The following is a 288,358-nucleotide window of genomic DNA, read 5'->3' as shown; positions in this document are numbered from 1 at the left end:
CCAAAGGTGGGGCAGTTTCAGGGTCAAACAGTGCTTGAAATTGGAGTGACCACTGCAGCATCTGTTGCTCATTCCATATTCACTGACTAACTTGACCCTTCTCGACGCATGAGGGAGAGAGGGGGTGGGAGGCCCACACACAGTTGGCGTATCTCGCCTCACTACAGACAGAAACCGCTTTTCAGTCGCACGTCTTTGTGACAGATGTTTCCAAATACGGACATCAAAATGTATTTTCTGATAGCAAAGAATGCCTGTCCCAAATTAAAACGATAAATAAAGCTTGGCAAATAATCCCAAGCTGATCCCAATATTTCAAATGTTTAGAGGTCTCATGAAACAAACAAACAAAAAAAAAAGATTTAAATGGACTGAACTTATATTGCGCTTTTCCAATCATTTTGACCACTCAAAGCGCTTTACACTAGAGTCAAATTCACACATTTATACACCAACACTGTTTCCTCACCAAATGTGGGCTAGCCCCCCTATTCAGCAGCGTGCGCCCGAATCCTCACTGGGGCCGGTGTCACCTCCCTCGTCACTCCGCAGAAATGATTGCATTTGGCCACAGTAGATTTTAAAGAGGAGCTAGTTATTATGTGTGTGGGATAACTCCATTTGTCCCATTGGTCTTTCACCCTCAGAGTCATAATGTGGGTGCTCTTGAGAGTTTTTAGAGATGATGCCTAAACATTGCACACACTGTCTCACAGCAATATGAGGCGAAGCAAATAGTGAAACGTATGCAGATGGTATCTATAGTAACTGTCGGTAGGTCTTAATGACTTTACATATGAACAACAGAGACAGTTACATTCATCTAGTGACTAGAAAGTTGCGTAACATGGTGCAAAAAATAAGCAGTTTGAACTCGGTGGAGCACAAAGAATAGTTCAGGGCCCTTCAGCTCGGTGTAAGGACGGCAGCAGTGCCGCACAACTTGTTCCAGGGCATTCACTGGACGAAACTCAGAGAATTAACACACATTTGCTGCTCTTACTGTGTGCATGTGTGTGTGAGCGTGTGTGCGTGCATGTGTGTGTCTAAATAAAGTCTTTGCTAATGACTTACCTCTCGCAGCAGCTGTTCATCTCTTATGAATGTTTTCTCCAAGCACCGCCAAACTCATCTCAGCCTCCTTCTCTGATTGGCTGTTGGATTGTGAGAATTGGTTGATAGTTCTTGACACATGACAAAACAGACATGAGGTTATGCATTAAATTAAGAAGAGTAAGGCGTGTAATTGAATACTGTCCGGACATTCAAAATCTTGTACGGGGTTTACGTTGAGTAATTCAAATCCAAATTGTTGAATTCGTTTGCTTTTGTCGCAGTTGTACGTCTTTTCTTGTTCTCTCTTTTTCTCAATTTTGTTTATTCATTCTTTAGTTTTTAAATGATGTAAAAAAAAGAGAGAGAGAAGATTCAAAAGAATGGAATAACAACGCAAAGCTGGTTTTAAATATATAACTCAGGACACTACAAGTAAGATGAATATTAAAAACAAAATTCTTCAAAAGTATAGTAAAAAGAATCCTTTTTCAGAGCTTATAGCCATCTCTGAATGTTTTTCTATTCTAAAGGGCATACTAGCTGTTTCCTCTCCCTGCTATTTCCCTCTGCCGTCCTTGTTTGCAATTATTGCTGCCATTAACTTTATGCTCTCTGTCATTTCCTTCTCTAGCAGCCACACCTGCACCGGTGATTCTGTGTACGGCTGTATCTTTTTTTTTTTTTTCCCCTGCACAAACACACTGACAAATATACTGCAAGTATTAACTTTGTATTCGTTCTCCCCCTCTTCTTCATACTGGAACTTTACTTTTTTAATTTTCAAGAAAAAGGAGCTGTTATTCTCTCAGGCATGTCAACCCAGTCTGCTTCTCAGGGCAAAACGAGGGCGTCGAAGTCTGCGGCTGAAACCTGAAAACAGAACTCCGGTTCCTAGAATGATTTAAACTGAGAACAAAAAAATATTCACAGAGTGTAAAAAGGGAGGACGGATTAAAAGTAAATTCCTATTACGGTAAGAAGCAAAGAAAGACAAAAACTGAGAGCACGTCATCATCATAGTCATCATCAGGCTGCCAAACATAAACAAATATAGTCATTACTTTAGTGATTTGGACTTTCTTTAACTTTCATTTGTATGACATTCAAACAGACCCAGGGAGTGTTTTATGTCACATCGTAAGAGTATAGCATGCTTTTTTTTTTTTTTTTCTACCACCACATGGTTTGAGGATATCTGGGACAATGTGGAACTACGTGTTTTGTACAAGGTCGTCCTGACACTGGAGGTGTGTTGACTGGATTATTGTCGTTTTCTGTTTAAGATCCACAGCAGCCAGAAAATAGTGCAAACTTCTAGCAAACTCTTCATATATGGAGTTATAAAAAGTATATAATTAAAATGTGCTAAATCTTTAATTCTTAAAATCATTTGGAGGAGATTTTCAGTAAGTCAGCATATGTCTGTTACCAGTCTGTCTTCATAATTTTTTATCTGTTAAATGTAAGTTTTAGACAAAAACAAAAAAACACCTCAGTGTTTGTAATAGATCCTATTTCTCTTATGTCACATCCGTTAAAAGTACATGCATAAAAAAATGTTATATAATTATATTTCACACAGACCTCCAAATGATAACACTCAGTCACACCACCTTCACGCACGCACGCACGCACGCACGCACGCACGCACGCACGCACACACACACACACACACGCACGCACGCACGCACACAGCATTTGTGAACCTGTCCAGTGTGTACACTAAAACCCCAGCAACTGTGCACGAAACTCAGACCAGTCCGTTTGTGTTTACGCACCTTAAATCAAGTTTTAAAAAAATTTTTTTTTTAATTTCCATCGCAGGAAAGCAAGCTTTTAAAAACACCCAAGGGAGCCATTTTCTGCAGACCGCAGGGCTACGCAATCAAAAAGTAGTATTCTAATGATCCCTGACAAGATTGTCAGATGATATCCTCCAGGGTGCGATGATGCTTTACATTACAGTGGGGGGATCAATAGGAAAGATGACTGCAGAGGGAGAAGGAGTCAGGAGCCTGCAGTGCACTAAGCATTAGGCTTGTGCTAATTCCTCTGAGTCCACTTGATCCCATGAAAACTTAATTTATTTAAAAAAATGATTCAATACACCTTATCTAAGGAATTACATATAAACTACCCCTAAAATATATTTATACTCCTTTGGTCTTTTTCACATTTTGCCTCATGTAGGGTATATGCAAGGGTTGCCTGTATAGGGTAAAACTAATACTGCACACAAAACTGAAATCACCATCTCCACTGGGAAGTTTGGTGATGGCAGTCTCATGCTGTGGGAATGATTTTATTGTTTTGGTAGCGACAGAGAAGCTGGTCAGAGTTGATGCAGAAACGGATCTGAAAACCCAGCTGGGGCTGTAAAACACTTCAGACTGCGACAGAGGTTCACCTTCCAGGGTAACCACCTTACAGATTCAGGTAAAAGAATGTTTTGGATCAAAGTACATTCATATGTCATACTGGCCCCAAAAGATTTGTAGCTGTATCTGCAGAAAATGATATTTCCGCAAAATATTGAGTCGGGCGGTATGAATACGATTCATTTGTAAAGATTCCGAAAAGCATTTTTCCTCTCAATTTCCAATCATGTGATGGTTTGGGTGGGAAGCCGTCTGGATGAAAAAAAAAACAAAAAACAAAAAAACATGAACACTGTATGCGCTGGGTTTTTACCTTAGAAGGGCCAACTCTCTGTTATTCCTATGTCAATTTGATACAGTAGAGGCTTCCACACTTCCCATATTTGTGTCCTCTGTCACTTTTATCAGCAGTTAAAACTGCTTAATCCGTTGTTAACATATCGTAACCTGTTTTTCCGAGCCGCCTTTAAACGCAACATGAGCGCTACGACGCTCGCGCTGGGTTTACACCTGTGTGGCAGTGAAGGAGACCTGCTGCTGCTGTGCAGAGCTACAGGTGTGTAAGAATCATGGCAGCAAACCAGCAAAACGCAAAGAACTTTTCACAGTTTTTCCCCCAAACTAACAGACTGAGTTGAGTAAAGCTGTTGGATGCAGGTAATGTTAGCTAAAAGATGACTAGCTAATATCAATACAGAGCCTTAAGCTTAACAAGTTACCTGTAGGCTACCGATGTTGTTGTCTATGTCCAGCTATGGAAACCGCTGGGGGCAGGGGGCCCAGGAGAAAACATTTGGGAACCACTGCCCTAAGGAAAGATTTATCCAGGTGCTGGGCGGGTGAGTTGTGCAGAGGCTGCAGTCCTCAACACAGTTTGTTCTGGCTTCGATTCTCTTTACTGCATGTCGGCCCCTTTTCTGTCCTCCCTGTTTCCTGTCCATTTACTGTAAATGTTTCCTGTCCACTATAGCATAAAATCACTAAGATAACCCACAAACCCTAGTAGAGGGCAAAATATGTAAAACTCAAGAATTCAAATGAGCAAAGTATACTATTTGCTATGATTGCATAAGATAAGCCTGGAAAAGAATCAAACAAAGCAATGCATATTTATGCTTGGAATTCTGAAATAAAAAAATTAAATAAAATGTCTAGACATTTCTACATAAAATCCCCATAAAAGGAAGAAATGACATGTCTTTTATTCTATTATTTTCAGCATTTTTTTGCTTCTGGTTTGATACTGAAGGTTGGCTTTCTGAATGGTAAAATTTGGAACGCAGACGTAAGAAAAGAAAAAAAACAAACTAAAAAGAAAGATGCTTTGTCCTAAATTCTCTGGTAACAGTTTTGCGATTCGGTCATTAAAGATGAGCATGAGGAACACATGCTGTACCTTCACAACAATCTCTTGTCTTTCTTTTCCTCCATCTATACCAGCAACCTGAACAGAACACGCCTCCTTCTCCTGAGGCGCTCAGTTTCTTTGTTTCTACTTCTCCCAAACACCTGTGGAAAAAAAAAAGAAGAAAAGAAGTCAGAAGTAAAGAACTAGTGGGAGTTACTCTGACTAAATTTATCGAACGGGCAACGGAGCACGCTCAAAAGATGCTGCCAAGATGTTTAGGAATGCCTGACTGTTAAGATCTCCCAGAAAAGAGAGCTGCATTTTCCTGCCTATCAGACTGGAAAGGTTAGAAACACTCATTAAGGGCTGATTAAAATTGTATTTTGATGGCAACGCAATGACTCTCAGTGGGTGTTTTTATGAAAAAGCGCATTTACTTTGATCAGAATAAGAATATGGTTCTTGAATTAGTCCATGCAAACAAAACAGATTTAAAATGACTCTGAGCCCAGTGGAAGCAAAACAATAGTTTTTGTTTCATTTTCAATTTCTGAGAAACTTCCTGTAATTGCTCAAGTCCATGCAGATAGAATCGAAGCGCATGCATTTAGACACAGTCACACTTTTGTTCATTGCTTATTGAGATCCGACCAGAGGGAAACAGTATCTCATGTTCCTTTCAACTGTGATGGAAAATCATTAACTCCTGAGAGAAAAGTAATTAGACGGCAGAGACACTATGGGGAACACCGACGGTTTCTCTTTCCTATGGGTAGAAGCAACAAAACAAAGACAGTTAAAATGTTATTTTGGTCTAAACGATGATAAAAACTTTGATTTTATTCTTTGCCTGCTTGTAGGTATATGCTATAGAGAGCCTATTGTTGATGGTTTTTTTTTTTTCATAGCTTGTTTTGACACAAATACAATTCAGAACATTCAGACTCTGCCATGTTAGGAAGAATTTCAGTGTATATTTAACAGGATTCCAAATGATGTACCAACACAAATGAAGTGGAAGAAAATTAAAACCTTCATGATGTTCCAAATTTTTCAATAAAAATCCAAATAGTGTGTCGCTTGTTTGCATTCAGCCATCTTATCAGACGGTGAACATGGGCCACCTTTGTCTCACATAGTCTAAATACAATCATATCTGTACTGTAAAACGCTTCAGGAGCTTGCTTCTTAAAACTAGCGAACAAACAGCATCAAGTAGACCAAAGAACGCATCGGGCAAGTCGGGGATAAAATTGTGAAGAAGGTCAAAGCTGGGTTAGGTAACACAATATCTCAGGCTTTGAACTTCTCGTGGAACACTTCAATCCATCATCCGAAAATAGAAAGGGTTGGGCACAACTGCAGACCTACCAATAACCATCCAGTCCAACGTATAGCAAGGAGAACATTAATCAAAGAAGCAGCTGGGCCTGTGCTCTGGGGGAGCTGCAGATGGCTTCGATGGGAAGATGGCCGGAGCTAAATTCAGAGCTAAAATGGCACAAAACACTCTTACTCAAATAAGTGTATTCCTATACATATAAATTGGAAAATTTATATTTATGGGCACCTTCCAGCCAATCTTATTTTTCTGAGTTATTTTGCTGGTATAACCCTAGAAGACTTGCAGCAGGTCCTTTGGGGATGTTTTTCACCTGTAATAGACTTTTGCAGAATCAACTTTTGCTGCTCTAACTGCGTAAAAGGGGGATTCTGCAAAGTCAGGGGCCGAAGAGAAATGAGTGCCAACCCTTTTAACGATTTTCATTGATGAACTGAGGGATACTTTTCATAACTACGAACTACTTTCTATCACATAAAGTCCCAACATGTAAGCGTGCGACTGCATGACATTGTGAAAGACCTTTTACGGTGTATGAATTGTTTTGCAGAGTCCTGCACGTAATGCGTCACCACATGAGTCCATTAGCGCCTGTGACTTTGAAGATTAGACACATACAGGTGCAACAACCTGAGGAAGTAGAAGAATACAGAATAAAGTTCAACTACTTCTGAGACGAACATTGTTGAGGCATGTCTATGACGACTGGATGTCGGCGTGTGAGTCCTCATACAATTTTTTTTTTTGTTCTTTTCTTGTGAGCATTACAGATATGACGGCGCAGAAACCACGTGTTTTACGTAATGGAAAGCCAATCTTTCAATTCAACTCCTCCTCTCCGCCTCTTCCTAACAGAGGTAATTCATGCGAACGTCTCCTTCCCTTGCGCGCCGCACTTTTCGGAGATGTCAGCAGCGTGGTGATGAAAAGACTTGGAGCAAATTAGCCCACAGAGGGGAAGAGACGCGAACACACTCCGGGAAATGCACGGACACACCACCAAGAGCCCGAACCTGGCTTCCGCGGAACCGCTGCGGCGTGGGACCTCATCTGTGAGAAATTAAAACTGGGGCTTGCTTGTGCTCGCTACATGTCCTCTCCAAAGAATACGCCTCGTACGAGACGTGAATTGGGCTCGGTCCCGCCAGCGATGAGGCGTTCCGCCGGGGCTGTCGTTGCAGCAGTGTGTGCATAGGATGCATCCTCCCCTGGCTTTTTGATGCTGTGCAGATCCACCCTCCTCTCTCCTCAGAGTGATGAACTAACAGGCAATGATTTTCTCCTCGGAAATCAGCCGTGGTTTCACGTCTTCACGTTAGTTGTGTTTGTTTACGGACGACCCGTCTCCTCCAGGTTGCGACACATGCAATTTATAGAGTATTTTTTCTATTGTAGACTAGTTGAGGGGGCATCCTCCACACACGGCAGAGGGGAGAAGAAAACACACCATTATTCCGAAGTCTTGACAGACACTGAGTGCTTTTGAATGAAAGCGCACGGGACTTGGATCTATAGCCCACTTGTTTCTTTCCTTCTATGTTCCAACTGGTAGCCTTGTTAGGGGGAACTGATCCAATTGTGTTATTATGCAACCGCAAGGATCTCATCTATATCTGGGTGTTTAAGCCACTGGATTGCTCTTCGCCCAAATCAATGTGGTTTCTTTGGAACATTTTCAGCAAAGGAACGCATATGCTGCAGTGTCTTTGTGGCAAGAGTCTTAAGAAAAACAAGAATCCAAGTGGTAAGCTCATCACCATGTTATGCATATACACTCCTTCGTCTCTATGTCAGCCGGCGCGATGCCTGTGCGTGTGGGTTTAAGTGTGAAAGAGTCTGGGTTAAATTGGTGTTTTTGTTTGCGTGCGTGTGTGTGTGTGTGTGTGTGTGTGTATTGTGGATCTGCAATCATATTTATGCAGCCGGCGGATCATGCAGAGGCAGAAAGAGAGAGGAAAGGGAGGGAGGCTGGGAGTGAGGGAGTGAGGGGTGCGGGGGGGGTATACAACTTATTCTGTGCGGCTACTACGTATCGGAGAGCCCAGGTTTGTGGACGCAGCGCACAGACACGCATACAGCAACAACCCCCCCCCCATCCCCTCACCGCCTCCCTGCATCACCACAACGCCGTGATCTCCTAACTTTTTAAATTACGCTTGCTCACTCTTGCTCTTTCCGTCTCTCTCTCTCACACACACACACACGCACGCACACACACACACACACGCACGCACGCAAGCATACGCCGCAAACGCTCACACACACTGAAGCTATGTTCTCTCAGAGGTTCAGATTTTCTTTTTTTTTCTTTTCCTTTCTCCCCCTCCTGATTCCTGCTAACTAGATTATTCCACCGTCGGGTTGACTGCAGCAGCATCCACCCCCCCCCTCCTTACCCTCCTCTTTTACCCTGCATCCCTTCTTTCTTAAATGAGCTCCACTCGCTGTGTTTCCTGCCAGTAGGAGACAGACCAGTCTTTCATGTCTGTCACTTTGGTGTAAATGCGGGCCAGTACTCATCATGCGGGTGATTTTTTTTTTTTTTTGGGGGGGGGGGCACTTTGTGTCGATCTTATGTGGGAAGAAGAAGGCAGGTGGTTCAAAGGTGCGAACAAGGCTCCATGTTGCAACAGAGACTCCCTCTCCACCAACACTGTTCCCAATCCGTTGCTTGAGCCGTCCATCATTTTTTTGGCCACTCTGTAGTGTTTACCATAAGTGCACTGCACAGCGTTGCTTATTCCTTGGTTTCAGGGGCCACAGGAGCCTCTGGTTTTCTCAACAGGCTGCCAAAAAGCAGCAGGCAAGACAGCAGCAGCGTCAACCTCATGCATCAGATGTAGAGATGTTGTGCCCAGCAGCAGCAGCAGCAGTACAGTTTCTGAACGCTGCAACTGCAGTACAGTAGATCAACGGCATCGTCCCTCTGTAGTAGGGTTATGTCTCGATGACACTGCCGTGTTAAAACCGTGACTCTTTGCCCTTACAACATGCTCAGGTATAGAGTATAGTTGTTAGTCTATCTCACCTAAAAATGCTTAACTTTGCATCAAAGCGCCATAGTTATACATGGGGCTAATATAAAATCAAGACCTGGAATATTATGTGACAGATCGACAAAAGTATAGTACGTATTTGCACTTTGTCAGCCAGTTAAATAACTACCAAATAATCATACATAAATACTCGTGGACAGATGTTTTCATAGTTACATTTTATAGCATATTTAAAGTGAGAAAAATGAATGGCAGCAAGGAAAATATCTGTCTTCCGCTACAAGTTTGTCTTGTTCATGACTTTTAAAGCATCTGATAGATTAAGAACTTCTTTTGCAAGTTTGGATAATTCTGAATCTGTCTTGACATAGGCCCAAAGGGTAGTCTAGAATCAAGTTTATCTCGTTTCTAAACAAGGAATAGTTCAAAGTTTATGAAGTGAGGTTATATCTGGTTTTATTAGTGATAGTTGTGCCACCTGTGGTGGAAAATTGACATATCATTATAAGTTTGTAGTAAAGTCCTCAGAGATGGTCAAATGGGCTCCTTGCCTTTAGTTCATTTTTACAATATAAAAACACTTGTATCTATGCTTCCTCGGTCCATATGACGTGTTTGCAAATATTAAATGTCAGCAGTTTTGCAAGAGATCATTGCTATCTCGCTTTTTTGTCAGCTGAACCACATCGGGGTTTCAACACAAAGTTAGTTTTTATTGCCACTGACTTGATCAGGTGCATTGAAACATGCATCAGCCTCAATTAGTGGCTGATCCTGTCTTTTACATAATAAACAAGGAATGGTCAAATGTGTGTCAGAATCTTTTTTTTTTTATTTGTTATTTTTAAAGGTATTGTCGTTTAATTAAGCACTTACTGGAGCACTGTGGTTTACACTCAACTTTAGGGTTTTTACCCAATCATGGAGCATGACTGACCAGATTGCTGCTTCCCATAGACTAGACATGCACTCAAGCAAATGAAAACCTGTTTATGTGCAACTTACACTGCAAGCTGATGCATTCCCCCAGGGTATGCTGTCCTGGTCAGAGAGCCATATCATCCATATCAAACATTATCACTGGCACTGGGCCATGACTGTCTAGTTGTGACTGACTGACTGACTGCTGTTTCGAAAAGCTGCTCTATGATCCTGCTTCCTGTACTTCAACACAAAGAGGGCAGTCAATTAAAGCTAACACTGAAGTGCCAGTCGACTGAAATCTGAAGCTGCCCCTTTTGAAGTGAGAGTAACCGATATTTACTCCGCAGATAATTTTTACTAAATTGTAAACTGACGGTGTGGACACAAAACCCATTTGTATGGAAGCAACAGATGGAGCTTTTAGTTTATTTCACTATTATGTAGGCTAGAATACAGCCTGTCAGTGGGGTGCTGTGCTGTTTTATACAACTTCAAAGCTACAAACTTTTTAATTCTGCACAGAGAAATTACACTCACAATTAGTTTCAGTTCCAGTAAAGTTAAAACACACACACACACACACACACACACACACACACACACACACACACACACACACACACACACACACACACACACAAAAAAAAACAGTTGGATAGAGTAATAATTTATCTTGCATTTGAGGACAGTGAAACCTTTGTGGCTCTCTGTCAGTACAGACAACTGTTTCTAATACGCTGCTCACCGCACTTGAGCTGCAAAGGCCCAGATAAGAGTATTTTTAGTAACATAAAGTGAGATAACGCAGTACGATCTGGCCTGCCAGACTGTATCAATATGACTCGTCTTTCTTGATGCTAAACAGTAACATTGGGTCTCAGACGTTGTTCTTTCTTTAATCGTTTACATGCTAAAGTTTAATGTTTGCTCAACACTAAGTTTACATTTGCTATAGTGCTTGACTTTTGTCACACTGCAATGCCATGTCCACATGTTTATTAGTCTTTTTGATGTGCTGTTAAAAGCTTCATTTTTCCACTTTGCCTCACTTTTCATTTGCAAAGTGTGTTTGCATCCTTTTGATTTCCTTGTTATTATATTACTTTGATCCTCATGCTACAAACCATAGCAAACGGTAATATGTATTTGTCTTGGCTGACTTGCGTAGCTATTGTGCATATGCTTGCAGCAGCAGGTCTTTCAGCAAACAGCAGATCTCAAAAGTTTTACACAGCCCGGTTAAAATAACAGGTCACCTTCCTAAACTTTTCTGCCTTTAGTGTGACGGTACAGTTGCACTGGCCAAACTTGTTTGCAGAAATGTGAACATGTTTGAACTATTCTTGAGTCAAAGTACTCTTTGATTCACTTTTAGCACTAATCCTTTATCAGGAGGGTTCATAAATCTTATCGTCCGATATCTTGACTTATTATTAATAATTACACATTATGTTTGCTACTCTGTTCAAAAGTCTGTCTTAACGCAGATATCTGGTGATCCTAAATGTATTTTCTGTCAAAAATATATCTGGACTCTAGCAAGCTTTAATTTTCTTCTTGTGAAATTATTTCGTTGATTTGGATTCGTTCTTAGCAAAGGCTGGCCCATGTGTTCTGATCCAAAAAACAAACAGCTGCAGCTCAAATTACTGAAGAAGGTAGTGGTGTCAGTAGAAGGTTGTGTATTGGAGTTTGTTGAGAGTCTGTAGGTCTTGCAGCAGACTAAGCAGGGGTCAGTACTGATCACTGATCACCTCTGAAAGCACTAACAGTGGGCATGTGAGGATCAGAGCAGGATCATGAGCAACAGGCGGAACCAGTGCTATGCAGCGGGCATTGTTCTGACTTTGGATGCCGTCATCCATGTGGATGTTAGTTTGACGTACTAAACCCAGCTAGGTTTTGTTGCACACCTTGTCATGGAAACAGTATCACCTGTGGCTTCTGTCAGCTGAATAATACACTCTGTCACAAAGCAAGAACGGCCAAGAAAAGCTTCTGGGACGAAACAAAGAGCTTTGGGCGTTTATCCAATTGAAGATAAGTGGGATGTGCTGCACAAACAAGTTTCATTCATGAAGATCCCACCACACAACTGATAGCACTAAAAGGATTTGCAACATCTTGGTGTCAGACACCACTGTGGGTTTAGCGGAGACCCTGCCTCAATGGGTCAGCGCGGTAATTTGCAGCAACATGTAACGCCCGATGTTTTACCTGATTACTGCATGACAAATAGAGAGATATGTTACATTTGGTCTGCATATTTCATTTTGGGTTCGATCACCATCATTAAATGGATTGGAATATTGGAATATCTTTGAAAATAGTTTATTCCTAACCGTCTCCTTATTATCTACTTTGGCATACTGCTTTGATTTAAAGCTTCTTGGACTTGTTCGTATTTTACAACAATGCCATCGCTTTCCGTCCAGATTGCAGCTTCATTTTTCATATCTTTCACATGTTCTGCATAATCTAACCTACCCCCCTTATGTTAACCGTAGCATAACGGCGTCAGTACATGTCTCGGCATACTTCATTAAGTCGATTAACCAAAGAACCAGCTGAAGAGAAAATATGAAATTACAGTTTCACCCTGCAGCTTTTATAGCAGTGACAACTGTGCCAATGTCAGCACAGATGCCATTGTGAAACTTTGAGAATGTCAGAGAATAGCACACTCCGTGGTTATAAATGACAGGGATTTATTGAGAGGTTTTACTGCAAATGTCAGAAAAGTCTGAAGTTGCGTTGCGTAATGAGGCTGATCTTTGACTGGTACTCATTGACATAGCTCAGGTTGGGGATGCTGTAAAAATGTAGATGTTAAACAGGCAGTTTCTCCAAAGAGCAGCCTTGCACCGAATGTGTGAAATCAGTGGGTGGCTTCCTCAAACTTGCGCAGCAGTGGCTCTGTGACAGAGAAGCGACAGTGCAGGTCACAAAACACCCAGGACTTCTTCTCATAATAGGTCATGGGATTGCAAATTAAACTCAGTTTCGGTATTGTGTGTGTGTGAGATCGAGGCGTCAAACCAACCAAAGCTTCAGCATTCAGGGTTGTTTTGTTGTGACCTGATTATTGTAAACTTGGCAAAGGACAGCAGACACTGTCATACAGTAATCATTTCTCAGCAGAAATAGCTCGCTTTCACACAATTATTGGCAAAACACAACAGTGACCCATTTTAAACTTTGCGGCACCACATTCTTATTTCAATTATCTTAGTACTTTTAAAAAGCCATGGATTTTATCAAACATGCCTGTCCATATATTAATTCCCCAAATAACCAAATGACAAGTAGATGGAGATTCAGTGACTCCAAGTCTTTGTTGCTGTTCTGCTCTGTGACACTAATTTTATGATGTTTACCACCTTCTTTACTGTGTGTGGCTATCACGATATATCTGGTCGCCGTCCAGCCCTATTTGTCGCTGTTTATTTGGAAATTTGCAACTTTTTTTTAAGTTTAAAAGTTTATTGTCCTCACTCTATGGTCAGGTTTTTTGGTGGGCAGGTTTTTTGGGTGAGTAGTTATCTTGTTGTTGTTTTCCTGGCATGTGAAGATCACTCAACGTTTGCCTAGAATGCTATATTCTATTATTTTTCCTATTTTGAAGAGTGAATAAAATTTTCGGCTGTCAAATCAAATCTATACACCAGAAATTGCTAGTTAAAAGTAACTACTCCTTCTGAAAAAAACTTTTAAAAAGTTAAAATGCACTATACAAGAATTGCTAGGTCTACTCTTTCGCAAAAAGTGAAGATTTCTTACCATTATCATGACAACAGAAAATATTGTCTTGCTAATTAATTTGCTCAACAGGTTGGATTTTATTCCCAAAATCTTTGAGAAATGATGCCACTGTTATAAAGGTGAATATTTTTCATGCTGCTTAGAAGTTTAGACTAACATTTTTCATCTTAATACTCCAAAAATGTTTACAAGACAAATTAAAGCAGCTTAAAATGTCAAATCAACTGAATAAGTAAAAAAAAAAAAAAGACAACAAATAATTAAGACCATTAGTTTGGTTGAGTGGAGCAATTTTTGGCACCACCTGTTTATGAACTAAACATCCTTTTAGTGATAAATTATATCTGACAGCTTTATGAATAGGCTGTTAATGCTTTTTAAAGAACAAAACAAAAGCTCCCTTTGGCTCGCCACAGTAAACGCTGCTTTGTTGTGTTGCACGTATCTTCAAGCTTTGCCTGTCATGTCAGCTTTATGAATTTACAAGTTGGAATGTAGTCATTTTTTTTTACTGTGCTTTTTTTTTTTTTTCTCTGCTAAGAAGCATTTTCCCGTAAGAAACTCTGGTGCTGGTCTCTCTCTTTACAGCTCTCATTTCAAAACATGACCTCCCAAATGCAGTTTTTCCTATTCCAGAATATTGCCTGTATCTGAAACCAGGTTTTTGTGGAAACAAAGAGACGGCAGTGTAATTAAGAGACGGGCATGATTAAAACAAGAACTCTCACAATTACAGAAAACAGCAGGGCTGCCTATAAACTTCCTCCTCTAACCGTCACTGCATTTTGCTAGGTTTCCTACAGAAACATTGCAGGAGGTTTGCAAATGGCTGATGTGTTGAAGAAAATCAGTAAATCCTAAAATCATCAGCCAAAGAATGCATGTTAACATATTTTTTGAGCCACACTCTCACATGCCCTTACAGTCGGGTTGAATAAAAAAGGTACAAGATAATTGTGAGCCATTGTTACAAACGCGAAATATATTTTTAGTCTCAGGATAACTAGGTCACGATTGACTTTTCATAGAGAAACAAAAACTCAGGGATTCCAGTCATTCTTCAGAGTAATTCACAGGGAGAGAAGTCATGTGTTGGTGCAGTGGGTATGCTACAGGTCAACAAGAGAGCCTGTTTCATTTTCATCTCTCTTGGTGTAGTAATGGCAGTGGTATGATCAGTTTCTGCAGTGAATTAGTTGTGACTATGTATATCCTGCTCCTGTGGAATATGCCCTGCTGGAATTTTAAGAATCAAGTTCTTGGCTGCCATTCTACTCCCATCTGAGAGGCCATCAAGTTTACATACAAATCAGAAAAGAGAAGGGGAAAAGCATGTACTACTTCCATGTACCAAAAAAAATAAAAAATCCCAAAAAACAGAGAAAACAAAAAAGGGCTTCTCAAAGTAGAATAATTATGTGTGAGACATAATTTTTATTTTTAAAAACGGGTATTTTGAAGATGTTCAGTCTTCCATAGTCTATAGACTCTTTGTTCAGGAGAATAATAACATATGGACTTCATTGGAAGAGCCTGTTGTCCACAATGCACTTTGGAAAGAAGTAAAAAAAAAAATAAAAAGAAGCAAAAGGGAATCTTAGTAAATTTGAAAATTTATTTTTGTCAAAAAAAAAAAGATAAACAAGACTATCCAATTATTAACTGAATGATATATTTGGTTTATTTTCATTTTCATGCCTGACAGTAAAAGAAACCCTAAAAATACATTTTGTGGAAACCACAGACATCCCATAAACCCAATACTAACAAAAGGATTCCAACATAGAAACTGTCACCATATTGAAAAGCATGTCCAATATGCATGAATTACTGCATCAATGCAGTACAGCTGATTTACAACAAACTCTGTCTGTCTACAGCAAGTAAGGTAAACCTGTTTTAATTGCAACTTTCAGCTGATCTGCATCGTTGGTCTGGTGTCTCTCGTCTCCTTCTTGACAACAGACTCTCTGTGGGGTTGAGGCCAGGCCAGAGTCCTCGACTATTAACCACAGTGATGCTTTGGTCATTAAACCAGGTGTTGTTAGTTTTGCCAGTGTGTGCAGACGTCAAGTCCTGCTGGGAAACAAAGTCAGTATCTTTATATAGCTTGTCAGTAGAAAAAAATCATTAGGTGCTTCAAACATTTCTGACTTTGATAAAACAAGTGGACCAACAGCAGCAGATCGCACAGTTTCCCCAAATTGCCACTATGAAAACTTCACACCTGGCCTTCATTCTTCCCAATAAGCCACAGCATTGCAGCACAAGAATAGTTCCTTAGCAATTAGCAAGATGTTGGTTGAATCTTAGGCTATGAATCTTCACACTGCACCCTGAAGTGACCCAATTTCGATATTTTGTCAAATCGTATTTTTTTCGTTCACACTTCCAAATATATGCGACCCGTATGTGTTCTCCACTGTGAACTGCAAACGACCTGAAAGTGTCCTGCATGCACAGTAGAGGGCGCAATAACGTGTGCTCAGTGTTTTGCCAACTGCTATGAAGAAGTGATCAGTGTTTGCGGAAGTAAACATAGATGCACAGCTTACACATTTGAAGTTGTGGTCCAACTGGAGCCGTTGTTGTTTTTCTTCCTGCTTCTGGGTATCGGGATGCAGAATAGTGACGTTTGACGAGTATCAGTGACATTCAGATCAGATGAATGCGACCTGGACATTAGGTCACATTTGAATTAGATTCTTATTGGATGTCATCATGACAGAAGAAACGAGGTCATGGATACAAGTGGCAGAAATTAATTTCCTCCATAAGGTGCCTAGGCTCTCCCTTAGAGATAGGGTGAGAAACTCGGTCATCTGGCGGGGACTCAGAGTAGAGCCGCTGCTTCTTCACGTTGAGAGGGAGACCCAGGACACGCTGGAGGGACCATGTTTCTTGGCTGGCCTGGGAACGCCTTGGGATTCCCCTGGACGAGCATTAAGTGAAAAAAATCAGAATCGGGTCACTTCAGGCTGCAGTGTGAACGCAGCCTTTGTGTCCCTCTGCGATATAATGAAGTGTTCCAAGTCAAGACATTGATCCACAACACTTTGCACGACGTGAAAAGTCCTCAGTCCACTTTCCACTTAGCTTGGACAACGGAGGCCTTAGATTTATTTTTAGTATAAAATGAATGTCTCATTTCAGAGTAAACCTCTCGAGGGAAAAGTAACATTTCTAATTTGGCTTAAATGTAAAACAGCATACTGTTCTTTGTGAGAGAAAATTCTATAAAGCATGTTGAATTGTTAAAGAAGAAACTGTTGTCAGAATGAACTGCTGGGAGAAGAGGAGCTGATTGCTTTGTGGTACCTGTGGTGTTATGACTTGCTCAGCGGAACATGTAGTAGAAAGATAACAAAGTGATTACTGTGAATGATGCTGATTTAGCAAAATAGATCGTCGAAGAAATGTTAGGTTGCTTATATATACTGTGTGTGTACACACACACAGAGAAAGCACTTCTTGATCTGCCAAAGAAACCTTAAACCTCGTGCACCAAAAGCAGAAACACATCCTCACCTTTCTCCGTCTTTAATGGCAGCTTTAGTTCTGCGGCGCATGTGAGTTATGTTTGACACGGAGTGCTGAAATTGGCTGTTCGTGGATGGGCGCTGACAAGGACTTGTCAGATGTGAGGTGAAAACCTCGGCGAGCGCAACAAATTTTTCTCATTTGTCAGTTTTATGAACATCACCGTCCTGAATCATTTTGAATCATTTGAGCCCAGAATCGTTTCGGCTCAGGCCTCTCAGTCATAGTGTTGACGCCACTTCCTTTGGTCTCTGTTGAACAACTGCAAATGAGGCCTGAACAGCTCATTCCCAATGGACTTGTGACGGTACTGCAAACATTACATTGCATTTGCATCACATCTTCATCGGCCAGGGGAAGCAACCCTCGGCTTACGGGTTCTTCAACATTCGTTTAGCAATTATGTATGGATGGATGGATGGATGGATGGATGGACATGTACAAAAAAAAGTCAAGTGATATGTGCCTAGCAGAAGAAATGTTTTCTGAATTAAGTTCTGAACTGAATGATCACTTTATATTGTTTCCACCAAGCCACCACAAAATCATATGCATTCAGTCCACACACGGGACACGATATTCCAAGTGGTGAATAACGTTGCTTGTTAGTGTCATCTTCCTGTTTTGACTTAACTATTTTGAAGATAGTTTTCTCGCTGCACAGAAGGATGTTTTCGGAAAATTTGACTTTGCTGTTTGGGTTTTAGTTGTGGCTTCCTCCCACAGCCCCAAATTGCATTTGTTAGGTTAATTTGTGTTTTTGAATTGGCTTTAGAAGTGACTGCGTACGGTTGCTTGTTTCTGTGTTGGCTCTAAGGACTGCTGGAATGATCTCCATCCCACCTGTGACCCTGAGGGCAGAAATGAGAGAGCAGAAAATGGACAAACAGCTGCCTTCCACTCTTACGCTGTTATTATTAAATAGGAATGTATTCTTTTATTATTTTATGTATTAATATGTTAATATGAAGAACTACATACTGGAGCTCAAACAACTTGGTTATACCATATTATGGTAGATTACAATAAGTCAAATTTGTTCCAACTCACTTGTTGCTCTTCAGTTTCTTTCGCCTTACCGGTTTCCTTCATTTCATGTTTCTTCTTATTTTAACAAAAAAAAAATCACTATGCTGACCCAGATTTCATTGTTCCTTAAATCGACAATAAGAAACTGCAATTATATTGTTAAATATCAGAGATTTAACATGAAACCACCGGATTAAAGCTTCGATTTTCTGCTTGTAATTTGGCAAAAGGATTTTGTGTGCAACCATGAATAGCAACATTTTCAGTGTCATTAACATTACCTATAAAATACACATGTGGCTCAATGATAGCTTCTCTTCATAAAAGAGTGATGTGTATATTTCAATATAGTTTTGTTGCATTTACATGAATTTCTCTGCATATTAGATACATGAAAATAATGCAAATTCATCTGGTTTTTCTCTGACAAAATGACAAATGGGCTGAAATGTTAAAGCACTTTTATTAGACTATTTAAGCACTGTATAGTATAGTCATTGGGATTTATCAGCAAGCTGATTTATCTGTGCCAATTTCCTTAATTTTGGGAGATCGGTGATCGGTCGATACATAGATGTGAAGCCAAACTTCTCCCCCAATCTTGTGTACTTCAGCAAAGGTCTAAAAATCAAGCACTGTCCTCTTCTGCTCTGCTGTGACAGAGGTTTGACTGACAGACCGGCCCACCAAGTCATGTCTGCACATTTGCAGTTAACAGTAATTCCTGCCCTGCTGCAAGTTCAGTGACTTTCTTGCTACATTTAACAACAAATCAGAAAACAAATAAATAGAAAATCAGCATAGGTCAAAATCGGAATTGGTAGGTCAGGTTTTTGGAAGATAGTAATCGTTGATCGGCCAGGAAACTGCAATCGGTGCACCTCTACTAGGCATATTCAATCTCTAATGCACACACATTCATACACAGACTAGCAGACAACTTGCTCAGGGGGACATTGACATTTGGCAGGAGGAAGCTGGAATCAAATCCCCAACTTTCAGATTGCACGATGACGCCTTTCTGATGAACCACAGTCGTCCTAAATGCAGATCGTAGTGATGTTCCATTGATTAAATTGACTATTTATCTCTATGAATGAGATGTATATTCATCTAAATAAAAAACAAAACAACATAAAGCAGTTTTTTTATTTTTTTCTGACAGTCATTTCTTTTCACATTACTCTTGCTTTGAATGTAGGGTTTGTCGTAGCAGCTGCAAAATTGCTCAGGCGAGGGAAGCAGCTTGATTTGAGGCGAAAAAAAAAAAAAAAAGCTCTTTTGACGCTGACTTATTGTGGCTGACAACCGTTGAGTGTTCACACTAAATTTTGATAAGCAAAACTAGTCTCTGCTGACTGGATAGTGAATACACTGTTTTCTTTTTTTTTTTTTTTAAACGTAGCTTGACACCTGCAGACACAAATGTTCTTAATCAGGGATGTGCCTATGATTTTATTTGTTGTCAACGCAAAGACGAGCGTGACTCATCGCAGCATTTGTTTTGGTGCCTGTTGCTCTTTTATGTTCTCGTATAAATGTGAAATACAGAGCTTATTTAAGACTGCGAACATAATATCAGCAACCTACCAGTACTGAGATTGGGTAAAAATTGCTATCTACAAATAAGGAAGCTGTATTTTTTTAAAGACAACATTTCTTTCCATGAACCCTGTTATATTAAGATGCGTTTGGAAGCAGTTTGATCGTACGACATACGCTCTATCCACTTTTGGTAGGCTGTCCTGTGTCTTCGGGAAGCCTCATAAATCATCTTGTAATTTGGTTCATTCCCTTCACTTAACAGCAGGAGCTCTGTTACACACTGTATCATCCGACTCTCCTATGCTGTTATAAGTGTTTGGGGTGAAAAGCCTCCTGTCTAAACGGTGTCAGAACTGCCTTTCTTTCACACCTTCCGACATCGAATAGGAAGTAACTGTGTCAACGATTTAGTGAAGCTTTTCGTGGAAAGAGTTTGCAATGAGATGCGAGGAGTCTCTGGAGAGATGCATTCTTTTAAGAGTTCATAGGTGGAAGTTGTCACGGTCGGCGTGTTTTTTTTTTGTTGTTTCAAGGTACAGTCAAAGTAAAAATGAAGCACATCTTTATATTCTGTGGTTTTATGTTGTTCATAGAGGTTTTTTGTGGTTTACTTAAAAGACTTATTTTTGCAACTTTTCCTTCACTTTTGTTCAGGCGACATGTTACTCACTGTAGGGCTTTGACCTATTTTAATAAAACAGAAGACACTCCAACAATTTAAAAACTACTGGAAACCAAAGATTTTTTTTTTCATGAAAACATTATTAATAACCACAAGCTGCAGTCGCCTCAGCGATCTGGTTTCCAATCACTTGAGGTTGTTGTATAGCTGTTGTCTCTCAGTCTTAGTGTGTTTTAAAGTTACTTCTACTTATATTTATATATACAAAGAAAAGCAATGGAAAGGTTGATTGTGATTTGTTTTTTTTATACCTTAAAGACTTAATAAAGTCTTGTCTCAGCAACAGTTGCTTTCATAGTTTTGAAAGTGAAGCGTTGGGCAAATAGGTGACCCAGTGTTAACACGCCACTGGGTGGCTGCCACTAGAGAATCAAGGATTTCCCAAACATACAAAACACTACTGTGGATATGTGTTTGGTGAGGAGAAGACATTATAACATGCTCTAATGGTCAAAAAGTAACAAAAAATATATTTGTCTTCCATAATAGCATTGTGAAACCTGTGTGGCTTTGTGGTCTTAAAGTTAGGTCTGAATAATTGTTGAATCTGGTATAGAGCAAATTATTTACAGAGCTGACAGAGAGCATGGTTTCATTTAAAAAGTAATGCTTTTGAAACTACAAAGACTATTTGACATAATATCCCTAAAGCTAAAACTCCTTTTTGTTTTCTCTGATTATATACAGATGGTGTGGTAATCACTGTTTTGTTTGTTGACCACAAAAGGAAATTCCCATTTTATCTCCTTCAGCACGGTAGAGTTTGCTGTTTTAAATATTTTGACACATGTCTGGCACCTCTGGCGGAAGCTGCTAGTAATGTGTTAATCATGACCAAACTAGGTCCATGTAGCGACTTCCACCTGGAAAAGTCTATATTTTTATATTTGTTTTCATGTATTTTTGTGTGTTTTTTAGTCAGTCTGTCTCTTGTATATTAAGAAGATATGATATCGGCCTTTACAATAAGCCATAATCATACCATTATTTAATAAGGAAATGGAGTTTCCTTAATCTTGGATTGCACCATTTCACTTTATGGCTCTGGACAGCTTATTGGGGACATGAGCAGAGGAGAAGAGAATGGGAAGACCTACAAACTGTCTAATCATTTATTTGGTAATTTTATATATATATAAAAATATTGATTTTTTTAATTATTATTAAATTCTGCTTTCTGTTATACTACAGTCCTTACAAGATACTCTCATTTGGACTTTTTTTCTTCTGCTTAATAAAATATTTGTTTACAGATTTCTATTTTACACACTGTCCAAAATTTTAATTACATTTTATTAGTACTTGTGCCCTTGCTATTTTATTGATTTATGTTTTACCTAAAGACTTACCTAAAGTCTGACTTCAGTTAAGTATGGAGAGCTGACTTGAGTTTTACACCACATCATATATCAAACTTTTACATAATGTGGTGTCTCTTTGTTGCAGCCCAAACCCTTTGCAGTTATAACATTATGGAGACATTAATGACAAACTTTAAGGTACATGTGACCTTATTTGTCATGGTTTCTCGCCATGCCGGTTATTTTACTACATCGTCCACTTGATATTAACGCTCAGCTGTCATCTGTTCACTATGATTGCCTGCTTGTATGAACTTGTTTGATCTGGCGAAACGACCAACATAAGAGGGGAGAGTGAACCAAACAGGACCGAGGAGCAGTACCTTTCAAGAAATGACATGATTTTTCCTAAAATCACGTGACCAGGAGCTGCTCTCAGTCTTAGGATTCTTTGGGAATATTGGTCCTGGCACCTGGGAGGAAGTGCCATCCGTACAGGAGATGAGAGTTATTGAGTCTAATAGTATAACAAATCTCAGGCTCGCTATGATACTGTAGAGCTATCATTAAATTTAGCCAATCTAACTTTTTTAGCCAATATATAAGTTCCCCCACTATTGTAGAATTAGCTGGCTTTGTGTTTTTTTTTTTCGCTGACTGTTTATTTTAGGAATTGAACGACTGTCAGCAAACCTTTTTTTCTGCTTATATCAGTCTTTGCAATATAAAGTAAAGCTAGGTTTAATAAGATGAAAAAAAGACTATATGATAATAATAATAACAATAATAATAAGAATAAGAATAATAAAGTAATATGTGACGTTATTGACTAAATGAAGGGACATATTTGTGAACTAAAAGTCTTCCCTGACACATTGGCTGTTTTAACTCTGAATCCCATCATCCGGTCTAATACATAGGAGAGACTACAGTAAGAAAAGTCATTTTTCGTAATTAGGATAAATATATAAAGGCAACCTTAGTTTGGTTGCTAATTTATATATCTGCACATGTTTTAGGACGCTGTCCATCCTTTCAAACAATCACAACGAGTGTAACCAGAACTGTCTTGATAATATAGCATGTACAAAAAATCACACATGCTACCCCCTTCACATACGCACATAAACACGCACACACACACTTCACCCCAAACATCACTGACGTCCTCCTTCTTTAAATAAAAGTAACTTTTTCCCCATCCAGCGCATTCTAGTTCCAGTTCATCAAATATAAAAACTTTTTTTCTGTTATTGCAAATTACATTTGGAAAGAAAGTGCTAAAACTGAATCCTTGGAAAGTTGAGACTTGAAAACTGTTTATCTTTGGCTTATGACCTCATGTTGTAGCTCATACATGGCACAGTTGACAAAGCAAATTTGAAAATATTATGATCTAAACACAACTGTTACGAAACTTATGACATACTAAATTCACTTTTAAGAGTTTAAGAGTTTTTCTTTCTTTTTTTTTTTTTTTTAAAGAAATAAGTCTAACAACTTTACCAATGTGGTTCTTACCTGTACAGGCTTTACAAAACTATACCTTCCTCCTAGCTTTTTCGTCACAAAAATTTATTTATTTTTTTTGTTTTTTCTTATTTTCTAACAGCAATGCTCAGCTTACCCTTTGGGTCAATTCACCCCAGTTTCATATATACAGTATAATCAAACAATCGCATAAAAAAAATATGATCATTTGATTATATTTAATTTGACCTGTAAGGATTTTACAAAACATCTGATGGCGTGTTGCAAGGATGACTTGTTAGGCAGAAACACAGAGCAGGGTCTGTAGGTCTACTGATTCTCTGTGCTGAAAGTACCATTCAATTATTTGATTATGATAGATTGCTGATGTGATTTCATGACTCACTGCTGGTCTGCAGCTCATTTATTACCATTGTCCGTCATCTCTGCCCCCTTACCGATGGCATAAGCTGTGCTGGATGTTCTCTCTCTCTCTCTTTATTGGCATGAATAAAAACATAATGAGACAATGCTGTCACGGTTTGTTGTACAAAGATTAAATTGAAAACTTAATCAAGTAAGACAAAAAAAGAACAAAAGTTTCGTAAGTGATTGAATTGAAGCAACTGGAAATCCATCTGAAATTAATATAATTCAAAATAATTCATAAGATCTTTTCACTTCTTGGACAAAATGTAGTTTTGAGACATAATTATCTTATTAATTTGCCAGGCTTTTGTCAGCCATTTGCAGCGTTTTTAGGTAACGGCTATCATGTTGCTCCATGTAGAGGTGAGCAATCTGGTCAAATGATTTTAAGTCTTCTATTGATAGAATACCCCAATCAATTATATAAATCGGAGTGAAACTCCATCTTGAAAAGTTAAAAAAAGGGGCAAGAAGGAAACATCTTCAAAAAGCCTGACCTTGTTTATAGCAACACCCTTTTTTGTGCTTTAAGCTTTATAGCATTACCAAAAACTATGTAGAACATTCTCACAAAATATTACTGCATAATATTGGGAGTGCATGGCTTTTAAAAGTGAAATTTATTTATCGTTTTTTTTTGGGACTATAAGCCGCTACTTTTTTCCAACACTTCGAACCGTGCGGCTTTTTCTGTGGAATTTTCTTCAACCACCAGGGGGCACTTTAGCAGGAAGTGAATAATTGGAAGTCAAAATTGGAAATCAAAGAAGAAAGCACTAATTTGCACTTTAGCTGCACATAAGCTCGGTGTGAACGAAACCATAGTTCGGCTTTGAAGACGGAGGGCTGGGTCGTTAACATATCCAGCAGATTTATTAGGATGCAGCCCTCTACTGCCCTCCGCTGCATACTTATGGAAAACCAAGAGCAGCAGAGATACCAGCGGCTTAATGTACGTTTCCAGTTTTTTTTAAATTGTAGGTGCGGCTTAAAGTATGGTACGCTCTGTAGTCCAGAGAATGTACATTTCCTGCTATCCAGAAACACTTCCCTTGTTTTACAGATGTCACTGTGGGCTTGTCAAAGTGCTAAATTAGCAGTTGTCTTTTTCTAAAGCTACGTGGACAGACAAACCTGAAGAAAAATAGACGATTGTAGAACTTCTGGGTGTGCAGAGAAGTATCTGGTAAGGTTTTGCATAGATAAAATGCCCTAAACATGCTATCCTCTTGGCTTGAAATAAGCGAACTCTGTTTAACAAAAACCATTGGGTTTTCTCTAACGCCCCAGTCTGTTGCAGCTCATGGCCGCTCACATAAATCTGGATCCTGCCTCCAGAATCTGCCTGTTAAAAATGAGTCATTACTTTTCAGTGTGGCTCAACATAGACACTTGCAAATTTTGTGACTTGATGTGCCGCAATGAACTGAATTTGTCTACATTGTATTATGTCTAACGTATGGAGGGGAATTTGAATTATTGAATTTATGTGATAATAGAATTGGCTACATACAATAGATTAGTTTGTCCTGTTAAATGTCTTTAGTTTAAATTTGTTATTAATTGGCACTACATCAATACATTGAATTAATTTCAGTGTAACGGGCTTAGAGACTGCCTTATAACCATTCTCACAATCAAACATGGCGTAAAAATGTCCATCTATGTCAGAAACTTACTGGTAAAATTATGCCGTAACTGTTGTTGTGACCAACACCTCTAATTATTTGTCTCTTTTCCTGAGCCGTTTCTGCTCCCATGTCTGTTTCCTTCCTTTCGTGCTCACGTCCTTCAGTTCACAATCTTACTAATCATCGGAGAACAAACACCAGCAACATGTTTTACCCTAATTTTCACACTGCTATCTCTGGATACGTTTGACATGATGATTGTGCTGGGGAAATAAATCATAAAATCGATGTAAATCAAAGTTGAAAAAGTTACAGTTTTAAAATTTCACATCGTACTTTCCCAACAACTTTTGAAATTGGAAAATGTTGAAAATGTGGAGCCTCTTCTGGCAGTATGGAGTTATGCAGCGCTGCCTCTTCCCCACACGTTGGTGCGCATTGCCAGCCAGCTGGCTGAAAGAAAATTTGCACACTTTTCCCTCCGTTGCAATTTCAGTTGTTTGGAAATATTTCCAGTCTTTGAAAAAACTGGGAAGGCATTGTGGTGAGAACTTAAAGCAGTGCCACCGATGACTCTTATTAAGGTTACACAGTTCTTAAACTACATCTAGAGGCGACATTTTTAACAAACCTTCTCATTGCCATCAATAGTTTACAGCGTTGAGCTGACACAGTGTCATGTTCCTGCCCTGTATGCTTTTCAAAACTGAAACTGCACTGTTTGTTGCGTTGCAGGAGTGTTGAGGTATTTGTACTTTCATGATAAAATCTTACATAAACCTGTCAGCAAAAAAGTACCAGCTAAGGCTTGAAAGGTTTGCAGGCTGTTCTTATGACCCGAAGGAGTTTCACGTAACTTACACCACTCCACAAAGCTGCCATAAACGGAGAAATACTATGCAAATAATACAAGAGTTCCCGGTGTAATTCAATATTTCCATCCTTTGTTTTGTTTTGTAGTGTTTTGCCACCTGAGTCTCATAGTTGTGAATCTGCCGGTGTCCCTCTGGGGTCACATTATCGTTATGACAGCGAAGCAACTCTCAGCGCTTTTAATGCAGGGCTGTTTGTTTCTCCTCGCTTTAAAGAAGCGACCCTTGTGACCTGCCTGTTGGGGCTTTTTGCCATCTTCCTCCTTAGAGAGATTAATTACCAGAAGGAAACCGCCATCGACGTGCTCATGAGATCTGATGACTCCGTTCTGAAGTTGATTTCAGGGCAGAAAACTACATTGTTGCATTTCTTGTACTCAGACAATGCTTTATAAATTGCGGTGTGCATCGCGGAGCGGCCTTTTATTCGCACTGTCACAAACAGACGGAGGACTTGTTGGGCTTTGAATGATTCGACTGATTCCTATTGTCTATTCAGACTTTTGGACATGAGACAAAGAAAACAAAACAAAACATTTTGCTTCCTTTTTTTTTATTTCGTGCAGTCTGATGTGGAGTTTTCTTTCATGTGCAGATCACTCCCCTCTCTTTGTACCGGGGTCTGTTCTGTGCAGTGCTGGAGGTTGTGTTGTGACTGTGGTTAGCTGTGTAGATTTTTGCTGCAGTGCAGCAGGGAGCATTGTGCTGCTGCCTCTGTCTCCCTCTCTCTCTCTCTCTTTCTTGCTCTCCTTTCTCCCCGCTTCTTGTCTCTCTGTATATGTGCATTCATTTTTGTGTACATCATTTAAGTGCAGTGGAATACTTCCAGTGAGTTTTGCTGCTTTAAAGCGATTTCCCTCAGCTTTCTTCTTATTCTTGACAACAGCGAAACGGGAGAAGCTCAACACGTTTTCCCATGCTACTTCTCTCCTTCTTTCCTTCCTTCCTTCTCTCCTTCCCCGGACTGTCAATTAGATTTGTCAATAATTTCATGATGACCTTTTGCAAGTTCTTGTTTTTCGGTCTCATTTTCTCCTCTACTTCTCACAGTTTCGGGTTGGTTCCCCCTGGGGCTGTTGTCCTTTATTCAGACGTAGAAACGGAGCGATGATGGCAGTGACTGAGTGGCCTGTGTTGTTGTTGTGGTGGTGTGTGTTTGGCTCTTTACGCAGAAGGGCCAGTTGTTGTTTTTCTTTTTTTTCTTTTTTTTGTATACCTACAAGCCTAGATTTAGCAGCAACATTTTCCAGGACAAAACACCTGGCTAAACGGGACATAAGGGGACAATTCAGGACTTTTCACTGTGTAAGGGTAACAAGCAGTTGTTATCTCCAGGAGATAAGTCTTAAAGTGTGCAAAAGTTTAACTTTTTCATACTTTGCCACGTCATAGCCACAAACTCCTGAGTTTGTGTGTGATAAAGAAGATTGTACGTGGGTTTTAGAAAATGCCTCCCAAACAGCATGATGCTGCTTTCACCATTCTTCACTGCAGGGTGACATGCAATGCTAGTTTTTCACCCAAATAAGATTTTTCATGTTAGCCAAAAAGTTTAATAAAGGTCTAATCATCTAATCTGAGCAACTGTTCTCCTGCATGTTTTAATGGCTCACTGTGAACCAAAAACAGGACTTCTTACTTATACTGTCAACTGACTTTTAACTGTTAATTGCCTGATCTAAAAATAAAATGATGTGTAGAGGAAAAAAATGTTATAGGAGGTTAAGTGAATGCCCTGTTATTAGTAGTTCACTGCCCGGCTGCCTCCGAGAAAATTGCTCTTGATGAAGTACTTTATATATTCCATTCTTTATGCGCCTCGTACTTCCACCATCTACACTATATAATCAAAAGCTTTTCTCCAAAGCCAACGTGACAACCGTTTGAAGGCTCAAATGATGAATTTCGATGACATGATAAGACGGCAGAGGTCCTCTCCAGTCTTGCCTCCTCTTGGTCTTTTAGTTTTAATCTCTCCAACCGACTCGTTTGGATTTATTTTAAAAGAGAGACAGGATATGAACTGGGTGCAGTGCTTAAACAGAACCTCACTTGGACAATTCTGAGATACCTCTTGAGTAGCTTGTTCGACATTTTTGTTTGCAGATCTAGTCAAACGATGCACGTGCAGGTTATGATTCGCCGTGTCAACCAACGCCTTGCAGCCGCGACATTACAAGGGCTCAACGTTTCTGGCTGGTTACCTCCAGCCAGCTGAGGAAGTGGCAGTGATATCAGTGGGATATGGTTATCTGGTGGCAAGGTGTTGGCAGGTTCTTTACAAGTGGGTGACAGACATGGTATGTGTGTGTGTGTGTAGCTGCACGAAGAAGGCGTCTGTGGTTGTGTGACTGGGTTAAAGGGTTGCATCGAGCTCAGTGCCACACCAGCAGGAGCGTGAAACACTCAGCGGTAGTTAAAGCAACATGTTTATTACATGTCTCACGGCTCTTGCTGTAAAAACTGCATTTTGAAAGTTCGAGTTAGTTTGATTTTGACAACATGGAAACGGCCTCGTTTGCTAAGATTGTGGAGCAGCATGTGAGAAAGGCGCTGAAAGCTGAACGCGGAAACGGTGAGTGGTAACAGGATGTTTGTGGACAGCTAACGAGTCTTGATGGGGCGTATCGTCAGTTTTATAAAATTCTGCAACAGGGGACAAATTACAGATGCAATAATCAGAGATTCTTTGGCCAACTTTAAGTTTTAGCCATTTCCACTTTCTAAATGAAAGTGAAAGAACTGCCGAGTTGTCTCAGAGGAAAATACTGTTTCTGTTATTGAAGCCTCCCACACCATTTGTGCTTCCTGTGATGTAATTTTTAAACACCAAAAAAGAAAAGGGGGAGTACTGCAATCTCCTCAGGTTTTGCTAGTGTTTTTTTTCTCTCTCTCTGCTTTTGGTGTATTTCTGCACAAGATTTACAGTTTACACCAAATAAATGTAGAAGCCACTTCACCCATCAAGTTCAGCACTTTTTGTATCACTTTGCAGTTTTTCTCTTCTCAGAAACTCACACAATGGGTGCAGAGGTTTTCGAAGCAAACCTTTACGTCACTGTTATTATATCAACTAGCTCTTCCAAGTTCCTTGACATTTTTATTTTAATTTTATATTTGCTTTATGGCTGCACAGTGCCATAGTTAGCACTGTTGCCTTGCAGCATGAAGGTTCTTTTTGTGTATATTGTCTATGTTCTAACATAGAGTTGGGCAGGTCCTGAGCTGATGAGTTTTTCCTCAAACCTTTTTTGAACAAGGAATCACTTCAGAATGGTGCTTCCAAATCAACGTGTTATGTTGCAGACTGATGCAGCCCTTAATAATAATAATAATAATAATAATAATAATAATAATTAATAATACATTTTATGCATTTTACACAAATTAAAAAACAGAACACATTAACAACTGCAAAGGGAACTGATTGATTTAAAGGTTGAAAGCATTAACAGAAGATAAGAGCATCTGATTTTAAGTGCTGCAATCTTTACAGACGTACCACAAATGTAATAACTTTAATATTACGTCAAAAAAAGAGAAAGTCTTGAATAATTACATCTTTTTAATTTTCTCTTAATGAATAAAAAAAAGGTCTTTCGACATTGGGTGTTTCTTCCTTCTTGATTTGTGTATGGACAAGTTAAAAATAACCGAAAAATAAAATAACATAAGACAAAATCAGACACATTTTTTTTTAATGGCAAATTACTAAAGGAAATAGGGTACCATATGGCTGCGGATGTGCAAGAAACATTTTTTGTTCTGTTGTCAAAGCAAAATATGTATCTGCATGCTAGTGTTATCCAGAATTGTGAAAAAAAGTACACATGAGAGAAACTGAAAAGACTGAAATCCATGGCTTCTTTCTAGCGCTGCAGCAGCACCGTTAGCGAACATGCGATCAAACGTATGCTTTCTGAAACGATTACTAAAGAGGCTGCTGAGATAGACCTGCTTTTATGGAAACAGAGTCACGATCAGAAAGTTTCAAGGCTAAACAACATGACGGACTTTTCTGCTGCTGCCAATAGATTCACTTCTCCACAGCCGTCTCATGGTGTTTACTTCTTTTTGTCTGTCTTTTTTTTTTTTTTTTTTTGTCAAGTGAACTTCTTAAAAGGATCTGCGTTTTAAAAGGTGACTGTATAAGCTGAATGCAGACACAGTTTTACCCACAAAGTTTGGCTGTCCCTTATAAAGATTTATATATATGTAAAAAAAAGCTGTAAATAAAGTTATATTTTTTAAAGTTGTTGCAGTTGCATAGTCTAAAACACAAACTTAAAAATCCAACTTTCATTTCAGGCCACTTGTTTGATTGTAGGGTGAAAATCACCAGTGCCACTCTTACTTGCGCCCATATATTTTTCAATAAGTTGTACTTTATAAGTCACTTCCAGTCACCAACCTAGATGCTGATTGGCTGTTCTGGCAAGAGTGGAGATAGAGGAGACGGTGGATGTTGGGCACTGTGGAAGTCACTTTCCACTGTACATAAGAATGCATACAAACAGATTTTTGGTGTTTGAACTATTAAAATAAGCAGGTACTGCAGTCGTTTAATCAATTATCCACCTTTAGACAATGATTGAGAAAAACAAATGGTGACTGAGAAGAAATTAAAAAACACAACACAACCCTCATAAAAGTGTTTTCTCAGTATTGATACAATTATGAGTATAAAAAAATATTTGACTTATTTTGTAACCACCAGGAGGAATTACATTCTTACTGTTGGTGTTTAGTTTTGCAATTTTAAAATATCTGGAGAGCTTCTATGTAAATGAAGCTTTACTAACTTACTTAATTTTTACCGCTTTGTGTTTGCTTTTGTTAAAGTTTATCACAGCTGACAAGCAAAACTTAAAATCTTACTGTTGAATAAAAGTCTTCGAGATGGCATGAAAACAAAGTTTTAAAAAAAAATCCCAATCATGCTATGCGATTATAGTGTATTAATCTAAAACAACAACAAAAAACATCTAAATTTAGAAACAAATTTTAATAACAGTGTACAGTACTGTAAGGTTTTGTTTTGCTTGCACATGACTGCAGAGAATCCATAAAAGAGGGATTTTTTTTCTCAATGGCTGTCCTTTTAGGAGTGTGTGCAATTTGTGTGAAATAAATAAATTAAATAAATAAAATAAAAATAAGCTTCCCCTAACCTGTGTGCTGCTGAGAAGCTGCTCGTAATGAAGTGGTGAGTCCTCTGAATCACTGACATAAAACAGTGACGGATACACTTTGGATGGCAGCAATGGCTTGTAAAATGTCACTGAAAATGAACTGCTCTGCAGCTAAATTAAAGTTGTCACGGCGTAGTTGGTCGAAGTTCTCTGTGATGACAAACGCCCTTTGCTTCACGTAGTAACTCCTGTGCCAAACACCGAGGCCGGCCTGGTCACAGATCGCTCCTCCTGCGACGCCGCTGTCGCGCCGTATTTTAATCTTACATCGGTGTTTGCGGACTCACGTCCAAACAAGATGTTTATGATGCTTATGTGCGTGGCCTCCGGAGGTTCTGCTTGCTCCATTGTTTTGTGTTGGGGAAATTATAGGTGAAATTAACGCCACCGTTTACATTTAATGACCAACACCACGGAATCATTTTGTCACAGCTCTTGTTGACGTTAGAAGGTCGCCGTTTTTTCAGAGCAAATCGGCATGTTGACATTTGTCTTCTGGTTGTAATCATGTGGAGATTATAATTACAATTAAAAGTTTTAAAGAATTTTAAAACGGAAGCAGAAAAATCTCCTCAATTTCAGACTAGTATGTATACTAAGCTGCTGTGTAATTTCAGATGTAGTTGCCCTTATTTTGATTTTTTTTTCTATTTGCAGCATAAAAACAAAGTAGGATTGTGATTTAAAAAGACATATTAAAATCTGATGCTTACCTAAAGGCGCCCCAAGGGTCTTTCCAAACTACTCCATGCAGATAAAATCTAGTGATTATACTCAAAATGTCTTACAAAATTATTCTCCTGGCCATAGGTAAATTTACCACATGGCCAGTCATGCCCAAGCATTACTATTTCATCGCAGCCTACTTCTGCTTTCTACCCATAAGGAAGGCATTTTTGGAGCCGTTAGTTATGTGATTTTTGTACTTGATCAAATCTAGACTCTTTGGTTGTCCTCAGTGGCTCATGAAGCCTGATTTTCACGGCCCTTTTCAAACACAATGCTGTGAAGAAAAATTCACCCCACCAGTCCCTTCCTGTAAAAGTTTTATGAAATGGAATGATTTAGGAAAAGCGTTGTGTTTGGCTACAAACTGGAGCGGTACAGGTGATGGCAGCAACACGTTCCTGGTTTCAAATCCAAAATCATGGCTGTTTTATTAATGAATTGCTCTAAAGTCACCCTTCAGTACGAGTGTCTGCAAGCATGGCTGTTTGTCCTGGTATATTTGACTTTCGGTCAAATATACCAGACACAGGCAGCAACCCGCCTTTCCCTCCACCTCCATGACCCTCAAAGATAATCTTATGTAGAGCTCTGGTTTTATAGTTGATGTAAAAGCAGCGACTTGTGGGAACAGATGGAACAAACATTTTTTGTATGTGCGTTCATGTTTCACCAGTTGTTTCTAAAAATGCTCAAAAGAAAAAAAAAACTGCATGTTTTTTTTCTTTTTATTCCATTACTCCACATCTTATAAAGTATTTCTGCATCAATGATGTAATTGATGTTTGTAGCTTTTTTATACTTGTGCAAAGAAACTTAAGAGGTTTACTTTTGGATGTATCATCAAAGTCGTGAAATGACCCTTTAATTTTGGGTCATTTCACACAAAAGGAGACAAACAACTTTCCTGACACAATTAAAGTTAGATTTTTTCCCCCCCAAGACTTATGTTGAGACATTTTCTTGTATTTTAGATCAGTCATCAATCAGATCCTCCTCACCCTTGGTGATAGACTTCTTATCTCTCTTTTATCTGTCTGTGTTGCACATTACTTTTCTCTCAGCCCTTCTGCTGTATCACTTTTCCCTACAAGGGCAACAACGGCTCCCCTAGAGCAGCATCAGAATGGCCCGTCAGTAAAATCTGATCCTTTCAGACCGAGCAGGCCTGATCTTTTGCATTCCAAAGTCTTGTTGATCAGGGCCAAATGTCCTTCCAACGCCCTCAAACTTTAACCACCAACAGCAAGAAAGGGTCTCTCAATATCTACTCTGTAACTCTAGATTCTGTCGACATGTACAAAGACGATAGGAAGAGAGGAGCGGGTACACTTTCCTCCCAAACCAACTCTGCAATCTGTTTATCGGCTGAGCTGGAGTTGGGATGTGGGACAATCAGAGATGGACAGGAAGAGATGGATATACTGTTAGTTTAAGAAAACCATGCAAAATAATTGATGAAAGACTTTTTTTCTAGACCAAGAAAAGGAAGCATGTCATGAATAACATTTTCAATAAATCGTGTAGTCGGTTTTCTTTTCTTTTTCTTATTGTCTTGTCCAAGCTAAACTTCAAAGTTGCATCTTTCATTCCCCGAGATTGTGAATTTCTTAAGGTTTTTCTGTGTTTCTAAGATTTCAATCGGTGTATTTGTTTAGCAAAATCACCCAGAGTAAACCATCTTGCGTAGGAATAGATTGGATTACTCTGTACCTTTCCAACATTGGTCAGCAGTCTGTAAAACTGAACCGAATATTTCTCATCTCTTTATTGGCAATGAAGTGTGGATTGCCATGTGTCTAGCTGAGCTATTGCTATAGATTCTGCTCACAGGAGAAGATTTTACATTTATTTTTGTTCTTAGTTATTTGATAGGAACAAGTAAATAGGTTGTATACTGTAGCACTCACTGCTAACGATCAGTGCTCGTCGCTAGAAGAGCCTTAACCAGTCATTAAATACAAAACTAAACACAACAAGGGACAAGTACATGATCATAAATCTGACTTTTTTTAATAACACGTTTAAGTTCATATCTGAAATGTCCCCAAATGATACAGTGAACTGTATTTTTTTGGGGGGGAAATAAGGATCGCCAATTCATATGTCACAAATATAGGTTAAAGCTACACAAATCATAAACTCTGTTTTCAGATGACCTGCAATCGGTGCTGACATTTTCAAGTCCAGTTCTTTTTATTGTGGTTTTCATGTTTGTCTCAGTTTGCAGTGACTTAATGCAATAAAAACAGTTTCATAAATTAAATTATTTCTTAACAAAATGCTTCAGGTTTAAAACTAGAGATTAACTGCAGTCCAGGCTTCTTTGAAAATGTGAAGTAGTCCATCTCTGAAGCATATGCCAACTTTAACATTGTTTTCCAATTACATTTCTTACAGCATTTACAAACTATTTGTGGCTTTGTCTTTTGTTCGGTCACTTCGACTTTTGATAACCCAAAATATTGCCACGCAGTTTTAAAAATGTGTGAGTGCTTCTTTTGGTTATCAAGTGTTGCTAAGCAGCCCGAAGAGCAGACTTTGTGGTTCAACTATGCCAACAAAACGGTAACTCGAGTAGCACCTCCTTTCTGAGCTCAAATTCGGAACTTGAAGCAGAGATTCAAGCTTAAATTATTCAATCATTAACAGCTGGCTCTATTCAGTCTAGACTTTTGTCCGATAAATTTATGCTGTTCTCGCCAATATATGTCTTGGCGAGTCATATTTCACTTTGGTGAAGAATTGTGGTGGTTTAATCTTACAAGAACTCAAACCACGAGATATTGCTAAGGCCTTCTTGTTAAAGCCTTAAGCTTCACACAAAGGTTATTCCAGGAACTGTTCACTGACGGTAAGATAGAGAAACGGCTCGTAATTTCTCCAGAGTACCGTAGTTTATTACTTCCCAACGATGCCTTCAGGTTTCAAGACATGAAGCCGTTACAGGGTTAATCACACACGTTTTCAGAAAGTTGATCTGGGAGATGTTGATGGTGTTTCACTTTGCTGTGGTTAAAAATGTCAAAAACATAGTAGAAATAGGCACCGGGAGAGATTGTAAAATGTACATGGAAAACGTCTGGATGACTACAAATTGCAGTATCGCAAAAGTTTGCGGACCAGAATATCGGGGTGCATTGCGAAGCCAGTTTCACAGCTTGCATGTGGGTCTGGGCCACATGCATGCACACAGATCTGAAGTGCCATTATTAGATCTACTGACTTGCACTGGTTCTAACTTGATTACCACACTGATGTGAGATGTTGGCAGCAAAACTGATGGTGAGGGAAGGTAAGAGTAAGTGACAAGGACACCAAGCGATGCACCAAGGTCTTTGTTTCGTATACACCCTGCACAATGCAGCCCACTACCAGGTGCTGAGCTCTTCAGAAAGCTGCATCCTCAAACTCTTCATAACAACACGTGTTTCAAGTTTATCTTATTAGCTTAAAGCACGCTTTTCCCAGGGGAGCTGCGATAAAAGTAGTTTGTAGGAAAGACCGCCCAACATCTTTATGCATATGCCGTTTATTCATCAGAGTGACAACAGGAGACAAATCGAAAACTCAGGGCGAGGACAGCACTCAGTCCAAAATGTTGCTGTCTTATGTCACTTAGAATTATCTAAGATCTTATTTATATTTGCTTCAAGCCATAAAAAAAAATGAGCAAGAAAACATACGAGGTGTACATACAGTTCTGTAGTGCTTGGTCAAGTTGAATTTTACGCTATATGACTTTGGTCAATGTTTTCGGTATATTTTCACAGTATTTTGCTGGAATACTGGCACATCGAATCACACCGTAGAACATGAATTCAGCTCCTAAAAATTAGGAGCTGAATTCATTGAGAGACTACAAATCAGCTTTTTTTTGTTGCTTGTGGAGAAGTAGTTTTTTACTTCTTCATTAAGTGATGTTTCAACCCGTGTTGGCGCAAGACTCCATTCACAGTGCATATTGACTCTGCGTAAGCCAGCTACAGCTAGCTTTTTGCCAGGTCTTTTAATAACTATTTGAACAGATGAATATGGCGCCCTCAGCTCCTTAATTTACTTCCTGATCACTGGCCTGATTTCTTTTGATCTTTCTGCATAGTAACATGGAAAGGAACGCGTTTGAGGCCATTTAACTCAAATGTTGTGAAATAACCAGAAGCTTACAAAGCCGTCATCATTTAGACGTTCGCAGATTGCTGAAATGTGTAGAAATCTTAAAGTAACAGAACAAACAATTAGAACTTGTCAGAATAGTGACATTTGGTAAGTATAGTGGAACATTAGTTAGAAAACAAGTTAGTGCAAAAAGTTTCACACAAACTGCAGGTAAAAAAAAGAAGAAAAAAAGTAACGAGAGACGGGCTTGAAGCACGTGACACATGATTTTACATGTCCTCATGGAGTACTGAGATAGTTGGACGATGAAACAGTTCTTCAGATTTGGTCTTCGTAGCCATGCTTCTGTACTGCCTGCCAGATGGTAAAAATGACAACAGCTTGCATTCTGGGGTGGCATGTGCCTCTCTATCTAAAGATAGATAAGTAGTTTGTCAGTGTTTGACAACAGCAAAATGGTAGATATCCAAACAGATTTGCACTAATTACAGTGACAGAGGTCCTCCTCAGTCGACAGGCGATGGTACAATATTATTAAAATCTAACAACAGAGACCTGTGCTAGTTAAACATACTGCTGAATATTGACTGAGTTGACAGACTGAAATGTGATTTTGATCGTCATCTGAAAAGAGTATTTCTGCGCTGCAGCCAACATTTTCCTCTTTAGAGTAGGTACTCTGGGGTTTTCCTAGCTGGCTGCTTTGCCAACTCCTGGTTTTTGTAGAAAGGCCTGTGTTGGACATGAACATCACTCTGAATTCACTATGTAGTCGAGATATTTTGGGATCATTGTGCTTGTTTACTTTAGGAAACGGTCTTGGAAAAAGTGCAACAAAAAAAAAAAAAAAAAAAAGAAGTTCTTCCTAATAAAATATGTCATTCTCCACCCATCGTTAAACACTAGTAACCACATAAATGTGACTCTCTATTAAAATTAACTAATGTTATTGACAGACAAAACCCAACCATGGAGGAAAAACTGTGTATTTTATGGATGAAGGACAGAGATGTATTGTAAGTGATTACCTCCGGGAAAACTGTGGCCTCCTTCTGTTCAGTTCAGCACTTTAACTTCACTTCTGTTTTACTTTGCTGTCGTATATTTCACAGAGCGACTTGCAACATCTGCAACTCTGAAAGTTGTGGCACATGACTGCACACCTAATTGCCCTTTGCTCAGATGTCATCATAGCTTTTTCCTCTCTTTTTAATACCATAAAGGCTGTTCTCGGGTCACTATTCGGGTTACCCAAAACTCTCCAGGTGGAACAAATGTGATTTTTAAAAAATGATTTTTACTGACTTCCTTTTGATAATATGAAACGTATGTATAGCAGAATCAAATTAAATACGCTAAATAGCACAAGAGGAGATGAAGAGAGCCCAACCTTAACAGTTAAAAAAAGCATCTCCAGACAGAAAAACAGAAACACAAACATTTAAAAGACATAACTCAGATTAAAGCAAGATGTGTGCAACAATGCAAAGGAGAATAAAACAAGTCAGCATTTTTAACAGCTTGAGACAAAGTAGTGTCGCTGTCTCTGTTTTTGACCTTGTGGTATCCTTTCGCCTGATGGAAGCGGTTGTAAAACCGATCGGCGAGAGTGTAGTGAGTTTGAAGCCCTTTTTTCTGCAGCGGCTCTTAAACAAGTCCTGCACTGGAAGTAGAGAAAGTGTATTAACTTTTTCTACTCCCCTACCCTATCTTCCACAGGGCTTTGTTTGTGTCATGATTTGTGGTTAGAAATGGTGAGCATGGAAGCCCAGGACCCAGGTAACGGAGAAAATGAATAATTTAATCAAAGTTCTCGCAGAAAAATAGAAGTCCAGGCAGCACTGGTGAACTCAGGGCCAAGAAACTCAACACATGTAGCACCAGGTAAGACAGTGACAAGGAAGGTAATCAGGGGAAATGAGGGGCAATCAAGGGGTAAACAGGACAACACCGACACTCAACTGAACACAGAAACCTAAATTAATACACAGAAAAACCAAAACCTTACAGTTTATCTTAATGTTGCTTTACAGAATCCACCGAACAGAGGTAGTGTTCAAGCCAAGTCGGAGAACTTTCTCTTTTTACCACTTGTTGCATATTCTTCGTGTTATTAAAGCTTATTGTTGTCATTAGGAAAATTAAAAAAAAGTTGTAAATTCTTTTGTGCTGAGCATAAAGTGTTGATTTGTCACTTTATTTTTTAATTTTTTATTTTTTGCATAAGTTTGTTTAGAGTTAAGTGGCTTGCTGTAAGAAAGCCTGAGGAAAAAAAAACATTAAGTATTTACCAGTAAATAATGTCGAAAAGAAACTATAAAATGAAAAATTCATAACAGAATTGTCATCACTCAGGAAACTGTGATTTATTGATGGGATGCATGTGATGAAAATCTCTGAGGACAAACCTACTTTAAAAAAAACAAAAAAACCAAACTCATGTTCAGCCAATCAGAGATGTTGTAGGTTCAACATCCTTGCTTCATGAAGGATGAAGTACTTCTTTCTTTAAAGAAATGATGCTGCACGTGGTAAAAGAAGTCCCGAGAGACACAACTTCTGCAGTCAATAAATAAACATGAGGTTGCGTTTGATAATACAGATTCTTATAATCGCCTTCCCTTGCCATTTCTCCTTTGAACTACTCTGTTCTCCCAGAAACCTTCAATTAATAAATTCACACCTGCTTTAATAGCAGGAGCCGTACTACAGGTAAAGCTGCTGTTGTGTGGGAAAGTGCAGAAGAACTGCTGACACGCAGGAAGTCAAACTGTTAGGCCTATTATGCAGCTAAAATCTCTATTCTTAAGCACAGTGTCTGTCCAAACAAATTTTACGCCTGCGCCCTTTTCTCATTCCGTCGGCGCGCTCTCACTGTGAGCCACTTTCGGTCACCTGGGATGCATTCAACACCTTAATGTCTTTTGTTCGGTTGCAATGAGGGCCGTCTTACTGACACACAGAGTCGCTGCTTTGCTTTTCAGGTCTAATTGAGGAACTTTTTTTTCCTACCTGGAGTCAAGTCTAGACTTGTTTGGAAGTGATTGATGATGTAATTTTGATACTGATGTGGTACTATTTTGCAACTGACTAAAGTTTTGGGTATGACGCGAAATGTAATATTTTGTGGTTTCAACATTTTAGGGTTTTTTTTTGTCTGGTTTCTGCAATATCCTGTGCAACATGTTAAATAGTTTAAGTTTAAAAAGCTTTTGAAAGCTTCTGTGTACAGCTATCCTCTTATCTTTAATACATCACCTTGGCGTGCTGGATTATCAACAGATTATCACCTAAATGTGTAGAAAGTTGGAAGACATTCTTGCAGGCTGCCATAAAATGATTCCCACAAAGGAACATGTAATGCCTTTGGAATGGATTCATATAGATTTGATTATTTAACTGTGAAATTAAAATAAATGGTAATTGTTTCCAGGAAAGTATATTAGTGTCACTACCAAAACCTCTGACTCTGCCTGTGGAGTCTGTGGGTGTTTCTGTTCTGTGCGACACGACAATAAATTTTACATGCATCACTGCAGCTTGAACCGCACCTCACTTCCCACCAGATCTATAGCCCTAAGTCTGCGTGGAGGTGTGTGTGTGTGTGTGTGTGTGTGTGTGTGTGTGTGTGTGTGGCTGGTTTTCTCCACACTTAACCATAATTCCATCAGTAATTGCTGTCTTTTGCAAATGATTAAAAAAATGCATTTTTTAAACACACCAGAGATAATAAGTGCAAGTAAGTTTGTTCGTAGCGATGAGCATGTGTTTGAAAATTCCTCTGTGTGTTAGTGACATGGACTGGCCCAGGCCGATAAAGTACTGCAGCTCTTACTTGCACTCTGTTCTGTTAAATTTATAATGATTTACCCAATCCTGCTTTAAAACACAAAGCACGACACACATTCTGTGCAACCAACGCTAAACACACGTGATTAGAGCAGGACTGTCAGGCTCCATGTTGTTCCATGGCGTTGACTATTAGGATAGTTTTATAAATGCATTTTCTAGCAACAAGCATCAATCGGTGGGAATAATTTTATTCCTAGTGTGAAATAATCTGAGTGTTTCATTTGATGGTCAGTCTTTTTATTAGGTCAATACAAGTACTTGGACCTTATTTTAAATTATTACTTTTATTATTATGATCTTAAAACTTTTTATAACATGATTTCCGTTATTATTGTTCCATAATTCACCTTTACTTTGTTCTGCTGTTAATGTTTGTTAGATAACAAGGTTTTGGAAACATTTCAGGCTGACCTGCCCTTACTATCAATTTTCAATTTGTCTTCAGCAGATGAAGGTTGTGCTTTTTGTAAGAAAAATATATTTTAAAAGATCAGTTAACCACTGAGAAGATGCCTGAAAATGAGGTTCTACTGTAGCCAGGTTTTCAGATAATAGCTCTTTAGAAATCATAATTGTGGTAGCAGAGTACGTTCTGTAGAATAGAGCTATTACTTTTATTTCTTATACATTCATCAAAATAAATTGTGTCCATGTGACAGGGCTCTACAGTAACTGGTTCTTTACTGAGTTATGTGTTCGTTGTGGAAACAGCATCTCAATCATCCGTTGGTCAGGGTTTGGTATCCTAACAGGCAAAGTCATTTCTCATAAAGTGGTTAACTCATTGCCCTGACAATGAGTAAAAATGCAAATAAAATGTTTGAAAATATTCTTAGACTCTATTGATCAGAGCCGCTTCAAAACATCATCAGACTATCTAGCTTCATAGAAGCAAAAGATTAAGAAATTATGGTTGAAACAAACGTTTTTGTACAGTGCTATATGATTCTGAGTAATGATAAACTGTTCCTTGTTCCACAGTCATAGAGAAGACGTCGCGTCTCGCACATTTTCGTCATCAATCGCATTTCGGTGTGGTCGTTACGTCACTTTGTCTTTGATCTAGCGGGGCAGGTTGTGGTTTAAAAGCCGTTAGCTGCTAATACCTCATGTGTTGTTCGTGTTTGCATTTGTGGCTTTTGTGAATTTGTAAGGCCTCACCATGCCTCTGTACCTGGTTAACGTTTAACTCTGTCACACCACTAATTAATAAATGCTTAACTAGCACAGTATCATAAAGGACAAAATGCAAAACGATAAATGAAATGAAAAGCTGTAAGCTCAGGATACGTCTCATACTGTACGAGTCGTTTGCCATTCTCAGCTTGTCTTAAATCGCCGGAGTCTTGAGGATGTGTTTCGCTCTTGGTGTGAAGTTGCTTTGCTTTTGAAAGAAAAAGATCTAGGAAATGTCTTTGCCTGGTGTGGGTGTCCTCTTTGTTCTCTTTGATAGGCATTCGGTAGTCTGTTGCACTCTTTGACAAAAAAAAAAAATCGTCTGTCTACCAGGAAAAGGTATTTAAGGTTTCTGCTGCTGATGATAATAATAATAATAATAATAATAATAAAAAATAAAAAAACATGAAATGGAGGGATGGTTGTGTAGCTGCAAGCAAAGCTTTGTCAATGAAATTTTCTTTAGAGATTTTAAGGACTTCCTGGAAGGCAAGAGCTGTTCTAACCACAAGACACTTATTGCCGATCTCTCTCCCAGGAATGGGAGCGTTGGGAAGATGCTGTCAGGTCCCCATTGCTGGAGAGCAGCAGAGGCAATGCATGGTGTCCTTCCCCCAGTGAAGCAGGGCTGTATGTGTTTTTATCCATCTATCAATGGAGCAGATGATGCAGGAAGTGTGAAACGACAGGGTGTACAGCTTTCCCGACAGGATGCATGACCCCTTGACTAAGAAGCAGATCGCAACAAAGTTCCAAATTTCAAGAAAAAAAAGTTATGTTTTCCTCACACAAATGATTTCCGCGCCAGGAACACTACAACACTCTTCTGCTGCCTCCCAGCTGAACTATTTTCAATCTCAGCTCTTTCTACCCCCCTCTCTTCCTTTTTCTATCTTTTGTGTCTCTCTGCAGTCAAGCCTCACCGTCCCACAGCTTTCCATTCCTCTTTCTTCTGTCTGAGTCACTCGTCGATATCTTTGTGTACACTTAACCTTTTCTACATTTTTTTCTTGTTTGTGTCGGCCTTTTCGTTGATGTACACGGTGGATCTTCTTTGATGACACGTGGTTTATTCAGCAGAAAACATTGTGTACTCATAGTCGGAGCGCTGTTCTGTCACAGAGAAAGACGGCCGACGGGGGAAGCGGAGAGAGAAGGGAGCAAGTCGAGTCTTTGTGCTCGTAAATCCAGACCGACGTTTTTAAAGACGGTATTTGAGTCATAGTTAATCTTGAGCTTTTAGAGAAGGAAGAGACTCATGCCTGGGTTAATGTAGTAATTCGTGTGCCTGCTCTTTCTCATAAAAACAACACACAATCTGATTACAGCACGCCATTTGCTGAATAAGCCGCGTTTCTACCAATGGAGACTTCCACAGTTAGCTCGGAAGCAATCAACGTACAAAAATCTTGTCAATTTAACGTGACGCAGGAAGTGTGGACGATAAGTTAGTGTTCGAATTAATCAAAAATTAATTACGTTTAAAACTCCTTGTTACATCGTTAGTTCTCACTTTGAATACTGTGAGTGATTGTGATTAGTTAGCGAGCAGCCACGGAAAAATATTCCTCAATGTGAGATAGATGCACAACAGTGACGATGCAAATTTAAAATATTACATTAAAAAAAAGGCACTTAAATGCATCTTTTGCTGAAATTAAGGAGCAAAGCCATTATGAACTGATAAAACGTAGTTTGTTTCTGAATGGGTTGGTGCAGTTACTCAACAAATAAGAGAAAATGACCGTATATTTTTCAGCATAAGCAACGTTTCCTGTAAATCCACTCTGTCACTCACTCTCACTGACACCATGATTGCAGCGGGTCACTGAATGGATGATAATAGCACTCTGCTCTGTTGGATTTGTCGGTTTTGAGAAGCAGAAAATAACCTGTTGAGTCAACTCGATTCGAGGGAGACTGATCTGGGCTTCGAGCAACGGAGCACTAAAAAGTGATGTTTGTGTATAAAAAAAATAAAAAAAACTTTTCTTCTTGAGATATTGAACTAGAAATTTAAATAGCTATATTTTTAAAGAATAAGAATCACATTTTCAAGACGTTTATTCTTTAATAAGGAGCTGAAATTGGGTATTTGGATTACAAATGTTAGATTAAATGCTATAAAAACTAATTGTAGTTTCGAAGCGGGTTAAATTAAGACGCTACACTAATTGTTGGGATTTAACAGCCGCAACTGGAGTCAATGCAGGGGGAGCCATTTTATTGTTTTGACAATACGTAATTACATAATTATATAATTTTGAAAGTATATCTGACTCAACACATGTAGCTACTGCTCCTACTGGCCATGTTTGTTGCTAAAGTTTGTTGGGTAAGTGCTACTAGCATGTTTACTCTTGGTTTTGATATGTCATCTTAGTAACTCAGCAACAAATTTCAATGAAGTTCCAGTTGACTTTGTGTGAATAAAACTTAAAGAAAAAGATGTTCTCTTGCTTTTATATGTCAGCGCAAACACACAGGGAGCTGCTTCACCGAGTAACAGCATTGATGCCTCACATCAATGCAAAGCAAAAACCCGCAGGGTCTATTTGAAGTTAGTCAATTCAATCTTTTAAAAATCTTACAACTGGAGTTGGAAAAAGAGATCCTAATTGGTTTAGAAATGAGTGGAAGTCCAGTTTTTCCAATCAGGATTCAGTTCTAAAGACAACATCAGGTTAAAACTTTATTTCCACTTGCTAACTAACAAAGTAGCTAACAAAATATATTGACAGACATGGAGGCAGGACTGTGATGTCAAGTTCAGCAAAAGGTCATCAGTTATTGAAGAGATCACTGGAAATATGTCAAATATTCAAATTCAGAATTCAAAAATACTTTATTAATCCCAAAGGGAAAGTAAATTAAAATTTTTACATATTTGTATGTACAAATATATTACATCATTGTACTTTTCTTCAGGAAAGTTGAAACATTGTCCAAAAACGATTTCAACATTTTCTATTGCAATCTTACGAAATAATAACCCTGATTTCATGACACAAAGAAATAATATCATAACAGAACAGTACTTTCTGTGGTATAAAATTTCCAGAATTGTGCCTTTGTTTGTCTCCTCACCCCACAGCTCAGTGGAAACAGTACGCTTCCTACAAGATGGCGTTACAAGGACGAGACTCCAAACACATTTAAAACTGCACTTGTTTTAAAAGAAGAGCATCACCGCTGTAGTCTTTTCATTCGTGACGCGAGGGGGGAAACGGCCACTGCTTGTGTTTTTGCCCGGGGTGGAAACTTGCCATGTGCATTATTTTTGCGCACGTCAAGTGAAGCGAGTGTTGTCTAATTGTGACATAGTGCAGTTAGTGTTTGTCACTCTCCATAATGATAAGAGACTGGACACAGAGGGAAATGCCTTGTCATACACCCTGCATGCTTTATTCATGTACAAGGAAACTGCATCGGAGCAGACGTGTTCTGGCTTGATCTGGGGAGAGAGACATTTATTTTGGTACAAGGAAGTGAATCCCACTTCCTGAACCATTAAAAATTAATCAATGACCAATCTTTCACACACATTTGCTGTTTTGCTTGCATAATTTATTGAAGTAACGTTAGCAGATGCAAATTTTTGTTGCTTTGCAGTACACTCAGATAAGGCGATCACCCCCAGCAGGTTTAGTAGGTCACATTTCAGCCACAAAAATAAATAAATAAATAAATAAATAAATAAATAAATAAATAAATAAATAAAGGCTCAACCATGCAGTCAATGGACAAGGAGTATCTTTGGGGGTCCTGAGTATCCAGGCCTGGTGGATTGTGGGAACAGATATCTTTGGATCCTGTAGGACTGGATAAACAACTCAAATACTGTTGGGTTTTTTTTGTGTGTGTGTGTTTATTTATTTATTTTTTTGGGGGGGTTACTAGAGTTTCTTGAGCAGCACTGAGTGCATTAGCATGTGAAGATGTGACTTGTCAGAGAGATTGTCAGGTTAACCATAGGCCCAAGTTGTTCCAAGGGCAGGGAACAGTTGCAGAGTTCTGTGAGTTTAATGGATACTGGTGGGGAGAACGGTTTGTGGTTTAAGGATTTCTTTGCTTTTTTTGTTGTTGCAGATGATGCAATCTTACTAGTGTCTTTAATACATGACCTTCAGTGGCCACTGGAACATTTTGAGCAAGGGATGAGAGTCAGCTCCTCTAAGTCTGAGGCCATGGTTCTCAGCCTGAACAAGTGGGACTGCTCCTTCTACTCTACCCACTGAGCCACTGTCGCCCCACGTCTACCAGTGTCTTCTCCTCAAGCAGTGATAGGCTGACACAGAAAACCTATGAACGTATTTGGACCTCGTCTCACTAAGGCCTGGGTTTAGGAGTCCATCTACATTCAAACTTTCAGCTGCAGACATGAGGTACAGCTCGTGACCAATAAAAAGAGGCGCTGCTCCTTCACGTTGAAAGTAATTGCCTGACGTGATTCCAGCATCGTGATCAAGCTGCCTTCGGAGTATTTTAACTTGTTGAACTGGTATGTCTCTGGGTCTAAACTGCATACAGAAACAACTGCCCCTACAAAGGTAAGTCGGTGGGATTCAATATCCCTCCTAGGAAGTTCTCACATTTGGATCAGAGAATCATCAAACCACAGAACCCCTTCCAGCCCTCCAGAATGCGTCACCGTCTCAGCAATGTGTCAGATATGTTATTGTCTCTGCACCTTTTAAGATGGTAAATGTCAGGTATCCTCGATTATTGCCACGTTTGCAGGATCCTCAGTTAAATCCCTTGATTCTCACACATACACACACACACACACGTTTGTGTTGCTATCTTTGTGGGGACTTTCCATTGACTTCCATTCATTTCTACAGCCTAAACCTTACCTTTACCCTTTTCCTAACCCCAACCATCACATACCTAACCCTAACCAAAACTCAATTCATACCTTAGCCCTAAATCTGACCCCTGGTCCCCACAAGGAGCAATTGGTCCCCACAACGTAGTATATGTCAGGAAAATCGTCCCCACAAGGTATTACAAACAAACAAACAAACAAACAAACAAACAAACAAACAAACACACACACGCACACACACATTGCGTAGATTGTGGGAACTTTCAAAAGAAGCGTGAATATTTTTCCAAAGCCACTTGCGTACAAAGTAATTGAAAAACGGTGTTATGCAAGGTGTAAGAAAAGAAGCCGCAGTTAGCACAACATTAAGTTAGTGTGCTTGATGTCTTTTGTGTTCCTTTTTTTATATGACTTAACAGGAGTTGTTGTGTGAAGCCGCTGGTAAATTAGCCCTTTTGTATGTAATGCAGAGCAGAGGCCTTTCTTTGACGTCGTATTGCTTCACTTTTCCATGTTTTGTGCGTGATAAATTTACGGACCGTTTTCCCCACCCTGTGAGACGGCTTATATGAGGGTCCAGCAGGAGAACCTTTGCAGCAGTTCCGCTCACTTCCTCTAAATACCTCATTCGCTGACGGGAAGCGGCGCCCCTGGGCGTCTCTGACAGGCTCAAAAGCAGATGATTCACCGACGCTGCATCACCGCCAGCCTAGGTTCGTTGGCTGCGTCTGTCTGTCCGGCTAAAACAGAAAATTAACCTTTGACTCGTTTTGCCGTCATCACGGTCCACAGGGAACAGATGGCGTTTCTCAGGAGAGCTTGTTATGTGCGTTTTTTCTTTTCTTTTTTTTGGATGTGATGTAGAAATTATGCTGCGGGGCGATGCTTGTGGTGTCACTTGTTTGGCAGGGAGGCTTTGAATCCTCCAGGTTAAGCCATCTGTTTTGGTGATATGTTTTTCACCTGTCAGTTTTACAAACATCTTCAAGTATTTAACAGATGCACCGCCAGAGCCCAGAGCTGCAGGGACACGTCTTAAACTTTACTGTGGGGACAAGTCCAAAAAAAAAAAAAAAAATCTTATTTTTAACTGTTTATGAAGCAATTAAAACAATAAAAAGATGTAGATGGTTTCTGTTAACATATAAAAATAGCAATACTTTTCTCAACTGAATAAAGTAAGAAGAATTAAACTGTAATCTGCAAATTATCATCAGGTGAATGAAAGAGACTCTTATTTTGACAGGCTTCACATTATTAAAGGAGAACTGAAATCAGATCTGTAAATATTGAGATTGCCTGAATATAATTTAGTGAAACATTTACACAAAGCATTCCTGGGACCAATTTCTTTGTCCTAAAACTTTACTTGTTTTTAGCGTTGTTGTCTATTGATCAGGACCATCATGGCCAACGTAGGAACCAAGTTGGGAACGTTGAATGGTGAGAACTTATAATGTAGTTCATAAAAGGGAAGTCCTGTTCTGATAACCTTTATGATACCAGTGCGTTCCCCCTCATTGTTTCTCTCATTGTTTCGTCTCATTGCCTGTGGTGATGTCCTCCTCTCCATTTGTCGTTCTTTTTTAAGTTCAGATCATATTTTTTTCTGTCAGAACTTAGATGTCCAAATCTGATGAAGTTCTTTTTTTTTTTTGTCTAACCCAATTGTATTTTTTTTTTTTTTTGGCCGGTTCTAACAACTAATTGTGATGCGCTATATAATTTTCTTTCACCTGATGTTTAGCTTTTTAACTTCACTACACTCCTCTGAGTGTGGCGAATGCTCACAAAAATGTAACCAGTGACAGGAGCCTACAGTTAAAATATTACTAATGTCATTTATATGTTTATAGAAACTTTACATTCAAAAATAATTATTTCTATTAACTTCTTTTGCCAATTTCCTCCAGCATGTTAAAAGTTGTTCCTTTAAGTACCCCCAAATCTGCTCTGTACTGTGAGCTGATTTCCATAAAGTTTTAGGATAAAAGCACTGTTCTGCATGCATGCATTTAAATGAAGATGTTAATGAGTGTAGTTACTCTTTCCTGAGAACCTTGAAATAAATGTGGCACTTTTTCATCTAAGTAACTTTAGCTAAATGAGCCATTATTGTATTCAGGCATCAACAATTGTCTTATCCTTGTCGTGGAGGTGGAAGTTGCAGCAATATTTTTTCTGACTACTCTGTGTGCAACTTTTGCTGAAGTAACAGCACAGTTTTATTTTCTTTACATGAACAAATGTTTAGCTTGCTAACCTGAAGCTTACGCAAAGAAACAGTTTCTTTGTGTGAAACTGGGGAAGCTGTGAAAGATATGTAAAATGCAGGATTTTCCTTTTGAATTTCTGATTTGTTTTATGCTGTTTAAGAACATTTGTATATATATATATATATATATATATATATATATATATATATCTATATATCTATATATATATATATAGATATATATATATATAGATATATATATATATCTATATATATATATATACATATATCTCAACCTCTGAGAAAATTTTAAGAACAGTGTTCTTTCACAGCTGATGTCTTGATACCTTGTAAAACATTGGCTATTTGTAGGAATATGTGGTAATTTGGTTATTTTTACTTTTACAGTTGATTTCTGTTTAAATTCATACCTATTGTATAAATAGTCTGTAGTTTTCAGAGCATTTCTGATCAACCTATTTTACATCTTCTCACTTTGTATCGACACATAGTAATAAAAGACTTATTCCTAAGGAACAAGCAATATGTAATTTGAAAGCGAGAGAGGATGCCGTTTTGTTTAGTTTGTTTTTTTAGTTTTGTGTGTTTTGGTGAATATGCATATGCTTAAAGAAAGCCAGGACAGTAGCGCTGCGATTAGCGTTAAAGAACCACTTGACATATTCATGCCCATCTGTTGTTTAGAATCAACACAAGGCGGTGCTCCAGAGAGACAGGAGGTGTCAAACCACATCCAGTTAGTAATACGCCAAAGGTTCAGCAAAGTCATTTCTATTTATTGGGGATTCAGGCTCGTCATCGTACTTTTCTGTTTCCGTTCTGATGTTGCATGCGATCAGGGTGAAACCTTCACAGAGGTCTAGACGTAGGTCTGGATTTGTGTGTGTGTAATTCACCGGGCCCGTTTGTATAAATTAACCTCCAGGTTTAGATTTACATTGAAGGTTCAGTAACACTCAAGCTTACATAACGGGGTCGTTACAAATGGAAGGGCTATAGAAGCGACATGCAAGTTGATGTTAGAAATGTGCTTGGAGAAGAGGATTCTGAAGAGTTTGCTGATCTTGCATTGATAGTATTTAGAAGCATGTTCTGTGTTTCTGTAATCATAAATGAAAACTAGTTATGACTGACAGTAGTTTTATGAGAGCGAAGGAAAGCAGCATTGGCTATTTAAATCCAGGTTTTGCATTTTGTTTGCATTTTGTCTCATTTGCTGTTTAATTGTAAAAGAATAGTTTTCGTTTTGTGAGCCATTATTGTTGCGACTCACACTCCCTCGGTGTATATAGTCAGTTGTTTCTTGCCAGATCATTATTGTTTCTGCAGCTTTGATGTTGTAGCTCTTTTTTTTTCTGGTTTCCGGGTTTTTCTGCTGCAGATTAGTAGAGTTCTGTTTGTCTGCCTTTGTGGGATTTTGCTTTTGTTACCTTCCTCAGTCTGCCTTCCTGCCTATGGCTTTCAGTATTTGGATCCTATCTCACCTACCATCAATTTGCAATCACATCTGCAAGAGTCAGGGTAGATACCAAATTTCACAGAGTTAGATTTTACTTTTGATATTGTTAGTGGATACTCATATATAACCATACAAAAAAAAGAAAGAAAAAAACCTAATTGTTAAAGCTAATATTGGAGTTTTTCTTTTGTTGATCTTATTTCAAACAGAACTTAGTTCAAACAGAACAGAGGAAATTACTTTGATCAGTAAGACTTGTTCTTGATACTAACTCTGATAGTCATGTGACGCAGTGAAAGGTTTCCCTATATTTTTTTTTCTTGACCGAGGTTCAGAAGAACAAACCCTGAGATTTTCCTTTCTTGCTTTTGACCCCATTTTTTTTTTCATGCATCCCGTCATCTTATTATGGAACAGAACAAAAAGTATGAACAGTTCGTGAACTACTGTTTCTTAAATTAGCATAACTTTATTTGTTCTAACTTCCCCAGCTTTTACATTTTTCAGTGAAAGCCTTTTATTTAATTCCCCTTTGGCTGTTTTTCTTTTCGTTTTTTCCTTTTACACATATTATGATAAATCAAGCGTTAATCTGTATGAACAGAGGCTTTTGGGGTTCATGGCATGAATAAAAAATGCAATTTGTAATGTTTTTTTTTTTTCCTGAGCAAGCATGTGGTTGTTTTACATCAAGTGGCATTTGATTACAATAGGAATTGTAAACAAATTTACGGCATAATGCAAAGTACAAAACATATTGTTCTGGATACGATAATCAAAATTTAGATTAGGAAGTATAAAATGTTTTTCAGGCTTTCTACCTGGCTTTAACTCCACTGACTATCGTAATTGTCTTGCCACAGTAAAGTGTGTGTTTGTTGAATGTAGCCATATTCAAGTCCAAAATGTAACTGCATACAGTTTTTGATGCTGTGCACTCGAGTGGTTTTGGTAGTTAGATTTTCAGTCGGGGGTGTCAAAGTCAGTTCTCAAGTTCTTTCTCTGGTTCAACACATCTAAATCAAATTATGGTTCATTAACAGAAATATTAGATCCCGTGGATGTAGTTGGACCATTTGAATCAGCTGTGTTAGAGCAGAAACTCGTCTGAAACTGACAGGACACAAGCCTGGGGCTGGACACCCATAATAAGTAAATGCAAAATCCCAAAAAGACCCTACTGGTGCATTACTTTTCTTGTTCTCAGAAAAGGATTCACTGTTCACATAATATAGTTTGAACGTCAGTTTCTTGCCTCGGACTGGTCACCGGCCTCAAACCCGTGAATGTCGAGTCCTGTCGATGTCCAAGCTTCATGAGTGTCTGTGGCCTGCTGAACTGTCTTACTCATCTTTTCATACTTACCGGCACTCAGCATGCTTCAACCAAACACAAAGCAAAACTTGAAGTGAGTTACAGGTCTGTTTTACACTGCTACATTTCAACAGGGATTTATGCGTGTTAGTTGGTCTTTTCTTGTGTGTCAGACATAAAGCACAACAGAGAAGTTTCTGCCAAAACAATGAAGGTTTCTTTGTCTGTAGTTTTAATAATAATCTCTTTTTCATGTGGCAGATTTTCATTCTCGTGCTGTTTATCATTGGGATAAAGATTAGCACTTGGCTAAGGACTTGGCTTTTGTGTTTACTTCTATATTAAACAGAAACCTAACTTTCTGTCCTCACAGTTTGCAGAAGCAGGAGAAATAGGTAAACTTAAGGATTCTAGGAAGTTTCTTTGAGGGCCAAATCGTGACTGCTAGATGACGGGGTCAGGGCATCTCTAAAACAGCAGCACATGTAGACTGCTTCTGCTCTGCAGTGGAGAATATCCTTAAAAAGCAGCTAGATTTTTATCTAAAATTAGTGGCCCCGTACTTCGTTACTCCACTATATGGCCATGTGAAGTGATTGTTCAATGACGATCATTTGTCACATCCGCGTCCAATGCTACTTTTGTCGTATTTGTGGAACGGTAGGGAAAAAGCTGTCTGCAGGGTCAACATAACTTTTAGTGTGGCTGACACAGCATGAAAGATTTACCATATTTATATCTTATAATGTTACATGAAATACCTTGGAACTATGATGGTGTGGTATGTCTTTCTTTAAACATAATACATTCAGCACATAAATACACATTTTCAGCTGTGTGTATATGTGGATGCAGGTTGGGGGGGAGTATACATAAATATAATTGGTTTTCTATTTTTAATAAACTGGTAAAAAAAAATGCGAAGAAAGAGATTAAAACAATGTGGAAGAAGGCTGTAACACCAAATGTGGAAAAAGTGAAGCATTGTGAATACTTTCCAGATGCACCGTAGATGTATAAGCAGACAGCTTGATAGATAGATGTCCCTTGCAGAGTGGATTGTGAGTAGGAGGTACATTCATGCCTCATGGAAGCTTGGCTGAGGCTCATAAAGAAGATGGAGAGCCTCTTTATTCATTTAATTAAAGTCTGGAGCAAAATCTTTGATTGGAGACCTTTCTACAGAATTTAAGATGGTTTAAACATATCCTTTATAATTTAAAAAACTGCCCAATATGACCATCACTGATATTCTTTCTAGTTATAAAAGGATACTTTTTAGTATCAGAGATTAAAATGCATGTTTTACTCATGAGTTTCCTTTTTAAGAGACCGTTCTTTTAAGGTTTCTCTTTTAATTCCAAGAGGACATTTTGTCTAAGATGGCGGATTAATGAGTGGCGTATGTGTTTCAGAAGCGTGGCGAAGCACAGCAGGAAACGTGTACACATGGATGATTTGCATGCGAGACTCCGAAAGTCACCACACAGAAACGGGGATCGGTTTCAAACTTGCTCCACTTAAGAAACTTTCCCAACAAACTGAAGGATGCAACCTTGTTTAGAAGCTCATCCCTGCACAACGAGGTGCAATATACATCGAACTGTGTTGAGTTGTTTAACTGGGCTGTTTTTGTAATTGAAGGAGGGATTAATATAGAAGGCCTGAGGATGTTTTTTTTTTTTTTTTTTAAAGATGGGTGCGTTGGAAAAGCCAAGGCTAGCTGAAGCAGGCCTGATTCTGTCTGAGTGATTTACACCACTGCGTAGCGTAGGTCTTCTTTAGGCTTTTAACACACCGGACCAGACCTCTGTTGGGGCTGTACGCTTGATGAATTACCCGGTGGTTATAAGATAACACATGTCAAACTGTAGTTGTCACACTCACAAAGCCCGCACAGCAGTGGCACACGGAAAACAATGGCCTCTTTATTTCTGGCTCTAAACAGAGAAATATGGGCTGACTGGGTGGGGGTGGAGGGGTCAGGGAGGATGTTGTTTGGTGAATTAAAAAAAAAAAAAAAAAAAACGATAAGAGGTGCACATAGAGAATATGCAAGCCAGTTTCTAGACAAGCAGGAGAGAGATTGTATAATTATCCTGGGTGGCTTATCGCTACTCGAACTGAGGGCATTAATACAGCGACGAAACCCCCCAAAACAATCCAGTTAGGAGATTTTTATATGTTGGATTAAAGCGTTTGGCCCTCACCGATCCCCTCCAGCTTCATTTCTGTGTAATACACGCAGAGCTGGGTCAGGATTGTTTGGGGCCAAAGATTTTTTTATTTTTTTTTTTGCTACGCTAAAATGTTTCAGAGAATTGAACACAGTCTCAATATCAAAGAAAAACTGATTTGATGCAATGAAAATACATTTTTAAAAATTATGATTTTATTTATTAAGAAATAAAAGCTACACTAACTAATTTGGCCCTGTGTGTCAAGATAATTACCCTCCTACTCATCATAAAATGACACTTATATTCAGATTTGTGTTGCTCAACTTTCCTCAGCTCATCCAAACTTGATTGCTACCAAATCTGCAGTATCATTAGATTACTTTAATACAAGCTGCCTGACAGCATGAAATAGGATAAAATATTTCAAATAGTAAGACACTGTACCTCAATCTTTTTTTTATGTGTCCTTGTCAGGCAGTGTGGTTCTCAGAATTATTGTCTGACTGCCAAGAAGAGAAAAAGTGAGAAAGATGGCGGGAAAGCTCAAAGGGCAAGAATGAGATAATGGAGGAGGAGGGAGAGAATACACCCTAGAAATCTGCTGCTTCTACGCCTGCAGAAAGAGAGACAGGAAATAAAAACGGAGAGCCAAGGAACCATTGCGACAAAACAAAAATCCTGCCTCAATCTAAAGAAATTCAAGAACAGATTAGAAACAGAGTCACTGACATCCATCAGTCTTGAAGGGTCACAGTGATTTGGGATTCCAACAAACCGCAGTGAGAACCATCATGCCTTGCAAGGGGTGTCAAACTCCAGTCCTCAAGGGCCTCTGTCCTGCAACTTTTAGATATGTTTCTGCTGCAGCACACCTGCTTAGAATAATTAGATTATCAGGGCTCTGGAGAACTGATCTACACAAGAAGGAGGTGATTAAGCCATTTCATTCCAGTGTTTTTTACCTGTGGCACATCTAAAAACTGCAGGACACCGGCCCTTGAGGACTGGAGTTTGACGACTCTAGTTGAATTCAAAAGAAGTTATGAACGCTTGGGGGCCCCTTGCTGGCCTTGGCTCCCCAACTTTTCTCATGCCTTGGGCCATAAGCAGATGTTTAAAACCCACCCCTCACAAACCCCACTTATATTTTCTCGAAATGTACTTCCGACTGTCAAGTTGTGCCTTTTGAACGAAACACAAAAGTCAGAGCAGTAAGTGAGCAGAGAGAGCCAATCACAGGATGCACAGTCTATCCTCACTGACAAGTTTTCCCCCCCCCCTCATCCCGCCCCCGCACGCGTCCATTTGGAGCGCGCAAACCCATGAATATTCAGGAAAGCGTCCAATGTTTATTGCTCCGCAGCAAAGATCAATGTGTGCCTCCTGCAAGCAAACACAATCTAATCTCTTTGTAGCTGTGACTGTAATTACACAAGGCAAAGAGATCAAGGCAGAGAGGCCAGATGAGCTCATGAGTGAAGGAAACATGTAGAGTTAGGCCTTTCTGAGGGAGATATAAAAAACAAGTTTTCGTCATCTTGCCGGACGTCCCAGACTCGCCGCTCTTGGCTCGGTTTCTTAGAGGAAATGTTCCCCGTTGAACACGGTGCTTGAGCCTAAGCGCTCACAGCGAATGAGTGCAAAATCAAACATTTATACAGCTCCAGAGTGGTGCAACTGTCGCTCTGCAGCAAGCCGGACGAATATTGACTTTATGAGTTTGTACTCGTTCCCTAATTAGCAGCAGACTTTGAGTGTGACACTGAAGAGCAAATAATTTCATTCCAATTTGGTTCCCCTCCAATCATTTTACTCCCGTTCCCATAAATAACAAAACATAACGTATTGTTTAGTTCTTTAATTACCGAGGAAGTTGAACACTTATTAAAAGCTAAATGGAAAATACTAATTTGCTGAGAAGAGCTTGCTAACGCGAAAGGTTTTTGGCTGCCGCCGGAAGATCCGGGTTTTCTCTACCGAGTTCAGTTTGCATGACGAGGAAGTGGATTCAATCAGCTAATGCTGCTCCGTAGTTGACTTTTCCAGATGAAGTCACGCTAAACGGTTGCATTGAACGCGCGCCGCGCTGAACAGCTGAACTCAGCCACTTGCTCGCTCCGGAGGGAGAGGGCTTGTAATAAAAGAGTTTTATTGGAGCGCTCTCACTGGCAGATCAAGTGCAGTTGGAGGAAGGTGAAGGAGGCCGGGTTTTGGGAATGTGGGTTGAGTTGAAACAGGGACAGTGGCGAATGGCGAGAAAAGTAGAGAAGACTTGTTTTTTTGTTTTGTTTTTTTTTCTACATTTTCTTGTTATCTGAACTGAAAAGGTCTAATGGGCTACGCATTGAACTGGGTCAGCCATAGAGATTCACTAGTCAGCCAGCTGACTTCCACTTGATCTGCTCTGACTGGTGATTGGCAGGTAAAATACACAAGTTTACAATAACAGCAAACAGTATTGACTTTTATGCACTTTTTTTTAGTTTAACTTAATTTGGTTTGATGTATTAGCTTTAGCAGTCTGGTTTTCATTCCAGATGCATAATTTGTAGCTGCAATAAAAAAACCGGAGCATGCTTCTTCTTCTCGATGTCGTGGATAGGAACAAAACAGTCCAGATTGATCAAAACTGGAATTGTCAGATCAGACCTTACAGAAAACTGGAACGTTTCTAAATATGTGTTATTTTGCAGTCAGTGTAAACGAAACTAAAGATCCGCCAATCAGTCGTCCAGAGATAAAAATTAAAAAAATGGCCAATTTTCCACTGATCAGCAGTATTAAAAAAAATCTATTATGTGGATAAATAAAATAATAACAAGGAAAAAGACTTCATAATGAGAAGTGAGCGTGTGTTTAAGTTCAATACAAGTGAAATAAAGATTTGAGACACTGATGAATAAATGTAACCTTTTAATTTACTAATTTTCTATTAGATCCACTACAATATCACAAACGTGCGGGACTTACTTTCTATTGTACCTTAATAGAGTGAAAAAAAAGAAAACAGGAAATAGTCAAAATCAGAATTAGTTGGTCTGATCTCAAGAAAAAAAAACTGAAAGTCAATATTTACAAGCAAAAGATTTATTGGTTCATATCTAGCTTTAATAACGATTTTTAATCAGACAATGGAGCTTGGCTAATGACTAAGCTAGCATACTTTTTTTTCCTTTTTTTACAGCCATAATGGATTAAAATGTTTGGGCAATCATTAAAATATGTTTAAGAGCTCAGAGCAGGATCAGATTGAAAGTGAAGCGGTGTCATGCTGAAGTGTGTGAATGAAGTGTGTGTGGACTTGGTGTGGGTGGTGTGTGTGCGTGCGCACGCGCATGTGTGTGCGTGTGTGTAGTTACTGTGCACGTTTGCCTGTTCACGCACACGTGCACATATATACGTGGGAGCGTGAGGTGGATCAGTGGGTGCGCACACGCCAAATGATTCAGCACTTCGTGGACAAGATTCATGTTTTGTGAGTATAGGCACCGATAAATTGCGCAGGGCCGAGCTTTTCTGCTGCTCCAGCACGGCCCGGTTCTTCTGTCTTCCTCCTTCTTTACTCACAGCTTAATTTCTTGTTTTTAATTTCTTCCTCTTAACTCTTTTCTCTCATACTGACTGTCACAAAACATGCCTTTGTTAGGATTGTTCTAACAAGCAGCAGGTTTTTTTTTTCCCCAGTGCAGGTGCCTGTGGCCGTTTGCAGCTCAGCCTACTTGCGTACTCCCTGGTAAACAGACGTGACTCAGTATGTTTACCTGTGCATCGCGTGTAGGCATGTGACAAAGCGCTGGCTGTACTTTCTGGAGTTCGCTTTTGGGGAGCTTCTTGTGCGTTACTTAGCAACGCTTTTCTTCCACGACAGACGTAGCTTCAATCGTGGTTTTGTGTTGGATTTTTCTCCGCATTCGTTCGTCATTTTTAAAACGGTCGTCGCGTTGAACACAGCTGTCACGTTTAAGTCCTCAAAGCAACAGACTAAGAAGTAACACGGAGAAAAGTTTTTAATTCAAGCTTAATTAGAGGTTTTGAGCCACATATTAAGAACTGGGTCCTTTGGAGCGAATCAAATAGTGGATAAATTAGACTTAAACATTTACAGATAACATTCTAGATCGCGCCGTTACTTGAACATCGCCACTGACATCAGTATTCCAGCGGTGCAAATCAAATGGATGCAAACACAAACATAGATGGAGAAGATCTTTCTAGATATTCCACAGGTCTCCTGGTTGTCTCTTATGCTTCATTGTCTTCATCTCATTCATCTCAACTTTCCTTTTTTTTCCCTGTCAAATTTAAGATTACAAATAAAAAAGACTGCTCTGCATTTGTTGCTCCGCAGGATGCTTAAAAGAAAAAGATATCTAAGAAATCTTTGGAGTTGACGAACATCGACACATTCATATGACATAAGACCTGTAAATCATGCTGGTTTCACTGCAAAAAACTTTATAGAATGTAAAGCATTCAGGCTGTCAAGCCCACTGCCTTACTTTCTAATTTTGTCTTGCAGACTTCTGTCACTTATTATCCCTGCTGACTCAGCACATTCTGTGGGCGGTGATTCACTCTCCTGCCCTCTTTTCTGTCTTTTGGCGTCTTTTGTTTGGGGAAGACATGATTGCTTTCGATTCTCGTTAGCTGCCATATTGTTTGAGTTCCACATTTATTCTACAGTTTGAGCCCAGAGCGCGTAAAACGCGGCGAGAAGCTTGCTGAAGAACGCATTAGGCTTGGCTTTGGTCGAACGCGCATGTTACAAAAGCCACATTTAATCAAGAAGACCGAGAAAACAAGCAAACAAAAAAAACAAAATGGTTTTGAATCTTGAAGGCCAGCTGTCCTCCTCCTATATCTGTGTTTGCAGTAAGCGTGTGCGCATCATAAACCTCTCATTTGTCTCTTCGTGAAAAACTGGCTGTTGTTAGCTCGGAGCCAACACTTTGGTCTTTCTACAAGACAAATGAGGTAAAGCAGTCTTATTCGAGCTTGTTGAAAGCGAAAGGACAAATTTCCCCAAGCAGGAAATGACCTATGTTTGGTGTTGGGGGAACGGGAGGGTGGTGGTGAGGGGGTATGGGTGCATGTTTAATGACCCCGGAACACATTTCTGTGTTTGAGACTGCAGACGTTTTTCGTATTTTTTGTTTTTGTTCTTTCTTTTTTTTTCTGACGCCGCCCCTTACAAAGCATTTTACTTATCCCGGCAGCTCCCCCCCTTTATTTCAGAGTGCTGCTATTTTTAGAGCTGTGTCGAAAGGTCAGCTCCTCTGTCGGTCGCAGAAACACTGAAAGAACATTTATCAGGAAACAAACATCACCGGCGGGGAAGCACACACCGTTTTGTCAGAGTCACCTGCTGCATGGTTTAGATCTCTGAACCCGTGGAAAGCTGCTCCCGCTGAACGTGTGCTTTGCTCTATGAACATTTACGCTAATCGTTCTTATCGCTGCCTCTATCACGAAGTTAGTTGCTGTGCGATTACAACTCACTTCCGGGTTTGCTCTTTATCTCTTTCTAACAGAAGAGAGGAATTATCTTCTACAAATTAAAATTTTACCCTGCAAAATTTAAAACAACTCGATGTAGCAAGCGATAAAGAAGTAACTTATTTTAGCAAGGCCTGTGTTTTGTATTGTTGCTGATTATTTTTGCGTCATGCTACTACTAACGGGATGCTGCATCGCATCACGCAGAACAAAAGCATTTCTAAGGGAAAACGTTGTTTTGAAATCGTTTAAACACAAATCATGTAGAATAATCAACCTGTTGCACCATAAAAGTCATTTTGTCTGCAATTAATTTCAAGAGTGTGCACGGTGAAGTAAGATTATGTGCTTTGCATATTTCAGACGAGGAGCTTTCTGCTAGAGTTAGTTCTGCCTCTTCTATGTGCAACGGTTTGTGTTTCTATCATATTTTTAAACAAAAGGTTGAATATTTGGCCAAATTTAAGAAATTTTTATTTATTTGTAAAGTAGCAACAGTCCTCACAAATATTTAAAATTTACTCATAAAAGCGGTTATGTCAATAGAGGACACAATTTAAGCTTAAGCATGAATTATTATTATTTTTTTATGTTATTTTATTTGGGTTCTTTTAATGTAATTATTAGGAGCTAAAATATCAATTTCTAAATATTTTGAAGATTCCTTTTCAAACCAGATACCTGAACAGATGGGCACGGCATAAGAAACCTGTAATGAATCCACAACTTTCTGGTTCACAATATGATCAGTCTTATTGAGTTGAGTTTCTTGTCCTTGTTCTAACTCCAGGTATTCAGTGTGAAAAACTAAATCTTAACTGCCTCTGGTTTTACTCTGATTTACCATTTCCCTAAACCGTCTCGTGAACTCCTCGCCCTACATTTGGGATTAATGCTACAATGCCGAATAAAAGCATTAGATGTATAAAAATGGCCCGCCGTAATAAAAAAGTCAGGACTCTGAAGTTTCGTAGTGAGTGCTGTTGGAGGAACCTTTTTGCACCGCGTTACCTTCAGGTGTCAACAAAAAGAAGGCAGCGTCCAATCTTTTAGTAAAATAAAAGCAGTTTTCAGATTTTTGTCGTGTTGTTGTTCTTTTCGAGGCAATATATCCTACTTATTCTATTAGCATTTTCGCAGGCTCACATAACGTGTGGCGGCAGCAGCAGCAACAGGAGGTCAGAGAATTGTCAATCTGCAAAAGACACAGTCAGCATCATCTGCAGCTCTGCTCCCTGCCAAAATCTCAATCATCAATGCCCTGAAGCTCCAGATAGAAAACATGTCCCTCCTCTGTGTCCTCCTCCACCTCCTCTGCAAGTAGGCGTGATGGAGGAGGCGCGTGAGCTTAAGCTTGCACACGACGACCGGAGCCAACATTCGGTGGCCGCGGTACAGGCCTCGCGTCAAGCGACGTCACCGACAGATCGTGTCTACCAGAAGGAAAATAAGAATACTTTTAACGTTTTTTTTCCTTCCTTTGAGAAGTAACGTCTGTTTACATTGTTAGGTGATTTAAAATGCTCCTCCCTGACTCCGTGCCCGGTCATTAAAGTCGACCTCATGCTTACACACCGGTTAATTATAGTCCGCTGTAATTACGAACGTGTCATTTCTCATTAGGCCAGAACCACCGACATTTAGACAAACACTTTGTATTAAGTTTGTTTTTTTTTCTTCCTGTATCTTTTCTTGCATTTTACTTTTGCACTGAGCACAAACAGCCTAAATCCAGTTATCCCTCCATTTCTGCACAGTAAAGATTGCTATCCTAATAATCTTGATTTGCATATGAAGTACGATACCCCGGCTCTTTTTGGAATGTAGCTAATATTATGTTGATGATGATTCTGCTGTTGCGTTATGTCTCTTGCTCTTTCTAATTCTCCTGAGGACTTTTCTTTTTGTACTGGGTCACCAATTTCAGACATGTTCATTTTACCGTTATTGCCTCTTGGAAAATCCTTTGTTTTTGTTGAGACAGTGATATAGCAGAAAATGGTAAAATCTTTTTTCTTTCTAAAAGTCAGTTTGTCTATGTCTATACGTCTTACAGCCAACTTTGAATGTTTTGCCTGAGATATACAGATGAAAACTAACGAATCTTTAATATGTTTCTTCATTTTTTTATACTTGTATTTGTTCTGCTCTTATCTATCTTGTCTCCTGCCTGTATTTGGCATAAATTATTATTATTATTATTGTTATTTATTTATTTTTTAAGAGGTGACACGTTTTCAACAGGTGATGAAGGACCTGACAACACACAAAATAATTAGTATAACTTTATGTGCTTTGCTAAAGTATTCAGACACAATACACAAACCTAACCCAGAACATTTATTGGAATTTTGAATCATACGCCACCACAAAGGAGCTCAGATAAAAATAATAAATAAATAAAATCAGTTGCAACAAATGGTCTTCAGAGGTTATAGAATTAGTAAAGCAAGTGAGATTATGTTTATATGAATTTCATCATAAATGCAACTGTTCTGTAAAGTTGTCAAAAAGTTTGATGGAAAACATATGTTACACATCATTTCAAGTTTTTAAAGGTTTTTTTTTTAGGAATCAACGGCAGCAGACCTTAAAGATTAAAGAGGGTTATCAGTGTCACACCTCCATGTTCAGAGGGAGCGTTTGCAGTGTAGCTCACTTTGGCCACTTGAGGGCATCTTTTAATTCAGGTACTTTATTCTAAAAGATCAGCTTCAGTTCAGTTCAGCTCAGCGTAGTGAAAAATGCTTGTGTACACCTAGTAAAAGTTTAAAATCTGGACTTTATGGTTCAGTTTTAAAGAAAGCAGAGAAAGTACCTCCAGATTCTTTTCACATTAAATGCTGCAGTTGAAGTTAATGTGACAAGGTTCCCAGGTAATGTGCAGGTGTTTTCTATTTTGTTTGAAAGAAACACTCACTGTGCTTCTTCTTCTATTTTTTTTTGTTTGTTGTAAGAGAAAAAGAAAACAACATAGTTTTTAGAGCTGAGTCATATATTCTTTCAGTTCTCCTTGATCTACAATCTGATCATGCAGCAATCTCCTGCTGAGCTCTCTACTGCTCTCTAGTGGCTAAAAACTAGTAAAACACTTTAGGAATTCAACTTATGACATTTAAGTCAGCATCAACTGGGCAGAATATGTTTTTTTTTTTCCTGCACATTGTATGCAAATCAGTCAGGATAAAGCACTGGATGTTTTCAAGCCTGTAGCAAAGCAGGCTTGAAATTCACTGAATAATACATCTTTAGTGCTCTTCGAGTTTGAGAACTGCAAACTCAGTCAGAAATGAAAATAATGGGTTTTAGTTATGTAAGAGTTCATAAAATTCTTTTGGATGTTTTGGTTTGTTGGGAAATGATTTTTTTTCTTTTTCTTTTAGAAATTTAGGGTTGTTTTTTATTATAGATCTATAGATGTGATATACAGTTTTGAAACAAATAGAATGTGTAGTAAAATATGAAGTCTTCTTTGATCAAACAGTAAACATAGGTGATTAAAAAATAAGTAAACATGTTATACTTGTCAATATATCAATCTATATGGACATTTGTGCATTTTTATATGTTATTATGATGCCACCCCAGCCTTCAGAGATAAAACAAGCAAAAAAAAAAAAAAAAAGACTGAAAAGTGTGGCATGCATATTTATTTAGCCTCTTTAACTCAATACTGGATTCAAATGTGCAGACAAAGACATTCTCCAAAAGCCTCAATATACAATTTGATACACAAATGTATAATCAGTACGTCGTAACAATATTGATACCTTTTAAACCTTACCATATATTTTTCTTTTACATTAATACCACACATTTATTTGAGATCCCATCATAAAAGGAGTCTGTAGTTGTGGTGAAAACAAAAGGAAACACAGTGTTCAGATACTAAGTAACATCTGAAATGTCTGGTTTGCATTTTTATTTAGATTTCCCAAATCAATATTTGTTTAGAACCACTTTTCACTACAATTAGAAGTCTTTTGTTATATCTCTCTTTCAGCTTTAGACATGCACACATCTTTTTTTCTGATTTTCAAGCTCAAGCTTTTGGAAGAATTTCTTGCCACATACAAAGAATTGTATGTGGCAATTTCTGTCATGTGGGTCATTCTATCATGTGAATAAGTTTGATCTAAACAGGAAATATCAATAAAAATAAAGTAGATTTTTAACAACAACAACAAAACAACCAAAGAAACTAATTATTTTTTAAGAGATTAGTGTATTTTTTTTTCTGGTAATGAACTGTCATGAAGTATAAATCAGATTTTTACTTTTCTGTTGAATGTCTGTCTGTTTTATAAGATATTTACCACCAATGACAACAACAACAACAAAACATTTTCACTCTTCTGCCAAATCCACTAACTGCACAATTCTGGTTAAGTAGTAAGACAAATATTTCAAAAGAGCAGAAGAAATCTTACGTTTTTTGAAAAATAATATTTATTGTTAATCTGTTGCTAAGAGATGAGTGTGTTTTCTGGTGGCAAAGTACCACGAAGTAAGCGTCTGATTTTTACTTTTGCGGTAGTAAAAATCAGAAGGCAGTGCCTTAATATTAGCGCAAACTGCTCACATTAGCAGTAGCCTTTTCCTTATAATAAACTTTTTATCTATTTTTTAGGCTAACATTAGCATTTTGGCTAATTTTGGCTTATACACTAATTTTAACATAGTGAATGGAGTAAGTCCATGTTACTCAGCATGCTTGTGACTCTCCACATGCTATTGAGTACATTGTAGTGTATTTTAGCATTGGTGCTAATTTTTAGCATCAGAACACTGGGTTCCAGGCACACTTTGGCAGGCCCCGGTTAAATTTCCTCAGACATTTTTGAGAACTATTATACATAAGGGTTGCACAGTAGTGCTGTGTTCAGCGTTGTGGCCTTTCGGCAAGAACATCTGGGTTTAAATCCTGATTTGCAAGTTCTCCATGTTTGTGCATGGCTTTTCTCCAGGTACTCTGGGTTCCTCCCACTGTCCAAAAACATGACAGTTAGGTTAAATGGTCTCTCTCAATTTATTTCATAAGTGTGTGTGTGTGTGTGTGTGTGTGTGGTTGTGTGTCTCTATGTTACTTTTTGACATCTTTCCGGATGATCACTGGAGTTGGGTACTAGGCCCAAAACTGTGACACGATATGAATTGGCGGTTATAGGAAGAGGATAAAATATACATATTGTAAAATGTAAGAAGAGGTGGAAAAATAGAGAACAAACTCAGTCTTGTGTGTAAATTTGTGAACATTCGCGCAATTGTGTATGTGGGCTGTCATGGAAATCATGGCTAACCTATATGCAAGACTTCCTCTGATATCAGTCAGTAAGGCTCTTCATGTCTGAAGCATTTGACGCATTCGGTGCCGTGGCGACATTTGATCCATGACGGCGTTAATGGGTGTTGTAATGTCTGCTGGTTAATCACTGCTATCATACCGGAGTGCTAACCTCATCCCTCCAGAATAATCACTGCTCTCTGCGTCTCCTTGTCACTCCCATTATCTCACCATCACTGGTGCACATGCACATTTCTTCTGCGGTGACAGGGTATCATCTGTGTTTGTCATACTTTCCTTTAATACTGTGGGGGAAAAAAAAAAAAAAAGGGTCACAGTGCGGTCCCAGATAATGATGATTACTACTTACTATAATTTTAAATCATTACAGATGCCATTAGTCTTTCACTGTCTCTTTGGGAGAACTTCATTGGTGTTCTTAATCAGGTCCACTTAGCACTGTTTCTTACTGCTGATATATGGTGCGTATCGTATAAAGACACCTTAATAGACCTCTGGGAAGGAAACATTTAAATGAGAGCTATAAAATAAAAATAAAAAAAAAGCTTTAACTGCTTGTCAGGACAGCCTTTCATGCAGGAGTTGTTTTGAGTCATTAATAAGAGGTACTTTGTCTTGCTTTAAAGTGTGCTCTTATCATTCGCAGACATGCATTCTTTTTGGCACTGTAGCTTCTTTTACCGGGTAATTAAAGTAGTAACTCTCATTTATCTAATCCAAGTAGAAAAGTTGTGCAAAATCAACAAATGTGCAACTTACTGAAGGTTCTTGTGCTCATAAAATCCATCTTATACCAAACAGGCAGATTATTCATGGGAAGATCAGTGCAGCATAAAGTAGTCCAGACATGCACCATTTCATTTCAAACTCCAGCAGGTAGATCTATTTTCTAATTTGCCAAACCAGAAAAATAAATCAATTTATTAAAATGTAAACTTTGTATTACGAGAAAGGGACCTAAAATGGAAACATTCAATCTGATTTGATATCTCGTACAGTGAGAGAGAAAAAAGAGGCTATATGTATGCATGCAGTGTATGGAGATTTCTTGTTTCATGTGGTTAAACTAAATGGTCAAGCTGTCCACAATGATCAGCAATTACAGTTTCCTGCGCTGACAATGTTTTAGTTCGACTAGATATATAACATGAGTAGTCAGCTGTTCTCTCACATCTATCCTCTGGCCTCTTGTTAGCCTTTGGTTATTCTTAAACCTGTGCTCCCTTCAGGCGGCGTCGGTGCAACGCTGCATGACCTGAAGCTGACTTACACGGAACAAACTCTGACCACTCTGGAGAATCCGTCACACGGCTTTGGCCTTTACAGTAATAAAACCAACTTCACTGTCCTGAGTTCATAATTCTTCAAGTAACGCATTTACTGAATTGATTTTCTATGGGTTTTGTGTTTCGTAGCTTTAACCAAGCCACACACACACACACACAAGCCAAGTTCCCTCTCATTAGGATTCTGTTATAATTCCTCCAGAACTTAAATGCATCTCCATCACCTGCGTCTGTGAATTATTTATCTTAACACCTATAGACTTTATGCTGAAGTCAGGATGTACCTTGTTTTTGCATACCTGCACTTCCATTGAGACTTTAACATGCTGAGAGTCAAACGAAATACACACACACAGACACACACACACACACACACACACACACACACACACTTTGTGTCAGCTTTCAGCTTCAGAGGGAGGCCTTGCCAAAGGGGCTTGGACTAATTGATATTCTCCCACAGTATTCAGGGCTTCTCCAAGGAACCTCACTCTGCAGTGCTGCTGACAAGGCACATTCCATCACTGCTGCAAACTTAAAATAGGATCAAAAGCCGGAGAAGGGTGTGTGAAAGGGGGAGAGTGGGGATCACACAGGATGTGTGTGACCAGGATGTTGAGACAGTCTTTTCCCTTATGCTTTTATTTATTTATTACCCGTTCAAGGCCTTGTTTTAGTTGCCACCTCTAGGTCCCATTTCTGTTTGCTTGGAGCAGTTTTTCTCAAGTCGTAGGCACTTAAGAGTACAGATAATCTGCTCTTTTTTTTTTTTTAAACTACCTTTTGACATCACACCTAAAGTTGCCAAAAGACCTAAACGACTGGTTTAATTTACAGCTTTTTAGACTGTTTTCATTTACACTTGCTTAAGCAGGAGCAGAGTTGAGTGCACTTTTGTTTTGCAGTTTGGGGTGTGGGCTATAAGTGGAGCTAACAGTTTGACACCACTGTGTTTCATTAAGGTCTCTGTGGGACAGCTCCACACCTCGGCACCGCTCTAATCTTTCAGCCTAAGGAAGGGCAGTGCTCCGTTGCATTGACAACAGAGACGTCTTTTAAACTAGCCGCTCTCTTGCGGTGCACTCAGGACGACTTGTTGTTGGTCTGCCACACACTTCGGCATGCATTTATGACTCTACATTACGTGATAAAATGCTCTTTTTAAATGAAAAATGAGTTGTTGCTGACATAATTTGGGAGTGTTTTCTGAGCTGCTAAGATATTCATACGGCGTACCGCTCTTGTTTATCACCCCTGAAGCTCGTGGAGTCATACGTCTCTGTTATTGGACTCTTGCAAGGAAAGGAGTTGTAGTTGTTTGGGTTGTAGTTTGAAAACTTACAAGCAAAAAAAAAAAAAAACTAAACAAAAAACAATAAAAGTCAAATCTTGCTGTCATCTAAAAAATAGAGGTGGTATGTTACAAAGTCTGGCCATGCAGAGAGAAAAAAAACAACAATATCACAGTATATATATATAAAAACAATAAAAGTCAGTCTGGAAAGCAGTAGCAGTGGGGGGCGGACACCCAAAATTTGAGTCATATCAGGTCAATTGAATATCACATTTATTACGGTTGAAAAAGAAAAAGTTGCCAAGTTTAGATTTAACTGAACTGATTACGGTAGTTTTCGAACGGTAACTGTAACAGTAAATGTGTTGATGCTTCGTGTCTGCTACTAGCATGGGCTAAATGAAAATGGGCGCTTTCTTCTTCTTCTTCTTCTTCAGATTTCAACAGCAGCTTGCATCCATTATTGTTGCACTACTGCCATCTATTGGATCCTAATATCTATACCTCAAATTCTCATAATGATCCCAGTATTATTTAAAAAAAATAAAAATCTTCTTTTTTCCTCTCAATGCTATTTAACTGATCAACAACATTCTCAAATTTCAATTCCCTATTAAGACCTAATTCCGTTTTAATGGGCGCTTTCTTCTTTTATTTCCAATGTTGACTTCCAATGATTCACTTCCTGCTAAAGAGCCCCCTGGTGGTCGAAGAAAAATCCACATATAAGGGGCTTATAGTCTGGGGAAAAAAACGCTCTCTGGTATTGTTCAGGGAGCCGGACCAAATGTGGAGGCGGGCCGGATGCGGCCCGCGGGCCGTAGTTTGGGGACCTCTGGTAAGAAACATTGTGGTAAATTTTAAATATGTTCGTTCTTAATCAGTGTGATTACAATTTAAAGTTTTTAAATCAGCATTCTGTATGACAAGTCCTTAAGGAGCAGTTAAGTTCATTAATACATTGGGTCGTGTATGGTGTGATTGCTGAAAGCAACACAGGCTTTACATAAGTACATCTTCACATAAGAACTGACTAGTTGTTCTTTTTATGGCTAATATATAGTGGAATGATACACTTAAAGTGAAATATCTACCTTTAAAAATAAAAGTCATGCTTAATGTTTCACTAGCAGCTTTCTGCTATGGTTGGCACTGAAATTATAAACCTGTGAACTTTTTCAACTTTTTCTGGATTGCAGTCTCCCTGCTCCTTCATATTCATTTCCTTATAGGCTGCAGCCATTTTATATGTGCTGTCTGGTTAGCTTGGACTATTACGCACATTAAAACAAATGAGACAGATACACAAGCACTGCAGGGCACTTAGAGTCCATAAGAGGCTCTATAGGCTTTTATGTCTTCTGAAAATGGATTCATGACAATCTATTTATTAAAAAAACAACAACAAACGTGCATAAAGAGGACAAGAAAGGAAAACTGTGCATCGTAAAGATAACAAATGCGTTGTGCGTCTGTAATTAAATTAATTTTGAGTCTTTGATAATGCAAAGGTCTATTAATCTCCTCTCATTTTACTGGGCCAAGAAAGTGCCCCAGCCTGTTTTTCCTCATCAAGATAGGCGATAAAAATGAAAAGGAAAAAAAAAAGTAACAGTAAAATACAAAACATGGCCCTGAAGGAAGGTAGCGGCAGTAATCAAATGGGTTGTTTACCCCTAGTTTCTGCGGTGTGACATTTGCTCTGCCCCAGCGGCAGGACATCTAACAGAGATAATTTAATTTCCCTTAGAGGAGATTGGATTTAAATGTCCTGACCCGACAAGGCTGCAGCTACGTTCATCGTGGCTTCTGTTTTCTGCTAAATGAGTGCAAATGAGATTGCAGTGTTTTCCATTCAGGTGAGGTATGATTCATGCAGTGTTTGCTGATTATCTCTGCAAAACCCTTTCGCGGATGATAAAAAGTAAAGAAAAAGAAAACGTAAATACCTTGCTCTTTCCTTGCAGTGCCGTTCACGTCTTGCAAATTCGAGCCTGTGGCAACGTTTCGTCAGATCTCATTTGAGGAAACGCAAGATTGTGGGCTTAGACAAAGTGTCGAAATCTGTTCGTCTTAATGTCTTTCTTCTTGCGATAATTTAGGGAATGAATGAAGTGTTTAAGGCATTTGTGAACAAATGGATGCGAACAGCTCGGGGCAGGCTGTCTGGTCAAACTAACCATATTAGATCTTTTAAAAGGGGGGAGTATAAATGGGGCGTTTAAGGTTCCTATGGCTGGAGCTTGACTTGGAGATGGACTGGGATTGCCATGGAATCACATACATTCACGTACAAGAGGAGAAAAAATGTAGGTATGTGCACCTCTTTTAGCTTTTGTCACCGGTTTCGTGAAGGTGTTTTAAACACCTGCGATCAATGAGCTGCGATTGGCTTCAGGAGGACATCTTTGGATGTGCACGTTTTTTTTTTTTTTTTTTTTCTGAATTTAATAGGAAAGTTTATCCAAACGAATAAATGCTATCGTTTTTCGATGTTGTTTGTATTTATTAGCAGGCGCATAAATATTTATGAGGACTAGTGTAGTATTTTGAAGGTTATTAATATTTGTTTGGGCATATCTAGAAATAACTTTGCTTGAACAATTAATGTTCTAATGCAAAAATACCAGCATGATTTATTTAACATATTTTCAAGGTAATTATAAATTAGAAAGTTTTTGCAAAGTCTAACAGTTCGTAGAAGAGGCTTCCTCAGGCAACTTTTAAAAGGTGGATATATGATTCGCTAAACTTAACTCTAATATATCGTAATTTGTATATGAACTGTGTTTCATTTGACCCAAATCTCACTAACCAACAAACTGGTGTAAACTGAATACGAACTAAATTTGATTTGCCTCTGAATAAGACCTGTGTGTCTCGCATAGCATCTTGAAATGCAATTCCTGTTGAACTGACTCTGTGCACTATCTTGCAAAAGTATTCATAGAATCATTGTCCTGTTGAAAGGTAAAACTTCACTCACGTGTTTTGCAGCCGCTGACAAATGTATTTCCAGATCTTGTTCTGTACCCCAGGAGCCATTTTCCTGCTAATAGGATCTAGACAGATTCTTTACAGCAAGACGCTGCCACCACCATCTTACTCTGTGAGGCGATGATATGTTCAGTTTTGATCTAATCTGATGAAGCAGCGCATTCCTTTTAACAACCTCCTTTATCTTTGTGAATGTCCGACCAATAGCTGTTCCGCAAACATGTTCTCTGTGAGCAGTAGATCTCTGCAGCTCCTCCAAAGGCAGCATTGGAAGTTTTTAAGACTCGTAGCTCATTTTCTGATCAATGCTCTTGCTGTCAGCTTAAGCTGACATCTGCATCTTAGTCGGTTTGCATCGGTTACAGATGATTGCTTAAACGATGCTTGAGACGTTCAAAACTGCGTATGTTGTCGGATTATCCCTAATTTACAGTGAATGTTATTTAAAGGAATCAGAATGAAAGAGGCTAAAAGCAAATGCATAAAAAACTTTGCAAATCGTTCATTTGTTAGAACAACAAATTTGTCCACTTTGTATTTATGGGTTGCATTGTGTAGGTCTATCACATAACCCATAAGGACACCCAAAGCGAAGTGCTTCATGAAAAAATAGAACTGAATTTAATCCTTGTTTATGTATGTATATATATATATATATATATATATATATATATATATATATATATATATATATATATATATATATATATATATATATATATATATATATATATATATATATATAAGAAAAAAACACATTTAGAAAACCTAATAATTTACTATTTTTCTCCTTTTAGGAACTTTTCATGTCTAGTTTCTCTATGCATTTATTGCGAAGTCTCACGTCGCAAAGTACAGAATTATTGTATTACATGAACGGGAGGAACCAGCTGGCTCATCCATCCATCCGTGCCTGATGTATCATAGTCTCAGTGCTGATTTAAATGCTGCTGTGAGACCATTGTTGAGCTGACAGTGTCCGCTGCTGGCTGGACCGTTTACTGCATCCCTCCCAGAGCGGAGCAGGAAGCAACGGGTCATAAACTTCTGTAGCATCCACTGTCTGTCCAAAAAAAAATAAAAAAAATAAAAATAGTAGAGCCGAAATGCAACCTCTAGCTGATAAGATTTAAACAACGAGTGACTGTACTGTAATGTCTATAACACCATATGTGTATAAATGAAAGAATAAACGTAATTTATTCTTAAAACATCCCGGTGGAGCGGCATTGCGGTTCTCAGCTGAAAACCGCAGATAAAGCTGTTCTCAGTCACTTGTTTATGTGTGTGATTGGACCTTTGGTGCATTTTTTTCTTCTTCTTCTTCTTCTTCTTCTACTTCTCATTTATTCGATCCTCAGTACAGCTGGCTATCAACAGGTGAGCATGACGTGCTGAGAATAAACGCACACATTTGCGGGATGCAGCGCAACACAACAGCCCCCCTTGAGCCCGCATGTTTAATTACAGCCACAAACAGCAGATGGCTCTCTTGAGTTTTAATTTATTTTTGCCTGAGAGTGAAGCTTAAATGTTATTCCCTTTAAACGTTTTTTAACTATTTTTTCCCCCTTCTCATGTATTTTCTTTTATTATTATAATAATAATTATTATTTCGAATCAGAATGCACACTGAGGTACGGGAAGGTTGCGTAATGCTTTGCAGCTTTTCGTACGGGCTGCAGCCGACCCTGTTTTAAAGTGAGGGTTGTCTGGAGGAAACGTCTCCCTCCGTCTCAGCGTGGACCTGAAACGACTGGCGCTGTCCGTGGTGCTGAAGCCCAATACACTCTGGTGGACAGCATCCTGTAGTTCTGCTTTTGTAAAAACAAAGTTATGTCACTCAACATTTGTTCATAGTAAATCATAAAAAAATATTTTTAAAAAGTAAATAAAAAATAAAGCGAATGCATTGGTGAAACAATGTGAGCTCTGATGTTGCAGCAAAGAGGAGAGACTGTGCATGTTCCCTCCTCTCGGTGTGTAAAATCGGCTCCCTCAAGCAGGGCAGGTGGTCGAGAAGAGGAGGGGATGTCGGGGCGGGGGGCGTCCGTCACCCTCAGCCGTGTGGTTAGGACTTGTTGATGGGGGGGGATTTGTTGATCTGGGGGCGTACAGGCTAATACCACTGATTACCACTGATTTTTTCTTCTTCTTCTCCCATTGAGCGTGGGAAAATAAATCGCGTTGTTTTGTCAGTGGCATTTCTCTCTCCCCCGATTCCCATTACGCGCCGATCGACGCACACTCAACTCTCTCTCTCTCTCTCATTATATGTCACGGGTCATATAATGCGCCGATCGTCAGGGAGTTTATATTTCTATATTTACATACTACGCAGACGTCATCTTGCACGGTACTCGGATCAACTCTCTCCCCTCCTGTTCGGTCTAACTGACTGTTGTTGTGTTACCGGATTGAGATGTGCGGCGCATTTTACGCAACATTAACCGGAAGGATTGTCAAATAATTGCGAGGCTCCTTTACTGTTGCGCATTCCTCTCTGCGTGTGTATGTGTGTGTGATTTTAACGTGCACGTCTCTTCGGGGAGAGGTCGGGGGGGTGGAGTGGAAGCTGTCGCGGATACCTTCTTGCAAACTTCGCGTCTCGCCTCGGCTCCTCAGTTCTCAGCCGGGTGGTGATCTTCGTAGGAGGCGCCTGTGGTTTGTTGAGTTGCCCGGGGGCGCACATGCACGGGCGTCCCCGCTGCTGCTGGCCGAGCAATGCCGCTTTTCCCATGGCAGAAGAACAAGGAGGATAAAGCAGAAGCTTAAAAAAAAGGGAGAAAAGAGTGGGAGATTTTTTTTTTCTCCCCCAAGCGAGGACGCAGCGCACATTAAACATTTCTAAGGACAATTGACTGATTGAGACCAGACGCAGGCTACAGGTATGAATATCCTGCCGAGGTCTCCGTGCGCATGAGTTGGGCTTCTTATCAAGAGCATTGTCACTGACAAGTGGGATTACTTATGAAGATGTGCATTTCCCCCTCCACCCCCCACCCCATCGTGCTCCAGAATATTTCGAATGATAATGGGAATCTGGTTTAGTATCACCAGTATCATGTAGGGCTTGGACAAAGGAGAGGAAAAGCAGCAGTCAGAAATACCTAACCCCGCCGGTATGGGACTGTGACCCGGGTTGCGAGCTCCGAGAGGCGGCTGTTCTCTGCGTGCAGACCGGACCCGAGCGGTTGTGACATTTCCGAGCCATGGCCGCTGCTATCGCGAGTGGGCTGATCAGACAGAAGAGGCAAGCGCGGGAGCAGCACTTGGACCGACCCTCCACTAACCGACGGAGGAAGAGCCCCAACAAGAACAAGGGGCTCTGCAATGGGAACCTGGTCGACATCTTCTCCAAAGTGCGCATCTTCGGGCTCAGGAAGCGAAGGCTACGGAGACAAGGTCTGGGAACTTCAGTGTGCCGGAGAATGTTTTGTTGCTGACACATAAGTAAAGATGCACTGATCAGAGATCAGAGTTGTCCCTTAATTATTATCTCAGAACGGCGATTGGAACGTGAAACATTGACAAGTCAGATGTTGTAAAACTTATTTATTAAATTAATCTAAACTAAGAACTCAGGGGATTTTTTTATGTTGAATTCAAAACCACTACCTCTATTAGGAAAAAAAAATGTCTAGAAGTCTTAGAAAAAAAAAAGAGTTGGCTGGTCAAATTCCTGAAATTATGACTATTCCTTTGACTCTTAAGACTGGAATAAAAGTAAGAGCTCCCACTTTTATGGAGCTGCACCAATGGATCAATCACAATCAGCCAATTTTCCCTCTTTGCACTCTGATCAGTGATTAGAGAAATGAATAAGGATTTATTTCTCTTCTTATTCAAAACTATCAAGTTTCACCATTTTCTAACCATGAGCCCATGTATTTTGTTGCACTTCTTGAGTCTAATAAATATTAATTATAAAATCCTGATTAGTTAAAGTTATCTGGATTGTCTCCTTGTTACACAGGTGGAGAGAGTCTTGTGATTCTGTAATTTCCTGTTGCATTAAAAACTATTTTCCTTATGTTTTTGAAGTGTTATATGGTCTTAAAAATACTGAATCAGCCAGCCAGGCCTCTATTAACCAAGCTAATATGTAGGAGCTGGCAAAAGCCTGATTGGTGCATCTCTACATATCAGCTTTTTACAGTGTGTGTAAATGTGATCATGCACATTTAGCCTTGGAAAAATTGGCCGGATATCTAAATGTCAATTTTGGTTTGTGATCTGCAGGTTAGTGGAAACTTTGTTGCTGCTGCTGTTCTGTTTCCTGTTAGTTAAACACATTGTGGGTGACTGTGGCTCTGTGGGTAGAGTAGTCATCTTGCAATCAGAAGGTTGTAGGTTCAATTCCAGCTTCCTCCTGCCACATGTCAATGTACCCGTGGGCAAGGCACTCAACCCCAAATTGCCTACCAAGCTGCGTATTGGTGTATAAATGTGTGAGTGTTTGTGAGTGCAAATGGGTGAATGTGACTCTAGTGTAAAGCACTTTGAGCAGTCAAAAATGATTGGATAAAGCTCTATATAAGTTCTGCCCATTTTACCATTGAAATGCTAATTTGATGTGTTTTCCACCAACTTTCTTCATCACAGAGCAATCACAGCATCCCTTTTTCTTTTATTTGTCTCCTGTTTGGATTAAATCATAACATGGACCAAAATTAAAAGTGATCAATTTTCTTTCTAGTCTATAAACAAAACAACCGTTAGTATTGACTTTATTGAAATTTCGTTTGTTTAATGAACATAAAATGAAGTTTAAGCAGCTAGGCTAATATTTGCTATGAGCCTATCTGCTAACAGTAGAGAGGCTAACATTCAACATTCTCTGTTGGATTTGAGACTATCTTAACTGGAAGCACATTTTCTTCCATTTTTTTGTTCTATGAAACTTGTAGAAAAATGATTTAAAAACTGGAATAGGCAGACCAAACTTCAGAAGAAATTGTATGGGCCAGTAAAGGCCTAGTCGGTGCATCACTACGTAAACATGTTCATGCATTCGACTTGTGAATCCTTACTGCTTCTAAAGAAACAACAAAATGTTCAAATTTGACTTTTTGTGTCTCAAAAGTTAGAACAGACGTTTGTTTTTTTTGTTTTTTTTAAATTGTCAGCATAAATAAATAAATAAATAAATAAATAAATAAATAAAACATACATCTGATTTATGTGCATTCTTCTAAATGACTTAGTTTTTCCAAGCTCTCACAGCTGCAAATCTATAAAATGTCTTATCATTTTATGGAACATACACACAGAAACTTTGTAAATTGTAGCTCCGCACACCAACAGACTCTTGTACAAAACCAATTTCCAAGCCGGTAAAGAAAGGTCGGTGTCTTGAGCAGAAATCAGGGTCATGCCTTTCAGACAGACACGTTTTCTCCAATTCAGGGACCAATGGCCTCTCTCTCTCTCAGGCTGAAAGTTGTTCCATTTCTCCAATTAGGAAAATGTCAGGAATGTTTCAGCTGTAATGTTGGCAGACTGGGATTATTAAAGTGCAATGTCAAGACAGAAAATGGAGCCAAGAGTGAGCATAACTCAGAGATGACACTTGGTTGTGAGGTTTTGTAGGTTTCTTAAAAAAAAAAAAAAAAAAGAAAATCATCAGGCATCAAACCTGTTGCTTCAAATCCACCTCAACTCCAGCTAATTTACAAGCTACTTGAAGCAGAACCATCCAGGCCGCAGAATAGTTTAAGAAAGCTTAGAAGCAAGCACCGTTTTAGTCTTTCATCTTCTCCCGCAGAAGAAGAGACATTTTGATCGGTGAGTCCCTCTCATGCCGCCTGCTTTCACATCTGAACATCAGGATGAAATGTCTCCTTCACTAGACCCCACTGATTAAATGGATTAAATGCGCTCTGATGGAACAGGATCCATATAATAACCGCAGAGGACACATCTGGACGCAGGTCAGAGTTCATTATAACTGGAGGTTTATAATCAGTTATCCTTCAAGCTGCTGTGTCATGGGGTCTGTCTGTGCGTTTCTGCCTGTGCTAAGCGGCTGTTGCTCTTGACTTGGCCTGTGGAGCATCACTTGATATTTGGAGCACCGTACAGAAGAGGGCAGAGGTCACAGATATGGACAGAGGGCGGCGTTATGTTTGGCCGATAAATTAATACGAGTCTCTCTGTGTGTGCGATGGACCAACTAATCTGTAGGGCAGATGTTCCTGTTTCAGGGTCCGAAAGTGGCACAATTCAGCTAGTAAACAATCAAAAGATTTAATTAAACGTTATCATCAATAAAATAAAAAAAATTGAAATTGGGCAATTGAAAGCAACACAGCAAACCGTCAATGTCAGTGGATGAGTTCAAGTAAATGTCACTTGACTGTGCCAACAGTGCCACAATGCAACGGAATATGAAACCAATAAGTCCTCATTTGTACATGCCATTAGGCAAATACATACCTATTATAAGTATCTGTCTCCAGAATTAATAAAAGCACTGTTAGATGATTAAATGTAAGACTTTTATTAAAGTCTGAAGTAATTTAGTGGTAGCAATGCAAGGTTGTTCTGAAGAGGGCCATGCAATATTTTTTGATATGACCAATAAATAATTAGATCAAAAATTAAATAAGCAGGAATTATTTTTGTCTGCAAAACAAACATATTTAATGTTGGCATAGTTATTTATCAAACTGTAGCACTTTCAGGCCTCTATAAGGGAAATCAGCCCTACCTAAAAATGATTTGAAATCATTAACCACACTTAGGTAAAAATATAACTTTTACTTTTAATTATTTGTGCATTAACCTTCAATCTTAACCCTTTCATGATCACTACATGTCTAAAAGCCATTTTTTTGTGGTTCTTGTGGATTTTTATGTTATAAATGCACACAGACCCTGAAGTGGACACTAATGCATCATAAAATACACCATCAACTACTGGCCATCATCAGCTGCAAATGCAAGAAATAATTTTTGTTTAATCCAATATGGCCGACAGACAAAACAGCATGCCAACTGACCCGGTCCCTCCTTCACTGTAGATGACTCTTGCAAGTAAAAAAAAAAAAAATATTGTGACATCAGATAAACCCTAAAGAACAATACTACTGATGTATTTTTCAAATAATAACTTTGTATTTGATGAAAATTACAATTGATTACATAAAGAAATAAAATAAAAAAATGTATAATTTTTTACGAAATCTTTCTTCCTACATTTTTTATGCCTTAAGAAAATAAAAAGAAAATTGGGAAAAAAAATCCTGACATAAAGGATCATAATTCATGCATGAAAGGGTTAATTGTTTATACATTTAAGCCTTTAATTATTTTCTAACTGAATTGTGACACTTTGAGCTTCTGTAGTGTTCCACCCTGGTTTATTATTATTAGTAATAATAATAATAATAATATTATAATTTATTTATTTTATTTTTTTAAACATAAGAGTTAAAAAGCAATGAAACATAGTGGCCTCTGAACACTAAAGCTTCTGCGATAAACTGAGCCATTAAGTGAAAAAACAAAAAACACTGCTCTCTAAAATTCACAGAATTAAGGGGAAAAAGCTGTAAAGGATGTATTTTTGTCCCCTTTTTCTGTAGTTCCACTCAGAGCTAACTCTCACTTTCTGTTGTTTAATTTTTTTCTTGTTTATGATTAAAAGCCAAATGGGAAAATACATCATTAATTTCATCCCCACATGAGAATTCACACTCATGGGAGGTTTTTCCTTTTAAAGCCCACTCCACACTTTCACTCCCTGTCCCATCTTTCCTCTTTTTCTTTCTTTTTTTCCCCTGCATTATCACCAAAGCACACAGATTAGGAAGACTAATGACTTGCTTCGTGTGTCTAATTTAATATCAGACCCCCGAGAGACCTTACAGACCTTTTAATTTTGTTTTGCTGGAGACCACGATGGCCGCATGCACTGCCGATCCCATGTGTTTTGAGGCCGAGTCTCAGAGTTCCCCAGGTGGAAACAAAGAAAACACCGAGCCTCACTGTGACAGCTGAGCCGAGAACAGAGCACCTCTCTGGCTTTCGGCGGGATGAATATAGACTGAAGTGAGGTTCAGAATCCCACTGAGACGTGTCAAGATGATGGAGCAAGGGTGACTTAAAAGAAGCCCCGTGTCCTGTATTTCTTTTGGCACTGAGTATTGATCTTGAGAATGCAGCAGCACTGTAGATTTTCTTTTCTTGTGGTGCTGCGTCGACTGCAATCTGACATAATTTTGGGGGCTTCAGGTCATTCAGTTCGCTTTTAAACGTATTCCACCAAATCTCCTCGATGAGTTGCTTTTGCTTTTGAATTACTATCACTACGAAAATGCCCAGGTGGAAAGACGACGGTCTGTTATTCTCATGTAAATACGTTTTGCTTTGTTTGTTCGCTCTAGCACACAGATGTGATCTCTGTCCTCTTCTGGCAACTCTGGGAATACGCTGGAACATTTTGCGCCACATCTGCTTTCATTTCAAATCGTCCTCGTGTTTTTGTTAGCTGAAACAGAGTCGCTGTTTTTTTCTTTGTTTTCATTGTTTTTTTGTTTTTTTTTGTAAAGGATTAAATGCGAGCTGTAAATCCTGTTATATCCAAAGCCAGTAAGTGAGCTCTTGCCCCATCCAGCATTGGGTCATAATCTCACATCTCTGGCTCTAGTTATCCCACCAGATTAGATCCACGACCCCTAAGATCATGCTGCGCAGATCTGAAGATCAGATCAGTTTGCGTGATCAGGAGGTCCTTCGTAGATGAATGGCTTCCTGCACCTTGGATGTTTGTTCGTCAGGCTTCTTCTAAGGACACAAGGGTGTCGTCTGTTTAAATAGGATATTCAGGACATCTCACGTATATTGCTAGGAAGCACAAAACAGGTGGCAGTGCTGTAGCTGTTCCCAGCTGATTTACAGTTGAACATAAAATATTCATACTTGTTGAGCTTTGTCCCAACTTGTCACATTACCTCAAACTTCAAAGTATTTTGAAGTTTGAGGTAATGTGAAGTCTGACTCAAATTAACGATTGCATAATTGAGAACTGAAGTCTTGCCTCATGGACTTAATCGCTTTACTAACATAGGATAAAAATGCTACTGGAACGGTGGTAGCATCACGCTGTGGGGACGCTGTGCTTCAGATGCAGGGAAGCTGGTCAGAGTTCACTATAGGATCTTCTTCTTTTCCTTTCGGCTTTTCCCCTTTAGGGATCATCCGTCTCCATGTAACCCTATCTTCCTCATCTTCCTCTCTCACACCAACTACCTTCATGTCCTCTTTCACTCCATCCATAAATCTCATTGGTCTTCCTCGGGTCTCTTGCCTGGCTGGTCCATCCTCAGCATCCTCCTACCGATGTGTTCGCTGTCTCTCCTCTGTACATGTCCAAACCATCTCAGAGTAGACTGTAGGATGGATGGGAATAAATACAGACCATTCATGGAAGAATACCTCTTTGAAACGGCAAAAGACTTGGAGCTGTCAGCACAACAGCCGTGCTACCCACACAGCCAGAGCTACAATGTAATGGAGTATAAAAGCATATGCGTGTTTGCATATCCCTTCTCAAAGTACAGACTTAAATTTGAAAGAGAATTTGTGGCAAATCAAAATTGCACAGATACAAATCAGACTGAGTGACGATTATTTTACAAAGAACAAGCAAGAAATGCGTTCTTTAGGTCCGCAAAAATAATCGTAGCAAAAGCTTGTACAAGGTTTTGACTCAAGAAACATGAAAGCAAACGGACGCTTGTATTTTTACTTCCAATATTGGAAGTAAAAAAATCTTTCCCCTTTACAACTCTGCACTAAAAGTGTCGGTTCGTCATACACAAAAATTAGAAAATGTGCAAAGGCTCAAGGGTAATGAATATGTTCACGAGGCACTAGGGGTATCTCCTTGCCAGTGTGAGTGTGGAAAAGCCCTTCTTCTTTTCCAGAAACATCCAAAGTGGGTCAGACAGGACAGAGCTGACAGCAGTCTACAAGTGCTGCTGCAGCTGTGCCCGTGTGTGTGTGTGTGTGTGTGTGTGTGTGGGCCAGTCCTTCCTTCATGCTCTGCTTGCTTTGAGCCGAGCTTGACGTGTGTGGCTGCACAAACACCAGAATGACACGACAGAAAATAAGACAAGAAAATGCGCCGAGGGAGTTGTGGAGAGGCCACTTATGGAGGGGAAAAAAAAAATCACACCCTCTCTGTGACAGGCCAATTTATATGTAAAAAGGACCATGGCTGTACAACAGAGCACTTTGAAATCTTGTGCTTCTGATGCACGTTGTTTTCCAAGGAAACCCCCCTGCTGATGCCAAACTGGCACTCTGTTTCCCTAGAAACAGAGAAGTAGAAACATACAGTGCTTCTGTTGTAAAAAAAAAAAAAAAAAAATCAACGTTGATATAACTGGGAAATGTCTTACTCCCATCTGTGATTAACAGCCCTTTTTGTTTTGCAGTTTTGGTTAAAATTTTAAGGCACAATAGTGAAGAAAGTTTAAGAAAAACTACAAAAAGATAACAAAATGGCCAATTAAATCAAATTCTGTCTTGGCTTAAGGAATACAACTTAGATGTTACATCAAATATCTGAAAGTTCACTAGTGAGAACAACATCTCATATATGCAAGGATGAGTGATTTATTGAGGAGAAATCTGGATGTCTGAAGAGGACTGAATTTTGCTAACTCATCTCAAGAAATTGCAGGATGAGGCTTCACAGATGCATGAGGAATCTAGTAGGTAGGGATGAGTGCTGGACGAAGTAGATATGAGGGACAGAGGAGGTTAGGACGAGAAACGAAGGAGGTAAAGATAAAGGCTTAAGTGAGGGAGGTTATAGCGAGGAATACGGGATGAAGGAAGAGTTGAAGACCGAAGGAGGAGGATGACAATGAGAGAGGCAGGTTAGGATGAAGGATGTAGGCATGACAGATGATGAAGGTGGAGATGATGAGGGATGAGGAATAATTGATGTAGGGATGAGGGATAAAAGATCTTGGGATAATGACTGGAGGAGGTGTAGGGGTGAGGAACGAGGGATGGAGAGAGTAGGGATACAAAATGAGTTATAAATTAGGGAGGATGTTGAGATGAGGGATAAAGGAGATGAGGGTTAGGATGAGGAATGACAGGTGAACGAGGTAGAGAAGATGGATGAGGGCAATAAGGATGATGGATGACAAAGGCATGGATGATCAATAAAGGAGGTAGGATCGAGGGATGTAGAAAGATGTACGTGGATATGAAGGATACAGATGAGGGAAGCTACGTTGATGGACGATGAATGACAGAAGATTGGGGAAGGGACGAATGAGGTTAGGATGTGGGATTAAGGAGGTAGACATGAGGAAAATAGATTGAGAGATGACCAGTGAAATAAGGACGAGAATTTGAAATGGAGATAGACAAGTGATGAGAATGATAAAGATACAGAATAACAAAGGAAAAGAGGAAGAATGGGGGGCAATGGTGGTAGGAATAAGAAAGGCCAAACTTGTAGGAAAAGATTAGAGATGAAAAAGGAAGGAATGAGTAATAAAGGAGGAATGAATGATGAAGTAAGCATAGAACAGCAGTAAAGGAGGAAGGAGTGAAAGGGTGAGGGTAGTGTGGAGTTTAAAAGAACACAATGGAAACAGCTAAACAAGGGAGCTAATATAGGTTTCAGGTAACAAGAGGTTTGCTCGTAGACTAACATTCATTTTGATTTGCAACAGATATAACCCATCAATCCAAGTTTGCCCTTTTTTTAAATATAGTTTTTATGTTTTGATGTGTTCCACAAATTTCTGCTGATGTTCATCTTAACCTGCTTGTTGCTTTTGAAGCTCCAAAGATCAAACCAAAGGGGGAATCTGTGCGCGGGAGATATACACCGGCTATCCCGCCCCCAGGGACCGCAGCCAGCGTCGCATGATTTATAGCCCTATAGCCTCTCTCACCGCACATACATGCTCACACACACAAACTCCTACTTCACCTATCCAGACACCATGAACACAGTTCTAATTATTACATATTGCTCTCAAGAATCAATCTTACTCCCCCTCACACACAAACGCATTGCTTAAAAGCCAAAGTCCCTGATCGATCGCACGTTTGCTAACTTTGTGTATCAACACAAAGGGATCTGCTTGAGGGAATTGTACTCATTAAAAATCCATGTGAAAACGTCCGTGTAGCCCCAGACCTTTCTGGGGTCTTGCAGAAACAGGGCTGCCATGTGAAGAATTGCAGACCGAACCTAAGCCTGGCGTTCAGATGGTGCTTCGAAGAAATTTCACTGTGGATTTGTTTTACGAGTGCGCGTCTCTGTTTCCCTCTCCATATGGAGCTTAGCATCCTGATTACCTGAAGATACTTTGTTCTGCTATTAAGATGTTTTCCATCTCCCCACCTGGGATGGACACATTTTAAGATGCCAGCAAGCAACAGATTGGCCAATTTAAAACCCTGTGATGCCGCTGAATAGGTTTTCAGTTGCCCTGAAGTACTTTGGTTGTGTTTCCTCTTCATCAGAACGAAATTGTAAACAATTAAAAATATAAAAATGTCCAATTTTGAACGACACTTGGTTGCGTTAACGGCATAAGCATATTTGATTGGGATGTACAAAGTAGCTTGTCATTATGATCCAAATTTTCAAAATTTCTAACAGAAAAAAATCAAAAATCAAAATATGGTATGCATGTGTATTGAGCTTCTCTCTGTAATTGCTGCTTCAAGTCTTCTGGGGTAAATCTCTATCCTAGTTTTCCCATCAACTCTCACCAGCTTCCCTGTCCTTGTCGGAGAAAAGCATCAGCAGCATTGAAGCCGTCACCACCCGTTTTTCACAGTGGTGACGACGTGTTCAGGGTCAATTACAATACTGAGTTCTCCACCACACTTATCTTTTTGCACGGTTGACAGCAAAGGTTGTTGTAAGATTAAAGCACCTTCCACAAGTTTGCTCTGTGACCCCCAAGCTTTGCTTCGAACTCTAAATGTGAGCGTCTGTCTTGTATTCCTTTGTTTTTATGATGCTGTTTTTTATTTTATGTTTTTTAAAGGATCCCTCTACTCCACAGCACAGGCTGAACTTGAAGGTTTTGGATTACTTGCCTGCTTCCTATCATTCTTTTGAATTAAGTATTTATTTTGGTACACTACTTATTTTCATCTCTGTTACAGAGGCTAAACTGAGTAACTAGTTGACTTCTAAAGGCAGTGGACTGCTCTGGATTTTATTAAGGGGTATCAAAGTAAATGAGGTGGATACAACTGCAGGCCAGATTTTCATCTCATAAAAAAAAAACAAAGAAAACTGTGTTTCATTTTCTCAGACATGTTCTCCTTTGAACGCATTTTCATTATTCAGCTGAAGCGGCACGGTTGTATATCCTGTACCATCTCAACTCAGGCGGCGCAGCGGGGAATGTGTGAGATATGCACCCAGCATAAGCATTTCAGACCTGCACAGTAACAAAAAAGCCATAACTTTGCCCTCAGATAGACCCCTTGAGATTTCTTCAGCTCTATATCTTACACACACACACACACATGCACACATATACGGAGCTGCTTGCTGAGGGAGACGGTTTAGCGGTTTGGATGACGGTGAAGTAGATTTTTTATTTATTTATTTTTTTTTACCTCCCCAGGGCTTTCTTAGAATGAAATCTAGTGTGATGGCTGTCTCTACAGTAAGTGTACTGTTGAACATATATAACGCCAGACACATGCAGGTATGCACTTCCGCACCGGATTTGTCTCCTCCCGGCTTTCAGCACAGAAACCCCCGAAAACCTCACTGCGCTCCCCTGCCACTTATTCATATCTTAACATAAATTGTGAAACCGCCAAAAAAAATTACGTGACACATCCGAAGCGGCAGCGGCTCTGAGCAATCTAACCACGGAAGATGCTTGTTTACTGCTAATACGTGGGTAATCCCCCGGTTGGGTTAGGGATGGAAAACAGACACTCTTGTGTCCCAGAGAGGGTGCTGTTGGGTTCATTATGGGAGTCAGACAGCCACATATTAATTCTGATGCCTATAATTGGATGGTCTATCTCTGAGCAGGATGGGGCTTATGAGTTCGTAAAGGTACCTCTGGGATTTGCCAGCAGTCAGGAAGACAGAGAAAGAGAGAGAGAGGAAGAAGAACCTCATGCTGCTTTTCTGGCAGTTCGAAGCAAAAACAAAAAAAAAAAAGAGTTATCACAGTACGTTATCTTGTGAAATACCAAAGTATATCTCTCATTTACTTATGCACAGCCTCATACTGTACAGTACATGTACTTGTACTCGTACAGTACATTTACTGTGAAGTAATTGTACAATAAACCTTACCGAAACTGAAACATAAATGTACTGTACAAGTAAATGTCATGTTATATGCAGAAACCTCCATACATCTTGTCATTATTTGATGCGTCGAGGTTCTTACGGAGTTGCAAAGTAGAAGGGAAATCATTTTCACGTTTTGTTTCTTTATACAGATACAAGTTTACAATAAAACATTTTGCTTTCAGTTTCGTCCTGATTCAACACCAGGAACATTTTGCCCAAACTGCCACCCGCTGCGTTGGTTTTTGCACAGTCTCTCAGACTTAATCAAATAAGTTGGAGAGAATAAATGAACAAGTTAGATTTTTCTCGTTTTTTTTTTTTTTTGCTGATTTTCAACTGGATTTACATCTGGACTTTGATTCAAACATTGCTGTGCATGAATATGCTTCGATGTGAACCATTCCATTGTAGTTTTTGCTGCATCTTAAGCGTTTGCATCTTACCCTGAAACTAAAACTATGACTTAGCCGAAGATTTTCATCAGATTTCTCATCAACTTTCACCTACTTCCCATGATGCACATACATTTGTGATTTATTTTTGCATAAATCGTGACTATTCTGTCTCTTTCCTCCCCCCCTTTTTTTTCTCTTCCAGATCCCCAGCTCAAGGGTATAGTGACCAGGTTATATTGCAGGCAGGGATACTACTTGCAAATGAACCCAGATGGCTCTCTTGATGGGACCAAGGATGACAGCAGTAATTCCAGTGAGTACTGTGGCGCCATCTTTTTGCCTCTGGGAATAAAAATTTCAAAAGGTGACGGAAAAAATATTGAAAAAACACCGAACAGGGAACGTTGTTCATCATAACTCAACTGTTTAACGCTTTTAGTGTTTTAAACTCCCTCCGGCACAATCGAGCGTATTACAACGTTGACGTTCGGCATGGCAGCGTTGCACGTTTATCGTTCTGGTGTGGAGATGATACATTCCCTGTCTTCCCCCGTCAGTCTCCTCCAACCCCTTGGGTCAATATATTTCCTCAATTTTTTAGCCTTTGGAGTAAAAATGTCTCCTCAAAGCGCAGCCGAGGGATCACACCAATTCATCCTTATCTCTGAGGTTACAAAGTCGACCAGGAAACAGCAGATCTTACAGAGAGGAAAATGGTGTTATTACGTTGTTCTGGCTCTGCTCCTCTGCTGCTTCAGGCCGGGTGGTTAATTTGATTCCTGGACCTGGTGCTAACGCTGGCTTGACACTCAGCATTGTGTCACTTACCACTGTCAGCAAGACGGGGTTTGGCACATGTCACATCTGATTAGATAAAGAAAGCTATAGATAGGATTCACAGGGGAGAAATTGAGTTATTATTAGAACTTTGATGTTGAGTTAGAACTTGGAAGAATCGCAAAACTTCTCCCCTCCTGTTAATCCTTCGTTTAGCGGTCTTTGAGTTTACCATAACAGGAGATTCACAAACTTAGCCGACTGTGGTTTGGTGATGAAGGAGGTGATGCAGCCAGTTTTGGTCTCATACCCACACAAGGCACCAATAAACAGTTAGGTAAACATTAATTTGAGTCTTGTCCACATAAAAAACAAACAAACATTTTTTTTTGTAGATGCACTTTGTAATTTCTAAAAAAAAAACAAAAAAACAAATTAAATACTGGATCATTTTTAGAGATGTGCTTATCCATGCATAAAAATGACTCAAAGCATTACATTGACTCCAATCTGGCAAGGCTGTACAGTCCTCATAATGCTAACTGTAGTGCTAATATTTAGCCAGATTAACAGAACATCTAATAAAAAACACAAGTGACACTTTTATCTAAATGTCTGTGTTTATGCATCTGTTTTCCAGCATTGTTTAACCTCATTCCTGTGGGCCTCCGAGTTGTCGCCATTCAGTCAGTGAAGACAGGGTTATACATCGCCATGAACGGGGAGGGCCATCTCTACACATCAGTAAGAACACTGTTTTAGTCTAGTCTGTTGTTTATTTTACAGTTTTATTCACAGCAAAAAAAATTAAAAAGAAATGAAACTAAAAATCAATGTATTTATTTATTTTTTCTGGGATTTAACACATTAAATTTGTTAATGTCTCCTAATTTTGTTTTGTGTTTTCCTGTACTATGTTGCATGTGTTGCATTACCCAAAAATAGAAAACAGCTTCAAAAACACCATGGAAGTGGAGGGAATATTTTGTTCGCATTTTGGCGCAGCCTCTTTTTTTTTTTTTTTTTTTTTTTTTTGGCTTTATAGTCGGGATTATTGACTATTTCTCTTCAACTAGGATTCAGTAAGCTTCACAGCCGGGGGAGTAATAAGACCTCACCCAGCAGAGATGGAGCTTCTCTGCTTGGCACTTTACTCTGTCCTACAGCAGTCGTACAAATCAATCAGCGGGAGGAACACTGGGAGTAGTGCTCCTCTTTTTAGACAGGAGAATCCATCAGAACAACTGTCTCCTCTTCCCTCCGCAGACGTTATGTTCCTAATTCTCAGAGCGCAGACCGGGCATGGCCGTCTTATTTCTCCCTCATTACTGTGGGGGCTTAAGAGGAACTTCTTCTTCCAACGTGCCATGCACCACCAAAGAAATTCTCTAAAATGCAATCACCGCTCGATTTAAAGCATGAAATGAAATTCGTTTGAAAAGGATTGACCCAGAATTCGGTGGATTATTCAAGAATTGTGCAACAGGGGGTGTTAAATTAATGGATTATGCAATATTTAAAGGTACTATGTTGCTGCACACAAGTAGTAGTTTGATACTAGTGAACAGTTATTACCCTTGTAAATACTTATTCCACATATTGGCAAACATGGGCATCAAATCTTTCAATCTTTACTTATACTTGTCAGCGCTATGATGACTTTGCATGAACCGTTTTATTTAGTTTTATTCCAATACTTTTATTGTGCGTGAGGCCAAATTCCCATGACTTTAACAGTTGTGTTTCTTATTAGCCTAGAGGCGAGCTTGCAGTGAGATGCTAGCTCTTATAGCTTGCCCCAAATTTTGTTTCAAGACAGCATTAGCTTTCAGAACGTAACAGATGGAGCTTCTGCCGTATCAAGATCACAACTGACTGGATTTTTCAAAATTGAAAATTATTTCCCAACAACCAACTTCATTTTGTACTTTAAGGAACAGAAAGCTTAGTAGGATATGACTCCTTTAAAAAAAAATAATAATAATGTTCACGGACACAGGTTGATAGATTAAAAGAATATATCTCTGCTTAATTGCTTAGTGGTGTAAACTTTGCTCTTTAAACAAAAGTTGTTGTTTTTTTTACTGGCTCGGCCTTTGATCATACTGTTTTTCTCCCGTCATCTTTCACGATTAGCCCATCATCAGCCATAAAGAGGATCTTTCTACTTTTCCTAGTTGGAGTATCACATTTTCTTGGCCTGTCTCTTCTCCACAAGTAGTCCTTGTACAGCTTGCACAATTTTTTTTTCTCCCCCTGCTAATGGAGGTAGTGATCAGACATCAACTCTCCTAACCACCCACTCAAAGGTCTCTCTTTTGCTCCCTGGTGTGCAAATTACTCCAGTAATGGCAGCCTTGCAAGATGCTGCTCATCCTCCTCCATTTCCACCTCCTCCGTCTTCCTGCATCCTCCATTCTGCCGTGTAAGCAGGGTTCAACTGCTCTGCCCATTATCACTCTATCCCTTCACAGGAATAAAACCGACAGTCGACCTTTTTCCAGCCATTTGACAGGTATTGGATTTTTGTTCGCTCCCGTGTTAAAAACTGACTCGGATGTCTTTGACGGCATAACAATGTAGAGTCATCCAGGGACGTTGCCAAAAAACAAACAAACAAACAACATATTTTACAGCAATAAAAATAATCTGTCTCCCTGTTTCTTAAAAGGCCGATTCGTTTTCACTGATTGAAATTCAATTGGCCGGCTTATTCCGTTTCGACATTACATACATTACCAAGTCTTTCCCTTCAGTGATGTACTTTGATAATGAGTGACACTTGAAGTGAGTCAAAAGGAGAAATTCTACTCAAGACCCATTCAAGGCCTCTGCTGGTGCATCATAATCCTTTGTGCGAGGCGCCCAAGGCGCCGAATGAGGCTCAAATGACAGAGATAGCATCAAAGTGACAGTGCAGTCTGGCACAAAGGACACACCACAGAATAAAGGGGAGTTCAATCATCTCACTTCTTTTCAATCTGCTCCCTTTTGTGTCGGAGCCAATAAAGTCCGGGCTAATTTCTTTTCTAGGCTGCTCCCAGGATCAGGCATTTCTTCTGAAATCTAATAAAAGGAGTTATTCCCGCCCTGTTGAATGAGGTAGCTGAGACAGGACGTACAAAAGTCCCTTGATAACTGTAATATAGCTGGTAATGCAAAAAAGCAGACAACTGTAAATGAGATAAAGTAAAAAAAAAAAAAAAAACTAATTTATTCAGTCGGGACGCCTGTATGAAAACCCTACGAGCTAACAAGGAAGTGGTGGATATTCTATTTTGCTACACATGATGAAATTGTGGTATTAGAGAATGCAACTCCCTGGTGATAATCTTTCTTTTTCAGGGCTGCTAATACGGACTCCTGCCATCTCTCTTGTGTAAATGTTCGGCATTTTATGGTTGACTGAGTCCTTTAGAAGCACTTCCCCATTCCTTCACTCCGCCCCGGTGTCTCACTGCAGGCTTTCTTTATCAGGAGCTCGCACTTGTTAGCGCTACCTTTCATGTTTGTCAAATTGACTCGCCACATCATTTGAGTGGAATCCTTCAGAGGACCGATTGGGAGAAGTGCAGCGGGTGTTAGTTTCACTTGTTAAGGGGCCGTTTCATAGTTAGTGCATGGACGCAGAGGACTGAAGGCGTCCACATCCCGCTGTGCTCGATTCGGAATCTACGAAAGGCTCCAAGGAGCCGTGGCGAAAAAAAAAAACAAATAATAAAACAAAAAAAAAACAAAGAAACTTTCTGAAGCACTGACTGCTTCCCAAAAAATAATAAATAAATAACTCGAAGCATAGCGCAAGGTTCAGGGCCACCGAGATGCATGAAACAGGAGATGGGTATCATTTGGATAAAGTAAAAATAAATAGAATAATTGTATAAATTCATTACATAGAAGATAGTTTGTGACTAGCAGCAGTCAGGCTGAGGCTTAGTGGGCTGCCTCATTATTTTTAAAGTGTTGCTCTCTTCAGTGCAGTGTCAGGAAGTGAAGTTGGTCATAAGGGCACGAAGAATCGCTTCATGTTTTAATGAATAAATAGGTTGAAGGAAGGCATCAAAGCTTAACCCTGGAAATGCAGGTCAGGACTGAGATGAGACAAGCATATGAATAACTGGTCGTTCTGTCATTTAACATCATTTTTATTTAATGTTTGCATCTATATTTTTTTTTTTCCCATAAAAATGGCTTCGTGGGATTCTTCTACTATCGTCCAGTAAAATCTTTCGCGTCTTTGTAAAATCCTATCAACTCAGAAGAGTGTCGCGTTCAGGCAATTAAACAGTTGCCCTGATGTTTTACTTGACTGCAGATACCCTTCCTCAAACAGGGAGTCGCCTCCTCGGCGTGTTTGACTTGACCAGAGGGGATCGGACCACCCTGAACTATAAATCATGATACACAACGCTGCTAATTCGTCCTCCATCTTCTTTCCAGGTCAATGGCTTAACGTCTATTAACGTCAGTTCTCTAAACCTCTCTGCTATTCCCCAGGTTATTCTGGGCAAATTAAGAGTTGGAGAGTGCAGCTGCTTTCTGAGTCACTGGTTTACATGACACATATTTATTATCGACTGCACGAATGAGTCATTTTACGGATATTTCTTAGATAAATCCTTTGATAACTGGATGGATTTTTGCATGGTGTGACTTGTAAGTAGTTGTGCTCATGTTAGCAGATTTAAAAACAAAATCAGCATCAGAGTCTGTCACTGCTTGGAAATACATTCAAACCATGAGATATCATACTTCGAGAATGAGATTTTTTTAAAATATATTTAAAAAAGATGAAATCAATTATTGTGACATGTGCATCAGCACACTTGCACTTTTAAATTGAACTGCTATGATGAAGTCACCCTTTTGATAAGTTTGATTTTTAGAACAGCGATTGTTTTTGACAGGCTTTAATGCTGTGTTGCATTTTTACCAAAAACAACTGTTGGATTTTAATTACTTTTCCTGACCAAATTCAATGTCGTCACAGACCTATGTGGAGGAAAGCTGTGTTTGGAGCTGTGGAGGCTGAGACGGAGTCTTTGTCGACAATTTTAAGCCTATATTGCTGATCCCTAATAGATTACCATAAATCCATAGATGTTTTTGTACGAGCTCAACACTGAAACAGAGGTCAACGCAACATTGAGTGGGTCACAGAGATTTGGAGACCATATACCAATTGCAACATCTGGCTTATAATTCAGTAACATGACTGTATGGCCCCGTGATCTCATCTGACATTTATTGCAGACTTGTTACTGTTGATGTAATTCAGCAGTTTGGGTAAAAAAAAACAAACAAATGTTTGTGAAGTTCTGTTCTTGAGTTGCTTTGCAGAAATTCCCTGACAATGCATCGAGTTCGTAACATGAATTGAAATAACGCTGAAGCATACGGGACACGCAACACCGAAACAGAGCAAAGGAGGTTGCTTTTTTTTTTGTTTTTAATAATGGTTTGTTCAGAAGTTATTGATTTCAAGAGTGAAGATCTGTCAAAATTCAGAACGACATGGTTGTAACAATACTCACAGCTTTGAAGTTAATTTCAAACGTTAGTCTGACAACCAAAGAACCAACAAAATAAACTGTTAGCAGCACCTTCACTTGTTTGATTTGGTTATTTTTTTCCTACTTATTATATAGCTATTGAGAATTGAGAACTGCATATGTAGCGGTGAGTTCTACTTTTAACAGAAGTGTTCCTTCCTTAATCCAAATCCACCTTTATTATGTTCTAAATAAATAAAAAAGAAAATAAACAGAAATAGATCCAGATTCTTTGACAAAGTGACCCTTTCAGTAAGTGTATTGTAAATCTGCTTCAACCATCTGTTATCGATGTATCAGGTAAAGTGTAGTTATATACAATATCTCAGAGTAGTTTACAAATATTTCATTTCTTGACCAGCATTCTCTGCTCAAGGACCATCGTTGCATAAATTTAGAAACTTGTCTCCCAGCAGCTCTGAGAGATTGTCCAAGGTTACATGAACCTCCCAGAACGTCCTCCTCTGCTGCCTTTGCAGAAGCATGTTCCAGCTGCCTTTTCCAACCCACTGAATGCCGGGTTTCTAACCAGGCTGGAAATTAGCCAGATATTGATCCATCGGCAACAGTTCAAACCGAATCCCCCTCGTCCAACTGAAATAATCCTTTAAAATGGGGAGCCCAAAAACCACACAGGTAGTTGCAAGAATGCTATGGGAAATCCATGAAATTTATGCTGCAGACAGTTAATGAAAAAGCAGGAGCCTGAACAAAACATAAATAGTGCACTGACTATTAGAGGGGAAGAAGAAAACAGAGAGAGAGAGAGATCTCTAAGGTGTGTTTGGCAGGGAAAGCCCTGCTGTGGTTATTATAATCAGTGAAGCATGCAGGCGATCTCTTCTTGTTGCCCCCGTTTGTCTCTCATTATTTATTCTAAAAGCAGTCTCCATCATGTAATTAATTTTTGTATCATGGCGCGGTAATTCGAGTCTGGCATCAAAGGCCCCGAGCTGCTACTGTCGAGCTGGGGAACAGACCCTAACACTTTTATTGATCATATCTACTTTCTACATCAGTCACCTCTGGATACGCTGATGTCATGAGGAGAATCCGGCTTCATTAAATGGGCTGTGTTGTGGTTTTCCAGTCGACACAGTCGCCTGGATCGTTGTCACAACACCAAATAACTTTTTTCATTATTTCAGCAATCTGTTACTGATTACTAGCTGCGGCTTATCGAATGCGTCAACCGTTTAACACGCTGGCAGGGTTTAAATAGGGTTTGCACCAAATTTTCAAGAGAAATGCGCAAACCCTTGCATGGCTACATGGCATAAACCACAGACAGATTGAAGATGTGACTAACTTGTATTTAGCAGCCGACCAAATATTGACTCCTGAAAATGTCATGTGTATCGACCACAGTTTATGCTGCCTTCTCTTGCTCCTCCGTGGTGTGTGCGTGTGACTGCATTTTAAAACTGATATAAAACACCAGAATAGACATTATGCTGAAGTCAGAGTGAACTGAATATGTAGCTTCTCAGCTGAAGAACCAACGGCAGTCAGAAGAGTTATAAATCAGCGGAATAACACTTAACTTAAATTGATGAAATATCTGGATTTTTGAATGTTTTAAAAATAAACAGAATAAAAGGAACTAATCTTAAATAGCACCAACAGTGTAGCTCCATCGCAGACCTTCTTGACATTGTCTTCTTTGGATAAAACAGCTTATCCTTAATTGCATCATCCGTCTCATGAAAGTACTTTTAAATTCAAACTTTACACTTCCCAAAAGATTGTTAAATGTCAGTGATAAAGTTCTTGATAGTTAAGAATGCATGATGATTGCACACATGATGATTTTTTTTTCTTATGCTCTTCCAGATTATTGTTTCTGTTTATTTTTGAAATACCTCTAGCTTAGTCTAAAAGTATTCAGACCCGTGGCAAAATTAGGAAGAGTTTATCTTCGTTAACAGATTCTAGCTGGAACTCGATTTGGGTGACTCCAAGACGTTTTTTTATTTTTTTTTATTTTTTACATCTAGTCAGAAGTAACTTGGTCAGTTTAAAATATTACCTTCTGCTAATCCGCCAGGGTTTTGAATATCTTTGGACATAAATATACAATACAAGTTTTGCCTCCATGAAAACTCGCAGTTCTTTGTTTTGCCCTTGCTTTTTGTTCACGATGTCGTGAAAACAGAATTCCAATAAATGCAGATGAGGGATTATCCTTGATGTTTTCAATGCATTTAGTTTTCATAACTACATTTCCAAATATGATGAAAGATCATTTCATTGTTTTGGAACAGCTTCAGCTCAAAAGTCCAATAATCCACCTTGAGTGACCATCAGCCATTGTTTGGAATCCGTCCAACAGAACAGAATCCTGGATATTTTAGAATTGGGCCAGCTCTCCCCATTATCTACGGAAACATTTACTCATACATTATGTTGCGTTTCTAATCTGTACTGATGCTTTATGATTGACGGTATCCAAAAGGACAGTTAAAAATAAAAGTCTAGAGAAGCCAGGTGGAAAATAAATGTAATGTTTCAAAGGAAAACCTATATTGAATTGCAAGCCCTCGTAGAGCCCTCAAAATTGCAAATTCTGCTTTTCATGTTTGCTTTAGTGGACGACACCCTAGAGGACATATCAGTATATAAATACAGATGGCGTTGTTACTACTTCTCTGTGAAAGCTCATTGCAGTAGTTATCAGAGCAAACATGGCTATCCTGTTCGTCGAATTAATGACCCCAGTTCTGGCCTAATTGGTTTCCCAGTGTGTAAATGTCAAGCACCATGCAAATACAAATGGCGCACTCGTGCTTGTTGCCTCAAGAGCTGTGTTGCGTGCAAATGAGAGCGGAGGAGGAGCTCGGTATGAAACAATATTTATCATTTGCAAGAGTGCGCGCTATTGGATCAGTTGTATAAGAAACCTTCATCTTAAGCAGGTATGCTCTTTTAAATTTAAAATTTGACTAAACTCAACAAATCTTTTACACTCAAAATAAAATTAAACTAAGAAACATTTCCATTGAATGGTTTTGTGTGACTTTTTCATAAAACATGGGATTAGGAGCCAGACTAGAGTAAATAGAGAAAAAAATTCTGTATTTTATGTTTTTGTCTTTGATATAACTAGTTCAATACAGTTCTAGTCCTCTATATAAATATATATAAACTAGAGCAGTATTGAAACTAACAGGTGTTAAATATTCAGCAGTCTGGATGAGGGAGTCACCCACAGGTGTGCTGTTAGCAATTAGCAAGCCACGCCCTTCAGCAAAAAAAATAAAAAATAAAAAGGCGTGGCCTGCCCTCTCTAAAAGAAGGATTTACACAAAACCCACTCACACACCAGGATCAAAAGAAATAAAGAACAATGGAAAACTGAAAGAAGGATATTGAAATAGTAGGGTCACAAATTTATTCATAAAAATAATGAAGGTTTTCTTAAAAGTCCTGACTTTATTGTGACTCAGTTTGCAAATATAACTCATGTCCAATTTCTTCCCAGTGGACGGATACCGCACAGGGTGTGAGAAATAGACGAAGGCTTTTACTCTGACAGAAAAGCCCCTCGGTGATCAACTTGCTTGAACGTGTAACAGCCGCGGCTCTCGCTTTACCCCCCCCTCACTCCTCTTTTCCTTTTGCAGTTTCCATCTATGAAATGAAAGAAAAAAAAATCAATACAGTGAGAATTGTTAGAGGACGGCTTCAAATTATGAAAATTCATTCCCTTAAAACACAGCTAAACCTGCCTTTAACTGTGTGTGTCAATGAAACAACAAGAATCATGATCGAGTTTGTTTGCACAAAAGGTCAAACAATTCTCACGAGTCGAGCTTCGCAAGTCCAACGGTCTGTTCTTTTCACTGCTTACTGCACCATATTGTGCTTGCATGCCAAAGTCAATGCAGCAAGCTTGCTAAGAGCAAAATGTGGTGCAACAAACTCAAAGTAATTAATAAGCTATTTGAAGGGGGAAAAAGGGAAAATTACTCCCAGTATGTATTTTGTTTCTCATTGTAAATTAAACACCAGCTATAAGTCTATTTATGCTCGTTTATGCTGGAGTACAACGTGTTTCTCATGCTACAACAAGCTACAACTAGCAACTGTATAGAAAGCTAAACCAAAACATTAGATACTTTTTGGTGTCTACTCTTAGTTTGGAAAGGAGAATATGACTGATATCAAAATGTAATGATTTTTAAGCATTAACACATCTAAACATTTTTTTTTATATTGACACATATAAATCATCAGTAAAAAAAAAAAAAAAAAAAAATGCATCAGAGCAGGAGCTCAATAGATAACCGGTGTGTCAATTAGAGCAATACCCCGGCACCTCCATCACTCCACTGTCTCTCTGCATCTTTTATTCAGAACTGCTTCAAGTCAGTGCTGTGGCATTTCAGAATGAAGCTCTCGAAGGTATTGATTGACAGGATTTGGCTTCTTGCTGAACTCCTGATGGGCAGGCCAGTTGGTTTCGTGGTTTCTTTCTGGCTGACTGCTTGACTCACTTAGCCTTTCAACAAGAGACACAGTGTGTTGGGGAATCCTCGGCTGTCATCCGCAGATGCACAGGATGAGGGCCCTGGCAGCTTGTCAGAGAGGCTTCAGGAGAGATTTATGTTGGGGAATGGTCCCTCTGCAGTGAAACTTTTAAAAATATCAAAGCCAAAAGAGGGCTCTCCGCTGCCAAAAAGCTCAGTTTTACTACGCATGAAAGCAGAAGGCTTAAAAAAGAAAGCTCAAAAAATCCAGTTTTTTTTCTGATCAAGCTATTGCAGGTTATTACGTAACAGTGCTGTTTTTACATCTAATTTTATGGACATCCTTTATTATGCACAAATTACAGTGTCTAGTGATTAAGCATTTAGTTTGTTTGTTGTAGTTAGGTCTGATTAAATCTTGGTCCTAACATGTAGAATATCAGTTTTTTAATTTTGTGTGTTTTTGAAAGGAAAGCATATATTTTTTTATATAAAGGTTTCAAAGTGTAAAGGTTTTCAGTACTGTAGCCTCACTGCAGAACGGCTCTGCTCATAACATTCTGCATGTGAATGTGTGACTTATACTTAGGCGCTATATTTAGTTTCCTTCCACATTCTAAATTAATGCCGTCTTATTTTTTCTCTCAAAATTGCCCCTTGGTATTAGCATTAGTAATATGCATTCATTAGTATGTGATGGATTTCTGTGTCGTCTTGTGACACAGACTCTTCTAAAAATATTGCCTTTTTTGTATTTCCAATGAGCATGTAAGGGCACAGATATTTTCTTTACATAACTATGTTTAATTATTGATATTATTATTTAAATAACTATTACTGCCCACAATGTTCTTCACAAAAATGAAAATGTTGCTGCGAGTTCAACATATTTCAAATGTATACTTTAATATTAATCCCAGTAATTATGGTTCACTAAAAATCAACTCCTGTGTTTGATATCAAAATGGAGAAACTCAAGAAACAAAATACAAAAAAAAAGGAAACCAAGCAGTTCAACACAGAACCAACTCTAAGTGCGGCTTGAAAAACTTCTGCTTTCTTATAACTTATCCTTTCAGTATAACAGACGGAGCACTTGGGTTGACTGTCCTGTTGTGTTCAACACAACATGTGTTCAACACAGAAAATTATTTCTCTTCTCCTTTCCCTTACATGAACTTAACACCACATGGGAGAAACACAACACAAGAGCTATAGGTTGTGTCCATTACTTCTGTGTTTTTTGTTTTAGGCTTCCTTTTTAGGTTTTTTTGACACTGAACCACCAACTGTTCAAACAGACGAGCCTTTTTGACATTTTCTATAGACAGACCTTTCTTCTTCTTCTGAACAACAAGCCCAGAAAGTTCAAATAACCTTTTCGCCTGGTACAGTTATGACAGGGATTGTCAAGTACTTCCAGGCCTTGCTGGGTGTCTCACTGTGTGTTCCTTTGTGTTCGGACCACCGTGGTGAAGGACCGTCCCGCATGTAGTCAGAGGAAGACTCTGGGGTAAGCGCGAGGGCTGTCCTTTCTTGGACGGAACAGATGTCGCAGGAAATTCATGCTGTGCAAGCCAATAATCTAGTGCCACACCTCAGTCCTCTGCAGTCAGCTCAGACTCTTGAGGCCTGAGACACAACCGACGGCAACTTCGAGCCAAATGATTTTCTCAGAGTCTGTTGCGACGACCTCCTTAAGTTTATTTGCCAGGTCATCTTTAGAGACTTCAGCAGGTGGCACAAAGCTGGTAGCAGTGCTGAGCAGGAAACAAACCTCTCTCCTCATTGGACTTCAGTTTGTATACCTGCCATTAGAGAAAAATACATCAGTGAGTTATGACATGTATTCACAATTGCAGACACAAATGAACCTCTTCCCCTTGGCACACTAGGATGTAACTTTATTCGCCCAAACGTTTCCAAGAACAAACATGCTGTAGATGGCAGTAAATTATTCTTTCCATGTGTTCAACGGGCCGGGATGGTGCGATTGGTCCTTGCACCCTCGCACCCAGTTCAGTGCGTCAGTCGTAAACCTGGCTTAAGCTGTCTTTGCTTTCACTGTTAGTGGTGTATAAAAAAAAACGATATTTAAAAGAAACAAGCTACGTTGGTGGAGTAAAGCCCAGTGACCTGCCAGGCTTGTGATACACTGGGGGAAACCCTGCATGTATGTTTCACACAAACGGTAATACGACCGTCATGCCACTTCACCAACATGCCAAATGTAAAGGGACAGCTAAGTGGAACAAAAAAAAAGAAAAACTAGTTAAAGATTTGTCCTTCCTGGTGAATCTGACCTTTGAACAAAACAACCTGTGCAAGAAAAAAATGACAAAGTAACAGATAAAAAAAAAAGGTGAAAAAACAAAAACAATTATATGCTCCAGCATAAGATGCCATGATATTTATAAATACAGTGTTACATTTCTTTTGTTGACGCCGTAGATGAATCCCCGCCATGTTCCAAGACCCCCGTGAATCCTTTTGGCCCCTCCTGAATCGCGCAGGCTCCACACTTAGCATCGGTTAAACCATGTAAAATCTAAACGCTCCCTGCACTCGTGATAAGAGGCGGCGCTTCCGCCCAATTTTGCACCAAACCCAGAACCGTATTTGCTCTGTTGCATTTCAGCTGTGTGCACATAACCTCCGCTGTGCCTTTCCACCCACTCGGTGCAAAGGTGTCACGAAAGATGAAAGAGCAAACAATGCAGGTGTGCCAGACAAAATTGCACCTGTTTTTTCCTCTGCCTCTGCTCCTATGAAAATAGAAGCTTTTATCCCTGAGCAAAATAAGGGATTTATTTTTGAGGTTGTAATGACAGTTTTTGGGTTTTTCTTTTTTTTTTCTTTTTTTTTTTTTTTGCTTTTAGTATATTTCAGCTCCTGGACAGAACGATTGGTTGGCTATGATAAAGCTCTGACGACATCAAGATAAATTATTTCATAGCTCAATAGAGCAGCATGATCCTGTCACAAGATGCTGAATTATCTTTGAATTCATGGCCCATTTGTAATCCAGTGACATTGCTATATATGTCACATTGTACAGTTACTACAGAGACCTTAGAGCTACATATCGGTTAACGCTTCAGATGTATGGAGTTTCAAACTCACAGGAAATAATCATGAAATAATAAAGACACGCATTCTTCTATACGTGGATGTATAGTTTGCCATCGGTTACAGTTAGAGTATTGCACTAACTTGCATTGGGGATTGTCTATGTCAAAATTAGATGTTATTTTGAAGGTGATCTGGTGGCATACGATTTCATTGTTATTATTACCATAAAGACTGATGTTTTAATAGATCTCAAATTGAGATGCCTTAATGTCGCCTTAATAAGTCTGTACATAGTTATGAGTATTCTAACGTGGCTGAATTAGAATAATTCTGCAAAGAGGAGTGGACCTGAATACCGCTACGGTGACGTATGAAGCACCAGGTTTTACCAAACCTTGCGGCAATTATCAACGCTAAAGACGAAGCGACCCATCCTTGGGAGGTAATCATTTTTTTCGCATGTTTTGGGATACCTGTTTTCTCCTATTAAATGAAATAATCAGTTGAGTGTTGCCTTTTGTACTTAGTTAGGTTATCTCTGTCTAATAATAACATCTGTTTGGTGAGAAAAACTCCATGAGGGAGCGAGTACTTTTTCACAGCTCTGTAAGTTTTCTGTGGACAGTCATTCTCTCTCTCTCTCTCTCTCTCTCTCTCTCTCTCTCTCTCTCTCTCTCTCTCTCTCTCTCTCTCTCTCTCTTTCTGCCTTTTTTTTTGTGTGTGTGCTTAGATTGGCAAGAGTGTTGCCCAGACTGTGTGGGCGTTCGTGCTGCCTGTCTAAAACATCCGTAGGAGCTTGTTGCACTATCGACTTAGTGGCTTATTTGACAAAAGATGACCAGCCAATCTAACCAAAAACATCTATCAGTCTTGACACCAATCTGCCACCAGTTTATAGATCAACACTCGCAAAGTGGACAAAACACACACACTTGACACTTTGCTCACGCAGGAGTGGGTAGTGACACTGTTTTTGCTTGCCGGAATGTTTTCCTTCAGTGCTGCCTTACTTTTTCTGGCATGTGCAACGTTGTGCAGTGATTTATGCCAAAGCTTTTCAGAGAGCAGATGTGTATTTGCACTGCGCTGTATATCATATGTCATTTGTATCTTCCCTTTGATATCAGCTTATTGTTTCCCTGTAATGACCATTTGGAAAAAGAATAATTCTTTGCCATCTATTTTCTTTAATGACATCGAATTGTTTCGATTCAACCTGCAGGGCGCTTCACGCCAACATAAACCTCAACATTTATTGGTCGTCAGACGTTACAGGATCATCTTTTTTTTTCTTTTTTTTTTTGTAAAGCTCTTCTTGAGAAAAGGGTCAGGAATTCGAGGGTGAGTGATGGGTTTGTTATGAGCCAGGGGAGCTGTACTGGTTCAGTGTTAATGGCTCTTTGCCTTTGGGCAAACTTGACTGAAAGAGTAAGTGCTTCTAGCGCTTGTATACTTCAAAACTGCTACAGTTTTTTGTTCATGTGTAAAAAAAAAGAAAAAAAAAAGCATAAAGTATTCTAAATAAGGTTTTTGGTCTTTTTTGTTGTTCAGTGACACTAATAAAGTTAGCTAATCAGCACTAATAGCACATGTGCCTTTCTATTGAGTTAACAATTGCACTCATAATGAAGAACACTCGTCTCTTAGATTAATATTTATCATCATAGAAAATCTGGCCCTTTGCTGAATACTATAAAACATTTAATATCTACTTGCTGCAAAAAAAATATATATATATACCTGTAGACTACCAGATGCATTGAGGGAAAGTTCATCAAAAGACTAAAGCTCCTTTTCATAGGAATCAAACTTGATGAATAATCAGAAAGTTTTCCTGGGTTTGAACTAGTCAAAGCTGGTTTGAGTTTTATTTTGTCTGCAAAAACAAAACAGGACCAATGAGGACCAAAGAAATTGCTAAAATCTTGTCAGGTTCTGTTGACCTTTTTATTGCGAATCATCGTACCATTAGTACGTTACTTACTCATATTTATTTCTTAAGAACAGTCAATACTTTATATTACTCAGTTTTAAGAAATAATTGGAGTACTTTTTGCTTCCCTTTTTAAAAAAAAAATCACTTATGTTTTATTCAATTCTGCTTAAAATACACAAAGGTATCATTATTTAAGGTGACCATGTTGTGTGAATCCCCTACAATTCCTTGCCTTACAACCAAACATACAGGAGCATATGTGTTATTTTTTTTCCTATTTTTAAATTAACGTCTGTTTCTAACCATTCCGCGTGGATTTAGGTCAGTCATTATCCAAAACAGAAAGCCTTGCTTTAGGCCAGTGTTTCTCAACCCTGGTCCTCACCGCCCCCCTGTCCTGCATGTTTTAGGTGTTTCCCTTCTGCCACACACCTGAATTGTATCTCTGGGTGATTAACAGGCTTCTGCAGCACTTGATGGTCATGCAATCATTTGAATCAGCTGTTCTGGAATAGAGGCACATCTAAAACATGCAGAGCAGGGGGGCGGTGAGGACCAGGGTTGAGAAACACTGCTTTAGGCCTTGTTCAAAAATTCCCTTATCCGACGACCCTTCCTCCTTCTCGGAGTTGGAGAATCAGAGAGGTCTGCTGAGCCTCCCATTGTCTGCACACTCTGTCTACGTGACTTTCATACATATGAGAGCTGGGTAGCATCGTCGATGTCGCCCAGCTCTCTCTGCAGGTTGACCTTTTTTTTTTTATTTTCTATGGATTAATAGGTTTCATGCTTGCAGCATTAATAAACAATTTCTTGGTTCCCTCAGTGGGAATATGAGCAGTCTCTTTGCATATTGTTACACCTCCTCTCCTCATGTGAGCCTCCACTCATCTCCATTTTAATCTTTTCTAATTTTCATTCACAGTTTTGTATGCCTTAACATTTCTTGTAGTTTGAACCTCTTAATGAGTGTTTGCAAAAGCACACTTTCTTTTTTTTAATCATAGATCATTTTCAATTGTTTCTGGCTCTGTTTTTTTTCAGATTTTTATTTGTGTTATTTTTTTTCCAAAGAGCTCTTTCCCCTAGTCGATCTGCCCCAATTTGTGTTTAAAAAAAATAAAAAAGATGAAATAATATATATATAAAAAAGCAAGTCCTTGTGGTTTGCTGTGGCTGCTCTTTATTGTCATCTCTGTCTTTTTGCTGTGCTGATTATGAAGGGCTGAGCAGTTTTGGCCTCTCACGCTGACTGTGGCCAAGGTCAATTATGGCCCTTCCATTCAGAGCATGGCCAATCACATGCTAAGGAGCCACTGATGTGGAGCGCCAGGCGGGGGAGATTGAGCGGGTAGAAAATCAGCCATTTGGTGCCTCAGAAATGATTCGATTTTCCACTGGTGTGAAAGTGTGTGCTGTGTCTGAGTCTCCTTCACTTTGTTTTCCTTCAATGTCACCCATATTTTCCCAAAGCACTAGATGTCGGCCAGAATCAGACGGGAGACAGTTGTGAACGTAAGGCGAGTGAAGCTTTGTTTCGTTTTTTTAGGTCCTTCAAAGTCCAAGAGCTTGTGACATTTTTTTTATCGAACAGTCGAATTAAAGCTAAAAAGACATTAAATAGGCACAAAATGTCATTTCAAAAACTGCTGTGTGTTTTCCAGGAATTATCATTTTTTGTGTGAAAACGTAGTGAAGATTTGAAAATAGCAGTACTTTGTAGCCCTTCTTTGTTATCACAGGGAAAGACAGAAACAGTGTAATGCTGTTGAAAATTGTAAGTGAATCTCTTTGCATTAGAAAAGCATATGGGTTTTCTAGGTGTAGTTCATGACACTGCTCAAAATGTTTCAAGTAGCATCAATTAAAATTAGACATTTTGGGTAAAGTATTCGTCCAAATATATATTCTAACGCCAACCATCACGTCAAAACATGCAATCAGCAAGAGATTCACATTTCATGTTCTACCTGTTACACATAAAAGAGAAAGAATATGTCATATTTCATAAATGTGCTACTTCCAACTCCTACACAAGATAAATTAAATACAACACGACGAGCCCTTGTTTTGCATCAAACATGCACCTTTTCTAGTTTTGCATGAAAATACATGTTTTTACGTATTATCGTGTCCCAGGTGTTGAAGAGGTTCGTGTTTGGGTTCACTTTTCCACGCCACTGTTGTTGACAAAACCTTTCCTACCTTTTTGACAAACAGCAGCAAAATGTAACAAATGTGTTTACTTTGTCTTCAGATGGGTTGGCCGCCTTTATGGCTGCAGCTCAAACAAGTTCTTCATGATAATTTGTCAGTCTCTTGGCTGCAGTGCCTAGGTATCCTTGAGTTCTGGGTGCTAATGTGATGAAATGAGGGGAAAAATGTCGGAAGGAAAAGGAAATGTGTTTGTGGCAACACGATGAGCGCGATAAAAGCCTTCAACGCGCCACTGACACACTTAAAACATCAGCAGTAAACAATGCATCTGACATCGGCTGCCTTTGCCGCTCTGAGCTACAAATGAAGCTGATTACAGTGGCCTTCTCGTTCCACAAGCAAACCGCCTCCGCATGTTCAGCCTCCATAAACAAAGGAGAAGAAGAAGAAGAAGAAAAAAAAGCAACTTGTGCTTATGTGAAGGCATTTGATTAGCAACAATTACGGCCTTGGCACCAGCTTGTATGATTACTTCTACTCAGGGCTGTTTTGTATGTGTTACATAAGTAATCACCGCCGTGCCAAACCTGGCTGCCGTCTGAACGATGTGGCCTATTACAGGAACCTAGATGGGGTTTCGGCTCACCTTATCAGGGAAAAATGTCAGTGATTAACAATTTAAAGTAACTCTCGAAACCACAAGTGTGGGGGAGGGGGGGTCGTTTTATTTGCTTTGTTTTGTGGTTTGTGGTTTGTTAATGCATGAACAGGGCATGTTTAGCCATCATTTTAGACCAGATTTTATTTGGTTCGGGGAAATGTCCTTTTGCTTATGATAGCTGGCTAAAGCTCAAGCAGCGCGTTGTTTTAAAAATAAACACATCCTCCGTAATAAATGATTTCTAATGTCTTGCGGATGTGGCTTTGTTGAATGTTGAACAAATAAAAGCTAGAAAGTGTGCCACACAGTTTGCATTCAGCGCCCCCCCCGCCCCCGACTCCAATTTTCGTAGAACCACATTTATCTGCAAGTCTTCTGGGATGCGTCTCTACCGGGTTTGTTAGTCTAGAGACGCAAATCTTGGCCTGTTCTTGTTTGTGAAATAGATTGTGCACAGGGAGACAGGTTTGTCCTTTGGCTTTAGGTCTAACCTTTTACTGGGCCACTCAAAGTCATAAATATTATTTATGAAAACCATTCCACTGGAGCTGTGGCTGTATGATTAGGGTTGCTGTCCTGCAGTAAGGTAAAGGTCTGCGCCTGTCTTCAACTTTCCCTCTCTGGATGGCCCTCCATCTTCCGGTTGTCATCTTTACTCCCATCAAAGTGGCTAAATACAAATTCATGCTACACTTGTCAGATTTTTTTAACGATTATAGAGCATTTTTGAAAGTCATGCTTCAATTTCCTAACACTTTAAAATTTTGTGACAGCCTATTGCACAGAATCCTAATAGAATACATTTAAGGTTTTAGACATAATGTGATACAATTTGAAAATACTCTTGGGATGTGTGTAATTTTACAAGTCAAGGTCAATTCTGTAAATAAATATCAGTCCCTCACCTGCTTACTTGAACACTTCTCATATTTTCAAAGCATGCACAGAAAAAAAGCTGTTTTAAGCTATTATTTAATATTTGCAGCTGAGACACCCTCACCTTGAAGTCATATAAGGCTCAGTTTGTAATACTTCAGCCATCAAAGCGACCATAAATCTATTGTTTTGTCTGCTTTTAGTCCTGTTTCTGATCCCACCGTTTAGAACTAGAACAGTGGGATCGTACATCTCTTGTGCAATAGAATCTCTCAGCAGACGGAGCAAAGTCTGGACGTTTATCACCCCACATGCAACAAATCACCGCTCTGACCCTTCAGTCCCTGCTGTAGCTGCTTTGACTGTTTTCAGCTGGAACTGAACACGCTCCTCCTCTGGAGCTTTCCGACATGTCAGCTGTTGCTGTCGCGCCGCATTATGCATTCGAGCCCTCCACTCAGAGATGCCCACAAGTCCTCGACCAAGGATACGGAGGACACTCAAAATACAGCTGGGTGCTCCCTGGGTTCATTAATGTCACCCGAGACGTCTCTTTGCTTCTTCTTGCTCAGCTCCTCTTGTCAGCCAAATGCTGTCTGGAGAAGAAGCTCTGACAGGAGTAATTAGATGATAATCATGAGAGAGTGTGTGTGTCCTGAGTTCAAAACTGGTCGTAAACAGCAAAATGTGCCGCAGTTTGACATTTTTAAAGACAAAGTGTATCTTATTTATTTATTTATTTTTATTTTCTACCATACCAGTACAAGGGCTATGTCTTCTATAGATACAGTCTCGTATCGTGTATGTTTGTTTCTGTGGTCTTGCTGCAAAACTTATCGTTTCCTGGTTACAAGTTAAGTTATTCAACTTAACTTGTAACCAGGAAACGGACATACTGTCAGTTTTGGAGAAACTTTGCACTTCGAATAGATACTCACTACGACACTTCTGTCATTGTCAAATCCTTCTCTATTGATAGTTTAGTCAATTTTTTTCAATTTTGCCTTTCAGTGGACTAAAAATTTGAAGTTAGAAGTAAACTTGAGTTAAACATCCTAAGGATTTGGCCACAAATATTGCTTAACTCTCTGAAAATGCCAACAACAAAGTTGACGGGTGACTTGTGGCAGTGCAGCTAACCAATCAGAACAGCCTAGAACAGCAAACATAGACAAGACAATCTAGTACACATTCATTTTTACATTTTTATTTGAAACTGTCTTCACATTTAATAGGGATGTTCCAAATAAATATATATTTGCCTTGAATACTGATCTGACATTTAGGCTTTTTGTCCAATAATGTCCTATCACACTAATATTTCATTAAAGTTGGTGAAATGGACTTGCACCTATTGCGCAAGAGTCAGTTTTAGGTGATCATAAAAAACAACATTGACTCACATTGCAGCATCGACCCAGTAAAAGCACGACTATCTCGCACTCTGAAGTGAAATTGAAGCCATCATTTTGTATTCGAACAATTTAGCTAAACGCATGTTATCAGTCGGGTTCAGGTATGGAGAATTGAAATTTAATTCACAGAATGTCCCAGATGAAAAAGAAAAAAACTTAAATGAGATGGTGACATAATGGAATCGTAAAAGTAACACACCTGGTTATGCTCTACGTACGAAGCCTTTCCAAGACGAGGTATGTTACTTTTTTGTTACGCCACAGTTATTGAAAACTAAGGAGCCTGGTCGTAGCGGAGCAGGACGCTGTGAATTTCATCTCAATGACCTCATTTTACACACAGTTTTCACAACAGAAGCACATCCAGACCCAAAGAACTTTGCTTTGAATGTCATAAAATGCAATCGCTAGAGTTTCGGCTGCATTTCTCCCACACTGACAGCTGCCGTATTAAAGCAAGCTGGTCAGCTGTCGCAGACAGACGGGCAAACTGTTGCAATCCATGCAGTTTTTCTATGGTATTAGTGTTATAGAAACACTAATACCATTTTCAAAGCAGAGCACATAAAAAAATAAGTTGAGATTGTTCTAAGAATAGTCAGTCAAATGGTTTGCTGGGCTTTTTCCTGACGTAAAATCACAAAGAGGCCACCGACAACTTGAGGCCACCTTTGTGAGGTTGTTGTTGAATTTGGGACTCGAGGACTCTCGACACCGACAATTTCAAAATTACATTTTTAGAGCCCTCAGCCAATACTTGGGATTATATTGAGACGCCTCCAATATGTTGGAGACACCTCCTGCTATCTGTTTGGAATCAAAACAGACTCAAAATAAATCTGTACAAATATTCACTGATTACCATCTATGCATTAGCTCCACAGAAACCACACGACGGTGCTCGTGAATATTCTCCAATTTGCTAATTGCCTGTTACTTTAGAAAACCTATTAACCAAGAAAGCAAAAAAGAACTTTTAACTTTGACTATTAGAACTACAGAAGTGCACAGCGGATAGGAGTTTTATGATGTATATGCCAGTGGTTCTGTGGTTGAGCACAGTATGAAATACTCCCCACAGATGTGCTGGACCTCTCCATTGTGATGAGTGCTCTTTGATTAATTTACCCCCAAATGAAAGGCTTTATTTTTAGCCTGGCAGTGTGGACAGCGCAGAAATGCTTTTTTTTTCTTCTTTTTGCCATACTGTCGAAGATGGATCGGTAACAGCAGAGAGAGAGGCGGTGCCTCGGTGATCGTTTGTCACTGCCTGGCCGAGGTGTGAAAGATGGAGTAATCACTGGGTTATTTCTGTCATGATTCGAAGAAAGTTTAGTATTCATAATTAAGTAGCTGTCAGTTGAAATATATTCGATAGGAAAGATCAGCTTTAGACGTTTCTGGGTTTTTCGTTTTTCCTTTAAATAAAGAGATGAGGAAAGATGAAACGGCAAAGCGGGATCAGCTTGACATCTGGGTGGACTGGGTTTCTCGTTACTCGCTCCGTCGATGTCGGCGCCGAACAATACACTCATTCTGCCTGGAGCATGCGCTAATTGGCGAGACGATGGCTCTTACATGTGATGTCAGGGTTAAGGCCAAGGAGAACATGAGGGGAGCGTTTCATTGAAGATGATTATAACGAGGGACACTGTGCGGTGCTCGTCCTTTTCAAGTCAGGCAACGAACATGAGCTTCATCCCACATGCCAAGGCCATTTTCTGTTCACCGTGAGCACGATACACGAGTGAAACGGTGCCCAGGTGACCCCCACCCCACCCACGCTGTGTAAATTACAATTCCTCTGCTTGTTGTTTAAAAATCGTGAGGATAAATCTTTCGGATTAACTTTGATCTTAAAATCCGTGACACCTGCAATGTGCTTCTTTCGCCCGTCTCTGCAGGAACTATTTACAGCGGAATGCAAGTTCAAAGAGTCAGTGTTCGAGAACTACTACGTGATCTACTCGTCCATGCTGTACAGACAGCAGGAGTCAGGGAGAGCATGGTTCCTGGGGCTCAACAAGGAGGGCCAAGCCATGAAGGGGAACCGAGTGAAAAAAACCAAACCAGCTGCTCACTTCCTGCCCAAGCCATTAGAAGGTACGTGAGCTCAGCAAACGTCTCCGTGGCATTTTAGTTCACACTGTAGCGTCCTCAGATGCAGATTTTTTAGAATATTCCTTTAGGGTTTTATGTGATGGACCGACGCAAAGTAGAGGGAACTGAGATGGAGAGGAAAATGATACATGGTTTCGGAACTGTTTACAATTAAAAATCTGTAAAAAAAAAAAAAAAAAAGTAAAAAAAAAAGTGTTTCTTTGTAATCGAGTTTTAGAATGAATGTCCAAAAACATCTGCTCTGCTCAGTCTGCAAAGGAGAGTGGGGGGAAGTGATAGCCTTCAGGTGTTCGATACTAGGAGGGATATATTGAAAAAAATAAAGACTTGCAGCTGTATTTGTAGTAAAAAGTAGTTCCTCAAAGTATTCCTCAAGGGATTTAATGCAAATGCACATTTTAGGTTTCAATGTGTAAAAATGCAGTGAATCGGGTTTTTTATTTATTTTATTTTTTTTCATTTCACAATACAGTAATGCACAACTTTGTTTTGGTCTAGTATGTGAAATCATTATAATATACATTGATGTTTGTATCGATAATGCAACAAACGTGAAAGGTTTGCAGTGTGACTGCATGTGCAAGGCCCTGCATCCAAGACATTTTACTTGGGTTTCAAATTTTTCCATTAAAATATAACTCGAACGCGACCCTTGAATATATTTATCATCGCAACGCTTTTTCTTTTTTTTTTTTTTTCGCTGTACAACCTTCTTGTAAATTGATTTTTTTTTTCCCAGAGGTCACTAGTACAGCAAGCTTTGCTAGCCGTCCAACTGACTGTGCAGCAGAGCACGTTTCAAATATGTTGCTTGCTAAACATAGAAACCTGAAAACGCTGAGCGCGACAACATCCGTGATCCTTGTGATATACCAAGACAGCTGTCTCACACAATAAGACCTGATAGAAGACTTACCGATGGTATGCCCGCTGTAAACGAAACGACTGCATTCGACATGTATTCGTATTTGTGTGCTGATTCACTGCACCGCTGCTGGAGGGATGCGCTATAGGAGGCAGAGACAGCTCTGTGAGTGCAGCATGAAATGTTGATAGTCCTGCACATGCCACCGTCGCTCTCATCAGCCGCCGGCCCTGATTGCCGCCCGTCATTCGAAACACGGAAACAAAGTGAAGTGTCTTGTCAATGCGGTAATACAGCTGGGGTGTGCAAGCTGCAAAATGGGAGAGGGGAGCCTGTTTTTTTTTTTTTTTTTTTCTTTTTGGGTCGAAAAGCTGGTACTTAGATTTAAAGTCAGCCGTGATCAAGGAATAAATGAATCAGAATGAAAGTATAGAATCTTAACCTTTATTGAGTGTACCATTTCTTACATCAGGAAATTGCACTTTTAAGAGTAGTTTTTATGTTTCTTTAAAAAAAGTATTTAATTTGTACGTAATATATTATTCAGGAACAGATCTCAACTCAATAAAGAGGAAGAGGACAGATCACTGCTAACGGCTTTCGTCTTATCTCCCCGTTTGTCTCCCTCCAGTCGCCATGTACAGAGAGCCATCGCTGCACGACGTCGGAGAGACGGTGCCCAAGGCGGCCGTGCCTCCCAGTAAAAGCACAAGCGAGCCGGTGGTGATGAACGGAGGCAAACCTGTCAGCAAGCCCGACAAACCAGCCACATAGCCACACCTGACCAGTGCCTGGTGGGAGTGCATGTGCGGGAGGGGAGGAATGTAAACGGAGGCGAGGTTCTTTTTTTTTTTTTCTCTCTCTCTCTCCAGCTAGTCTCCAAACCTTCTTTTTTTTTTTTTGTCCTGCGGATAACATCCAGCCGAGACTCCCTTCTCTTATTCTCTTGCTCCTCCTCCTCCTCCTCCTACTTCCTTTCTCTGGCTATGTCAGCACAGACTGATTCTGCGATGGCTCGGCCTGTCCAGCACAGGAGGGAAGAAGACCTCTGATCCTGTAATGCCTTTAGATCCCTTTGAAATTGCGATAATTGAACTGAATGACACGCGGCTCACACTGACGCTTGACGCTGGCTGGCTTCGTCGGAAGGACCTCCTTTCTCTATAATGCCCTGTCAGAGCGGAGGCCGGGTACCTTCAGATCTATTTTCTATATCACAGTTCACCAGCCTTGTTCTGGGATAGAGACTGTATAGACAGAGTAAATATTTGGACCGTTGTCCTATATTTTTTACAAGTACGTTCCCCTTTCCTTCTCTTTCTAATGCTGGTCAACATACAGTTAGTTTTTGTCAAAAGGGAAACTAGAAAACTTTTTGCAAGAGGAGTTGTATGATTTTTTTCTAAGAAACACAACAAACTTTGAAGCATACCAGTACGCACTTGAAAGAGCCCAAATAAACTTTTTTTTTTTTTTTTTGGTTTTGTTTTGTTTTGTCTACGACATGCGTACACCTAAAAAAAAAAAAAAAGAAAAGCAGTCGAAGAAAGTTTGTGCAGCTTCTCCGCGGCTCATAGAAACACATCGGAGGCTGGCAGACGGCTCCCGTAATCATAGTTGATGAAGTGCTAATTACCGCCGCTGCAATCAATGCGAGGAGCTCCCTGTACATGCACAAACACACAGACACACACGCTCACTCACACAAAAACACAAATATTTCTAAACAGATGTGCGTGTGGGTGGGTAGGAGAGCGCTGTAAGGAATGGTGTATACATATCACTATCTGTGTCCCACCGGCGGTTCGGTCCGCCTACTCCGGTGAACGAAGGAAAAAGGGAAAAGAAGAAAAAAAAAAATAAAACCTGAAGTCTATTTTTCTTTAACCTTATTTCAGAGCGTGGGCTCTAGGAAATATCTCTAGGCCTTGTAGGCCTCAGTTCCTCATTCACCGACTTCTTTGGACACTGAAGCAAGGCTTTGTGGCTTCGACCCAGATGGTCTATAACTGCAGCAAACGGCGGCCGTGTTATGGCGGCATCTACTTAAAAGCAGAGAAAACAAACATGGCTGACAACCAATAGGTCTTATTTATACGTGCTGCGTCCCTATTTGGTTCAGCGATCTAAAGCATGGACAAGGTCACTGCTGTTCCCACTTTGCAGCAGTTGTACCCCAGATGTCTTTTAGTGCATCTGTGTGTCTGTATAAAACTTGGGGAGAAATTACTTTTAAAAATCATAACTTTTTAAATGACTAGATGATATATTATTATTATTATTATTATAAAAAAGGATTTGTCTCCTAGTTCAGCATGCAGAGTCCAGTACTGATCATCTTGGCCTATCACGTGCCTGTTTGGACCTTGATTCCCGGCATGCAAAAACAAGATCCCAGTCCCCACTGGGCCAAAGGTGCCTCACTCACCCGATAGATCCACATGTAGGGCGCGTAGCATTATCCATCAAGAAACCGACACTCAGATGTGTTCATTCTGAAACAACCAAAGTCCTTTTTTTTTTTTTTCATCCCAAGAAGAACTTCATCTTAATAAATACAAAAAAAAAGAGGGAAAAAAACAAAATTCAAATCTGACTCGCTCTCAGATTTAATCCATCAAAGCTTTCACTGTGACAGCATTTGTTATTCGTTGGAAAGAATCAACTCCTCTTGACCCGCAGCGGTCTTGACTGATGTCACTTCTTTTGCGAGGGAAGTACGTATAACCTAAATTACTCATGTGCATGTGTTTTCTACCTGGAAGCACGGGACGGGGGGCGTTGTTCTTCACTTCGTATGAACGTCGGGGCGGGCCGAGAGGGGCTTGGACGGGCATGTTGCACTTTGTTTTGCATTTTCATCACGACTGTTAGTGAGTTTGTTCGACAGATTTCTTAATCGTTTTTGTTTTGCTAGGTACGATTTATAATAGGAAGTAGATTGTTGTTGCTGCTGTGTGCTGCTAAAAGTGCAACCATATTACAAAAACTGTCATGGTAAACATATTTTTCTGTTTTTATTTTAGCTATACATGTTCAGTTTGTGATTATTATTATTATTATTACTATAGCTCATCAAATGTCATTTAGACACACTTATGTATTTGTAAAAAAAAAAAAAAAAGAAACAAATGACAAAAAAAAGCAGTTCAAAATCGGTGTGCTGACACACACACACACAAACACACCCAGAGGCTGCGAATGGCTGAAGTTGTATGCAGGGCAGATGTTTTTGCCCTTGTTGCAGCCAGTCATCCTCTACTTCTACAAACTCTACATGCTGGGCTGGTTACATGCTCTGGCCACGCAGTCCGGATAAGTGGTTCTTTCAAGGCTGAAATTATTTTTGTAAAGGACTGGTGTGTAAATGTACATCTGTTAAAATCTCTGTTGTTGTTTTTATGTTTGTTTCTCATTTCTCTCGTGTATGGATTGTGTGTGCTGCTACTTCCGGATCCCAACTGGTTTTGCTTTGTTTTTCTTGTAATCAAGTTGTTCTTTTTTTGTTTTGTTTTTTGGATTGAGGAAATATTCTTCAGAAGTCAATTTACAATTGCACTCAGAAATATTCAACCCCTAAAAGAAGCTGCACTGATGTGTGGTTGGGAGATAATACAATAACGAATAAATATTTATTGGAACATTTTTGAGTTGTGCTGGAAGTCACACAGTTGCTTTTAGGGTCCCTGTTGGGCTGTTCCATATGTTTTAAACCTCTTTCTAATGCCCCCGATGGTGTCTCTCAAAGTGTTTCTTAAAAAAAAAAAACAGTTTTGTATCTAAGACCCCTCAGGTGTGATGAAACAATCCCCCTTCTCTGCTTTTATGAAAACAGAATTGCAACTTGCCTTCGTGGGCGGCGTGGACGTACGCATTGTTGCTGAAGCTAACGGGGAATCACAAGGAAGCTCTTAATTACGGTAAACAGGCCTTGATGATGTTTCCACTTTATTGCGCAGTCTGAGCTTCTACGACCCAAACAGCACTTCTGCAAGGAGTTGGTAATTGTGAGACTTGCCTTCAAAGCATTAAAAAAAAGTTGAATCCTCCTCTCTGACAAAACTCAATTCGAATTTCTAAAATCTTCATGGGGTTTGAATAAATCTCACTGCAACTGTAACTTTTCTTTTTTATTGCTTGATTTCGTAACCTTTTTGTTTTGCATAGCGCTCCATCTGTTGCATGGGGAGAGAGGACGGCATTGATGAACTGCATGTAGTAGGCTATGTCTATCAAGAACTGTTGGTATGTGCCGCAGATTTTACATAATATATGCAATGAGTTTGTCTACACTATACAGTTTGTGTTTGTTGTATACACATATACAACATGCTGAATAAAATATTTATATAAATGCCTACTGTAATGTCAGTAACTTAATACCTAATGCAATATAGTGTGCAGTATATTATTGCACTTGTCATTTTTGAGAGGACAAAGAAAACAGAAAGGGTTGGCTCATTTAAGCATGACAAAAAAAAAAAAAGGCCAAAGTAGAAATAAAACCTTTTCTTTGTGACCTCTGATTGGTCGTTTTTTTCAAGTGCTGACTGAGCTCTTTTTTGGTGATGCAGCTCCCATCCCCTTCAACCACGTTTTGAAGTGACATGAGCCATCCAGCATGCCACGACTGAAATATTTATGCCCTCCACTTTGTTTCCTCCACCTTAACCTTCTCACTGCGAGGATGGTGTAGATCGACATGACGGGCAGCTTGTTTTGGGTTGATTTCCTGCGACGGAGAGGAGCATACACTATTAAAATGATTTGTTTTCAAAATATTTATATATATATATAATATACTATACCATTGCAAGTATGCTCATTGGAGTTATGTCATGTTATATCAAAATTTGTAACCATGTATGATTAAGGTCTTCGCATTGTTTTCCATGCAAAATGTTGTGTCATGCGGCACATTTAATGTTTTATTATGAAAAAGAAATAAAAAACTTCAAAGAGTAAATCAATAAGCTTTCAAGAAATCTTTCAGTTGAATTTAGAAATTGCAATTATCTCCACTGCATGTCTCACCAGTAGTTGTATTTTTAATGTAAAGAGCAAAAATTAATTTGAGATAGATTTTATATATATCCATCCATTTTCCTTCACCCTTGTCCCTCGGTGGGGTCGGGAGGGGTGCTGGTGCCTATCTCCAGCTCACGTTCCGGGTGAGAGGCGGGGTACACCCTGGACAGGTCGCCAGTCTGTCGCAGGGCAACACAGAGACACACAGGACAAACAACCATGCACACACACACTCACACCTAGGGGCAATTTGGAAATTTGGACAGTCATGTTTTCGGACTGTGGGAGGAAACCGGAGAACCCGGAGAAAACCCACACATGCACAGGGAGAACATGCAAACTCCATGCAGAAAGACCGGGGCCGGGAATTGAACCCAGAACCTTCTTGCTGCAAGGTGACAGCTCTACCAACTGCGCCACTGTGCAGCCCGTATATATATATATATATATATATATATATATATATATATATATATATATATATATATATATATATATATATATATATATATATATATATATATATATATGTATATATATATATATATATATATATATATGTATGTATATATATATATATATATATATATATATATATATATATATATGTATATATATATATATATATATATATATGTATATATATATTTTTTTTTACAACAAACCTGAATTCATTTTATCAGGGTTTTGTGGGATAGTCACAGACTTGTGAAAATAGAGGATAAATAGTTTCAGAAATATTTTGCAATAAACATTTTTAAAATGTTGGGTGTGTTAAATACAGAGGGTACAGTTGTCCCAGGTTTGATACCTGGCCTTGGGTCATTTGCTGCATGTCTTCCCCTTCTCTCTCTTTTCCCTTCGTTCCAAGTACCATTAAATAAAAGCCACTTGAGCCTCCAAAAGTCTTTAAAAGTGTTGCATGCATTAACCCCATTTTATTCTAAAATAAAATCAAGTCACACCAAATGCGATGCCAACGGAGACCATCTGTGTGTTTCGATCTCAATATAAATTCAGCTGATCATTCGAGGTCTTAGATGTTTGATAGAGAACATTAGAGGTTAAAGCAGCAACCTAAAAAACCATGGAACACAGGTTAGAGGTAAAAAAATAAAAAAAATAAAATTAAATAAGTTAAAAATCACAATTTTTCCTAAACAGTTTCTGGAGTTTGAACATCTGACAGAGGAAATTTTCAACCCAGGATTCAAAAATGGAAATGGCATGGCACGACTTCAAACCTACCAAGACGTGGCCATCTGCTCGAAGCGGCAGGTCGGGCAAGCGGAGCATCGATCAGAAGCAGGTAAAAGGCTCGCGGAAACTCTGGAGAAGCTTCAGAGATCCATAGTTTAGCTGAGGGTCTCTGTTGACGGCGTAACTATTACACATGCGCTCAAATTTGACTATAAATCTCAGAGTGGCAAGAAGAACGCTAATGTTAAGAGAAGGTCATAGGAAAAAACCCTGTTTACAAGCAAACATGTGGAAAAAGGAGCTGTAGAGCGTTATTAAAAAAAAAACAAACAAAAAAAACATCCTGCACTGACTTGCAGCTGTAGCTGCAGTAAAACAAAGGTCAACAAATGCATGCTCGACTTGCTTGCAGACTTTTATTGGGGAAAAAAAACAAACAAAAAAAAACACTTCAGCACCACGTGTCATTTTCCTTCCTCTTTACAAATATATTCACTACGTTGCGGTTGATCAGTCGCTTTATATTCCAACTGAAATGCATCGAAATGTCATGTGGCCAACTGTGGAAAACGTTCAAGGGGTGGCAGCTGAGTGCTGCCATCTCAAACAAGGAACCTCTCTCAAAGTATAATACATGAAAAGCAGCTCTGAAAACATAAACGTTTACATTAGAATAATGTTGGCTGTGTTTTTAAAACAACAATATACAGTTTTAATAAGCAAACTTTGTAACCAGTACAATTGAAGATAGAGCAATATTAGTGCATTATATTAGTGTTATGCAGATTTACATCTATATTAAGTCTTCTCTCGGTGTGCTGTCTGGTCCCGGAGGCTGACGGTCCTCCTGGCGTGTCGGGACGTTTTGGAAGCTCGAGTTGTTGACCCCGGCTTAATGTTCTCCTCAGTACTCGGCTCCTACCCAGATTTCGCAGGCATTTCCTGTCCACCCTTCCCAGCAATCGCAGTTGCCGCAACTGCAAACGCCGTTCCCTGTGAGAAGATTTGAGGGGGAGAAAAAGCTACGAATTAAAAGAGACAAGCCACGATGCCTGAATTTAAACATAAGATTCATCTTTACAGACATGGATGAAGGAAGACTTTTATCACCTAATACTAATTTAGATGCAAGATATTCACATTCACATGATATTTAATTGTACTGGTATATTGGTTGTTTTAGAGTCCTCAGCCTATTAAGAACTTCTGAATGTAGAACGCAGGTCTTTGGTTGTGAAATGTAAAATGAACGAAAACAAAACAAAAAAATTAATCTGACTGGATTCTCAAACCGGTAGTCCTGATTTCCTCACAGGCACCAGTAGCTGTCAGACAAGCCACAGCGACATGCAGTCCCATTCAAAACTGTTGGGCCCGAATGTCATAATCTGGAGCCTTTGATTAGTTTCAGTCGTTCTCTGAGTAAATGGCGCACGTTTTCAGTGTCTGATGTCATTCTAATTGTAAGGCTCATTCAGATTGAGTGAGGGTTTTATGTACATACTCAGACTTAAAGCATAGCCAATACATTTCTAACAGAGTTACATTTGGGATCATTTATCAATCTTCTGTTTTGGCTGCTTTATTCATTTATTCATTCTAAAATCTGATTTGTTGATTTGCCATCCTTTTTTTTTCCCAATAGAACATTGAATACTTTAACTTGGTAAGAAACATCTAATGTGGTATAATTGAGGTTATTTGCAGATTTTACACCCTGTATGTATAGAAATGTGTCAAAAGACGTAACCACTGGAGATTTCTGGCTGATTCCCAATCAACCAGTTTGTGTAGCGCTCCGACCTTTAGATACAGCTTGTATCTGCTTTCTGTTTAATAACTATACTAAGACGGTCTCCAAATTGTTTCTTCTTAGACTTCTTGTCTTGACAGGATATCAGTTATTTACATTAGGAGCAAAGGTGATGCCCCTCTATCAAAATTAGAACAATGATTAGTGCTATACTAACTACTACTACATGCCAGATATTCACATATATAAAATAAAGCTACAAAAAACAAATAAAACAAAACATATAAAAAATTTTCTCGCTGAGTTTTCTGGCATTTAGCAAATGGAAATTATTTCGGTAATTCTAACAACTTTGACTTATTTGGTCTGATTTAACTTTAGGCAGTGAGAGAAAATGAAAGAGAAGCAAACTTCTGATTTCAGCTGTATATACATAAGCATCACTCTCTTTGTGTACCGCTAAGAAAGTATAAAGTATGTTCCCTCTGAAATTTCCGGAAAAAAAAAAAAAAAAAAAAGTTACCAGCATTTCTGAATCCATTATTCTTTGACAGACAACTTGAATACTCAAAAGGAAATTGAGCAACTTTGCTATATTCCTCTCACCTTTTCTGGCTTCTACTGAAATCTAAATAACCAGGTTCAACCCAAGAAACAGCGAAGAACGTTGTTTCCTTTTAAATAACTCCTTACATCTGGTGCGTTTCCTCTGACTTCATTTTAAAACATTTCACCAAAACAGGAAGTAGCTGACTTGAAGTTTTTTTTGTTTTTTTCCCCCTAAACTAACTACTCTGGTCCTGAAGAGTGTTGTGGCTAGCACAAGCTGGACTACAGTATTCTGATCTGATCTGATCTGATTCAGTCACAGCTTCATCTTTAATTTTGACCCTGTGTGGGTTAGAAAAAAAAAATCAGTTAATCCCAAATTGGTGCCTTAAAGTCTTGATTTAAGAAAATTCCTTATGTGTTTTATAGTGGTTTAATAGCACATAAACAACGGTTTATGTGCATCGTTAAAACGATCACCACTGACGTAACAACGCTTTATGTACTGTGAAAAGAACATGAAGTGTTCTTTATGTATTCACATAAACTAATCCCCATAAACAGTTTTAAGTGAATCTCATAAACTGGTTAAGCCAAAATTGTTTCCCAAAATATTTTAGACAACGTATCAGTTGGAAAACATTGACCCTTTTTTTGCACTTACAGACACATTGAATAAATCTGAATATTATTGTTTTTTTTTATGATTTTAAGTTATTAAATCCATATAATGTGTTTCATTAAAGGAAGTATATTCTGTGGATTAATTACACACATAATCTTTTTTTTTAAAGATTTCTTTCTGTTAAATGTAACGATGTCCTGCTTCTAGCTAACAAATTACAATTCTGGGATTTAAAACTGTAAAATCCCACCAAACCAAAACAAGACACATTTTGTTTTGTTTTGAGAAAACGATGTTTAATACATTCTTAAACGGTTGTTATTTTCAGAAGGTACTATTGTTCAGACAAACCAGCCTCATCGGAAAGCATATTCCAATTCATTCGACATGACTGCGTACTAGTTTGGCTAGTTTTCAAAGTAAGGTTGTATAAACCCACAGATGTTTATCTTGTTGCCAAAAATATTTGGGATTTTCCCTGTTTTTGATGATTTTTGTTTGGTTTCCATACTGAAAACCTGCGAAGAATTGACTAAATATCAAAAGCTTCCTAAGAATATTTAAGTCTTACTTGAGCTTTTCGTCTTTTTAAACTAGCAGAATAAGTCTGCTGAGTTTTCAATTCTCAGTCAAAATTGAAAGCGGCACTTATAGGTGTCAATAATTTCTAAGTTTATGTAATAGTCCTTACAGTGTTGTAAACTGATGAACCTGCAACATATCAGGCAAAAGTAACCAACATTCACGTGGCTTTCAATTGCAAAACCCAAAGATTAACAAAACTCGTTTATTTTCCGAATTACCGTCTTCAGTGCATAAAATCAACACGCGAGCATTCCTAATATGTTGCATTTTCCACATCACTCACCGGTTACATGTGTAATGAGAATCCACAGCTTTAGAGAATCCATGACATTTCTGGATGCAGTGTAATTTCTCATTAAACATGCCAAGGAAACCTCTTAGTAATTACAATAACAAAATGACTCAATCTGATGGAAAGAGGCTGTAACGTTTCTATTTATTTATTTATTAGAAGATATTTAAGTCCTCGTGTTTAATTAACTTTTCATGTAAAACGCCATTCCTTTCAAATGATTGTGCTCAGGGTAATTTTAACGTTCATATTTAAGTTGGTAATGAAAGGGAGAAACATTTAACAGATGCTGAAATCCATTTTCTTTATTTGCTTGCTGTTATTGAAGTATTGTCTTTCATGTCGCTCCGCTGATGTGCTGAAGTTTTACATCAGGGGTCCCCAAACTACGGCCCGCGGGGCCTCCACATTTGGTCCGGCCCCCTGAACAATACCAGAGAGCATTCAGATTTTTTTTTTCATTTATTATATTTTTCGGTTTATATGTGGATTTTTCTTCAACCACCAGGGGGCTCTTTAGCAGGAAGTGTATCCTATAAATTGTGGGGCGCATTGCTGCCATCTGTTGGACTTTTAGGGAGCTGCTTGACTTTTATGTTATTTAATCAGTGGTTGTTTGCTAGCGGTAGAGCAGATGAACACGTGTCTGTTATGAACGCAAGCAATGCATGTAAGTAGCAGCTTATACTTCAAAACGAGCCTTTATGTTATCATATGAGAAATTAATATGTTAAAGTTACATTCCCTCAATGGAATATATACTAGTCAGTCCCAGTAACCGTTTCACTCATGGGTTTTGCCCATGTGCTTTCTGGGTAAAAATCAATCGAGAAACGCCTAACCCCCCCTCCCACGTCAACAATCTCCGGCCCCCCACCAGAAAAGGGAAAAGTTATTTGGCGCTTTTTCCTGTTTCCCCAAACAGGAAAAAGTTTGGGGACCACTGCTTTCCATGATCGGCCTCCATGATGATGAGCTGAACTTGTCAAACAGTCATTTTGATGCGCACCAAGAACGAATACTTACAACATTGGCAGTGCTAACAGAGAGGGATATGTCCTTAACAATTCATGTTTCCACAACAGCTGTTGCAATGTTGAGGAAATTAAAGAAGAAAAAAACTACAAAAGTAAAACTTCTAATGTAAGAAACTACTTCTGATGTGACAAAATTATTAGAGCGTGACTTTTTTTTTTCAGTGAAATCTCTTTTTCATGGTTTCGTCTCAACTTTCGCTCCTTTTATCAGAGTGAAGGCCTGTTTAAAGGACTTCACCAAACACAGTTTAATCAGTTTTCACCATCTAAGAAACTCGTGTCAAGCAAATTGGGCATTTTGTATCGATCGTCGGGTGTTTATTGCTTTTCTGTTCCCGATAGGTTATTGCCCTGTTTGTTCAGCAAGCTACTTCCCTGAAAATAAATATGCCATCACTAACAAGAGGCTGCTGATGTCTCGCCTGCAATCAGGCCAGCTTTATGAAACGGCATGCTGCTACGGCCTTTAACCCCTTTAGCTAAAACCCTCAAAATGCCTACATGTTATCCACGCACCACAATCTCTGGTGGTTCCACAGTAGTCATCAGAACAGAACCAGCCTTCTTCATCAGGCCGTTTACGTTTTCTAAATCAGATGCTGTTACCCCAACAGACGACAGGTTGCTCTTCACAGCAGTCTTCTAGAAGATTTGAAGCATCTTGAAAGACCTAAGGTTCCTCAAGAAGGACAGTCTGCTCTGTTCCTTCAAGTAGGCGACTGCACCGTTGTGTCTCCAGGTCCAGTCTGTTGTCAAGGTGAACGCTGACGCATTTATATTCCTCCACCACCTCCACTTCTTCTCCCATGATGAGAGAATAGCATTTGACTCAACTCCGTTTCTCTTCAAATCTATAACCGTCTGCTTCGTTTGGCTCACATTGGAGATAAGATGATTGTTCCCACACCAAGACACAAAGCAGTGACACACTTGACCACTGCAGAGTCCTCAGGATTTCTGTAATTTCGGTTTGTTGGTTGGTATTTATTGTCACTGTTTCTGTTGTTGGCATGTATTTCTTGGTCAAGTCGGTTATGTGGAACCGGAAAGACTTTGAGATGCTGAGCAGAGTAGCTAAAGCTGGTAAAAATGTACAATTGGCATATTCTAATCCTTCAAAACCCGAACCGTAGCAGTGAACGAACACAAGTTTAGTATATTCTTTTTTTAATGAACATTGTTCTGTTACTTTAAGGCTTGCTGTTCTGTGGTTTTGCTCCGTTAACTCAAAAATGACATGCAGGAATTCAAAATGACTGGCAACCCGAGGACATGCTGCAGGAGTTTTGTTGATCGTCGCTTCAAAGCTGCATAAAATGGTGATGCTAAAGAAAAGGATAAATTTACCACAACTAATTTTTTTTTAACTCAAGCTTTCCAGTCAGTTTCTGGATGTTTTGCATTTGTTTTTTAGTTTTTCTTTTTCTTAGATGATCCTAATATGATAACTGAATTTTCCGTAATACCGTGAAATATAGACTTCATGACTATTTACTGACAGTTATCGCTTCTCCTTTGTATTTGGCTCTCTGTGAAGGAAAGCGAGCCCTGCTGTGAGGCGTTTGTTGATGCCATCCCTCTTTAGCGCGCTCTGTTACAGCTGCGGCACACCGTGTGTCATTACCTGTGCAGATGAGGCCATCATGTTTGTCACACTCTCGGTCGTCGCACTCGCAGTGCTCTCCTGACACCCACCACTCTTGGCGAGAGCAAATGCACTGGCCACAGTGACAGGAACCTGCAACACGCACAAAGCACACACACACACACACACATGTAGTTTGATTACCGTCACTGTTCAGGGTTTTGAGTGTTTGGTATTTTCCTTTCTTCTTCTTTTTTTTTTTTTTTTTTTTTTTGCCACCCACTTGCCACATTATTATTTTTTTTCCCCCAATAAAAGCTGTTTTGTTTAATCCTCTGTGATTTTTTTTTTTCACCTTTTCTTTTTCAGAGAAGATTAATGGAGTCGGTTAGAGTGGACAGAGATATTCCCCGAGGAAACAGCTTCTAATACAGTTTTACCACCAGGATACCAATCCACCCACACGCTACACTTCCTCTCTCCTCCATCAGTTTACATTTCTTTTCTCTCTCTAGGGTAGCAACAGAATAATAACATTTTAAGAATTGGGAGAGAGAAACAAATCTGGCTATCAGCCTTCTCTTTTTTTTTATACCCAGGGGTTCAGCTTTTTCTTCTTCATTCACCACAGCTGTTTTACTTGCATGTGAAGGGGCCACAGCAGAAAAGGTAAGGCAGCTGTAGAGAGGAGAGGAAGATAAAGTAAAATAGCTAAGGCAGAGGCTGGTCAAGAAAAGAAGATAAATCTGGCTTTTAAAAGAAGTGGAGCATGGAGAATAAAGACGCTCATCTTCATTTCCCAGCCCTGCTCAGCGCTGGCCTCTCTGCGGTCGACGTTTTCCTCCAGATTCGCCGCCGCACAACGGAGAAGCTAGTCTGTCGTGTGGCGCCATTAGTTGCTTAATGACACAAAGTAGAATGCAGCGACAGTTTGACGCACTTAATTCAAGTACATCTGGCAAAAATGGGGAAAAGCCGGATTAGCTGCTCTGAAGTTATATTTTTAAACTGAATAACTGCGTTCGAGGTGTCAAAAGTGGAAAAGGGACCTTCTACACCTTGCGAGTGCACGAGCAGCCCTTTCACATGTTGCCACCACAGATTCCAGTACGCGTTAATGAGATGAAGAAACAGAAAGCAGCGCATGAAAGCAACACAAACTTCACATAACTGTTTGAAAGTTTGACACGCATGTGAGAAATGCAGTTTAAACCAGATTCAGGTCAGAAATAAAATGCATCTCTTTGAACATTTGCTGCAGCGCCGACTGTCCAATCATTTGTTCATAGAAACAGTAATGCAAAACTGCAAACCTACCAAAATATGATAGTCAAGCTACACAAGGAAACCATTAATTAGCAGAGCAGTTCAAAGACCCGTTGTAACTCTGCGTGTCTAGTTTTTAGATTATCACGAGATGTTAACGAGGAAGAGCACACACAGAGGGGAGCGTGCTCTTTTGATATGGGAAACTGAACTTTTTTGACCAAAATGTGCAACACTATGCCTGACAGAAAACTAACGCTGCACATCGACCTTAACGCAGCCTCACCAGTGTCAAAATATGGTGGTGGCAGCATCATGCTGAGGAGGTGCTGCAGAAAACGTAAGAATGGAACGGAGGTTCCTCAGCAAATGAGCAAAACTTTGACACAACTTTGGTCTGTTGTGCAAAATTAGCAGAAAATAATTACATTTTTGTAACTATAATGTGACAAAATGTGGAAAAGTTTACAAGTCATGAAAACTTTTGCTGTAAATGTAGTTTTTCAAGCTATCTATAGAAGAACTTTAACATAAAAGTGACCTGGCTTTTCCAAATTGATTTATATCAAATCTTATATCATTCAACAAATTTATATAATATAAAGTTTGTGAGAATTCATTTCACTCCAGAAGTCACCGACATGGACGAAAAAGAAATAAACTCAAGAATGTATAGTTTCACTTTCTTTCACCCATAACCGTAACAGCTGATTTTTTATTTAGTCACAACAATAACTGCCTAAAATTAAACACCAACATTTATACATTCATGTTTAAATGTTTACAGTCCACATTTAATTCAGTTTATATGAGTGTTTTCTACAAACAGTAACAAGATTGTCAACTGCGTCAAAAGAAAAAAACGACTTTCCTTTAGAGCACACATCTGATCTTAATCTCAGAGCGATTAAGATCAGCAGTGTTTCTCGTAAAACAACGCCATTGGATTAATTATTTGGCATTAATAACCTGGAATCTGTCGTTAATTTTCTGTTGCGGAGTATGAGATCAGCAGTCACAGCGAACAGGAGACGGATCCTGGCCGGCTCCTGGATTTAGACAATTCAACTAAGCTGTAATTTTGAAATACATGCTGAAGCTCACAAAAACCCAGACGGTTTTTAATTAACTGTGTCTCCTAAATCTTGCTTAGAGTAAGAAAAAAACAACAACAAAAACGCAGGCATTAACACATTGTAGGCAAATTGTATATGTTGTTTCATTATTAAAGTTCTCTACACTATCCTGCAAATTACCCTTCGGGGAGAAATAAAGCGTTTCTCCCCAAAGGAGAATGAGAGACTATGGCCATACATAATGGAGCCCATTAAGGGGGAAAAATCAATATCACCACCCAGACTCAAAAACAGTCTAGTAAATACTGTGCAATCTGCACAAAAGTTACACAGCAAATTCTTATAAAAAAAAAAGAGAAAAAAAACTTCTATTATAACTAATGAAGACTTTCAATCCCTCACATAGTCATTTTGTACATTACTTTTAGACTTCATGTAGCTCAATGCGCAGTTGGCAGCACCGTTGCTTTGCAGCAGGAATGACGTGGGTTAGCCTGTGTGTGCATGTTCTCTGTGCATATATGGGTGGATCTTCAGAATATTCATAATAAGCCCTAGTCATCAGTACCAGTCAGTGTTCAGAGGAAAAAATAATAATAAATCGGATTCGACTTTGTGCAACTTTTCGGTCATTGTCTACCGAAAGACCGCCGCTCCGCTCTCCTGCTGCTAAATAAGTTTGGGATAATGTTCGGGTTCTTTGTGCTTTTAATTCTGCAAAACAGACTCCAGTCTTGGTGGCCTTTTGTCCAATATTTCCTGCTAATGTAGCTAACTAACCCTGCAAGTTAATGCAAAGCATTTTCTCTTATACTCTTCAGCTCATCGAAAATCGCAGTGATCACTGACACATTCACCCTTGTTCACGAGTGACATTCTTCAACAACATATGGCTGATTCCCTTCTTTTGACATTTAATAATACAATGTTGCTTGCAGACAAATGCTAGCTTAAAGGGCTGAAAGAGAGGGGTGGGGGGGGCAGCGGGGGGTGCAATTCCTATTCACCTTTTCCACTGCAAACGACTCCATCGTCTGTCTCGCAGAGTTCCTTGCTCTGGGCGTCACTCATGTCGCAAGACCTGGGAAACTGGCACAGGTTCCCAAACCAGCCTTCTTCGCAGATGCACCGTCCACATGAACAGTAACCATGACCTGGCAGTGAAAAGCAGAAGTGCCTTCGTTAAAAGGAGACAGGATGTGGTGAGGGACCATGAGATAAAAACAACCAGAAATGTAAAAAAAAAAAAGAAGAAGAAGAAGAAGAAATGTCTGCTCAGGTAGTCGAAGACAAATGAAATACCTCTGGAAAGGGCAAAAAAAAAAGTTTTAAAGCTGATAAATACAAAGAGCTGACAGCACTAACATTGAACCCTGACACTAATAGGCAGTGCAGGGAGGAAGAGCTGCAGGGAGATGAGAGAGACGGAGAGAGCTTATTGTATTTCCCCAAGGGGCATGAAAGGAACTGTCATCGCTGGTCTTGTGCTGTCCTTAATAAATCTAATGCTTCAGACAGATGAAAAACAAAGAATAGAAATAGCGGGCAAAAAAAACAACAAAAAAAAACCATCCAGCATATGACACTTTGGAAGCCAAGAAGGTTCATTAGGTTGAGAGAGGCTGTTGTTTGCTGCTTTGCTGTAATTGCTTTTAGCATCGTTTGACAAGAACCATAAAAATATACGTCAAAGCTGTCAAAGATGCAGTCACTGCTGGAATATTTGGATTACAAAACAGTAATTCTGACATTTATCGTTTTGTCACTGTGTCGTTTTATCATTAGTACTGCGTCAACATGTTGATGCTTGAATAGCTCTGGTTGGTAACGGGCTGGTCAGAAACCAAAATTCTTTTTTTTTTTTTTTGAATCAGTGAAAGCATCATATCTATTACCTATACACTAACAGGTTTCACTAATGACAAAGCAGTTTGGGGTGAAAAGTTGTTTCTTTAGGAGGAAGACTCAGTTTTCTTTTGTCAATATGATTGATGTGTCTAAAAATAAAATAATGGGAAGCACAAAAGGTGTTGGGAGCTTTTTTAAGAAGTGAAATTCTGTCTCCAACCGAGGCATGCTGCCTGTCCCTCCAGGCTGCTGCTTTTAAAAGGGGACTGAGTCTTCAGCAAATAGCAGGGAGTTTAATGTTTTACAGCGAAGTTTATCCCTTTTATCCTTTTGAAAAGTTAAAGTTGACTCATCGTAGACATCATGGACATTTTAGAAAACTCCCAGTTAAGGTAAATGTTTGTTATGTGGCATAATTTTACCCAAATGTAAAATGGGTGAGATTATAACTTCTTTACTGCGGAGCTGTGTAACACTGACTGCTCTTTCTCACAAAGTGATGTGATGTCTTATCTGGCATAACATAAATAATTAACAGCAGGTCATAACAGACAGGCTGTTTGATAGTCTGTTATTGCAAAACATGCATAAATCACTTAATGATATACCTTTGCAGTTGTTTGTCTTTTATAGATTTGTAATTTAAAAAGTCATTGTTTCATCTTGCTGTACATATTTTATTAAGCGTCATATTTACCTGCAAGGCAAAAAAACTCCCCTATTTTATTATTCATGTGAGAAATCAGAAAACTGGAGTCAGCGGGTCAGAGATTTATCAAACTGTTGGTCAGAAAACTGCTGAAAATAAATGCTCATTCATACCTGAACAAGTTTAATATTTTATGGGAATTTTTGAATACTCTGTACGCTCTGCCTTCTCAAACCCACAGTCAGCCTCGGGAGACGGGGCTCTCACTGAGCCAGGTCCTGCTGGAGCTTTCATCCCGTTAAAGGTCAGGGGATTTTTTCCCCCCCTGCCGTCTCAACATGCACACTCAGTATGAGAGGCTGCTGCAAAGTTATCAACACAATGCGAGTGCCGGTCAACTACACGCTCCTTCTCCTGCTGTCTTCATACCCTATCCACAACTTTCCATAAGAACTTTTGTTCCTTAAGAACAAAAGTTTCCTTTCTTTCCTTTCTTAAGGAATGTTCGCTCTCATCCGGTGTTTTCTCCCAGTCAACCCACTGATAAAAAAGGACAATCTGGACATGTCTCTATGGGAGAATTACAATTCAATCGCTAACCTTCCACAGCAAAATTATCCAAAAAAAAGGTGTGCTTCACCAGGAAAATAGCCTCTTAATGACAGCCAACCACTTTGACGTGTTTCATTCCGGTTTCTGTCACCACAGTGACTGCCCTCGTCAAAATGTTCACTGAAATCCACATAAATACAGACTGTGGAAGAACCACAACGTTGGTACTGTTGGATCTCAGCGCAGAATTTGACAGGAACATCAGGAACTTCATTGTGTCAACAGGCAACTTCTGATCTGAAGTCACATGCGTGCTACCTTTAAATCAATGCCAACAACTCACCTGTCTAGAGTTGCCTTGATTAATAATAGCTGGAATCAATATGCCTGATGAGTATTTGAAGATGACTATTCTTGGTGACGGCATCTGACTAAATTGTGTTGCTTGTTTTGTGTTTTTATCGTGTCGAGCGCTTCACCTTGTTTCTGAATTTTGCAATACGAATAAACTTCGTTTGGCTCCGTTCACCTTCTGAGTCATCAGAAAAAGTTTGCCTGATGTTCCAGAAGGATAACAGAAAGTCCTTCTCCCTGTTTCTCCCAAACCTGAGCTGCTAAGTAGAAATTATTTCTCCACCTGGTACCTGTGTGCTGTTTCCCAAGCACCATTGTGATAATCATTTTTGTGTGGCGCAAATTATAACAATATGAAAAAGAAAATCAACAAATAAACAGATTTGTGTCGTGAAATGTAACCGAAGTGTAATGAAGACATATGATGTGTTGTCAGCCCAAAAACGGATAAATGATGCCACCCATCACCTCAGGTTTAGGCTGGCGATGTTTGTTTATGCAACACATAACTGGGAACACTCAGTGCATGATTATGAAGTGCCGCAGCGCTCGGATGGTGTTCGAAATGCAAAAAACACCTGTTTACAGCTTCCCCCTACTTGCTCTTATACGCTGTGAGCACAACACACAGTTGGAAAACAAATAAATATTTCAAACGCAGCAATAATGTGATTACTAATTATAAGTGAGTCTGGCAAAATTATAGTGTTTTCCTCTGTGTGCCAGCTGCATTCACTCAGTTATACTTTTTCTGTGCTTTTTGCATATAAGTTGTCTTGAGAGTTTTTACATGACAATAAATAATATTTAACAATATATCCAGGGACGTTGCTAGGCATTTTGGGTGCCCTAAATGCAAATGTTTTTGCAGAACTTAATAACTTAATACTTCGGGTTGTTGCCAAGTGTTGGAATGATGATGGCAATAAAGAATGACTGAATCAGTCTGAAAACTCAGTTTTTCCAGAAACTCATTAGAGTTTGGTTGAATGGAAACAGACTGGAAACTCTCACTGTACCAAATTATGTTCTCTGTTCTATTTTCCACTATGCTTGCCTTTTGAGTTTTGGTCTTGCAAATGATCTGAAATGTTATGAGATTTTTTCGTTTTGTTTTTCTTTCGTCATAATATCCTTTCTATTGTCATTCAATAGAAAAAAACATAAAACAAAAAAACAATAACGTTGTATTACAAAATGCTTGTTAAATTACCTAACAATTTTTTTTTTTTTTTTTGCAGTGCAGTGACGCTGATCTTTTGGGAACTTCTGGAAGCATATTTTAAGTAGTAGAAAATACATCGTTACTTTAGTTTTAACTGGTGTGTACTGACATTACAGACTCCGAAAACAAATACTTGAAAATATTCCTAATAATCTTTGCTGGTGTTATTGGAACGAAGTACGACACATAGATGTTCATAATCCTCGCAATCGCTGGGCAGAAGCTTTTGGTGGCTGATTCTGTGTTTAACTTAAAAGAAGGTTGGTCAGGTCTTGATAAGACTTTAATTTATTTTCAATCATTTTGCAAGCAGAACCCAAAACAAAGTTAATAAGGTAACTGAGAATCTCTGTGATTTGTAACTGCGTGTAAAAGTGCGAGGTTATAAACGAAACCAAGCCTCTGCCTTAGACGAACCGGGGGTGTCGGCCGTGGCAGACCATGCATGACCGCCTCAATCAGTCGGTTTGGGACGGCAGGTAATTGCTTTGAAGGTTCGACAAGCGAGCTCCGTTCAATTAGCGTGCACCTGTCTGTCTCAGAATGAGTGCTCTGGCACTTAATGGACAGACAGTGAAAGGGAGGTAAATGTGAAATTGGTGCAGCAAAGGTATGACCGGTAAGACAAAGAGTAAACGCAAGGGGGAAAACCAAGGTTTATGTCTTTGCAAATAATACTGCAACATTTCAGAAGTGTGGTATTTGTTCAATACAAGCTTATTTGAATAATTTTGCATTTTTGAAAGTTAAAAGGCAAGTTTGATAGCTCTGAATGTAAGGTGCATATAATTTCGGCTTCTGTGCACTGCAAAGGGCTCAGCCTGGGCTGGTCTGGCTCACTGTTGGTCCAAGCCCTGTTACACTCCGGCGCTGGTTGTGTTTGCATTGAGCAGAGTGCAGCTTCAAAAGCGTGCAGAGATCATCTTATTAAAAACAAATTCCTGCTGAAGCTGCTGAGCCAAACTCCTCAGAGACAAGGAGGTTGCACTTTTTCATTCCTCAGTGTGTCCCATACATCTCCTTCTGTACCCACTTGTTAGTGAGGAAGCTGAGGGGGAAAAAAAAGCCTCACCTTTAACTAAATCAATTGAAAAATGTTCTCATCTGAGTATCACCTCTGAGTTGAACTACCGCTCAGTGCAGCTGAGCCACTGTGGCTTGCAGGAACTCCTTGCACTCCTCCTACCGATGAAGAAACCCCTCGTTCTTAGAGTATCGTGCAAAAGGTTGATACTCTTCTTACATTCCGGCAACAAACTTCAATGTATTTTAAAGGAATTAGATGTGATCGACACAAACTGGAGCACCGTTTTTCGTGGTAGAAATAGAATACATTTTTGTCATGTTTTTTTTTTTTTTTAACTTTTCACAATCAGAAGAGTAGTTATTGAGTCAGTACTTTGTACAACCACCTTTTACCTACAATTGCAGACAGCCTTTAGGAGTAATGTCTCTACAATATTTGCACATTTAGACACAAATCGTTGCCCATTTATCTTTGCAAAATAGCTCAGCCTCATTCCAATTAGATAAAGAGCACCGGAGAGAATCATATTTCAAGTCTTCCCACAAATTCTCAGTTGGATTTAAATCTGGACGATAGCTGGGCCATTCCAACAAATTAATTTGCTTTGATATGAACTATTGCTCTGTTGCTTTGGCTGTAATGTTCAGGTTTGTTGTCTTGTTCAAAAAGGTGAACCACTGCTGTAAAATGGGACTTTAATATAAGAAAACAAAATGCTAAAAAGTTTAACAGGTCTGAATATTTTTACAAGACACAACATTGATGCACATGGACAGACGTAGGTTTCCATTGGCCTAAATCTCGTAGGTAATACATTTTATATTCTATTTTTACTGAAATTTTTGTTTTGTTCTTGTGTCATATCACAAATTAGTCAACAAAACAAAACAAAACAAAAAGAACAGCGATGTGCTGATTTCTGTCAGCTACATCAATTTGTTTTTGTTTTTTTTTTTATTTGAATTTGAAATCAGTGTTCTTCAGCTCGGTGAACAGGCCTTTCATAGTTGCAGGCTTGGGCCACTGATAATTAAACTATAGTTCCACTGTAAGCAAGAGAATAGTCATAAATGTCACATTAGTCACTTTTGCCGCTTCAGACTGAATTTGTTGGCACAAGTACTACTTGAATGAGACACACAGAACGTTAACGTTGTTTTTTTTTTTACTATGATCTTTACTCTCACTGCCAAACAACTCTGAGCTAAAACATAATTTTGTATCCTGCATAATGCAATGTTTGGTGCATTTCCTGTGTGGAATCGAGTCACAGAGTTGCGTTTGTGCTCTCACCTCCGCAGACCTCTCCCTCCATGTCCTCACACTGACGATCGTCACACTCACAGTTTTTCCCATGAATGCGACTCTCCTCAGGTGGATGGCAAATACACTGTCCACAGATACACTGCCCTGGAAAAAAAACACACAAGTTTGTTTTTAATAGATCTGATTTTTTTTTTTTCTTGTTCACATACAACAAAGTCGTTGGTTTTAATTTTTTGGTGCTGGCCAAATGTGAGGAAATGTGGTCGTAACTTTGCTCTTGGTACAGTTACAGTACATGGGGGATTAATAACTCTGGACTTTTGACTAGTGAGGGTTAAAGCCAAGACTTAATAAACGGGACTCTTCACATTCAAATCCGTTGGTGTCACAGTGGAAACACTGACTGTTGGAATGAAAACTACGAAACCTACAGTACAATTTGAGACCCGGTTTTGCTTTCCCTGGCCTCAGCTTCTCTTTTACTAACTGTGAGTAACAAGACAAAGAAAACAAAACAAACAAACAAAAAAAAAACATATTGTCTTTATCAATTGTAGGGTTTTAACATAAAAGGTTCTGGTCAACAGGGGTGAATTTTGAAGCAGCATACAGGTGTACCAGACGGCCAGAAGGGGTGAAGCTTCTGTGGTTGCAGAGGCAAAAACCAGGCTGAGAGAAGAAATCCAAGATTTTGGAAAAGGAGTTTTCGTTGACCTCAAGGAAGTCTGTTAAATTGCTTGATATGTCAGAGAGAGAGGTGACAGAGATGGGCCCGGATGTGTTGAAAGCTCTGGACATTGTGGGGCTGTCCCGGTTAGCACGCCTTCTCGGTGTCACATGGAGAACCGGGACAACATTAGTAGAGTGACAGACTTGAGCGACGGTCTTAATTTTGAAGTAAAGGTGCCAGAGGGTTTATTCTGGCTATTGAGGAATTCTACTTCTCAGCCTCCCTGGGAAAGTTCACCCCAGATTGGGAGGCAAAGACAAATGATTGAATCAGCGATTAAGGAGGATTCAGTGTGATTTTCTTCCTGGCTGTGAAGCAGAGGACTAGATTGCTACCCTCACATGAATGCTGAATGGGTTATGCGAGTTTGGTTGCCCACCCTACCTGCGTTTTGTGGATCTACAGAAAGTTAACGATTGCTTTTCCTGAGGAACTATTGCTGGGGTTTGTTGTGGGAGTACAAGATGCTGGGGATGCTTTCCAGGGCTATTCTTTCCCTTGTATGAGCAAAGCAAGAATTGGCGCCCACATTCTTGGCACCACGTTCAGCTTGTTTCACGTGCATATTAGGATCCACCAGGGCCGCCCCTATTTCCTAATTGTGATTTTGGAACCTCAGAGTCTCATCTTTGCGTTTTGCAGATGACGTGGTTCTATTAGCGTCTTCAGGAAATGAACTCCAGCGGGGAGCAGAGTGGTACACAGGCGAGAGTGTGAAGTGGCCAGATCTTGTAAAAGCCCAATTATCCTAAAAAAAAAAGTTAATATGCAGACACATACTCATGCAGCCTGTCATTCGTCCGTGTTCATGTCACATGTACTTTGGTCTGTCATCATGGACCTTCGGAATATGAAAGGCAGTCTCGAAGTCCATTCAACAATAAACAAAGTTTCCCCATTTTCTTGTTAATCCCACCTTTATTACTTAAACACAGCACACATTAGCAAAATAAACGCGCTGAAAACATGGGGACAGCAGCGCTTGATGTTTTAAAAATAGGAATAAAAATCCACTTTCGACAGTGTTGGTACTGAACTCATATTTGACAAGTAATCTTATAGAAGAGTTAACATCTAAATACGGACACTTGTAGTTATTAGTACATTTTAAAGTGATTTAACTCCAAATAGAGTCTGTATCCAGGCAGACATATTCATGGTGTTAAAACCAAACTGACAAATTTACCATGCTGATTTTTCTGTGTATCAGAGTTTAATTTATTATTATTTGTATACCGGTTATCCTATTCCTCCTTTTTATCTTGTATCATTTATGTCTTCCAAATGTTAAAATTAACCTGTTGATTGGCAGCTGAATTTACATAGACAGAGTAAATGGAGGCAATCATTGATTTTACATGAGGCTGTCAAAAGGCTACAAAACCTTTTATGGAAATGCCACACTAATAAAGACACTTAAGGGCCGTATGCCCACTCATACCCGGTCCTCAAGAAGTTGCTATTCCACTTCAATCAGTGGGCTGTCGGTGAAGAAGGCCACTGGGAAGGTGACTGATTGAACTTGCTGCTGCCTAATGATGACGATTGTTTGAAAAGCATTGTCTCTTCTGAACTACTACTGGAGTTCTGTGCAATGTATATCAGCAGGAATGTCTGACTAATATCTAAAAACTTAAATGGTACGGCACACATGGTGTCGGAAGAGTTAAAAGAAAAACAGTTTGAAAATTTCCAATTAAATATGATCTGAATTTCCTCTAAGTCCTGCTTAAGCACAGTAATAACTGGTGGAAAACCATTGCACCAATCTACAATGGGACCTGTCCATCTACCAACACACCAAGGAAAATAAGAATACCTTAATCTAGACCTTCCGGTTCACAAAGGTCATTCAAGAGGCTGTTACTTGTCTTCATTTAACCCTTGTGTTGGCTTGCGGGTCAAAAGAGACCCACTAACATGTTTAGCTGTAGGAAAAATACCCTAAATGATTTTTTTCCCACTTGAAATTATATTACTTTTCCTAAGTGGACCCCATCATTAGAAAAAAGTGATACGTTGTTTTTGTTTATGTTTCCATGTGGACTGTACACCACGAGGGTACAAGGACTGTCTTATGGGTCATTTTTGACCCGTGAATTACAAAACCATTTAAACACCAGATTGTAACACTGTTGATTGTCTTCTTTTGTAGTGACAAGAAAAAGATAAAAAAATGAATTAAACTGAGTTGAATTGTTAAATAACAGATCGTTTCATTATGCAAAATAGATTTTGGATTTAAAATTCAATTAATTTGCTTTATTTTAAGGTTTTGGTAGTATGGGTCATTTTTGACCCATATGACAAGGGGAGTACAGAATGTTAAGATCGCACAATTTGTTAACAGAGTTAGTCATTTATTTTTCTACGTGTAGAAACTTGTTTCTGTTTGTTGCTTGTAGGGTACACTCTTGGCTCTAAAGAACAGAAACACACCCAGGATGTGTATTTGCCTGGGTTTGTCTTCTGATGACTCACTGAGTTAAATTAGTGGCAATAAATAGTGCAGGAGAGAAGTCTAAAAGACATCTACTTGACTGACAACAGCATCTAATGTGTTGCCCCTGTCACATTACTGACACTTTTTATGACCATGCATTTTTAAACACGCACACGCACACACACACGCACACGCACACACACACACACGCACGCACACACACACACGCACGCACACACACACACACACACACACACACACACACACACACACACACACACACACACAGACAAATGCACAAATTATGCTTATGGCAGTCCCTCTTCCTGCTACAAATACCACATGCCGCCATCTGGTCTGAGGACTCAGTTACCCTAGTAACCATTGATGTCATAGCACCTTCGTCTTATCAATTATCTCAGCAGTCACCAAACCGCTAACATCAGGACGTGTGCTTGTGTTTGTTTACTTTGTCATGCTGCCTTCAAAGACTGTGCCACATTGGCGGACTTAGATTTAAGACAGTTTGTGTAACACTGGGCTGAAATATGTGTATATATAAAATAAAAAAAGTAGTGTTGAAAGCTAATCTCTGGAGTGTTAATGATTGTTTAAAATGGTAACTCAAGTTAGAGAACTGAAAAGTGGAGTTGGATTTGAAGATGACGTCAAGCTCCTGCTAAAACAATAATGATCTTCTTTTTTTTTTGTCATGTCTAGAAGACAGGTAAAACCTCTTCAAGAAACAAGAGATGAATTTAGTTGCTTTCTGTTTGAGACCAAATTCATGTTGTCATAGCCACTCCAGTAGGTTAACTAAAGGGGACCGGGCCTTTCAGTCAGTGGTAGTTAATTTTCAGAGGCTTTTATCTCTTGATTTTTATTGTGTTTCTTATGTTGGTTTTATGTTTTGCATGGTTTTATGGTTTATTTCAATTGTAAAGTGCTTTGTGATGTCTGTGAAAAGGGCTTTATAAATAAATTTGACTAAGATACCATGTGATGAAGCTCAGATTAACCCAATCTGATTTCTTATGCCATTCTCTATCCTCCAGTTGCTTCCACAGTCACCATATCTCAATCCAATAGAACAAGTTTAGGAAAAAATTTGTTAGGATGGAACAAGAAATTTGTATCATTGATGTACAGCTGATTAACATTCAGCAACTGTACGATCCTATCATGTCAGAATGCACCAAAATGGAGCTCAGTGTCAATGTCAGAAACACCAATTCTGGATCAGAATGTTCCAAGCATCCAGTTTTATATTAGCTGTAATAAAGCTAGCCAAGTGGCTTTCCATTTATATCCAAAATCCCACATTGCTGGGGTTACTCTGCTATTGTCTAACACAGACAACTTCATGCACACCAGAGAGAGGAATCCCAAGAATCGGAGAAAAAAAAAGAAAGTTGGAAGCAGGTGCTTCCTTAAGGAAATACCACAGTATAAAGAATGTGCTATCCACAAGCATCTTGTCTCCACCACTCAGGAAGAAAGGCTCTGAAGCTGCTGCTTCAGATTTCAAGGCTTTTCCGCTCAAGCTGCCATCTGTACCAGCCGCATTCATCCATGCCTAAATGATTTTCAACGTCTGTCCCCTTCGCTTTCCCTCTTTTTCACTCTCTGACTCCCCTAAAGTGATTCCTGCCTCTGTATGTGTGTGTGTGTCCGTTTTCTGAGTTTTCACACCCTTCCACACTATTACTGAAGTGCTCTAATTTGTCATATGATATTTGGATTATTCAAACAATAATCCAGAGGCAAAACAAGCTGTACCAACGCTTCCACAACAGTGACCTCATCGGGCAATCGGGATAATAATTGCTACCCGAACAGGTTCTCTCCATAGTGTGTCACATTTGGACATTTTTAACTAACAGGAATAGAGACACGTGTTGCATTTTGTTTTCAGTGTGGGAGGAGTTTGAGTTTTGACGATGCATTTGCAGACTTTATCGCTTTTCTTGGTCATAAATGAATTACAAAAAGAAAGAATGTGCTTGGTTCAGGGAATGCTCACTGCCAAGTAAATGGACAGAGAAGGAAGCATTGTGAATCGCATTAATTTTACTTGTGCACACAGCAATTTGAAGTTTCACTGAGCTCCAGCATTTGGAGATAATCTAGAGGTACCACTGGAGGAATTAAAGTTAATTAACTCTCCCGGAAAAAGTTAATCTTTTTTTTTTTTTTTTTCTTTTCTGCTTCATCATGTGAGTGCAGGCACCGCGAGTCTTCAGCCTCGTTGTGGTATTAGTTTAAAGCCGTCACAATCGCTTTATTTTACACAAAACGTCCTAAGTAGTTTGTATATTAACATAACACAAAATTGGTCCTATTTTAAGCCTGCACTTATTGCCGCAGATCTGATGTTTTGTCCCATGGCGGTGTTTACTTTGTAATGGAGTTATCGCCATGGCAGCAGCCGGGGCCCTGCGTGGTTTCAGGTTCCTGATTTAATCAGCAGCTATGAGTGTGAGGGATATCTATGCCTGCTATAATAACACGCAACACACAAAAGTGCACATGTCATCTCTTTTGATTTGGAACAAAGCGGCCGCTGAAAAGCAGGAGAGTCCCCGCTGACCTCCCCCGCAGTCAAATGAAACATGAAATCAATGCTTTGCGTTAACCCCTGGATAAATCCAGAAGCGGCGAGACCAAGCGGGTTAAGTCTTTGTGGTGTCGCCCACCTCCGTCAAAATTATTAAGTCGAATCGGTAATTCGGCGGCTTTCACCACGTTCTCTTTGCAGCTGCTGAATCTGTCAGGTGTTCTGGGGAAAACCACAAAGAGGTTCACAAACAACATGGGCAGAACACAAGTACAGAGAAAAGCTGAAAACTTTTGAGTGATTCTATTTCTTTCCAACATTTTCTAAGAGCAAAGCAGTTTAAAGATCAGGAATACTTTAAATATAATGATAAACTTGGGTTTTAGAAGCTCTGCAAGGTCTATTAGTTTAATGCAGCATCCCAGCATGATGCATGAGGGTAAGAGGATAATGAAGAGCTAAGAGAAAACAAACAGCCACCATACATTTTCTTCAAGCTGCTGAAGCTGGCAAGTTAAACACATTGCCATTGTCTAAACCTATTTGCAAATGACAAAAAAAAAAGAAAAAGACTCTTAAAGAAGAAATGTGAACGAACCTCAGAAGGACCACTGCACATCGTTTCACTTGGCTTTAAGATGCACAGCATGTGTTGCAAACAGTGAAGATCTCTCGACTTCAACAGTTAAAAGAGCAATGCTACAGATGAATTAGTGCTGAAAACAGATTGGTGGCATGACTTCACTGTTTTCCTATTAAGAGTCAAATATATCTCTGATCATTTACCCGTCACGCCATAAAAACGTTCAAAACATGGCGGTGGCGTCATAATTTCAAGCAAAGGTTATTGTGACAGGGGCAAGAAGACCAGTCTGAAACCTTTTGAAAGTTCTTGACACTTCGAGGAAAAATATGAATACATACAAGTCAGAACAAACTACCCTACCCAAATCTGGCTTTTTAAAGCTCTGAATGCCTTTTTAGGTTAGATTTTACAATTTTTCACAGTTTGTGTTTAAGAATTCTAAACAATCATTGTGAAGTTCTGATTGTAGATTGAAAAAAATAATTTAAAAAAAGTCCAGAATCCATTTTAACAGTGTTAAAAACAGCAAAATGTGAAAAACAACAACAAGTTACCTTGAGTAGCAATCTGGCTTTTTAACATTGCCAGTGGTAAAAGGCTGAGACAAGTTCAACTTGGACATTTGATTCGACAAGTGGCTCCTGAACAGCTGACTTCAATATTAATACAAAATATGTATTATGTACAGTTTCACAACTCAGGGCACACAGACTTTTCAAAAAAGTATTTTAAGTGCAATCTATGCCTGTAAAATGTTGGTTACATTTGATGTATGGCATCATAAACTTGAATCCATTTCTTAGATTTTGCAATTATTTCATATATGAAAACAAACAAACAAACAAACAACAAAAAAACCCACTGAAGTCTATGCACGAGTAAAGGATATATATATATATATATATATATATATATATATATATATATATATATATATATATATATATATATATATATATATACATACACACACACTTGCTCAAGACCTTAGTTGCCCAATTGAAGATCAAAACTAGAGCTGATAGAAATAGGATATCTATGATGTAAGACTACTGGAAATTGCTTGTGTAACAAACATAAGCACAATAAAAGTTTGCACCAGAGACCTTGGCAAACAAGAGATACCTCGTCCATTGCAGGGTAGTTTTGAAGTTCCTCTGCATTTCTTCAGGCTGCTATCCAAAGACAGTGAGCAACTTAGAGGGTGCTCACACTTCTTTCCTGTCCATCCATCCTTGCAGTCACATCTGCCACAGTTACACTGACCATGACCTGCCCAGAGAAAAGGGGAACAGCTAAAAGAAACCAAGAAGAAAATACATCTAACCGAGAGAGAAACAGAAACAGAAATCATCCCACCTAACATTTTTAAATCATATAGAAGATTCACCTGAATGGCTGCGATGTTACACGGAAGTATTATCAGTTATAAGCTTTGTGTTGATTGTTAAGAAAGGGAAGCTAAAGGTATGCTAAAGTGTCTTTGCAAGCATGCATTTAGCCTCATAAGAAAACACTCCACAAATTTTCAAGTAATATTCTGACCTGAACAGAAGTCGTCAGTGTATCGGTCGTACGTCGCATGACAGTTCCTCTCATCGCACTCACAGGTGTCTCCGTGGATGTCCCCCCAGTCGCCAGAGGGATCTACATCATGGCAGGTGCATTCCCCACACACACAGGTACCTAATGCAAAAGACAAAAAGGACATGATGTCAATTATGTGGTGCTACAGCACATCAGTGGAATGAGGGGTCTTTACGGTTATTTGGAAGTACCGACTGCGTTATCCATCGGGAGGATACAGGTTATTGATAATAGCTTACAATGAGATAATGTTATGATTCACAAATACGACCCAATGAGGTCCAATTTGTAAAATAAGGCCTCTAAAAACAGATTAAGCGTTTTTATACCTAATTTGCTTTCTTTGATTTTTCTACATTTTGTCCAGGTACAAATATAAAATTTCATTGTAAGTTTTTAGATGTTACAGAAATGAATGTAAAAAAAGAGCGTTATTAGTATCCAAACCTTGGCACCTCTCTTTTCCTGTACTCACTTACACCAGCTGCTCTTCTCGCTCAAAAGATGAACGTCATTCCGGCTCCTGTAAGTAAGTTTCTGACCTCAGTAACAACAAGCGCAGCACCTGTTCAATGCTGTCTGGCACAGATGGAGAAAAAAAAAAACTATATCAACACTACTGTCATGAAAGATATTACAGTTTGTGCAACACCAACATCAAACAAAGGAGTGGTGCTCTTTTGAAGCGGCAAGAAATGAATGGAGAATCTTTTCCTGGTGAGGATGGAGGAGTGCAGCAGATTGAAGTGAAGCCTGTGTGACTGCGAGGGAGCGGATTTCATCTTAGACCCAATGGGTGTCTCTGCTCCGCTGTACCATGGAATCGACTCCGCGGCACATATGATGCACCCGTTATGGTCAATGACAGCGTTTACGACGCCTCCGCACAGCGGCGGAAGGCGTTGCCGTGCGCAGTTAGAACCAATCCTATTTTTGCCAGACGCCAGAGCAAGCGCAGGGTCAGTCTTCAAAGGCCCGAAACTTCAAAATAATTCACAGAGACAGACTATGTTTACTGGAAAAACGACCTATATTAATGTATGCATTTATGTAAGCATCGTTTATGTCTATGCATGAAAGAAAATGTATGGATTTTACTCTGAAACTTATGGCGCCACGTTCTGTTGCTCGAGTCGCAGCAGGAGTGTCTGTTGGGGCAGATGAAGTGGGAGAGAAACCGATGGAAAGATAATTTTAGAAGTTGAGAACTACAGTACTTTATATGATACCTCTTATCTGTTTTATGACTAGATTTAGTGCAGAGTCTTTCATTTCCCATGTGTGCTTCTTGGGGCACCTCTGGGGTTCACAGCGGAGCGAAATCAGGGTGGCCAGGAACATCTCCAGTCCAAGTGTGCAGCAGAGCGGAGCAGAGACGCATGCAGTGTAAATCCGGGGTTACACAAACAGCAGTCCTCCTGTTAAGTGAAGATTATTTAGACAACTTGCCAGAAGTTATTTAGTGATGTGTAATAACACCAAGAGGGGAACGTATTGTTCCAGTTTAACACTTAGACCCAGAAGAGAATTTGGTAAATAAAGAGCAAATTAACATAGAGTAAATCCAGCTACTAGAACACATCTTATGTATTTTGGTAGAATCATATTGACTGGTTTACTTCTGATGTTATTTAATTTTCTTTATGGAAATATTATTTTGTGGCAATATATTTTACTCCTGTTGAGTTAGCACTCCGAATCTATTTCATCCTGCTGCGTTTTAAACTAGTTCTTATGAATAAGTCAACAGAGAAACAGATGATTTATTTAATGTAAAACAGACATAAAAAATAAATGCCGCTGTTGTCAGCGTTAAAACAAAGCGATTCGTTAAAACAAAGCGATTAATTTAATTTCTAATTAACGTTTAACTATTTATCTACACATTTTAGTTTTGCCTTCTTTGAAACATGAATAAACCTGCTGACAAGGAATCATCTCTCTTCAGTATCTTAACTTTAAGGAGGCATTTTACTGATTGTCAACCATGTGGTGCACACACGTCGAGGGCAGCACATCCTGTAAAAGTAAGCAGGTTCAATTCAAATGTAATTACACGCATTCCAGTACAGACCAATTAAATTTAGCTCATAATCCAATTCAGTGCAGTCAGACTGAATAAAATGCCCAGGAATAAAATGTTGCCTTTCAAAGGAAGCCAGCAGATTGCATTTGTTAAAAGGTGCTAAGGTTATTTGATGGGTGTTCTTTTCATTGACTTTCAGCAGTTCTTTTTTTCCCCCAGAATCATTCCAGCATACCAGAAAATTTAATATTCATGACTAAATTTATTCCAAAAATTGCCTTCCGCCTTCTCTAAAGATCTGTTTTTTTTTTTTTGTTTTTTTTTAATGTTTTATCTTGTTGGGTGGGAGGGGGACTGCCTCCAAAATGAATTTCCCTTTCCTTCAGCCTTTTAAATCTTTATTCCTTCATTTATCTTTTTCCTCTTTTCCTTTCATTTGTTTAGCATCTTAGCCCAGGCGTTAGCAAAGCAGCAGCCGGTGGAAACCCATTTCCTCTTATCGGCGGAGACAGAGCACCGGGAGCCCCGGGGGAGAAGGCCAGCTGGCAGGCCGGAGGGGCTGAGGCTGCCGCATGTCTGCCCTGTGGCTGAACGTTCAGTCTTCCTCACCCCCTCATAACCCCGCAGTCCTGGATTAATAGATCCATGAATTCATTGTCTGTCACAAATCTCATGGATGAACTGAAGAGAGGTAATAGAAACACCTTTATTATTTTCTAAATGTTGCAGTTATGCTATATGCTTTATCCAGACATAAACCGACACTCTGCCTCTTCTCTGTCTCTCTGTCTCTCTCCATATATTGCAGCCATCAGTGTTAAATAGTTCTGATTAAAATGAGTCATGTTACTGGCAGCCTTTGGCAGTTTGCTTCTGTTATATTTCATCCTGCCTTGTGGGAGGGCTAGGTGAGCCAAGCAGGAGGTTTGATACTTCGGTGAGTTAATTATTGTATCTGCAGGTCAGATCATTAAACTATTTATCCCACAGTGTCAGAAGAAAAATGATCAGCCAAGGAAAGGATGGAAGGAAAACGTTCCATCCTTTTGACTGCTATTGAATGTCTGTTTTTAAGGGTTCTTTAACAGATTAACAGTATTCAGTTTTTTTGCAGTGAGGAAGGTTTTTTTGGTTGATTTTATTCCTTCTGGTCTCTTATTGCTAAGGTTATTCGTTTTTTTTCTTTTTCTTTTTCTTTTTTTTTTTTTTTTACAAAAAATACATTATTATTAATATTATTACTCATATATATTTGCTGCTTGTTGTCCCATGCGTTCCATTTTCATGTATTTTCTTTAACTTCGTTTAACTTTGCAGAGTCTGACGTACTTCAATTTCACTTACCCCGCTGTCGATCCAAATGTTCTTCCTCTCTGTTTTGGTATTGTCATTTCTTTTTGTTGCTTCATCTCTTCACCACTCTTTCCCTTCGCCCCAGAAGACGTAAAGTAAGGGCCCTAACCCACCAAACGACTGCATTTGTTTTGCGCACGCAAAGACAGAACAAAACCAGACTTTGGCATAGCAAAGAGACAGTTCAGTTCAGAATTGTGTGCAAAGCAAATAAAATGTGTCTGCGGTTTAGAATAGCTTTGACTCTGGGGCAAAGACCTGACGCAAATAAATGTGGAAATTGCTCCTCTCAGTGCCTTTAATGTTTGCACCAGATTGTTATTTTTATTAATTGCCTTGTTTATCATAGTCAGATGCAGCACATAAAAGACAAAAAAATAAAAAAAATGGACCCAGGTGCAATGAAAAATAAATCTAATTTATTTTAGAGTAGTTCTTCCTCATTTGCATAAAAAACTTTTCTTCCTAAATAATTACCAGTGATTACAGAAGCTGAACCTCTCAAAACTCTCTCTCTGGGAAAATCGACATCTGCAACACAAAACTGGCCATCCTGGTATACTTTCTTCTTCTTCTTCTTTTTTTTTTTTTTTTTTTTTTGTTTTGACAGTTGTGCTCTTGACCAGAACTTGCGGCTCTGTGATGGGACTCCCATGCAGCCTCATTTCATCCAACCGGTTACCAGGCCCTCAGCCAGGCCGCTGTAATTAATTTTCGAGAAATTCACTGAAATCCTGGAGGAGCACTTCAGTTAACTTAAATGAGATATTCCGCTGATTGCTTGCTCGTCATGCTCTGATGAGTCACAGAACATGATTCTTTTTAAGGCAGTCTAGAGTCTGCGCTGCATTTAGTTCTGTATTTTTCCTGACTGTTTCACAACTTGGGCTATTCAAACAAGATGAAAAGCACTGACCCGGTGTTTCCATGTTACATGTTAATTTAAAGCGACATTTTGCACAAGCCCTACATCCTGCTGTTTTAAACAATCCCTTTCTTGAAGCTGCTTTTTTCACGAGAAAACTGATTAATGTCAGAAACTTGATGATTTATCATTTAATGGCTGAAATGAAGATGGTCTTATTTTGATGATGATGATGATGATGATGATGATGATGATGATGATGCACAAATTAGAGTTATTTTATAAAAGGTAAAATCTGGAGGGAAAGACGAATGTAAGGATATGTTTTATTTTTCGAGGTGAATTTCATTCTTCTGATGACTTCAACAGACAAGAAATTGAACTGCGCCTCTTTAGCTTGTTTCTTGTTTCTAGGCAACACAAATACAATGAAATCATTACAGTGACGCTGTTTATGTTAATAGGTCTGAAGCTCATTATTCCTCCCTCTCCATTCTGCAGTTTTATGGTTTTGCAAACCACCGTCAATATCCTAATGTTCCGGATGCTCGAAAGAAAATTTGCCCAAGTTTATTTATGTGAAATAAAGTTATGATTCTTCACAATCAGATATTTAACTTAGATCAGTTATGATTTTCTGGAATAGTTCTGTATTTTCTTTATACTCAATAATGCTTTTTTTTTAGTTTATGTAATGTCTCATGTTAACAGTGAAGAGGACAAACAAACCTCTGTTGCTGCAGATTTTGCCATCTGGAGATGTGCATTTCCGCTTGCTTTCCCATGGGCTGATGTCACACTGGAACTCACATTTGTCTCCATGCCAACCAGCAGCACAGTAACAGTTTCCACAGTAACACTGGCCATGGCCTGGAAGGACATGGAAGAACTCATGAGTTCTCATGCAAGAGACTGATAGACATACTTATAGATTTTTAACAATCTTACTTTTGCAGAAATCAGATTTGATATCATTCTTGATTTTGTCATTTCTACTTTTGCACATTTGTCAAACATAAACATAGATCGTTTGCAAAGCTCTATCAGCCGGCAGCTTTAATGTCTGGCTTTGCAATGCTATTGCAAAGATTTTTATTTATTTATTTTTGATAAGATAAAGAATGCATTTCGCATATCACCACAAGATTAAAATCTGAAGTCAGCAGCAACATTTCTTTCTCAAGAAATGAGTTTGAAACTTTGAAATTGTTGCCTTGCGTGTGTAAACTAAAGCGATGCTACTCATGACTGACTCCACTGAACAGATGCTGAATATCGCTTAATGTCTAATATTGAATATGCAGTGTAATGTAGCACATTTGATGTGCTGCTGCAGGCCGGGACATGAGTAAGTAGCATGCAGGCTGCACTGTACAGTATGTTGAAAAAAGGTTCCTCTCCTTTAACATTTTCCTTTTTTGTCAGGTATCAAATACGTCAATGTATTTCATTAGGATTTTATGAAAGAACACAACTCAAAGCAGTGCATTAATATGAAAGGGAATAAAAAAAGACTCACAGTTTTCAAAATATTTTAGACATCTGAAATACATTTGTGTTCTGGCGCCTTTAACCTGATGGCTCTGAATGAAATACAATGCTACCAACTGCCTTCTAAAGTAACAAAAAGTAAATCCAGTGCACCAAAGAGCAGTATATAGTAAGGACAACTATTATAGGCTATATGGAAGAGTGGGATCGAGCAACCCCTCATGGAAAGAGAGCCATACAAAGTATCATCAAATATTCATCACACTCAACTTTTGGACACATCAAATATTTGGGAAAAGTGCTCTAGTCAGGTGAAACAAAAGTTGAACTTTTCGGCCTACATGTATGTGTTGCAGAAAATAATCTGTACACACAATCTCCAGAAGGAAGGATGGCTCCAGCACAATGACGTACAGAGGTATAGAGGGGGGAATAAAATGGCCAAAAATCTATCAGCAGATTAGAGAAGCTGGTAACGTTTCAATCAAGAAATTTACAGCTGCTCAGTATTGAACTGGGAGATTTGGAGGGATGCAAATTGATGGCACAGGTATTGAGATTTCTATTTGAAAAATTCAATTGCTTCGTTACGTGCTAATTTGTGATAACCTATCATGTCGTAACTTCAAATGCAACAAAATGCAAGGCGCCGTATATGATCTTTCTTGTCCTTTCTCTTTGACCAGACGTAGATAAATGCAGAGTCTAGGTGCCTTTATGATTCCACACCTGAGACGTTGATCCTAGACACGCAAAACCTAACTGCAATCTTTAAAATATATCTACTTTTTACCAGTAGATCAGCAGACGTTCAGTTGCAAATTTAATGCACAAAACAGATAAAGAGGGTCATAAAAGTACGAGTGCTGCCAATCTCCAGATGTCTTATCTTCATTAAATTGTCAGTAAAACTCATTTGTTTCTCATTGCAGTGTCTCTAATAGTTGAGCAACTGTGAGTGTAATCTTCTACCTCCACAAACCTCTCCCGTGTCTTCATCCAGACATTCGCCGTCGTCACATTCACAGAAGCGTCCCGTCACTAAGCCCTTGTCATCATTTTGGTCACACATGCAACTCCCGCAGTGACAGGTCCCTGCAAAAAAAAAAAAAAAGAAAAAGAAAAAAAAAAAAAGATTCTTACACACAGCCACCTAGCGGCTCTGAGTTTGTGTTAAAACTTTGCAGTAGATACTTGCATTTAAATGGTAAAAGTGTGAGTACAATATTTTGATGCAGTGAACTGGGAGATTAAAGAATCTGGTTTACAGCTGTTCATTGGAGGGAAGTATTTTTGCATCAAGTGCCAACAAGTTTAAGCTGGTGTTTGACAACTAGAGGTGGTGGTGTATGTGTGTGTGTGTGTGCGTGCGTGTGTTTGTGTGTGTGTGTGTGTGTGTGTGTGTGTGTGTGTGTGCGTGTGTGTGTGTGTGTGTGTGTGTGTGTGTGTGTGTCTGCATGTGTGCTGGAGCTTTTTGGATTAGGTGTTGAAGAAGCAGAAGGCTAAACAGACACATGCGGTGAATACATTAGCATTTCTACATATTCCAATAGGCCACATCCTATGCTTTCACACACACACTCTTATACACATCCCACACGGATACGCACACACCCACTGAGACTTGTTTGTTCCTCATTTAGCTGAAAGCATTTGAGATGAGTGGAGAGGGCGAGCCCAGATGGGCAACTGGCTGTACGTGTTTGAAAAACAGCCTTGACCGACGACTGACCTAACATCATCCATGCAACATTGAGACACACACACACGGGATCGAATTATACGTAGACGAGATATTAGGGGATAAAATATTAGATTGTCGTAGTAGCATTCTTAGACGTCTTTCAAAGTTTTTCTTTGGACATTAGCTGCGTAGTTAAATTTGAATGCTAGGTAGCGATTCACCAATTCACAAATGCCTTTGTCCGGCCTAAAACGCGCTTGTGTGCACCAAGTGTAGTAGGTGGAGAGTATTTGACATGCTGTAGGCTTTCACAATGCATTCAAAACACAGGAAGATAGCTGTTAATACATCTTTATGTAGTTTTTATTTATTTATTTTTTCAAGAAGGACAATATCTTCTTGAAATATGTAGAGACTCCTGACCAAAGCAGAGGAACATAAAAGCTGTCTTTGAAGATATCAGCTGGCTCTTGAAATTGTCTTTTTTTATTTATTTATTTATTTTTTTAAGTAGTGCATAGCAGTGAAGTGGAAGAAAAAAGATGCAGGTGGTTTCACATTTTCTTTGCAAAAGAAAAATCTGAAAATTATGGCATTTTTTTTCTAATCGATTTTAACCATTCTTCTGTGCCAAAACAGAACAACCTCAGTCAGATTGGCTAGAGAGAATGGAAACATGTATGTTCAAGTCTTGATAAAGATTCTCCCCTAGATTTAGGTTTAACTTCCCTGACAATGAAAAGCATCCAAACAGCTAGCTGCTGCCAGCACCATGTTTCCCAGTGGGAGGTACTGTGTTCAAGCTCATCTTCACTCTTATTTCTCTGTATGACAGCACGTGTTGAATTTGGGCCAAAATGTTCTGGTCTCATCTGACTAGAACACTTAGTTTTGTTTTTTTATTCAAAAATAAATCTCTTCTTGCCATTTTCATGAATAAATTCCCTACAGTTGTCTTGTCAACAGATTTTTCCATCTCAGCGGTGAAACTCAAAAGCTCCTTCAAAGTAACCAGGGTCCTCGAAGATTATTATTCTCCTTTCCTGCCTTGTTCGGTTTAGGTGTAACTGCAATTTATCGAGGCGGGTGTCCGTGTGTGCCGTTGGGGACTATTTTTTTCCCCCCATTTTTGTGCTTCTTGTGATGTTCAAATCTTGGACTATTATTTTAGAACCTAATCCTGCGTTATATCATCTCCACATGAGCATCCTTGACCCGGTGGGTTCCTTGGTCTTGATGACGTTGTTTGAAAAAAAAACGCTTTTCCGCTAAACTCGGCGGCCTTCACAAGAACGACAGTATTTGTGCTGAAAATAACACATCATTGGACTTCACCTAAAGGTCAAACAATTGCACGTTGCAATTTTCACTTTTGTTTTGTAAAGGTTTTGGAAAACACATCAATTTATTTTTGCTTCACTAATGATGCACTACTTTGAGTTTGTCTGTTACATAAAATCTCAAATCCTTACAATGAAAGTTTGTGGTTGTAGCATGACAAAGTGTAAAAAAAATAAAAGAAGAAAAAAAAAGAAACAGTCAAGAAGAAGTAGGATTAACTTAGGATCTTTGCAGTAGATTTGCAGCCTTCTGAACCTTGTTGTTTTTCGGACGCTGTGTTTTGGTGTATTGTTGCAGTTACCTCTGTTGGAGCAGACCACCCCCTGTTGATTTTTGCACAGCTCTCTGCTCTTCTTGCTTGATAGGCTACACTCCTCCTGAAACTGGCAAGCCTCTCCAAACCAGCCTTCGTCACACTCACACATCCCACAGTCACAGTAGCCACGGTCTGAGGGGGAAACATAACACACCACATGCTGTTTATAAACGCCGGGAAGCGTGCAGGTTACTGGCGCTTCACATCAAAACGAGGACATGAACGTTATTTCGTAGTCTGACATTGCACTTTCAGGCGAAAGGGGTTGTGTCATAAAATTACGATAGGTAAATGTTTTTTTTTTTTTTTTTTTTTGAGCAACCTCTACCAAGTTTTCCGATGCCTTTGACATGCCACCATCCCGTATGAATTCATCCATGAAAACACAGCTGTGTGCTCAGACACCCAGATAGACTGGCATCGTTGTATCTCATTATTCTGATGGTCACACTGAGCAACATGAAGACGAGGAAAAAGGGGGAAGCATTTGATGCAAATGGAAGCTGTCAACAAAGTTATTATGAATGTTGCTCTCGTTGCCTGTTAGCAGTGAGGGACCTTGTATGTCATGCTCGATACTTCTCCAGACTCGTTCATCATGTAAATGTGGCATTGTTTTGAAGGGCTATGCATCAGTCATTAAGAACATGGGGGCCCCCTCATCTCTTCTCGTTATGGAAACGTCTCTGGGGGCTCGTCCAAGGAAAACTCACTCTTGAAAACAAAGTAGAACCGGAAATATCGCAAATTGCAGAGTAAGAGTGCACCTTGACTCCAGTTTAGCTGGCCGGAAAAAAAAAAAATCTAATTAAAAGAATTATTAAAATGCATTCTCTAATCTGAGATATGAATTGAGTATTTGAGTCAAGCTTTGTTTTTCTAACTTGCCATATAATGATGTTATATTGAAAAACACAATATGTAGAAAAATGACACTTTGTTCAGAGTGCTTTACATCATAAAACCATCATCAAATGCAACCCTAAACAGGTAGGTTTTTAGCCTTGATTTAAAGAAACACTGTGTTTCAGCTGTTATGCAGTTTTCTGGACTTTTGTTCCAGATTTATATTACATATAAGCTGAATCCTGCTTGTCCGTGGTTAATTCTGGTTCTGAGGATGCAGATTAGACCAGAACCACTCAGATCTTGTGGTTCTGGTCTAATCTGCATCCCCACAACCAGCTGTTACCATAACAACAAGTTGGTATAAACTAACAAAAGTATTTTAAACTCCATTCTCTTAGTATCAAGCATGCTGCATGCAGGCCTGAATGAACGTGCATCAGTGAAGACTGTCAGTCTGCACGGTGCAATGCATGCTGTTGATTTGTCTCAAATGTCAGCGCTCACGTCTGTGACACACATTTGCTATTTGTTCTGGTGTTGCTATTATTAGTGATACAAACAACAGGTTTCTCACTATTTAATGTACAAAAGAAACAGATATACAAATTGATATTTTACAGAATTAACGTCTGCTATCGATTTTATAAAATACAAAAAAAAGAGTGATAACAAATAGGATATGCCAAATGAGCTGCAGTCATATTTTGCTTTACAATCATAGAAATTGCCTTGTTGGTGAAATGTGCTATACATATGTAGCATAGTAATAATTATTGGACACAAAAATTGGATACATACATCTACTATCAATCACAAAGATACAAACTCCTTTTGGATTATTTGATAAAATATTGAACCCAGCGTTGCTGCAGTCTAATTTACTGACGTGTTCTTTTTGTATTTACCCCTTAAGGCTTTTGCAAATAGTAGACGGCAAAACTCTGAGACAGAATCGGATATTATAAAGTCACTGCCGCCCACCAGCCATCATTAATCTCCACTTGACAATCACTTAGACACATAAAACAGCCCACTTTGTCTTCTAGGTCAAAATTTATGTGGGTTGGAAGCTTCCTGTCTTTGGACAGTTTATCTTTTTTGGTGCTTCCCTGAGCAGTAATTCTATGTGATATAATGTGTCAGGGTCATTGCAGCATATTCCACTGACAAACAGACGTGTACAGCAAAAAATCCTGAGCGGTGATCGCACGCATTCTCCGGGGACTGGTAGAAGAGGACGTGTGTGTGTGCGTGGGTGTGTGTGTGCGTGTGTGTGTGTGTGTGTGTGTGTGTCAGCACTACCAGCAAAAATAATTGGCGTGCAAAAAAAAAAAAAGCATGTGCTAAACAATTTTCTAAAAGCTAGATGACTAGATATAATCATCTGTCAAACATTTAAAATATCCTAACTGTAATGAAGCATATGTTGTGCAGGGATCATTAGATACCCCTCATTTACTAAAATGTTCATAGAGTCAAACAGCCTGAATTGGTTTAGCAAGCTAAAGAAGATTTGTCCTGGGCCAATGAGGGATGAGTCGGTGATGTGCTGTGGTTCCCCTTAAGCAGCAGAGCTACCTGAATGTCTTGTGTGTAAAAAGAGAAAAAAGGGAAAAAAAACAAAAAAAGAGGCTTAAACATTTGAAATGATGATTCCAGTAAAACACTGTGATAAATTAGCAGATTTTTTTTTTTTTATATATAATTCTGGGAATTTTCTAATCACTAGATTGGAGGACGTGTTCCCATAATGGAGGTTTCATTGACATATGAATGTAGTGTGCATTCACAGGTTTTGGTGCTGAATGTGATTATTGTGGTTTCCAGATCATGAAATAACTATTGTAAAACACATTATAATCGATCTCTATGTGGAACCACCAGTCATTATTACACAGGCAGAAAGAAGAAAACTTGCTCTCTTGCAGCTGTGAAGTGTTTTATTCTTGTGATCATTTGTGTATTTAAATCTTTGGTTTTTATTGAATGTGCACCCACATGAGCTTCTTGGACAGTTTAGTAAAGAAAATTACTGAAATGTTCATTTATTTCAGATTAATTGCACACAAGCTGCTGTTTTCAAGTCTTTGCTTCTGATATTCTTGGCGGTTTCCAGTCATAGCTAAGGAAAACATGTAATTTAGCTTTTCAGAAGATCAGAATATTAAATTAAATCAATAAAAAAAAACAGAGAATAAAGAAATGTCAGCTCAATAAGAAGCATGTTTAATACCTAGCCTGTTTTGAAAAAAAGTACTTTTAATCTGACAAACTAATCTTGTCTGAATGTGTTTTAAAAATTTTTATTTATATGCTGTTGTATATGGTGTTGGTTAAGTTCCAAAATTAAGTTAACTGAGAGTTTAAACATCAAATAACTCCAAAAAAATTACACTATCTTCATAATAAACTAGTTCAAGCTTCAGAGAGCATCTGTTCTCATCTGTTTTCTACAAGTGGTTTTTCATCTCCTCACATTTTTTTGGTTTAAGTTGCATTGTCCAAAACATGATAATCATATCAGAGTATTTTTAATCATTTGTGCCGTCCATAGCCTGGCGTTTGGGAGCAATGAAACAACAACATATAGATTGTGTGTTCTGTGAAACAAAAACCGCCTGTCTCATCGGCTACCAACTCGTTTTCTGTGTCTTTGGAACAATAAGTCTTAGCCCTTACCATCCCAGTTTTTACAGTGTTCCAGCTAACCAGTTATTTTTAACACAGCTGACATCAAAGAACTTTGAAAGGCGTCGTAGGTGGGTTTAAAACACTTGCTCTTACACCCTGAAGTCTTGAGAGCGGTAATGGGTTTCAATCAGAAATGTCTTTTGCTAGTCAACTTGGACAAACTTGAGTGGCTTTTTCTCCTCGCAGCCCACACTGGAATCATTAGGTGAGTCACGGGGAAGGCAAACTGCCCAGAAAAACTCAGTATAGCAGATTGAAAGCACATAAAAATATGTACAGGAGAAAAAAAATTAGAGCGATGAAAATTTCTAAAGGTTTTAATAGGAAAAGAACAGCATTTTATAGCTGCTACCTTTTTGCTTTATTCTCTCTCAGCCGATATTTGGCTTAACCTTTTTGTTGACTTTGTAGACATTACTGATAATATTCTCCATAATTGGCCAATTTTAGCTTGGATAAAGTGTCTTGAAGCGCGACTGATGCAGGTTGATATGGAACAAGAGACCAAGCTGACTATCCTTGTGACCCTGACACAAAGACATAAAACCTCTATGGGTTTTTTTTTGGTTTAACACATTTTGCAAGCTCTTGAAGAGGCCAGAAAAGCAAGAAAAAAAATCAGAGCAAACCAAAACGAGAAGACTGGGCAAGCCTGCAGACTGAGAGAAAAGGAGCGGGAAGTGCTAAAATATGTTCCTACAAAGCATTATTGATCATAGAGCAAATCTTTATTCAGGGAATGAACAGAAGTATGCATCACTTTCGAAGCGCCTCCTACGATGTTTTCTGCTCAAGAAAGGAGAACATTTGCCTCATTTTCTCGTTTTAGTTTTTTTTTTTTTTTTTTATGAATTAATTCTGTCTCTAGAATATCCTCATTTATGATTGTGTCTCTTGAACTCATATTTTGCATGACTGTATTTTAATTTTTTTCTCAACGGGGTGTGTAGATACTGATAAACAACATGGCAGGTGGGGTTGAAAGCAATATGACTCAACTTGGACATGTCCCATTCAAGAATGGCATGCACGCTTCATGTGCATACCAAATGGTACTAAAATTCCCAAAGTCAGACCAGGTGTTAAAGAATTTCATAAATCTTCAAGCAGTATCTTCCACAATCGTGCTTTTACAGCATAACTGGATTTGATTTTACAAAAAGGAGTTCAAAAGTAGTTTGCAGGAAAAGGTCAAATGACTCAAAGAAAGAAAAACAGAGTCAGAAACTTGGAAAGAATAATGTTCCTCATTTCTGAGTAGTAAATGAGGAATGTAGAAAAGTGGCAACACTTTGCTACATTGATGACAAATGACAAAATAGTTTAATCAACAATTATAGAAATTCATGAAAGCCTCAACAGATTGCATGTAACATAGCTTAGAATATTCTCTCACCGCTACCCGGTATGTTGGCACAATCAACAATAAAGCTTGTTTAGAGCTTATTTTTTAATATTACACTTTCTACTAAAGAGCAGAGGTTGCAAGGATATTTACTGCCATTAAAACACCAACAGTGGATGAAAATATTTTATTTTCCACAATTGGTCTACAGATGTTATTAAAGGTCATATCCCGGTTGCTCAATTCTTTGATATTGCGAGATTAGAAGGATTGCTTTAGATCTGCAAAAAATGACTTAATTATTATTTACTTTACATTTATTATCAGCTTTTAAAGTTCCTATCATGTGACCGGTGATTAAGGCAGGCCAAAATGTGATTGCTGGCCAGTTCATAATAAAATAAGGGCTCTACAGGCATTCCAGACAGAGAACAAGTAGTACTAGAGAGCAGCTGGTTTTAATGGTTCAAATCACCAGAGGTAAATAACCATCAAGTATTGATAAAAATTTACCTCGTGTTTATCTGCACTTCGATTACATAAACTGGAATGGTTTATTTTCATGGAACATTAAAAAAAAAAGAAGTAGAGGAAACCAACTGTGTTTATTCAGTTGTGAGGGAGGTTCTCATGCCGCCCCCCCACAACATGCCACCCTGGACAGTTGCCCATATCGCCCATATCAGAAACCGCCACTGGCTATAAACATGAAGGTATGCTGTTCAAAAACGTAATCAAGTTTCCATATGGATAACTACATACATCTTAATGCTAAAAGTCATAATAAATTCAAACCGCCCTTGCATTTTGGTGCTAAGGCATAAAAGGTTTATTTTAATTTGACTATTGATCATTTGAGCTGAAATGCCAGGTGACCTCAACTCTGTGTAATGTTCTGCAAGTTTTTATAGTCCCAAATTTTATCACCCTTTGCTAATTTCCTAAGAACAGTCACTCCACCCTTTTTTGTTTCAGAGTTGAAATACAACATGGGCCCAGTTCTGTCACTGCTACAAAAAGCAGTGTTTACAGCACTTGAGTTGAACTGGACTTGGAGTTCAGTTTGTCACTTTGATGGTCTGTTTTCTTGTTACTTTTTGTTATTTTGTGTTTCATTAAGTCCAGCTGTTCAGCATTATGAGCTACTATGTGGCTAAGCTACATTCTGTCAGCTGTTCACAGGGCTACACTGAGACACACACACACACACGCACGCACACGCACACACGCACACACACACACACACACACACACACACACACGCACACACACACACAGAGACATACAAACTTAAGGACAACTTACAGAGACCAATCATTTTCTTGAACTGTGCGCGGAAGCTTGGCTACCCAGAGAAACCCCATGCATGCTGAGGGAAAATATGCAGAAAGACCCCGGATGGGATTTAAAACCCAGAACCTTCTTATTGCAAGGCAACAGTGCTGCCAGCTGAGCCACTGTTCAGCCCATAGATTAGTTTTCCTTATCTATTGCAATTCTTTTTTGGTTTTACTGTATTAAATTCACCACAATCATAATCCAGCCTGCATTTTGTTTGTTTTTAAACAGAACACTCCATAAACCACTAATGGCTTCCGGGCAATTGCAGAAATGTTTGTTGTAGGTAATTTGTTGATTAACTATTTAAGGTTCAGGCTGATTTTGGCCAACATTCCCTCCCAGACAGCCAATCTCTTTTTCTATTATTTTTGTGTATCGCAGCAACAGCAACCACAATTTCCAGTTGGACACAAGTCAACTCTTGAGAGAACACCTAACATCCAGATACAACAATAAACAAGCAATTTTGTTTAATTTTTCAATATTTGTGATTTAGCAGAGGACCAAGATAAAGCGACTTGCTGTAACTAAGACAAGCTCTAAGATAGAAAGGACATTATTGTATAAGTCAAAAATATCTAATGGTTTAATAAAAAGAGAAATCTTGAATTATTGAACAACTACAATGTCAAATCATGATTCACGATGCAGCCTCGCATTAAAGATAAGTTGAAAACCATATTGGCCTATATGTCTTTAACGTTTTAAGTCACAATGTAATAAATTTTGCCCTTACTCAGTGCTGTAAAAAAATGATAAGAAAAAAAAAAACACAATATAATTTTTAGCCACCTGGACCTGTTGGTTTAATTGAGGTGATGCTAATTAACCTCCACTGAATCAAATATGGGGTGTGAAACATCTTGTTGCCAGGAAAGCTAATTTTTTGGTAATGAAAAACACACACTTAATCCCTAAGGAAGAAAATCTATTGGATCTTATCAGTAGACTTTTTGAGGCAGAGATAACAGAGCCGCAGGGAGAGAAATTGGCTGCCGATCTCTGAAAGCATGCCGTGCATGCTGTGTATGCATGCTCCGCTGAGAGCGGTGATGTACGTGCGCGAGTGTGCGTGTGTGTGTGTGTGTGAAAGGGGATGCGGTGGGTTACGTGGGGGTTTTCTTTTCAACTGGCTTTGATTGCAACTGCTGGATGCGAGCATGTGGCTGGTGTTATGCGTGTGTATGCTGATGAGCTAAGTATAAGCTTTAACCTCATCCTGTACGATATGCGTGTGTATGTGAGAGTGTGTGTGGTGGGAGACAGAGGAGAGGGTGGGTTTGGTGGGTGTGAAAATCCATCCCTCTACTAATGCATAGGTTCCATTGGCAGGCTCTGTAGCAGTGAGTGAAACCCCATTATCAGGATGAAACAGGGCCTCGCTCCAGACTGCTGAACCATAATGAGCTCCTCACAGCAGCCAACTTGTCTTCCCAAATAAATCACACACACTCGCAGACACCCATATGCACACCTATCTCCATTATACGTGTTCTGGATGCTCACATATCTCCATTAAACCTCACTCACAGCCCAGGGACAACGGGGAGGGACGAAAAAAAAAGGTGGAGATTTTTATTTTTATTTCTTACTGGGATTCCTCCCACAACTTTCAAAGCATCTCATCAAACATATATGCAGTAAGTTTTAGGAAGCGGGTGCAACCTGTCTTATTTGAAATACGTTTTTTTTAAAATATGTAAACAATCATGCTAAATGTAGGTATTTTACACATTCGGTAGTGGCATTTATAGAAAGTTATTTAGTAAAAGTAACACATAAAGGCCAACGGTTAAAAATAAAATAAAATAAAATAAAATTAGAAACAACTTCAATGATATCTATCTGTGTGGAAAAGTTGAACCTTCCCAGTTGTGGCCTGCCTACCAAAACTACTCAAAGAGCACAACGACTCATACAGGAGATCATGAATGAACCGATATCATCATTCAAACTACTGCAGCCGTCATTTAGTTAAGCTCAATGTTTAACAATGAACAATAAAAAGAAAGTGGGCAATGAATGCACAAAGCCATCTGCAGTGATTTAGATGTGGTTTGACTAAACCTTTGGTCCTGTGAGAGTATTGAAGTGACCTGACACTCCAAATACAGACAGTTTTTTACGTTTAGAGACCACATCTCTGGTGATTGTGCTTCTTTATGTTTTTTTTTTTTTTTTCCTTTTATCTACTTAATATTTGATACACCAGTCTGTTAAAGGTCCCAAAGAACTGCTGTAATTGTTGCCTGTTACCAGCTAGGTTGATTTAATAAAATTACTGGCCAAGCACCTTCACATCTTAGCTTTTGTAACTGAGGTCATTGATGCAAAGCTTTTAAAATGCGTAATGCATTACACTTGTCCTATAACCTAGGACTGCTTTTCATTACTCTTTATTAGGTGAGTATTAGCAGTGTTCCTGTCAGCCACATTTATTTTTAATTCTACAAAATGAAGTAAAGTCTATAAAGACGCCAGCGCAAAGAAGACTTCTTTTCAGCTTTGCCAGAGCCATCTACTGATCCAGCCAAAAAGGTGGTGCTGTGAATTTGTTGGCTGCATAAAATTAAAAGTGATTACAAAATATGTCAACACAAAGTACATACGGTATTAAATATGAGGCTTCAAGGTGAGAGTAACAGGTTTTTAAAGTGTCTTTTAAAGTAGATGCAACAATCATACTTGACTGATGAATATTTTGGGCTTTATCTTCTAACAAACTTATCTTGAGAACTACTCTGTATACAAAACTTAACATGTTTCAGTTCTACCATTAAACGTAGCAAACACTGATCATAAAACAATAAAGGCATAAGCTGCAGCTTTCATGATAGAGGCAGTAATTTTAAATCCAATAGAAAATGAGGGCATGACAAGAACGTGTGGATCAGAACTTAACTCGTTAACCGAGTTTCACCGAGCTCAAAATAAAGTTCCTAATAGGACAAGCCAAGCATGTGAGAGTTTTCACTTTCAATGTGTTTAATGGGGAGAAAACCTGATTCTAAAAGGAAAACAGACTGACTCCCATCAATGCCCACTGTTTGGTGCATCACTAACTCAAGTTTAATTAAAATAACTTGATTCGTTGATTGAGGGCTGAAAAGTGAGCAGGAAACAGATATAAACTGAGTCTGTTTTTGGGAGGTTGAATGCATTTCTTTTTAACCAACAGTATTGTGAGCAAATACGTCCCCAGTTTCCCTCTGTTTTACTTTTTGTTTGTGCTTTTAAAGTCATGAAACCCTCTGAATTTTAGGTGAAGATAACCCAAGTAAATGCAAACGGCAATTTCTAAGTGAAGATTCATAAAAAAAAGCTATCCACTTAACCCTGTTTGAAAATATCATCCCCTTGCTTGTAAATCATGAAGCAACTTATTATATACCATATTTAACTGGACACAACTTGCATGTATAATCACAGCATTTGCTAAAAAGAACTCGTATGACAACTTATTAACTCAAAGGGCAGAGCAGCTAGTTCATAAGTTTAAGGAAGCAGTAATCATTTAATTTGACATTAGGTTAGTTTGGATAGCTTTTTTCTTTTTATAAAGAAAATAACATATTTAATTTTGACTAGAAAAGAAAAAAAAAGAACTGGGAGAAAAATGCACACTGTTTTGATTGACAAATTTAATCGTAACATGAAATCCAGCAAAGTAGATGCACAGTAAACAATTTTCCAAATAGAAAGCATTCAGCTTCCCTCGAATTAGCTTGACTCGTAAACAACGCCAACAAAAGTTCATAACATCACAATGTCTGATATCAAGCCAGCAGCGTATTACTGTCTACCTGAAAACTGCTTCAAGCCAATGAGAGAAGTGAGGTACTACTTCTGAAAGCAACCAAGATAAAAAAATTAAAAAAAAGTATTTCTGTGCATTAAACATTTTGGGAGGACATTACCTTTCAAAATCAAGTTTGTGGATGACATGGAAAAACATTTTTCATTTTTCTAGCAGCTGTTTGATACAGATCCTAAACATCAGCTGGGGACTCCATCTGCCAAACTGCACTGATCTAACCCACATTGAGGATATCTGCTGCATCACTTACTGACCCTCTCTAAAAAACCTCATCCAAGTAGTAACATCTGCTGAGCCACGTGGATCTGCGCAGTATTCATTTTAAACAGCACACCACTCGAAAATAAGTATTCTAAAGTTATTGCCCAGTTACAGTGTTGAGCAAAAGTGTTCGCAAGACATTTTGAGAGATTACATTGAAATATGTAACTGGGATTTTACATGATGAGCCAACACAGAGTAGTAAATAACTGGAGAATGGAGGCAAAAGGAAAAATGGTTGAAATGCTTTTAAAACTGAACTTCTAGAGCTGATTATATCTACTCCAGAATTGTAGTGCATGTGTTACAATGTTTGGGACATTGTGTAATAACATAAGTTTGGATTGAAGTTTTTTATGACTTTACCCTTTACCCCACTGGTGAGTTCTTTGGTCATCAGGATGCTGTTTATTAGGTTATAGTGGTTAGCAAACCTGTGAGGTCTTGCCAGAGCAGCTGTGTTCAGACTAAACTGTTTGCTAACTAAGTGACTTATGAAGACATATTGTTGCTCTGGATCTCATTTAGGGTTATCCGAATAAAGGCGTAAATAATATGCACTTTACACTTCAGATTTATATTTAAAAAAAAAAAACATGAAAGCCTTGTGCTCTTTTTCTTACACTTTAGAGTTCTGCACTACTTAGTGTTAGTCTATCCTAGCGTTTTGTAACCTCTGCAATCAGTTGCCAATGTTACCTGATTAATTAGTTTATGAAACTATCTAAATGTTGTTGTCTTTTTTAAAGTAAGGCATTTGAACAAAAACAAAAATGGAAAACTTTTGCAAAACAAAGCAGATGGATACATTTTCTTAAGATAATATTTGTGTGAAATAATGTAAAAAAAAAAACTATATCTGACCTAATGAGAAAAAAAATATCTAAACTAACATTACTTCTACTTTTACTGTCATTCTGTTGTGAAAATCCAATGCAAATATTCAGTGAAGAACTGCAAAAATGCTACAAGCAGAACTTTTAATACCTAAATTTTATTATTTTTAGCCAAAGTTACTCAGAGTCCTTGTGGAGGTCTAAAGAGTCACATGCGGCATCTGCAGGTTGCAGACCCCCGGTCTATCCTATATTATCCAAGACATCGACATTTGTGGCTGCAACATGATAGAATATGAAAAAAAAAAAAGCTTGAAAACTATAAACAGTTTTGCTACACACTGTGCTAAAAATAGCAGAGGAAGCTCAGTGTACGCACCATTGCAAATTTGCCCGTCATGTGTGGCGCAGACCCAGTCGTGGCACTCGCAGCGAGGGCCATAGAACTTCCCTGGGTCCGTGGCTTCACACATGCAGATTCCACAGTCACATTTGCCCCTGCCGCTGCAGATTTTTCCATCTGGTGTCCTGCAGCGGCGCAATGATGACTCTTGGGACAGCCTACACACCTCACCCACCTGGCTGAGAAGAAGAGAAAAGATCAGTAGTTTTGTTGTTTAAGAAAAATAAAAGATAAAATAAATAAAAGGGTTACTCCAAGGGCATGTGTACCTGTATCTGTTTACAAAAACTGACGCTAGTGTAAAAAATCACTTTTGAAGAATGTGCAGACAAAGTTACTATAAAATTATCTATTCTTTTAAGTTAGTTTTTTGCAAAAATATTGGAAAAAGTCACACTTAAACACTCTAGGGATTTATTAAAAAGACATTCACAAGTTTAATAAATCTCCCAAAATAAAACCATAACAAAACTTCACCTTTCAATGATAAAATATAGGTGCTGTTGTTGCACATCTCTCTAGGTCTTCTTGGTGAGCAATTTAGATTTTATTTGGATGCAGTTCCAGCTCTTTCTTTATATTGGCAGAGCGTTTGGCAAATGTGCACGCATTTCGTTCAGTCAACAGCTCAGACATTCCGAACCTTTCTCCCAAAAATGAACATAAAATGTGTGTTTTCCATGTGTCATCGGGAGGTGAAACAAGTTCCATTTCACACTTGCTTCAAGTATTAAGGGAATTTTTAGACTTGGCTGCACTCCTCCACACACTATTGCAGTAAATTTTGAATCTTGCACTGTTTGTCATAACGACCTGACCAAATTCAGAGTTTCAGTTTTTTTGTTTTTAGTTTGCACAGTGGTGCTTTGTCCTTAGCTGATCTTCATCTTTGTTCTACGTTGTTGCATTCAGATGACATCTGTAAAATTTAAGCAACTCCAGCTGCTCTGCTGCTCTACATGATCTGACTCACATGTCATGCACAATTACAAACACATTTTAAATGTATCTTACTTAATGTGCAAAATGAAACGTCCTCGTGGGATACATGCGACCGCAGCTGCTACCTGCCATATTCTGTGTGCTTCTTTTTGGCCTCCATTGGGCCCCTGCTTATGCTGCAAGATAGACATTCACTATTGAGAAAACATCCTAACTTTCTCTGCAAAAAAAACAACTATGTTTTTCTTTTTTTGGCTCACAAGTGCAGTGTAATAATGTGTCAAAGAGAATTTACAGATGTTTTTTAAAATAAAATTTGCTTCATGATGATTGCTATGGATATTGCATTTTTGCAAAGAGTTCACGTTAATGGAACAAGGATTCTTTACACTGCTACAAGGATATTGGGATGCTAATTAAGTAACAGTAAACTTCCAAACTAAATGTAATTCCAATATGGTGGCAAAATGACCTTCAAGTATTCCATTCGGATGAAGAAACCTTGTGGCACTGTTTTATGTCGTTTGTTTCGAGGGAATTTGCGTTTTGCTTTGCAGGCAAGTTGGTTTCTCTGCTCTGATGCAGGGGATGTGGCTTTGGAAAAGATAGACGGAGCCGAGGTCGGTTCAAACAGAACACATAATTGGGTAAACCAAGCAGAGCTCATTTTAACACAAGCAAGCTGCATTGCTATTAAACAAACCACACACCATGCATATGGTAGCTCTTTTGATCAGCCTCCAGCAGTGAAGCTGCGAACAATTGTTGAACTGTGCAACATCTAGTTTGATGGGGGACATACCCTGACAAGAGGCAACAGGAAAATGTGAGGAGTCCGTAATTGTTACCTATTTTATTAACACTTAAGGCCATTTTATAAAGTGCTCCCTCTTGATTTGGACTGTTTGAAACCCTGAAACATTTGTAATAAGGTTAATTCAACGTCTGCAAGGCTATTTTGTCATATTTTTCCTAAAAAAAAAAAGAGAGAGAGAGGCTTTTCTTTGTCATGTCATTTGAATTATGCAGGATTCATAAAGCCTAGAATTTAAACAAGGTTGTGTACATTGCTTATTATTCATATTATATTGTGCAGATGACTGGAGAGGAGGGCAGAGTTCACCCTCAACAGCATATTTACGTGTTATGACCCAGTCAAATTTAGACGTAATGCCAATGGAGAGTATTTATAAAGATAAAAAAAAGATACTCCCCACCCCCAATTAAAGAATATGCACAACTTTATGTTGATCTGTTAACAACAATAACAATACAATACAATACTCTGAAACATATCATCATGTGACAAAAATGTAAAGAAGTTCAAGGGGTGTAAATACTTTTGCAAGGTACTGCATATTGTAATTCAGGACAAGGTATATTTTTTGGCATATATTTTTTCCATTACAACAAATTCTGCAAGCACACATCTATTTTTATGCCAAAAAAAAGTCCCATAAGCACAAGGTAGCTGAACTATGTACATTGCTATTCGGAAAGAAATCCTTTAAGATAAGCCTAGTGCATGTAAAGTGAGAGCTCTTGGAAAAAAAATTCCCAACCTGGCATGGAGAGAAAATAGAAATTCCACTCTGAGAGGCCCTAGCTGGCCAGCTTTTACCCAGCACACAGCCCTGCCACTCCATTCCACCCCAGAAATTAACTTCATGCCCTGTGTGACAATCAGAGCTGTAAAAGTGACATTCAGTCTCATGGTTTGTTGTCAAAGCTAACTAGAGGACATGTCAGTTATATTATGTCAATTCAAACACCATCACTGGAGTAAAACAAAGCAAAGCAAAACAAAACAAAACAAACAAACAAACAAAAAAAAAAACAAGCAAGAAAAGCACATCACTTTGAAATCTTGGTGTATGCTGCCTTCATGGACTGTATTGTTAACAACTGGCAAACAAAGACACATTTGGAAACCAGAAAGTAAAAGTGCAGACCATATTTATACCACTGGCTTTGCTAAAACGTCTCATATTGCCTTCCCCAAACTCGTAGGTCAGCACAACTTTGCGCCTCCCTTTTATTTCTAGCACTTCTGGCTGCCCCCAAATAGAAAACCGATAAAAGACACTAACAGACTTATGGAAACTCACCTTACCGACTGTAACAAAGTGTCCTCAACGGTAGAGAGCAGGATCAGAAACGACGGCACCAGCATTGACTGCAAAAAAACCTCAGTGTGCATGTTTAAATCCCTCAGAAACCTGAAATAAAGTAGCTTGAAGGAATTTCCCAAATCTTCCGCTCCTGAGACAGGACAGGAAGGGAGAGTGAGAGGGAAGAGAAAAGGAGAGAAGGAGAGAAAGAGAAGCAGGCTGGCCCGAACTGGCTCAGTCCCTTCAGAGTCCAACACTCCTTACGTACAAGTGTCTTTGATTAGTCCAAACTCTCTGATGGAGTCCTGGGCAGGAGCTAAAGTGGGGGAAAAGCTGCCAAAATAACAAGTTAAGTCACCAGTTTGACATTTAATCAAAAGCAGACTGTTTTTGTTTCATTTTGTCCTCATTGGTTTCTCCCATAACCTCTGTGGTGTAGCTGTTGTTCCTAGCTTTTCCTTTCATCTATGACAAATGAGATCCAGCTTCCAGACCCCGAACAGTAAATGTTGTGAATGAAGAACACAAAAATGGCTTAACTCAATTTAAATGCTTTGGGGTTCCAATACAACCGGTTCCCATGAGCACATGTGTTAGTGGAAGACTTGAGTAGAATACATGAATATGAATAATTCACACTACTGCAACAATAACAAGGCCTGTACAGTGTATCTCAAAGTCAACAAACTCCTATTAAAGTAGCATGAACTTGAAGTGGGGATTATTGTGTGTGATAAATAAACTGTGCTTTATGTTTATTCAATGTTAATTTTAACATGAAATTATTTAAATTTAAGAAAAAAAAAGATCCCAAATATTTTGACATGAAGCTCTCTCCGCGGTTAATATTTTAGTATTGTTTCTTTGTTTACTGTATGTTTACTATATTATACGTGTCTCAAGAGGTTGTCACTATAGTTTTACCTCCCTCAGTATGAAGCAAAAATATTAAATTTAATTTCTGGTCTTCAATTTTGTCACTAAAGTAATTAGTTTAATTACATTATTTTAAAGTAAATGGCATAACAAAGGTGCTGATTTGCCAAAAGGAACCGGGTTCTGGATGTAAACAAACCGTGGTGCAGCCACAAAGGAAGCGCTGAGGCGGTTACCTTGGCAATGCCTGCGCGTCACCGCAGCTGATGTGATTGCATCCTGCGCGCTCCCGCAGTCTCCCACACGAGCAAGCCCAGAGAGAACGACTGATGTCATGCACAGGGCCAGACACGGCAGCTAAGGGAAATCCTCGTCTCGTAAGTGCTTCAGAATGTCTTTCTTGTCTGAAATCGTCGCGAACGTAACGTGGCATCCAGCTGTTTTGTTTGTAGGATGCGGCTCGCGCTCGGTGTTGCTGCGCGCTAGCTTGTTGGTCCTCCAGGAAGTGGAGGGAATCTCATCCTCCGCAGTAGGCCTCGATGCAATATTCTTGTTTATGTGCTGCATATTGTGTCTTAAGCTGGTTGTCACTATAATGTTGGCTTTGTTTAGGCTTTATACTTGCCCTAGAGATGTAAATATTCCCAGTGGTTAGCTTGTTTTATTCTCATATTAGCTGTTTTCCTAATTGTTTCCATAGTAATCTTGTCCTTGTGATGAAATTCTTTCAGTTTTCTTTAAGAGAATGAATATGTTTTATATTCTTTCAATCAAATGCTTCTGAAGCTGCTGGTCTTGTGTTTATAAGATCCAGTGTCGATTTAAGCATAGGAATCACAGTGAGTCAGCAATTGCAGTCCCAAATATATGTTGTATTTGATAGTTTATATTGTAAAGAATAATAAGAAAAAGTGAGATTGAGTGTGGTTAAAAAAAAACAAACAAACTTTAAAGACGTTATTCCATAATCTAAAAGTTACTAAGTCCTTTATTGCGATTTCCGACATTATAATTTGAGTTCTTGATCAAGCTTTTGATTGCTTTTAAAGACAGTATAATTAATCTTATTAGCATCACAGATGACTGTTCTGTATCAAATATGTATTTATTGATTACAATAGTCTTTATTTTAGAGGCCTAGGTGAAATAAAGCTGATCTAAGTTGGTCCAGTGTAGCAATGAAATGGCCTTTTATCATACTACCAAGTTGGCATCATTTATTTTTGTTATTAGTGAAACATGCAATTAGTGAAATCCACAAAGGATTATTTTATTCACATCTCCAGAAATTACAGAAATCACAATGAAGCAAACTTCCATGTGCAGACGTTACCTGGTGGGTAAATCTATCAATCAGCCTCTCTCATGGCAGAGCATGGCTTAGTTTCAGACCCTTTCAGAGGTAAATAAGATCAGTGGATAAGATCAGTTTTACATTTAACTGGCATCATTGCTAATGTCCCAAAAATAAGGAAATCAAGATTAATTTATTGTTGTTACCCTACTGACAATCAAAGGAAAATATTCCAACATCTCATTACAGTTGAAAAAATGACTTAAATCTCTTTTTATGTTAGTAATATAGAAATCTCTGCCTGATGTATTTCCTGCATGTTATAGCAATGTCAAAATATGTGGTGATCACAACTAAACCTTCAGAGTAATTTTGCTAACACACTGAGGTGGCCTATATTAGTGCTGCTCCATATTAGAATGTCATGCAATTTGCGTGATTAATGTTTAATAGTCTTATGACGGTATCAGTGGAAATAAATCCTCATTTTCTTCACTTTCTCATCTGTCACATGCTTCCAACATTCACTGTGCGATTAAGCATCTTCAACACTGCCCTCGATGTCATTTGCGGATGTCTTCTGGATTGAGACTCTATTAGGCAGGATATGATTTCCATGCAGAGAGCATATTAATCACACTTGGAATATATTAACTAAAATTTGTGATATTTCGAAACGTCCCCGTATTATTTATATTTCACATTTTGATGTTGCAAAAATACCAAAGATGTTTCCCTTGCCTGCTGTGTATGTTCACTTTTTGTCATTTATACTGTGTGGAACTTTTTTTTTCTTTGACAAATTTTCCCTCCAGACTGAATTTTAGTTCTTTATCACTTGTTTTTGCAAATTTGAGCATTGAGCTAACTGCTCGGTTTCATATTTTATTAAGACGATTCCTTTGAAGGCCAACGTATCAAGTGCATATGTCACATAAAGCAACAACATTATAATTTACATTAGTATCGTAAACGTTATAATGCAAAACAAAGAAAAGATTCATTTAACATTTTTAAATGGATCGATGAGTTTACTTGATGACCACTAGGGGATGTTTGGATGGATTCAAGATTCCACCACAATTCTGATCAACATATTAATGAATTACTATTATTATTAATGAATGAAATACACTGGAAAACTTTACTACATGTTAAATGTGTACTGTTGACTGGACCTTTTGGATATAAACTTACTAAACCATGAAACAATCATAGTTATTTTATTAACAGGTGACACTAGGTATGGGCTGCTACGAGAGTATCATAATTTGATGAGTGTAGAAAAAAACTATCGAGGTAGTTGCAATATGTTTTAAAACTGAATGTACAGCATGACCTAATTCTTTGTATTTATGTCAAGAAAAGATCAATTATTATTTTATTGGCTTAAAAAAATAAGATTTTTGTAAAAGAGATACAATCTTTTTATTTCTGCAAGTAATATATAACTGGGAAAAATCTAACTATTTCCATGTTGTTTTGATTTTAATATCTATACAAAGTCAGTGTTATTGTCAATTTGCTATATATACAGCACTTCCAGCTAAATTTAAATTTCACTTCCCACTGATCCTCGGCGCAACATGTAATGCAATTTGAAAACTAAATAAAGTGCTAAAAAACAATAGATAATAATGATGATAATAATAATAATAATAATAATAATAATAATAATAATTTATATGTCTGTTATATTATAATTGGTAATATATTTTGTCTAGAACTTAAACATTTTAACTATAAAGTAGATATAGTGAGGCTTATGGTGAGCAGTGAAATCAATAACAACAACAACAGGAGTGGCAAATTGCATGACATTGCCGGAAAAGTTTTTTTTTTTAAGAAACATCAAAGAAACAGAGTACGCTTGCAATTTTTTCTTTGGACTCACGAACAAAACTTCGACAAAGAAAGTTAAATTTTTTATTTTTATTTTTTAAATGCTTACAGTTACAATTATTCTGTCCAGAGATCACATCTTTCTCAGTGAAGAACACGTCCTCTCTCCAAATGGGAAAGTAATTGCAGTCTTTGCCACCTATACTCCCACATAATAGCACTTAGACCCTGCAATTTTGTTTTCACTCTCCCTCACGTCTCTATCTGCATATGTTAAGTGTTGCAATTACACTGGAAAATTGCTTCCAACTACATGGGGTTTATTGGGTGGACAGTTTCTTTTATTGCTAAGAACATGTGAGGGAATAAGAGGGGTACAGTTGCACTGTTCTGCTTGTACTGCTGGTGTAACTTTGTTTTTTGTTTGAAAAATATTGATTTTTTTTTTTTTTCAAAGTTTTTCTTGTTACTTGATTTAAATTCTTTTAGTACAGATTCACAGCAACATCAGCAGTAAAGCAATGTACACTTTAAGACTGGGGTTATTTGTAATGTTCAAAATATCTGATTTAAAAGGCAATCCAAACAAGCTGCCATTGTTGAAAAGGAAAATTAATGCAATTATTATTTTTATGTTAATAGTTCCTTAGTGTTGGTGGAGGTTCAACTGAATGGTTTAGTTCAAGTCCATGTGTTCAAATGGCCAGTCAAGGTCTACATAAATCAAATAGAGAATTTTGTGGCAGGACTTGAAAGTTGATGCCACAAACATGTCTTACTGTCTGATGATTTGTGTTGCAGCAAACAAACACCGGTTCTACAAAGGATTGATTTAGAGGACTGTGAATAAATGGATGCAAAACTTTTCAGTTTTAGATTTGTGTAAGAAAAACCCAAAAAAACAACCACCACAAACACCACATTTAGTTTTTTCTGACATTAACAATATGCATTAGTTTGCATTGGTTTATTACATAACAGAATCAAGGTTCATGAACATTCTTGCAAGGCACCAAGACAGTGGTTTTCAACCTGCGGCTCTTGAGCCTCCAGTGGCTCTTTGGTCTTTCCAAAGTTGCTCTCAACAAGTTTGCCTAAAAATAAGAAAGCATCAATTGATGTTTTAACTATATAGGTATAAAAACAAATGCAGGTTTTAGCAGTTTTTCAGTTTTGTCATTGACTATTCTCATTAGAATGACACCACAGAAAGTACTAGTATTTTTTTAACTCCATTGTTATTCTCATTAGCTAGGACTTTTTTTTTTCATTTTACAGTTACATGTCTTTGTGGAATACATATCAACACATGTGTAAATGTTTTCTTACTTTTTTTTCCCTTTCCTGCTCTTCTGACTGCTACCAATCACCGATGGTTGCCACAGGACCACCAACCCGTTGTTGGGGACGTTCTCCTTTCCGCATCTGTAATCTCTCTGTCTGGTTGGTTCCTCCACCCCTCTGTGACCTGGGGATGAATGCACCAATGAGGAGCCTCACAGTGAGTCCGCTGGTCCTCCTTCACCCCATCCTCCTCCACAACACCTCAGTCACTCACTCACTCACTTACTCACAGAGTGTGTCGCATATATGCCTCGATGTCAGACGTGGTGGGCATTCCTGTCTCTATGAGCGTACTGTAGATGTGGGTAGTGTACTGTACACCATATAAGCCATGATGTTGACTAACTGTTGTGTGTTATTTACAGGGTATGCCTGATCGCATGTTATGTGCAGTGCTGGAGCAATTTCAGCTTTACTTTTCCCTTTGGTATGTGCGCTTTGTCTCCATTCACAGTGTCATTTCTTCTTGTGTTCTTATGTTGAAACGGCCTGTACAATTTTCTTTTTTCTGCATACACACGTTCACACACGCATACACATACATGCAGATGTTGGCAAGCACAGGTAACCACCACCTCACACTCTTTACACCATGCTGGTGCCTCTTCACTCAGTATGATGAAGATCTTGTGAGATCTTTTTAGGGATGGTAAGTTACTGGAGCTGTTCCAGTGTGAATACACTCGTTCTGTGTTCCATGCGTGCTACGTTGTGTATCACGGTGATCATTCAACAATGCAGCACATTTAGTTTTGAAGTATAAACCTATACTCTGGCATTTCAAGTCAGGGACATTTTCTTGATCTGACAGAAACCAAAGCTTGGTAATGCTTAGACATGTATTAAATGTATCCGTACTCAGATGTAGTTCTGATCAAAAGTTTACATCCACTCATCGGGAGCAAAAATGTCATTAAAATTGGACTTTATTTTTCTAACCTGTTTGCTTGGTGTGAATTGGTGATCATTTGTAATTTTGGACTTTATTTATCCAAGCTATTTGTTCATTGTGAATTGATGACAGAAGAAAAACTTAAAAATATTGGACAAACACTTGAGTCTTTGAATTTATTTCAGTTTATTTTAAATGCTAAATATCGGTTTAGCTATCTAAGAACAGTGTAGTAATCTGTAAGCTAATGAAGGGCAATAATGCCAATCGTGATATTTTGTGCATTTTAAATATCACTACAAAAATAAGGTAATAACTTGCTAACAAAAATACAATACCATAACGTTTTGTCTATATTGTATATTGTATATTTATAAATATAACAATGACCTCCAGCATACCTGTTAGTCTATTATTACATTATTGGCTGCAATTATTCAGTTATTACATTTTCAACAATCTCTGGCTTTGGCATCAACTTACTCACTATCCAACAGCATAATAACATATTATAGTATTGGCAAAATGTTATGTTATTGACTCACAAACCTCATTATATTATTGAAAAGCTGCTACATTAATAGCTTTAGTACATTTTAAATGGTTAGAAGTATTAAGTCATTGCCAGGTGGTGCATTATTACATTATTGGTTGCTACACAACCCGACCAGTGTTTAATGCCTAAATGTCCCTTTGGAGGTTGCACCTCTACCACAGGCATTTAGTAGCTAACAACAAGCTTCAGGTATGAGTATTGCTACATATTTGACCAATCCAGTTCATTTAAGGAGATTGCTTTTCTGCCATGAACCTAACTTTTATATGTAGTCTACAAATTTCCCATAGAGTAGAGCACAGGGCTTTCCAAAAATCTTAATGTTATCTTGCTTTTTCTGTACCAAACACAGTTTTAATGTATTTTTATTAGGCGTCACTGACCTGTTGGACTACTGTGCCTACTGTCCAGCATGGTTTTGATAGCATCTATTTTGCTGCCAGTGGTACTGGTGGATTGCCCAATGTCAACAGAATAAAAAAGAAGGAGCACAATCTCTAAATCCCCCAACCTTTCTCTCAACTAGGTGGATGAATCTTGGACTTATCCAGGTGTTCCCTCAACACAGTGATCCCAAATATTGAGAATACAGCTAATGTCAGTTTATTGTTTAATCACTTCACCCTGGATAAAAACAAAACAAAAAACATTTGAGTTAATCATGAAAGACCAAAGGTGAGATGGCATTCATTGTCCTTAAGTGCATGTAACTGTCTGACCAGAACTTTAGCCTCACATAAAAGTCAGTTTACCACCAAACTCCCTTTTTTTTAACCTCCAGGTAAATATGGCCAACAATGACTTTACTGCATTATGTATGCAAGAAGTGTATAAATTCAGGATGGAATCTAGGCTGTTAAGAGTTATAACTATAGTTCTGCCACTGCCCTGACTTGGATGTAGCCAGAGTGCTCTCCACTTCCTCATTTAGCTTTGGTCATTGTCCTGTTCGCCTCCCTCTCCCTGTCAGATCCACTCTCTGTATAGCACAGCTAGTCCCAGCATGCTGAAGAGGAAACAGAGTTCCCGGGTCGAGGCCCAGCCCATGACCGACTTTGGGCCAGATGAGACCCTTGCGGACAGTGCTGACATCTTCTGGATTAACAAACCAGTGAGTCCACCTGTAGAAGAGGCCTAGTTGACCAGTTAGTACTTCACAGTAAGAAAAAAAACAGAAAAATCCAGTCACACTTTGTTTTTTGTTTTTTTTCCCTTTTCTGTTCTGTTCCTACAGTGGGTCCATTCCTTGCTGCGAGCTTGTGCCATCATCAGTGTCATCTCTGTCTGTATGAACACTCCTAAGACCTTTGAGCATTACCCTCCGCTGCAGTATGTGACATTTACCCTGGACACGCTGCTCATGTTCCTCTACACTGCCGAGATGATAGCCAAGATGCATATAAGAGGAATCATCAAGGTAGTTTCACTAAGACTGTTCATAACTGCAATGATAGTCCCAACAGGCACAAAACCTCAAAGTAAATATTAATACAGCAAGAAAATAACACATATTTTCTGTTATGTAAAGCTTAACACCTTGATTCCCCATACCTTAATCCAGTGGCTGGATGTTTGGCACAGCTGGTTACAGACTTTTGTTGTTATTGTTACAATGTGTCGGAGATTTAAACACAGGTAGAAATGGAAGAGAACATATACTGAATGAGCCGATCAGCTTTGCCTTTAGAGATGAAAATTATCTGGGGTATTTTTCTTTGCTATTAATGTGCTATTTGGCATCTTATTCTTATTTTGTTAGGTTAGTCTGTGACCCTAACTTGCTCTTACTGTGTGTTTGTACATGGTTGTCTTTCTCTGAGGAAAATTTTGTTGGGAAGACATTAAAAAAAAAGATGATCCTGAGTTCCATCTAAACCACATGAAAATGTGGGTGAAAAGTGAAAGGTTAGATGTTATTTACACATTGTGCAAGTTCAGAAAAAAATTCTGTGTTCTCCCTATTTTGTAACCTTTTGTAGAAGCCATTTGCTTTTTTCCTGTGCCAGATTTCCAAAACAAATGCAGGAAATACACTCAGACGAAAACACATTGAAAAAAAGTGAACATAATCATTTTACAAACTGTTTAGACAATTTATTTGGGTGTATGAAAATTCATTGCAAGATGAATTGTACTGTACATCGTATGAAATCTCTTACGTTTATTTGCAGCAGGTTGTTTCCTTTTACTTTAACAAAAATAAGCTAACCAGTGATCACTTACTGTCATAAAAATTTAGGAAAATCGAACTTGCACATCAATGATTGCTAACAGTAAAAAAAAAAAAAAACAACAACTCACAACTAGAGGCCTGCATTAGCATGGGAAAAACACCTTTGTTTCTGGTTCTTTTCATGTTAATTTTTCTGTTTAACACTGATGCATCTTCTGAGGGTTGTTATTCATTTAAATAACATTTAACTTGTGCTAATTCTTTATATTTCATAAGTGATGAGTCAAAAATTATGGGAGCTTTTAGTAATATCTGTAAATGTAAAAAAAGGTTCATGTTTAATTATCTTATCTTCTATTGAACTTAATGGCACCTGAAACTTTTGCTGTCTTCTATCGCATTGTTGGAAGTGCTGGAGTATGTATGTATATATATATATATATATATATATATATATATATATATATATATATATATATATATATATATATATATATATAAATTCACATTGCGTAGGAATGTAATAGCATGGTTTTGCCCTTGTCAGTGCATGTAATCAAACATGGTACTTATCTGTAGAGTGTTCAGCACACACCCTTCCATTTGCAGCCTTTCTTCCTGAGAAAGATTGACTCCCTAAGAGCTTCTTACACAGTCTCTCTCTGTAAGTGGTAATTAAGGATGGCCGTTTCAACTGGCCCCTTGGCATTTCAGCTTCTTTGCACTATAGGGCCTTTGAATTTTTTGTCTTATCTCATTGAAAACAGGCTGATGGAACGCTGTGGTCAATCTGTCAAAGTGGGCACTGTCATTTCAAATTTCTTAGTTGCACTTTTTTTTGCTATGTAACCTTTTAAGTAAAATAAATACATAAAAGTATTTGATAAAACATACTCATTAAAGCATCATGCAAAGCTAATCTTGCATAAGTAATGGTCTGAAATATCCCTGCATATGATTTTTATTTGTTAGCTTGCTGTCAAATATATACATTATTAAATCCATTTAATATTTCTTATCTTTCAAGTCTTTTCTGTGACTCTTTTTAGGGTGACAACTCCTATGTGAAAGATCGCTGGTGTATGTTTGATGGCTTCATGGTGTTTTTCATCTGGGTCTCCTTGGTACTTCAGGTGAGTTGCATTATTTATTGTTTTTAAAAGTAACAAATAAAATTGCCTCTTTGACTGCATATTGCATTTCTCACTTTAGGCCTATATTTATGTTACTAATTTTTATTTATTTTTTTCTTATTTGTTAAGGTTTTTGAAATAGCAAAGCTTGTGGATCAGATGTCTCCATGGGGAATGTTGAGAATACCCCGAGCGCTAATAATGATCCGTGCCTTTAGGATCTACTTCCGCTTTGAGCTCCCCCGTTCCCGGATCACCAACATTCTGAAGTAAAATGCTACTTTGAGGATTTTTTGAAAATATGTCGACACTTTGTGGTTAGGTATCTTTGTAGTGATGCAAAATCTGCTTTCTCTGTTCTGTTTCCCAGGCGCTCGGGGGAACAGATCTGGAGTGTCTCGATCTTCCTCCTGTTTTTTCTCCTGCTCTACGGAATTTTGGGTGTTCAGATGTTTGGAACCTTCAATCGTCACTGTGTTACAAATGATACAGAAAAACAGTAAGCATCTTCTAAAAATAAAACACTTCTTTAATTTTAGATTTTATTCTCTGATGGAATAATTCTGAAAACTTAATGTTATTGCTCTTGGATTTGTGGCATTATGTGAATCATTATATATGCGGTATATGCTAAAACAGCTGGTTGTCGTGATATTTTCTTATATAATATTTTTTTTATAATCGCATGTAATAATTCTATTATCTAAACATAATTAATCTGTTATTGCAATAGCATATTCTCACACTGAAATCTGTAGAAAAATCCAACCTTTATTTTGTGCATATTTACTTAGCAAGCTATTTATATAAAGACACATTAGCTGCCATGTTTCAGATTTGTATTTGTAAAAAAACACTATCTATTTTTCCTTCCACATTACAATTACCCAGCAATGTGTTAAGATAAGACATATTTTATTGATCCCAAATTTGGGAAACTTATGCTTTTTGTGCATTTTTGCTATGCTCTTGATATGATTGTGAATACATTTTATAGTTTAGACTTATTATAGAGAAGAACATTGTTGACATGCTCTTCCCTATGTGTTGAAATTTAAGTAATTTTCTTTTTTTAAATGCCTGTGGGCATATGCTGACATAAACAGGTGACCTTGAATAATTTCTAAAGATTTTTTTTTTATTCAAATAAAATAAAAAAATCATTGGCTTTCTGTTTTCACAGGTCATTTTGATCCTAATGCTGGGCTTCGTTTACCTCCTGTTTGTCGTCACGAAAAATGACTAGGTTTCCTAAGACATGTTGATCTATTTCAGGCCTGCATAATTAGCTTTTATCAGGATTCATCATTGTGCCTCTGATTGCCCTTTGTGACAGTGCATTAAATTATCTCTTCTGATCCTGTAACCCCTAATAAACAATTTGGATGAGTGTCTGGGCAGGCAATTTAAGAGAATTAGTTTTCATTAGTCAAAGCAAGCAGATTCTGGAAAATCCTTTACCTCAAAGAAAGTTATACCTATAAAAAAGGATTTGAGTTGCACTAAATTCAGATTTTCTTTTTTTTTTTGGAATTATTAGGTACTTTATATAAGGTGTGATTTTCTTTTGTTTTTTACCCTTTTGAGTAGCAATGTGACGTGGAACAGCTTTGCCATCCCCGATACTCACTGCTCCCCTGATGGAGAGGGCTACCAGTGCCCTCTTGGTTTCAAATGTGTGGATCTAGAAGATTATGGCCTCACCAGACAGGAGCTTGGTTACAGTGGATTCAATGAACTAGGTATATGTTGTTGTTATCAATGTATGACATTAAATTAGATTGAACTCTTGCGGTTTTTTGGCCATTTACAATTATTGAAACCATTTATATTTACTATGTAAGTATTAAGTAATATTTTTTCTAGACTTCCTTTCAGATTCTGAAGTTTATTTACATTTTCTTAGTATTTGGTAGAATTTCTTTTTGAAATGGTGTAAAATTGGTCAAAAGTTTTCTGCCTTCCACAGCTGGGTTGAGTATGCCTTGCTCAAACAAGCCTTTTGGATTTGCTTCTGAATCTTAAATTAAAACTTGAAATATAGTTTCTTTGTCCTTAAGCAATTTTGGATTCCTGTCATTTTGAATGAAATGTTTTTGCTGAAGCCTCAATTACCTGGATGATCTGGAACTGGATTTTGTTTTTGCTTCACAGCTGTATTTCCCCATGTCATTCTTTACTGTTGATTTAATTCATTTTTTTAAATGCACCAGTTTGATATGCAGCGAAACTCTCAAACAATGTGATACTGCCACCAATATGCACACCACAGGACATGTTTTTTTTTTAATGAAGATCTTTGCCCCTGACTCTATTTGCAAGCGATAATCTGGCTTGTTTTTTTTTTTTTTTTTTTTTTTTTTTTTTTTTTTTGGAGTAACTGCTCCTCTCTGATTGGCTCCTCCTGTTAGCTTTGGCAAGTATCCCCACAATGTCTTCTGCTTTTGTTTTGGGTTTGATTAACGTAATTTGCATCAAAACATGCTACTTTGTGGAAAACAGAACTGGCCTCCTTCCTGTGATCACTGCTGGACAGTCCTATGCTGTTGCTTGTCCATAGTTTAATCAGATCTGTGAATTTTAAAAGTAACAATAACCTGCAGATCTGTTCTGAGGACTGTCTCTAAGTATGAAATCAGTGTTAGACCAATAGTGCCCAACTCGTGTTCATCATCATCTTATGTTTTCTCCTGTCTTGTCATACTCATTTCTGTTGATTGGCCCGTAAACTCCGATTCAACAAATTGAATCGAAGTATGGAAATCTTTGAAAATCTTTGACTGAAAGTATATTTGTATTTTTATTCTCCTGGTTCTGCATTTCCTAGGTACAAGTATCTTCACTGTGTATCAGGCTGCATCACAGGAGGGCTGGGTGTTTCTCATGTACAGAGCCATCGACAGTTTCCCGCGCTGGCGCTCCTACTTCTACTTTATAACTCTCATTTTCTTCTTGGCTTGGCTTGTCAAGGTTAGAGCTTCTGTCTTTCTACTGCACAATAATTACAGAAGGCAGTTAAACATGAAAAAAGCTCAGGTTAATTGACATCACCCATTATTTTACCTACTGGAGTAGTGACTTCTCCTTGTTAGTAAAACGTTCTTGGGCTAATTAGTGAAGGACTGTCATCTAATATATAGTGAAGAGAGCTCATACACAATTCTTTTTTTTTTTTTTTTTTTGGTCGTTTAATTGTCTTAGCATATCTTGGGTTCACTCCCCTTGTCCTTTCTACTCCAGAATGTGTTTATTGCTGTCATCATTGAGACGTTTGCAGAGATCAGAGTGCAATTTCAGCAGATGTGGGGGTCGAGGAGCAGCACCACGTCAACTGCTACCACACAGGTACGACTATCACACTCATAGGCACAAAGTGAACGACGTCGCCCTCAAATTGTCATGATGGCAGCTTGGGTATATTGCACACCCTTGCCTTTCAATGTGAACCCCACAAAGCTCCACAGCTAGGATAATCTGTCAACAGATGTTCAGATGAGACCAAAATCAAACTGTTTCACTTACATGCACAACGCTGACGTGTAGCGCAAAACCAGCACTCACTAACAATGGTGTGCTGGGAAGATGCTTTTCTTCTTCATGTAAAGTGAAGCTAGTCAGAGGTGATGGAGCTAAACCTACCAAACGCTGCAAAAGACTAGAGATTGGAGTAGATATTTATTTTGTAGCAGGACAACATACATAGCATGCAGCCAAGATGTAATGCACTGGTTTAGTTCAAATCATATCCATGTGTTAGAATGGCCAAATCAGAGTCAATTGAGAATCTGTGGCAGCATTTGTGGCTCTCAGATAGTCTCCATCCACTCTAAGCTTGACCTAATTTGCAAAAAAGAAAAAAAAAAATAAGAATGGGTAAGAAATGCCAGATGTGAAATGTTTGTAGAGAAGACTTAGATTTATGACTGCAGCAAAAAGAGTTCCTACAAAGTCCGGGAAGCTGAATTTAAACTGACACCACACTTTGTACATTTGTATTTGTAAACATATTTGAAACCATGGGGCATTGTTTTTTTTTTCTCCTTCACAGCAGTGTCCTCCTTTGTGTTTTTTCATCTAACCGAATCGCATTAAAAACACATTGAAGTCTGTAGCTGTATCATAATGAAATCTAAAAAAGTTCACGGGGTAGCTGGCAAAGCAGAGGACTGTAGATATTTAAATGAGTGACAAAACATTCATGATAGCATCCAAAGTTAGTTTTTTACCCCCCGACACATAAGGCTGTTGGTTCTTTAAAAATATGCTTTTGAATAATTAACTAATTATCTATCTACTCGTAATCAAGCGTTGCTTCATTTGATTTCTTGGGAAATTGAGAGTTGATCATGAAGTGTACATATATGGACCTTTTCAGCTGTAAGACTTTCAATATAGCTTATGAGAGTCTAGAAGAATATTCACAAAATATTCCAGGATGTGGATTTATTGAATCAAATACAAGCATGTATTGAATCTGTGGCTGTGCTGTAAGTCGGAGTTTTGATTAGTATTTAGCATATTTCAAGATTTACAATTTTCTTTCTTTTCTTTTTGTTTGTCTTGTATCAAGGAAAGAATCCAGTACTTTATTATAAGCCACCAAAAGCAGAAGCAAATCTGAAGTAAAAATCTAGCTGCCACTTTTTAAATGTTTTTGCTGGCATGAGGGAATCGCAGATTAAAATGACAAATGCCACTGGTACTGAATCATATGAACTACCTCTAGCTGGTGTTAGAATTGAAGTGACTCTGTTTAAATATAAATATGTGATTCTTGGCAGGGTTTTTTTTTTGTAATCTTTGCAGTCATATTTCTGGGCTTTGCCAGTGACTACTTACTAAAATGAAATGAACACAAATATGATTAGTCTGAGTGTCAGTGTAGTTCCAACCACTCTGTAGTCCAAAAATATAATCGGCAGAAAATCATTAATGCTGCGTGTATTTATAAGAAGAATATAATAAGATTTAAGCTTTATAAAAAGCTTGGAGTTGAATTATTTTTGTCAGGAAAAGGAAACATACCAACAAGGATTGAAATTAGATCTTGATAATTAGCAGTTATTAATATAAGACTCACATATGTATGTTGGTGTTTTAAATGCAACTCACTGGTACATTTATGTTTTAGACTCAAAGTAGCAAAGGAATTAGTTCTTGAATTGTCCTGATAATAAGCGCCTGAGCGCTTCAAAATGGTGCCATTGTGGACATGAAATTATGCATCTGCAGTTGTGTTTTCCTGTCCTAGTGGATATGACTCAGAAGAAGACTCTTTCTGTTCCCCAATTGTGCATTTTAAAATTGCATTTCCGCTTTGAAAACTGATCGAAAGGCTGAGTGTGATTTATTTATTTTGCATACTTCAAAGATTTTCAGGCCTTGCGGCTCTAAAATGTGGTGATTGATTCCTAGAGGAAAAAGTTAGTCTCAGAAAGTATTTTTGATCAGTGAGAACATAAAATATTGATGTCATGAGCAGTTTTTAGTGATACGCCTTGGGAAATCGCGAAATCATTTTTTATTAGTTTAGTAATTCATGAACATGCTTGTGCTGCTGGGAAAATGGCAAAGACCTTAAAAGAAATTGCCATTTTTGTCACCATGCAATTTAATTGTAATCTCATTGCCATACCTAATCTCTGTCTTAGAGGGAGGAGAGCTAATTAGCCGTGTCACAACACTTTAGTGTCAGTCACAGAAGGTGAAGTAAAATAAGCCTTTCTTCAGCCTCCCGAGAACTGTTGAAAGGGTGGCAAAAATCTGTGCCACACTTTCTATCACTGGATTTTGCCATATTCCATCCAGATTTATTGTTCTTAATAGAGATTAGGCTTCAAAGATTAAATAAAACCGAGAAACTTTAAGGGGAAAGATTTTCCTTCTTTATCCACATTACATTATCTAGCAAGTTTTAACTTGCAGATTGCACATGAAATAAAAGTGAACTGAAGACAAATCTGGCTTCTATCGTCTCTGTATGTCTGACGCTCTGCAAGACGACAGTGTCTGTGCCGGATTACGTGATAATAAAAGCAAGATGATAATCGCGTTGGATTGCAAAGCACAGCCTTGGCAGGATGAGAGAATGTTGATGTTCAGGTAGGAGACAAAAGCCGAAACAGTGTGGGAGGCAATCAAAGAGTGGAACAGTAAATGGTTGAAGGATTTATGTGGGTCTTACGCAGTGAGAGATTAGACGCACCTTAAATTAGCTGTGCGAAGCAACAGGAAGTTTAAATCCGGAAAAAAAAGATGCACACCCAGTGGAGCTTACGCAGTCCTCAGGGTTGTCATCTGCTATTATCTAACCAGCCTTACTCTATTTGCACATCGTCACCATCATTTGCATAGACTCGCCGAGTTGTTTTGACCCCTTTCAAACAAAAATATATCTTTGCTTCATCTACTTCACTGTAAATGAAAAAGGGAGGTATAGAAATAGTATGTTCTTACGGTGGATGAGATCCTGCAAAAACGACGACATCGAATCTACAATTCTTTATACGGTTTGCTCTGTGGTAGAAAAATCACCACCGTTACCATGGCAGTGACCGATGTGATTTAAAATGTTTTCATAACTGCAAACAAAGCATTCCTGTTTTAAACAAATGACTCATAATTAATGGTCTGACTGAATATGCAGACCTTCTAATATTAGCATTCATATTTAGGTGAAGGTCTGTCATAGTTAACCAGAATATTATTGAAAAGTGAATTTATTTTAGAAAATAAGAAAAAATCATGTACTGATTTCACTAAGATAAATTCCTAGTGAAATTAACTCATCAGCCACTTTGCTATGCACATATGTTTCCAAGGTGTATATAAAAGTGGTCTGACATATCTTTGTCCTCGAAAATGCTTAAATTCTTTCTGGCATAGAAATACATCTGAAATGGTTCAGAGATTTTGGTCAGTAATTACAAAGCAGCATCATAGAGGATGATTACGCTGTAATCATAAAGGGATGGACTAAGGTTGCACTATGGCAGGTTGTGATTTTTTTTTAAACGAGTCCCAGCACCAACATGAGTCAAACTCTACTTGAGAGCCAGCATCCTGCGATTTCTAAATGTCGAGAAGGTAATTCATCCAATTGATTCAGGTTTTCTAGTTCACTGTGAAAGGATGCAGGTCACCAGCTCTCAGAAACTAGAGTTTGGCATCCCTTCGCCAGTACACCACACCCAGCAGCCTAAACAATGACAGAACATGTCCATGACATTACCCAGCCTGTTTGTCTCCAACAACTATGCCACATTAAAAGCCACTCTAATCCCCATTCTCTGCCATTCTAATGCTGCGCTTGATCGACAACAAGTTGTCCTTACCCTGTCTAGACTTCAAAGTGCAGTAAACAGCTGCCATGTGATTAGCTGATTTTCTGGATGAGTTAACAAGCAACTGAACAGATATGCAAAATAAAGTTTCCAGCGAGTGTATTTCAAGCATTTATGTCTGCTTGTTTTGACGATTATGGCTGAGAAAAACCAAATGTTCAGTTTCTCAGAAAATGCTATTATTGTGGTAGGCATTGTGAAGTGCCCATTGAGGTGCGATCTCTCTGGAAAAAATGCGATGCCATTCTGTCTTACATAACCCTTAATCTTTGGGCTGTTGGTTTATTTTCCTTTGTGAAATGACTTGTTTCAAATCTTCCGAAAGCAGTTCTTTTCCCAGGACTTAGCCATTCTTAAAGTTTAACTGTATTCATCTTTGCTCAATCACAGACTTCAATTTTTTCTTTAATTTTGGTTGGAAGCTTCTTTTTTCTGGCTTTTCAAAGCATCCAGTCTGTTTAAGAAAAAGCAAAACAAAACTATATTTTCATGCTGGTGAGTACAGCAACTTATTGACTCCAAAGAAATCCAATCTTTTTATTTCATGATCGCAGAAATACAGCCTGCAATGCCGGGCTCACAATGACGAACCAAAACCACAAACACATTTTCATACATCGTTTAGCTTATTTGGCCTTCAACTACATTGCTTCTCAGACAGGTTCACATTCTTTTGTCTTAGAGGTTTAAATGTCAGCATGACAATTAAACCTAAATTAAGTTTAGGTTAAATTGTCTTAAGCCTAAATGTCATTTTGTCCCTTTTCTGTACTGTTTGGCTTGCTATGAGCCCAATTTTTTCCAGGAGGGAAACGGATGGAGCTGTCTTCCACTTGACACTTCACACTGATCTAGCATCATCAATTCATGTCTATTTCATATCCCCTGTGACAACCAACAGTTGAAAAATAATTTTCTCATATTGTAGTGTAAGGAAGTGTAGTTTTGGTACACCAATCTTAAAGATAAAATACTAAAATAAGATTAGCAGAGGAGTGCACTACAAAAGATAATTTTCTTCAAACTGTTATAAATTGTGTATTTTAATTTATGTTCAACTCACATTTCTCTTATAATTTTATGAAGACTGTTTAACATTAGAAATTAACCACAACACATTTTGATGTCGACAATTTTAACATCACCGCCTGCTGGACCGACTCATTTTATCTTCCCGGATCGTTTATTCCAGAGAGGATTTACAGTTGGGATTTTTTTTTGCACATATAGAGGATTAAATTACTTACAACAAAATGTTACATTGATGATTTAGGTATGTGGACTCAATACGGACACATGTATTGATATGCACATTCATGATCTTCGTTTTTTATTATTTTTTTGTGGACAGTTTTCTTTCTGCCTCTTTTTTGTGAGTGTTTTTACTGCAGATAGTTGCTGTGCTAAACGTGCTTCACAGTATACATGATTAACCTTTATTATCATCATATTTACCCCTTTCCTTCCTCCTTTTTTTGAAAGTAAAGGAAAAGGTTTTAATGTGTGAACTAGCTGTCTTGTGTAATTGAATGTCTCAGGGTTATTTTTAGTTGTTTTATTTGTTTTTTTTTCCACTTTTAGACCCCACGGCGACCTCACCGCATTTAGAAGCTAGCATCCTGTTTTGGGTGGGCTCGAATCTATGTGCACAATGCCTTGAGCTTTATTTTTGTAGCCACAGATGTTTCATGATGATGTAGCCACGGGGTTTCTGTGTGTGTGTCACGTTTACTGCTTCAAATGATGCGTCTGGTTCTGTGTGTTTGTGAGCATTTTCTACCACTTATTTGCTGCCCTTATGCCACAGATGTTCCATGAAGACGCTGCCGGAGGATGGCAGCTTGTTGCTGTCGATGTCAACAAACCACACGGTAGAGCGCCTGCTTGCCTTCAGGTGAGTACACCGCATAATGAATAGGCTGCTGGTGGGAAGTACTGCTCTCAGTGTCCCGTAGGCAATTGCATATTCTGCTTGTGTGGCCAAAGAAACACTCGGCGAGCGTCATCATCCATTTGGAACTTGCGGCAGAGTCATCCGCGCCTTATTGTTTTCACATGCGTCACCGTATTCAGCTGTTGCATTCAAGACTCGGTGACTCGATTACGAATGAGGAGAAGTTAATGTTTGATGTGCAGAGTTGCGCTAATGACTTATATTTTGACGGACGCCGGGTGTTGCCCGGGCTGTGCGAGCCGAATGGTTGAGCTGTAAAGATAAGCTGAAAGTAGCGGGTGTTGTTTAAAGCTGGGATGCTGTTGATAGGGGTTTGGTTTGGGAGTAAAAGGCATGGCCCTCGCTGTGAGGGACTGCCAGCAGAGTCTACGGCAACAGGAGGGAGGACAGCTGTCAACACGCCTTCCTGGAGTAAATACTTCTCCAGACACACACACGCACACAGGAAGCAAAGCAACAAAGAAGTACAGAGAAATTGGATAGAGAATGAGAGAGAAAATAGGAGTATTGAGAAATGGAGCTTTTCTATTAAAGAAGTATTCTCCCCAGAGCCCTATCTTCAGTAGGAGGGAACATTTAGATGGAGGGATAACCAGAGGGGTAAACACAACTGACTTCCCTTTGAGCCATGTGCAACGTTACATGCAGCACTCAACAACTTCTTTGTTTCTCTCCTGCAATCATACTAATAAGCTCTTACTGTTACTTTGTTCCAAAAAGACCTTTCTGCCAGAAGGAGCATCACAAATCCGGAAAAGACTAGAATTAGATCAAGTTCAGAGTCAGACAGTTTTTGGCGCTGTGTTATACGCGCGGTGCATTTGTAAGAAATTATTTACACCTACTGTATCTAGAATCCCTCTGATTAGTATTGAAAATGAAGGGATGTGTGACTTTTTTTATTTTTTCAAATAGCTTTTCAGCGGATGTCAGTCAGACTTTGTAGTCTGGTTTAGATCAAAGCACATTCGTGTGTTAGAATGGCTCAGCCCAGACCTGAATCCAATTGAGAATCTGTTGCAAGACCTGAGAATTGATGTGCACTTTTGCTCTTACTCCAGTCTGACTGAACTTGAGTTAGATGGCAGATCACAAAACATTCAAGTCAATTCATAACAGTTCAAAAATAATATAAAAAGACAGAATGGGGAAATATGAATGCTTTTACAAGCCATTGCATGTGGTAATAATGAATTGCTTATGCATTCATGTTTTCATGATTAAACTAGAGGAATATTAGGAAGTGTTTGTTTGGGAGGAAAATAAGTAAATAACATGCCGCTGTCAGGATGAGCTAAAGATCTGGGTGACAACACTTTTCAAGCCAGGTAAAAAATTGGGATTTACCTTTACGTTTTATGATGGTGAGACATTTTTAAGGCCATAATAACAGACTAGAAATATGGCAGGTTACAGTCGTTGTCAGAATCTTTCTTTTTGCATTCTGTGACGTTCTTCAACTTTATTTGTTTATTTCTGCTTTATTTAACATGTCAAGTGTCAGGCATAAGACGGATGATCAATAATAACTTTAGTGTTTGAATAGTGCTGACAATGAAATGAATCACATGGTGCTTGAATTCAAAAGACATCAATTGTTTTGGTTGTCACAAAGTGACAGCGTTTTGTGGCATGCAGAGCCATCAGATTGCTCAAAAACTTCTTACATTTCCTTCACGCTTTCCAGAAGCTGCAATGTGTGAGACACAGTTTTAAAGCCAACTGTTTTTCTCTCTCTCAAATAAACTTGTATATGTTGCTCATATACTCAAAAGTATATGAAGCCGTCTTGACTGTGGATGGGCAATATTTCTTTAATTTTGAAGATCTACTTTCTTTAAATATGAATTTCATGTATACTACATCAATTGGTTATTTTTTTATTTATTGATTAATCTTTACTGGTAAAGATAAAAATGAGAATGTGAAAACGGCAACAAAGAGGCAGACTTTTAGAAGTTTGAGAGATGGATTCTTACTGTGAACAACATTTCTGTTCACAGTAAATAGACACGTATGATTGCAGTTTTCTTAGTCAAAATTTAAATGTACCATTCACAATAATAATAGCCTTCTGTAATAAGGCTATGAAGTGGCACCTCACTCTTGATGCCTTTGTGGCTTTATGATATGGAGCCGTAACATGAAGAATTACTGTTCTGACTTCTTATTGAAGAAACTTTCAATTACAAGAAATAGCTACCTTTTATTCTACCTCGTGTAGCGAAAAAATGGTAACGAACTTCAACAACTGACCAAAGAAATATTTGAATTCTGCCACAGATTGCTTCAAGTGAAGCCATTTCATTGTAGCCCTGCTTTATGTTTAGGGTCTTTGTCCTGCTTGCATCACTCTAGTCTTTAAATGTTTGTAACCTCTTGAAGAGTTGCCTTGTCGTTAGCGCCATCCATCTTCCCATCAACTCTGACCAGCTTCTCTGGACATCTGGCATGATGCTACCATCACCATATATCACAGCAAGAACAATGAGTTCAGGGTAATGTACAGTGTTAGTTTCTGCCCAAACATGCCATTTTGCATGTTGGACAGAAACATCTTTTACTGGCCTGTGCAAAATTGCAAATAGGACTTAATATGATTTTTCTTCAACAATGGTTTTCTTCTTCCCACTCTTCTAAAATGGCCAGATTTGTGGCGTACACAACTAATTGTCCATTCAATAGATTGTTCCACCTCAGCTGTGGATCTCTGTAGCTCCCTCAGAGTTACTATGAGTCCCTGGACTGCTTCTTAGATAAACGCTAGGGATAATATTTTAGCACTTAATTCAGCTTTAAACTTCTCCACAGCTTTATCCCTGACCTAGCTGATGGTCTTAATGATGCTGTTTGCTCATTTATAATCTCTAATATTCTAAGGCTTGTCTCAGAACAGCTGGATTTATCCTGAGAAATCTGCTATAGTCGGGTGAAACTGCACAACATATTGAATTGGAATCATCAACGCAATGTCAATGTCTGCATTAAATGAATTATGAAGGAATGTCTGGATGAAATATTTGGTAGTCTAAGTATTTCAGATACAATGTATTACTCTTTTTCTTTCAAGTTTATATTTGGCCACTTGGAAGAACTATCACCGTTCTTTATCTCGTATTTTGTTTTAGATGTTTCTCAGCTTCAGCAAACCTGATTCAAATGGGTGCTTTACCTCTTTAGCATTTTGTCATGCTGTTGTTGACATGTTGTTTGAAAACTGTGATAAATGATAATCATACGTGATCTGCGGCGCATTGACTCGTGTAGACGGTAAATACTGTGTGCAGACATGGGGTCTCTGTTGAAGCAATATCACTATGAGATGATGTCACATTTATAGAACACTGAATGAGCTCAGATTAGAAAGCTTCAATATTTACCAAGTACCGAGGCATCACTACTTATGTAAATATATGCGCACTAGCGGATGTTGTCGGTCCACAGTGGCGTTTGTCTGTGAAATGTTACACACAGAACAGTTCTTTATACTTTAAACAATCCCGTTCCAATATTACATTGTGAACATAAACATCGTGTTGTGGCATGTTACGATATTATGGGTTGCAGTTCTTCCTGTGCTCTCTCTTCAAAGTCATGCTGAAAACTTCAAAACAGTCTCTTGCTCGCTTATGTCAGAGGGGAGCTGCGCTTTTGATTGGACAGGTAGAACAAAGAAAAGCGGCGGGCACCCAGCCTGTCTGGCCATCTGTGAGTGCTGGGGAAGTGAAGTGTGAGTTTCTGTTCTGTTCTGCCTGGCTCGAGAGTAATTGGCCATCAAATGATTAAAATGTTTCAGAGCTGGCAGGTGGGTGCTTTTCGCAAAGAGGTCGCCAGCGTGTATCCTTTATATAATCCCTCTATACCTGTTAGTGTCTTTCGAACCACCTGTATGTTTCTGGTCTGGTCCGTGTTTCTCTGACTGTCAGAGCCTGTGGAGCCTGTTGGTGCCTGGCTGTTGGTGCATGAGCCTGTGTCCCTGGTCTGGGTACGTCTGAGTCCAACTGGCTCCATCAGTTGGAGATGGCACAAAATTGATTAAACACCTGCATATTTTGGAGACGGAGAGGGGAAAGTAGCGCCCTCTTAGGACTAAAATGGAGAATGTCTCTTCACTTTCTGGCAGTTGTTCTAGAGCAATGACTATTTTTTTATTTTATTTATTTATTGTTTCATTGATTTATACAAAAAGAGGCTAATAATATTGACCAGTACTTTAGACACTTTTTTTGTGTTAATGTATATTATAACAATTTTTTATGTAGCTGATATGATTCTGTTTATCTCCTATGAGTAAGGAAACATAATTTCTGCTACCGGCAGTACCTTAAGAAGTATTCATACCCCATGTGAGAACAACAGAGTTATCAGATTACAACAGGCCAAATGCAAATACAAAGGCGCTTGATAGATTTTCATTTGTAAAAAATGTTGAAGATAGTGTTTCATTTTCTTTCGCTTGCATGATTCCAACAAAATATTCTCAAGCTTGGCAGTTTGTGGTTGTAACATGAAGATGTAAAAAAAGTTGAAGAGGTACAAATATTTTTGAAAAACCCTGCATATTTTTCATATGTTTGGAATGAGCAAGGTAATGTGATTTTTATTTTTAAGCCAAATATTTATACATTTTGATACTATTATTAAACAAAATGTGTCTAATTATTTAATTAACAATTTAAAAAATACGCACCTGACCATCCGAGACTGCTCCGCAGCACAAGTCAGCAATATAGTCGGGTCATTCTACCTGATTTTTTTTTTTTTTTTTCCTTCCTGTTTGGCTGGTGCATTGTTTTGCATTTTAAATCAAAGTTATTGTAACTTCAAACAAAACTCAAGAAACTATGAAATGTCAGCCTGTGAATAATTAAAACCACTTCTGATTAATTTACCATTCTTGTTCTGTCAATGAGCAGCAGATGTTCCTCTCCCTTAATGTTTCCTTTTGTCTGCAGAGCTACAGTAAATGCAGAGTGATTGATAACCAGTAACTCACTGAGGGGCCCAGAGGTCCAGTGAATGCAACACTTTTTTCTTTTTTTTTTACTCCTTCCTCTTAAGCCTGAGGTTATTGATTCTCTACAACCTTCCCTTTCCATTTAACTCTGATCTTTACCCCCTGGACTGCTATCATTTAAAACTCACACACATTCACACAACCTGTCAAGGTTAAGGTCACTGTGTCTTGCGTGGAGGGAGAAGGCGGCTCCTGAAATGGGTAAGTCAACTGAGGAGAAAAAGATGGGGAGAAAAAAAAAAAAGAATCACTGGTAAGCTATCATTTAAGATGGTTAAAAGGGACAGCAAAAAGGTATGGAGAGGTGCCTTAATGCCCTAAATGTGAAATTAAATTGTCAGCGGGGAGAAGGCTCATATGGCAATGAAATAAATGATGCTAGACTGATTAGTGGCAAGTTTCTATATCCAATAAATGGCTCACCACCCATGGGGCCATTCTGTCAAGGAGCATCATGAGCATTGCGAGAACCCTCCCCACTCCAAATAAGAGACCATGTTCTCTATGACACCCACAATGAGTTTTCCGTCGCTTGCATACCTATTTGACGCAGAATGGACATCCCATCGGAATTGCACTCAGTGCAGAAATATGTGGCTTTCCTCTGTGGCCTGCTAATATAGTAGGCATTAGAAACTCATAATATGAGACTCTTTTACAGTGTTTATCAAGACTTAATGTGATCTTCTATCGCTTAAAACTGGAAATCGTTTGGCTGATTAATAATCTGATTCACATCTGATTAAATGCAAATCAGATTATTCTACTCTGAAAAGATTAGATTATAAAATGTTTATTGTGTTAATGAAACCCAAAAGACATTGTTTTATCCTTATCCTTATTGTTTTATCTTCTTGTTAAGGCCATAATAATTCAAGGAGATTCTATTTTACTTGAAGTCGTTAAAGTTTGTACACCTCCATTTCCTCAGCCAAAACTACTTCGGAGTTACAACACACAACAATGTCAAGAAATTTCTAAAATAAGGTAAAGAGTTGCCATTCCACATAAATTCAATCAGGGTTGCAGAACTAGAAAAGAAGAAGAAGTAAGGGGTTGGAGGAAGAGCTCTTTTGTTTATTTGTTTTAGAAGAATGGTATTGCAGGGACTGAAGAGATAGCTCAAGTGAAACAGTTTGTAATCCCAATCAGTTTCTCCTTAATCTTGGTAAACAGGAGAGAGAAAACTGTCACAGGAGTTTGTGCCAGAACATGGCCGAGTCTGCTGGTGACAGTTCCTGTGTGAGTACTGCTATATTGTGCCAGCAATGAGCACATGTGCTATACTCATCTCGTGTACCAGCAGAAAGAGCATTTGTCCTCCTTGGCAGCCAGTGCAGGGAGACAGAACATGAGGAAACAGTCAATCTGCCTCTGTGCTTTTCAACTCTTCCAGCCAATGGAAATGTCCCAGGTGCGATGCATGCATTCCCAGCCATCTTCTGGACATCCTCTATATGTTAGCAAATAATTTAGTGAAGCTAAGTGGGGAAAAAATAAAATAGTAAATGAATTCTGAAAGTTTTTTTTTTTTTTTTTTTACACATAAAGTACAATGTCACTTAAGAAACTTGTGACCACATGTAATTATCTTAATGGTAATTCTATTGATCATTTTGCTTCCAACACAGACTGTGCCTCAAAAACATGATGTGTCTTAAACCAATTCCTAACCTGTTTAGTTAGGAATTTTTTTTGCTAAAAAACAATACCAATATGATTATTTAGAGAATCACTCACACAATAAGTGTAAAAATAAATTCAACTCGAATGATAATACAGTATTGGTCACTGAGAACAAGTCTTAATGACTTGATGATATAGCTGTGTTCTGGGGGAAATTGATCATTTTCACATTTTATTTTTGCAAATGTAGTAGCTCTCTCTCTTTGTCTAATTATAATTAAAGCCATATGCCAAAAGGAGATTTTTGTGTTGTTGTTTATCTGAGCATTGAATGAACGTTGGACAGATGCTAACTTTCTACCAGCTAACAGTTAGCATGTCGTGAGATTCTCACTTTAATTACAAGTCATTTGCATCTTGTCTGTGTAAATGCTGCCACACAAAGATTTTAAAGTGGTGAGAGCTTTTTCAGTGCTTTACCCTACAAGGGTCTGTATTAGTTGAATCTGTCAACATAGCAGGGAATCTCAACAATCACTAATTTTCTTGACAAATTACTTGTCATAAACATGATACAGAGAGAATTTAATTACCATCGCATGTCAAGCTTAAAGAAATCAACTTCACATCTGGGGGCCATAAAAGATATTGATGCCATTTTCAATACTCTGATAAAGAACGGAGTCATTGTGCAGTGCGTGCTTCACTCTAACTTGGTACTTGGTATTTAACTTGGGTAAATTAGACTGATTTAACACGTAATGTGGCTAGCAAAAGGTTGCTAATATTTAAATAGGCTATCCTATTACACTCTTTCATATACAGGAGCTTTACCGACTTTTTTTAGATTGCTCTCAAACATCAGTGTCACTTTTTTGTAGTGCTTGCACAGCCATCAACCTGGCTTATAATGACCCTTCAGCTTTTCCTGTCCGTCAGTCTCCAAGGCAAAATGCTTTTGCCTCTGCCATGTCTCTCGATGTACTTGTTGGGTTACCAGCTTCATACTTCCATCAGCAGCACACTGTTGATTCTCAGCCATGATTGATCAGATGAAACTCTGCAAGGGGAGATGGAGTTGGTATCTTTAGCTCTGATGTGCAAGGTTGTGTACCAGCTTGGGAAGATCAAAACTGTAAAGCTGGTGTCAGTTATAATGCAAATACTTAAAAACACATTTTCTTACATTGTTCTATCTTAATATTGATCATTTTGACATTGCTACTTAACGCATGCCTCAATCACAGTGTGAAAAAAAATAAAACTGCAATAAATGTTAAAAGGTTATTCTCAACAAATCTTGAAAGGAAGAAGGTGTCTCTATTTGAAAGATGTGATAAATGCTCATTGCTTTCTATTGAGCTCAACAGCTTGTCTTTGCAGTGTGATTCCCTAAACCTTACAGAGCATGCAGGCAAAGTCACAACCTTGTGAAAACCAAGCATTTCACAAGGCATAGACATTCTGTTCTCTGTCAGCTCCTGTCTCATGATCATTCTCTTTACTCTCTCTTTCGCTATCTCTCTCCCACACTCACACACACATGCACACACGCATCTCCATTGAGGTAAAATACCCATGGGGTTGAGCTTCTGGTTAGTGGAAATGTCAAAAGGCTTTGTCGTGTCCAATCTTGGTCAGGAAATCTGACCTCTGTGTTGAGAGTGAGCTTGTGTGTATATTTAGGAGAAAAAAAAACCCCTAGCCATCTGCACAACTTTGGTCTGCAAACCAACACAATAATTTAATGGGAAAAAGAACTGTAGTGATAAGCAATAAAAGCAGTTAATTCTTAAAATATATTTTGGCTAGTGTCATGGTGCATTCAGGGACAGAAAAGTCAAATGTTTCTTCAGATTTTGAAAACGGCAAACCAACACGTCTAACAGATCCATGTTACAAAATCTTTCTAAGTAGTATATTTAGTAATCTCATTTACCACCAATTGTTTTCTTTCTGATTTGAGTTAGTACTGTCCTCACCCATTCAATAAATCTGAATTTTATTGAAATGTCTGTTTATTTCAGTACATAACTGGAATGAGTTATAAAGATTAATCACACACAAGCCGATGTTTCAAAGCCTTTATTTCTGTTAATTATGGTGATTTTGTGCTTGTCTCTAATGAAAGATAATGAGATTTAAGATTGCAATGTTACATCAAAACATTTTAATTGAGAAATTTGGGCTTAGTGAAAAATATGTTTAATGCCTGCTTAAAAGTAGTTCTTTCCAAAAGGGTAATTTTATTTACAAATCAGTCTCATCTGAATGCCTGTTCTTGTTTATTGAATACGAGTGTAAGTGTATTTATGTGTAGGAGGAGAAATGGCTGTGATTCCGCCTTCCTGGGGAGAATTTGATCTCTCTGCTGCAAACACTCTTCATCTGCACTGAAGTTTTCCTCTTGCCTTCTTCACTTTTTTCCATCTAACATGGACGTCTTTTTTTAGAATGAGTGACTCTACCCACTCACAAGCTGTTCATCTCGCCCTACATGCACAAATTTGAAGGTTCTGATCACATCTGTCACATTTTCCTACTTGAAAAGCCCTATTTGTCCGTCACAGATTACAATATGTTTTTAGTGTTTAATGCCATTTGATGGTATCAAGGGCGTCGAGATCCGCTGGCATTCAAAAATGAAAGGAAAATATTCTTTTTTTTCTCTCGCTTGAGCTGCTGAAAATGAACTGATTCTCCTGATTCTGCTTTTGAGATTCGTAATTCTTAAAACAAATATACTGGTACTTGTGTTTGCTTTGAAATTGATGTCATTTAGCTGCTCGACTATTTACATGTTTTCATATAGCTTCACATCCAGTAATAGCCTCCTTTACCTCTTTCCACTTTTCCCCCATTGTTGCATCAAATGTATTCCAAGGGATGTTGTTTTAAAAATTCATATTATTTTGTTCAGTGCCTTGCAAAAGTACTTAAACCCTCATCAGCACAAATTAGTGAAAATTTGGAAAGTGGAAGTTGAAAAGGACACAGCATATTTCTGATAATATTGATTTTCAAGTTCTGGGTGATTTATTTGGAACCAAATAATAGACACAAACACAATCTCGTAAAGGAAAGGTAATGAAGTGAACTTAAATTAAGGAAAAACACAAGCCTGATTTGAACTCAACGTTGCTCAACACATTTTAGGTCATTGTTTTACTGATGGCTTTCATATATCAGTATAGTTTTGCATCATCTGCATCCAGAATCTGTCGATTACTTTTGGGAAACAAGTAAACAAAGCATTTTCACACATTGTTTGAGTACTGAGTACTGCTTTGTTTCCGCAGCAAATGATGAGGTCCTCCGTCTTCCATATGTTCATCCTCACTATGGTCGCTGTGGATGTCATTGTGGCCGCCAGCAACTATTACAAAGGCGAGAATTACCAACGGCACTATGACGAGTTCTACCTGGCAGAGGTAAGGTCTTAGTTTTTCAATAATATTTATTTATTTATTTATTTATTTACTATGAAAAAGCAATGCATTATATTGATCTAAGGTGCACTTTAAGTTATACACTAAACATTACTTTTTAACACTATGGCCACTTTCTTTGTAATTTCTGATATTTCATTAGCTGTACATAAAAGGGTTAAAAGGAACCGATGTAGGGTGAAAGAACAAACCTCCTCCAGAAATACAATTAAGACTCAAATGTGGGTCAAGCTCCATGCAGTTTTCCATAAGGCATTTTCAAAAACATTCATTAAAATATACAGTGCAATGTAAAAATCATCCATTTATTTAGGTTAGACCTTCTAATATCAGACTCCTTTTGGGGTTTTGAAGTCTTGGCTTCTTGGGACTTCAGCAGCAATTTACTTATGTGTTGCCCAATACAAACACATTTTCAGAGAGGTTTTTGTTTGTTTGTTTCGTCATTTTACCCTAAGCTATGAGTTACTTTGTCAGGAAATAGGTTCCTAAACTGAGATCTTAGGAGAGCTTATAATTCAGATCTTTAGAGACTTTTTCAACTGTTCAATAGTTTTATCACAACGTTTCATATTTTATTTTCTGGATCTATGAATATATTTTAAATATTGCACCCTTTCACAGGCTAAAATAGTATTTTGGCAATAACAGATCAATACGTTAGGTCTTTTTTCTTTTTCTATTTGCTACCAAATGTTGCTTTTATCTGCTGTAGTAGATATATTTCAGGCCCAACTTTGTTGCTTCCCCCCCCCCCCTCCATTGGCCCACATACCTCCATTTTCAAGCCTACTCTGCACAATACATGGTCATAAAAAAGAATCAAGAAAGAAGCAAAGTCTTATTAAAGTGTTTTACTGACTTGCAGGAAATTTAGAAATATGTATCAAATCATTCGCCAAAGAACTATACAGGATATTTGACGAGTTCAAAAGTTTTGCACAGTACTACAGACAATTATTAAATTGGTCACTTCATTCAGAAACACAATATGATTCAGAATTTATCATACATTGATGCCAGGACTAAATCCTTCTTTCTTTCTGTTTTCCTTCTCTGGCAGGTTGCTTTTACTGTGCTGTTCGACCTCGAAGCTCTGCTGAAAATTTGGTGTCTCGGCTTCACCGGCTACATCAGCTCCTCCTTGCATAAGTTCGAATCTCTCCTGGTGGTGGGCACCACGTTGCACATCTACCCTGATCTGTATCACTCCCAGTTCACCTACTTTCAGGTAGAACCGCTCCTGTAAGCGTGTAGACATTGGAGAGTGTTTGCACAAAAATGGGTGCTAATCATATTCAAAATGCAAACCCGAATCGTCTTCTTGAAGTGCAATGACGTTTTTCATTTCTCACAGTTTACACTTGGTTGAGTCACACATTCAAGTAACACCACAGTCATGTAGTGAATCAAAGGCACCACTTTCTGTCTGAACCAAAACTCTGAACTTGCTATCTCCTTTTAAGATGTAGAAGAGTGTTGTTCCCTTTTACAGATACTTTTTTGTTTTGTTTGTTTTATCATACTTGATTTTTTTCAGGCCTTCAAACTCAATTTAATATCTGGGGAACATAAGTAAATATAAGCAACAGTTTTAAAATGATGAGTTCATTTAATTCTGTGGAGAAACAGTTCTATTCAAGCCAACCTAAGTCTACGTTAAATTGTGAATTAGTGGAGATTCACCGCTTGTGATTCAACCTTTTTGTTTTTCACTTTTAATCATGACTGCCATGAGTAAATGTTTACTGCATGCTCCAAAATTTGCACCATTGCCACAATGTTTACATGACAAAGAGATATGTAAGGATTCTGCTCAGTACATTTTGCGCAATAGTAAATGTTTCCGTTTTTCAGTACCACATCCTGGACATTCGGATTGTCCTCCTGTTTTTTACTGTTTGTTGTCTCCTAGCTGTGTCTCCACCATTGTCTCAACTTGTTTTTTTATTTATTTTTCTTTAAATATCCTAGATAGTGTATTGACGTTACCGTTATTGTTGTCTGGTTTGAGTCTTATGAAGTCTTGTGTACTGTATGATGCACCTTTGAACCGGCAGAACGATATCTCGTCTTTTTGTGCGCTATAAGTGAATGACTGAGATCATGATGAAGCTCTTTTGACTTGACTATTGTTGCACAACAGAGGTAAAAGCGAACTGAACCGATGAATTTAGTAAAATTACCATTAACCTATCGCCTTTCTCTATTTGTACACCAAGAGATGTTTGCAGAGGAAGAAACATTTCTGCGGCGCGTTAAGCCTTCATATCAGTTTTAGCAATCGCTCTCCTCGCTCTGCTTCAGACTAATTAGTGGTGTTTAAGAGCAGCCATGAACTTACTCCTCTCTCTCAGTGGAAAACCTCTCTCCAACTTCTATGCTGATATTTTTCCAAGTTTGAACCAATGACATTTAGTAACAAGTAATTAACCTTAAGGGTCCTTGGTGAAATCGAATGTGCCCTGGCAATAGGAGGAAAAACCAGGCCCAGCAATCCTGCTCTGGTGTTTCTTTCATTTTATTTTAGTTGTATCCAACCGAGGGGCATTTCGGTGCTAAAGGTTAGACTTATTACATCCAAGTGCAAAATGTCACAGACTTTCATGCCCTGCTTAGAGTTTTGACACACACTTGTTCAGTTTTTAATTGCCCCACTGAACCCACAAAAAAAAAAAAAAAAAAAAAAAAAAACTTTTTATCATTGTAATACCAGTCAATTCCCAGGTTGGTGTTGGGATAACATAGTCTTAAAATGAAGAGGTTGTGCTACATCAACAGTGCCCCATTTTGTATGAGATACTCCTTTGTCTTGCAAGAAGCAAAAATATATAGATAAAACACAATGTAGAGAAAACACAGCAGGAAAGCAGACTTCTTTTTGTTATATCCTGTTTTTTTAGCATTTCAGTCATTCATTCAGTCAGTGTCAATTTTTACATAACTGCTGCTGACTAATTTATTTCTTCTGCATTCTCTATGTTTCTACATGACCATTAGATAAAAATGGAAAATAAAATAAAATAAAAACGAATAGGTTCACCATATGAAATTCAAACTTTCGATTTTTTGAGATCCCAATGACTGTGATCCAACGTGGGCATGATAAATAGCACTCTGTTTGTCAAATAGAGGATCGTAGTGATATTTTCAAAATCGTTGAGCATAAATGCAACATTTAAGGGCCACGTATCTGTTGTCCTTCTCCACCTTTATGTGATCACAACAGCTTTTTTACTCCTTTGTACTTTGCCCTCTATAGGCAAGAGATCACAAGAAAATGAAGTCGTTTTTATAACTTGACTTTTAAACTGTGTACATGCATGAGCAAAGTGAAGAAACGGCAGGAGGAAAATGCAATTCAACATGATGACCTCATGTTTGCAATGCTAAGCTCAGGCCACAATTCATGACACACAATGGTTACCTATGGCCAAAGACTTCAGCTTGAACTTGAGGTTTTTATTTAGATACTGAGTAGGTGAAGGTCACAAATAGTGAATTCCCTCTTCTCTCAACAAATGCCACAAGTACTTTATATTAACAAGCAATGTGGTGGTTTCTCTATTAAAATATATTTTATATTGTGCTGAACATTTGCCTGCACTACTGTAATCTGTAATGTAGTTGTCAAAATGTTATTTTATGCTCTATAATTACACTCTTAGTTTCTCACAACAATATGTCCTTTGGCCTTAAAGTCCATTCACATAAGAGAATGGCCGTTAATTATTCCATAATTTGTTGCACAGATAGAGAACACATACAAAGTAAAAAAAAAAAAAAGTAAAAGTTACCTGATAAACGATACACTCAGAAATAACATCCACAATCACCTCCTGGTCTGGCTGTCAACTCCCTGCTTGAGCTATCTGTCCTGAAAATGGCATCAAGTGTTTTTGTGTCCTCATCCCTCAGCTTTAAATTTCTTCCCTTACATCCAAGATTTTAATTATTCTAAAATTCTGTGACATTATGTCCAAGAACTGTTTTTAAGTGGGGATCCATTCACCCTTCCTGTGTTTGTGTGTGTGTGTGTGTGTGCGTGTGTGCGTGTGTGCGTGTGTGTGTGTGTGTGTGTGTGTGTGTGTGTGTGTTGCCAATAAACTGACATGTTGCAGTGAAAAAGATTGATGGATGACGGATGCAACACCATCATCCACATGTGGTAGTGTGTTCCTGTTTCTGTTAGCTTACTAACTTACTTGTTACTCGTCTGCTTTGAGACCCAGTGGAAAGCAGATTTTGATGTATTTATTGTTGAAGAGTTGCAAGAGTTTTTGGCTGTAAAATATGATGACATATACATTTTCAGAAAATACAGAACGTAACAGCCTCTCATTCCCAAAACTGCTTTGTTCCTCCTCCCAGAGTAATCATCTGTAAGACAGAAAGCGGGCCTCTTAGTATATGAGGTAAATATCTGTCTTGCTGCTTCATCCGTCAGCATGGGCTTAGGACTTTTACAGTGTATATTTTCTTTATGTTTCCGTCTGAACAAGTTGGCTGTCTTTGTTGTCTTTTTTGGCTGTGTTTCCAGGGAATCAAAGACAGTCATTAATCTGGTTTAATGTTGGATTATAAAGAAAAATCTTTGGCCAGAAGCATCACTCTGAAGACTTTGATCAATAGCTGCTCTCTGGATTTCCAATCAGAGCCTGACAAAGATACATTACCTTTTGGGGGTTTCTGTCCCCACCAGCTATATAGAGGCTAAATCTGTTGACGGAGCACAGAATCACCACACTGCTGCTGTTGAAATTTGGATTACTCTGCTATGTTTGCAACTCTGGTATATATTCACAGCCTTGGAATAAATAAATAAATAAATAAGTAGCTCTGATCTCTCTTACTTTGCCGTACAAACCGAAAGAACACATGGCAATCGTGTTTGTCGTTCTTGTCCCTAGGTGCTACGTGTGGTGCGCCTGATAAAAATTTCTCCTGCTCTGGAGGACTTTGTGTACAAGATATTTGGTCCAGGTAAAAAACTGGGCAGCCTGGTGGTCTTCACGGCCAGCCTCCTCATCGTCATGTCAGCCATCAGTTTGCAAATGTTCTGTTTCGTGGAGGAGCTGGACCGCTTTACAACTTTTCCCAGGGTAAGCAACTCCTCACATTTATCTTACTGACCAATAATAATAATAATAATAAAAAAAACACTTTTGAAGCATGGCATTTTTAACTTAATTATTTTTTTGTTAATTGTGCTTGAAGTTTGAGTTCTGTACATTCCATAAATTTTCTTAGAGAACTTAGTTTAGTGGCACATTAGGTGAGATGTCGTCCTCCTCTACTAACCTTTAAAGTTTCATCTGTTCTGATATATTTCAGTGGACTTACTGAATCAATTGTATTTTTCAGATTGTTTAAAACGTGCTTGTGAATTTGATATCTATTTTCAGTTACGCATTCCCATGTGATTGTACTCCCACCTTTGTGTTTTTCAAGAATAATTAGTTATAAATGTAGTAGATATGTGAATTGGTTTTGTTCAAATAGTTTTATTTTGTGATTTTATGTCTGCATTTTTTTTTTTTTGTATTTTGTACGTCTATATAATCTTGGTAAAAAAAATCAGTTGCAGCATTTGTTATCTGTCTTATAGCGTCTCGAACTACGTCCCAACAAAGACATTTGCTACTTTGTGCCTGTAAAAGTAGAAGTTTCACATTTATTCATGTTGAAATTATAAAGTTGTTTAGCTTTAATATTAGTCAACTAATATTTCACGCACCTCTGCAGTACGCCGTAGTTTATGCTAAAATATTCAGAGATCAGGGCACATGGAAACACTAAACCAAGGTTTAAAATTTCAAGAGTTTCTGGAACGGCACCTCAAACAAGCGATCCGCAGGCCTGCGGGTGCTGATGATGGGGTGCATGATGGGTCAACAGATGTGCTACTGCCTTTGATTTCTAAGTGCTCACAAACTTATCTTTCTCTCTCATTAGTGACAACTTTCCACCTTCTGTATTTTTTTTTTTTTTTTCCCCCCTCTCCCTTCCAATATTTCACTGATCTTAGGCAAGCGGGACATGAAAGACTGCTTGTGAACAGCTGCCACTTGTATGCTGTATTACCCTTCCCACTATCATTTTCTTCTCAGATTTTTATCTTTTTTTATTTTTTCGCTGCTGCTGCTGTTCCACGCACACACGTATGTGCATCCAGACACAAAGACACGTCACAGTTAACGATGTCTGACTGCCTTCCCCATGGGCAGGCAGCGTCTTTGGGTTTATCTCTATCGACACTTACTGGGACACGGCAGCAGGTGGGAAGGGTTGAGGGCATGGTGCTGCTGACAAAAAGAGATAAAGTACAGGGTGCCATTTGACTTCAGGGGGCCACCGTCTCACAGCTGGTTGTTCTTTACTCTTAAACTGACCTCCGCGGAAAAGATGTCCGTGTCCTCGCTTCCTCCCTGCTCTCCCTGACTCACATCTGTTTGCGAGGAAGGGGATAGATGGTCAGGAGGGAATTCATGCAGCAGCTGCGCAATATTTGCTCTTGAGTGAAAAAGTGTGTTTGAAATGTCAGATGTGGCTGCGCAGTTTCCTCCTTGTATCTCGTTTTCTGTCCCTTCCTCTGCTGCTCTTGTCTTCTGGGTTGTCTTTTTCACTTGTTAGCCTTTAGCTTTTTTTCTGTTATCTTGTTTTTTTTTTGCTTTTTTTTTTCCATCCCTGTAGGCGTTCATGTCCATGTTCCAGATCCTAACCCAGGAGGGCTGGATAGATGTCATGGACCAGACTCTGGTGGCTGTCGGAACAATGTGGGCTCCGGTCGTAGCCATTTACTTCATCCTCTACCATCTGTTTGCTACCCTGGTGAGGAACACGCTGTGCTGCTTATACTGGGTCAAATAAACAACATAAAGCTATTCGATGGTTGCTGTTGGTACATTTGTATGCACAGCCATATTCTGTTGAAGATTATAATCTCATCCTAAACAATAAAAGCCAGTACGGTTAAAAGTATCCAAACCCTTTGACAGTTTTACAGTTGTTACTGTACATGGCAAACCCAACCTTCAATGTGTTTTATTAGATATTTGTATGACACACCACTGGAAAGTAGAGCATAATTGTGAAATAAAAAGCAAAGGACATAGCGATTTCACTCTGCTCACCGCTCCATCTAGCTGCTGAGATTTTTGCCCAATCTTCTTTGCGATGTAAGTTATGAACCCCCAAAAAACCTAGATGGCTTTCAGCCACACATAGCATTTTGTATGTAGGCATTAACATCCTCTTATGTAAAATATAATAAAATACATTGCAGTTTCTGTTTGTAAAGTGATAAAATATGAAAAAAAAAAAAACGTTCAAGCACTTTGAGTGCTTTCACAAAGATCTGTTCAGTGGAAAAAAGGTCAAATAAATGCACGAATTTCTTTCGGCGGTCATTTAGTGCCAGCCTCTGTTTTTGTTCACTCAAGTGGCACATTTAATCACAGATAATCAGACTTGCAGGCGTAAGAAGCGCTGACATTTCAGTGTATGGCCCTCTGATACAAGGAGTCATCAGACAGCACACCAAATCTCAGGATGACTCACGACTCCCTTCAGACAGACAGGATGTCTTCCAGGACAGAGCAAGCTGCAAATACGAGCACAATGCAGAGTGTGTACAGTGAAAAGATGCGCAAAGACTGCACTGTCATTTTTTATTGTGATGGTAATTATTACATTAACATGTTGTAAGAAGCTCACACGCCACAGCTGTGTTTGAAATCTCTCTTGTTGCATTTTAGATTCTGCTGAGTCTTTTTGTGGCTGTTATCTTGGACAATCTCGAGTTGGACGAAGACTTAAAGAAGCTCAAACAGGTAAATAGAAATTCTTTGAAGTTCTTTGTAGTATAGATTTACAGCAGGAGTTTTATGGGGAAATAATCCTTTTGTTTTGTAATTTAGCGCTGGCATTGTAACATGTCGCTCTTCACTTTGAGAAGTACTTGCCAAGTGTATTCCACTTCATGCTGCTACGCTGGTGTTGTTGCAGGCTTTCTTTTTACTTGGCAGATGAAACTTTGGAGATTACTTTATCGAGAGTTTGCTCAAAATAAAATGTAGCTGTCCATCAAAGACGCAGTTGGGTTTAGCGGATGATAATTCGACGTAAACATAAGCTGGTGCCAGTTTTAAAAATACTCAGAGGAAAGTCAAGCAGCAGATTTATTATATTGGTCACCGACATCTTTATAGAAACCAGATTTGGAGAGAAGGCAGATTTTTCTCATCAGTATGTGCTTTCGTTGATAATAATAATAATAAATAAAAAAAAGTGTCTACTTGGCAAGAGAGGTTTGAAACGCAACGTAACTTCTGGCATTTAAAACTGTTAATAGTTTTATGGGGTCTTTTATATACATTTTCCATGGATCCAAATTTCAAATGAAGTTCTAGCGTTGCATCTTTTATTCTACCTGTTATACAAATGAAAGGATAAAGCAACAAAAATAGTTTTTAATTAGAAAAACAACAACAACAACAAAAAGCTATGATTTGGGGGCTTTTTGTGGATTTTTTCCTTTAAACCAAAAATGTTATTCTGTTTTATCCAATGTTTGTGTCCAAGTTTCAACCATCTGTCTGTGGAGTTGAGGTTAAGCTAAATAATTTGCTAACGCCTTCCTCCTGGGTTTTGATTGGTGTTCCTGACCAGGATCTGTGTATTTCTGCAGCTGACAATAGGCAGGGCCACAAGGATTTGTACAATCTTCTAATTTAAAAACATCTTATTAATCAATCAATCACTCAAATTTTATTTGTGTAGCACATTTCAGCAGCAAGGCATTTCAAAGTGCTTTACATAATTAAAATAAAAACAGCATGTGACATTGAATAGACAATGAGAAAGAGAGAGATTTTAAGAAAAAGAAACGGTGAGAAAGAGAAATAAAAGAAAATAAAGTAAAGATAAAGAGATTTAATAAAAAAATTAAATAAAATCAGAAATAACATTATCCACATGAGGACTTGCCCTTAAGGGATCTCCTCCAAAATAAGAGGCTCTACAGGCCTTTCCTTCTGTAGGACTTTAGTTAAACCACCATTTGACAAGGACTCAAACCTTTAAAACTTCTTTACATAAAGAGATAAAAAACAAAGATAAAAACATTAAAAACATCAAAAACATCGAAGACATCAAAACCCACACTCTAACCCTAATTTAGCCATAAGCAACTCTAAACAGGTTTTAAGTTGAGATTTAAAGGCACCCAGTGTTTCAGCTGTTTTACAGTTTTCTGGAAGTTTATTCCAAATTTGTGGTGCATAGAAACTGAATGCTGCTTCTCCTTGCTTGGTTCTGGTTCTGGGGATGCAGAGCAGAACCAGAACCAGAAGATCTGAGGGGTCTAGACGGTTGGTACAGCAGTAATAGATCTTTAATGAATTGTGGTGCTAAACCGTTCAGTGATTTATAAACTAACAACAGTATTTTAAAGTCTATTCTTTGAGCTACAGGGAGCCAGTGAAGGGACTTTAAAACTGGTGTTAAAAAAAAACTGGTCTTATATCTCCATAATGTTATCTGCAAATTTACTGTGGCTTTAAAATGTTGTGCTATGTGTATTTCTGTGTTACCAGCCTCATTCATGAGCAGGATAATGAGAGTCGTCTTTTGTTTCTTTACCTTTTCGCACATGACTCATTCCAAGTTATAAGAAAAAAGAGAAAAAGAAAAAATCCCACTGAGGTTTTTTGCAGACTCACCAGTGAACAATTTCAAATGCTCATAACACCGCAGGTCAATTGTGTGGGCTGCAGTATAGACTCTCCATAAATTAAACACAAAAGAATCAAGCCTTAGAAATAAAGTGCTGCTAAACACACAGGAGAATGGAACTCTTTTTTTTTTCTTTATATTTCAGAGGCAACAAACTAATGTAAAAGAAAAAGAAAACAGGAAAGTACATCAAGTAATGCATTTCAAAATGGCATTTCTGCCTCCCCAACATATGAAGTGCTTACAGGTTCGGCTGCTGTTTGACATTTTTTGCTTGTTTTGACAAAATACAGGTCCATTTGAAGCTAAGTGCTTTGTGTTTATTCTCTGCGATGAGTGACGAGGTTGAATTTTGGCTACATTATGAACAAGATGGAGTATTTTTTTTCTGTCCTATTTAAAGCCTGAGCTCTAAAAGTTGCCAATCAACTAAAAAAACATGTGTTTAAAGAAAGAAACAAGCGAAAAGGCATGGATTCCTATACTAATGCAAGGTTCCTGATGCCTGATGCTGCATCCTCAACTTTAAAAAAAGCAATTTGTGTCATGAAATGCAGAGTAAGTGCTGCGGTGGGCAAATCTTTTGTGGAGAAGTAGGTTTTTCTAAATCATCACAGACGAAAATGTTGGCAGTTCCAGGAATTGGTCTTCTGTTTATGTCCATTCAGAACCCAGAAGCAGCTAATCAGCTTGAACGTCATCAGGGACACATGCTCAGATAATTGTCGAGTACAGTCAGTGTGCCCTAATAGCTGGCTGACAGGCTTCAGTTTGCTTGGACATGTTATTTCCCTCCCACAGCCGACTGGTTAGCTGCAGTGACGGTAAAATTGCCTATTTTACAGGTGCTTCAATCATGGGTGCAGAAACTCACTATATATAAACCCGTGATGGATTTAGCAAACATTTAACGTTTAACAAACGTAACAAAATTTCTAAGAAATGCCTACCAGAAACCAATTACAGGGTTTGTAAGGCAGTATTTGTACCTGCTGCTTGATGCCTGACTTTACTAGCTCATTTCAATGTTTTTTTTTTTTCTTTGTTTGTTTTTGTTCATATCCAAATCAGGTAAGCTTCAAATACAGTATCAAGTACATTACTGTTTTTTTTAGCTAATATATTTCCTTATATAAAGATTTACACCAGATGCCAGTATCACCTTAAGTTAATTACATGTTCTCTACAAAGAAATCAACACAAATAGATCTGTTAATTATCTGTAGTAAGGTGAAATGACACAGGGAATCAGTATTGAGCACACCCACGTTCAGTCCTGCTCACATTGGTCATCTCATCCAGTTCAAGTGATTACCAGGGTAATTCTAGCAACTTCACTTTATTTCTTTGAAATCTGAGTTTCCTTGGCTGCGTGGGATCGTTGTCATTTCGTCCACAGACTTTTTATCGACAATTTGCTGGTACATTCTTCTTTCAGTTAAAGGAAATCAGCCATTGCACTTCTTAACACAAAACTCTAAGCACTATTTGCTTATGGGTATTAGATAGATTTCTAATTCCATCTAATAACCAGAAAAGTATCTTTAACATAGTGGTAAAAATTGTATATCTGCTAAAATCTGCTTCCTGTTTCATGTGTGTGAAGAACATACTTTGGAAAACCATCTTAGATAACATTATAGTCACCACCATGTGCAGATTGAGCAAACATCATGTGCACATGTGTCACAGGTGGCCCGGCAGACTACCTGTTTATTTATGGTCTACGTGTCAAAGAGAGGTGAAAACACACGTGCAGTCAGGCTTACAAGGCCGACCTCTATGTCACGTCGATAGATGGTAGATTTACTGCTCAGTATAATAATATCCAAAGCAGGAGAGAACGAGCTAATCAGAACAGAGCTTAGCTGTGGAGTGTAACGTGGAGTGTAACTTGCCGATTTACACACATTTTATGAAATGACACCATCATAAGTAAAAGAAACATCACCGAACAAACACCTCTCACTACAACCTACCTCTAATGCCTCTCTGACATACTCATTCACTTTGAAGTTTTCCACAATTATGTCATATTACTACCACAAACTTTATATTTATGTTTCATAGGCTGGGCGTTGAATTTAGTTTGGTTCATTTTGATTCGATTATTCTAGGTTTCATTTTACTTCTGTGGTTTTTTTTTTTTTTTTTTTTTTTTTTTTGGTGGGGGGGCGGGGGGGGGTTGGCGGGTTTCTACTGTTACTCTTTTATGTCAGTTCCTCACTTTAACAGATGTTCCCCATCTGTTCGTTCCATCACCTGTATGGCATCTAATAATCAAAGCCTCCGCTATGAATACTTCTTGGTTCAGTTACTCCATGTCAGACTCCCTGTTGTCCTCGTCCTGCTTTTTCCACTTCACTAAAATGTGTTCATTCACCACACTTCTGTCACTGTATCTCTCCATTTGTGTCCTTAGCAACAACAACAAAAAAGACATGACATAATGTGTCTGTAAGAAATTGTATTTATTTATTTTTTTTAGATTTCATGAGATAGACCAACACAAGGTAGTTCATAACTGTAAGGTAGAACTCCATGTCACAAACCTGGTCAAAGAAGAAGGCCATAAGCTAAGAGAAAGTGTTTGGAGTTTACCACAAGCCATGCTGGGTAAACTCCATATTATCATTTCCCTTCTCTCTGTCATGCTCTAATTGCTGTTGGTTAGAAACAAAGTGATACCCAAAAATACATTGAAGTTGTTGGTTGTAATGTGAGAAAAGTTCGAGGGGGATAACTTTATAACAAACAGTATCTGTGACAAACTAATACATCAGGTCTGTCCTTACCACACGCACCCAAGAAAATGTAGGTGTCAGTGTGCAGAAGGGCAGTCGAATAATGGATTTTTATTGCACTAGTTAAATAAAAACAAATGGGCACAAAATGCAATCTAAAAACGGAAAGAGCTGCAAAAGGCTTTTGTGTGGCAAGTGTTAAATATTTATTCTAATTTGAAATTCAAGGTCATCTTCCAGAGGGCAAAGAATGGGTTTTGTAAAAAGCATCTTGGCAACCGCCTCTAGTGTTCCAAATAAATTGGCATACATTTTGACACACCTGAGTGCTGCTGGGAAAAAAAAGCCTTTATTTCTCTACTGCAGCAACTTAGTCAAACTTTTGGTCATGCCTTATCAATGTAAGCTGAGTTCAACTGGGGTCAGTTGCAAGATGCTAAGCTCAGTAAATATATTTGCATAATTCTTTTAATAACCCTATCCTGTCTATTTTTTGTTTGCTTGAAAAGGAAACCATTAAAAATATTTTCAGTAAAACTACTTCATCAGTGTCTATGACCGTCTTATCTTTTTAGAAAAAAAAAAAAAAAAAGATTGTGGCATTGGGATTTACCTGAAATGAACCTCAGATCTAAAAGTGTGACTTTTTGCGTAAGGTAGGGATAGCTCATCTGTGGTCTGTGCATTAGTTGCTGTTTTTGGTTCTTTTTGGACCTCCTGGTTGAATGGTCAGTACCCTCTTATAGTCATTTTGGTAGGCCAGCCACTCACAATGGGAGGTTCACTATTGTTTCATGTTTTCTCCATTTGAGGCAAATGGCTCTCTGTGGTTTCCTGGTGTCACAAAGCCTTAGAAGTGACTCTGTAACCATTTCCAGACTGACTGATGTCATATGTGTGTTGGTTTTTGAAATCTTCTAGCTTGCATCATGTTGTAGGCTAACATTTTATTTAAGCAACTCCCTAAGTCTGAAAGTCTAGGACTGATGAGGCTTGGGTGTGGATAGTGAAACTTAGCTAAAAAAAGAAAAAAAGGAGAGAGGTTAGGCTCAGGTAATTCATGTTTTTAGTTCCTGCACTAACTCGGGTTCATAATTTTTCAGCTTGTGTGATACAAAAAAAACAAAAACAAGAAATTTGTAATGACGCAACTTTTATTCACATAACATTTTAGCATGTGTGAAACGTGTTTGTGTCTAGTTGAAAGGCCTGCATGGGGAATTTTAGTTTCAAATAAATTTACTGTTACGCCCCGTAATGTTATAGCTGTGGCTAAGGTGACCCTAAACCTGCTGCTTTTGTATTTACCTTAAAATTCATCAAATTAATAACAGCTCTTATATCACCCTCACCCAGTTACAAACATTTACTCCAGCGTGGTCCATGTGTGTGCTCAGTGGCGCAGTAATGAGTGAAATCAGGGTAAATGAGTTGCCAGGCAACACGTTTTGTTCATGTCACTCTGTGTGCCATAAACATACTGAGGGACATAAACTATCTGCGGTACTACTCTCACAGTGGCCAGTAATGGTGTGTGTAGGATGTAGGTGGGTGGGTGCATGTGTGTGCGTGTGTGTGCGTGTGCACACAGACAGGTGTAAGGTTGGGTAGCTCGACTGTGTCCAGTCATTTTACTAATTCTAAAATGGCATCATCAATAGACCTCGCAGGTAAAAACATCTGTCACTGTTTGTGTGTTGATTGCAGCCTGACCTGCATCTGTCAACTCTGACAGACCATTTGTCTTTATTTGACGGAAACACTGCGAGCTCTGAGGCTCTAGAGGACTTGCAACTCTTTGCTTTTCTGCGCTGTCTTCTCTAAAGTGCTTTAAAAAAAAAGTATTTAATGTTTAATAAGTCTGTAAATAACATTGCAGATTCTCACGCTGACAGAGGTTTGACTTTTGGCCACTCAAAGACATTTAAAGGTTCTCCTTTAAAAGTGTTCCTTAAACATTAAGTCTGGGGAAATCTCTCATGGTGAAACCCTAGACTTTTACAGCCATGATGCTGACACCACCAGGCAAATTCAGCATGCGCTGTCGTTTGCCTAATCCTCTATGAAATCTGCACACATATTTAACATCACACTTATAATTTACTATTAAATCTTAACCTATATTTTCTTTTAAACCATTAAAAATGCTTTAATGTAGTAACAAGGGTTAACAAATGCAATAATCATTAATGTGAAGTAATGTAAATATCAGCCTGTCTTTTTGTTCAACAGACATTTTCAACACCACCATAAGTGGTGATAAAGCGCCATGTTGAACACTAACAACATACGTGCTGCTACGTGGTGCTTGTTTTTGCCTCAACACCTTTAAATAATTGTATGTCTGTTTTTTGCAATGTCTATCATACCACAACATAATTGTTGTTGTTTTTCGGCATACATGATCATTTCAAAATATACACCACTACCCCATTTAATATTTGAGAAGAAACAGCTCTGTTTTCTGTTATGGGTTAGATTAAGTTGTTATTGTTAACGTTGTTGAGAGAGAGAACAGTAGTAAAGAAGGATTTCAATTTTATCTGCAAAATAAAGACAAAAACCTTTAAGTTGATTTTTTTTTTAAATCTGTCTTCAGAAGCTTATATTAGCAATGAGAACACGTAACTTTATCAGAATGGTTTAAACATCAATCTCTGTGTGTATTTTCTGTACAGATAATAGCCTCGTTCCTGTACCGGATTCTGTACGCTGCCGATATTACCTTATCCTGCATGTTCTGTGACAGGCAGAAAAGGAGTCTTGATAAAGATAAAGCAGAGCAGCTTGTTGTGCTTGCATTTGTGAGCTGCATAGGTTTGAATTGTATGTAATTAGTCTACGAGAATACACTAATTTGATTTACAGTCTTGCTTTAAAATATGCCCCAAAGCACACATTACATGTGTGCATGAGGTATAATCATTAATAACAAGGAAATGACAAATAAATAAAAAAAGGAAGGAACATGGCTAATTATCAGCTGGTTTATTTCTCCCTACTGAAGAGAATATAAGCAGTTAATGAAATAAAGCCTTGGGCAGACGGCTGGGAAAACAGAAGTGGATGGGAGGAATTAGACACAGGTACAGAAATTTCACCCGTAAGAGGACAAAGACACATCTGCTTTCCATGTGTGCGTTTTTGTTTTCCTGCTCATGTCACTTTAAATATGATTTCAAAATATTTATTTTTCACTGACAAAACAAAAATTTTTAAAAAGCACATTTCTCTAAAAAGATAAATAAAAGCTACCGCCTGGGAACTGTTTTCTGAACACTGTTCCCTTGTGGTCAAGCACGTGACACATCTAAGGTCGTCTTCATCAGAAGGACTTCAGACATTGTAGAACATCGGGAATGACAGTCAGCCATGCACGGAGGGGAAACAGCTTTATAGAGACCATGAGTGCAATGCAATATTCATTCCTTCCCGTCACCGGTTGGTGGACTTTGTAGTGTGAAAGACTGATTGGCCATCTCCACCCAACAAATCACTCCTGCCTACAGCGCAGCAGAGGACCACAGGGTGGTGTGAGACTGGGGAGGAATCTTTTAACCTGTGCCAGGAGATATCAACCAAACAGGGGAGGATGTTTACCCCTGAGGCCACTCATGATGGTAATAGTGTGTGTTTGTGCCCATGTGAAATGAATTGTCAGGAATGTGACAAATTTGTATCTACAGTTTGCACACACACACACTGCTCTTGGCAACATTTGTGTGTGGTTGTCTGACAGTAGAGCCGTTAGAGAGCCAAACAGCTCCTTTGGCCAGGTAAGATGAGGAGTCATGAGAAGCACCTTTTATTTATTTATTTATTTATTTATTTATTTATTTATTTATTTATTTTAAGAATCAAATGAAGTTTTTTTGGCCAAGTTAATGCCCACAAACAAAAATATGACTTTTTATTTTCATTTTGTTACACAGACATTTTAAATATAACTCTATAAATTTGGTGCAAAATAAAAAAATATATATCTTTATTTAAAGTTATTATGTATATATACAGTGTTATTACAAAATAAGAAGTCATGGTTAGTGCAAATACGCATGGACCACATTTGGTCCCCCTGGCAGTTAAATGTTCATCAGAGGGACAGCCAGCGGGAAGGAAGTCTCTGTGGCAGCTGGTTTTTGAGAATAGCACCATGTAGCACAGACCCAAAGATAAAACAGTTTGTGTCTAGGATGTGTGCACTCTGCAGAGATGCTAGCTGCCCTTTCCCTGACCCCCTGGCAAGACCGGTTTCACTCCTGGATAGTGGGAACATCACCCCTGATGATCAGCTCGGTAGACCTGATTGTATATTTCTGTCTAACTTGCTTGAGTAATAGTTGAGTTAAGCTCCTGGTGCTTCTGACTATACCTGTAGACTATCAAATCCACTTGTCTGTATGCAAACTCCAAGTGTGAGGCAACGCAAGGAGGAAAAATGTAACCTCACACATTTATTTTGTCTAACTTTGAACTGTTGTGCTGAAGTTGGTGAAGCTGTTGGCACCAAGTTCACCCAAATCTACATCAACAAAAGTCCTTAAGTTGGTCTGCACCGGCTCTGATGTATGAGGGGGACACACTGTGAGATCCTGCATCTTTCCTGATTCTCTGCCTCTGAACGAGCATATTTACATCCTCCTCAGAAACCTTAGGAGACATTTCTGAGAGAGGGGGGTGGTTGCTGCATGTAGAGCTTTTGTGTCAAAGTGAGATGTGGACGAGTTGGTGGGAGGTGTGAACGGCTGCTTTTCAAACCTACAGTAGACGCTGTTGAAGTTGTCTGCCAGACGAGGGTTCTGCTGACGATGTCAGGTTGGCCAGTCCAAGCTGATGTTGGGTAATCCTGCTTATAAGGAAGGGGCAGAGAAGAGAAAAGGCTAGAAAGAAAATCTAAGTATTATGCATTTGTCTTATCTTTCTAGTGTTATTGTGTTATCTCCATGCAGTTTTTTGTTCTAAAGAAAGAAAGGGACGATTTAGCTGCCAACCATAGTTGCTTCATAATTGAAGAGTGAGAGAACATCTTTGCTATAAAAAAAAAGAAAAAAGCCAGGAAACAAACATGTTCACCAACAATATCACACTTTCCACGTTGTCGATTTGCAGATACTTTGAATTGATTTGATTTTGTCTCACAGCCTGAATTAACCGGCGACATGTTTTGACAAGTAGAAGATAAAGTTGAAATGACTTTTCATATCCCTGTGCTTCCTCTGACTACATTGCACACAGCAAAAACGGTACTAAAAATATTTAACTTTAAGTAATCTTCCTTCAGTAACAACATCTACATTGAGGAGCTCTGTTGTTAGCTCAGCATAACCAGATAGCATTTAGGTATGGTGATTTTAGTGAGAAGGTTTTATTATATTTAGTTTCTTTTTGACTTTTCATCTGCCAGCTGAAACTCTCCAAGTCCAGGTCAACAACTTCAAATGTCTTTGTGCGTCTCCAATCCGAAATCAATAAGTCTGCTGAAGATACTATAATGTGTGATATATTACATGAATGTACTTTTTATGTTTTTTTATATATTTTTCTGGGCTACAATTGACATTTTAACATTAAATGTATGTTTTTTCCACAATCTTAACCAAGCGACGAATTTGAACGTTTTGACCAGAGGACAAATTAATACTTATTTCTGCAGCAATTACAGGAGATTTTCAGATTGTCTTTGAAATCCAGAGAAGTAACGTAGAGTCGATCAAATGAACTGTTGTTCTGAGTAGCTTGTACCATCTAACCATACTGCCATCTAGTGCAAAGATTACACATGTGGATATTAAATTATTAACCGAGATTCTTTATGTATGTATGGGCAAAAATGCTAATTGGCGCATATGTTTTTTTTGTTTTTTTATGTCTGTCTTCTTGTTTGTTTCTCTGTGATGAATTATGATGGACATCTTAAAATCCCATGATATCAGCTTCAGCAGAAACGACCGAGCGAGGCCTTGCCACCTTCTGCACATCCTTACAGAAACACCATGGGGAACCAAACAAACCGCAGACTGAGGGTGTGATGTGCGGGTGCGGGGTAAATTAGATCGCTGCCCCAAGTGTGTCTGTCAAGTCATGTTTTGAATGGAAAGAGCCGCGGCACTGACAGCGTGTGGTTGTCAGCTAAGTTGCGTCTATCATCTTGTTCCATATTTGTAAAAGGGGCATGGAAGGATCTGGCACTGGTTGTTACATATCAGAGAGAGAGAGAGGGAGGGAGGGAGGAAGAGCGAGAGAGAGAAAGAGAGAGAGAGAGAGCTACAGAGGCTGGAGGAACAGAAAAATATGTTAAATAGGAGGTAGGGAATAATTAACACAAAGAGTGGAAGCATGGATAGGAACAAGCCGCATTGTCAGAATTTCACAGCTGTGACAGGAAACAGTCGCACTGAGGCAAACAAATAATGTCTCTAATTGTAATTTCTAATTTCCTTTCGGTATTAATGCATCGCGCTCACGTGGTAGTATATTGGATATCGGTGGATCCTCTCTGCTGCGTGCGTGATGCTGCAGCATCCATTTATTCAACACGTTCTGCAATGAATATTCATTTTGTTCGGCAGAATTCGGTTTTGATCAAATGCATTATGAGGTGATAGCATTACGGCCTCCCACCATGGTTTTCATGATTTATGAATTAAACTAAAAGCCTGCCCTCCATTTATGTTATTTAATGGACTAAGGGGCTTATTTGAGGATTTAACAGAGGAGAAGAATAGGAACGAAGACAGAGGGAGCAGAGAAGAAAGGCGCATAACCCCTTGGAGAATCCCAGTACAATGTGTTCTTATCTTTTCAATGTCACTTTCAGTTTTCATTTGGAAGATTTCCTGACCCTATGCTGCAGCCGAAACTGTCTTCGCAGTCCACGGTAATACAAAGACACATCTCCTTTAGAAATGAACTAGTTAAGTATTTGTTTTTTTTTACATTAAAGATTCCCAGTGTTGTGTCACTTAGGTTTGTAGGCTGACGTTCTAACACGCGACCTTTCACCTCTGCCAACAAATTTTCGATCGGATTGAGAGTTGGACTTTGTAACGCGACTTCAAACATTAACTTCATTGTCCTTAAGTAATTTTGAAACTGTATACTTTGGGTTATCATTCATTTAGACACATTTCTGCCAAGTTGTTAAATTACTGGCTGATGTCTTGAGATGTTGCATAAATATTTCTTAAAATATTTCTAAAAATAAATATTTACTTTCCTCACAACGGGATCTGTTTTTGAAGGCTACATCGTTTTCTCTTGCTGAAAACGGCAACAGATGATGCTGCCACGCTGTACTCCACTATCAGGATTGGGTTCTCAGGAATATAGACTTTACCTGTTGGCTTCAAGTATAACGAGGATCATTATAGCCCACTTCAATTTTAGCTTTCTCAGATTTCTGAACATGCTTCCCAAAATCTGGAAACTGTAATCTACTTTTTTTTAAATTCTGCTTTTTGACTAACGGCTTCTTCCTCTCTGAGTGGTCTTTCAGCCTGTATTAGTGCCAGATTATTTTAGCTTAACCGCTTCAGTCTACTCTACACCAAAGATCTGCAACTCCAGTCCTCAAGTGCCATTGTTCTACAACGTCTGGTTGCATCCCTACCCTCCAACACACCTGAAAGAAATGATCACATAGCAAGAATGTAGTTCAGTGTAATGTGTTGGAGCAGGGATGCATCCAAAAGATGCAGGACAAAGGCACCCGAGGCCTGGCGTAGCAGACCTCTGGCCTACAGCTTTACCAAATTTATTTGCTTTCCTTTGGAGATGAAGGCACACATTTTGCTCTAATACCTTCCTGATTATTGTAGATCATTCAGTTTTTTTTTTGTAATGTAATACAAAAAAGCTGTGTGTTTGAGGTGTGCCATAAAACACATATGTGCCTCCAGTTATTGGAACTGTCAGAAAGCTTGAGCCTGGACATCTTCAACTAACTAAATATTTGATTTTGGTCATTTGGTACCTGACCGAAAGCAGATAAAGTTTAGACTAATTATGTAGAAACTAAAGTAATTGTGTTTCATTCAAGGCTTCCTTCTTTTGTTTTTTGTCAGTTGACTGGCATCATTTTTTGATTAAGAAATGGGAACATCTCTGGTACTTGAAGTTGTTTTCGGTATTAGGAACAGCTATCAGAGGTTTATGGGCTGTGTGGCTTTACAACAGCTCCAAAGCACGGCTCATTACCCAGCTAATGTGAGGAGAGGGTGACCCTGCTGACTCGCTCTCAGCTCTCTGTCCCCTGGGCCAAACAGCCATGCTATCCCCAAGGCTAAAGGAAGACAGTGAGGAAATGTTGAGTCAAGAAAGGTCAAAGTGAATCACACGCACGTTTACATGTCTGCATAATAGTGGTCCGTTGTTTAGAAGGGATAAAAATCCTGCATCATACATCGAAGAATGAGATAAAGATGCGTATTTGTATAATGTCCAGTCTGATCCACATCCTTCCACATAAACAACTCCCGTCTGGATGTGTTGATGAATGTGTTGTTTTGCTAGGCTCTGATGGCTGAATGGTAAAATGCAGAGGACTTGACCAGTATGTACGCACACGCCTACAGGCATTCAGCTTATCTGTGTGGGCGGCAATTTCGTAGGTGGCTGTTCAGCAGTTCCACATTGTTTCTGCTGGCTGGTCTCTCAAATATTCATTTTCTATGTTTGTGTGTACAGAGGGTCCTTCTACAGGGACCAGTGGGATGGCTCAGAGGGCTTGTTCTGTGTGATGCACGGAGCATAGACATGACTGTCACATAAACAGCTAATGCTTTTACTCCTGTGCTTTAGAGTACCTGAGTGACTAATGACCAGTTCTTAAATGTTGTACTGTTCCCATATTGTGTTAGTGATACTCAATGGGTGGATGAATTCTTTGAAGACTGCGCCATGCTCAAAAGACTTTCTTTTTTTTTTGCAAAAAATGCAAGCCATATGTTAAATCATGCATTGGTTATCATAAATTTTAATTATTTTTCATAAATTAATTCTACTTCACAGATCCTCTATCCATTGTTTCCGTACTCTGATAGCTAACAGGTGCGCCTCAGTAAATTTGAATATCCTGGAAAAGGTAATTTAGTTCAATTGTGGATTTTCTCCAGGCTTTTTAATTGAGTGCTGCTTTACACTCCTGTCAATGCTGTGGTTTCCCATCTTTCTCAGGGAAACATTTTTTCTTCCGATATTTTTCCTTGCTCTTAACATTCTGTTATTAAATAGATTCATTTATTAATTAAATTAGTACATGTTCCTCTTGGTTATTTAAATATTTTAAAAACTAAATGCATATGAAAAAAAAAAATCAAAGTTTAATAATAAAAATAGTTTGCAGCATCTGGTTGGTTAATTTGCACAGCGGGTCAACTTCTGACAAATTATATAGGAAGGATCAGCGGTGGCTTTTCATACCGAATCCATGTACAAAAAAAACAAACAAAAAAAAACACATAATGTGTTTCAGCACAAAACTGACATTAAATAATTAGAATATTCTTTCCTTGAAACAAAATGCATGTTTTTACTAACAGATATATAATAAATTATCTACATGTTGGATTACTATTTTTTTAAACAATTGGGGACACATTAAAGTTGTACATTATTATTTAGCTGGTGAACTATAGCACCTTTGACCTTCATAATAAAAGTTTAAAATCCAATTGATGTAATCTTTCTGAAAAATAGAGTTACTCACTCACACACATATTTGTCATCTCATAAAATAAAAGTTAGTGATGTTATTATTATTATTCTGGGTCCAAGTTGTAAAATTGAAATTTTACACAATATTCAAGCCTCTTTTTTTGTGTTCTCTCTAATCATGGCTGCTTTTATCAAACCCACATTTTCCTACTGACCTTTCGCCCTTACTGAATTTGGCACAATGCTAATGGCTAGTGTTTGTCAGCGCCACCAAGTCATGGTCTGAAAATCCATGAAAAATCCTGAATGAAGAGCTTCCTAGCTCAGCGGAGCCTGAAATTGGCTTAAATGGTGGGGGAAGTGGTGGACACTCACCTGAGTGAGTCTTAAGGCAAAACACATTAGTCTTGCTTCCATTGTTGCGCCGCTGCACTTGGAATTTCTTCGATGGCAGGAAATGTCGTACTCGGGTTTTATCGGCTTTTCGCTGGTGATTCCAAGAGAAATAAAACTCCTGATTTGAGTAGACAACTGTAATGCAAAACATGTGGTTAGAAAATACACATATACACTCATACACCTGGAAGCATGCATTAATTCTAAAACTTAGCGGGAAATATCATATTATTTCTGTCAGTGAGACAGAACGATACTTTAGACTTTAGTGATTGTGTTTTTATGTGGCAAGGCAGATTATCCAGCTGGAGGCAGCTCTTCTGTCTGACGCTACTTCTGCTATGTATGTGCTTTCTTCATAGCAAGATTGTATGTCAATTTCTATATGAATACTGGACACAAGGATTTTTTTTTTAAAAGAACAGTTTTTATGAGCTATGTAGAGCATATCTTAAGCACTATAAGCATTTAGTTTTTATTATTAATGCTGAGTGCAGCAAGGTGACTACGAGCACATCATGATCGGTAATATATTTTATTTAAATTGACAAATTAGTTTTTGTGAAACAGTTCAAGCTCAGTCAGATGAGAATAGATACTCCCAGAATAGTGTCACAGGTTATACTTTGTTTGATTTTGGCTGTTTCAGATTAAAGGAGCCTGTGTGCAAATGCACACCACACTTTTCAGATTTTTATTTGTTTAAAAAACTTTATGAACCATGTATCATTTTCTCTTTGACTGAACAGATTAGCATTATTTCATACAGGATATAGTGACTTTGTTATATGCCAAAATGCAAAAGGTTTTAAGGGGTGTAAAAGAAGGGAGCAACATTTAAACATAAAGCCAGTTTATTGGGGAATAAATCTTTCAACTGTGTTGTTACATAATCTTTATATGTTACTGTAATGTCTGTAAACCTTGTGGAAACTAAGCACTGGGGCTACAGGTGAGAAACATTTCTTAAAACGGGCTTTGAGTAAGTATCTGTCTTGAATCTGCGTCATAAAGTTCTTTGCCAATTGTACAAAGAACTTTATGAAGAAGTTCTGTTGTGTATGTTTTATTCCCTTTTGCAGCAGACTTGTACTTGGTGAACATAATATTGGCACATAACATTTTTTTTTTGTGTGCAATGTTTGTGCTATCTGGAAATAAAGACCCATGTAGATCAAAGGCAGTAAAAGCCCCCAAAATGATATCTGGGAATGCATGCTTTCTAAAGTTTTGTGAGGAAAAAAATAAAAGCATTGATAGAAGCTGACATTTTTAGAGAACTGGAAGCTTAGGGAAAAAGATGGTTGCAGTAAATTTGAAACAACACTTCACACGACACGAAAAGCTTGGCTGTGTTGGAACGTTCCTGAAGATAAAGGGTTTCTTTCTCTGAGTTGGCAGAATTGATCATGACTTTTTGGAGAAGGAGAGCAATTTTAATTAATGTGTGTGTGTGTGTGCGTGTGTGTGTGTGTGTGTGTGCGGGTTGGGGGGAAACGGGGTATGTGTGCTTGATTGTTATTTGTGTGTTTTGCTTCTGCTCCCAAATGTAGAGGTACCATTTAAAATTACTGCCTCACTTCTAGATCAGGACTGTAGAACAAATAAGCCCATAATTTTGCTCGAAATCTAATTTCAGCATGATGGCACAGGGGCAGCAGCAGCAGTGAAGAGCCTTGATAGTATGAAACGGAACAACATCAATTCCAGACATGGCACTCGTCGTCGGAGAGCGTTTTTAAAAATGCATATATACGTAAGGTGAGGTGCAAAGCGTCTCAGCATTCCGAAGCATGATATTTTTTTCTCTCTTTTTTTATTTATTTATTTAGAATCTTAGACAGTTTAAGAGCGGCTTTTATTTTAACCATTGGTTTGCATTACATCAAGGCACTTAACGTTATGGCACAGAGCGATCCTCTTGACTCTGCTCCTCACTTCTCTCTGGCTGGGTCCATCTGTTTAGAGATCAAAGTACTCGATAACCCCTGAATGTATGTCATTGCTGTAGGAGATGGCATACAATCATTAGCCCGAGAGATCCTGCACGCATGCATAATAAAATGTTCTCAGACAAGCACTTCGAAACCTGAAAATACAATCTAGTTGAGCTTTATTTTGGAACATTTATGTCACTCTTGGCCATGGCTGCTCCCAATGCTAAACCCATCCATCCATATTCTACACTTGCTTAATCCTCGCATGGTTGCGGGGGTCCGGTGACTGCTTTCAGTGGTCAATGGGAAGACTGCCAAATCCTTTTTTTTGGAATATATTCAGTTTAAATTGGGTTGGTTGTTGAAACAAAACAACAGTCAGGCAGAGGGACATATTCTGTCCTCTGCCTCCTAAATGATCCCTGAGCTTGAACATATGGATACTCTTCAGACTTTATGAGATACCAAGAGCCGTTGCTTGCATTGTTGTTCCATTGCATTTTGACGTTCTGATGATCCAGTCAGTGATTACACTGGAAGAAAGTGTTTCCATTGTTTGAGCTGCTTTATCCTCCCTCTTTTCAGCCTGTGGGGTGCACAGCTTTTGAGATCTGGCATAAGACTTTGCATGTGAAGACAGAATACATTAGCTGAAGCTGCTGTGATACCTGATGTTTCCTATCCTGCTGTGATTGTATGTGGTTTGGAAACTTGTTTTACTTTTTGTGAACCACAGAGTCCTGTCACGTATTTTAGATTATGTGCAGCTTCCGAATGGATAAGAAAATAGGTCGGGCTGTCATCAGTTGGAGCCGCTGCAAAGAATTGTCATATGAACGTAAATTAATATTTACAGATCGACTAATAACATAAAGTTGCTACTGTGTCTGTGATCTAGTAATAGCAGTAATTGCACATGGGCTACCATGATCGTCTCAGATTGTTAATGCCAGTGTACCAAATGTTTCAACTATGATCAAAATAATCTGTGGAAGCCATTTCTTAGCTGGTGATCAAATAGTATGTCCATCAGTATCAGCTGCTTAGGATTAAATTTTACCGTGACACATAATGTTATGGGAAAATGCTGTTCCAGTAGGTAAGGGCTGTCTGGACTACGGTACTAAAAGTCCAATAGGTAAAGAAGCATTACAACCAACAGACAATGACAGACAAGATTGTTTGTTTGTTCTTTTGTTATATTTACTGCACTGTTTGAGTAAACCTATTAACATTTATGTGAGCCAGTGGTAAGGTCCAAGACCTTCTTTTTTTTCTTTTCTTTGTGACTCTGTTCACCAAGTTTAATTTCTGTCTTCATCTCCTTACACCATGCCTGTAGCTCTGCAGCCAGAATATAGACGGAAAGCTTAGGCAAGCAGATGCTGCTGCATAATTCCATCTTCGCAGTGTGCCACTCACCCACTCAGGGCAACAAAGAAACTCCCACATTCTTGTCTGCTAGAAGCAGGAATCCGATCGACAGACCTTCATTTCCTCATTTAATGTCTCTCCTTCCCGCTCGCAGGTATACTCCACTCTCATTCGGTAGCTTGAAATCAAATAAGTGCAGAGAAATTCGTCCGTACACAAATATTATCGTTTTGCACAGAACTTTTACTGGGAGAGACATTCATTAAGTCCACTCAGTATTTTTTCCCCCGACTGAGCGATATGCCGCCAATCACTATTGCTCTAAATTTAGTTCACTTTCAGGCCTAATCAGCAATGCATCATGGGATATCTCCAGGCACCCAGACACTGAACACCTGCAAGGGAATTTCAATCAGCCTCCCCCATAAGTAATTAAATGAAAATAATTGGTTTCATTTCCTTTGTCATCTTTTTATTCCACCATTGTGTGCCAGGGCGCACACGCACATTATTCTGTCGCTTCCTTTTTCTGTTCTCCATTAACCACTCCAAAGTAATTTCTCTTTTTTTTTCTTTTGTTGCCATCTTCCCCCTATTATGAAAAGTAAGTGGGATCTCATCCTCTGTGTGGTTGTCTGTAATGTACGTGATGTGTGTGTTGTAGGTAAGTGTGTTGCTGCCATCATCAGGCAGAGAAATAAAGCTGCACCTTTACAACCGAGAGAAATTCTCTCTACCAGACTTGTTTTTTTTTTGTTGTTTTTTTTATTATTCATACGTACCGAGGATACTTTGAGTTTTTCAAAAATCCCAAATGTTCCTGCTGTCTTACACTTGAGCTGATTCTGTCCCTTTCTCCCCTTGTATCTTGTTTAAATCCCTCTCTTCTCCTCGCAGTGGTTGCGTCATCAAGGTTGATTTCACCATTTTACAGAAGCTTTTCATGCTTGTTCTGCTCTGAATGTGAGCTGACACGCCACACTCTTTTTCTCCCGTCAGCTCAAGCAAAGCGAAGCCAACGCAGACACCAAAGAGAAGCTCCCTTTACGACTCAGGATCTTTGAAAAGTTCCCCAACAGACCTCAGATGGTGAAGATCTCAAAGCTCCCGTCTGATTTCACCGTGCCCAGAATCAGGTATTCCATCACGGGGGCGGATACAGCGTCTTACAAAAAATGTTAACATTAACTTTTTCGCATTGATGTCTTGTTGCAATCAAAAACTCTAGTTATATTTTATTCTGGTTACATGCCAGCCAACACCCATCTTGTGGCTATGTGGAATAGGTGGGCACAAAAGTCTTAATGTCTCGATGTGCGGTAAGTTCGTGGCCAGGAGGGTTTTAACGTTGAATATGTCCAATAGGTTTTCATGCATAGATTTCATAATCATGTTATATGTGCTCAATATCAGTTTTGGCATTTGTTAATCATATTCAATTGGGTCACTTTTTCTGCTGTATTATGCACACGCAAGCTGTATTACATCAGTTTGTGTGTGCCTTTTGCCATGTTTCTAGAGACTTATGTTGTGTGAGTATTAGTGGTGGGACTCAATTAAAACTTTTGCTAAAAATGCATTTAATCTAATTTTAATCAAAAACCCTTTTGCTACTAATTTATTGAATAACTAGACATATGAACTCAACAACAAAGATATTTAACGTTTCTAATCTTTCTCGTCAGTTGCTATTGTTTGCAGACGTCGCTTGTGCGTCAGATTTACGGGTGTACCAGAAACACAATTCAGAGGTTCCGGTTCATTTTTATTTTTTCTATGTAAAAATAGAAAAAAATGCAATTAATTGCATTAAAATTGTTAATGTATTCAAATCTGTGTACTTTAATACATCAAAATGAACATGACAACATTATCGTTGTAGGTATTTATGCAAGCAGATGGAAAGAAGCTTTGGGATATAATCTGACACATTTACAAATACCCTGTGTCTGTTCATTAGACTGTCCCTGTTAAAAATAAATACAATTTGGGGAAATACAATCTGAAATTTTACCTGAACACACCATCCTTTCTATGAAACACGAAACGGAAGGTGTTTCAACTTGAAGACTTGAAGAGAGAGGGACTTAAATGCACGCTTCAGGTTGTTGTCCTGCTGGAAGGCGAACATCCACCACAGTCTCAAATCTTTTGTATCCTCTGCAGGTTGTATGCCAGGATTACCCAGTGTTTAAAGCTAAAATGAAATGGTTTGGATCTGGAGCATATTCAAGTGTTAGACTGTCCATTCATTGGCTATATGAGTTCTATATTATAATTTATTTTCCAGTAGTTCAAACTACATCACATTGGGAAAAAAATGAGCAAACATTGCCACCACTTCCCCAAAGCCGTCCACATTATATTGCCTAATGTGAAATAAGGAAGAAAAGGGGAAAATATTTCATATCGTCTCTGTGCGGATAGAAAATCATTCACATCGAGGCCCATTTGTCGCACAGCTTTTAGCAGGGGAGCTGAATTCCATCCAGCACAGCAGACTTCATAATAAGTCGTATTATTAAGTTAGTGATTAGTGCACAGCTGGATTTTTTTTTTTTTTTTTTTTTGCTCTCGGTATAGAGAGCACTCCCTCAGCAGCCCATATGTTGGGCTTCTGCAGCAGCAGCTTCCACTGATGTATTTTGCAGATGGATTTGCTCTAACACAGTTTAGTCCTTTTTAATAAATCCGTGACCATTTTCTTTACCGCTGTATGCGACTGCCACGAGTTGTGAAACCGCTGTAAGCATCACTGTTGTTATTTGTGTTTGCTGTGAATTCTAGAGAGAGTTTTATGAAGCAGTTTATTGATCGTCAGCAGCAGGATACCAGCTGTTTGTTCCGCCGTCTCCCCTCAGCTTCGTCCTCCTCCTGTGACCACTCCAAACGATCAGCCATTGAGGACAATAAGTATATTGACCAAAAGGTAGCTACACGTGCTGCTTCTAATTACACATCAGGTCCTCCCCTCTCTCTGTTATTGTTTTATTTTTTTTTCTTTCAAACACACAGAGACACACATAGAGGCTGCTTTAGAGGCATGTAAAGATGAATGTTCTGTGTCCACATAGAATAGATTCTAACCAGGGGGTTCCTATCTGTCTAATAAAAGTAAGGATGAGTACGGATAGGATATTTAGAATGCAGTCCCATTGCTTAATTGTTCCACCAATGCAATAGTTTCCTATCCATCTATGATCATTAGAGTCCAGAGAAGTGAAGACTTAAAGCATTAAGACTGTTAAGCAACCTTGATAATGTCCCTCAGTAACTCCCACACAATGTCTGCAGCTATGCATTTGGCAAGCTTTTTTTTTATATGATCTGCCACAATTATCAAACTTTTGAGCTCATGCCCACTCACGCTACGCTCTCTCAGCTTCGCAGATCAATTTTTAGCATCCGTGCCCGCAACCTCTTGGAGAAAGAGACGACGATCAATAAAATCCTACGGTAAGACACACCCCTGTCACCACAGTAGGTTGTGAGGTTTGGTGTTATGATGTGATGCTTTACTCGAATGTTTATTGAGCGTGAAATTTTGGCTTTACAATGTTTTTCCCAAAAAACCTACTTTGTGTGAGTTTTCATCAGCTGTGGGAGAATAATTTTAAGAGATTGACACCTACACAGCGTTAACCTCGTAAAGTAAATGTCATTTGGCGATTATGGCTTGTCTTTGCAGTGCCCATTGTCAAAAGGTTAAAAGAAAGCAGTTGGCTGCATTTGTATTTTATTTTTTAAAGGAACTTTCTATGTGCATACAGATGCCTGTACTAGTGGAGGTACTAATAGACCTTGAAAAAATGTAAGATAATTCAAGTTTAGATTGTTTTCTTTGAAGGAAACTTTAAAAATATGTAGAATATTATTTTTAATGAAGCCAATCATTAAAACGACTTTTCATTAACTTGAATGCAGAGAATTTAGCCTAGAGTTCAGACCAGGTTTAACAAAATAACACAAAGAAAATGTATTTGACTCTTTACCAAGATGCCTAAAGCAAGCAAAGATTAGATCTGCAACAACGGAGGAGGACGAGGCTCAACGACGTGATAATTCTGGCATAATTATTAAGATTTATTTGAACATTCTGTTCCAGTTTAGTCAAAAACTGCAACGATTAATCCAGTGGCACTTTGCAGCACAGATGGCTCATGACACAACGCAAATCCAGAACTGTTTTGTAAAAGAAAAACTTTTGGTATGACCAAATTTGTCATCTGACCTGTATTATTTGTTAGAACAAAATGGTGGTTCTAACAAATAAACAAAAGACAAAAAACATTCTCCAAGGAGGTATTTCTGCATTTGAATGAGTCCGTCGATAGAAGGTGCACATGTGCAAAAATCTAATTTTATCCTAGAATAAAACTTTCCCTTTGTATTTGTAGCTATATCCGCTTACTTTTGTGCTCATAAAAATGAAAAGTTTTTTCTTACAACACATTTTTGTTCTGATCCTCAAATTATATCAAAAACGCTACAATTCATTCTCTCTTCCCGTACCGGCTCTTTGTTCCTAAAACCACTGCGTTGGTGCACAGACGCAAAATTAGAACCAGACTGATCATCGCTGTAGACGCATCAGACGTAGCTCTGTCACACCAGCAGCACGGCTTGTCAACGTTTCTCACTTTATATATATATATATATATATACACACACCTACACACTCAGTGCCACTTCAGACTCATTTACTGTCGCAAAGAAGTAAATGGATAATTTGCTGTTCAGCATGGCAGAGACGGCACTGAGTGCAGATTAGATTGCAAACACTGTGTCCAATCTGCGCAGCCCAAATGTTCTGTCTGTCTGAGAGACGGACAGCAGATCAGGAGTCATAGCACGTTCTGTCTGGCTCGCCATCTTCCACGCGAGCATGCAATTAGACCCAAATACCGACATATGCAAACTCACACTCTGTAGCAGAAGCAGCAGCCATTCATCCGTGCTTATGACCAATTAACAAGTAATCCCTCCGAGTCGCTATAAATATTACAAAGTGTTGCACAGTGCCGATGCCCATCATCTCGTTAGCTCTCCTCTGGCTCTTTGAAACTATTAGAGCCCTCTCTCACGCATAAAAGAAGCCCTAACCCTTAAAATGTCAAAACAATACAAAGCACCTTCAAAAGTAATAAGACCCATTTAAACTATTTCACATTTTGTCACATTACAGTATGTATTTGTGTATTTTATTCAAACCAGGGTCATTTTCAGGTTGAATTGCTGTCCATTTGTCCTGCAGTAGAAATGCAGCGGAGAGACAAACTACCCCAGTAAACATCCAGAAAAGCTTCATCCAGCGGAAGCACGTTTAGTCACAGTCTGAAGTCTTTTTGCATGTCTCTTTTGAACCTCCAAGATGATTGGATGTTCAGTAATATCCAATCATCTTTGTCTGCCAGATGGAGAAACACAACCCCAAAGCATGATGCTGCCACCACTGTGGCTTATGATGCTCTTGTGATCCTTTTTACAAAGAGACATTTTTTTTTTACCGCCTTTCGACTGGTACTGAGAAAACTGTTGACTTGTTTCCCAGGGCTTGCACCAGGCAGCGGATGCTGAGTGGATCTTTTGAAGGGCAGCCAGCCAAAGAGCGCTCCATACTTAGTGTGCAGCACCACATACGACAAGAGCGCAGGTCTGACACGTGCACACACAGGCACACGTTTAAGTTGGCATGTATTCCTGTTGACGCCCGGTATTAAGCCGTGAACTCTCCTCATCTTTGCTCACCGTCTCCTCAGGTCTCTGCGACATGGATCCACCAGTCAGAGGATCAGCCGGGGGAAGTCGCTGGAAACGCTCACCCAGGACGTAAGCACACCTCCTGAGTCACATCCGATTTGTTTCCCTTTTTTTCCTCCTTTGTTGTTTTTAGTACCAAAACGGTTATGTCGTAAATAAATGCGTGCTTGCGTTTAATTACGAGCAAAACACTGCATACAAGTATGTATTTATGCCGTTGGTTTTTACACAGAGTGATGGTAATTCAATCTAAAGGTGTGTTATGCTATGTTTTTTGTTTTTTTCCCCAGCATTCCAGCACAGTGCGCTACCGCAATGCTCAGAGGGAGGACAGTGAGATCAAGATGATCCAAGAAAAGAAAGAACAGGCAGAAATGAAGAGGTATTTGCAGGGAAAAAGAGTTAAACAGCAAAGAGAACCTTTAAAAAAAAATAAATCCACAGTGCTCTTTACCTTGTAATCCCTTTGCATGATTATCTGCTTGCCACTCAACTCTTGTCTGAGCAGAAAGGTTCAGGAGGAGGAGCTGAGGGAAAACCATCCTTACTTTGATAAGCCTCTTTTCATCGTGGGTCGAGAGCATCGCTTCAGGAACTTCTGCAGGATGATCGTCCGGGCGCGCTTCAATGCGTAAGATTCGTCCAAATAAACACATAAATACCCGACTGCTGATATCTTTTCCGTGTCCAGTTTCTTTTGGAAGCAAAATTACATCAATGATAATAATTGATCTGCATTAAATGACCGACTCAGGGTGATGTAAACCTGTGAAATACACTGTAAAACCATAACGTCGTTGTATTTTTTTTCTGTTTCGTCGTCTTTCACACCCAGATCAAAAACTGACCCAATAACAGGAGCAGTGAAGAACACCAAATACCATCAGCTGTAGTAAGTGTGGCTCATAATTGTTCATCAGGTGTTCAGATTAGTGCTTCATATGCATTACATCTTAGTCATTGTGAAACAAAGTTCAGAAAAGCTGCATCTGTTACTGAGCCTGCAGATACATCAATTGATGTGTTTTGGGGTTTTTTTTCTCTTTTATCAAACTCACTTTACCTGAATTTTCCCTACATATGTATGTACTTATTAGCATAAAAACAAATCCACGGTTTCCTCTGGGGAAATAAATAAATAAGCCACTAGCAGGCTCCCGCAGAAGCTGTGAATATGCAACCATTCGACTAATGTCTTGTCGAGGTGAGACATATAAACTATGTGGGACACTGGGTTCAAAGGTCAGGAATTCCCTACTCTTGATGTAATCGGTAACACGATTGACAGAAATGTTGAGTTTCAATTGCTAATATTTGCCACAAGTTATGAATGACTTGCAGTGTGTTTAAAAGTACGTGATAAAAAGAGGAGGGCTAAGCACAGTTTCTATCAGAATCAAAGTGAGCGTAGCACACTAGACAGTAAAATTACCGTTCTGTGAATTAATTTGCATCGTATCCAGTGTTTCAACCACATGCTAATAGCCAAACTGTAAGCTAATTAAAATCCCACATCTGCTTTTTGGAAACCAGCTCATAAATTGCTGCCGATGTGTCTGTCCTCGCAGTGATCTTCTGGGCTTAGTCACTTATCTGGACTGGGTGATGATCGTGGTGACCATCTGCTCCTGCATCTCCATGATGTTTGAATCACCCTTCACCAGGGTCATGCACGTCCCCACTCTGCAGGTATTATAACCCCAGATGGACGGTCGGTCACATGGTGTCGACGGGCAGATTCGCCGGGGAACAGATGTCGCCGTAATCAGGACGTGTGTTTCAGATCGGGGAGTATGTGTTTGTGATATTCATGAGCATCGAACTCAACCTAAAGATCATGGCCGACGGTCTGTTCTTCACTCCGACGGCCGTTATCCGGGACTTTGGAGGAGTGATGGACATCTTCATCTATCTTGTAAGAAATGTAATAAGCGATATGATTCTGAGGTGGAAAAAAATAATAATGTTTACTATGGGGAGAAAACCAGAGTTCTGAGTTCTTTTAAAAAGAAAAATATGACAGTGCTAATGTAGACTTTTCAAAGAAAGTAAAAGCACAAGAAAGATGTTGCCGCTCTCTCTGTTTTGGCATCTTTGCAATATTGATGCACGAAAAAGAACGAAATAAACTCATGATGTTGTATAATTCTGCCCATCGGCTTAAACATTCGTCAGGAGTTGTTTTTCTGTCGTTGTTTAGCATCTTTATTTCCTCGTAGAATTGTACTTTAAGTTCTCGCACCAACATTCCTTGAAGTGTCGATGAGTGGCAGACAAGAATTGATAAGAATTAATCAAACTAAAAAAATGAAATAAAATAAGCTCCAATTTAGGATATTTGTAAACCCAACCCCCAATAAAAAAAAATTACCGGATGATTCAGATTGATACTTTTGCTGTTTGAAATATTTCTCTGCTGTAGCAATAAGTAAATGCTGCATTTAGGTTTCAAAATGGGATTTAATGCAATTTTTCTATACTTTATTGTAATTGGTGTTGGGATTTAACCTACTCAATAAAGGATGAGATTTGTTTTTATGGAGCTATTCTGTGTTCATGTTTGCAGTGGTAGATTTTCAATCAGAATTGATATCACGACTTTTCCAAGTCCCACTGGTGTAGATTTTGAAATGGAGCTGCTGCCCAAATAAAATGACCCTGAAGCCAGATTGAGGTTTTTATCCCGACTTGTGGAACATCCAGATGATAAAACTCGACTACTGTGTAATTCAAATCTACCATAGCTAGAAATTAGTTTGGAAATGTCTCAAATTTAAAAAAAGGATTCTTGGAATCCTGAAATAAGACTCGAAGAGTGCCTTGACTCATCTAATGTTGTTATATTTTTTAATCTAATGCAGGTTTTCAGCCGTCTCCTTTTTCATATGTGTACACACTATTGTTTAGACTTGCAGACATTTACATAGTTGTGTTTTTACCATCTAATCACAAAAAACTTTTATCCCAAGGCACTCTATTGTGTTATTGTAATATCATTATCCTGTTTCCCTTAGTGTAGGTGTTGTAAGGTTTCTTTTTAAGTCTCTCTGCTGTGCTTTGTTTCCGCACTGCAGGTGAGTCTGATCTTCCTCTGCTGGCTTCCTACTGACGTCCCTCCAGAGTCTGGAGCTCAGCTGCTGATGATGCTGCGCTGCCTCCGCCCGCTCAGGATCTTCAAGCTGGTTCCTCAGATGAGGAAGGTTGTGCGGGAGGTTCTTAAAGGATTCAAGGAGATTTTCCTGGTTAGTGGTCGAGTGTAGCTTTTCAAAATCCTGCGGTTTTGATTTAACAGTCCGGAGTCGGACTCTGTCGGCTTTTTCTGCTCTTGGATAATTGTCTCTCAGGTTTCCATTCTGCTTCTCACGCTGATGCTGGTGTTCGCAAGCTTTGGAGTTCAACTGTTCGCCGGAAAGCTGGCCAAATGCAACGACCCGCGAATCCTTAAACGGGTACTGAAAGGAACATAATCTCCTTATAAACTTTCCCTTCCTGCACCGTACTCCCTGTGGAGAACATCCAGATGAATAAATAAAACTGGTTAAATCCAGCAGTTCTGCTCGTCTACTAAAAGCAGCCTTGATTCTTTTATACAGGTTTTAGCTGATATGTTGTGTTATACTAACTTTTATTCTCTAGTTCTTTGACGAGATTTTTTCTTATTACTATTTTGTGTTTTTTAGTGGCTTTATTTTATCAACTGTTTATGAGGATGATAATATCATTACTATTTCTCTGATGAACTGTGGAAATTATTTTAGTATTAATGTTCCCATCATGACTTACATATGGATCTGGAGAATAGTTTTTACCTTAAATATAAAACTTTACAGTTATTTTATCAAATAAAAGATTATGAAGTAAATTCACAGCATTTAACTACACGTGCACTTATAAGTACATATATATATTTTTTCCCTAATCGTCTTTAATTTGTAAGGTCAAACACTGACAAATCAGTTTTTCTCTCCTTTTCATTAAATGCTTAAAAACTAAGAACTTCCACAATTTTCTGTCTGTAACTGTATCAACTAACAGCATATAGTAACAGCATAACAGCATATAGTCTAATACATATATATATGTATTAGTATATATATATTACTTGTATGTATTTGGTTAAAAATCATGACGCAAATAAGAAAGTGATCTTGGAGCTCTTTCTTTTACGACTTGATCCAAACCTTCCACGTTTCTTAATGAATTTGCAGCACAATTATCGTCTTTTTCTTAAGTCAGACCACAAACAAAAACTTTGTTTCTACTTTGCTTTTGCTTATTTACTCGTTTGTTGTTTAAACTGTGTGATCCCACACAGGAGGATTGCTATGGCATCTTCCGGATAAATGTGAGTGTTTCCAGAAATCTCAACCTGAAGCTGAAGGCTGAGGAGAAGAAACCCGGTTTCTGGGTACCAAGAGTCTGGTAGGACTTCCTTGTTTTGATATCGTTTTCTTATAAAGTCGCCCTGCGGAACCAGTGACCGTATCAACCAATCTGACTTTCCAGGGCAAATCCTCGAAACTTCAACTTTGACAATGTCGGCAATGCCATGTTGGCTCTCTTTGAAGTTCTGTCCCTCAAAGGCTGGGTGGAGGTCCGAGACGTCATCATTCACCGAGTTGGGCCGGTGATAATCTTCAGCTAAAATCATTTTTTCCCTATGCTCTCGGTTTTATTTTTTCTACATTAAACAGAAATAACCATGACTGCGCTTTAACTCACACGTCTATGTCTCTGCAGATCCATGGCATCTACATCCACGTCTTTGTGTTTCTGGGATGCATGATCGGCCTCACGCTGTTCGTCGGAGTCGTCATAGCGAACTTCAATGAGAACAAAGTAAAATACTGCTATTGACGAGTTTCTGTCAATATTTCTTTTTTCCGAGGAACAGTGCCTGTGTTTTGCCTCGGCTTCATGATTTCAGTGCTGTTGTGTTTCTTTCCTCTTTGACTTTCAGGGCACCGCCCTGCTAACAGTGGACCAGAGGAGATGGGAGGATCTGAAGAGCCGACTGAAAATAGCCCAACCGCTCCACCTGCCCCCCCGCCCAGGTACAACGAAGCGCACTAACGCGCAAAAAAATGTACATCAAAGGCTTTCCGAGTAACTGCAGGACACATCGCAGAGCCAGAGCGTCAAAAGCTTAACGTTGTGAAAACATCACGTCCGCCCCTGTTCTGGGATTGACTGTGCGCTCGCGCGCGCGTGTGCCCGCTAGCGCATCGCTAAACAGCACCTGCATGATTAATTCATATTTAATAGTCCTTGTTTTTTGGCTGCGGATTGATGCCTGGAGGAATTAATCGTGACACTCGAATGACGACCAGCGGCGGTAACAGCTAAAGCCCGAATATGAAGGCAGATCAAGCAAATGGCTTGGACACCGAATGTCACACCCTTCTACAAGGAAACTAATCACATTCTCGCACCTCGCTCGAATTTAAAAACAAGCTCTGGTGTCAATTTATGCTCGTACACAAATATATCCGGCTTTCTTTCGTGCGTGTCTTAAGTGGTGAGCGTAGGGAAGCGCTGCATCCTTATTGAGTTTGGCCACAGATTCACGCCGCTTCCCTCGCTTATGTGACTGGAGTCATGGGAACAGTCGAGGCGCCTCGGAGGCAGCGTGGGAAATTGCTTGTTAGCACAGGCGGGGCTGAGAACTAACAGCAAATCGAAGGCTTCGGTTTTAGTCAGCAGCGCCGCTTGCCCCCGGCTTTAACAACCAGACCGATCCACATCCAGAGGTGTTTCGTCGCTGGCGAGCCATTGCAGCGCGGAGCTGATTAACGTCTTCATGTCTGCAAAAACCGCCAGCGTGGTCAGTGCTTACGCTTTGCAAAAGCTCAAACTGATTTAAAGCTCTGTTTGTGAAAAATTAAATAAATAAATAAAAAAACAGCGGCTGCGAAGTGAGCTCATTTTTGAAACCTTGCAGCAACGACATAAAAGATCTAACGCAGAAACTAGCAACATGCAAGACGTAAATATGTTATGCTGAAAATGTGATTTTAGAGCCACATGTAAGATTGTAAAACTTGGCAAATATGCTTATCAGATGGATGGTTCTAGTTAAAATTGTATTGACTCTCTGAAATTACTGCCTTCGAGCAAACATTGAAGCCTCACTGTCTATTACCAAATTTGAGTTTATTGTTTGCATTGTTTCCTGACAGTACGCCCACTCATCTGTATGAATAAAAGTTTGCGAAAGCTGCACAACAGAAGTCTGTTCAAGTCTTAATCAGATCTAGATGGTCCATAAATGCCATCTTGTGGACACTGAGGGGTACTGCGCTGACGAGATTTGAGATGTCTTCGGTGCTGCGGAGAAGCGTTTGTGATCACATTTTGTCACAGAGTGGAGAGAAAATAATCCAAAAACATCCAAATGAAAAAAAATGTGACCCATTTCAGCATTTATCTCCCCGTATCATTAACTTTGCAACCACAATCTAATTTTTGACTGTTTTTTTTTTTTATTTCTCTATCTCATCCAGATTGAAGTGTCTCTGAAAGATCATTTTTCAGGTTTTTCAGGTGAACTCTAGTCATTCTAAATTTTGGATAAAACCCACTAAATTTCGACCTCTAGCTGTATGTGTAGGGTTGCTGTCCTGCTTTTCTCCCAGGATCCTCATGCAGTTATCTCCATTCATCTTCTCATGGGGTGAATTTATTTCATTTCCCTTTGGGATCAATAAAATATTTTCGAATTTGAATTACGAGCTTTGCACATCTACAGACTCTAATTTTTTACCTATTTGTTAGAAAATAGCTCAACTTCAGTCAGATGGAAGGGAAATATCGGCTCACTTACTTGAAACCACGGATCATTTTCCTTCCACTTCACAATTATGTGGATTGAATCCTTTTGTCCTATAAATTTTGGAAATTTGATTTTTTTGTTTGTTTTCCATGTCATATGTTGTTGTTCTCACAGAGAATGGAGGTTTTCGGGCTAAGATGTATGACATTACTCAACATCCCTTTTTCAAACGCGGCATTGCTGTGTTGGTTTTGGCACAGTCTGTCCTGCTGTCAGTAAAGGTAACATCTATATGTTGTTTTTTTTTTTTTTTATTGCACCATAGTTTTCACATTCTTGTCTTTCACTACAAACAAAAATAAATGTGTTTCCTTACTTCTGCAGTGGGATGTAGGTGATGATAAAGTTACCTTTCCTCTTGCCACCATATCTGTAGTCTTCACCTTTATATTTGTATTGGAAGTAAGTCTGTTTCTGCCTGGGCATCTATCATTCTATACGTTTTGATCACTTCCTTCATTGTGTTTACACACACATATCGTGATGTTTTTGTTTTGTTTTGTTTTGTTTTGTTTTGTAGGTGACAATGAAGCTGATAGCCATGTCTCCAGCTGGGTACTGGCAGAGCCGACGAAATCGTTACGATCTGCTGGTCACTTCACTGGGTGTCATTTGGATAGTCCTGCACTTTTCCCTATTGGTTAGAGAAGCATATTTTTTCACTGAGGGAAATTTATTTATGACATGAGTACAGCACATGCAACTGTCTTTTTTTTTTTATACTCTTGTAGAACGTATATACGTACATGATGGGAACTTGTGTGATCGTCTTCAGGTTCTTCACCATATGTGGGAAACATGTGAGTCAGATTTTGTGTTTGCCTCAAAGTCACCTCCCCTTTACCTCGTAAATCATTTCTACCCGGGCATAAAGTCTTGCGACTCTTAATACGTGCGTGTGATCCGTGAAGGTGACACTGAAGATGCTGCTGCTGACCGTGGTGGTGAGCATGTACAAGAGCTTCTTTATCATCGTGGGCATGTTCCTCCTGCTGCTCTGCTACGCTTTCGCTGGAGTCGTTCTCTTCGGAACGGTCAAATACGGCGAGAACATAAACCGGTAACTTGCTTATTTTCGGACCTTCTTGTTTAGTTTTGTTTTCTTCTGCTTTGCAAAAGGAGCTGGAGTGAGACATGATTTACTGTCTTCATACAGTTATTTTAATCTCAGTGATTTTACAGTGATTTTGTTTTTTTTCTTTTTCTTCAAATGGCAGGCACGCCAACTTCTCCACAGCAGGCAAAGCCATCACTGTTCTTTTCCGCATTGTCACAGGAGAAGATTGGAATAAGATCATGCATGACTGCATGGTAAGACGAGCTCCAAATACGTCAGATAAAGGATCATGCCTTCCTAATCTAAAACGACATAGTAACACTTTATTTAAAGAAGTGTGCAAGACTGACACGACACCGTAATAAATATGACATAACACGTTTACGACTGTTGTCATGAGTGTAAATAATGACACTTAGTGAAAAGTTCCAATAAAACTTGCATTAAAAGTCCATTTAGAGTGTCAGCTTTACATTAAAACTGACTGTTTTATAGAAAAAGTATTTGAACAGTTTATCAAGTTGAGCATGCTCTATTTTAATTTCCTGATTGTTAAATGTAAAGTTTTGTTTAAATTAAATAAATATATATTTGTTTTGTTTTTTTTACGGTTTCTAGGTTCAGCCTCCATTCTGCACCCCTGACAAACATCGCTACTGGGAGACTGATTGTGGCAACTATGCAGGAGCGTTGATTTATTTTTGTTCGTTCTATGTCATCATAGCATATATTATGCTCAACCTTCTCGTAGGTCAGTGTTTTCTCTCTGCCTGTTCTGTGTCTTTTATAACCATGGACTGTCATGTGCTTAGTTTATAACCAGTAAGCACATTAGAGGAAGCTTTATTAACGTCCGGATAATTTTGTGTAAATTTAAGGGAGTTAATATTTGATAACTAGTGTTTGAGCAGTTCTCTCTTTACAGTTGCCTGGTAACATCAGAGCACAGCTCAACTAGCAGGTCACATGACACGTTCAGACAGAAAATGCAGCCTTACGGTGAACATAATCGGAAAGGGTGAAATACTTTTTAGATATTTAGGAAATGGACTGCAGTCCAAGCTGGATCTTGTTTCTGCACTTCCATTATAAACCTTGAGTGCAGGATTTCCATAACTATAAATATCTACGCAACTCTTCTTTGTTGGTATCAAATAGCCTTTTCATTTACATGCCAGTAACTGTGATAAAATTAGGAAACAAAACCTTTAGTTAAATATTTGATCATTCTCCTGTTAAAACTCCCCTCAAGCTTAACACCAACAATAACAAGCTATTTACTTCACTGATTTAACTATTTTAATGAGGGAAGATTATTTGTTGTTTTTGAATTAAGGCTATTTCTAATATGTGTATTGACTTATAGTCATTTTTACATTTCGGTTTTACTATCAGAGCTACAACTCTAAATCCAGCAGTCCAATTCGATGTGATCGCTCTAAAGATGCCTGTTGCGATGTGAGCTATACATCCACGGTTATATAACCAATATTATCTATCCTGACATTTTTGCTGCAGCCATCATTGTGGAGAACTTCTCTCTCTTCTACTCCACTGAAGAAGACCAGCTGCTGAGTTATAACGACCTGAGGCACTTCCAAATCATCTGGAACATGGTGGATGACAAACGGGAGGTCAGAAATTAGCAAGGACGCTTGTGGAACCCACACGGGACACTGAGGGTTAATATAGAGAGAAAGTAACTAGAGACGCTGATCTTTAATTAAAGGTTTGATTCCTTTAAATTTAACCACCACTTAATTGCAATACGAACTCGTTCAGTCAAGACTCGTGCAGCAGAAATGCAAAGGTTAGCAGTGGGCCTTGCTGTTCTTGCTACGCTTTGACAAAACTCTTAACGAAACTTTTTTTTTTGCCTGAAAAGCTTCTGTCGTCATGTCAGCATGTCTTAATAAACCCTTTACCTTTGCTCCTGTTTTATTTTTTTATTTTTATAGGGAGTGATCCCAACGTCCAGGGTGAAGTTTCTGCTTCGTTTGCTCAGAGGAAGGCTGGAAGTGGACCTGGACAAGGACAAACTCCTGTTTAAACACATGTGCTATGAAATGGAGCGACTTCACAGTGGAGGAGATGTGACATTTCATGATGTGCTGAGGTGACGGTCAAGTGCTACATGTTGTCTTACTTAAGCACTCATGATGTTAAGTACAACCCAGTTTATGTAAAATACTTCAGTGCTGACGTTTCCGAACATGTTTGGCCTCATACATAAATAAACCAATCATCTTGTTGGGCTAAAGGAAGGAAATGGCATCCAGCTCATTATTTTTTCCATCTGTCAGTCTGTCCTTCTTTTCTCCTTCCTTTCTTCCTCACTCCCCCTCCTTCCTTCTTCATTACAGGCCTGTGTTTGTTGCCGGTTTCCCACTTAAAGCCGATCCACTGTAAAAACATCTGGCAAAAACTCATAGTGAACTTTTGTTATTCAAAATTTCCACCTTTCACCAACCCGTCTTCCAACCTCTGATGACGTGCAACACGATAATGTAGTTTGATTTGACTTGCATACATTGAAGAACATTTGAGGTTTCTAACTCTGATTTCACAAACACTACAAGGAAAGGACTACTTTTGGGGGAAAAAAATTGAAAAATATTGGCGTGTATTGGAAAACGATAGAAATAAATGCGATACATATTCATTTGTTCCATTTCTTGTTCTTGTAAGATGTAAAACATGTCGAATGGTGTAACAGATTCATTACCGCTACTTAAACCTTGCATTCATCTGAAAAACTCCAAAAAACATTTTGTACTTCCTGAAAATAGAGGATAATATTTTTTTGCTGAACAAGGTAAAGAAGCTACTGAAATAGAAATGTTGCTAATTTTGTGCATGCAGAGCGGAAGCAGGCTCAGCTTACTTATAACCAACACGCTGGGTAAACATTTTCTTGGGGTTTGTAGCATCACTCCGGAGTAACACTACTCATGAGCAAATTTGATTGATTGAACAAGAAATTTATGGGCTCCTTTTTCAACAGCCATCTAAAAATCTGACAAAAAATCGCATCGCTTAAAAACAAAAATGTGCTATAAAACTTTGTCTTTTGGAAAATATCAATCGTATGCATGTGTCCATTTGCCCAGCATGCTGTCTTATCGCTCGGTGGACATTAGGAAGTCTCTCCAGCTGGAGGAGCTGTTGGCCAGGGAACAGCTGGAGTACACCATTGAAGAGGAGGTCGCCAAACAGACCATCCGCATGTGGCTCAAGAAATGCCTCAAACGCATCCGGGCGGTGAGTCACTCAGCCAGACCACGCTTGTCTTTTTCCACGCTCGACTCGCAAGTGTCAGTGCATGACGCCGTCCTTTGAATGCGTGCATGCTTACAGAAGCAGCATCAGTCGTGCAGCATCATCCACAGCCTGAGAGAGAGCCAGCAGCAGGAGCTGAGCTCCTTCCTCAACCCTCCCAGCATAGAAACCACGGTGCCGAGCGAAGACCACAACGCTAACAACCCAGACAACCCCTCGCAGCCTGAGGTAAAGCCCCCACATCTAAACCGCGGCGGCGCGCACAGTCTCACACGCTCACAGCGTGATTTCTGCGCAGACACATCACACAGTCAGCAGGTATGCTTTTGCACTGGTGCAACAAAGGATATCTCGTCTTTGTTTAGATGAGTGGCCTCCAGCAGCTTCTGAGCCCCACGTTGTCAGACAGAGGAGGGTACAGACAGGACTCCACAGACCTGGGGAGACCACAGAGAAAGTTGGGACAGTGGCGGCTGCCTGCAGGTTTGTTCGCTTCTGTACTCTGTCTTGTACAAGTTACAGGTTTTGTAAAAAGAGAATTGTGTAAAATTGAACAAAGAAACTTCCTCGTCTTCACTCTGCTTGGGAAAGCGAGGGAAGCTAACGCTTGTAACCTTTTTTTTTTTTTTATAAAAGTTGAGATGTGATATTGGAAATTCTGAGAGACTATTCAGATATGGTGTCAACAGCGGTACTGGGTGAACATGTTCCAAGTGAAGAGAGCAGTATATTCATACCTGATGGTAAAATAAATATATCACAATATGAAATAAATACCATTTGTGATTGGATCTCAGTCACTTGTCATGTCATGGAACTGTTACCTGAGCGAATGTGCAGGTTTGCTGATGTTTCTTCAAAATAAAAAAAAAATTTGAACAGGCTTGTTAAAGTACATCCTTAAAAAAAACGTGACTTACTTCAGTTTCTCAGCAACCAGCATAGCTGTGTCTTCAATTATTTGTGCACTTTTCCCCAGTTAGCATTATTTACCCTGTATGGTGTCACGGAGTGACAACAGTTCTCAAAATGCTAAAGGTCACAGAAGATATCACATTGACAGATTTGAAAAGGAAAAGGAAAATTCGGATGTTTATATTATCCTGACAACAATATAGCCAGGATACATGAACGCTACGTCTCAGAACAGCCTATGGGTTGTAGGTACTGACTGATCTTGACTCATGTAAACCTTTAGTTTGTCAAAGCGGAATAGTCAAAATTCTCTGCAAATTCTCTGTTTTTGCCGTCAGGTCGTACGAGCGTCAAGTCCATCGTTTGCAAGATGAACCCCGTCAATGACGAGGCCTCTTCGGGGTCAGAGGTGAAGAAGTGGTGGACCCGTCAGCTGACCGTGGAGAGCGACGAGAGCGGAGACGACCTCATCGACATTTAGAGACGACGTCCAACGGATGTGTCTTCTTTCTCCTTTACAGATCGGATGCGAGGCTTGCCGGTGGATTCGGACCTTTTCACTTCTTGTCTCTGTAGGCTGATGAATGAAAACGGTGTCGCCGCTTCGTTTTACCCGCTACCTTTATCTCGACGGGTTTGATCAGCTGTGTGTGAAGCTTTACCTGGAGTGGCTCATTCACGGAGGCAGCCGTTTAGGCATGGATTGGTGTTATGTGTCCCATGTGCTGTCCACTGCTGAGTTTTTCCTATGCAGGCGCATCTGGTGTCAAAGCAGACTGTTGACTGTAGGCCATACATTTGGTGTATTCATGAACCCAACCGAGAAGCTGCTGCGGTGTGCGTTTCCTACTGTTTCATGTCAATATCTGAATCAACTTCTGTCCTTCGGTATCTTTGATTTGTCTCCGTTTCTCATCTCTTGTATCTCTGATAATGTCTCTTGAGTTTTTCAGTGGTGATTGTTAACTGTTGTTTGTCTCATTGTCACTTTATACAAAAACAAGTCGTCTTGTTTTTTTGGGGGTTTTTTTTATCTGGACAAGAACATGGAAAAACTCAGATCTACAGTTTTGACTGTGAATGTATTTAAAGTTACTTCAGTGTGTATTTGTGCAGCTTTAAAACAACTCTTTTGTAAGTTATTAGAAACACTTATATTTATCAAGTATTTAATTATTCTATTAAAGGCCTGTTGGGCATTTATGAGAAAAACAGTGGTGTCACTGTCTTTGTACGCGACTTCAGGAATTTGAAATACTTAAAAGAAAAAAGAGAGAGCAATGGCGAGAGTGTGAGCAGCGCGTATACAAGCTTGATTGACAACGCTGAAACACTTCTGACGGAGCGGTCCGCTTCTGTAGTTATCGTTGGGAGAAGACGGTGAAGCTCGATTTTTTTCTTCTTCACAGATTATCTGTCTTACGCTATACTATCACAACATAATAATAGTTGCATATCCTACACATGTAGGTCTTTTTAGCATGATTTTTTTTTTATCAGAAAAAGTTTCTCCATAGGTTTTATGTAGCTTGTCTCAAACCCTGATTGTGATGCTGACTTAGTGGCATCCTGAGCAAAGAGCAACGTCGATTGTTTGCAAGATTAACCCTGGAGGAGAAAGGAGAACATTTTCTCACGTCTTTTTTACATGCTTATTATTCTCATATAAACTTTACTACTACAAATATCACATCTGGCTTTTCTCCATGGCTCGTTTTACATGACAGTCGAGTTCAGCTTATAGGATAGTGATAGTTTCAGTGACTGAGTGGGCAGATGCTATTTAATGATTCCTTTCACATGAAAATACGACTGTGTAGAATCAACCTGGTCTTTTGAAAACTCTGCCCTCTCCTGGACACATTAGTCACTGTGGTACGCCAGTCATTCTTCTCTTCTTCTGGCTCAGTCTTGTTCAACTTACACCAGGACTTGCTTTTTCTGGTTGTGTACTCAGTTTAATTTTGTCCAATCTGCTGATCCAGAGTGTCTTTCTAAACTTTTCAGACCACTTGAAGTTTTTCATACTTCGTCATACCTGCACAGAGTTCAGTGCACATGACTGAAATTTCATTTGACAGACCAACAAGAAAATGTGTGCTTCTTTGTGAAGTGGAAGGTGTAAAATGAGATGCTTATAAATATCATATAGAAGCATCATGATGCTTCTGCATGCTGTATAAGCAGATACATTTGAAAATAATAATTAAGCAGCATTTATACTACATGTATAATACACATACCCAAGTTTCTGCTTTATTTGATGTACTGGTTTCTAGAGGGTTCATCAGACAATGGCTGCGGGTCAGAGTGAAGGTAATTGAATAAAGAGCTCGCATTCATGCAGCTGCATTTTCCTTTAACAAGGGGCTTTGTTGGACACAGAATTAGCCTATTAAAAGAAACACAGCCTTGATTTGTCCGGTTAAAACCCCGTTAAGTTTCACAGCTGACGGAGGGAGCGCGGGGCTGTCTGGATAATGAACGAGCGGCAAAGCAGAGAAAGTGCGGAGGATCGGGCTGCCTGTGGGACATCCACTCTGTAGAGGTCCTGATTTACTCACACATTCCTCTCTCGGTGACTGAGTGCTCTCTCTGGCATCTGGTCCTGTTGGGAAACAGTGTGACATCAGCCTTCTTGCCAATCAACCGCCTTTAATTTATCTTTTCTCACTTATTCTTCCTGTCAACCATCTCCTCTTAAGTGCCACTTAGCTGAGAGCTAGCTCATCAAAGGGGCCTTTTCTGCCTCTTTTTTCTCTCTCTCTTTCTCTCATTTTCGCTCTGCGTGGCGGAGCACTTTTTTTTTGTTTTTTAATTGCCTCTGCATCGCGCTGGGCTCTTACGAGGCCTGTTGTTTTTACCCTCTCTGCCCACCTCTCCCTCGTGCACGTACAATGCTTATTCAGGACCTAATTGAGGCACTTTGGTAATTGTGGAGGAAGTTCTTGAGAGCGGAGGGAGTGGGAGCGTGTCTGCGAGTCCAGATCACCTGTAATTAAAGTACATGATGGCTTTGATGGCTCGGTTCCCTCCTGTTGAGATGGCATGTTTAAAGCTCGAGCCGGCAGCATCACATGGACTGGAAAGTGCCTTCTCTCTGGAACACAAGGCAGATAATGCAGCATGGTGGAGTTTCTGATGAGAATTATCTTAAAAAAAAAAAAAAAACACTCACATGCACAATCACATACCATTTCAGCTCTTTAAAGATGCAGCGCACACACCTCCAAATTGCACCAATTGCTGTCTTCAAAATGACCTAATCTTGAAAAGAATAGGATATCCCAAAATATTTTCTACGTCATTTTATATTGGCCATGTTTGCCATTTTTGTCTGTGGCATTGTCTCAGTTTGGGGAGAAGGGAAGTCTTGGCATTTGTACCCCAATCATACTATTTTGGTCTAGCTGCAATGGCAAATTTGTGACTATAAGTTCATAATAATGTGCATCCTTTAATAATGTGATTTACATTTTCAGAGTTTCATTCTGTGTATAGCTGCCAGTTTTCAGTTTTCCTTCCACACATCCTTGGCCTCATAAACAAGGTGGCGGCCGTGCAAATTAGCCGTCTCTATCTCACATCAACATTCACCCCAGGTCCGGGCCTAATCCCATCCCTGTGTTTGGAAACAGATGGCTACTACTACAATGAAAAAAGTAGCAAATTATTTTAAGCAGCAGGCAGCAGAGGCAATTAACAACTGATAAAATGTGTTGATTAAAATCTATTGCAGTCTCACGGACGAGGGGTGGGATGGGGGCAATTGTACCGTACAGTCAATTTGGCATCTGACCAGGTCAAGATATGCAGACCTTCACCTGAACACAGCTGCTTCTCACTCAGAACCTCGGTTTGATGCTTTCATTTTTATAGTATTTTGTTGGCCGAATAGGACTTGATTAGATTATGAGATTATAAGTAGTGTAATGACAAGAAGCTGGTGGTGTTCCCTCAAAACAACTTTAAAATTTTTAGTTTGAGATTCAGAACGTAAAAATATTTCTTGAATCAAATGGTTTAACTTTGAAATAAAACTCAAAGATGTCTTCCTTTGGCCTAGTTTTCTTTCAAATGATTTACAGTCCCTTGGAAAACTATAGCCCTTAATTTTGCACCAACAGCAAACGTCCCTGTACTTTCTAAGAATTTAACATTGATAGGCCAGCGTTTTAACTCCGTCGACCTCGGCCCCATATCTTGAGTATTTTGGAGCCTCCTCGACAGGCTTACTTTCAAGAATGCTGTATTTTTGAAAGCATACTCTCTCTATTCTCACATCAACTCTCCCCGGCACCGAAGAAGGAATCCAGCAGCATGGTGCAGCTGCCATGTTTCCACCATGTAGTTTGAGTGGAGAATGATATCTGCCTTTCTGAATTTAGATCAAAAAGTTTCATTTTGGTATCTGGTCAGCGCACCTTGCTCCTGCAAAGCCGAGCAAGCTGCAAACTTTATGTCAACAAAACAGTTCACCTTCTTTCTTACGACAAAGGTGAGATTTGTTGAGTTCACAACTAAAACTTGTTCTGCCAAGCTGTTCTGCAATCTGAGCTGTGGTTCTCTGCAGTTCCTCCAATGTTAGTTTGGGCTTGTTGTCTGCTTCTCTGGCCTGCTGTCTTTGACCTGTCACTGTAGATGGATAGCCATGTTTTGGTACTCTTTCCATTTTCAATTGATGGATTGAAAAGTGTTTCGTTGGATGTCCAAAGCACTGAACACGTCTTCAAACTTCTCTGTAACTTTGTTTCTTGGTATTTTTGATGCCTGTTTATGAGGATCTCATAGAACAACTGTATTTATCCAATTTATAGATTAAACTGAACACAAACTGACACTCTTTGCAAAGCTGATAGCTTAGGAAAGCAGTTGGTTCAACTGGATTTTATTTATAGGTATCAGAGCAAAAAGGACTCATTGAAAACGAAATAACATTTTCACTTTTCAAATTTAGTTTTTACTTTAGCCCCCCTTTTCTCCTGCTTCACGAATTGTGTAGTTCTGTCGCATGAAATCCCTCTGGAAAATAATGAAAGTTTGTGGTTTTATTGTGGCATTTTTCTGGGGAAAAAAAAAATTCAAGAGGTATTAATACGGTTGCGGCAAAACGGCAAAATTCTGCGTTTCCTGCCTATCATTTCTTTTCAGATGTCCTGTGCAAACACAATGACTGCAGGAAGTCATTTCAAGGCTTTCACCTCATGCTCAGCGCATCATCAGCCCGGCTCGACTGCCGCCCCGGTGATCGCTCAGCAACAAAGTGACACGGAGGCTCTACTTTGTCTCGGAGCCACACAAACCCCATTTCCTTTAAACGACTAATCAGCCCCATTCATCCGTCTACGGGTCCCCCGTTCCTCGATCCTACACCTGTCTTTGGCATCTTTAATTACAGGAAGGCTGCCTTTGTCTGATCAGGAGCCAAGATTAGAATATGAGTGGCAAATTCAGAAGAAAATCATACAGGCTCAAACCAAGTCAATTACCCACCAATCAAAGTAAAAAAGGCTTGTAATTGCAGGGTAACAGTGAGCGCCTCCGCTTCAGCTTCCAGCATTGAGGGTAAAATAAGCAAGAAATAATGCGTACCTGCAGGGGGTGCTATGCTCAAACTATTAAGTTTATCTGTGGCAGGGCGAGCTTATGAATCACAGAGAAAGCTTTATTCCTCCCCCTTCTCCTTTTAAATGCAACTATAGCCTGTAGTGAGACATTACCTTATAATTCTATGCTTTTGCTCGGCTATTATGTCAAATTGTGCATATGACGTTTTGAGGAAAATGCAGGAAAATTATAAAGGAGGGAAAGCTTTTATAATGCTATTTGTAACAGTACCAGGAAACGATTTTCACAGCGCAAGTTGCACGCTTAATGAAAATTGTTTTGCGCAAGAAACTGAAAAGAAATGTAATCGATTTATAGCCGGATCGGAGTTTAACTGATTTCATTTTATGTTTATAGAATCTGTTGCTTTGTCCCTTGCTCTCCAGCCTCAATATCTTATCTGGGATTTTTCCATCATCCTGCGAGAGCCTTCAAAGCGAGGAGAAGCAAATAGCAATACAGCATCAGATGCTACTGTAGGTCAAGCTGAAGAGCCCCAGTTGTGATGAGGAATACTGTGTGTGTGTTCAACATGCATTCTAATAAGCATCCATATTCAGGGTTTTCTTCCCCTGAGATCAAAACGTGCCTATAGGCTATTTCTTTTTCTTCTTTTTTTGTTTCTCCTTTCTTTTGGAAACGGAGAATCATTTAATGCACAGTCTTCTCGCCCCCCCCCCCCCAAAAAAAGCTTTCAACGGGTGGTGCTTAAATTTCAGACCCCAAACCCAGAACAGTGGAGAAGCCCGGAAAGGCAGAGTGAATGAGAAAAGCAGAGGCTGAGAGAAGCCGCTTCACGGCAGCTGACAGATCCCCCCACCAGGCTGCAGACACGGCTAGTTTTTGAAACAACAGAGGATGGAAACTGACAACTTCAATTTTGCCTTTCCTTTATTTATTTTCTACCTTTTTGCCTCCTCCTCCTCCTCCCCCCGCCCATCCCTCTTTGTTTGGCAGCATTTGAAGATAATCAATCACAATATCAAAAGAGAGCACTGTTGTCATGCAGTTTGTTTTCCAATTCTAACCTTTAGCCCCCTCAGCAGTCGGACGCAATTTTTCTGATTCCAAAAATTTCAACACACGCAGGCGCCCGGTTTGCGTGTGCACACGCGCGTGCTCAAACCGCATCAGACTGGTTTTGCACTCCAAGGCAAACGAAATCAGACTAAATTAGAGTTTGCAAAAAGTAAGCGCGCGATGCAGTTGATGAGCACCGATCACGGTGCCTTGCAAAAGTATTCATAGTCTTCAAACTTTTTTCACATTTTGCTGTGTCGCCAACGTTATTGTGTTTTAGGAATTTTATTTAACAGACCAATAACAAGTGGTGTCTATTTGTGAAATGAAAGAGAAGTAATGCATGGCTTCAAAATGAAAACTAATGCCTCTGAATAAAATTAAGTGAAATCAATAGCCTGAAGTGAGCATCTGTGACTATCAAATAAACATGTATTCTCAGTTGAACTTTGACTGGGCCCTTCTTTCACATAAATATGCTTAGATCCAAGCTATTCTATTGAGTCTTTAACTACAAATGCTTAAGAGAAGGGCTAACTCCTTTGGAAAAATAACTGTTTTTCCAAAAAGAAATCTTTAAGTGTCAAATGGTCTTTCAAGCCTGACTTTATCCTTCGGGATGAAGTTACAGTGGTCTTCACACCACTATAGACAGCCGTCTGCAGGCTCTACACAGCTCATAAGTTTTGCTGAGTTAGGACTTGGTGTTTATGAATGGCTGGACTTATCATAAAACACTGAAGGAGTAATGGAGGCCAAAGGGACTCGGGCTCGTTGAAGCGCAAACGCAGACGTTAGTTGGGCCTTTCTGAATAAGAATGAGGGAGAGGCATTTCAGAGTTCAGAGGCTGGCTCTGCTACAATGCTATTTATTTTTTTATTTTTTTTAGTTTTGTAACTTTCAATCACAAAAAAAGTACATAGACATGCACAAATGATCCGCTGTCAAAAACAGGAAAACTTTCTGTTCTATATTTTTAGATGCACTCAGAAACAAAATCACTGTCTGTCAAACCAATCAGCAACAGATGCTTTAGCAAGTCAGTATTAACTCACAGTTTGATTTATCTATAAATTGCAAAAAGAAGAAAATCATGTCAAGTCACTTCACAAAACAATAGGTCTTTTTGTTGTTTTTTTTTTTTGTTTTTGTTCAATTAAAACACCCATTTTGATCTAAATTCAGTTCAAATCCATCCAGTTCATTTCATTTCCATCAAGTCACATTGTCAGATTTATGTCCAACTACATGCAGTTCATTTCAGTCTAAATTATAATAAACACAGTCAACTCGGATGATCTTTGAATCCTGGCTGGTAAAATGTTAACTATTCAAAACAGCCAATTACACGACCAAAAACACTTAGAACTCTCTTCTTGTTTGTTTTTCCACAAATAAAACATGAGTTTAATTTCCATCTCAAGAAGTGTTTTAATCAATTTTGATCAGTGCAGGAAAAATTAGTTCAGTTTTGAACTGTCACAAAACTTGTAGATTTTGTACTAGAGATAACCAGATTTAATCCAGATTCTTAATTTCCCAGATTTAGTCGTTCTTAGATCATACTGAATCTGATCAAACAGAAATGAAGCTCAACTGTCTCACTAGGTTTTCCTCGTTTCTTTACACTACAACTGTAGCTCACAAGGGATCATAAGGATTACATTGTTCCAGATACTAATCAACACGGAGTGTCACCAAAAAGCACAAAGGGAAACACTGCAGTGGCATCATCATTTTTTGGGGTGCTTTTCTTCAGATAGAACTGGGAATTTTGACAAGGTGGGTGTCATTATGAATAGCTCCAATCACCAATCACCCCAAATATTCAGCTAAAGGTAGATTTTAATTTCCAGTACCACAGTGAGCCCATTTATTTATACATCCAAACAAGAAAGAAGGATGCCTTCCTCAGAACCTTTGAGAATCGGCCAAATATAATATATATATATACATTTTGCATGCAGATAGACCCCTACCAGAGGAGACTGGATGCTGAACTTGAATCAAATGGTTACGTTTTACAGGATAAATATGACACTAGTACATATTGAAACAAAAAAGATGAACTATGTTTCTAACAGGCTTTAACATGGATGATGTGTATACTTTTGAGACCCGCTGCGCCTTTAGAAACATCAAGAAACGATTGCAGACATTTGTTAAAACAAGGTAATTACCGTTCTTGCTCCGAGAACGACCGAAAACCCCGAATCAACGAATCCCTACTCTGGAGCGTAAAACGGCTGAAAAGACAGCCGCTTAATTCTTTTAACCCAGATCGCCCCCACGTACAGCTGAAGACCTCTACGGGCGAAGCCGCTCGCCGCTGTACGCCCAACACTAATGACTCATAAAGCCTCGCTGCCACCTCAACTTGACAAATGGCAAATGTCAGCGGCATATTCTCCTGGTAGGCATAATTTTATTAAGTGCAAATATCACTGTGCTCCTTAGGAGACACTCAAAGGTTAGACCAACAGCTGTAGCAGCTTCATGTATATTAGCTTGGATTTAGCGGCGAGTCAGGCTCCCCCGACTTGATGGATGCAAGCAGTCAAGCATGAGGACGGATGCTCTCACCCAGTGTAATAAGGAGAAGCTCGAGCTCGGACGATGTTTATTTAAAAGCCCGAGACAATAACCTAATGGAGAGCAATACGTTTGTGGGGGAGGAAAGAGAAGAAAAAAAAGAAATATATATTGCGGGGTTGATTTTTTTATTTATTTATTTATTTATTTTTTTCACTTTTATTGGCTGTGGTAATTTGTTGACTCACTCATCCATGCAGGATCTTTATGTTTAATGCAGGCCTCTGAGAGGCCGGGGAGAGAAGATGGGGGTTCATGGTGTGGGGGTGGCAGGGTGCCCCCCGAGAGATTAGCCTCCACCTCTCAGTGTGAGAGATGAAGGTGGAGGAATATCCGCCCATAAGAGTGGGCCTCAGATGCTAATGGTCCGATTCCGCTCAGCACACCTGCTAAATAAGTGATGGATGCGGCCTAAAAATAAACGCGCAGCAGATTGAGAAAGTACAAACACCACTTGAACTTTTCTTCCATTTTCTCATTTTACAGACTTTATTGCGGCTTGTGTAGCAGAGCAGCACAAAGTAGCGCGTAGTTGCGAAGGAGAAGGAATGTCAACTCTGGAAAGTGTGACATACACTCAACACTCAGTCCATTTCTCCTATAATTACAGCTCCAAGTCTTTTAATGTCTGCTCTGGCTTTGTACATAAGGCTCTCCAACTCCTTGAGGGTCGAGGTTCAGCACTTCAGGATGTGTTTCTTCTTCAACACACCTCAATGGTAAATGGCCTCTATTTGTTTAGCGCTTTATCAAGTCCAGAGGACCCTAAAGCACTTCGCACTACATTCAGTCATTCTCCCATTCACGCACACATTCACACGCCGAATCATGCAGTTGTGTCATTGGCAGGGTACTGTAGGACCTGATTGCATGCTCAGGATATAATGAACCCTTTTAGCTCTGCTGTGTAGTCGTAGCCACGTGTCTGAAAGTTGCAGAGTGTCAGTGTTCCAGGGGTGTAGTTTGACATCCCTGATTCTGAGAGTGTAATTTTTGCCACATAGCTCAAGCTCATCCAAAATCAATGGATAGCATCTGTAAAAATATATGTTTTGAAGTCTGTAGCTTGAATTTAAGTCTGGACTTTGTGTCATTCCTAAGTACTCTTTGATATAAACCCATTAGACTCGAAACTTTTTTTCTCAGCCAACCAAAATCTGGCCACATAAAATATAAATATAAATATAAAGCTTTTTGTTTTCAGTAAAAATGAAAATGTTTGGATAAGATTTTTCTTTTTTATTCAATCAACAACAACAAAAACAAAAAACTAAACTTGCAATATTTGAATTTACAAAGAATTAAGTAAATCAAGGACATTCGAAACATTTCCGCAACAGCAGCAGGATGTGGGGTCACTCTGTCCTTGAGTGACCCCACTCAAGGACAGAGTGGGGTCTGTCCACTCTGTCAGACCCACAAAAGCGCAAATAAACAGGAATGCGCTTCGATGTCAACATTGGGCAACACACCACAGCCTCACTCATACGTTAAACCCAAGTTTAACGTATGAGTTAAACCTAAGTTTGCCCAATGTTGACATCGAAGCGCAATTCCTGTTCATTTGCTGCGTCCGCTACTCAGCTTGTGGCAAAGTGGAAACAGGACTGCAGCTCCTCCAGAGCTACCATGGGCCTGTGTATGCTGCTTCTCTGGTTAAAGCTCTACTTAGGTTGACAGTGATATGTGTTGTAGGCTTAGACTGAATGACCTACTGATGGACTGTATTTACTAATAAAACTGGTTGCACTTGACTGTATATACATATACCCAGTTTTTTCTAGTAATTTGTAAAAATATATTTTATAAATATGTATCTTTTTTTTTATCATTTCACTAGAAGCAGGTTTTCTTCAAAATTTTTACCTTGAAAGTGGATTCAAGCCTAAAGAACCTAACTCCGCATGTTCATCATCTAACCAAAGAACACATGGAGGAAACATACTTCAAGAATATCATACCCAACTTCTCTGAACTTGTCCGATTCTTTTCAGCTTCAGGTTCAATGTCATCCAGCTGTCAGACGCATGTCGGCTTTTCTGACATGTACCGTGGCTTGACACATTATCATCCTTTGCTCAGCTGTCACTGGCACGCCTGCCCTGCCCCGGCCTCTGAAAAGGTCATGCCCATATGGACAAACATCGGTGGCCCACTGTTGGCAGTGGCTTGCTGCGAGTTCCATTTAGAGGAGACGGTTGCCGCTGTCTCCTCTGCTTAGACAAACTGCGACACCAACCTGTCCGTAGCAGCCGCCGACGAAGACACCGAGCCTCGCGACAGATCGTGAAGTTGATGCATTTCAGCACGGGGTCACACCGTGACGTTTCAGGGTAAATAAATGTTAAAGCGAATTCGCATTTAAAAGGTTTTGTGGCAGATGTTCACATCTGTTTCCAAAAGTTGTCTGTTGAGAGAGAAGTGTATCATTGCTTAGCGGGACGTTGACGTGTGATGGCTCGGACAATCACTTTGGGCTGAAGGCTGGACATTTGACCGTGGCAGGGAGTTTAGAGAAGTCATAGCTCTCATTTTCGGGAATGACTCATCCCTAAGATTTAAAAAAAAAAAAAAAAAAAAAAAGATTAATGCAGATAGTTTTGTTCTCTTTTTTACCAAAATGTTGTGCCGGGATTGTTGTAATGCATTAATAGGTGAGAATGGCACTTATTCTCACAATGCAGAGGCAGGACACAATGCAGAGATGTCTCACGCTGTGTAAACTTTTCATAGCTTTTTCCAAAGACGTGTCTAAATATTGAGCAAATTGAGGATACAGGCACATGGAATAAATCACATAAAAATGTTTTGCTCCTGAACTTTTCCATCCTGTTGTAGCTTTTATAGAAGATGCCATCATTAATACAGGTGGTACAAAACATTTTCTTCTTATTTTATTTATTTATTTATTTTTGTTGCAAATGTGTTTAAATGAGGGGGGAGAAATCAGAAATACATGAAAACAAGGCAATAAAAGTAATGGAGCATGGGTAAATTTTGGTTCAAAATTTGCAACTTTTCTTTTAAAAATTAAGAAATATTTATTTATTTTTACTACACCCATTTTACGAGTTCTACAGTGATTTAAATATGAATAAATTATTTTGTACAGAGGGTGAGTAGACACTTCAGGTCAGAATATGTTACTTTTGCTCTGACTTCATTATTCCTTCCAGTCTGACCCTCAGGAAAGTAAATTTCAGTACTCTATAAACTGTCTATAGGCAGCTTGTTAAACAAATAATTAGTTGTTGAATTATCCAACCCTAAAGCCATGTGAGCATGCCGAAGTGAATTAATATGTCTGTCAATTCTTGGGAAGTGCTACGTTTTCTTCCTTGTTAATTGGGATTTTTTTTAAAGGACATTCATAAGGATTAAAGCTGTTGTGGTCATGACCATGACATGATACCTTGGACCGGTTCAGGACAGTCAGACAACAGTTTGCACATGTACATATTTAGCGGATGTTCTTGCCGCTTGTGAAGCTGCGTTCATTCGCAAACATTTTCTCCCAACCCCACCTGAAAGGTATACAGGTTGGACATCAAATTAGCTTTAGAACAAAGTGAAGAATAACATTAAACTTCCTCTGACTGACTTTAATCTATTTTAGGCCTTTCTGTTGACTTACGTCTCTGTTATACAAAGATGTTGGAGTCGTACAGAATCCCTTGGGTAATGAACAACATAAAAGGGCCTGTAGCTACCTCCAGCTATAGAAACTGATGCTTGTTGAGGAATTAGTGCAGAGGTGTTTCATGCTCCCCGCTGCCTAAAATAGCCACTCCTCAGGAATGCAACGTGCACAATGTGAAAAACATCTGTGGCCCTGTGTGAACTGTCCCTCGGGTTTGACAAATTCTGCCTCTAGAGCGTGCACGGGTCCGCGCGCACAGTAGCACGTCGACGCCGAGACACGGTTCTGTTGCACAGCTGGTGTGTGTTGGAGCTCCTCGGGGTGTGTTTCTGTGTACTGTATTTGCACGGGGCCACGTGTTTTGCTGGGGGCGTGTGTACGTATGCGCAACCATGCGGGTGTCTGTGTGCAAGTCCCCAGCCACTTCCCAGCATCATTCCGCCCAACTCTCCCTCCGCCAGCGCCGTCGTGAGACAGTATGACAGAGTGTCAATCACAAAGTGGCCCGAGGTACCGAGGCGACAAGAGGGGTTTTTGACGGAACGCTTCTGTGAGCAACACCAGGAAGAGGGCAACAGCAGGGGGCCGGAGTACAAAACGAATGTGGAAACCGCACAGCCAGGTCTCGCTACAGGGCCGCCCCTCTGGCCACTCAATCCATCCACCGTCCTGGTCAACATCCTGACCACTGTTACATGAAGCAAAATGTTCCGCCGTGCCTTGAGAGAAACACTTCTGGCATCAAGCGGGTGATCTGATCCAATCCCATCTCCGAGCCTAGGGGCCTACAGTAAATTGGCTGGGTGCTGCCACTCTTCCACTCCAGCCATGATGTGTTGTGATGGCTCTGTCACATTGTGAGGCAGTGCTGCAGACACCTGTGGAGGTATTTGATGAAGCTGATGAAATTTGACAAGACTTAATCTTTGTCTGAAGGGTAGTAGTGGATAACTTTCGGGGTGGGGGATTGGGGGAGGAGTTTCATTTGTGAAGAAATTACATCTACGCTATCTGAGAATGCCAGCATTAGCAATTTGTGCCTGCGAGTGCATCTGCAAACCCATTTCAAAAACAACGCTCTAAACATTAAGCATAGGCCCTACACAGAGACTGCAGAATACAACATGGGGCCTTGCAAAAGCTTGAAGCTTACAAATAAAGAATAAATTAAGCTAAACTGCCAGTAACCTAAAAATACAGCTCCCTATGCACGACTAGTTACGAAAACAAACAGTATCACTGCAGCTTCTGCCATTTTAATAGAAGTTATGCACACAATCAAGACAATAGCAGTGCATGAAATAAGATTACTGTGAATAAACCACATGCAGGTGGATTTTGATGTACTACTGAATTTAGCTAACTTTAAGATTTCAAAATTAAATGCATGAAAGCAAAAATTATTTTCATTTCACTTAATTCTGCACAATTTTGTGTTATTCTGTTGCAATAAAACACATTGATCTTTCCGCAAAATGAGAAAAAAAGTTCAGATGTACAAGTACTTTTGCAGGGCGCTATAGTAACTAAATCTGGATCAAAATGGCTATGACAGAATTCGTCAGTTGTATCAGAAGTGTCTCTGCAGGTCATCCACAAGCCAGACCTTTAACAGTAATCAGTCTCACGCATATGGTGAACTTACAATACTGTTTTGCTGACCTTTACTGCAGTCTTCAACAGTTTTAATTTCAATATGATCAACAGGCTTTATGTTTTGTGTGCAGTTTCAATGCAGCTGAAATATTATCAGTCTGAAAGAAGTTTTACAATCATGATTTCTTTTCTGAGTCTTCTGCCCCTTCACTTGAGGGTCCTCAGGGCCGTGCCACCTTTTTCTCATATTGATTCTTGAGAATAGGGACAAAACAGGTCCCATGGATAAAGCACAAAATTTGAATAAAATATACACAAAATATATTTTTTTTCAAATATCTGACTCAACTAACCTGGGTCATGTGAGCACAACAATGTATATTTTCCTGGTGTTTGCTGAATATTTTTTTATTTTAAACATTGTAGTCGGTGGATGATGCCTGTAAAAGCCCTTGTCCAGGAGCAGAACTCAATACATTATAATAGTTTAAAACAAATAAAGAAATACTAAAATTATATATTATGACAATTAAGTATAAGTAGTCATATAAACAATTATAAAAGTATCAATGAATTGAATAAAAAATCATTTTTATATATTTTCCAACGCCATTGAAATTTGTCCCTAGTTTTTGTCAACACCGTCAGACATGAAAAGAATGTAAAAAAAAAATCAGGCATTATTGGGGGGCACCAGAACTTCTGAGGACCCCATGATGTCTTCCTTTCTCTTCCTTTGCTAGGAGGGCTAGTTAGCTCTGGTTAGCTTAAGTTATTCTTTAGTTTTTCTTCTGTTTTATTCCTAAGTTGCTTGTCACAACCATGACGTGTCAACACCATAACTGACAATTTACAAAACTTTGATGAAATTTTGTGAAATAAAAGCTTAATTTTGGTATAATGTAAAGATTTCATGGACCTGACGAGCTACAATATGGCCTCCTTCAGAATAACATATAAATTGAGGTAGTTTGGTATTTCGTCAACTCCGTCAGATGTCAACTCCATCAGAGTTTTTGTGACTCTTTCAGTGAAATTGTTGTCAAATTTCACTTAAATGTGCAATTAATTCATTTTAGTGTATTTTACATAAATTGTATTACTTCACATGTATCAAGTCTTTTTACTCACTAGTTTGTCACCACCTTCAGTTCTGTGTCAACTCCATCATGCATTGTCAACTCTGTCAGATGGACTTTTTGTTGTTTTTTGTTTTAAATAATATTTATTTTGTTTCTTGAGAAGCATTTGTCAGCATTTGTGAGATCACCACTTCTGAAAATTTCATTCAGTTTTTCTAGTCTCCTCACTTCTATCCAGCCTGCAAAGTTTTTTTTTTTTTTTTTTTTTTTTACTTACCGTGTTTGGTCAAATTAATACTAAACAACAGAACTGAACAGCAAAATGAAAAACCGGTAACATTGTCCAGGGAATAACATTAGAGGGAATCAGTTGATTTGATTTCTGGAATGAGAAGAAAAAACAGCTTGAAGCATGGGACCCTAAAAAACATAATTAAAACAGTAACATTATACATAAAATAAATGAAAACACATACAAGGACTATTCTGAAAAATGCCTTGCTAGAAGCTGAAAAAGACTTGAGTCTGGGGCAGTTTCATCCCCTTCTATGTCCGCAAAGACTCCTCATACATTCTGAATGATCTTGTTCGCTTACAAAGCAGAAAGGGTAAAAAAAAAGAACAAAAAGAAACTGATCTCTTGATTTGCAAATCTAGTAGAAACTTAACCCAAACTGTTAACGGAGAGGGCTGCAAAAGGTGGTTTCACACAGCGTTGACTCAGACAGGCCAAATACAACCACTCAACAGTAGTTTTGGCAGAATGTGAATACTTTTGTCACATCAATGAAACCTTCAGATAAGCAACATGGGACATTTAAAGCAAAAAACCCAGTGACAACTCAAGAAAATCCACGCACGGTTATCGTCGCCTCAAATCTAATTATGAATAGATGCCTCTGCAAGCAGTTGTTTGATGATGTCTTGGGAGAGCAATGTCAGAATACTATAGGTTTCCTTCTTGATGTGAAAGCTCTCATGGTAGCAGACCGCCGGTTTTCCCGGTTGTACTTTAGCTTCACGGGGAGAACAAAGCATGCAAAAAGACACAGATTTCAGTTCCGTAATAAGCAGAGCTGCATGAGAAAGCAATAGGTATCTTCAAGCTGAGGTACTTAAGTTAAGACTGAATAATATATAAATCAGTCCTTTGCCTGAACTAACAAGACTGAAGGGTAAAAAAAAAAAAAACTGATATCAGTAACACAAACACTGGGATCTTACTAGGAAAGAATTAGGATTACATATAGATTTTTCAATGTGACATTTATCCTTAAGAAAGAAATATTTCATTTTGGCAGGCTTGAAATAGAAGGAGGAGAAATAATACATTTATTTTGACGCACGACATCAAAATATTTTCTCTGACACACAGGAACTCCAATAATGAACCCAGTAACTTTTCACCAGAAACGATTCTGTCACATATTTTTATTTTTTCATTTTTAACAGAGCCCTTTCACAGTGTACCACAAAATGCTTACTCTGCACTTATACATCATTATTATAATGTGTCATCTCTTTGCTTCTTTTCTGTGGACAATGGATTTTATCCACCACCGTGGCTTTCTAAGTGATAGTTTCTTTGCTCCTGCCTGCTGTGATTCCCCTCATTAATGCAAGTTATTCTCTCCCACCTACTTTGCGAAAAGGATTCTTCTCATGCAGGTCACAACAATCTGACAAGGAGCAGATTACCGTTAGCTTTCACCGCTAATTAAAGTGTAGACGGTTCACTGTCGATGGACTTGACTGAATGGATGTTTCTCTACTACAAAAAAAAAAAAAAAAAAGGATGTTTGGTGTAAGTATTTGCACTTACAGTCGGTGGGAGGATTCTGCGTTCATGTTGCATGTGAGAAGAAAATCTCTTTGCTAGTCGATCGACTACATCTGTCAGTGACCAGCTGCTTTCTCGTTAACTGTGCACCCAAATGAGTGATTCCCCGTTATATATTGACAGTAAAAACTCAAATTATACCATAGCTTACATACACACACACAAACAGAATTGTTGGTATCCCTCAGTTAATGAACAAAAAGCCCACAGTGACAACTGAAATAACCTGAAATTGTCAAAAGTAATAGTAAATAATAAATATTTACTGAAAATCCTCCAGTGACAAACACTTCTTTTGAATTGTGGTTCAATTGAATTATTTTATCTCATCTGACTCACAAATTGTTACTCGTTTGATTCTATTTAAATTGTTAATGACTTCTATAGTTAAAAAATTCGGAACATGTGTCTTTATTGTTTGTTTCTCTGGTGCTTAACAAATTTAGTGAACCTCATAATGTATCAAAAATTGAGCTCCAAAATTCCTTTGCTTATTTGCAAATGTTCACATGCTTTCATGTGGCTTACGTAGTTGATAAATGGCAAGCAAAAGTGGCAATTTTTAAATGCGGGTTGGCAGGCAGCGCTTTAGAAGACCATTTAAAAACAAAGGCCTGTGATGAAGCATTTCATTTCCAACGATAGGTCCTGGAGGCTCGACTCAGTTATGTGAGAATTTAGAATCGGCACCTTTGAGGTGAGTGTTAAAAAAAACAAAAAAAACAAAAGCATTTCAGTTTCATCAGATCAGTAGTGTCTTTAAGGATAAGTTTGGAGCTTGTGATGTTAAGAAATGTCTGATCAGCAAAGGTCAGGCATACAGCTTTATCAAGATAGGTAAATAGTCTCTTTTAAAGAAGTTTCAGACAGATGATTATTCAGTACCTGGTTGAAAGTCAATTAAGCTTCACTCACTTTCACTGAAGATGCCTGTTTCACCTTCGTTGACTTCACAAAAATAGTAATGTTTTTCTGAAGCACTTTGGAGAGCAGGGCCTTTGTTGAGCTATCTTGAGAATAATAAATGAAATAGATAAGCTTGTGATGGTAACATGGCAAAAATGTGGAATATGTCAAGGGTTATGAACACTTTTGCAGTGTCCGAACTTAGATGTAATTTGCATTAATAAAAAAATAAAAAAATAAAAAAAAAACTGTACTTTCTCATCGGTGTTACCCATTGTCATCTCGGAAAAGAGAAAAACAAACACAAAAACAGCAGCAACTGTAACTAACAGCTAATGATGAAAAACACATGCAGGCTGTATCATTTATCCCAGAATGTTTGGGTGATGAGTCGCCATTTTATTCTGTTTCACGCCATTTGAACCTGACCTTTCCCCTCTCCTGTGATTCCGTGTCAGACTGCACACAATCGATGTCTGTCACCTTCAGCGTTATCAAAAAACAGTCGACCCTCTGTGACACCGGTCTCCACTGGCAGCCCTGTCTCCCTGCATTTGGACAACTTGAGGTTCCATTGGAGGTATGGGACCCCCCCCCCTCCTCATTATGCCCTCTGACCCGCCCTCGCCATTCCTCTGGAAGTGATGCTAATAAAATGAATTCCAGCTGACTGACGTGGGTTGGGAGTCAAGGGATGAAATCCATACTTCATGCATTTTGCATGTGTCGGTAATTAGGCAATTTTGGGGTTGCTAAACGCTTTGGCCAACATGTCTCTGAGCCTGGATACACAAAAAGAGTACGCGTTTTGAAAACATTTTCTCATCGAGCGAAATGCTAACATGCCAGACACAAGAGAAGTTGATGTAAGCCTTGGTTTTCTCCAGTGATATTAATGTATCCTCGAAGCAAGACTGAACTGGTAGCACTCATAAAAAATGTCTGATTAGATCCCAAGAGTGATGTTATGAAGCGTAGCTTTAATTATGTGTGCTTTCGTCTTGAATAAGTGTCTTGTTCTCTAACCATCCTTGAGACCCATTTTAAAGGTCTGAGAATGTACCCCAGACCATCTTTTCCCCCTCCATGCCCCTGGCTCTGACCATTAGGGAGATTCCTTATCTTCCCTAAGCAATGACAGGTGAAATGGAGCACAAAATCCCACAGCCTGCCATGGCTTCTCCGCAGCCTCAACACCTCTAACTCTCAGAGACATTACGCCTTTCATTTTTTTTATGTTGTCCAAAATTTATGAATGGCAACAGATTAGTGATATTAAATATATATATAAAAAAAAAGATTTATGCTTTTCGAACATGAAAAAAATCCTAATGCATTATGCCTACTAATTAGTTCCTCATAAGAACTCATTTATTGATTATCTTCAAGATTTAGCAAGGATGTTTCATTTGAAGAAGAAATTAGGCTTTTGTAGTTAGGTAACTTCACTTACATGCCTGTGTTAGAGCCATCAACTTAAAGCAAGCGAGCTGGTTAAGTTTGAACAGATTACTTTTGGCTAACACAGGTTTGTTCCAGTAATTTCCTGTAAACAGAAAAGAGCAGTGATGAACCAAAGAACAGAAGTGACGCTATGTGTGATCTGGAAATACTTGCTTGCTGTCTGTTTGACCAAAGCAGCAGGTCACCCTCTGACTTGTTTGAGCAATCTCATGTATTATGAACAACATGCTTGCTACATTGCCTTGCTCTTCATAGTCAGAATAACTTTTAAGTAAACATACTTCTTCAGTCCACATTGCTGTATTAAAAACGTTTATTGGCAGATTACTCTGTTGTAATGTTGTAATCTTAAGTGTTGTGTTAGTTTCTTGTAAGTGGAAAATCTTCAAAATTAGCAAAAATACATCCGTAAAACATTAGTTTGAGTATAATTGCCTCGAAAATATTTATTTATTTATTTCTACTTATTTTGGAGTGTTTCGTATCCAGTGGGTCTATAATATTCTCGTCAGTATTTTTCAAAAACTTTATCTTAAAAAAAAGTTAATTAAATAAAAATATATTATTCATTAATTTAAAACAAATTGGCACGCTTATTTGCTCTTCTGCTGGCGACGTAGTCCCACGTGCCTCATTTGCGGCAAATAATTGGCTGAAATTGAGCACGTGACATCTATGCTGAAGAGGAAGTTTTGGATCTGGAACGTGGGTATTTGTTTACAGCTGTGAGCTCTCCAACTGAACCTCTCCCCGGAATATTTCTTATGACTAATTATCCCCATTTCTGTCTTAATAACCATCGAGCAATTCTCAACTAGTTGTGTCTGCATATGTTGCACGTTTACCGACGGGCTCTAACGGGGGTAGCACCTGCTAACTAGACGTGCTAAAAATTTAGCATTACTAGCTTGCAGGTGTTAAGGTCTCCTTGACCTTAGACCCTCAAGAAGCCGGGACAGCGTAATTAAGACATTTGCAGTAAACTGGTTTTGCACAACTACCGCTGTGGAGGAAGCTGCAGAGGGACGTTCATCAGTCATCTTGCTGGCAGCGAAGCTAACATGAGGGTGAAACAAAACACGGTGACATGTCAGAGCCTGTCTCTGCAAAGACAAGGTATGAATGCATAAAAAGTTTAAAGGCTGAGTTTACTTTGTGAGTCAGTTATTAGCATTTGAAGTGCATTCATAGCAGGTGACTTGTTATAGCTCCCGTGACTCTGCTTGCACCCATCTTCTTGGTCTTAGGGAGATGATGATAGAACGAACAAAGAGCCCATGAATTATGGCACAGACCGAACTTTACTGGGATCACCACATCCCGCTGCCAAAGCTTGGTGCAGTCCAAGCCAAGGTCACCGTCGCCGTGGTGGCGCTCCTGTGCTTCATCAACAGCTATGATGGAGAATTTGTATTTGATGACTCCGAAGCAATTGTCAACAACAAGGTTAGTTTTCCTTCTTTTTACAACTCATGTTTAACATGATGCTACTTTTGGAGTGCCAATTTTGCTACTATGTGACATGAATGCTGCAGGAATGTCCTTTTTTTTATTATGCTTGCATTGCAGGACCTGAAACCAGTAACCCCTCTGAGCAACATTTGGAGAAATGATTTCTGGGGAAGCAACCTGAGTAGCAACTCCAGTCACAAATCCTACCGACCGCTTACTGTACTTACATTCAGGTAATGGACGGTGTTTTCTTTTGTTTTCTTCTTCTTTTTGCACTTGTGCCCTTGAATTCTTAAAGTATTTGCTGGATTAATAATTTAACAAGATGCCATTATTTAGTTCCTATTAACAATTAGATGAATGTTGCAGTTAGGACAAACTAAGCTGATATAACATCTTGCATAATCCAAATAGTAATAGAAACGAGCTTGACGTAGCAACCTGTCATAAATAGAAGAGGGATAATTTGTGCTGCAAGTTATCTTTGCAGCACAAAGACATTCTTAATGTTTGTTTTTAATCTCAAATCATTCAGATATCAATGTTCTACTTTATCTCAAGCATTGACTTTTGACAAAAATTGTAACCTTAAAAAGAAGCCTTTATTGTGTGGGTTCTAATAGGTTACACAATGACAATTAATGTTCCCATGCATTGCAAAATTATTCATAGCTGTTGGAACACTTTCACTTTAGAACCACAAACTTCAATATATTTTATTGGGATTTTATGCAAGAGACTAACACAACAAAGCACATTAATGTGAAGCAGAAGGATATAAAAAATACATGATTTTCAAATAGTTAGATAAATATCTCCATATTTATTTATTTTAAAAATAAATATTTGAAAATTGTAGTGTACGTAAGTGTTCAGCCTCTTTTAGTATAATCCCCCAAAATAAAATGCAGTGTAAGCATTTGTCTTTGAAAAACACTTGATTAGTCATTTACGTGTGCGTTTTGTTAGAGAACATTAAAGAAGGTCAGCTGACAGGTCAGGTCAAGTTTTAGAAAATACAGGAGCATTAGGTTATAAAACAATATCTTACAGAGGACTTTTCCAGCTGCTATCTAAGAATGAAATATGTTTGGCACAACACAAACCTGCCAAGATATGGCTGAAAAATTAGCATAGGACATCACCCTGAACATACCATTCCCACTGTGAAACATGATGGTGGCATCCTCATGCTGTTGGGATGCTTTTGGTCAGGGTTGATAGGAACCATAATCCTAAATAAGGGCAATCATAAAAATATAATCTGGTAAATTCTTCAAAATACCTGAGATTGGGGTGTGAGTTCATCAAAACATTCAGGATTCAGGATATGTTAAGTGAGCTGTGTGAGTGAGGACAGAAGTAAGAATTGTTGATTTACAACAAAAAGAAACTGTGGAAACGGAAAACAAGTTTGTGCATTACATCGTAATTTTCTGCACAGAGAGGCATGTTAAAATGTTTATGTACCTTAAACTTTTTTTGGCATTTTGTTACATGACAACCACAAACTTTAATGTGGTTTTTGTGGCATTTTATGTGAAAGACTAACATAAAGCAGCATTTAATTGTTATGCAATAGAAAAATTATATATACACTTAAGATGTATACCTGAAAGGGTGAACACGCAGTGATGTGAAAAATCATTTGTCCCCTTCCTAATTTCATGTTTCTTCTTATATTTGTCACACTTTAGTGTTTCAGGACATGAAACCAATTTAAATCAAGTTAATGACAACACAAGTAAACACAAAGTGCAATTTTTAAATTAAAGTGTTTATTATTAATGGAACAAAAAATCCAAACATACATGGCCCTGTGTATGTTTGAAAAAGTCATTGCTCCATAAATCTGTTAAGTGGTTGCGCCACAACTGCAATCGGCCGTTTATAAAAACTTGTGACTGAGTCTTTTTCAGCGATGTGGGGAAACGTCAGCCCACTCTTCTTTCCAAAGTTATTTTAATTCAGCCACATTGGAGGGTTTTTGAGCAAGAACTGATTCCTTAAGGTCATGTCACAGCATCTCAATAGGATTCAGGTCAGGACTTTGACTAGGCCACTCCAACACATGTAATAAACAGGGAAAAAATAGTAAATTAGGAAGGAGGCAAACTGCTTTTCATGCCACTGTACATGCAAAGGCTGCTCCCTTAATTATCTGGTCCTTTTTCTGCAAACCTTTTTCAAATGTCTAGTATGAAGGGCTTTGGTTCAGTCCTATAACATTAGCTTGTTTGCCAAAACAGATCAGTTGTTGGTTGCTATTAATGATAAATGGCTAAGCTGTTGCATACCAAATAAAACATTGTGTTTCATCATGTTCCAATCACAATATCTTGTCACATTACTTGTAGCACTGTGTTTAACCCCACTAATGAGCATTTGCTTGATTTTACCATCTCTGTCACTAATAAACATTTAGCAGCAGTTTCTTCTTGTTTTGCTGTTGCAGGTTAAACTACCTCATAGCAGGAGGCCTGCACCCTGTTGGCTTCCATGTACTAAACATCATCCTCCATGCTGTCATATCTGTCCTTATGATTGACGTGTTTGCTATACTGATTGGTGGACTGGACTATGATGAGAAGAGTTGGACAGTGAACCATGCTCCAAAGACCTCTCTACTTGCTGCCATCTTCTTTGCTGCACACCCAGTTCATACAGAAAGTGTAAGTAGAATTCAGCGACGTTAGGTTTGGCAATCAGTAGAAAAATCAGTGGAAGTGAATTTTGACTCCGTTAGTGGAAGTGCAAACGCTTTCAAATCGGCCTAATTTCCGCTTGCATTGAATAAAGAGAAAATTGATTCTTTAGAAACAGAGTAGTGAATATATGTGGAGATATGAAGTTACCCTAATTTTTAGGTTGTTCTTCAAAGCACACCAAATTTATTGCAAACATTTCACACTAGAACAGCACAGGGAGCAGTTTAACCCAGAGTGTTTTCAACTCTGCAACTCTGTTAAACCCTCTATGGCTAATTTTTGTAGCATTTTTACATAAGTGACTTTCTCTAAACCACCTGTTTTTAAAATAAATCTTCACTGTTTTGGTTTATTGAATGAAAGGAATGAGATTTTAATTTTATATTTTACTGGTTCGACCAGATTACTCACAGTTGCCTCCAGTAATATGACTGGGATATGACAAATAATCAAATGGGTCTAGACCTATTAGAAGAAGATATAGGGCATGGCTTGGCAGATGTAGATTGTGGAATGAAGAATAAGACCAAAAGACAAAAAAAACACTTCCCTATTTGTAGCATTTAATAGTAAACCTAACGCTCCCCTTTGGAAGCTTAATTCCTCTAATGACTAGAAATAATTTCATCCATTTGTCCTGTAAATAACTACACACTTAATATGTCCTCAACGTAACAGAGCACAGCCCGAAAGTATGATAATCTAATGGAAGTTTAAACAGTTGCACACTTTCTCTTGCATCAAGTGCCATGTCTATTAGAGGAATTATGATACTGAATGGTTTGTTGTTGTGTTTCATCTTTTAATTTTGTTCCTACGTCAATTAAAAATCACACAAAGGTTTCACCTGTTACTTTGCTCCAAATCATAGGTGTCAGATTTGGCCTGCTCCACATCAAATTCTTATGTAAAAATAGTATTTCAGGGTTTTGAACAGAAATTTTTTATCTGTATTAATTTTTTATTTTTTATTTTATTTTTTTTTTTTTGGAGTTTGCAGACATTTAATCTTATTTCAGAGAGTGACCAACATAAAACAAGCAACCTTTGGCTGTAAAGTTCCAGGTTGCCATCCCAGACAAAGCTCATGTTTTCTGAATTGGTAATTTATATTTAAAACCTGTTACTATTACACCTTTGCACAGAGAACAGTGAGCAACATTTCTGCAGGCAGTACTGAAAGGGAACAGCCCTCTAGGTGTCAGTGAGTGCAATTTACATAAATGGCATGAAACCTTGCTCTTCTGTAGAAACACACATGACGAACTGCCCAGAGAAGATGAAGGGTTCAGGATAATTAAGTTCCGGTGTACAAAGCTTTATTGTATTATATTTAAAACATGTCCGTTTTTGTTCACACATTCACATCTGCTTGTTACGACGTGTCTAAAGATCCAGTTCAATGTCTGTTGGTTATCCATCATGTGTAGACATTGCACAAGTTCCCCACTTTGATCTTTGAATCTCTTTTAAGACCGCATGCTTTACAGATCAGAGCTTAGCAGGCTAATATAAAATAAGGACACACTGAAAACGGATGAAAATTTGCTAATTTAAAAAAATCCTTTCAAAAAGCCTGAAGGAATTTGGATCAGCAACACTGGACATTTTTGCTCCCTGATGCAAGAAAAAAGGATAAAGAAAACAACTGTTGACTTTTGCACATTAACATATACCTCAAAACATTTATGAAGCTTTTCCAGTAGAAGTTGCTTATGGGTAAGTTATTTTATACCATTTTCCGATATTAATAAAATGGTGATGAATTTTAGTCATGGATTGAAGACGACATATCTTTGATCAGGAATACTGAGATTTTGAAATATGACTTTTTGAAAGGGGGTAATGCATAATAATTTAGTAAACCACTGTGAGCAGCGGCAAACTAGCTCAAAACAAACACGGATGGAAATGCAGTTTTTTTTAGACAGCTCACTAAATTGGATTCAGAGCTTATTCCTGTTTCTTTGAGTTTTTATAATAAAGGAAGATTATGTTATCCAGTGGTGGATAAAGCTAAAACCCTGTTTGATTTTATTTAAATTTACCTTTTATTTAACCAGGAAGTTACTATTTAGATTAAGAATCTCTTTTCCAAGGAAAACAATGCACATAATGTTATGCGGGGTTTTGCAATTAATCAAATTTATCATAAAATTTTTGGTTCTTGATCCAAATATTGAATGATTGTAAAGCAATAATTACGTTTCCTGTTAAAATTTTGGCAGTGTTTCACTTTGAAAGTATTCTCGTTTTTTTTGTTTGTTTTTTTTTATGTCATGTTTGATTGATGTGTCCTTCACTACCATTTGAAGGCAGCTGTGCAGCCTTGTTTCAGTAAGTCAGTACAAGCAAAGATGGCAAAAACGGGACAGGAGAAGCAGTAAAACGCCTATAGCAGTTAGGAATTGGCACATGATGTTACGTTTGTTACGAGGGCACCGTTTCGTACCGGGAAAAAAAGCCGTTAAACAACCAAACTGCAAAAATGTGAAATGGTGGAAGGGCAAAACTGACCCTGGCAAGAGCAACAACGCAGGCAGCGTTTAAAAAACATGAAAGGTGGAGACAGAGACACAGGCTATGTACAATTTGCTAACATGTGGTGTCTGCATCTCTCAGCAACATGATAAAGTCTATGCAACCATCTGAACTGTAACCTTGTATTTTTTATAAGGAACTAATACAGAAAGTGAGTGGAATTTATAGAATATATTTTGCTAAAATTTAAATGAACCTTCGCCAGCTGCACTAAAATGTGAATGAATATGTTTATCCAAAAATGCCGTTAGTCGGTATTTGTCATGAACATTTTTGAATATGAATTTGTTGCAATGATAGATTGATTTATCTAACATTACTTTCTAGATATATAATTTTTTTTTTTTTTTTTTTAGTTTGTGTTTTTCCTTTTAACTTTAGCTTGACCAGCCTCCTTTATAAAGTTGTACAGCCCATTCCACTCCAGATCTGCTCATGTTTTGGGGCAACAAATAAACTTCTAACAGTCATTATTCCCTCATGGCTGCATGGCAACTTGAAAAAGAAGTCCAGAGGTGTCAGCTCTAAACATCCATTGTCTCTATGCCTAGAACAAAAACCCCGTCTCAGCTGGGTAACGCAGGGCCAAGGTGTGTGCAGTAGTGTGATCTATGCTGGGGTTCTTATTGACCTGCCAGCTTCTGTGGTTTTTGCAGTAAAACTTGGCTGGAAGGCAGCAGTCCCCCCCCTCAGCATTCTCTTTAATCATGCAGAGCAAGGACTGGGTAAAACCTGGGGGGGTTTGGTGGGAGGAAGGCAGACTGCAGGCTTATGCCTGCTGTAGAAATCAAAGCAGGCAACCCTAGGATGCCAGCCATACTGTACCCACACACTGTACACAATACGCACACCAACAGTAAGCATGCTGGTAATGAGTTCCTCCTATTTTCTAAGATATGTTCAGTTTCAACTTGGCTTGGAATCTAGCACAGGTATTGTTAAAAGTATTTACTAATAAATAACATTTATTGAATAAAAACAGTTTTATTTGGGGGAAAATTTTAAACATGCTGCATGTCTCTCTTTTTTGTCTCTTGTTTCTTTAAGGTGGCAGGCGTCGTGGGTCGAGCGGACCTTTTATGCGCTCTATTCTTTCAGCTGTCTTTCCTCACATACTGCAAAGCGTTTAACAAAGGTAAGGAATCCAGTACAAGTATTTGTTCTTGATTATACAGCAAAATTGGCTTATTACATTTGTCTTTGTGAAAGCTCAATAGGCATCATTATCTTTTTTAAAAACTTCTTTCCCAAAATCAGGGTTCTAGTATAGTTTCATAGTGTACAGAATATGTTTTCTTATTTTCCAAGTCAGGGTAAACATGGAAAACAGGAAGTGGAAAATGCTATTTTCTGGACATTTTTTTTCCTTTTAATTTGCCACATCAAAATTTGACTTTGACATTTTAGATAACGATATTTTGGTTTCTGGCTGAGAAACTAAAAATAGAGCGAGTAAAATAAGTTATGAGAATGTCAACATTTTTCTGAGTAAACACATTTCAACTAGCCCTATTAAAATGAACATTTGGACAAGCCAATGAAATATTAGAATCATATATATTCTGATCAAGTGAGAGCAATTTTGAACTATTGGGATCTCATTGCACACACTATGTTTGTTGGAGAAATGTTGCTGAACACCCCGAGACGCCGTACCTGTTGTGATGTTTGTAGAACATCACGGTGTGAGGCTATCGTTCAACATATGGTTTTTGCAGTCTTCATATGATTAAAAGAGAAATGAATGCAGGAGTGTACATGGCAACATGGTTCTCAACTAGAAAAGGATGGAATGTGACAGTGACTGAGGGTCAGTCTCTGCCTAAAGGACTTTTAGGCATTTAAATGTCTTGTTTACTAGTGATGGTGGGATGAAGTGGGAGTTGGATGGACACATCAGCTGGTGTGATGGCACTGCTCCAGTCTGTTGTGGTGAAGAATGAGCTGAAGCAAACAGCGCAGTTTTTTTTTTTTATTTAGCGGTCCATCTGTGTTCTGATCAACATCTTTGGCCAGGAGATATTGATCATGACCAAAATAATGACATCATGGATACAAGTAGCCCAAATTAGTTTCCTCCTTAGGATGGTCAGACTCAGTCTAAGAAACCTTTTGAGCTCCATCATCTGCCATTGCTCGTCTTCATCAAAAGGAGTCAGTGAAGGTGGTTTGGGCATCACGGTGTTTCCTGGTCATCTTCCTTAGGAATAAGGGACATACCCATCCTGGACTACTTTGTGTATTGTGGGTGTAAAACAATTACTTTGGCTGTTACTATATGGTGTATTTGTCAGTCACAAATACACACTGTTAAAAATGTATTTTATATATTAGATATACTCTTGTTCAATAATACAACAATGTTAATTGGTTATCAGGGTTCTAAACTTTCTCTGGAGTTCTTTAAACTGATGTTCTGTGGTTCAGATGCCAAGCAAAGCACTGAAACATTGAATTAAATCTTCATAAACAGTATAAAGGCATCAAAGATAAAAAATTCTGTCCTGATTTGAAAGGTCTCAGCATTATATACTTCAACTGAACTGAAGTCCAGATGACAGAAAGGCCCTTTATGAACCTCTGAGTCAGAAAACACTCGCATCTTATTTCCTGGTTAGTGAAGCACACACTCAAAACAAAACCTGGCGACTGTGTTAAAGTGTTTTCAATGTAAAGGTTTTATACCTAAAATGTTATAGAAATTGTCAAAAAAAATCTATAAATGTGGAAATGTCTGAAGAGTGAGTAGGAACCCTGTCTATAACCGATGCGATCTTCATGTCCTCAGGGAATGACAAAGATGCCAGATTTTCTGTCCAATGGGTTGTGGTCAGTCTTGCGTTGTGTGGTGCGGCAATGCTTTGTAAAGAACAAGGCATCACTGTTTTGGTATGAAAATCTTACTTTCTTTCTTTTTTTTTAGAATCAGTTCAGTCTGTCCTAGCAATATAAGCAAAACATTATTGTGATTGTGTCACACTTGGTTGCTCTTCGTACTATCCTAAACTCTGCATGTAATAACTAAAAGATCACTGCCGTGCATAACCTGTGTGGATGCATCTTCCCCTCAGGGTGTGAACGCAGCCTTTGATGTTCTACTGATCTGTAACGTTAATGTCTATGAACTTGGCCACAGGCTTCTCTTCAGGAAGAATTCTCCTGAGGTAAGTTAAACATTTATTCTTCACATTTTGTGTAATAAATTATGTCTTCTCTACATAATTAATGTCACATCTCATATATTGTATCCTATAAAGCTGAGTGAATCAGAGGATATATAATCCTGATGACTCGTCGCTCGAAATCCTTAGTAACGGTTTTTAATGTTCTCACAGCTAAGCGAGATTCTTCGGACAGGTTTGCTGAAACGATTGGGCCTCATGAGCCTTGGCGGCCTCTCCATGCTCTATGCACGCTGGAGGATCATGGGCACAGGACCGCCGGCATTCACAGAAGTAGACAACCCGGCCTCTTTTGAAGAAAATATATTTATTAGAGTAAGTAAGCTTTTTAAAGGATTCAACAATAAATCATTATTTATAGTCGGACCCAATTTATTGCTTTAACCACAGCATGTGGGGAATAAAGTCTCGGCTAATAGTCTGAAAATTACGGTAGTATATTTTCATCTTTTTTAAATAACGTATTAAATTACTGAATCACTTAACAGCAGTTTTAGTCTTATTTTTATAACTTTGTTTTATATATCTATTTCTATGATTTGTTTGTATACGTTTTAAGTATTTTACCAATCAGGATAAGTATGGAGAATATTTTTTATCCCAAGTTTCTAAAACCTAAATATGAACAAATACAGCACTCAGACATGAGCATTGATTGATTACATGCTATGTAATCAATGCTAAATTAGTGCATTTGGCATTTATTACATCTTAGAAAATCCAGACGCTTGTTGATGTCAAGCTTCACGACTTTCTGGATCATATGGATTTCCTAAATAAATAAGGCAACAAGAGAAAATGAAAAACTGTTTTTAATTGCTTGCTTCTTTTCTTTTTCTTTTTTGTATTTGATCTAGGTAAGCTGCTGCAGTCTTACACAGTAGAAAAAAAAAAAAGACTAATGTTGCACTTTGAGAACCTAAACGTTAACCATTTGAGTTTAACCGGTCCGAAACGGTGCATGTTTTCACCTGAACGTCAGAAGTGGTCAGAAAAACGCAGCTTAGCTTTTTTTTCTCTTCTCTTTGTTTATGTTTTAAAGTACATTTATAACATCATCCAATGTTCTGCCATCTTTAAATGTAATTGTAGATTTTCTTCAAACGTTTTCAGGTTGCTGAAAAAAAAAAACAACAACTTTAAGCTGATGGCAGTACAAGACATGTACTGCTGCTTATGCTAGCAGGTTTTCTAATTGATTATTAAGAAATGTTTAAAAATGTTAATTTGTACAACATGAAATGCTTTGAAAAAGTAATCATACCACTAGAACTTTTTCCCCAACACAGATACCAATACACTGCTGAACAGTATAATTGTGAAGTGAAAAGGAAATGATTCACTGCATTTTGCCATCATTTAAAAACCTTTTTTTTTATTTGCAAAGTTTCATTTAAAACCCTTTATAGTTTTGTGCATTTGTATTCCACCACCATTACTCTAATGCCCTTAAATAAAACACATTTACTTTACTGTTAAATTTGAAGATATTCCCCTTTTTCTTCCTTTCTGTGCTCTCTCATTTTGTCCTCCCCTCCTCGTTCTTTTGTTTTTGATTGGCAGATTGTGAACTATAATTACTACTACTCTCTTAATGCCTGGCTGCTGCTGTGTCCCTGGTGGCTGTGTTTTGATTGGTCCATGGGCTGTGTGCCTCTCATTAAGTCGGCCACTGATTGGAGGGTGGTGTGGCTGCTGCTGCTCTGGTGTGTCCTGATAGGCTTGGTAAGCCAAGCCTTATGCTCGCCGGACAGCCAGAGGAGGAGGTAAGCCGGCAGAGCCCACTAGTGCTTCTTTCTGTAGATGAAGGAAAGTATTTGTTATATATATTTTTGTCTTACACTGCACATCTACTATAGTAAAAAAACAAAACAATCCCACTTAGTTGGTAATTTCAGCTTCCATTTCCATACAGTGTTACATTGATTGAGTTTTATATCCTCTCTTCTCTCACAGGACGCTGACCTTGGGCCTGGTGCTGCTAGTCGTCCCTTTCCTGCCTGCGTGCAACATTTTCTTTAGAGTTGGCTTTGTTGTTGCTGAGAGGGTGCTCTACCTGTCTTCAGCCGGATACTGCTTACTCTTGGCCTACTCCCTCGGACAATGCTGCTACCGGTGGATCAAATACAAGGTGTTGTGTTAATCACCCCCACCCCTGCCCCCCCACCTATTAAATAAAGTTAAAGAGTAACAAAACCTAACAATTAAAAGGTGGGATTTCCTGTTTCACCCCCTTTTCTTTTGCTGCGACCAGGTCACAGTGTCCTGGGTTTTATGTATTTAATTGAATTCTGGCTTTAATCGCGTTTTTTTTTTTTTTTCTTTTTTTTTTTTGTTCAGTAACGCATTGATGGAGAGAAAAACATGAGAAATGACTAAAGTATTACCTGTAAATGCTAAATATACAGTGCCAGCCACATTTATTGGCACCCCTGCTAAGGATGTACAATAGGCCTTTAGGTAATTGCTTTTACTGCAGTAATTTCATAACAAAAGATTTTTTTAAAAAAAGCTTATACTTCTTTCAATGAACTTATTCAATACAGTAAGAGATCCCATGTTGAGAAATGATTGCTTTTAACAATATCTCAACAATTTTCATTGTGAAATAATTATACGGCAAAAAGTTTTTGACTCCCTTTAAGACCTTTTTTTGCACATTTTACCAGACGTGCCATTAAATGCTGCAGCACTATATTTTACAGATATTATTGCCATGAAATTTTTAAGCCGAATACTCTGGTCCTCTGTTCAATTTTTCCTGTGTTTTCCTTTTCCAGAAACTGACATGCGTCATGCTGCTCGCTCTGTTATGTATGTATGTAGTCCGCTGCGCCCTCCGCAGTCACCAGTGGCGGTCTGAACAAAGCCTCTTCTCCAGTGCCCTATCTGTCTGTCCGCTCAATGCCAAAGTATATATATATATACATATATATATTTATTTATTTTCCTTACTTTTTTATGGCAGAATCTACTGCCTTTCAAAAGTATTCTGTGCTCAGTCAGAACAAACCGTGTTTGTTTGCTGACCTTCTCCTCAGGTACATTATAATGTTGGTAAAAACCTGGCTGACAGAGGAAACACTACTGCTGCTGTGAAGTATTACAGGGAGGCTGTCAGGTAGGCTTCTTCATAAGTAAATATAATTTATAGAGCAAGAAACTGACCTGTGTTGTGTGTTTTTGGCCTTCAGACTACATCCGAACTACGTCCATGCAATGAACAACCTCGGAAACATCCTGAAGGAGCAGAATGAACTTAGTGAGGCAGAGCAGCTCTTGTCTAAAGCTGTTGCCGTTCAGTATGTTGTCCTGAAAGAAAAAAACAAATGATCTCAAATCACCTAAACCATTATCCTTTTCACAAGCTCAGTAATTGTTTTCTCCAAATTTGTCTAGACCTGATTTTGCTGCTGCATGGATGAACCTCGGCATAGTTCAGAACAGCCTCAGGAAGTTTGAGGCGGCAGAGGAGAGCTACTGGAACGCCCTGCGCTACCGGAGAAAATACCCAGACTGCTACTATAACCTGGGTCGCCTGGTGAGGTTTCCTCACTTCAGCTGCTTCATTGAAACGGATAAAATAAATCAAGTTACATTGCTTCACAAAAGTATTCACACCCCTAGAGTTTTTCACGTGCTGCTGAGTTGCAGGGATTTTATTAGGATTTCATGTGATGAAATCAGACTAAAATTTTAGAAAAGTTTATCATGTAAAAATCTATAACTTGTGGGAGGCATTTGTATTCAACCCCCTTTACTTTGGTACCCCTAAATAGCATCCAGTTGAACCAACCGTCTCCTTGGTGGTAAATAATCTCTGTGTAATGTAATCTCAAATGTGGAATCTTGTCGGGGTTGATGGGAAGAAGAACGATGCAGGTTTTATCCAGGAAGAAAACCAGTTACAGGCTCCAAAAGACTTTTTGTAACTAGGGTTGAAAGTTCACCTTACACCCTAAACACACAGCTTGAGGTACAAAAGTGGTTTGGATCAAAGCATGTTAATATGTCAGAGTTCAATATATTCCAGACTTAAATTCGGATGAGAATTTGTTGCACGACTGTTTTGCATTTTTTGAGTTTCATATTTTTAAAAATGTGAAAAAAAACAACAAAACAAAACATGTTTTTCCTTCCACTTAAAAAAAATAACAGAATATACTCAATAGTGCTGATTGGTCTCATAAAATCTGAACTAAATGCAGTGACGTTTGAAGTTTTTCACGGTTTGAGACGTCACAATGTAAACGGTGAGATTACTTCTGCGAGGCATAGTACGGATCATAAAAACCAACTGCATAAAATATATTTGCTTTACATTTGTAAACCTTTTCCAAATCTAAAACAGTTTATCCTGGACTTTCTTTAATGTTGTGATAGTATGCTGACCAGAACCGACATGTGGATGCCCTGAATGCCTGGAGGAATGCAACTATGCTTAAACCTGACCACAGTCTGGCTTGGAACAACATGGTTATTCTGCTGGACAATACCGGTAAAAACAAAAAAATACACACATTCAAATATAACTTTTATTTCTACCCCAATAAACACTAAAAAACATTTTTACTTGCATTTTTATGCTGTTGCTGCTAAAACAAACAAAAAACTAATTGTGATTTAGTTTACTATATTAAAACTGTGTGTTTTGATTGCAGTATTGTTACCGCATTAACTGCCAAACACGCACACACACACATGCACACGCACCCTTGTTGTTTTCAGAAATGCAGGAAATCTAAATGGCCAACAAGATTAGACCGGAAGAGCAGGAACCACCAATGCTTGAAATTTATGTATTAAAGCTTTTGTGTTGTGAGTTTTGGAGGCACTCTTCCCTGCCGTGTGGAGAATGCTCTGATTTCCAAACGCTCGAGCCGTTTTGTCAGAAGCTGCTCCCGTGAGGGCGGAGTCTCCCAGGAGGGCAGTGGAACCGTCCAATCAGGGCCCAGCGTGTCTCCTGATCAAAAGAGGGCAAGCGCAGCCAGAACAGCGCCCCCCTCAGAGTTTCCCCTTGCCGCAGTTTGCTCCCCGAAATCTCACACAAATAATTCTGCCCGTCTCCCCAAATCCTGCAGTAAAACCATAAAACAAGACAAAAAGCAAAACATTAGGGGTCGTTTTGAAATGGAGGAGAGATTGTTTGGCATTCACCTTTTTTTCTTTTGATACAGATAACACAAACAAAAGGCGTGCACTTGATCAGATGTTGGCAGGCTGCATGTGTGAAGGGCACAGGCCGTGAGTCAGGAGATGACTACCATTGTTTTTCCCTCTGTTTCTCTTGTCTGCCTCTTCTTTCTCCATTTCTGGCCAGACATCAGACAGATCTGTGACACAGATCAATAACTCAGTGGGCCTTGCGTTCAGCTGTAATTAGGAGACTAAACCACTCCTCCATGTGTGACGGGGGGGGGAAAAAAAGCTTTAGATAGTGTTTACCAATAAATCAGAGAGGGTCTTTGTGTCTTCGTGTTGCTTTTTTTTTTGCCTTGAATAAGAATTCATACCTTGTTTTTGTTTTTTAAATTTGTCATGTTACAACAATTTCAATGTGTTTTATTGGGATTTTATGCTCTAGGCCAGCAGAAAGTTGTGTATAATTGAGAAGTGGAAGGAAAATGATTCATAATTTTCAGAAGTTTCTACAAAAAAAACTTGAATTCATTTTTCTAGACTCAATACTTTGTAGAACCATCTTTTTCTGACGAGGACTTCATATTACAGCTGCACCAATATATTGTCATTCCAATAGCATATCACAAAGAAGTGATCAGAATGCTATAATTGTTGGCTAATATGTTCCAACTGTTATCGTTTTCATATTATTATCCCAGTTGGATAGAGTCTCATAACAACAGATACTCACACAGAACCCCTGTGACGTCACCAAAAGGTGATGCTAAAGATCACAGAGTGGAGGAAGTATAGATGAGGAGGAGGACAAAGAAGAAAAGATATTGCAACTGATTTTTTTCAGTGTAACATTTTTTTTACAAATATTACCTCCATCACAAGGTTTCCAGTTATCATGCAGCCTTAGCTGCAAGTCTTTTGGGTATAACTCTGCCATTTTTAAAACAGAAATATTTGTCCCTTTTTTGCACAATTATAAAAGATCAGTCAGATTGAATGGAGAGCATTTATGAACAAAAGTCTTTCCCCAAATCCTCCCCTGAATTTGACTCTGTTTTTTTTTTCTTTTTTTTTCTCCCATATGGTTATTTGTAAAAATTAAATTGAAAATCTTGCGTCTTTTGTACCTTCCACCACACAAACACGCACTACTTTCTGTTGGTCCATCACATAAAATTCAAACAAATGCAATAAAGCTTGCAGTTATGTGACAAAATGTGAAAATTTGTAAGCAAAAGTACTCATCTAAATTTTTTTTGTTTACATTTGTAACTCTCTTGCTCCGTCTTTATTGTTTCCTTAGCCTGGTGCTAGCATTGTTTTTACGATCCTTGGTGTCTCTCATGATGCTTCTTTTTGTGAACATTGTTTCTGTTCAAGGTAACCTGGGCCAGGCAGAGCTGATTGGCCGAGAGGCTCTGAAGCTCCTCCCCAATGACCACACCATCATGTTTTCACTGGCCAACGTCTTGGGGAAATTACAGAAATACAAGGTGAGTCAACATGGCTTAAAAAAAATTAATGATTTTATTTCAAGCTCATCCAGGTGTGATATTTTTTTTTTTGTTGCGAGTAAAAAAGGATCCTCTTTTCTCTTTTGCTTAAACTTCTTTTAGGAGTCGGAGAGCTTCTTTCTTCACGCCCTACGGATCAAACCAAATGCTGCTAGTTGCCATGGCAACTTAGGTAAAGCCACAGCAGTTTTGATTTTGCGAGCTCAGAGAAATCAAAACACTAAAAATATTAACTCTAGCAGAAGCGACATTGAGTAGGCTCCATGTTTTGAAGGCTTTTAATCAGCTAAATCACAACCGCTGCATCCCGGTCTTGTGTTTGTCCTCAGCTGTGTTGTATCATCGCTGGGGGAAGCTGGAGCTGGCAAAGAAACACTACGAGCTGTCTCTAAAGTTGGACCCCGAGGCTCCTGGGACCAGAGACAACTACAACATGCTGCGACGCAAACTGGACCAGCTTAAACACAGCACGCCCTGAGGGAACCCAACAGGGACCCCCTGTCTGCTATAAAATACATTTTCCACTATTTCATTTTGTATTATTTTATCTCACTTGTTCTTCCTTTGAACGTTTTTGAAATAAAGTCCACAATCTGTGTGCCAGGCTCCAGTTTTTATTCCTTAAAAGGAGAAGGGGGGGAATAAATGTTGCAAAATGTTTTTTGTAGTTTAACTATTACAAACTCTTTCATGTATGCGACCTAAGCGTCAGGTACCTAATTGGATTTCATGGGGGTGTACTGATCAGGGCTGTTGGGATACTTCTCCCGTTTTGAAGCTTCGTTTGAACACCATGTGGACCTGATCCACGGTGAACCCCGTCCTCTTTTCATCTCTGACCCTGTGTTGTGTCAGCTGGACAGAGCACCACGCGCATGTAGGTCCAGGAAATCTGGTGTAGATTTATTTAAGTTGGGCGCTTTTCACAAGTCTCAAATGTTTCCCAACTCAAAGTTGCAATAGTTTGGCCTGGGAGCACTCGCATGCACCTGCAGAAAACTTGAGTGTGACAGCAGGTTTTCATTAACTATTTGGTGATACACGGTGTCTTGTGTAACTGTTTGTACCTTTTTTTTTTTCCATTTCATACTTTGTCAAATGACAAAACTTTAATAAAATAGTTAACCTGTGGCAATATTTGAAAACTGCTGCTGTCATCCATCCAGTCTGACTAAACTTGAGCTATTTTGCAAAAAAAATGTTTAACCAATCCGTATGTAAAAGTGTACATTTGGCTTGAAAACAGTTTCCTGAAACCTATCAAAAAATTACAGTGGGCATATCATGAGCATAAAGTGCTCAGGTTTCTGCACTTTACAGCGTGAGCAAAGTTATTTTCCTTTTTTCATTCAGGTCTTCAATTTAATCTACACAAACTGTGTTTACACTTAGAATAGACATAATCCAAAAGTCTTGTAGTTGCAATGGTACTTTTAAGTTTTGACTCCTGGAGGGCTAAAAATATGCACATGCTAAACTTTTATTAGCAAAATAGTTTTAAAATCATCTATTCTTATCCTTCCACTTTACAATTAACCCCCTGTGCTGTGTTGATCTTTCATGCAAAGTCCCAGTGAACAGCATAGATGTTCAAAGTCGTTTCATGTAAAACTGTGGTAAAATTCACTTCACAACAAAGCACTTTCGAAAGGTGCTTTATTGATTAGATTTTTTTTATGCCTTTTGTTCCTTAGTGGGACTTCAAGGTTCAAAAATAACCTTCGTCTCCCTACTCCTCCTCCTCCTGTCGCCTCTGTAGTTAATAGGAGAAAGGTGTCTCTCTGCTGGGAAGTTTTTCTCAAGTGTCCAGAAGCAAACGAGGGGTCGGCTGAGACAGGAAACCCTTGGCCGGTCCTGTATGAAGATGGCCCTATAGGGCAGAGCCTTCAAAGGGAGACGGGGATGATCTCCCCAGGGAACCCGCGCGCGCGCGTCAACGCACACACGCATGCCCGCGCGCGCGGCCGACGTCTATTGAAGACGGCTACGGAGGGGCGGGGAGGGGGCGAGGGAAGGCAACCCCAGTGCGAAACATCAGTCAACAAGTGTGCACCCGGGGTCAAAGTTCAACACACTTCTATTTTTTCACCTGCTTCCTACAGCTTGCAGGAAACTTTTGAAGCCGTGGCGGGCTGGTATGGCTTTGCTTTAGGGGCGGCTAAGTTTGTTTACCCATACAGTACAATACACCGGTTGACGCTTTGATGCTTGGAAGATGTTACTGATACGCTCATCGGGGGGTGCCACGGCACACACGACCATCGGCGTCCTCTGCCTGTGACCTCCTCAAAATGCAACTAATGTCACATGATGAAATTTCCCCCTCCCGCTCTGCGCTGTTTTGTCTTTTTATTATTATTATTATTATTATTATTATTATTATTATTTTATTTTTGCTGCTTTGATGGTGAGATTCAGAGGCAGACAAATCTGAAAGTACAACAAATATGTGCTGTGTTCTTGAACGGATTGTTTGGTTCGAGATGAAACCTGTTCCAACAAGACTCGTGTAAAGGTCGGCGTGTTGAGGAGACTTCACACTACTGGAGGGACCGCAGACAAAAGGAAGATCAAAAATGATAGGATAGTGACATTCAACACGAAAGGCTTTTTGCTTCACATTATTTTCTGTCGTGCAGAGTAACACGCGGCGCTGCCGGTGTTCGATTGGCTGCAAAACCATCACCTATTCTATTTATGTACTTATGGATCCTTCCTTTACTTTCCGTGTGATCCTTTCATTCGGCGCCTGTCGTCGACTGTCTGCCGGCGCAGGGCTGCGCCGGGACGCCAGTGGGGGAGCCCACTTTTGTCATAATCATTCTTTGAATACCTTTCATTATCATAAAATATGTGAGTATTAAAGGGACGGGTTCATCGGCCCCACCAACATCTTCATTATCCATTCTGACTGACAAAAACCTGCTGTTCTAGGGGGGGTTGACATTAATAAAAGATGGAATCCGACAGCTTTAGGAAGTCCTCGGCTTGTTCTCTCTGCACCTTTTACCTGCTTGTATCCGCCGCAGTGATGTGTAAGGAAATCAGCTGTAGGGGCCATTATTTACTGTGTTTTAGTTAATCACACTGATGAGTTTTGCTCATCATAAACACTGGCAAAGGCGATGGGAATCGTTTCTGTTTGTTCTCTTGGAAAATAACATTAAACTGGAAAAAAAAAAAAAAAGGAGTTTGGCTTGACTGCTGCAAAAATTATTTGGAAAAAAAAAAAAAGCATTGTCATCCCCTTTTGTTGCAACAGTTTCAATAGAAAAACAACAAGCAGGGGAGCACTGATTTCAACCCACTGGGGCTGTTTTGGAACAGCAGGTGAGCTGTTTTACATTTGATAAACACCAACGGCAGAACTCACCGTAAAGGTAGAGTTTATCAAAACTGCCACACAGAAAGTCCCTAAAATCTTTTTTTTTCTTTTTTTTGAAGATGTGATTGTCATGGTGAATTGAGGCGATGTCTAGAAGAAAGGTCTTTTCTTTTCCTTATCCTAAATGTTTGTATACATCTAGGCCGAGGGGTTTATTTTATTATATTTTTTTCAGTACAGTGGTTCTCAAGTGTCTTACAACTAGACTTGGACTTTTTTTTTTTTTTCTTGCTTGAAGCAACGTTATAAAAACAAAGAAATAACAGAAGGGTCCTACGCAGAAAATCTATTTGGTCTTTGCGACCCAGTTCACCAAATCCAAAAAGGCTGCAGCTGCAGTAAGAACTTATGGTGATTTGTATCTCATCAAGCCTTTCACACACTCCACCACCTCTACTACTAATAAACAATCAATTATCATTTCTGCTGACATGGCAAATAAGCAATACTACTGATACTGGCACCACTACAGGCAATCGAGGTTCCACCTTCTTAGTTTTCGTGACTCCAACAGTTTGACAACCCTGGATTTCTGAACGTTGGTCAGACGTTCAGATATTTTTAATCAAATAATAGCTCTAAAATGTTGGCCCGGTTTTTGGGGTTAGTGAGGATACAAGAAGAAGCCTCATCATTCCTGACAGTCAACAATATTGAACAATAAGTCAACCAGATTAAACTTTGCTAAGCTTCTAGAAATGGTAGGATGCCAGCAGAATGCTGGTTAATGTCAGTGAACTGACTGATGAATTAAGTTCAGTCTGTGGACAACATATGCCTTTCACCTGCTTCATTTAGCTCAAGCTACTGCTAGCTACTCAGACTTCAGACAGACAACACTATTAGCAAAGTCCTATATATTTACAATTTTTGTCAGCACCACTACAAGTTTATTGCTTTTAGAAGAATGTTTTCCTCTGTCCATGCTTTAACTTCAAACCTAACCCAGTCTGTTGGGTCAAATCCACCACCCAGCCCTGCTTGGTTAGTGAAATAACCCAAACTGCACAGTTGTTTTTCATTCTTACCAGTCAGTGTTCGAGTGCAGTGTGAGTCGTGCCGTAGGATTGAAAGCCAAGCGCGGCAGCTTGAAGTGCACAGCGTAAGTAGCAAATTGTACATCTGCACGAGTGGCTCATCAATGTGACAGGATGTGATCAAGGGCGGCCCTGTGATGTGTCCGCTGGGCCTCCACGCGGCCCTCGGTCTCCTTCACCCCCCACGGACTCCCCCCCCCCACCCCACCCAGATCCACAACAACCCTAATGGGCTCTGATGTGCACCTCCATCTTGCCTGTCTAATTGATGTAAATAGTGCACATTTGAACCCACAGTCCTTCCCACCATCCCAGCTGGCCCCTCCCTCTGTTTCTTCTAACAGTAGGGGTCAGAGGTTAGAGTGACTGAATGAGCATTAGAATGGCAGTCCTTATTAGAGGAGCAGCTTGTCTGACACCCCAACCACATCCTAGAGAGGGGACCCACCCCGTCCGCCTCATCTAGATCATATTACATGACACAACCTCGGAGCAGATACTACCAGCGCGCTACGACACTGTAGGCCACTGGGGCACGGTGGCATTTCCAGAGGAGTCCCCCCCTCGCCTGTCACAGCGCCTTCCCGACGCCGCTCTGTCCGTCTGGCTCCGATGCACTCTGTCATTTTAAGCAGGGCCACTGTCGGCGGGCATTGGGACTCTGCGTCTCCATGCCCTGGCATTTTCAGCGGCTTCCTCGGCAGCCTTAGCATCCGGCCACCCTCTTGAGAGTGTGTGATGTCGCGGTCAATGATTAATAGTTAGAGATGCGCTGTAAAATGCCCAGTGCGGCCAGATGCTAGTCAGGGCTTTGTTTGAACTGATATAATGGACATCGGCTGCCAATTTGGCTCCCTTACAAAGCCTGGAAGTTCCCCAAGATTGATTCTGTTTCTCTGCAGCAGTGCCCCGGGGGCTGAATTTTTGAGGATGCACTCTTGTGAAAAATGTTGCGGGGTATTATCTTCAGCTGAGAGAAGCGCTGCGAATGACAATAAACGGTCATGGATACAGGCTAACAAAACGGTCAATATAATCCTTGACATTTGCATGCAAGAGTGAAAATGTAAGCCAGTTTAGGATCATTTTATGATATCTGACATCAAGGAAAGTCTCCCTGGCTGAGGATGAATCAAGACGGAAGGCGGGTCGGGGGGGGGGGTGGGGGGTGGGGGCAGGCTGGGATAATTTGCAGCAGGAGCCCTGCGAGACTGTTTTGCAAAACAAAACGAAAGCAGCTAGACCCTTATTGAAAAATATAGTGCAGTGAGACGGAAATTTATTAACTGGCACCAGTTAATGTGTGCATTATTCATTTCTGGCGAGCATGAAAAATGATCTAAAGAGGTTTGAAATTGCAGACGCGCAGGCTGACTGCACAGTGGCTGAGCTCGCTGGTTCGTTTCATCCTCTTGCAGGGATGTTTGGGCAGAGAAAGGTGGAGGGCTAAAGGGGCAGAGAGACTGAGGATGGAGAGGAGGAGGAGTGAAGACCCCTATTCTGGACAGTAGAGTTTTTTTTTCCCCCTTTCTTTCCCAGTAACAGCTGTGCTTGTCTCACGAGGGGGCGGCAGCAGCACCGAGAGAGAGGCTGCTTGGGACAGATGGACCAGCACCACCTCCCTAACCTCCCACCACCAGCACCTCTTCTATTAAAATCTCTTGCTCTATTAATGCTTTCATCCAGGCATATATGCCTGGACACACTGAAAACTGCTGAGCTTGCACCAGTAGACCAAGTACATCAGCTCCAAAGTTTGTCTGTGTTCAGTTGGAGAAAAGACCTGGACCTCACCATCATTCTGCCATTTTTAAGTCTTCTCAAGAAGACTTTGTTGAGTCAGCTAAATGTTAATGTCTGTGTGTCGCTTTAAAGATTTTAGTTCGCACTAGAAAAGTTTGTTTCACTTATGGGCATTAACCTTTTACCTGCTGAGTAGTCACTTATATCCTTAGTTTTAACCTAACTTTTACTTTTATGTACTATTCTTATATTATTTTGATAATTCTTGACATAAAAAAAAAGTTTTAGTTTTTTTTTTTGTATTGCAGCTTTATTGTTCATTAGCAATGTCTACTATTCCCCAATAAATATAAAAAATGTGCTCAAAGTGTACAAATCGCCTAAACAAACAGTAAATAAATGCTTAACAACATTGTGGATCCTAGTGACTTTAATCAGGACGAAAATCAAACCCCATATTCAGGCTCAAACCCAGTTGTGTTTGATGAACTCTGGCAAAAATCGGCCCACATCTGATCTACGAGTTGGTTACCAAAACAACCTAAATTGTGTGTATTTTTTTGTTTCTTTCTTTCTTTTACCCCACAGTTTTTATAATGTGCGATTGTGCAGACTCCGTCGCTCCGTCTGACTTTCTTCTTCTCCTCATCTTCCCTGTAGTAGGAGGTTGTGGGCAGGAGTTGGTGCCAGTGGCATATGGCTTTCCACTGAGCTAAACATTCATACAAAAGACAACCCCATCAGTCATGGCTGTGACCATGTGAAGGGAGAGAGCAGGCCTCTGATGAATGGTGTTTGGGACTTACCTGCTGTTAAAACATGCCCTCCAAAAAGAAAAAGAAAAAAAACACCACCTCCCTGAAGTACGTATAACATTTACAACTGTATCGTGCATGTGATGGATATCACTTGCGGCAGGTAATAACCAAATAACAAATATGCCTCCTAAAGCCTTTTTTCCAGAACCCCAGGTCAGGCCTTCATAGACCAATTAATGCAGAGCATCTGCTGTACAGCAGCAGCACAATAAAAAAAAAACAAAAAAAATTTTTCATTATTTTATTTAATAAGAACAAGAGCTGCTTCCTGCTTGCTCCAGTACCTCTCACTGCTAGAGTGAGTGTGGAATGGGTCTCCTACATTAGACCAAATTAATCCATTCTTTAGGGATTCTTTTTTTCCTCTCTCTCTCCCTCTCTTTCCTTTCCTGGTTCTGTGAGGAAAAACCCGGCACGCCTTTGTTCTTCCTCGAGCGCCGACGTTTTTTCTGCCAAATTTAACAGAAGGCTCGGAGGGTAACAGGGGTCCAGCCCAGTATCACCTTCTGGAGCAGAGCAACTAGCGGAGAAAGACAATCAGCCCCTGAACCCTGCTGTCTGCAGCACAAAGTGAAAAGACTCTAATTGGGCTTTTTCTCCCCTTTTTACGCTGCATTTTCCTGCAGGATTGCTGGATCATGAAAAAGCAATTAAGCCTCAGATTCATTCTAATTTTTCATCCTTTCATTGGTGGAAAGGAGGCAAATGTGAAATCACTTATCTGAGTTGGAGCGTATGCTTTTGGTGACGTTTCCTGTTTTCATTTTAATGGCCGACTGACAGGCTTTGGGGCTTAAAGGACTTGATTGCACATTTAAAATAATACAGCCAGGGCAAATTACAACATAATGATAGTTATGGGCATTGTTTTGAATCTAAAGGAAAACTACAATGTGTTGAGTTTACAAAAAAATAAAAAAAATCTGCAAATCTTAAATAGTGCAATATAATAGAAATCTAATGGGACTGCAGTTCTCAGTGTTACACCTAGGGGCAGTGGTGTCCACAAAACCCAGACCTCAACGCCGTGGTGATAGGAAGTCAGAAAACATGGCAAGGAAAATGCTCATTGCTCACTTCTGGAGGAAAAAAAAAAAACTATGTACATATCAGTTCTATGTTTTTATCTTTTTAACATTCTTATTGTGAAACTACTGAACACAATAAAACTTCAGGTCTCCAGAATCACTTTGTTTTAAAATAAGTTTTTTTTTTTTGAAAATAATAATTCTTCCCTTAAATCATGTGTCATAATTAATGTTACAATATTAACTGTAAGAAATCAACCATTCCTCCTCCCTCACCCCCCCCAAGATAATTATCTGGTTTTATAGCCCCTCATTAGTCAGCTGACACACTAATTAATATTACACTTTAAGATGTTGCTGTCATTTGCATATAAGCAGCTCTTCTTATAATACGATAATCAAATTGACCTCTGAATGTAGAAGAACAGTGAAGGTTTTCTCCAAAGATTCTGTTAAAACATTTTTATTTTAAGTTTTTCCAAATTATTCACGGGCAGGTTGCAGCATTAAAGTGTACCAAGTTTTTTTTTTTTTTTAAAACTTCAATTTCAAAGGTGACAACATTTTCCATCGTGTCTATCCTGTAGCTTGCAGTACTTCTTGTTAGATTCCAGAACACAGCGTAGAGCATCACACCAGTGCCCCTCTTCCACCTGTTGCTACAAACTGCGAGTCACCTGCCTTGATAAAAATGAGTTCCTTCACTATTTTCCTGTCTGCGCAAGAAATAGAAATTTGACTATTCTGAAATGTTTTTTATGTTTTGAAATAAGTTTATAAAATGCCTAAGGCATGTGCCCTTCATCGCTCTTATTAACGCATCGCATATTTTAAAACAGCATACGACTGTAAGCATCCAACTGCAGGCTCTACCTGAGCAGATAACCTGACTAATTAACCCACCAATGCAACTTTAGCTGTCGGGTGAAAACCTCAAATCAACATGTTTAACATCAACATGTTGCTTTTGTTTTCTTCTGCAAATATGGACATCTTGCACATCTCTTTTTGAGTCTGCAGATAAGTATTCAGTGAAAATATGCATTAAAAAAAAGCAAGCAACAACAGGGAATAAATGGAATGAAAAGCAATCCATTTCCTTCATTTCCTGTCATAGTTCAGATATTTGTTTGGAAACAAAACATTTCTATCTGACAGTACTGTCGTTACACTTTATGAAGAAAAAATAACAGCAGAACAGAATATGTAGGGAGTGCTCATTTTAAATTGTTACTTCAAAATCAAATAAAATTTATACACAAAAAATGTGTAGAACTACAATATTTAGCATGTCATAATATCTCTGGTGGTTGTTGGTTTTCTGCATTAACTAAAAGCAGGAAGATTAAGTTCTCGCTTTAAATGTTCGTAAGAAGAAGAAGAAGAAGAAGAAGCGTATGCTGTGAAACCTTGAAACAGGTACAAAAAGAACATGAGAAAAATCAGCGTAAAAGCATAACTGACAATGATAAGCTTGAAAACAAGCAACACTTTCTAATATTTCATGGTGTTTGTTTTATTTTGGTTACACTCATTCATGTTGAGTTTGAAAAAGCGACACATCCGAGTTTCAAAATGCTCTTTTCAGGACTCAGAAGATCGTCATCACCGATTCTCCCAGGTCCAATCCAAGCTTTGTTAACCAAGCGCTTAACTCTCACATAACCCTAAACTGTTCCAGGCTACAGAGTCCATACATTGTAAATTAGGTCTGTTAATGTACTCTACTCTCTTCACAGACACAAAGAGGGACAGCAGTGGGCGTAACTACACACACACACACACACACACACACACACATTCATACAGACCATGCAGTGGTGTTTGGCCTCGCATGCACTCCTGTTTTCCCACCATGCACAAAGTGATCAACTATCACACCCCCAGACAGCTAGATGTCAACGTGAAATACCTTCATTTGCATCGGCTTTAAAAAAAACAAAAAAAAAAAAACAGCCGACTTCTCGTTACGCCAGCGACCCACCAGTGCCCCCATAAAATTCACTTTAGCCACGGGGGTCCTGAGACCTTGCTAAATACTGGCCCAATACTGCTGTCAACAGTCCGTCAATCATGGGGCAAATCCTTGTGATTAAACAGAGCTTCGCTGGCTGGCTTCACAATGGACCCGACTCGGCTGAATTAAGCCTGGACGTGCGTGTGCTGCAGAATTATGTCATTTTGTTTTATCTGAACATATCCGTGCAAGTCCACTTGTTCATTTATTTATTTATTTTTTTGTTTTTCTCCTGCAAGCTTTTAATTTGGCAGCAAAAAAAAACAACAAATGGTGTACATGTTGCAATGGAGAGCATACACGCAAAATTTGCTGAGCTCAGAATAACGAATCATCTTTTTAGTAATCTCTACAATATGTTTTGTAGTTTGCAATAGGTCAGAGCTGCTTCCCTGACCTACTGAGTGAAAAATGAAACAAGGAACGCTGAGCGGCTCGGGGAATCGTCATGTAAATCAGGCTGCTATGCTAAGAGCATCTAAGCGGGGCTGCAAAAGCCTCAGACAGACAGCTGAATAAAAGACAGCTGAAAAGATCGTCTGTGATGAGATAAGAGACGACATCTAATCTGAGTCAGATAGCTGATACAGCCCTGCCATGTCTAAATCCTCGAGTTTGGTCTGAAGAGGAAGGATTTAACTTAAACCCCTTTCAACATGCTAAATGTGTTTTTGTAATTAAACCCATACAATTAACACTGACAAGCGTGGGTCAAAAAGAGCACGGCTCCACTGTTCAGATGAGCGTCCGCGAGTGAAAAGGAACACAAGACGAAGGGACAAGAGACAGGGGGGGGAAAAAAAAAAAAAAAAAAATGAAGACGGAGCCCGAGTTTCAAAAGAGAGACGGAAAGAAAGAAAAACAAGAATGAAAGCAGTGAATGAATGAATGGAGGGAGAGGTGGAGAGAGGAGGGGAAGAGGAGGCACACTCACTGAAGCGGTATGGATTTCAAGCATTCAGTCTATAGAGCGCTCTGCGAGTTAACCTCCAGACCACAGTGTTTATTCTGGGACGGTGTTCCAGATCTGGGGGAATATCCAGTTCCCGGACATCAAAGCCTCAAAGCTGTTGGAACAAAGCTTTTAGCTGCTCCTTAAAGCCCCACGTTAAGTGAACTGGAGCAGCTGTGGCAATGTGTGGCAATATTTTCACTGTAAATACAACACCACATGGCAAAGGGTGATGGATTACCAAACAGCTAGAACAACTGAGTTTTGATAGCAAAAACTATTTGTAACGGGACGACTAAAAATGCAATTTAAAACGCACGAGGAGAAATCCAGAAAGCACAGAGGCAACAAGCTGAATGGGGTTTTATAACACATTAAGCGATTAGAGAAATACAGTAATACTCGTGTTTTATGAGAAGAGGCAACTGATTTGTTCAAGTAACATTAATATATATTTTTTCATTACGTTTCGATTTGCATCGACTTCCTGTGATTGTAAATTCACACTGCCGCAGTTTCTGAATAGGTCAATATGACCCAATTTTTACTTTACTTTTTGATTTGGGAAAGAAATTCAAAATATTTTTCTTAAATGTTTTTTTTTTTTTTTCATATGTAAAAATCTCCAAGTGTTGTGTTTTATTTCATAAACTCACAATTACATGATATAGTTTGAATTAGTTCTGTTAAAATTTTGCTAAGGAATGCTGTTGGGAGTTATGTAAGCAATATGTTGCCTATTTATGTATTAAGCTGTTTAAATTGGACGTTTTAGTTTAATATTTTTTAGCTCTTTCTTTGCTTCCAGGTTATTTTTTGGCTGAAAAATTGAGCCAACAGTTTTAATATTTAATCTACCTTCTGCTCAATCCCTTTGGTACATCATACAATCATAAGAGAAATCGGTATTTAAGAAAGACTGAAAATGATGAAGCGGTTGCAAAATTTTGTAGAAACTGACGTACGACAGCTGGACATATTATTTCGAACGAAACAACAATGACAAACTGGAAATTGTAAAAATATACCTGTGTGTTTATGACTAGAATCATAGTTTTGTTCTAGGATAACAGTTACCATATCATATTTATATATATTTTTTGGGGGGATTCATTTTTAAAGTCTTTCTTTACCGCAAAAAAATATATATAATTGTATAATTTCTGTGTTTTATATGTTGTCATATTTTCATTTACACACACACACACACACGCACACACACACACACAAAACAATTACATAAAAGATCTTATCGCATCCTCCCGGCACAAACAGCCAGAAGAGCTGCTTGGCTGCCATGATCTCCAAGCGATCTTGGCGTGTGACCCATGTCGCAGGCATCATGGCCTGATGGACACAGCTGTCTGGCTGCAGGCGAGACGGAGCAAAGAGGAATAGTGGGAAAACACAAGATAGAAGAGAGAGAGAAAGAGAGAGAGAGAGAAAGACCGGGAGAGGGCAATATTTTCACTGTGTGTGTGTGTGTGTGTGTGTGTGTGTGGCAGTGTGTGTTTAGCGGACGTACTGATCATCCCATGGCAATTTCTGAGATGTGTCCACTCCATGTGGCACCCTCGGGATAAAGCCAGGAAAAAAAAAAGACAAAGTATTAAGAGAAAAAAAAAAGAAAGTCACACTTTAGCAAGTTCGGCACAGAAGCACTACTGGAAACAACGAAATAATGACACATACCTGGTGAAATATGTGGATGTGATAAAAAAAAAAAAAAAGACACTCATTAATGATCTTTGACCTGAGCAACAGAGGAGACAAAAGTATAACAGAACCTGGGAGGAAAAGTCCTGCAAACGACATTTAGAGGTACAACTTATTAGGTAAAAAGTTCTTCATATACTTTGCCAGATTCGCACTTAAACTGTACAAACTTTTACCTGAGAGTCGGCGAGGGGCCGGTTACAGCTTTCAGCCTTAACGAGATCTCAGAAAAAGAGCCTGACTGCATGAAGCATAGAGTATCACAGTGTTCTTCCTCCTCTAAGGTTTTTCTGAGCACTGCCAGCCAGCTGGCTCTAACGAGGCTTCCACATTAATTCCCCCACTTGGAAGAAAAAAAGAAAAGAAAAAAAAAATGAACTGATTTTGGAAAAATATTTTGTGGTTGTCCAAAAAATAAAAGATGCAAGGAAGACCACCAGAGGCTCTTGTTAAAGTAGCACAGTTTTAGAAACTGTATTTGAATCACTGCGAGCAGGAGCAGAGAGCCTGACTAATTAACCAGCTAATCAACATCTGCTTCCACATAATAAGCACCTATAAACTTCTATTTAACTTACAGAGTGTTTTCTCTCTATTTCTGCATAACTCTATATAAAAGAAATAACTAAATATGAGGTATATATAATATTACAACTGCTTTTGTCATGACATTAATTTTCTTATTACATTAAAACACACAGTTTTGTTTTCAATGTTTGCATCGTGAAAACATGCAATTCTGCTTGTGGTCATCATGAAAATCTGACACAAAACAATTTTTAAACCTTTAAAGTGTTTTTTTTCTTTCTAAAAGATTCATTGTTTTACATTGAAAGCACATAAAAATTAAAGAATTAATAAATTTGTTAGTGTTTTTTTTTTTTAGCAATAGGTTTATGAAATTATCTTTTTATAAAATTAGCAAAATGTCAGGACGATATAATAATATCCTGAGTTTGTATCATTGCCTAGCTGATTTGTCTCGTAATCTAACAGTCTCTCCTAAATTATAGCAAGAGTCTGGTGTTGTGCACCAAAGATGGGACCTCGCAGAGCCGCAGCAGGACTGCACAGGGTGAGGGGCGGCGCAGTGCACGTGTTACGAACAGAGGAAGGAGCCACTCAGACTGGAGAAGAGCCACCACATGTGCTGGGCCACGGAGAAAGGCTCCGGCACCGCTCACACTGTCAACACGCTGACATATACATACGCAAACATTCGCACTGAGCCGCAGACACACACACACACGCCGATGCACGGACACACTGCAGGGCCAAGCCAATTAAGACCCTGCCCTCCACAGATCATATTTAGAGCAGCGGAGGAGCAGGAGGGCATATGTGGATAATCATACATGCAAATGAGACGAACAAGAGAGGCATCTAAATTCAGAAACCAGACTTTTGTGATAATGCATCAATGCAGAGCCTCCCGTGTTTTTTTTTTTTTTTACTTTCGGTAAGCCTGGCTTTCTGTAATGCATGCGTTTTCACTTCAGAGCACTTCAACTCAGTTTCAGTGAAACACATTGTCCAGAACGCTTGGTGGTTTAAAAAAAGAGAAAAAAGAATCCAACGCTTTTCTAGAAAAGCCAGAGTTCCTCTGTGTGTTAAAGGGATAAATATAAAAGACAGTGGAAGCATCTTGGAGCTTTAGGTAAAAACTGCTACCGGTCTTGAAGTTTGGCTTTAAAACCAGAAGATGGCAACATACCTCTGGCTGAGATGCCGACCTGCCTGACTGCTCATTTATGTCTTTTCATGTCTTCACGTGTTCACCTGGTGCTTCGTTTGTTTTTATTCTTTCTTATTTACTTCTTTTCTTACTTGCACAGCGATGTCTGATATCAGATTCCAGAAGAGCTCATATGAATTATTATTCACCCGCTTTACAGAGTTGACCAGCGCGTTGTGGCTAGGTAAAAAGCATCTCCGATCCCCCCAGAGATTACGTTTCGGTTCGTGCCAGGCTTCGCAGGCTGCAAGACACAAAGGCGTGATAATGGTCCATTGGTGTTCTTGCAGCTTTTCTCGTAGCTGCGAGGAACAGCTGAACACTCTTTGAGAGTTCTCCGCTGCTTCCCCTCTTCCCCTCTTCCCTCTCTTCACTGTATGACATTTGTTACATAAGCAAATGGACGGAGACCGCTACGGGGTTCCAACATTAGCTCAGAAAAAGCAAAGAAATCAGAGTCAGTCCTGACTAATGCAGAGTGAGAGCCTTTCCAGCGAGAGCCTGTTGAAAGGGATACACAAGTGAGGGAATGGCAAATGAGTCCCTCAGTTACAGTAGAAGTGTCCCCGCTACATGAACGGAGCTGATCCTCTTTACCCACAACTGTCACTTCAAACAGACTGGGCCAAGATGAGTCTATTTGCCATAGTAAACAATTTAATATTTGATGTACAGTACAGTAAGCTATCCCCTCCTCATGTTCCACCCCCTCTCCTCTGTTGGTCTTCTTGAGCATGCTTAAGTGTGTGTGTGTGCATGCATGCTTATGAGTGTGTTTGCGTGCCTGGTAGGGTAGGGGGGGTTGGGGGTTTGGGGGGGATTCTGGCATAGTCAACAAGGCTAGAAGAGGCAACCGGAGCATCTGAGAGCATGCATAATCTCTCCAAGAGATGACGATGGTAAAAAAAAAATACAGTAGCTGCTAAGTACACACTTGCGGGGGAAAATGCAGCAGTTAGTTTTATTCTGTTTGCAGAAGCAAACGTGCATTTTTTTGTTTTTCCAAAATCTGCTCGTCGTCCGGTGAAGTAGTTTGGCTTCTATCCGGCTGGGCTGTACAAATTTGTGCCGTCGACAAAAAAAATGCTTTGAACCAAAGAACAAATCTGGGACATTGTTTCCAGAAAGAGACTGCATAAATGTTTTTAGGAGCCTTAATAATGATGAGAGAGAGCTGTGCCCAGAGATCTGTGGTTGATTTCTGGTTTTGTAAACCTTGCAGCTGCCAATACAGATGTTAGCCAATTCCTGTTTATCTTCGTGAACTATAATTACCAGTGTTAAAAGTATTGCTTACTTGCCTTCCTACCATGAGCAGTCATTAATTATTTATGTTAGAAGCAGAGGTGCCTTCACACAGTGTGTAAAAGCAATCAGAAGCTGTAAAAATGTTTCATTATTTAAAAAAAAAAAGACAAAATGATTTGGACTTGATATTATAACCTGCCTTTGGCAAGTCGTGTTAGCCAACTGCTTGATTAAACATAAAAAGTTCAGTAGGCGGGTATAAAGTGACCCTCTGTGGTAAACGACTCTTTTTAATGTTTGAAAAGCTCTGGTTTAAAACAACTAAAAGTGCAAAATGGCAAAATCAGGGAAATGGCTAACCATCTACATTGTTTAGCCTCTTATCCATACAGAATTGGGAGGGCTTAGTGTTGGACGATGGCATGGGGTACACCGTGGACAGGTTGCAAGGCCGCCTACAGCCAACACAGGACATATAGCTCCTAGTTTTGGACTCTGAGAGTTAAACTTGAGTTGATAAAGAGAGAACCTATCCATGTGCAGGGAGAACATGCAAAATCTACCCAGAAAGTTCCCTGACGAAACCCAGGACTGTTTTTGCCACAAGATAACAGTACTAACAACTGTTCCACTCTGCTGCCCTAAAATGCCTTGTACCCCTAAAGTACCACTCTTTATTGCTGCAGGCTGAATACAGTTCCCTTTTTAATAGCTTCTCAGATGTGTTCAGCTTTCCCTGGCTTAATTTTTAAACACGCCACTGATGCTACTTATACATTTTTAACTTGGAGTATCTTTCCTTCAGGTATCAACTTCCTCACCGACGAAGGTTAACGTCAGGGCAACCTTGTATTCACCGATCAAAAAGACAACATTTTTGCGTCCCCTTCACCAGTCAAGGCAGGTCTGGGTTAATACCTTCTGTTTTCAGTCAGCAGATGATTTTGTCTGTGCATCTCTTGTAAGCATCAGTGTTCAGTGTGCCAGCTTAGATTTATGTAACGAACATCGACGGTTGCCATTGGTCTCAAGGAAATTCTGCATCGACGGCAAACTATTATGCCGATTCTCTGTATGCCGGGGCTCTGTGCCAAGGATGTCCCATGTGGGGAATGTGGCATGACCAGGGGGCAGGAGGCAGTTTGGATGGCTGAATGGCAAGAGCTACAAGCAGAACAATTACAGCAGTCACTTACCATCACTGTGTCTGGTTGAGGCAATGCCACAGCGGGACGCCGCAGGGCAAGAATGAAGCTTTTATCCAGCTGGTATCACGAGATCAAGCTGGTCGTGCCAGAAATGACAAAACAATATGCTCATCCCAGTGAAAGTTGCAG

The 288,358-nt window shown here is 38.9% G+C and overlaps 4 protein-coding genes across 5 annotated transcripts; 3 read left to right on the top strand and 1 right to left on the bottom strand.

Moving 5' to 3' along the window:
• The first annotated feature begins 72,292 nt into the window (after positions 1–72,292).
• fgf14 (fibroblast growth factor 14) lies at positions 72,293–113,357 on the top strand. The gene is made up of 5 exons (XM_014988954.2): positions 72,293–73,170; positions 84,686–84,796; positions 85,901–86,004; positions 107,303–107,501; positions 109,016–113,357. The coding sequence occupies exons 1-5, from the start codon at positions 72,978–72,980 to the stop codon at positions 109,156–109,158; spliced, it is 750 nt and encodes a 249-aa protein (XP_014844440.1). The 5' UTR covers positions 72,293–72,977; the 3' UTR covers positions 109,159–113,357.
• Positions 113,358–115,014: 1,657 nt separating this feature from the next.
• itgbl1 (integrin, beta-like 1) lies at positions 115,015–162,122 on the bottom strand. The gene is made up of 11 exons (XM_014988952.2): positions 161,874–162,122; positions 158,800–159,002; positions 147,266–147,412; positions 144,912–145,034; positions 143,178–143,318; positions 138,163–138,303; positions 137,743–137,889; positions 130,329–130,445; positions 124,388–124,534; positions 121,078–121,191; positions 115,015–115,605 (listed from the first exon to the last, which is right to left on the bottom strand). The coding sequence occupies exons 1-11, from the start codon at positions 161,963–161,965 to the stop codon at positions 115,517–115,519; spliced, it is 1,461 nt and encodes a 486-aa protein (XP_014844438.1). The 5' UTR covers positions 161,966–162,122; the 3' UTR covers positions 115,015–115,516.
• An 855-nt stretch (positions 162,123–162,977) lies between these two features.
• On the top strand, positions 162,978–236,270 carry nalcn (sodium leak channel, non-selective). Of its 2 annotated transcripts, XM_088010449.1 has the most exons (46): positions 162,979–163,129; positions 167,274–167,389; positions 167,598–167,659; positions 169,651–169,791; positions 169,915–170,097; positions 171,903–171,986; positions 172,116–172,255; positions 172,357–172,485; positions 173,577–173,728; positions 174,814–174,956; positions 175,227–175,331; positions 181,137–181,223; positions 191,226–191,357; positions 192,439–192,606; positions 196,286–196,477; positions 198,069–198,206; positions 199,133–199,207; positions 218,215–218,351; positions 220,003–220,144; positions 220,598–220,671; positions 222,767–222,868; positions 222,975–223,044; positions 223,266–223,357; positions 223,484–223,606; positions 223,811–223,867; positions 224,544–224,664; positions 224,759–224,890; positions 226,050–226,217; positions 226,320–226,424; positions 227,291–227,397; positions 227,482–227,602; positions 227,716–227,814; positions 227,936–228,029; positions 229,922–230,028; positions 230,132–230,209; positions 230,328–230,447; positions 230,539–230,607; positions 230,719–230,867; positions 231,025–231,118; positions 231,483–231,615; positions 232,383–232,498; positions 232,823–232,980; positions 233,975–234,125; positions 234,222–234,371; positions 234,509–234,626; positions 235,397–236,270. In XM_088010449.1, the coding sequence occupies exons 3-46, from the start codon at positions 167,618–167,620 to the stop codon at positions 235,537–235,539; spliced, it is 5,241 nt and encodes a 1,746-aa protein (XP_087866575.1). In that variant the 5' UTR covers positions 162,979–163,129; positions 167,274–167,389; positions 167,598–167,617; the 3' UTR covers positions 235,540–236,270. The 2 variants fall into 2 exon arrangements, with proteins under 2 accessions (XP_087866572.1, XP_087866575.1); XM_088010446.1 differs by lacking the exon at positions 235,397–236,270 and having other exon boundaries at positions 162,978–163,129; positions 234,509–235,186.
• A 19,202-nt stretch (positions 236,271–255,472) lies between these two features.
• On the top strand, positions 255,473–271,940 carry tmtc4 (transmembrane O-mannosyltransferase targeting cadherins 4). The gene is made up of 18 exons (XM_015009054.2): positions 255,473–255,922; positions 256,054–256,252; positions 256,376–256,491; positions 258,714–258,930; positions 262,555–262,642; positions 264,296–264,396; positions 264,579–264,671; positions 264,843–265,004; positions 266,253–266,455; positions 266,646–266,820; positions 267,470–267,601; positions 267,731–267,810; positions 267,884–267,991; positions 268,089–268,230; positions 269,073–269,187; positions 271,209–271,321; positions 271,445–271,514; positions 271,672–271,940. Exons 2-18 carry the CDS (start codon positions 256,091–256,093, stop codon positions 271,818–271,820), a joined length of 2,226 nt encoding a protein of 741 aa, XP_014864540.2. The 5' UTR covers positions 255,473–255,922; positions 256,054–256,090; the 3' UTR covers positions 271,821–271,940.
• Positions 271,941–288,358: the final 16,418 nt, after the last annotated feature.

Source organism: Poecilia mexicana, unplaced genomic scaffold (assembly GCF_051168715.1).
Source record: "Poecilia mexicana isolate PSO_F unplaced genomic scaffold, ASM5116871v1 scaffold_2, whole genome shotgun sequence".
Taxonomy (NCBI): Eukaryota; Metazoa; Chordata; class Actinopteri; order Cyprinodontiformes; family Poeciliidae; genus Poecilia; species Poecilia mexicana.
The sequence above is the reverse complement of the archived record's forward strand: the minus strand, read 5'-3'. Positions and strand labels throughout refer to the sequence as shown.

Coding starts and splice junctions, on each gene's coding strand:
- fgf14 (XM_014988954.2), top strand. CDS start 72,978: ATGGCCGCTGCTATCGCGAGTGGGCTGATCAGACAGAAGAGGCAAGCG. Junction 73,171..84,685: donor GCGAAGGCTACGGAGACAAG/GTCTGGGAACTT, acceptor TTTCTCTTCCAG/ATCCCCAGCTCAAGGGTATA. Junction 86,005..107,302: donor AGGGCCATCTCTACACATCA/GTAAGAACACTG, acceptor CCGTCTCTGCAG/GAACTATTTACAGCGGAATG.
- itgbl1 (XM_014988952.2), bottom strand. CDS start 161,965: ATGCACACTGAGGTTTTTTTGCAGTCAATGCTGGTGCCGTCGTTTCTG. Junction 147,413..158,799: donor TGACGGGCAAATTTGCAATG/GTGCGTACACTG, acceptor TTTCCCCCTCAG/ACCGTGGCTACTGTGACTGT. Junction 130,446..137,742: donor ACTACCCTGCAATGGACGAG/GTATCTCTTGTT, acceptor TTTTTTTTCCAG/GGCAGTGTATCTGTGGACAG.
- nalcn (XM_088010446.1), top strand. CDS start 167,618: ATGTGCAGTGCTGGAGCAATTTCAGCTTTACTTTTCCCTTTG. Junction 172,486..173,576: donor ACAAATGATACAGAAAAACA/GTAAGCATCTTC, acceptor CCTTTTGAGTAG/CAATGTGACGTGGAACAGCT. Junction 191,358..192,438: donor ACGAGTTCTACCTGGCAGAG/GTAAGGTCTTAG, acceptor CTTCTCTGGCAG/GTTGCTTTTACTGTGCTGTT.
- tmtc4 (XM_015009054.2), top strand. CDS start 256,091: ATGGCACAGACCGAACTTTACTGGGATCACCACATCCCGCTGCCAAAG. Junction 264,672..264,842: donor TCAGGAAGAATTCTCCTGAG/GTAAGTTAAACA, acceptor ATGTTCTCACAG/CTAAGCGAGATTCTTCGGAC. Junction 267,602..267,730: donor TCTGTCCGCTCAATGCCAAA/GTATATATATAT, acceptor CCTTCTCCTCAG/GTACATTATAATGTTGGTAA.